Source organism: Salmo trutta, chromosome 15 (assembly GCF_901001165.1).
Source record: "Salmo trutta chromosome 15, fSalTru1.1, whole genome shotgun sequence".
NCBI classification, from domain to species: domain Eukaryota; kingdom Metazoa; phylum Chordata; class Actinopteri; order Salmoniformes; family Salmonidae; genus Salmo; species Salmo trutta.
In genome coordinates this window covers 59,234,532-59,448,789 of record NC_042971.1, presented here as the reverse complement: position 1 = coordinate 59,448,789, position 214,258 = coordinate 59,234,532, and the positions used below count along the sequence as shown (strand labels likewise).

Below are 214,258 nucleotides of genomic sequence, written 5' to 3'. Positions count from 1 at the left end.
GAGGACGAACAACTTGACTTGCGATGGTAAAGCAGTAAAAATACAGGCAGACCTCATAACAAGCATGGCACTGTCACTCTGTACGCAAAATAGCTCTGACACACATAATTACCACACCAGACATGCCAACAGGGGTCTCTTCACAGTACCCAAATCTCGAACGAATTCAAGGCAATGTACAGTTTTATACTGTATAGAGCCATGATCGCTTGCCACATGGAGCTCCCTTCCATCTCAAATTACTCAAGCAAAAAGCTAAATTCGCTACAAAAAAAACGAATAAAAAAAAAGAAAACTCACCTCACGCCTCTCCCCTATCTGACTTAATTAAATTGTAGACCTATGTACATGTACAGTACCAGTCAAAGGTTTGGACACACCTACTCATTCAAGGGTTTTTCTTTATTTTTACTATTTTCTACATTGTAGAAAAATAGTGAAGACATCATAACTATGAAATAACACATATGGAATCATGTAGTAACCAAAGAAGTGTTAAACAAATAAAAATATATTTGAGATTTGAGATTCTTCAAAGTAGCTACCCTTTGCCTTGATGACAGATTTGCACACTCTTGGTATTCTCTCTACCAGCTTCATGAGGTAGTCACCTGGAATGCATTTCAATTAACAGGTGCACCTTGTTAAAAAATAAATGGTGGAATTTCTTTCCTTCATAATGTGTTTGAGCCAATCAGTAGTGTTGTGACAAGGTAGGGGGGTATACAGAAGATAGCCCCATTTGGTAAAAGACCAAGTCCATATTATGGCAAGTACAGCTCAAATAAACAAGGAGAAACGACAGTCCATCATTACTTCAAGACATGAAGGTCAGTCAATATGGAACAGTTCAAGAACTTTGAAAGTTTCTTCAAGTGCAGTCGCAAAAACCATCAAGCGCTATGATGAAACTGGCTCTCATGAGGACCACCACAGGAAAGGAAGACTCAGTTACCTCTGCTGCAGAGGATAAGTTCATTAGAGTTACCAGCCTCAGAAATTGCAGCCCAAATAAATGCTTCACAGAGTTCAAGTAACAAACACATTTCAACATCAACTGTTCAGAGAAGACTACGTGAATCAGGTCTTCATGGTCAAAATGCTGCAAAGAAACCACTACTAAAGGACACCAATAATAATAAGAGACTTGCTTGGGCCAAGAAACACAAGCAATGGACATTAGACCAATGGAAATCTGTCCTTTGGTCTGATGAGTCCAAATTTGAGATTTTTGTCTTTGTGAGACGTAGAGTAGATGAACGGATTATCTCTGCATGTGTGGTTCCCACCATGAAGCATGGAGGAGGACAGTGCTGGTGACACTGTCAGTGATTTTATTTCGAATTCAAGGCACACTTAACCAGCATGGCTACGACAGCATGCTGCAGCAATACGTCAATACGTCATGTGCTTTTTTATTTGTATTTATTTTATTTAACTAGGCAAGTCAGTTAAGAACAAATTCTTATTTACAATAACGGCCTACCGGTTAACTGTCTTGTTCAGGGACAGAACAACAGATTTTTACTTTGTCAGCTCAGGGATTGAATCCAGCAACCTTTCGGTTACTGGCCCAATCACCTGCCACCTCATGCTTAGTGGGACTATCATTTGTTTTTCAACAGGACAATGACCCAACACACCTCCAGCCTGTGTAAGGGTTATTTGACCAAGAAGGAGAGTGATGGATTGCTGCATTAGATGACCTGGCCTCCACAATCACCTGATTGAGCTGTTCTTCTCTATTAATGTTGTCAGACTGACTCTAACATGCAGGTGGGGTAAAGTCAGGCGCAGGAGACCAAGGTACGTGAACCACACGTTTTAATGAACAAAGTTCACACAGTTCCGTAAAACAAGGCAGGGTACAAAAATCCAACAGAGGATAGAACCCTAAAAGAGTCGGGACGCAGCCCAGCAAACCCTAATGCCTAATATGGAACGGCAGAGGAAAAATCAAATCCCCCCCAACCTACGTAGAGACGACACAAAATAATCCCGCACAAACCCAAACCAGACAGACTAAATACCCCACTAATGAATAAACACAAAACAGGTGCTAACCTAAACAGACATTACCAAATGAAACAGAAAAGGAGATCGGTGGCAGCTAGTAGGCCGGCGACGACGAGCGCCGAGCGCCGCCCGAACGGGGAGAGGCGCCACCTTCTGTGGACGTTGTGACAAATGTTCTGTATTATGTCATGTTTCATGTTTTCTGTGGACCCCAGGAAGAGTAGCTGCTGCTTTACCAACAGCTAATGGGAATCCTAATAAATACTAAATACTATACCTGGATAAAATGGCTTATTACTAATACACAGCGGACATATACAGTTGAAGTTGAAAGTTTACATACAACTTAGCCAAATACATTTAAACTCAGTTTTTCACAATTCCTGACATTTAATCATAGTAAAAATTCCCTGTCTTAGGTCAGTTAGGATCACCAATTTATTTTTAGAATGTGAAATGTCAGAATAAGAGTAGAGAAAATGATTTATTTCAGTTTTTATTTCTTTCATCACATTCCCAGTGGGTCAGAAGTTTACATACACTCAATTAGTATTTGGTAGCATTTCCTTTAAATTGTTTAACTTGGGTCAAACGTTTCGGGTAGCCTTCCACAAGCTTCCCACAATAAGTTGGGTGAATTTTGGCCCATTCCTCCTGACAGAACTGAGTCAGGTTTGTAGGCCTCCTTGCTCGCACACGCTTTTTCAGTTCTGCCCACAAGTTTTCTATAGGATTGAGGTCAGGGCTTTGTGATGGCAACTCCAATACCTTGACTTTGTTGTCCTTAAGCCATTTTGCCACAACTTTGGAAATATGCTTGGGCTCATTGTCCATATGGAAGACCCATTTGAGACCAAGCTTTAACTTCCTGACTGATGTCTTGAGATGTTGCTTCAATATATCCACATAATTTTCCTTCCTCATGATGCCATCTATTTTGTGATGTGCACCAGTCCCTCCTGCAAGAAAGTACCCCCACAACATGATGCTGCCACCCCCGTGCTTCACGGTTGGGATGGTGTTCTTCGACTTGCAAGCCTCCTCCTTTTTCCTCCAAACATAACGATGGACATTATGGCCAAACAGTTCTATTTTTGTTTCATCAGACCAGAGGACATTTCTCCAAAAAGTACAATCTTTGTCCCCATGTGCAGTTGCAAACCGTAGTCTGGATTTTTGATGGCGGTTTTGGAGCAGTGGCTTCTTCCTTGCTGAGTGGCCTTTCAGGTTATGTCGATATAGGACTCGTTTGACTGTGGATATAGATACTTTTGTACCTGTCTCCTCTAGCATCTTCACACGGTCCTTTGCTTGGAAGGAGACAGAACGCGTCTCCTTCCTCAGTGATATGACGGCTGCGTGGTCCCATGGTGTTTATACTTGCGTACTATTGTTTGTACAGATGAACGTGGTACTTTCAGGCATTTAGAAATTGCTCCCAAGGATGAACCAGACTTGCGGATGTCTACAATTTTTTTTCTGAGGTCTTGGCTGATTTCTTTCGATTTTCCCATGATGTCAAGCAAAGAGGCACTGAGTTTGAAGGTAGGCCTTGAAATACATCCACAGGTACACCTCCATTTGACTCAAATTATGTCAATTAGCCTATCAGAAGCTTCTAAAGCCATGACATAATTTTCGGGAATTTTCCAAGCTGTTTAAAGGCGCAGTCAACTTAGTGTATGTACATTTCTGACCCACTGGAATTGTGATGCAGTGAATTATAAGTGAAATAATCTGTCTGAAAACAATTGTTGGAAGAATTACTTGTGTCATGCACAAAGTAGATGTCCTAACCAATTTGCCAAAACTATAGTTTGTTAACAAGAAATTTGTGAAGTGGTTGAAAAACGAGTTTTAATGACTCCAACCTAAGTGTATGTAAACTTCCGACTTCAACTATAGGTCTTACTGGATGTTGATGAAGGTAATGTAGGCTAACCGTGTAAATCTGATCTGATGGTTTTCATGCATGTTTTCTATATATCCTTTATAATGTCCAGGGCCAGTGAGGAGGTAGCAGCAATCAAAAGAAAATGTTGCGACTGACCTCAAATCAGATAATCAACTATAATGTGGTGTGGCTAACATGCTCAGACCATCCTTAGCTATGTCCAGTTCAGACTTCATCTGTAGGCTCGGCCGGGCTATAGAATTATGATAAGGCTGAAGAAAGACTTTGACAACAACACCATATCTCCCATCTCAACAATGTCTGCTAAGCACAGTTCTTCAGGGTTAAAATCCATTTGCTAAAAAAAATCCAACTGTGCAGTGGCTGCAAAACCCTTCCCTCGCTATGTTAATTTTTGTAATGCATGGCGTTATGGTAAATATATTTTCATAAAATCAAAAATATAGCCTGAAAAAAATGTAGACTAGTAGTCTCATGGCTGTCACTACAGATGAGGACGATCTAATAAAAAAGACTAACTCAGTCGGTGTATCAACTTACTGTTGAGAGTTAGAATAGTAGAATACACAAGGTGTCATTTCTAAACTTGGTTGTGTATAAGATGTTTTCCTCTTGTTATATGTCACTCACTGACAGTCACTCCAATTAGCCCATGTCCAGTTAAAATGTTTTATTTGTAGAAACCTGTCCGAATGAACGACCGGGCACGCAGGGCACCCATTGATTTTGTTAGTCACTCTCACTCAGATATCATATTAACATGGCATAAGTAAATGCAACAAATGTGTAGAATTGCAGGAAATTAGCTTTTAAAACTGTAAAAATGTCTCCCCACTGCATGGCTAAATGTGTAAACCAAACGTATTTGTTTACCTTTAGTTAATTAAAATACTTTTTCTGCTAATGTAGGGTAGGCCAGCCCCCGAAGTGACTCTTCTTATAAACTGTACTCAAGAATTTCCTGTGTTGTCTTAGGAATTCAGCCTTCTCTGTGTTGACCTCACCAACCTCTCTCTCATGAGCTATGGGCCATGGTACAAGCCATGGTTTCTTTGTCTCTCTCTCTCTGACCATGCTTAGAATAATTCCTTGTAAAGCTTACAATATGTTTCATTGTGCACATGTTACACATCAAGAAATATATTGAGGCAAAAATTACAGACAGTGTAGCCTACAAATAGAACTCAACTGGCCATCACAGAGAGACAGATAAACAGCTTGATTATATGTTTAGAGGAGCTATTCTGTGTATAAAGTGATGAGGAAAGGCAAAAAAAAGTACTTAGCTGTTCTACAAGTGGTCTGAGGCAGTCGGTAAATAACGAGCGTTTTCAAGTGCAACTTTACTTACAATGGTTATGTTTAACAGTTCAGAGATTTAACGATGCTCCTACGAAGGTTCTAACGATGAATTTAGCCTTAAGATGCTTTTGGGAAACTGAGCTCAGGACTCAGGGTTAGACATAACGTAGTAAACTAAAATCCGGGACATTCAAACGTTTGGTATGGTATGCATTATTAAGTTGTGGATGTCCATCGTCCATTTCGTATGATATGTTCCGAATTATAATTCATACAATGTTACGAATTTGCAATATGTATGATATGTTACGAATTCCAATTTGTTGATGCTAAAGTTAGCTAGGTTGCTAGGTGGCTAACGTTAGCTAGGCTAGGGGTTAGAGTTAGGAGTTAGGTTAGGGGAATGGTTAGCTAACATGCTAAGTAGTTGCAAAGTAGATAAAAAAGTAGAAAGTAGTTGCAAAGTAGCTAATTAGCAAAAGTTGTCTGTGATGAAATTGGAACACGGCCACCCCAACCAACCATCCTCCTTCTTAAGTAATATAATATATACCATTTAGCAGACGCTTTAATGCAAAGCGATCTATAGTCATGCATGCATATATTTTAAGTACCCTGGAAATCTAACACACAACCCTGGCAGTGCAAGTGCCATACTCAACCAACTGAGCCATACAGGACCACATTAACCTTCTGTTTTATGGCAAACATAACTTAACATACTAGTTTGAGTGTCCCGGATTTTTGTTGACCATGTTATGTCTAGTCTATGAGACCAACCTGACATAACTGCTGCGCTAAATGCAATTTAACTGTTGGATCTCCTATAGATGGATAGATGGTGGGCCATCAAAACCGATAGTCTGAAGGGAGTGACATCACATTATAAACACATAGATCAACTGGGGAGATGAAATGAATGAAAATTGAAATATGTTGCTTGTATTGAACTCAAAGTGGATACATTTATTTCATTTAGCAGAGCGACTTCCAGGAGTATAGAGTGTACTGTATCTAAATGCGTTGGAGAGTATTATTTCGGAGCTGGGCGGAGTTTCTAGATCTTGTGGGAGGGAGCGGTCAACACCGTCAACTCCTCTCTCGCCCTCAGGACCGGAGATGCTGAAAGCTCTTTAGTGTGGGGTTTAGTCTTGAGGTACATGGCTGTGTGTGTCCTCGTTCTGTGTTATAGCCAAGTATCCCATTACAAAACAACAGATATCAACAAAGTTTCCGTTGGAGCGCCGTCGCATGGGAGTCAAGCTCCTCTGGAAAGCATAAGGAATTTAAGGAATTGGCTGGACTTCGCCGAATGTAAGTGAGGTGAGTAGGCTACATTACATAGCCTGATTTGATTTACTTAGCCAGGATAGTCCACTCGGTAACACTGACACTGGTTTCCAGGGATGGAAACTAGGTGGGTGGGCGATCTAGTTAGTTTCATCAGCTAACTTCCAAAGCATAAATAGACTACATTAAGAAATACGTTTTAATACTTTAAAAATACAAACTTTAGCACAACACTTCATAATTTACAGTAGGTTAAGAAATATCATAGAAAAGAATGATCATTTAAATGAATCACTATATTCTCTGCACCATATTCTAATATGTAACTCTATTGTATGTAGGACACAGCAGGGCCGGTGCCAGAACGGATCAGTTGGACGGGCATTTGATTTCCATAGGGGGTCAAGTTTTTTCATATTAAAGACATCATTTAACTGTAAAAATGTATTGCCTTTTAATGTGGCATGAACACAACCAGTCATCTGATTGTCAAATAAATCACATCGTAGGCTGTGCATGAGTTTGGAGAAGCTTACAATTTTCCTACCATTTCCACGGAGCTGCGTGCCAGTTTGGATTATCATATGCGCATTTTCATGGAACAGTAGTATAATTTCAATAATAACGTTTTCGTTTCTCAAAATCATTGTGACTTGGTTAATCATAAAATTCTTAATTAAAATGAGAACAAAAAATCTCAAAGTAAAAATTAAACTAAGGCAAGAGCACCAGCCGCAATGTAAACTAAACAAAATACATAAATCCGACAAAATTAAACAGTAGAAAATATCAGGATGAAAATCCAGCTACTTTCAATCGCATTAATCTCTCTACTTCCACCTGTCTGCCTCAATTTCTATCTGTCTTGACTTGAACTATCGCTAGTGAAGTGCAACATTGTATAATGTCAATCAACTGGTTTAGGCAAAGGATGTAAAACGTGCAAAGGATGTAAAAGGTGTTTTTTTTTTACTTCGTTGCTTTACTGTGTGAGGTGAAGACAAAATTACTGAGAAACTCAGTTTATTAGTGGTGGAAATGGTGAGTTAAGACAATCAGAACATCCCCAAATGGGCACTTTCCTACATTTGCGCGCAGCAGGCCAGGTAGACCGACTTCTATGCATGCTCAGGTGCGTGTGCTCCCTTAACATTAACAGACCAAACCAGACACATGCTCATTGCTCACATGGAACACTCCAAACAAAATATAATACACAATATTGACAAAACTCATAGATGGTTATGAAATAAATCAAAACTTGTTTCTTACAAGTGTAGCAGGTTGTGAACTCTGCAAATATATTTTATTTATTTATTTAACCAGGTAGGCTAGTTGAGAACAAGTTCTCATTTACAACTGCGACACAGAGTTACACATGGAATAAACAAACATACAGTAGAAAAAGTCTATATACACAGTGAGTGCAAATGAGGTAAGATAAGGGAGGTAAAGGCAATAAATAGGCCATGGTGGCGAAGTAATTACAATATAGCAATTAAGCACTGGAATGGTAGATGTGCAGAAGATGAATGTGCAAGTAGAGATACTGGGGTGCAAAGGAGCAAGATAAATAAATACAGTATGGGGATGAGGTAGTTGGATGGACTATTTACAGATGAGCTATGTACAGATGCAGTGATCTGTGAGCTGCTCTGACAGCTGGTGCTTAAAGCTAGTGAGGGAGATATGAGTCTCCAGCTTCAGTGATTTTTTTGCAGTTTGTTCCAGTTATTGGCAGCAGAAAACTGGAAGGAAAGGCGGCCAAAGGAAGAATTGGCTTTGGGGGTGACCAGTGAGATATACCTGCTGGAGCGCATGCTACAGGTGGTGACCAGTGAGCTGAGATAAGGTGGGGCTTTACCTAGCAGAGACTTGTAGATGACCTGGAGCCAGTGGGTTTGGCGACGAGTATGAAGCGAGGGCCAGCCAACGAGAGTGTACAGGTCGCAGTGGTGGGTAGTATATGGGGCTTTGGTGACAAAACTGATGGCACTGTGATAGGCTGCATCCAGTTTGTTGAGTAGAGTGTTGGAGGCTATTTTGTAAATGACATCGCCGAAGTCGAGGATCGGTCAGTTTTACGAGGGTATGTTTGGCAGCATGAGTGAAGGATAACGGTTCTAATCTGAGAATGAGAACTGTAGATTATTGTAATTAATACATGCATTAACATAAATGAATGTAACCAAATTATGGGGATTAGCAGTACATGTACTACTGGTGATATATATATATATATATATATATATAATGGGGAATTTATCAAAATTAACAATCAAAGGGGCAAATAATTCACACAATGAATGTGCAGGAGAAGGCTGAGAGATTGGTGGGAGAAGGCTGAGAGATTGGTGGGAGAAGGCTGAGAGATTGGTGGGAGAAGGCTGAGAGATTGGTGGGAGAAGGCTGAGAGATTGGTGGGAGAAGGCTGAGAGATTGGTGGGAGAAGGCTGAGAGATTTGTGGGAGAAGGCTGAGAGATTGGTGGGAGAAGGCTGAGAGATTGCTTTGTGGAGAGATTCGCCTATATCTCCGACACACACCCCTCCCCTTCTTCTTGTCTCAACATTTGAAATTATTCTCTTCACACATATTTTAGATGCTTTTCACTGGCAGCTGCAACTCAATAATCAGCTAGGCTAATTCATGACCCCACCATGTAAAAAAACAAGTTATGTAATCATTGGCCAATGTTGACTTTTTTACATTTATTTGGTCTATTACAAATCAGTCGGACAGTATTTTTGACAATATTTCAATCTGAAGACAGTGTGGTTTTTAGTGACTGAAATGCATCAGAAAGGTGTTGGGAAATTCAGAAGATCCATCAGGCAATAATTCTGTCATCAGTACCACTGTTGTTGTATGATCTTCCAGTCTGATTTAGTACCTAGTCTTGTCCAGTCTGATTTAGTACCTAGTCTTGTCCAGTCTGATTTAATTTAATTTTTGACAATATATTGTATCATTTTGGCAATATTATTTTTTCACTAGTTGGCTGTACCTAGACTGAAATCCAAATCCATAATAGCTTGTTCTCCAGCTTCTTTTTAAATAGGGAGACGATTTGTTTTCAGCACTTTTATTGACTGTTTTATTTTAAGTTTTATTTTCAAGGATGGTGGTGGCTGCATCATGGTATGGGTATGCTTGACATCGGCAAATACTGGGGAGTTTTCAGGATAAAAACCAACGGGATCCTAGAGGAAAGCCTGATTTCAGTCTGCTTTACATCAGACACTGGGAGAGGAATTCACCTTTTCAGCAGGACAATAACCAAAAACACAAGACCAAATCTACACTGGAGTGACTTACCAAGAAGACAGTGAATGTTCCTACGTGGCTTTGGCTTACTGTCTAGCCATGATCCCCAACACCTTGATAGAGCTTGAAGAATTATGAAAAGAATAACGGGCAAATATTGCACACTCCAGGTGTACCGAGCTCTTAGAGACTTACCCAAGAAGACTCACAGCTGTAATCACTGCCAAAGGTGATTCTAACATGTATTGACTCAGGGGGGTGAATACTTACCTAATCAAGATGTATTCATGTTTTATTTTTTATTAATCTTTTTAAAAAAGTATACATTTTTTCTTCCACTTTTCACACTGAGTATTTAGTTTAGATCGTTGGCGACAAATTACAATTAAATCCATTTTAATCCCACTTTGTAAAACAATAAAATGTGAATGAAATCCAGGGATGAATACTTATGAAACCCACTGTAGTCGAGGCTAGCTAGTAGTAAATGAATCGGTGGAAAGTGCTGATTTGTGAATTGTATAATGAGATTTCCCCTGTGAGTCAATGAGAAATCCTGCTGTGTGCTTGTTTTGAATTGAGGAGACTAGCTGTCAGCTGAGAGAGAGAAGCTGCACCCTGCTCTCTCTTTTAGCACTGAGATGTGCATTTGTATCATGTTTGTATCCTGCCCTTGATTATATCTAATTAGCTCTGTAGGTGTCAAGTCAACTGCCATTTTTAGTTTAGCCAAACTAATCTAATGATAACATTGGTAATAAAAAAACATGGTTATTAACAATGATTGACACTCCCAGGATTTATCACATCAACCACAGTCCTAAAATCAAATCTAGGCTACATTAATCTTGGAAAAGGTACAACTTTGTTTGTGTGAGTGTGGTTGGCACGTGTTGTGCCAAGCAGCAAGGTTTGATGTGCAGAACCTTCAACAAGGTTGTCATTAGAGGTGGTGGTGGTAGAAGTGGGTATTGCTGTGCTTGTGTCTGTGTCAGCATCCATAGAATTAGGAATGAACACTTAAGGGCAAGCCCCTGTGGAGGTTGTGTGCAGATAAAGGTTGTGTGAGATTGATTTATCTCTATGCTGTCTCACAGTAGCTGTGGTGAGGTAATGGCAATTAACTCAAATCAAAGTTTATTTGTCACGTGCGCCGAATACAACAGGTGTAGACCTTACAGTGAAATGCTGAATACAACAGGTGTAGACCTTACAGTGAAATGCTGAATACAGGCTCTAACCAATAGTGCAAAAAAGGTATTAGGTGAACAATAGGTAGGTAAAGAAATTAAACAACAGTAAAAAGACAGGCTATATACAGTAGCGAGGCTGTAAAAGTAGCGAGGCTACATACAGACACCGGTTAGTCAGGCTGATTGAGGTAGTATGTATGTGTAGATATGTTCCGATTCAAACTAAATCTATTTGTATAGTTGTGAACAAGGCTAAGCTGCTCATCTACACGCTTTCACTTTGCTCTCTCTCTCTCTCTCTCTCTCTCTCTCTCGACCAATGATTCAGTATTCCATAGTTTCCATGGCATGTCCCTTCAATGTAAAAGTGCAGTAGTTACTCACAGTTATTTCTATAGCAATGAACCTTTTTTCACCTACCATATTTAACCTGGCAAGGTCCTTGATCTGCTTGGAAACGGGGGCAGCCCAGGGGTTACTCTGGAAACGGGGGCAGCCCAGGGGTTACTCTGGAAACGGGGGCAGCCCAGGGGTTACTCTGGAAATGGGGGCAGCCCAGGGGTTACTCTGGAAACGGGGGCGGCCCAGGGGTTACTCTGGAAACGTGGGCAGCCCAGGGTTTACTCTGGAAACGGGGGCAGCCCAGGGGTTACTCTGGAAACGGGGGCAGCCCAGGGGTTACTCTGGAAACGGGGGCGGCCCAGGGGTTACTCTGGAAACGGGGGCGGCCCAGGGGTTACTCTGGAAACGGGGGCAGCCCAGGGGTTACTCTGGAAACGGGGGCAGCCCAGGGGTTACTCTGGAAACGGGGGCAGCCCAGGGGTTACTCTGGAAACGGGGGCAGCCCAGGGGTTACTCTGGAAACGGGGGCAGCCCAGGGGTTACTCTGGAAACGGGGGCAGCCCAGGGGTTACTCTGGAAACGGGGGCAGCCCAGGGGTTACTCTGGCTACTAAATAACCTCGTCTCAGGGCTGCATTGCTACTGAGCTACCTAGGCTAGGCTACTAGGCTACTAGGCTACTCAGAAGTAGAGGGTGTAGCAGCTCTTGGAGGTGGAAGAAGAGAATGTTTTCATGACTCTGTGAACAGTGAAAACACTGAGTCATAAGACATGGTGAGGGTGAAGGAAGTATGTGAGACAGGACAGAGGGGTAAACACTTGCGATATTTACTGTAAGCAACATATGGCACAATATGTTGTGCCATGTGTTTGTCCGTGCATATGTCTGTATGAGATGTCTCTCTGCGTTAAATGTTGGTGAACCATTGGTGAGAACACCATGCCAGGGGCCCTGCTCAACATGTCCATTCACTACAGTTATATATCTTTCCAGTACAACAGTGACAACTTTCTGGATGTTTAGAATACAATGAATCTCATCCTACAAATGGTCCATGATGCTCTGGTTCAGTTTTTACACTTTGTAAATAATTTGACCTAAACTCTTAGGAAAAAAAAGGGTTTTAATGGTATTCAGAGTCCCTCCATGTGTGTTCTGTGTGCTCTGTGTACCTACAGTAGGTGTACCTTGGTGTGTTCTGTGTGCTCTGTGTACCTACAGTAGGTGTACCTTGGTGTGCTCTGTGTACCTACAGTAGGTGTACCTTGGTGTGTTCTGTGCACCTACAGTAGGTGTACCTTGGTGTGTTCTGTGTGCTCTGTGTACCTACAGTAGGTGTACCTTGGTGTGCTCTGTGTACCTACAGTAGGTGTACCTTGGTGTGTTCTGTGCACCTACAGTAGGTGTACCTTGGTGTGCTCTGTGTGCTCTGTGTACCTACAGTAGGTGTACCTTGGTGTGTTGCAGCCCTGGAGGAAAATATTAGCACAATCAAAGAATTTAGAATAACTAGAAATGGCAGCCATTTGGAAACACAGTAACCAGTCCAATCACAAACCAGGATGTTTATTAACCCAAATACATTTTTCAAGAGCCATCCTCTTGAATTGGTTGTGTGTGTGTGTGTGTGTGTGTGTGTGTGTGTGTGTGTGTGTGTGTGTGTGTGTGTGTGTGTGTGTGTGTGTGTGTGTGTGTGTGTGTGTGTGTGTGTGTGTGTGTATTATCCCACGCCCCAGGATACTTCTCAGTGCACAACAGCCCCGTCCCCATCCTGTATCAACAGAATCATGAGCAGGCTGGTCAGGCCGGTTTACACTTTACTGTTTAGGTCACATGACGGTCAAGGTTCTTCTGACAAGGCCTCAGTGTGTCTCAAGGTTAGTGTGTGTATGTTTCACTTTTCTTTTCTTTTTTCCTTTATTTAACTAGGCAAGTCAGTTAAGAACAAATTCTTATTTACAGTGACGGCCAATATAGAAGGATATCTAAACAACTACACACTTACACACTAATTACCTGCTATTCCAGTCTGAAGGCAGCACCCACCCGAGCCAGTCCAGTTGGTGTACTGATGTTTGACGACCAGGCCTGTGCACAAGGCAAGGCCCAGGTCAGGTTCTAATTACCTGCTATTCCAGTCTGAAGGCAGCACCCACCCGAGCCATTCAAAACCCTACTAGCCTTGAGGAGTCATACCTGAGCCCCTTAATAATGAAATATCCCTAATCGTTATTCACCCAGGGAGCATCAGGATACAGGCCTATCAGAAGAAGCCCTAGGATCTCCTTACCGTACAGGGTGTTAACTCGGGGATTTGATACCTCACACCTTCTGAAATGAGTCTGTAACCTATTCTGTTCTCTGAACAAGCATTGGGTGTTGGGAATCAACAACACACTGGGCTACAATAACGTGCTCTGCTGTTCCCCTTTGGTCCAGGCTGAAAGATCAAACATAACCCTATTGTTTGAGGAGGAGCATTGTTTGATCTTGTAATTGTAATACACCCCTATCCCACTGTCAGGAGGAATCAGAGAGAGAAAAAGGAAGATGCTGTAGAATTCAGCGTAGTCTACCTCATTGGCCTTGACAGTGCTCTGACTGTTCTAAACTCCTTGTGAGTAACAAATGGTTGTTTGATCATAATCAGTCATTGTATCGGTTGAAAGGGAGGTAAAGAGAAAAATAGAGTCCCCCTCCACCATTATCTAGGAATAATTGTAATCATTCCCTCACATAAAGTATCACCCCATGGGGTTGCCATGGACACCACCTCTCTTCTAGAATGCCATCTCATCTTTAGACTCAAGGTTCTAGAATTGCTTTTAGTCCAAAGAACGTTGATTCATTTCATAGTTGTATTCCAAAGAAAGTGTATTTATTTTATGATTTTATTCCAAAGAAAGTGTATTTATTTTATGGTTTTAATCCAAAGGAAATACAGGTCCAAGTACAGTGTAGTAAATGCAGTGAAGGCAGATTGTAAAAATAATTCATTACTACTTATTTTGGCATATTTACTGGTATCAGGGTGTAGATTTCCCATAAAGGCATTTATTTTTTTATTTTTAAATCTAGTTGAACTACTAATGACCAAGAAATAAAGTAGAAGATATTAACCTAACCCATTGTTATCTAGCCTACTGACTTAGATATGGCCTATAGTTGAGATTTAATTTAACCTTTCAATCACGATAAAGTTTCTAGAGGGATAAACCAGCAAGGGATAGAAAAAGGGGAACCTGAGTGAGCAAAAGATGAGAACCGTGAGAACGAAGACATTTAGGGTCACTATACAGACGTTGAATCAATTTATGTTTATGAGCGTCCCTGTTTGTTTGCCTTCACTCACTTTGCCAGCTTAGCGGGCTGCAGCTTAGTGATGCTATGGTTATGTAAGACAGAGCTATATACAGCCGGAGGACAATCCTCCCCTCCTTTCAACCACTTCAACTCTAATCTGACAATTATCAGATTAGGGTGACGTACAAATCAATTTATATCCATCTATCTCCATGATTATGTCTGTTGGGAAATGTAAATATTGGTGATCAATATCAAAGAACGTTTTGTAATGTAGGTCTAATTGCGGCAACTTCAAAATATTGCCATCTACAGAGTTAGCCATCCCTGAGACCAGTCTGGTAGCTCGTATTCATCTGTAGGTTAATAATGAAGAGATCTACAGAGTTAGCCATCCCTGAGACCGGTCTGGTAGCTCGTATTCATCTGTAGGTTAATAATGTAGAGATCTACAGAGTTAGCCATCCCTGAGACCAGTCTGGTAGCTCGTATTCGTCTGTAGGTTAATAATGAAGAGATCTACAGAGTTAGCCATCCCTGAGACCAGTCTGGTAGCTCGTATTCGTCTGTAGGTTAATAATGTAGAGATCTACAGAGTTAGCCATCCCTGAGACCAGTCTGGTAGCTCGTATTCGTCTGTAGGTTAATAATGTAGAGATCTACAGAGTTAGCCATCCCTGAGACCGGTCTGGTAGCTCGTATTCGTCTGTAGGTTAATAATGAAGAGATCTACAGAGTTAGCCATCCCTGAGACCAGTCTGGTAGCTCGTATTCGTCTGTAGGTTAATAATGTAGAGATCTACAGAGTTAGCCATCCCTGAGACCAGTCTGGTAGCTCGTATTCGTCTGTAGGTTAATAATGTAGAGATCTACAGAGTTAGCCATCCCTGAGACCAGTCTGGTAGCTCGTATTCGTCTGTAGGTTAATAATGTAGAGATCTACAGAGTTAGCCATCCCTGAGACCAGTCTGGTAGCTCGTATTCGTCTGTAGGTTAATAATGTAGAGATCTACAGAGTTAGCCATCCCTGAGACCAGTCTGGTAGCTCGTATTCGTCTGTAGGTTAATAATGTAGAGATCTACAGAGTTAGCCATCCCTGAGACCAGTCTGGTAGCTCGTATTCGTCTGTAGGTTAATAATGTAGAGATCTACAGAGTTAGCCATCCCTGAGACCGGTCTGGTAGCTCGTATTCGTCTGTAGGTTAATAATGTAGTAAGGTACGGTGGAAGCTTATGCAAGAGGGCTTAATAAACAAAAAGAGTTCAATGCATCGATCGACGAGACTTCGAGGAGGGTCAGCCTACTTTCTGATACAGAGTGTGTTATGATAAACTGTGTTCACTGTCTTCAATACAGTGGCAGCTGCATTCATATAATCGATTTTCCCCATAGTCTATAACCGGTATGAATGTCAACTGAATGATTTGTTATCTGCTATTTAATGAAACGCATGCCCTATTCTTATAAAGGAAGTTCATTTTAATTCTTAACTTCTTAAGTAACTAATCAATATGGTTTCTGAAAAATAGTTTTTCGTCTATCCAGATACCCAGATATTAATAAGCGGGGACACGATCAATGTGTAAATCATCAGATACATTTTTACGTGATTTGGAAAATAACATATAATTAGTTTTGCCTGCATTAAGTTCCAATTTCAGTTCAACAAAGGCTTTCTGCAAAGCATCATTTATTATGATTTGTTATTTATTTCACCTTTATTTAACTAGGCAAGTCACTTAAGAACAAATTCTTATTTACAATGACGGCCTACCGGGGAACAGTGGGTTAACTGCCTTGTTCAGGGGCAGAACGACAGATTTTTACCTTGTCAGCTCGGGGATTCAATCCAGCAACCTTTCGGTTACTGGCCCACTAGGCTACCTGCCGCCCCAAAAAGCCGATTGTAGTTCTGTTAGAGCGCTGTCAACAGAATGCACAGCGGTATCATCCTCATACACGTGTTAGCTCCTCAACCTGAGGTTTGGCTAAACTGGACCAATGATTCAGCATACCATAGTTTCAATGGCAAAAGTACAGTAGTAAAACACAGAGTTTATTTTCCCACTAAGTAACCTCGTCTCAGGGATGCTTTGCTACTGAGCTACCTAGGCTAGGCTACTAGGCTACTCAGAAGTGGAGGGTGTAGCAGCTCTTGGAGGTGGAAGAAGAGAATGTTTTCATGACTCTGTGCACAGTGAAAACACTGAGGCATAAGACATGGTGAGGGTGAAGGAAACACTAGTGGTATTTACTGTGAGACAGACCGTCACAATATGTCGTACCATGTGTTTGTCTGTGCATATGCGTCTGTGTGGTGAGAAAACCATGCCAGTAGGCCTGCTCACCATGTCCATCCACTAGATTATATTATGTACAGTATCTTTCCAGTACGACAGTGACAAGCTTCTGGATGTTTCCATTACAATGAACGTCATCCTACAAAAGGTTCCATGATGCTCTGGTTCAGTTTTTATACATCATTTGACCTAGGTTGCCTCCTAAATGACACCCTATTCCCTACATCGGGGATGGGCAGCTCCAGTCCTCCGGGGCTGGAGTGGTGTCACACGTTGTCCACATCCCACAGCTGATTAAAACTAACTGAATTCTGAACTGAAGATCATAATCAGTTGATTGTTGGAGTCAGGTGTGTTAGCTGGGGCTGGGTTAGAAGTATGACACCTGTCAGGCCCCCTGAGGACTGGAGTTTCCCATCCCTGCCCTAGTGCACTACTTCTGACCAGAGCCACAGGGCTTAAAAGTAGTGTACTATGTAGGGAATAGGTTGCCATTTGGGACGTAGTCCTGGTCATGAGAGATACCATTCATCAGACACAAGGGACAGTTTGAAGACGCTCAGCAACCTCTGTGCCATTCAGAAGATGAACAGTAAGAAGGAAATGTAATGAGACTAATGTATATTTCACCAGGGAGCTCTGCAATAACGATGTCCATCGTGTAGATACAGCGCCTTCATAAAGTATTCATACCCCTTGACTTATTCCACATCTCAATTAAAAATTGATTAAATCCATTTTTTTTTCATCTCTCACCCATCTACACACAATATCCCATAATGACAAAAGTTTAAAAAAAAATTTAATGCAAATATATTGAAAATGAAATTTACGTAAGTATTCACACCCCTGAGTCAATACATGTTAGAATCACCTTTGGCAGTGATTTTTACAACAGTCTGTCTGAGTAAGTCTCTAAGAGCTTTGCACACCTGGACTGTACAATATTTTCATATTATTATAAAAAAAAATCTTCAAGTCTTGCTGTAGATTTTCAAGACGATTTTAAGTCAAAACTGTAACTAGTCCACTCAGGAACATTCAATGTCGTCTTGGTAAGCAACTCCAGTGTATATTTGGCCTTGTGTTTCAGGTTATTGTCCTGCTGTGTGTGTGTGTGTGTGTGTGTGTGTGTGTGTGTGTGTGTGTGTGTGTGTGTGTGTGTGTGTGTGTGTGTGTGTGTGTGTGTGTGTGTGTGTGTATTATTCCACGCCCCAGGATACTTCTCAGTGCACAACAGCCCCGTCCCCATCCTGTATCAACAGAATCATGAGCAGGCTGGTCAGGCCGGTTTACACTTTACTGTTTAGGTCACATGACGGTCAAGGTTCTTCTGACAAGGCCTCAGTGTGTGTCAAGGTTAGTGTGTGTGTGCGTACTGTGATTCATATAGAAAGATATCTAAACAACTACACACTTAGAGTGTCTAAAGACTACTTTGTTGAGCCATCGTACCTACTGTACACTCTTAGAAATAAAAGGTACAATCTAGAACCTTAAAGGGTTCTTTGACTGTCCCCATAGGAGAACCCTTTGAAGAACCCTTTTTGGTTCCAGGCAGAACCCTTTTGAGTTCCGTGTATAACCCTTTACACAGAGGGTTCTACATGGAACGCAAAAGAGTTCTACCTGGAACAAAAAAGGGTTCTCCTATGGGGACAGCTAAAGATACGTTTTGGATCCCTTTTTTCTAAGATTGTGGCTTTTGTAGCAGTCTCCAGTTGGTGTACTGATGTTTGACGACCAGGCCTGTGCACAAGGCAAGGCCCAGGTCAGGTTCTAATTACCTGCTATTCCAGTCTGAAGGCAGCGCCCACCCGAGCCATTCAAAACCCTACTAGCCTTGAGGAGTCATACCTGAGCCCCTTAATAATGAAATATCCCTAATCGTTATTCACCCAGGGAGCATCAGGATACAGGCCTATCAGAAGAAGCCCTAGGATCTCCTTACCGCACAGGGCGCAATCTGATACCTCACACCTGAAATTGCAGTCTGTAGCCTCTTAACACCTGGGATGATATCCTAGACCTAGGGTTATCCTAGACCCAGGGTTATCCTAGACCCAGGGTTATCCTAGACCTAGGGTTATCCTAGACCCAGGGTTACCCTAGACCCAGGGTTATCCTAGACCCAGGGTTAACCTAGACCTAGGGTTATCCTAGACCCAGGGTTACCCTAGACCCAGGGTTACCCTAGACCCAGGGTTATCCTAGACCCAGGGTTATCCTAGACCCAGGGTTACCCTAGACCCAGGGTTATCCTAGACCTAGGGTTATCCTAGACCCAGGGTTACCCTAGACCCAGGGTTACCCTAGCCCTAGGGTTATCCTAGACCCAGGGTTACCCTAGACCCAGGGTTATCCTAGACCCAGCGTTACCCTAGACCCAGGGTTATCCTAGACCCAGGGTTATCCTAGACCTAGGGTTACCCTAGACCCAGGGTTATCTTAGACCCAGGGTTATCCTAGACCCAGGGTTATCCTAGACCCAGGGTTATCCTAGACCCAGGGTTATCCTAGACCCAGGGTTACCCTAGACCCAGGGTTACCCTAGACCCAGGGTTATCCTAGACCCAGGGTTATCTTAGACCCAGGGTTATCCTAGACCTAGGGTTATCCTAGACCCAGGGTTATCTTAGACCCAGGGTTCTATAGTTATTCCAAAGAAAGTTGATTTATTTCAAGCTTTTATTCCAAAAAAATCTAGTTTAACTACTAATGACCAAGAAATAAAGTACAAGATATTAACCTAACCCATTGTTATCTAGCCTACTGACTTAGATATGGCCTATAGTTGAGATTTAATTTAACCTTTCAATCACGATAAAGTTTCTAGAGGGATAAACCAGCAAGGGATAGAAAAAGGGGAACCTGAGTGAGCAAAAGATGAGAACCGTGAGAACGAAGACATTTAGGGTCACTATACAGACGTTGAATCAATTTATGTTTATGAGCGTCCCTGTTTGTTTGCCTTCACTCACTTTGCCAGCTTAGCGGGCTGCAGCTTAGTGATGCTATGGTTATGTAAGACAGAGCTATATACAGCTGGAGGACAATCCTCCCCTCCTTTCAACCACTTCAACTCTAATCTGATAATTATCAGATTAGGGTGACGTACAAATCAAGGCACCATGGAGTAAATACCACCGTCACTCTGGGGGTCAGAAGTCGTGGAGGTAACAAGGTAGCTAGATGGAGTAATATAGTTAAATCAGTGTTACTTCATCGGCTTAGTGGAAGTAGCAGTTAGGCACGCAGAACAGACGATCTCTGACTGGCTGCTATTAGTTAGTGATCCCTTCAGTTCATTTTTTTATTTTGGCGATCCACAGTCCTGCAAATGGGGGTTGCACTGCAGTCTGATCAACACTGCTACTGCTGCTGCTTTAAGGTAGTTGTTGCGAAATTGTTAGGTTAGATTACTTGTTAGATATTACTGCATGGTCGGAACTAGAAGCGCAAGCATTTCGCTACACTCGCATTAACCCCTGCTAACCATGTGTATGTGACAAATAAAATTAGATTTGATTTGGATTTGTTTCTCCTTGGTTATGATGACACATAAGCCCTCAGTGTTACACAATCAGATGTGCTGTACATGCCAGCTGGAAAGAGGAGGAGCTTTGTTCATCTTTGTACACATGGGGGAAAACAATATCCTTTTTCTCCAGCTTTTCTGTCATGTTTACTCTTCTCTCCAGGCCTTAAATATATTTTTATATCATTCTATATACGATACTTCAAAAATTCAATTGACTCATGACTACTTCAAAGTAGCAAGGCTATGTGGTTCCAGCTCTTTCTCAGGGTGTTAAGATAAAATGCTGACCTGGGATGAAGCCATGAATTGCTCAGTAACAAGACCTTATGCACAGCACACTCCAGCTGTCAGAGAGATTCACACAGAGATTCACACGTCTTTCTGGCTCGCCTTGCACACAGATTACATCACAGTGTAGAGAACCCTGTTGGTCCCCATGAACAGAGCCTAATTGACCTCGTTAGTTACCCAGTTACCCAATTAGACAGGATGTCAGCATGCAGAGGATCCACTCTACAGAGAATACTGGGAGGAAACTCTGTTGCTGAGGGAATATTTTTCCCTCAGCAGTTTCAGGTGTATGATCAAATAAAACATGTTTAATACTCTGCCTGAAAAGCTGAATTTTCCAGCTATTTGTTTCTGTTATTATTTTCTATCAAAATATCACAGCTATTTTCCTCAGCTTAGTATTATATTCTGATCTTCTATTGATTTTCACCTGAATGGTGGTAAACATCAAGACAACATGAATTAATATTTTACAAGCATCAAATCAAATCATTTTTTTTATTGATCACATATACATGGTTAGCATGGTTAATGCGAGTGTAGCGAAATGCTTGTGCTTCTAGTTCCAACAGTGCAGTAATATCTAACAAGTAATCTAACAAATTCACAATGACTACCTTATATACACACAATGTAAGGGGATGGAATCAGAATATGTACATATAAATATATGGATGCGCGATGGCCGTGCGGCATAGGCAAGGTGCAATAGATGGTATAAAATACAGTATATACATATGAGATGAGTAATGTAGGATATGTAAACATTATTAAAGTGCCATTATTTAAAGTGACTGGTGATACCTTTATTAAATCCATTTATTAAAGTGGCAAGAGATTTGAGTCTGTATGTTGGCAGCAGCCTCTCTATGTTAGTGATGGCTGTTTTAACAGTCTGATGACCTTGAGATAGAAGCTGTTTTTCAGTCTCTCTGTCCCAGCTTTGATGCACCTGTACTGACCTCGCCTGTGGATGACAGCGGGGTGAACAGGCAGTGGCTCGGGTGGTTGTTGTCTTTGATGAACTTTTTGGCCTTCCTGTGACATCGGGTGCTGTAGATGTCCTGAAGGGCAGGTAGTTTATCCCCGGTTATGCGTTGTGCTGACCGCACTACCCTCTGGGGAGTCTTGCGATTGAGGGCGGTGCAGTTGCCGTACCAGGCGGTGATACAGCCCGACAGGATGCTCTCGATTGTGCATTTGTAAAAGTTTCTGAGGCTTTTAGGTGACAAGCCAAATTTCTTCAGTCTCCTGAGGTTGAAGAGGCGCTGTTGTGCCTTGTTCACCACGCTGTCTGTGTGGGTGGACCATTTCAGTTTGTCCGTGATGTGTACACCGAGGAACTGAAAACTTTCCACCTTCTCCACTACTGTCCCGTCGATGTGGATAGGGGGGGTGCTCCCTCTGCTGTTTCCTGAAGTCCACGATCATCTCCTTTGTTTTGTTGACGTTGAGTGAGAGGTTATTTTCCTGACACCACACTCTGAGGGAATTTCCATGACTGTGGAAATTCAATGGGGCCATGGATGGATTAGAAAATGTAATTTTAAAACTACACAAGTTGCTGTTAGAAGGTGAACTCAACCACCTGGACAAGGCTAGGATGGCCCAATTGAACCAGGTTGACACTGACCTTCACTAACACGCCAGACTAGAATGGCTGTCTTTCCAAATCTGGTCTAGTTGAGGCTACTAATACGCGTACTTACAGTTTGCATTATTTCCTGAGGATGGAGGTACAGCCCATTTTATGTAACAATAAAGATATAATAAGTAAATGAGTTAGAAACCATTGAGACATATTGACCTTTTTCATTATGTAACTGGTTAGATGGCAAGAATTTGTTCGGTTAATAAAAATTTAAAAAATCCACTAATAACACAAGTTGATACACTGCATTTAAAATCATCAAGTAGGATTACACAAAAAAACGTATTTCCATCGTGGTCTTCAGTCTGACTTTGGCCAGCATATACTGGTAGTAACCATGTTGTTTCCCCTAGCATCAAGTCTTGTTTCTACTGATCACACAAGACAACCAGGGGTTCAATTACATGATGTCGCCTGTCTTGTGTTCTAGTGTTCAGAGACACCTGATAGGTTGATCAAATGTATTTATATAACCCTTCTTACATCAGCTGATATGTCAAAGTGCTGTACAGAAACCCAGCCTAAACCCTCAAACAGCAAGCAATGCAGGTGTAGAAGCACGGTGGCTAGGAAAAACTCTCATGAAAGGCCAAAACCTAGGAAGAAACCTAGAGAGGAACCAGGCTATGAGGGGTGGCCAGTCCTTTTCTGGCTGTGCTGGGTGGAGATTATAACAGAACATGGCCAAGATGTTCAAATGTTCATAAATGACCAGCATGGTCAAATAATAATAATCACAGTAGTTGTCGAGGGTGCAACAAGTCAGCACTTCAGGAGTAAATGTCAGTTGGCTTTTCATAGCCGATCATTGAGAGTATCTCTACCGCTCCTGCTGCCTCTAGAGAGTTGAAAACAGCAGGTCTGGGACAGGTAGCACGTCCGGTGAACAGGTCAGGGTTCCATAGCCGCAGGCAGAACAGTTGAAACTGGAGCAGCAGCACGGCCAGGTGGACTGGGGACAGCAAGGAGTCATCATGCCAGGTAGTCCTGAGGCATGGTCCTAGGGCTCAGGTCCTCCGAGAGAGAGAAAGAAATAGAGAATTAGAGAGAGCATACTTAAAGTTCACACAGGACACCGGATAAGACAGGAGAAATACTCCAGATATAACAGACTGACCCTAGCCCCCCGACACATAAACTACTGCAGCATAAATACTGGTGGCTGAGACAGGAGGGGTCAGGAGACACTGTGGCCCTGTCCGACGATACCCCCGGACAGGGCCAAACAGGCAGGATATAACCCCACCCACTTTGCCAAAGCACAGCCCCCACACCACTAGAGGGATATCTTCAACCACCAACTTACCATCCTGAGACAAGGCCGAGTATAGCCCACAAAGATCTCCGCCACGGCACAACCCAAGGGGGGGTGCCAACCCAGACAGGAAGACCACGTCAGCGACTCAACCCACTCAAGTGACGCACCCCTCCTAGGGACGGCATGGAAGAGCACCAGTAAGCCAGTGACTCAGCCCCTGTAATAGGGTTAGAGGCAGAGAATCCCAGTGGAGAGAGGGGAACCGGCCAGGCAGAGACAGCAAGGGCGGTTCGTTGCTCCAGAGCCTTTCTGTTCACCTTCACACTCCTGGGCCAGACTACACTCAATCATAGGACCTACTGAAAAGATGAGTCTTCAATAAAGACTTAAAGTTTGAGACCGAGTCTGCATCTCTCACATGGGTAGGCAGACCATTCCATAAAAATGGAGCTCTATAGGAGAAAGCCCTGCCTCCAGCTGTTTGCTTAGAAATTCTAGGGACAGTAAGGAGGCCTGCGTCTTGTGACCGTAGCGTACGTGTAGGTATGTACGGAAGGACCAAATCGGAAAGATGGGTAGGAGCAAGCCCATGTAATGCTTTGTAGGTTAGCAGTAAAACCTTGAAATCAGCCCTTGCCTTAACAGGAAGCCAGTGTAGGGAGGCTAGCACTGGAGTAATATGATCACATTTTTGGGTTCTAGTCAGGATTCTAGCTGCTGTATTTAGCACTAACTGAAGTTTATTTAGTGCTTTATCTGGGTAGCCGGAAAGTAGAGCATTGCAGTAGTCTAACTTAGAAGTAACAAAAGCATGGATTAATTCGGTCATGCTTCATGCTTGGTCTGTTTCTATCTCTGTTTTCCCAGAATTCAACCTGACTTGCGAGGCAGTGAGGAGGCATGATGTGGAGAGACGTGGGAGTAACACTGATACTGTCACTAATCCTGCCTGTGGTTGCTCAGGGAGCACGTAAGTCACAGACCACAAAGTGTGTGTGCGTGTGTGTGTGTGTGTGTGTGTGTGTGTGTGTGTGTGTGTGTGTGTGTGTGTGTGTGTGTGTGTGTGTGTGTGTGTGTGTGTGTGTGTGTGTGTGTGTGTGTGTGTGTGTGTGTGTGTGTGTGTGTGTGTGTGTGTGTGTGTGTGTGTGCGCGTGTGTGTGTATGATACTGCCACTAATCTGCATGTGGTCAATCGGAACATATAAACCAAAGACCAGGCCATGTAACCTCTGATTGGATTTGGATTACAATGTCCATATATAACTGTCTGAATTAAAGGGAGACAGTGTGTCCAGAATGATTAAGACTATGCATGGAGCATATCAACAGTGTCGGCTGAAGGCTGCATCACATCCGGCTGTGATTGGGGAGTCCCATAGGGCGGCGCACAATTGGCCCAGTGTCGTCCGGGTTTGGCCGGGGTAGGACGTCATTGTAAATAAGAGTTTGTTCTTAACTGACTTGCCCAGTTAAATAAAGGTTAAATAAAAAAATGTTAAAAAAATGACTGTAGTTTCAGTACTATGCCCCTCCCAGTAGACACTGGAAATACACTACTACCATATCTAGATAACTTGTGCATTTTTGATGGACCCTAAACAGCCACAAGTAAAATGGACACTTTAGATATTGATATATTCTAGATAGATATATTTTGACCTCAATGGGAAAACTAATAAAGGTCAAATAAAATGAATAAGGAAATAGCTGGTCTAACTGTGAAAGGTATTGTGTGTTGTCTCACAGGTGTTGCGTGTTGTCTCACAGGTGTTGCGTGTTGTCTCACAGGTGTTGCGTGTTGTCTCACAGGTGTTGTCTCACAGGTGTTGCGTGTTGTCTCACAGGTGTTGCGTGAGGTGTTGCGTGTTGTCTCACGGTGTTGCCGGGTTGCGTGTTCTCACAGGTGTTGCGTGTTGTCTCACAGGTATTGCGTGTTGTCTCACAGGTATTGCGTGTTGTCTCACAGGTATTGCGTGTTGTCTCACAGGTGTTGTGCTGCCTTCTGTGCCTGTTGTCTGACCTGGTTTATCGGTTGTCTGACCTGGTCTATCGGTTGTCTGACCTGGTTTATCGGTTGTCTGACCTGGTCTACCGTTGTCTGACCTGGTTTACCGGTTGTCTGACCTGGTCTACCGGTTGTCTGACCTGGTCTACCGGTTGTCTGACCTGGTCTACCGGTTGTCTGACCTGGTCTACCGGTTGTCTGACCTGGTTTATCGGTTGTCTGACCTGGTTTATCGGTTGTCTGACCTGGTTTATCGGTTGTCTGACCTGGTCTATCGGTTGTCTGACCTGGTTTATCGGTTGTCTGACCTGGTCTACCGGTTGTCTGACCTGGTTTACCGGTTGTCTGACCTGGTTTACCGGTTGTCTGACCTGGTCTACCGGTTGTCTGACCTGGTCTACCGTTTGTCTGACCTGGTTATCGGTTGTGTATGACCTGGTCTACGGTTGTCTGACCTGGTTTATCGGTTGTCTGACCTGGTCTACCGGTTGTCTGACCTGGGTCTATCGGTTGTCTGACCTGGTTTTATCGGTTGTCTGACATGGTTTATCGGTTGTCTGACCTGGTTTATCGGTTGTCTGACCTGGTCTACCGGTTGTCTGACCTGGTTTATCGGTTGTCTGACCTGGTCTACCGGTTGTCTGACCTGGTTTATCGGTTGTCTGACCTGGTCTACCGGTTGTCTGACCTGGTTTATCGGTTGTCTGACCTGGTCTACCGGTTGTCTGACCTGGTTTATCGGTTGTCTGACCTGGTTTATCGGTTGTCTGACCTGGTCTATCGGTTGTCTGACCTGGTCTACCGGTTGTCTGACCTGGTTTATCGGTTGTCTGACCTGGTTTACGGTTGTCTGACCTGGTTTATCGTTGTCTGACCTGGTTTATCGGTTGTCTGACCTGGTCTACCGGTTGTGACCTGGTTTACGGTTGTCTGACCTGGTTTATCGGTTGTCTGACCTGGTTTATCGGTTGTCTGACCTGGTTATCGGTTGTCTGACCTGGTCTACGGTTGTCTGACCTGGTTTATCGGTTGTCTGACCTGGTTTAGGTTGTCTGACCTGGTTTATCGGTTGTCTGACCTGGTCTATCGGTTGTCTGACCTGGTTTATCGGTTGTCTGACCTGGTTTATCGGTTGTCTGACCTGGTCTACCGGTTGTCTGACCTGGTTTACCGGTTGTCTGACCTGGTCTACCGGTTGTCTGACCTGGTCTACCGGTTGTCTGACCTGGTCTACCGGTTGTCTGACCTGGTTTATCGGTTGTCTGACCTGGTTTACCGGTTGTGATGACCTGGTTATCGGTTGTTGACCTGGTCTACCGGTTGTCTGACCTGGTCTATCGGTTGTCTGACCTGGTTATCGGTTGTCTGACATGGTTTATCGGTTGTTCTGACCTGGTTTAGCGGTTGTCTGAACCGGGTCTACCGGTTGTCTGACCGGGTTTAGCGGTTGTCTGACCTGGTCTACCGGTTGTCGACCTGGTTTATCGGTGTCTGACCGGGTCTACCGGTTGTCTGACCTGGTTTATCGGTTTGTCTGACCTGGTCTACGGTTGTCTGACCTGGTTTATCGGTTGTCTGACCTGGTTTATCGGTTGTCTGACCTGGGCTATCGGTTGTCTGACCTGTTCTATCGGTTGTCTGACCTGGTTTATCGGTTGTCTGACTGGTTTATCGGTTTGTCTGACCTGGTTTTATCGGTTGTCTGACCTGGTTATAGGTTGTCTGAACTGGGTTTATCGGTTGTCTGACCTGGTTTATCGGTTGTCTGACCTGGTCTACCGGTTGTCTGACCTGGTTTACCGGTTGTCTGACCTGGTTTATCGGTTGTCTGACCTGGTTTATCGGTTGTCTGACCTGGTTTATCGGTTGTCTGACCTGGTTTATCGGTTGTCTGACCTGGTCTACCGGTTGTCTGACCTGGTTTATCGGTTGTCTGACCTGGTTTATCGGTTGTCTGACCTGGTTTATCGGTTGTCTGACCTGGTCTATCGGTTGTCTGACCTGGTTTATCGGTTGTCTGACCTGGTTTATCGGTTGTCTGACCTGGTCTACCGGTTGTCTGACCTGGTCTACCGGTTGTCTGACCTGGTTTATCGGTTGTCTGACCTGGTTTATCGGTTGTCTGACCTGGTCTACCGGTTGTCTGACCTGGTTTATCGGTTGTCTGACCTGGTCTACCGGTTGTCTGACCTGGTTTATCGGTTGTCTGACCTGGTCTATCGGTTGTCTGACCTGGTCTACCGGTTGTCTGACCTGGTTTATCGGTTGTCTGACCTGGTTTATCGGTTGTCTATCCTTCAGGCCACACTCCCCCAGGAAAGCCCAAGCTGACCAGCTGTAGGTCCCCAGATAAGGAGACCTTCACCTGCTGGTGGGAACCAGGCTCTGACGGGGGGCGACCCACCACCTACTCCCTCTTCTACCACAAAGAGAAGTGAGTGGTTATGCAGACATACCACATGCCCACTGGCAAGGAGGTGAACACCCACGAAGCAACACCCCCCCCCCCATGCCTGCATTACCCCCTATCACATGCTCCCTCCAAAAAAACATTGGTCACTTGTCTTGGACACACCTTCACACACAGGCTTAGGTACAAACACACTGGTGTTTTTTCAGGAATTGTTTATGTACACACAAAGGCAAAGGATGTTGACTTGTTTTTTTCCCCGTCATGTAAATAGCAAGACTGAAAAATCATAACAATGCCTCCACACGAACACTTGTTATTCCGACTCCTGTCCAGACATGTTGTTCCTCACTAATATCACATTGTCATCTCTGTGTCAACGCTCCTTGTCCAGCTCTGACACGTCTATGAGTGTCCAGACTACTTTACTATCTGTCTGTCTCTGTCTCTCTCTCTGTGTCCCTGTCTCTCTTTCTCTCTGTCCCTGTCTCTTGTCTCTCTCTCTGTCCCTGTCTCTCCAGCTCTGACACGGTCTATGAGTGTCCAGACTACTTTCCTATCTGTCTGTCTCTGTCTCTCTCTCTGTGTCCCTGTCTCTCTTTCTCTCTGTCCCTGTCTCTTGTCTCTCTCTCTGTCCCTGTCTCTCCAGCTCTGACACGGTCTATGAGTGTCCAGACTACTTTCCTATCTGTCTGTCTCTGTCTCTCTCTCTGTGTCCCTGTCTCTCTTTCCCTGTCTCTCCAGCTCTGACACGTCTATGAGTGTCCAGACTACTTTCCTATCTGTCTGTCTCTGTCTCTCTCTCTGTGTCCCTGTCTCTCTTTCTCTCTGTCCCTGTCTCTTGTCTCTCTCTCTGTCCCTCCAGCTCTGACACGGTCTATGAGTGTCCAGACTACTTTCCTATCTGTCTGTCTCTGTCTCTCTCTCTGTGTCCCTGTCTCTCTTTCTCTCTGTCCCTGTCTCTTGTCTCTCTCTCTGTCCCTGTCTCTCCAGCTCTGACACGGTCTATGAGTGTCCAGACTACTTTCCTATCTGTCTGTCTCTGTCTCTCTCTCTGTGTCCCTGTCTCTCTTTCTCTCTGTCCCTGTCTCTTGTCTCTCTCTCTGTCCCTGTCTCTCCAGCTCTGACACGGTCTATGAGTGTCCAGACTACCTCACTAACTGTCTCTCTCTCTCTAACTGGAACTAACTGTCTCTCTCTGTCCCTGTCTCTCCAGCTCTGAAACAGTCTATGAGTGTCCAGACTACCTCACTAACTGTCTCTCTGTCTCTAACTGGAACTGTCTCTCTCTGTCCCTGTCTCTCCAGCTCTGAAACAGTCTATGAGTGTCCAGACTACCTCACTAACTGTCTCTCTGTCTCTAACTGGAACTGTCTCTCTCTGTCCCTGTCTCTCCAGCTCTGAAACGGTCTATGAGTGTCCAGACTACCTCACTAACTGTCTCTCTGTCTCTAACTGGAACTAACTGTCTCTCTCTGTCCCTGTCTCTCCAGCTCTGAAACAGTCTATGAGTGTCCAGACTACCTCACTAACTGTCTCTCTGTCTCTAACTGGAACTGTCTCTCTCTGTCCCTGTCTCTCCAGCTCTGAAACAGTCTATGAGTGTCCAGACTACCTCACTAACTGTCTCTCTGTCTCTAACTGGAACTGTCTCTCTCTGTCCCTGTCTCTCCAGCTCTGAAACAGTCTATGAGTGTCCAGACTACCGTACAGCGGGGGCCAACTCCTGTTTCTTCAACAAGAATGAAACATCCATCTGGGTCAACTACAACATCACTGTAGTGGCCACCAACGCACTCGGCAACAACTTCTCTGACCCTGTGGATGTAGATGTGGTCTATATAGGTAAGAAACTTGACCCCATGGGCGTGGTCTATATAGGTAAGAAACTTGACCCCATGGACGTGGTCTATATAGGTAAGAAACTTGACCCCATGGACGTGGTCTATATAGGTAAGAAACTTGACCCCATGGACGTGGTCTATATAGGTAAGAAACTTGACCCCATGGATGTGGTCTAGAGGATATACAGAGAGAGTATAGAGTATATACAGAGAGAGTGTAGAGTATATACAGAGAGAGAGTATATACAGAGAGAGTATAGAGGATATACAGAGAGAGTATAGAGGATATACAAAGAGAGTATAGAGGATATGCAGAGGGAGTATAGAGGATATGCAGAGAGAGTATAGAGGATATACAGAGAGAGTATAGAGGATATACAGAGAGAGTATATAGGATATACAGAGAGAGTATAGAGGATATACAGAGAGAATATAGAGGATATACAGAGAGAGTATAGAGTATATACAGAGAGAGTGTATAGAGGATATACAGAGAGAGTATAGAGGATATACAGAGAGAGGATATAGTATATACAGAGAGAGTATAGAGGATATACAGAGAGAGTATAGAAAATGTGCTACACATCTCCATTGGAAGAGTTCCAAAATAACTTGAGAATAGAAAAAAAATGGTCATTGGACTGTAGTAAAAAAGGTCATAAAAAGTATGGCATGCCTTAATATGAATGTTTATTCTTCAGGTTATCACTAAGCAGACAAATACTCCCAAAATATGGCCCTTGTGTCTGCCCTTCTATGGTCATTGACATTAGCATCTGTCTGTCCCTCCTCTTCAGTCCAGCCACACACACCAGAGAACGTGACGGTAGGGGTGTTGGAGGACGAAGATGGTCCCTTCCTCAGGGTGTCATGGGAACCGCCCCGTAAGGCCGACACACGTTCCGGCTGGATCACCCTCATCTATGAGCTCAGGGTCAAACTGGAGGAGGCAGAGGAGTGGGAGGTACTTAAACACAACTACAATTTTTGCCACAGAAACCACAAGCTAGAACGTTCAAAACGTTCACAATGGCAACCACAATCATGAAGTGATGCCTTTGCAGCTACACTGAAGAAGAGGAAGTGATGTGATTAGAAATGATTTATTGGGAGCGGACAGTTTGTAACCTCTAGGCCAGTGATCCTCAATCCTGCTCTTAAAGAACTGCTGTACCAGCATGTGCTGGTACAGCACCAGTCATCTGGTACAACAACCCAGTCATCTGCCCTACAGCTACAATGCTAGACTGGCCAATGTCTTTATCACAGGACCTGTTAAATAATGATTAAATATACTTCCCTAGTTAAAGATTGGTCATTATTGCTGAACTATATGAATAATCAACCAGTTAGACCAAAACACAAAACCATCAAGGATCGTTCAGAGAAAGCTCCTGGAAACTTTTCAAAGCCAGACGATCAAAGTTATCATTTAACTATGTAACCCATATATCATTACTCAGAAAAGGGTCCGGTCTGTTTCTTAGAAAGTTAATGCAGGAAGTAAAATCAATCCCCTGTCCTGTGTGGCTAAGGTCGAGGGTTTAATTCCCACAGGGGTAACATACACACACTAGAAATGTATGCATTGCACTGCTTTGGATGAAAGTGTAGGTTTATAAAAGTACTCATGAAAGCATCACATCAATACCCTTGTGGTTATTCACAATCTCTAATATTATCTTGTGTGTATTTTCCCTAACAGGAGCACCGCGCAGGTCAGCAGAAAATGTTCAACATCTTCAGCCTGCACTCTGGTGGCGTCTACATGGTGCAGGTCCGCTGCAAGCCAGACCACGGCTTCTGGAGCGAGTGGAGCACCGCCAGCTATGTCAAAGTTCCAGACTGTAAGTCTGCCAACCACGCCTCTATACTTGTCATAGTTTTAAATAATGTCTAGACAGCACCGCAGTCACTAATGTGCTGTGCTGCTTCCAGCCTCTTGGAGGAGTGTATGTGATGTCTGTCAGGCAGTAAAAAAAGAAACATTTCTCTTTCAAAAGAAGTTGTGTTGTAATGTTATTTTGTTGTTGTGTTGACAGACATCCCCCGGGAACAATCCATGTGGATCCTGATCGCCGTCTTCACTGCCTTCATCTTCTTGATTCTCATATGGATTATCACCATGAACAGAAGCGGGTACAAAGAAACCTTCTGAAGTCACGGTCATGAGATTAGATGAATCAATGAAGAAGCTGATTGCATAGCAACAGTATTCTCCATTCATGAACAGCTCACTCACTCAGTCACTCTCTCTCTCCCTCTAGTGTGAAGCACTGTCTACTACCTCCCGTTCCTGGACCTAAAATAAAAGGATTTGATCAACAGCTTCTCAAGGTAAAGTGACTTCATTAGTTCACTCAATGTCTCAATGTTTCTCAAGGTTAAGTGATTCCATTGATTCCACCGTCTAATTGTCCTTTCCACTAAACCTCTTTGCTCTGTCTACAGAAGGGCAAGCCAGAAGAGGTATTCAACGCCTTGGTAGTCCAAAGTTTCCCTCCGAGGTCTACTGACTATGAGGATCTGCTGGTGGAATACCTGGAAGTGTACGTCAACGAGAAACAGGAACTGATGCTGGAGGGAAAAGACCTCCAAGATGTTGGCTGCCTCAAGTCCAAGAGCCAGTCGGACAACGACTCGGGCCGGGGCAGCTGTGATAGCCACACCTTGCTGATGGAGAAGTGTGGAGGTGTGGAGTCCAAGGAGGAGTCGAGCTATGAGGAACCCGAGCTACTGCAAGGCCAGGCGGGGTCTTGGGAGAGGCTGGAGAGGGGAGACAGCCAGGAGGTGGACACCCCAGATTCATCAGATGGGAGGGTTAAGACCTGGCCATCAGTCTTCTCCCCGTCGATCCATGGATCCTCCTTTCCCCACCAGCCAGAGTACAGAGACAGCCTGGGAGAGTACAGCGAGTACCGTCTCAGCAGATCCCCATCCGCTGGAGTTGCTTACCACTGGGAGGCCCAGCACCACCCCCAGGCCCACAGCAACTTCAACATCCGCAATCTGGAGCGCCAGAAAGAAGCCACGGGGCTTGGGCTGCCCCCCTCCCGGTCCATGGAGTACGTGGAGGTCCAGAAAGTGAACCCGGAGAACCAGCTGGTCCTGAAGCCCCTCTCCAGCCACGGCCGGGGCCCCTTCCAGGTGCAGTTCGGCGGGGCCGGTGTGGACTACAGTAAAGTCAACGGGGTGAACAATGACAATGTGCTCTTGCTGCAGAGGCAGAGGCAGATGGCTGAGGCTGGGCGGTACTGTGACTACCAGGAGAAAGAGGGGGGTTCGGCTGAGAGATATCCCACACAGCAGCAGGGCAAGATGGCCAAAGACGGACCTGTAGCTACCCAGCTCCAGGACAGCACGTGCCTGACCACCAGCGGCTATGTGGACACTGCCCCCACGATGCCCACCTTCTAGACTAATCTACCCTGCATGAGGGTCTGAAAGACGGTCTGTGTGCTAAACTCCATGCTCCTCCTGTAGTCACGAGCTGGGTTGACAGTTTGCTATTGTGACTCTCCCTTCTGTCAATCTCCAGCTCAGCATAGGAGTTTTGTACATTAAGGATGCCTGGATGGATAGTTCTCTGGAGGATAAAAACTGTTCTCTCTAAGGCTAAGCTAACATCCCAAAAACTTACAAACACTTTGAGATAGTGAGGAGAGTTTCTGTCAGAGGCGGAACCAAAACCCTTTAGCTCACTCACAAACTGTTAAAGAACCAACTATATATATATATATATATATATATATATATGTGTGTACTTCATGCAAGAACCGATGGAAAACAGTTTTATGCTTCAGAATCCACAGAATGAATATCTATATATTTATTTTTTTAATGTACATGATTATTCATGATAATGAATGTATTTGATCATAATGGTGTAAATTCAATTGTATGCTAATTATTACTTATTTCAGCTCTGTTGTCTCTCTATGTAATGCAAATTGAAACTGATTTCCAAAAGGTACTACTGCAGACTATTTCCTCAACCGACTTGCAAAGTATACTTTTCTGTAGACAGATATTATGCGGGTGTATGTGAAATGATTCTTCTAGAACCACAACTGGGGAAACCTCTAAATGAATCCAAATGTATTATTCAGACTTTTATAAATGTGTCTAGTCTCAGAGAGATACTGTACCAGCTGATGATTCAGTTTCTGGTTTAGAAAACTATAGTTATAGAAAACGTTTTCTATAGCTGTAAGTACAATTTTGTATTAAAGAAAATAATAAAGTACAAAGGTAAAAAGCACTACAGAAAGAAATACAGGGATATTTTTCCATACAGAGTTTATTTTGGTGAAAGTACATACAGATTTATTACTATATTGATTATTTGTTCAATCAAGTATATTGATGATTTGTTCTATCTGTGAATTAAAATGCTGCTCATTAAAGATGTAATATAGACAAAGTACTATTTATTACTTCTTCTAGATTATTCCCATGAATTTACTTCTAAATTAGCCTCGGAAGTAATACACTATTACAAACAAGCTACAATGTGAAATCGCATTTAGACCTCAAAGAGCTCACATCTCCCATAATGCCGCGCTGACATTCGTCGCAGTCCACCTAGCTATCAACATCAATACTTTTTAGCACTCTGTAACAACGATACAACTATTGATGGGACGATTGACACCGGAGTGCCGATGCAGTTTTCAAAGAACTGATCCGATACCATGTACCGATGCTCGTTTCAAAGTACGATATCACATGATCAATGAAGTCTGAAGCTTCTTCGATTCCAAATTGTTTTCAGACACCGACCTCTCCTTGACACCGTATTTACAATTTAGCTAGGATTTTTTAATGGAACATCACCTGAACGGTAGCTCAGCAGGTAGAGTAGACAGGGAGGGGACAGGAAATTGGGTCGAATTCCTGACCATTGCTCCAGCTAGCTAGCTTTTGCCAGTTAGTTATAAATAATTATTATCAAGTAACGTTAGTTAGCTAGCTGCCTTCCTTCAATGCTTGGTGGCTTTATAGACAGGGAGGTTATATTAACCCCTAGAGTTGATGTACGCGGCCCGAGGAAATCTTATTATCAAAATAATAAAATCCCCATCATAATCCGTCAATTTAAAATAGAGATATCAGTTATTTTGCATGGGCTGCGTCTCAATCCACTGCATCCTTCCTCATCTGCAGTGAAAGGAGATAGCTAGAGTGGTGTTTGTCAGACCATGAGACATCCTGAAAATCGGTCTTCTCACAAAAACGCCTGTAGCGTCCAAACGGTTTGTCCTACAAAACCCCTGTATGGAAAGATGAGACTCTCACGAACATAGTGGTGTTTTCCATTTTGCTCTACGACCCCCACATGTGTCACGGGACTTGTATGATGTTGGTACATCCAATCTTCTGTCTGTAGCGTCTGAATAATTTGGGCCACACACTAATATGGTAAAATGGCGCCGAAGAGGATAGGTGACGTTTTACATGCTCCTAACCAACTGTGCTATTTTGTTCATTTTTTTGCGTTGTTTGTAACTTATTTTTTTTAACTTATTTTGTACATAATGTTGCTGCTACCATCTCTTATGACCGAAAATAAATATCTTCTGGACATCAGAACAGCGATTACTCACCTCAAACTGGAAGAAGCTTTTTCCTTGAACGACTCTGGAGAGAAGGATATACTGCCTTCCCGGGAACAAGCCCAAATTCCCTTCATTTGCGTGAATGAAAAGACGAAAGAAAAGGGTAGGTCGGGCTGCCTTCTGAGGATCCGTAGGCGCGTGAGTGAACTCCCACTGCCAACCGTTCTATTAGCTACCGTGCAATCATTGGAAAATAAAATTGATGATCTACAATTAAGATTATCCTACCAACGGGACATTAAAAACTGTAATATCTTATGTTTCACGAGTCGTGGCTGAACGACGACACGGATAATATAGAGCTGGCGGGATTTTCCATGCACAGGCAGAATAGAGAAGATGCTACGTCTGGTAAGACGAGGGGCGGGGGTGTGTGTCTGTCAATAACAGCTGGTGCGCGATGTCTAATATTAAAGAAGTCTCGAGGTATTGCTCGCCTGAGGTAGAGTACCTTATGATAAGCTGTAGACCACACCATCTATCAAGAGAGTTCTCATCTATATTATTCATAGCCGTCTATTTACCACCACAGAACGGTACTGGGACTAAGACCGCACTCAACGAGCTGTATAAGGCCATAAACAAACAACAAAATGCTAATCCAGAAGTGGCGTTCCTAGTGGCCGGGGACATTAATGCAGGCAAACTTAAATCAGTTTTGCCTCATTTTTACCAGCATGTCACGTGTGCAACTAGAGGAAAAAGAACTCTAGACCACCTTTACTCCACACACAGAGATGCATACAAAGCTCTCCATTTGGCAAATCGGACCACAATTCTATCCTCCTGATTCCTGCTTACAAGCAAAAACTAAAGCAGGAAATACCAGTAACTCACCCAATACAGAAGTGGTCAGATGACGCGGATGCTACGCTACAGGACTGTTTTGCTAGCACAGACTGGAATATGTTCCGGGATTCATCCAATGGCATTGAGGAGAACACCACCTCAGTCATCTGCTTCATCAATAAGTGTATCGACAACGTCATCCCTACAGTGACCGTATGTACATATCCCAACTAGAAGCCATGGATTACAGGCAACATCCGCATCAAGCTAAAGGCTAGAGCTGACACTTTCAAGGAGCGGGACACTAACGCTTCTAAGAAATCCCGCTATGCCCTCAGATGAACCATCAAACAAGCAAAGCGTCAATACAGGATTAAGATTGAACCCTACTACACCGACTCTGACGCTCGTCAGATGTGGCAGGGCTTGAAAACTAGTACGGACTACAAAGGGAAACCCAGACGCGAGCTGCCCAGTGACGCAAGCCTTCCAGACGAGCTAAATGCCTTTTATGCTCATTTCGAGGCAATCAACACTGAAGCATGCACTAGAGCACCAGCTGTTCTGGATGACTGTGTGATAATGCTCTCGGTAGCCGATGTGAGCAATGCCTTTAAACAGGTCAACATTCACAAAGCCGCGGGGCCAGACGGATTACCAGGATGTGTACTAAATAGCAGGCACGGACCAACTGGCAAGTGTCTTCACTGACATTTTCAACTTCTCCCTGTCCGAGTCTGTAATACCTATATGCTTCAAGCAGACCACGATAGTCCCTGTGCCCAAGGAAGCGAAGGTAACCTGCTTACAAGATTAGCACTCACGTTGGTAGCCAGGAAATGCTTTGAAAGGCTGGTCATCACTCACATCAACAGCATCCTCCCAGATACCCTAGACCCACTCTAATTCGCATACCGCCCCAACAGATCCACAGATGACGCAATCTCAATCGCACTCCACACTGCCCTTTCCCACCTGGACAAAAGCAACACCTATGTGAGAATGCTGTTCATTGACTACAGCTCAGCTTTCAACACCATAGTGCCCACGAAGCTCATCACAAAGCAAAGGACCCTGGGACTAAACACCTCCCTCTGCAACTGGATCCTGGACTTCCTGACGGGCCGACCCCAGGTAGTAAAGGTAGGCAACAACACGTCTGCCAGGCTGATCCTCAACACTGGGGCCCCTCAGGGGTGTGTATTTAGTCCCCTCCTGAACTCCCTGTTCACCCACGACTGCGTGGCCAAACACGACTCCAACACCATCATTAAGTTTGCTGATGACACAACAGTGCTTGGCCTGATCACCGACAATGATGAGAGGAGGTCAGAGAACTGGCAGTGTGGTGCCAGGACAACAACCTCTCCCTCAATGTGAGCAAGACAAAGGAGATGATCGTGAACTACAGGAAAAGGCAGGCCAAACAGGCCCCCATTAACATCGACGGTGATGTAGTGGAGCGGGTCGAGAGTTTTAAGTTCCTTGGTGTCCACATCACCAACAAACTATCATGTTCCAAACACACCAAGACAGTCGTGAAGAGGGTACAACAAAACCTTTTCCCCCTCAGGAGACTGAAAAGATTTGGCATGGGTCCCCAGATCCTCAAAAGGTTCTACAACTGCACCATCGAGAGTATCCTGACCGGTTGCATCACCGCCTGGTATGGTAACTGTTCGGCATCTGACCATAAGGCACTACAGAGGGTAATGCGTACGGCCCAGTATTACAAAAATATATATATATATATTTCACCTTTATTTAACCAGGTAGGCTAGTTGAGAACAAGTTCTCATTTACAACTGCGACCTGGCCAAGATAAAGCAAAGCAGTGTGACACAGACAACAACACAGAGTTACACATGGAGTAAACAATAAACAAGCCAATAACACAATAAACAAGTCAATGACACAGTAGAAAAAGAAAGTCTATATATAGTGTATGCAAAAGGCATGAGGAGGTAGGCAATAAATCGGCCATAGGAGTGAATAATTACAATTTAGCAGATTAACACTAGAGTGATAAATGAGCATATGATGATGTGCAAGTAGAAATACTGGTGTGCAAAAGAGCAGAAAAGTAAATAAAATAAAAACAGTATGGGGATGAAGTAGGTAGATTGGGTGGGCAATTTACAGATGGACTATGTACAGCTGCAGCGATCGGTTAGCAGCTCAGGTAGCTGATGTTTAAAGTTGGTGAGGGAAATAAAAGTCTCCAACTTCAGCGATTTTTGCAATTCGTTCCAGTACATCAGTGGGGCCAAGCTTCCTGCCATCCAGGACCTATATAATAGGCGGTGTCAGAGGAAAGCCCATAAAATTGTCAGTAACTCCAGTCACCCAAGTCATAGACTTTCTCTGCTACCGCACGGCAAGCAGTACCCGGAGCGCCAAGTCTAGGACCAAAAGGCTCCTTAACAGCTTCTACCCCCAAACCATAAGACTACATTCCAGGTGACTACCTCATGAAGCTGGTTGAGAGAATACTAACAGTGTGCAAAGCTGTCATCAAGGCAAAGGGTGGCTACTTTGAAGAATCTCAAAAATAAGATATATTTGGATTTGTTTAACACTTTTCTGGTTACTACATGATTCCATGTCTTCACTATTATTCTACAATGTAGAAAATTGTACAAATAAAGAAAATCCCTGCAATTAGTAGGTGTGTCCAAACTTTTGACTGGGACTGTATATTATTGATGCAAGGGTTAACTCAAAACCCACAGTTGAGGACAGGTTTAGTTAGGGTCATTATGGTCCTCTATGGCCTCTATGGGGGTGCCACAAGGTTCAATCCTTGGGCCGACTCTTTTCTCTGTATACATCAATGATGTCGCTCTTGCTGCTGGTGATTCTCTGATCCACCTCTACGCAGACGACACCATTCTGTATACTTCTGGCCCTTCTTTGGACGCTGTGTTAACTAACCTCCAGACGAGCTTCAATGCCATACAACTCTCCTTCCGTGGCCTCCAACTGCTCTTAAATGCAAGTAAAACTAAATGCATGCTCTTCCACCGATCGCTGCCCACACCTGCCCGCCCATCCAGCATCAGTACTCTGGACGGTTCTGACTTAGAATATGTGGACAACTACAAATACCAAGGTGTCTGGTTAGACTGTAAACTCTCCTTCCAGACTCACATTAAGCATCTCCAATCCAAAATTAAATCTAGAATTGGCTTCCTATATCGCAACAAAGCATCCTTCACACATGCTGCCAAACATACCCTCCTAAAACTGACCATCCTACCGATCCTCGACTTTGGCGATGTCATCTATAAATAGCCTCCAACACTCTACTCAGCAAATTGGATGCAGTCTATCACAGTGCCATCCGTTTTGTCACCAAAGACCCATATACTACCCACCACTGCGACCTGTATGCTCTCGTTGGCTGGCCCTCGCTTCATATTCGTCGCCAAACCCACTGGCTCAAGGTCATCTATAAGTCTTTGCTAGGTAAAGCCCCGCCTTATCTCAGATCACTGGTCACCATAGCAGCACCCACTTGTAGCATGCAAGCACCATAGCAGGTATATCTCTCTGGTCACCCCCAAAGCCAATTCCTCCTTTGGCCGCCTTTCCTTCCAGATCTCTGCTGCCAATGACTGGAACGAACTGCAAAAATCACTGAAGCTGGAGACTCATATCTCCCTCACTAGCTTTAAGCACCAGCTGTCAGAGCAGCTCACAGATCACTGCACCTGTACATAGCTCATCTGTAAACAGCCCATCCAACTACCTCATCCCCCATACTGTTATTTATTTATTTATCTTGCTCCTTTGTACCCCAGTATCTCTACTTGCACATTCATCTTCTGCACATCTATCACTCCAGTGTTTAATTGCTATATTGTAATTATTTCGCCACTATGGCCTATTTATTGCCTTACCTCCCTTATCCTACCTCATTTGCACACACTGTATATAGACCTTTTCTACTGTGTTATTGACTGTATGTTTGTTTATTCCATGTGTAACTCTGTGTTGTTGTATGTGTCAAACTGCTTTGCTTCATCTTGGCCAGGTCGCAATTGTAAATGCTAACTTGTTCTCAACTAGCCTCCCTGGTTAAATAGAGGTGAAATAAAATATAAAATGTAATATTGTGTGGATGAAGGACAGGTGGCATGTGTAATAAAGATAAAACAATACCTTGTATAATTTTTGTGCAATTAATATCTATATGCTACATTGAGGTTTTTCTTTCATTATTTTAGGCTATCTGGCATTAGTGGATCAGCCTAAATTTTAGAGCCTATCTGTAGGCCGCGAAACGCGAAATGCTTTTCGGGAACAGGCAGAAAAAGTTCATGTCAATCCATGGAGGCAAAAAGGTAAATGTCGGAGTTTAATTGAATAAGAGAATACTGCGAAATGGAGTTGAAAATAAAGAGAAGGTAGGGACAGAAAATGTATGTTTGGAAAAGATTTGGTGAAGGAGTATAAGAGTATTGATGATAGCAGTGTGATGATTGTGAGGCACTATACAAATTCGACTATAACAAGAAGGGGACTTCAAATGGGGAAATTCAAGGGAACTGTAGGCTACTGTTCAGATGGGTTAAATATAAATTGAAATCTGGACACTGACTGTGGGTCTATGGGTCTATAACCTCTCACATAGCCTTAATATTAACTCCTGCAGAATTAAGGATTTCTTGCAGAAAAATTATACACCAAACCAAATGTAGGCAAAATGTTGAATCGAGAACAGGCGTGGAGAAATCGGATTTCTTTCAGCGTCTTGAGAGAACGTGAACACTCATACCTTCTCTAGAGGTGCTTTCTTTATCAGCATCATAAAATATGCATCCAAGACGAACTGAAATCTTATCAGAAACATGTTGTGTTGTTTTCACAGCATTCTATTTCCTTACAACCAGTCCAATTGATGTTATTTGGAAATCTTGCACAGAAAATCTTTCCCGTTTTTTTTCTAGTTGTTGTATTTTCTCCCCCTAAACATCTTTGTTCCGGGAAAGAAGACAGAAAAAACTTACTGATGTCAACTACAGTGAACCAAAATATAAATGCAACATGTAAAGCATTGGTCCCATGTTTAATGAGCTGAAATAAAAGATCCCAGAAATGTTCCATATGCACAAAAAGCTTATTTCTCTCAAATCTTGTGCTCAAATTTGTTTACATCCCTGTTAGTGAGAATTTCTCCTTTGCCAAGATAATCAATCTACCTGACAGGTGAAGCTAATTAAACAGCATGATCATTACACAGGTGCACCTTGTGCTAGAGACAATAAAAGCCCCCTCTAAACTGTGCAGTTTTGTCACACAACACAATGCCACAGATGTGAAGTTTTGAGGGAGCATGCAATTGGCATGCTGACAGCAGGAATGTCCAGTAGAGCAGTTGCCCGAGAATTTTTATGTTATTTTCTCTACCATAAGCCGTCACCAACGTCGTTTTAGAGAATTTGGCAGTATGTCTAATCGGCCATTTTTTTTAAGGTACTGTATCTTTGACCAACAGATGCATATCTGTATTCCCAGTCATGTGAAATCTATAGATTAGAGCCTAATGGATTTATTTCAGTTGACTAATTTCCTTATATGAACTGTAACTCTAATGCAATATATTGACTTACAAATCAAAAGGTGTTTATTGGTGGATTGGTGATTTACATTTGTGTATTGGTACTTATTTGTACAGATCATAATACACGAATACAAAATGCATGCTGTGTGTTCACAATACATTTGGCATGATATTGATCCCATAATAGTACCAGATTGCACCACCAAGACATGATTACTACTTAAGAGTCGGGGCTCGGACGCTCATTGGCTGAATTTGCTCTCCACCCTTTTCAGCAACTTTTCAGGGAAAAACCTGTAATTTCTGCATTTGTCGATTTCATTACTGTAACAGTTCCCGAGAACGACCTACAGGACGGCATCTTACCTGCTGTAGACATCATGCATAAGGTTTTCTCCCGATTCAATGGCCCATGTTTGGATCGGGTAAAAGACTCCTACAATGCCTTTACTGGCTTGGCAAAATTCCATCGGCCTAGTGGTAAGTTACCTTGGTGATGTCGACTTCTAAACAGAGACCGACCACACAAGACTTCAATTCTTTTTTGGATGATATGTATCGGAATGTCTGTCTGCGTTTTTTGGTTTTGCGGTCTAGTTTTGATTGCTTTTGTGGACCTTTTAGTTGGCTAAATATAGTTGTGGTCATTAGAACTTTGCACTTCGTCTTGCAGTAGAGTAGCGCTTGTTGAGCGCAACGATTCAACCTGCAGTAGATTAGCGCTTGTTGAGCGCAACGATTCAACCTGCAGTAGAGTAACGCTTGTTGAGCGCAACGATTCAACCTGCAGTAGAGTAACGCTTGTTGAGCGCAACGATTCAACCTGCAGTAGAGTAACGCTTGTTGAGCGCAACGATTCAACCTGCAGTAGAGTAGCGCTTGTTGAGCGCAACGATTCAACCTGCAGTAGAGTAACGCTTGTTGAGCGCAACGATTCAACCTGCAGTAGAGTAGCGCTTGTTGAGCGCAACGATTCAACCTGCAGTAGAGTAACGCTTGTTGAGCGCAACGATTCAACCTGCAGTAGAGTAGCGCTTGTTGAGCGCAACGATTCAACCTGCAGTAGAGTAACGCTTGTTGAGCGCAACGATTCAACCTGCAGTAGAGTAGCGCTTGTTGAGCGCAACGATTCAACCTGCAGTAGAGTAGCGCTTGTTGAGCGCAACGATTCCATTAATAACCTTGTGTAATCTTTATATTAGGCCTAGGTAAAACTTGTGCTTTGACAGTGTAATATTATATTACTTGGATTGTTTTTCACGCACAAACAGTGCATACAGAAACAAAGACTTCCCTGTAGCTCAGTTGGTAAAGCATGGTGTTTGCAACGCCAGGGTTGTGGGTTCGATTCCCACGGGGGGCCAGCACAGAAAAAAAATGTATGAAATGTATGCATTCTCTACTGTAAGTCGCTCTGGATAAGAGCGTCTGCTAAATGATTAAAATGTAAAGACATGTGGCTTTATTCTTTATTTTCAGGATGTGCAAATTGTTTGTAAAGATAATTTTGTGGTTGAAGTTCAGTTCACTGATCTATTTATTCACCTAAAAGCCTTATTGATAATCAACAACCTATACATTTGTTAAGTCTATTATAGAGGACTGAGCAATGAGCATGCTGTTTGGATACACGCCAATTCATTATAAATGTTTGAGCACATTAATTAGGTGTCCCATTTGTTTATTGCTTATTTGATATGATCATATTATTGTTTTATTATAACCAATTTGTATCATTTTGTGCATGACAACCATGCATACCCCACAAGCACCCTGACCTGTTCACCGGATGCGCTACCTGTCCCAGACCTGCTGTCCCAGACCTGCTGGAACCCTGACCTGTTCACCGGATGTGCTACCTGTCCCAGACCTGCTGTTTTCAACTCTCTAGAGACAGCAGGAGCGGTAGAGATTTTCTCAATGATTGGCTATGAAAAGCCAACTGACATTTACTCCTGAGGTGCTGACCTGTTGCACCCTCGACAACTACTGTCATTATTATTATTTAACCCTGCTGGTCATCTATAAACATCTTGACCATGTTCTGTTATAATCTCCACCTGGCACAACCAGAAGAGGACTGGCCACCCCTCATAGCCTGGTTCCTCTCTAGGTTTCTTCCTAGGTTCTGGTCTTCCTAGGGAGTTTTTCCTAGCCACTGTGCTTCTACATCTGCATTGCTTGTTGTTTGGGGTTTTAGGCTGGGTTTCTGTACAGCACTTTGTGACATCAGCTGATGTAAGAAGGGCTTTATAAATACATTTGATTGATTGATGCCACCAGGGGTCTCTTCGTAGTCCCCAAGTCCAGAACGTACTCTGGAAAACGCACAGCCATGACTACATGTACAGTAACTCTATTCCACATCATGCAATCAGTAAAGTCAGATTTAAAACACAGATTAAACTACACCTTATGGAACAATGCGGACGGTGAAGAGACACATACACAAGCGCACACGCATGCATACGCACACACGCCAGCAGAGCACTCTACACACACGTATGTATTGTGCTGTTATACATGTTGTATTTTAGATATGTAGTGGTGAAATAATGTTATATGTACCATTTTATTCTTGTTTTTGCCATAACTTGTTTGGACCCCAAGAAGAGTAGCTGCAGCCTTGGCAGGAACTAATTGGGATCTATAATAAACCCCAGGAAGAGTAGCTGCTGCCTTGGCAGGAACTAATTGGGATCTATAATAAACTCCAGGAAGAGTAGCTGCTGCCTTGGCAGGAACTAATGGGATCCTTAATAAATACAAACAAACAAAAAACAACAACAAAGGTCTCTGGTCTCCCATCCATAGTTGTAAATCATTGTATCCTGAGATGACCTGTACATTACATTATACAGTGCACATATACATATCAAAGTGTCACCCCTTCCCCCCTCTAAATTAAGAATAATTGATTGTACCATTTTAAATAGGACAACTAGACTGCTCAAGTTGGACACACTAGCACACCTTTTTGACCTAGGGCCAGGGGGTTCAGAAAGCCTGTCTCGGCTAACTTAATTACAGTGCAGGAAAGCTTAAGTACATGTAAGAAGGCCTAAGTAAATTTTAACTGTACCTGTCACAGTACAGTACCTTGACCAAGGGTCAAAGGGTCATGGACTAATTATGCCTCTGCTTACAGTCTCTAAATACTAAGGCTAAGCCTGAAATGGCAACCTGTTCACTATATTGTGCACTACTTTTGATATGAGCCCTGTTCAAATGTAGTGCACTGAATAGGATGCCATTTCGGATGCAATATAAGTATTTTCCCTGTGGCTACCTGGCTGGTGTACAGTACAGTAACAGGTCTAGAGGTAACTACCTGGCTGGTGTACAGTACAGTAACAGGTCTAGAGGTAACTATCTGGCTGGTGTACAGTAACAGGTCTGGAGGTAACTATCTGGCTGGTGTACAGTACAGTAACAGGTCTGGAGGTAACTACCTGGCTGGTGTACAGTACAGTAACAGGTCTAGAGGTAACTATCTGGCTGGTGTACAGTACAGTAACAGGTCTAGAGGTAACTACCTGGCTGGTTTACAGTAACAGGTCTGGAGGTAACTATCTGGCTGGTTTACAGTACAGTAACGGGTCTAGAGGTAACTATCTGGCTGGTGTACAGTACAGTAACAGGTATGGAGGTAACTATCTGGCTGGTTTACAGTAACAGGTCTGGAGGTAACTACCTGGCTGGTGTACAGTAACAGGTCTGGAGGTAACTATCTGGCTGGTGTACAGTACAGTAACAGGTCTGGAGGTAACTATCTGGCTGGTGTACAGTACAGTAACAGGTCTGGAGGTAACCATCTGGCTGGTGTACAGTAACAGGTCTGGAGGTAACTACCTGGCTGGTTTACAGTAGCAGGTCTGGAGGTAACTATCTGGCTGGTGTACAGTACAGTAACAGGTCTGGAGGTAACTATCTGGCTGGTGTACAGTACAGTAACAGGTCTGGAGGTAACTATCTGTCTGGTTTACAGTTAACTATCTGGCTGGTTTACAGTACAGTAACAGGTCTGGAGGTAACTATCTGGCTGGTGTACAGTAACAGGTCTGGAGGTAACTATCTGGCTGGTTTACAGTAACAGGTCTGGAGGTAACTACCTGGCTGGTGTACAGTAACAGGTCTGGAGGTAACTATCTGGCTGGTGTACAGTAACAGGTCTGGAGGTAACTATCTGGCTGGTGTACAGTTAACTATCTGGCTGGTTTACAGTACAGTAACAGGTCTGGAGGTAACTATCTGTCTGGTTTACAGTAACAGGTCTGGAGGTAACTATCTGGCTGGTTTACAGTACAGTAACAGGTCTGGAGGTAACTATCTGGCTGGTGTACAGTACAGTAACAGGTCTGGAGGTAACTCGGTATCACCACAGGGCTTTGGTGTTAATAATAGTAACATGCTCATGAAATCTCTCTCGCACGTCTCACTGCATTGCAGCAGGCAACCGTCAACACATCTATTTCTGACCAAGGCTATGTCTGAAATCGCACCCTGTTCCCTTTGTGGAGAAATACTTTTGACCAGAGTTCACAAGGCTCTGGTTGAAACTAGTGCACTGTATAGGGAATAGGGTGGAATTTTGGATGCAGACATAGAGCTGGATTCAATCCGTATCGCCGAAATTCAGTGCTATAGCGTGATTGAAATGTAAAGGTAATTTCCGATTGAGCTGACATATGCAGCGTTTACCATGAATGTACTTTCCACTAACGTGGGAACATTGCTTTTAAATTTCTATTGCGCTGCGTCGCAGCTCTTCAGCGCTACGGATGGAATGGGGACCTTTAATCTTCTTTCCTATCCTCTCCTCTTCCAGGTGCATTATTTAAACAGTCTGCAGTTAAACACACAGCCCCTGACCTCCCTGAGATGCCCCCATGTAGCTTTACTCCAGAGGAATACAAGGTACAGTAAGAAGGCAGCGTTTACATTAACAAAGTTGGAGTGTCAAACTTAGAACAGTGCCGGGTTTGAGTCAATTCCATTTTAATACAGTCAATTCAGGAAGTAAACTAAAATTCAAAAATTCCTGAGCAGAAAATTATAATGCGGAAATTTTGAATTTCACTTTACTTCCTGAATTGACTAAATTGACTCCCAACCCTGTTGCGAAGTTTCAGTAACAGGGTATTCATCTTAGTATAGTGTGTATAATTTCTTGCCTTTTATAATATAATCTACCCAGGACATTCATATTGAACATGGGATCTTTATTCTAGGACATGTCCAAAGAGCGTATGATGGAGATTCGGAGACAGTACTGCAACCCAATGACCATGAAAGTGACCTACTACAAGAAGCCAGTGTACATCCACCAGGGACACATGCAGTGGCTGTGGGACGTGGACGGGAGGCGCTACCTAGACCTGTTCGCTGGCGTTGCCACTGTCAGTGTGGGGCACTGCCACCCGTAAAAACCTTTCATATACCCATCACCATCCACCTAGCCTGAGTACCCCTCTACAGTATTTGGCTTGACAATGAACAATGGGGTTGGAATGAGCACAAACACATCTGGGACCAGGCTACTGTATTTAAATGAAGTTCCAAAGATCCTCTGAACATTTCTAAGTTGTTTTTGATGTTGTGTCTCTGTAGAAAGGTGACAGAGGCGGCAGAGAAGCAACTGCGAAAGCTGTGGCACACAACTAATATCTACGTGTATTCCCCTCTGCATGAGTACACTGAGAAGCTCGCTGCCACCCTGCCAGACCCGCTGAAGGTACAGTACCATATCTTCGCTTTGTTTGTTCTGTTTATTTCTATGTATGATTACTGTGACGTTTCACCAGCACACAGAACTTTATCTGCGATGTTGGTCCGGTTCCGCATGTTCCGGATTACCAAATGACCAAACCCATGGGCATCCATTGTATGGATTTCTATTGAGACAAAGCGCCATAATTGCAAACATGAATATCCTGTCTGTACCTGTGTTTCCTGCTAGGTTATCTACCTGACAAACAGTGGCTCTGAGGCCAACGACCTAGCTATGCTCATGGCTAGGCTACACACAGGAAACTTTGACGTCATCACACTGAGGTAACCCTGGCTACGGTTTGGTTTTTATTGGTTTACTGAATGAATGTTCAACTGTGATAATAAGTGGTTGTTTAGTGTCTTTTCTACGCAGTGTGTTAACAGACTGATGGAAAACAGTGTAATGGTGGTAGTACCTTTTACTCGCGTTTTACCTCACAGGAGAAGTTTGACCTGCTTCCTCACTCAAAACAGGGAGAACAGTCTGATCATAAAATAAACTGTGAATTAACTCTGGTCGCCTGTCTGTTGCAGGGGGTCCTACCATGGTGGCAGTCCTCTTACTATGGGTCTCACCTCCAATGCAGCCTATAAGTATCCTGTTGCCTCTGGGTTAGGCTGCCACAATGTAAGTATGAGATGGCGATCACTACTGTCTGTCACCAGGGCCGACCCGCTTATTAGGCTGCCGCCTATGAGGGCAGCTTTTTCTGAGCTAAACTGACCAAGACGCACCTCCAACAACACATAAAACCTCACATAATTCTGCTCCAAAACAATGACAGTTTCTCTCAACCAGTGGCATGTGGGCTTTTTAGGTGAGCGCTGACGCCGCCCTGTGATAAGCAGTGCCCACTTTGTCAAAGGCAAGGATGCAAAATATTTATCTTGTCCATTCCCAGCATGCCTCTCTAAGGTGCTGTTGGAGAGATGCATCTCTGCAGCGCTCCACCAACGTTCTGTCCAAAAACATTATCTGGCATAAATCATGTAGCAGATACAGGATATGGTAGAAAGAGTATGTGGCCTTTTCTGTAGCCTACAGGCTGGAGATAAAATGGATGACAATGTAATGAGACGGACACTTCGATGCTTCAATGTCTGGAAAGATACATATATAAAATACATATATTAGACGTCTTTTCAACATAATTTTGCTTACTGGGACTATTCTAGTAGGGGTGGCAATTGTGTGGTCTTGCCTAGGGCAGCAGAACGGCCAGGACCAGCCCTGTCTGTTACTATGTATTAATGAAGTTGACACCCATGACACTTTATATCTTACATTCTTACATTCTAAACTACAATGGCCGATCTATTACAGCAATCTCGGTTTTAAAACCTCTGAGATTTATTTGAAGCTATGCCGCAGTGAGTATGAGACAGGTTTAACCTCAATTTGGCTCTTCTCCTCCCAGACCATGTGTCCTGATGTATTTGCTGGCCCATGGGGAGGAAGCAACTGTAGAGACTCCCCAGTCCAGACCATTAGGGACTGTAGTTGTCCTCAAGGTACAGTAAAACACACACACACACACACACACCGAGTGTAGTCATCTATGAACCACCAGGGAGGTCTTATGAGTCTCCAAATTACATACACGTGCGCAAACACAGACACAACCCCACCCACCCACCCAAACACAGACACAACCCCCCCCACCACCCAAACACAGACACAACCTCACCCACCCAAACACAGACACAATCCCACCCACCACCCAAACACAGACACAACCCTCCCCCACCACCCAAACACAGACACAACCCCACCCACCCACCCAAACACTGAAACTCAGCATTAGGCTTAGACTGTATCCTGCCTTCTGGTTGGTTCAACCTTCAACCCACTGCAGCTTAGTTAGAGACGGATATATCCTTGAACACACTGAGCACAGGGTGAGATGGGATTTATATCATTAGGAGTGTTTACATAGGTCATACTGATCTAGGATGATCATTTGAGCCAGTTTGCTACAGCAGGAAAATAATCCTGCAGCAACAGGAAATATGAATTACTATTTGGATTAAACATTTTTGTTGAGGTTGATACATTTTTTGTGAAGGCAAATCAAGTGTGACATTACATTTTTTTTTTTAAGTGGAAATGATAAACTTTTTAGAAGCCTTTTTAAACCTTAAGTACACAAGTTAGCATTTTGTGCTGTGCAGGAAAATTTCTCAGCAACAAAACAGTGATCAAATTAGGCTAACATTCTACATCTGTAGCCAGGGCTTTATTATATCATGTGACCAGGCCTATTATTACACTGCCTATTTTGTGCATTATAATACGGTGATATTTTATCTACGGAAAGTCTATGTATTTTCCAACATCGACTGTTAATGCTGTTTTGTGCTAAATCCTGTTTTGTCTGTGCTAAAGTATGTCACAGACTATAGACAGAGAGGGAATTTCAGTCATATTCAATCAAAACCTGAATCTGGTTGTAAAACTCCAGTAGTATGTTATTCCGCTCAGTTGAATAAGGGTGAGGATTATGAAGCCAACCTGAAAGTCAGTCTAAAGCCAAGAATACTTGTTTTACAAGTCCAGTTCAATTTTTATCAAACATTTACCGTTTCCATGAACATTCTTCGACCCATTCACTTCATCTTAGTTTAGTTTACTTTCTGTCAGCTAGTACCACTACTGCACCTGGAAATCTGTCAAACAAGATGCAGATCCAGTGTTTACACCACCTTGATAGAGGAAGTTTAATTAAGGGTAATAATGTGTAACAGCATTAATGCAGTTTGGTTGTTGGTAGTGAAACACATCATTACCCTTGATTGCTGACACGCAAAACATTTTTTTTTGGGGGGGGGGACTATAATCGACAATGGACTAATGAAACAAATACCAAAAAGAGAATTTTTATGTTGGAATATTCCTTTAATTTACTTTCGTTCTTCAATTACAGGATCATGTACGGCGAATGACAAATACATTGGGCAGCTGAACGAGGTCTTTGCCACCAGTGTTGCCAGTCGTATTGCAGCTTTCTTCGCTGAACCTATTATGGTACAGTTCTCATCGCAACATCTCCATCGCTACAAAAAGTAGGGATAAGGAAAATTATATGGCTTTAAACAAGAAGCTGTGACTAAAAACACATAAAGTAAGAACAATGTAGCAGATTGCTACGGGGAACAATCACAAGCTGAAGAAGCCAACTCTTATTTGGCTATCATTCCAGCTCAGCTAACAAAGGCTAATTATCTTCATAGGAGAGACGGGCTGAAATATATTTATCTCTACATAAGCTATAGACTACTGGTTCTAGTGGTCATGCTTTAGCATTGTTGCTCCTGAGTGGTGCAGCGGTCTAAGGCACTGCATCTCAGTGCTAGAGGCGTCACTACAGACCCTGGTTCAATTCCAGGCTGTTTCACAACCGGCCATGATTGGGAGTCCCATAGGGCGGCGCACAATTGGCCCAGCATCATCCGGGTTAGGGTTTGGCCGGGGTAGGCCGTCATTGTAAATAGTTAAAAGACTTGCTTAGTTAAATAAATGGTTATTTCTAGCTCCATATAATCTGACAAGTACAGCCAATAAAATGTACATTTAATTATTTATCTTCTAGGTCCAATATAAACGTGACTCGTTGTGGAGATGTTGCATTACCGATTTGTCATGTATTTCAGTGTTTACTGCTGAAAATAAACAATTGTCACAGGATAGTTGTGGTTTCATATATTATTTAATTGTTATTTTATATTGCTTTGTGTATTTCTACAGGGAGTTGGAGGAGCTGTCCAATACCCCAAGAACTTCCTGAAGGATACCTACAAACTTGTGAGGGAGAGAGGTGGGGTCTGCATTGCAGATGAGGTTAGCTACGTTTTCTATATTCCATCCTTGTATGTTTATTTTCAATATTCCTATTTGTTTATATATCATTCATTACATATAACAAACAACAACTATATAGATGCTTCAGAAATCATTAATAAGCAAGTCATCATGCTACATGGATGTCAAAATGGTTACGCCCATATAGATCTGTATGTCAACCATGTTTCCTGTTTGTACCTGGTCTTCTCTGCATCAGGTCCAGACAGGGTTTGGCCGCACAGGAAGTCACTTCTGGGGGTTCCAAGGTCATGATGTCATACCAGACATGGTCACCATGGCAAAGGGCATCGCTAATGGCTTTCCTATGGGAGCGGTTGTCACGACACCTGGTAAGACGGGAAGCACTTTATTTATTTATCACCTCAGTGGAGGTGAAGAAGGTATAGCACTTCACACTCTGTCACACACATGTCCATAGCTACTGTTTAATAAAACAATGACTGCATGACACATGCTGAATAGAATAGAAACGTCTTCTGTCTTCCCCAACACACACACACACACACACACACACACACACACACACACACACACACACACACACACACACACACACACACACACACACACACACACACACACACACACACACACACACACACACACACACACACACACAGGGTCAGCAGCAGTGCAGCGTCTCTTGATGGAGAGCGATTGTGGGGGTTTAGGAATGGACAGGAAACTCCAGGGTGATGTTGATTCTTACATAACGTATTTGCTCACTGCCATCATCCTTCAGTCAATTCAGGATGTAAATAGAAATTCTAATTCGATTTCTCTTAATTGAAAAGTCATCACATCATGCTATACAGTGGAAACTAACTCTGGAACCCTAATACAGGTTCTGTAAGGACAGTGATACAGGTTCTGTAAGGACAGTGATACAGGTTCTGTAAGGACAGTGATACAGGTTCTGTAAGGACAGTGATGCAGGTTCTGTAAGGACAGTGATGCAGGTTCTGTAAGGACAGTGATGCAGGTTCTGTAGGACAGTGATGCAGGTTCTGTAAGGATAGTGATGCAGGTTCTGTAAGGATAGTGATGCAGGTTCTGTAAGGATAGTGATGCAGGTTCTGTAAGGACAGTGATGCAGGTTCTGTAAGGATAGTGATGCAGGTTCTGTAAGGACAGTGATACAAGTTCTGTAAATGAGAAATGTGATACTGGTTCTAAAAGCGAGAGCCGTGATATTCAGTACCAGTCAAAAGTCAACATTACTATTTTCTACATTGTAGAATAATAGTGAAGACATCAAAACTATGAAATCACACATATGGAATCATGTTGTAACCAAAAAAGTGTTAAACATATCAAAATGTATTTTATATTTCAGATTCTTCAAAGTAGCCACCCTTTGCCTTGATGACAGCTTTGCACACGCTTGGCATTCTCTCAACCAGCTTCATGAAGTATTCACCTGGAATACATTTCAATTAACAGGTGTGCCTCGTTAACCTGTTGGGGCTAGGGGGCAGTATTTACACGGCCGGATAAAAAAACGTACCCGATTTAATCTGGTTACTAATCCTACCCAGTAACTAGAATATGCATATACTTATTATATATGGATAGAAAACACCCTAAAGTTTCTAAAACTGTTTGAATGGTGTCTGTGAGTATAACAGAACTCATTTGGCAGGCAAAAACCTGAGAGATTCCTTTACAGGAAGTGGCCTGTTTGACCATTTATTTGCTTTCTTTGACATCTCTTCCAAAAACTCAGGATCTCTGCTGTTACGTGACACTTCCCACGTCTCCAATGGGGTCTCAGAGCCCGGGAAAAACCTGAATGACGTAATTCAAAGCCCTGGCTGAAACACACGAGAGCTTTTGCTCAGTGGTCTATCAGAGGACAAAGGCTTAGGCGCGTGACCTGCCCCGCCCCCGGCTTTCGGTTTTTCCCTCTGTTTACAGACAGGCAGATTCCCGGTCTGAATATTATCGCTTTTCTACGAGATAAATTGCATAAAAATTGAATTTAAACAGCGGTTGACATGCTTCGAAGTACGGTAATGGAATATTTAGAATTTTTTTGTCACGTTATGCGCTATGCACACGACCGTGATTTACCATTCTGATAGTGTCTAGAACGCACGAACAAAACGTCGCTGATGGAACATAACGATGGATTATTTGGGACGAAACCTACATTTGTTATTGAAGTAGAAGTCCTGGGAGTGCATTCTGACGAAGAACAGGAAAGGTAAGACCATTTTTCTTATAGGAAATGTGATTTTGGTGAAGGCTAAACTTGCTGGGTGTCTAAATAGCTAGCCCGTGATGGCTGGGCTATGTACTTAGAATATTGCAAAGTGTGCTTCATCCGAAAAGCTATTTTAAAATCGGACATATCGAGTGCATAGAGGAGGTCTGTATCTATAATTCTTAAAATAATTGTTATGCTTTTTGTGAACGTTTATCGTGAGTAATTTAGTAAATTGTTAGTAAATTCCCCGGAAGTTTGCGGGGGGTATGCTTTTTCTGAACGTCACATGCTAATGTAAAAAGCTGTTTTTTTTATATAAATATGAACTTGATTGAACAGACATGCATGTATTGTATAACATAATGTCCTAGGTGTGTCATCTGATGAAGATCATCAAAGGTTAGTGCTGCATTTAGCTGTGGTTTGGGTTTTTGTGACATTATATGCTAGCTTGAAAAATGGGTGTCTGATTATTTCTGGCTGGGTACTCTGCTGACATAATCTAATGTTTTGCTTTCGTTGTAAAGCCTTTTTGAAATCGGACAGTGTGGTTAGATTAACGAGAGTCTTGTCTTTAAATAGCTGTAAAATAGTCATATGTTTGAGAAATTGAAGTAATAGCATTTCAAACGTTTTGAAAATCGCGCCACAGGATTAGACTGGCTGTTACGTAGGTGGGACGATTTGGTGCCACCTAGCCCATAGAGGTTAAAAGTTAATTTGTGGAATTTCTTTCCTTCTTATTGCGTTTGAGCCAATCAGTTATGTTGTGACAAGGTATGGTTGGTATACAGAAGATAGCCCTATTTGGTAAAAGAACAAGTCCATATTATGGCAAGAACAGCTGAAATAAGCAAAGAGAAATGACAGTTCATTACTTCAAGATATGAAGGTCAGTCAATGCGGAACATTTCAAGAACTTTGAAAGTTTCTACAAGTGCAGTCGCAAAAACCATCAAGCGATATGATGAAACTGGCTCTCATGAGGACCGCCACAGGAAAGGAAGACCCAGAGTTACCTCTGCTGCAGAGGATAAGTTCATTAGAGTTAACAGCCTCAGAAATCGGCAATTAACTGCACCTCAGATTGCAGGACAAATAAATGCTTCACACAGTTCAAGTAACAGACACATCTCACAACAACTGTTCAGAGAAGACTACGTGAATCAGGTCTTCATGGTCAAATTGCTGCAAAGAAACCACTACTAAAGGACACCAATAAGAAGAGACTTGCTTGGGCCAAGAAACACGAGCAATGGACATTAGACCGGTGGAAATCTGTCCTTTGGTCTGATGAGTCCAAACTTGAGATTTTTGGTTCTAACCGCTGTCTTTGTGAGATGCAGAGTAGGTGAACGGATGATCTCCGCATGTGTGGTTCCCACCATGAAGCATGGAGGAGGTGTGATGGTGCTTTGCTGGTGACACTGTCAGTGATTTTATTTAGAATTCAAGGCACACTTAACCAGCATGCCTACCACAGCATTCTGCAGCGATACACCATCCTATCTGGTTTGCGCTTAGTGGGACTATCATTTGTTTTTCAACAGGACAATGACCCAACACACCTCCAGGCTGTGTAAGGGCTATTTGACCAAGGAGAGTGATGGAGAGCTGCATCCGATGACCTGGCCTCTACAATCACCTGACCTCAACCCATTTGAGATGGTTTGGGATGAGTTGGATCGCAGAGTGAAGGAAAAACAGCCAACAAGTGCTCAGCATATGTAGGAACTCCTTCAAGACTGTTGGGAAAGCATTCCAGGTGAAGCTGGTTGAGAGAATGCCAAGAGTGTGCAAAGCTGTCAAGGCAAAGGGTGGCTACTTTGAAGAATCTCAAATATTGAGATTGACATCAGACAACACACCACTGTCTCTGTGTGCCAGTGCATGTTTTGAGGTGTGAGGCAACATAACCAGCTAACCCTTCGAGGATCAGTCTCAGCTTTCAACAGGTAATAATCACTATTGTAATGTGGTATTGATTTCCCTTGTTCTGGATTCCTCCACTTTTCAGTCCGTGGCCTGTGGTCTGTATCAAGGGTTGGAACCCGTTCAAGGAACAGAACCCAAACTGAAAGTGATCTATACTGTTCCGGAACAGAACCGTTATTTTAAAAACATGGGAACTGGTTAATAACAGAATTTTTTTTCCAGTCCCACAAAAATCGCAACAAAGCACCTATGCAAGCCCTCACTCATAAAGTTATTCCATCGTCTGCCAGCTGGAAATCTTTGACAGTGGGGGTGTGTGTGTAGGTTACTTGCCTCTCCCCTCTGAAGCATAGGTTACCTACTGATGACGTTACAAGCGCAATTCAGAAATTAGAGAGCGATGTTTAATTAGAGAAGAATGGATTTACTTTTTCAATGCTAGTTAAGGACTGAGTGTACAAAACATTAAGGACACCTGCTCTTTCCATGACATAGACTGACCAGGTGAATCCAGGTGAAAGCTGATCCCTTATTGATGTCACTTGTTAAATCCACTTAAAAAACAGTGTAGAAGAAGGGGAGGAGACAGGTTAAAGAATAATTTTTAAGCCTTGAGACATGGATTGTGTGTGTGTGTGTCAGAGGGTGAATGGGCAAGACAAAATATTTACGTGCCTTTGAACGGGGTATGGTAGGAGGTGCCAGGACGGTTTGTGTCAAGAACTGCAACACTGCTGGGTTTTCCACGCTCAACAGTGTATCGAGAATGGTCCACCACCTAAAGGACATCCAGCCAACTTCACACAACTGTGGAAAACAGCATCCCTGTGGAACACTTCTGACACCTTGTAGAATCCATGCCCCAATGAATTGAGGCTGTTCTGGGGGCGAAGGGGGTTGCAACTCAATATTAGGAAGGTTTCCTTAATGTTTTATGCACTCAGTGTATATTTTCACATTGGACTTAACTACAAAAAGATGAGGTGTTTTGAATTTGAGTGTTGTTCTGCACAGCTTGTTAGCTAGCTGGCTAACGTTTGCTCTGGTCCAATGTTAAACCAACTCGAAAGTTGACATTCAAAGTTCCTCCATAGAAGCCACTCCTCCTAGGTATAATTCTGTGGTACTAATTCAGATAATGTATGTCATAACAAGATGGCTAGTGCTTAAAGGCAAGCCTGCTCACCCTCAAAATGTTAGTTGCATCTCTAGCCCTATTGTCACAGCTGTCGTGGAAGAGAGAATGGGACCAAGGCACAGCGGGTTGCATGCTCAACATATTTATTATTAAAAAAATGCGAACACCACAGAAAAAACAATAAACAAACTAACGCCAGGAACAGAGCCGCAGGCTCAACAAAAGCAGTGCTCTCAAACAACTACCCACAAGTGACAAACAAAACACACACCTATTTATAGGACTCCCAATCAGAGGCAACTAGAAACACCTGCCTCCAATTGAGAGTCCAGCAACCAACCTACACATAGAAAACTACCCTAGAATATACACATAGAAATACAAACATAGACCAGTGACCAAAAACCCCGTAATACATAAATAAACTACCCTCTGCCACGTCCTGACCAAACTACAATAACAAAATATCCTCTATACTGGTCAGGACGTGACACCTATCATGTGACTGGTAGCATAGTGTGTGTCTGTGTTTGTCTTTTCAGTATGACTAAACCGTGCTGTTACGGTAAAATACAATTTGCTCTTCATGACTTTCCTTTACAGATGAAATCACTTCCCCACTCCACAGCAAGCTGCTCTATCTGCACTGATTGGTAAAGTAATTTAATGTTGAGCGAAATGTTTTAAAACATAATATCTCAGAGGTTTAAAAAGGAACAGAAGGGAACAATATAAACATGTACTTGTTTAACCAGTTGAGAACTTTGTTGCTGGTTGGAACAGAGGAACAGAACTAAAAAAAAAGAATGGTTCTGTTCAGAACGATTGGAAAATAATTTTGGTTTCAACCCCTGGTCTGTATACACGGATAAGCTCTGTTCAGTTCACACGTGTTCATCAGACCAGGGTGTAATCAGTTCAACATCCCCCTGATGACCCTCGAGTTGGGCCACACATACAAACACACACCAGAGGAGGCTGGTGGGAGGAGCTATAGGAGGACATGCTATTGGTAATGGCTGGAAAGAATAGGTATCAAATACATAGGTATCAATATGTATCAAATACATAGGTATCAATATGTATCAAATACATAGGTATCAAACATATGGAAACCACGATTCCATTTCAGCCATTACAATGAGCCCACCCCCCTCTGACTGACACACACTCTCTATCTCTCCTATGAATCCTTCTATGGAAGGAGTTTTTCCCTAGAATGATGAGGTGTTAAGAGAGCTGTCCCACTCAGCTCTGGTTGTGACTTGTTTTCCAGAGATCGCCGCTTCATTTGCCAAGGGAGTTCACTTCAACACGTTCGGCGGTAATCCTGTGGCTTGTGCCATCGCCTCATCTGTTCTGGATGTAAGCAGAAACACATCCAACTAAACCAGTGTTTCTCAACATCCAGTCCTCCAGTAGCCCCAACAGCACACATTTGGATTGTAGGCCCGGACAAAAACACAACTGATTCAACTCAAGAGGGATTGATGATTAGTTGAATCAGGGGTGCTATTCCAGGGCTACAATAACAATGTGTACTGTTGGTGGTACTGGAGGACCAGGGTTGGTGGTACTGGAGGACTGCATGTTGAGAAACACTGAACTAAACTACCATCTATGATCTGAGCTACTGTTTATGAATCATTTTCTTCTGTGTTTCAATTTACTTTATGCCACATGCTTATTATTAGAATTTGCCCTAAATTGTTTTCTATATTTTAAGAGTATATTAGAGTTCCATAAAAGAAGATTTCAGCTTTAGAGTTTGCATGTCACAGAAGTACACATCATTTTAAAACATTTCATCGCATTGCTAATGCACCATGTTCCTTCATGTAGCACACCATAGAAATATGACTATAATTGCACTTCCATGTTGCAAGCCACCATTATTCTTGCTATTACTCCATGTGTTAATGATGATAAATGTTCCACCATTATTCTTGCTATTACTCCATGTGTTAATGTTGATAAATGTTCCACCATTATTCTTGCTATTACTCCATGTGTTAATGTTGATAAATGTTCCACCATTATTCTTGCTATTACTCCATGTGTTAATGTTGATAAATGTTCCACCATTATTCTTGCTATTACTCCATGTGTTAATGATGATAAATGTTCCACCATTATTCTTGCACCATTAACTCCATGTGTTAATGTTCCACCATACAATTATAGTAAGGAACTCTATTTCTATTTCACCACCAGACCATGGAGGAGGACGGCACGCAGCAGATCAGCCACGATGTGGGGACTTATCTGCTGACAGAGCTGGCCAAGATGAGGGACAAGTATGAGATCATCGGGGATGTCCGAGGGAAGGGACTGCAGATTGGAGTGGAGATGGTGAAAGATAAGGTGAGAGGTCCTAGTCCACACTGGTGAAAGATAAGGTGAGAGGTCCTAGTCCACACTATGGTGAAAGATAAGGTGAGAGGTCCTAGTCCACACTATGGTGAAAGATAAGGTGAGAGGTCCTAGTCCACACTATGGTGAAAGATAAGGTGAGAGGTCCTAGTCCACACCATGGTGAAAGATAAGGTGAGAGGTCCTAGTCCACACCATGGTGAAAGATAAGGTGAGAGGTCCTAGTCCACACTGGTGAAAGATAAGGTGAGAGGTCCTAGTCCACACTATGGTGAAAGATAAGGTGAGAGGTCCTAGTCCACACTATGGTGAAAGATAAGGTGAGAGGTCCTAGTCCACACTATGGTGAAAGATAAGGTGCATTGTACAGTAAGAGCAATGCAAATTAAGATTTTAATGAACCTGCAAATGAATATTTTAATTCATGAGTTAATGGCTAATTGGGGAGACCTAATCATTTTTTGTCTACATAATATTATGCGCTTTATTCTCAGATGGATTAATAATTTGTCTTAGATTAGTCAAATGATTAGCATAATTGGTTAAATGATTATTCTCTTGTTTTATACTATATCTATACTGGAGTCTATATCTATACAATGTCTATACAACATCCTGTTTAACCAAGAACTATCACTCACATAGCGTGCGACTTGAACGAGTTTCTGTGCCCTCTCACTTGGTCATGGTTCAGTTCATAGAAGTTCAAGTTACTTATTAATCACGAGAGTTCTGCATAACGGCAGAGCAGGCCTGAACATAACCACTGTTTTAACCCACCCAGTCTCTCTCTCTCTGTCTCTCTCTCTGTCCTCTATCTCTCCCTCCCTCTCAGGCGAGCCGTAAACCTCTCCCACCAGCAGCCATGAGCGAGATCTTCGAAGATACCAAAGACATGGGTGTTCTGATTGGGAAGGGAGGAGTGTATGGACAGGTACTCAAATTCCCCGTGTGTCCTGTCAGTCAGGATCCTCCTGCTAGTAAGCCTTAGCTATGTGGTCTGTCGTGAACCTTCATGGCTCCAAAGCAATGTAACAAACCAAGTATCAGATCAGTCCATTCAGGTTAAAGTTAATGATAAGTCCTGGGAATGTAGAGCGGGAGGACAAAAGGGCGCCTTGCTGTTTTCGGCTTTTGTCATAGTATGCTATTTTCTGATCATTTGCATATTCGGTTTGGGTAAAGAATGCACAGATCACTTTGACAGCTTGAGGATTTGAGGTGCCACTTGTTTTAGGAAATACTTCCTAAAACCACAGAGGTTATCTATGAACATACTGTTAATAGCTCTTTCCCACTCACACCCGCTCTCTCTCTGAGCCACAGACGTTCCGGATCAAGCCCCCTATGTGTATCACCAGGGACGATGCAGACTTCTTCTTGGCTGTGTTTAACCAGGCCCTACACAACTACATGGAAGATCATCATTAGGCCTGGCTTTCACCTGGTCACTTCTTTCAGATAGATCAAAGGAGGAGTATAGATTTTAGGCAACTGAGAAAAAGACAAGCACTTCAATCACCATTCATCCATGTGAATAAGAAAGACACTAGAGGACCCTCATCTCTCCCACACGATGCGGGACATCATCAACGCTCAAAAGCCCTACATACAAAATGCATGACGATGGCGTTTGAGGTAGCCTGGACCCAGGTCTGTTTTGTCTTACATGACCACGATCATAGGAGTTGGGTTTTACAGCACAAACAGATCTGGGACCAGGCTAGCGTTGGGGTGTCAGTCCACTGGATATGAGCCTTAACCAGATTTAGATATGGCACCATGCTTTCTGTTGTTCAAATTGACTCCATGTAGACACTGGCTGGAATGTGGTTTTAACCAATAAGCATTCAGGATTAGACTCACCCGCTGTATAATGTTCACTACATGTAGCTTTTGAGGCACATAAATAAGTTGATTGTAATCATATGTAGAAAACCTGGAGGGAAAACTGTGTTTGTGAAGATTTACTGACATCTGTTTGTCTCTGTACTGAAACTAATTTTGTTGTAGGTTTAAAATGTGTATATTTTTTAAAAAAATGTTATTGATTAGTCTTAACTGTGAATATATTCACTTTTAACCTCAGGAAAGGAAACTAGTCAAATAAACCCATGGTACACCTGCCCACATACTGCCAGTGAGAGAGCCATGGACAAACTTTGGGTCAAAATCTGAAATAAAGCCCGACCAGTATTTTTACTTGTCAGTCTATTCCATTGCCTTCTGAGTGCATGTAAAGTCCAATAGATCGAGAGACTTTGGGTAGACAAGTACCTGCTTAGGTACATGGTGAGTAGGGAGGTACACGTTGAGTAGGGAGGTACACGTTGAGTAGGGAGGTACACGTTGAGTAGGGAGGTACAATTCATATGCTCTGGTTCTTTTCTCATCTACTGCCCGCTCACATTCACCTTTATTTACATATAAAGTCTCTTTGAATTGTAATAAGTAGATTGAGAAACCCCTTCATAAATAGATTTGAAGTGAGCCATAAACACGAAACATTTATTCATCAGACATGGCGGCAAATTCAATGAAAAGTTAGTTATATGCACATCTTTAAACTTAGGCTCTGGGCTAATTAAGAAGAAGGCCCACACACTGTTAAAGCTCCCAATTCACCGCTTTGACTGTTTATCCAAAACAGATCTTTGTCAAGGAAGGTAAATAAAAACCTGACAAAGATCTGTTTGGGATGGAAACGTTATCAATAAAGCAGTGTGAGGGCCTTGTTGTTTACAGGCAAATTCAATGACCCGTGTCCGTGTTTATGCAGTATCTTGTTTTATAAGAAAGTGGAAGCTTTAACACGGAGTCAGACTGTTATTTGAATAAATATAACATTATGTTGAGTGAGCAGCAGCGTCACAATACCCGTTCAAAACAGGAAAAACGTCCAGTTGCTTAATGTCCCTGACCAGAACGGCTGCAAAACTTCCAAAGGATCAGTCGACACAAAATGGACGTTGTTGACACAATGCTGAATTCTGCAGCAGGTACAGTGGCAGCACCTCTAACATGGTCATATTGGAAGGGTAGAGTAGATATCAGTTGGACTTGGCTCACTTCCTTACATTATCTCTAGGGGGCAACCCTGAGACAGACCTCCAGACACAGAGGCTGGCCAGACAAAAACATCCTGGAACTCCTTTATCCAGTCTAGCCCGGAGGTCTCAGATCTGTTTGTGCTGCAAAGCCAACTCCTATGGTCATTTGGCATGACAACGACCATAAGAGTTGGCTATGCAGGATCACCTGGCAACGTCCAGTCCTCCATGACTGGACGTATTGATTGTTTTCTAACATGCAAAAACCTAAAAACAGCAATCAGACAGTCTTCAACTCCTTTTCAGACAATCTTTAACGTTTTTTTTTTTAAATTCCAGGCCTTCAATACCATGAGTGGCCTCCTATAATATATAGTAAGACAGTCATCCATCTCTACAGGCCAGTGGCTGGTGTTAGTGTTTGGCCCCTCCTGTATCCCCCATCATCTATTCTTCCTCTTCTCCTTCTTGCTCTTGCCCGTGGCGGGTGCACTGCCACCGTGTGACACGGCTGTAGCGTGTCCCGTTGTCTTCAGGTGGTCAAACAGTTTGTTCCTGGTAGAGAACTCATAGTGACAGGTCACACAGCGCAGATTCAGCTCCTTCGGGGAGTTAAAAGACAGCAGAATGGTTCATTAATGAACTCATAACCGTGTAACAACAAAACACCTGTGGATACTTCTAGAAACAGGCAATTTTGACTCAAATCGATGAGAAATGCATTTCAGTAGCCTTAGACAAGGTAATGAAATCATTGTATTACATTTCAATTAAGGGCACCAAGTTCTGGTTGGTACAAACCCCTCCTGGGTTGATTAATCAATTAAGGACCGGTAGCTGTGGCTGGTACAAACCTCTGCACCTCCTTTCTCCACTCCTCCCTGTGGTTGGACATTCTTTCTGCTGTCCTTTCCTCCATTCTTCTTCCCCTTAGTCTTTCCAGAGCTGAGAAAGATGTGTTTTAAGTTACAAGTCAGAATGCATGAATATACCTGTATAGTAGCTAATGATTATGTCAACACTGCTCTAGCATGGTCCCAAGTCGGTTTTGCCGTCTTGCCAACTCAGGACAGCACAAACTGATCTAGGACCAGGCTAGTGATGCATTGCTTAATCCTAAATACTGTCCATTCCATCCTGTCAGTAGTTTTGATAGAAGATGGTGGCAGGTCAGGTCACCTCTTTGGTTCTGTGGCTGTGAGGTCTTCCTCCTGCTGTCCATCTTCTGTTGGGTCCTCACAGGGTTTGTCCGCAGCTGCCTGCTGGGGCTCCGAGGCAGGCTGGGGGTCCTCTGCCTCACCGCTGGTCTGTGTTGATAGAGGGCTCTCTGGGATATTGTCTGTGGGGGTGGAGGTGGGCTCTGGGGCCACATCCTTCCCTACTACCTCTGTGGGGCTCCGCCCATTTTGCTGTTGTCTCTTTTTCTTCTTCTGCTTTTTAGACAGCCTAGACGTTAAAATGACGTTATTCATCTACCACCGTTTACACAGTGTACAAAACATTAAGAACACCTGCTCTTTCCATGACAGACAGCCCAGGTGAAAGCCATGATCCCTTATTGATGTCACTAGTTAAATCCACTTCAAAATCAGTGTAGATGAAGGGGAGGAGACAGGTTAAGCTAACATATGGAATTGTTTTAAGATGGTCACACGGATCTTTTAGCCATTTTAGGACCCTTAAAAAAAAAAAAAAAAGGTTTTAAAAAAATGATTGCAGGAAACATTGAATTTGGCCTTACTGACATTAGCTCATAGAAACTCATTGAATTAGAGCTTCATACATAGATAAACAGATGGTCCCCAAAAACAATCTAAAAAGGAAGGACTTTCTGAAGTATACGTTCTTTATCCGAGAGTTAAGAAAGATAAGGAAACTTATTTTAGACACTAAACTATCTCCATATATACTTCCATTCATTTTTAACTGGTGCCCAGCTAGTTTCAGACTAATCTCGAGAGGCTTGTGGGGATCCTAGAGCTCAACATGTGCATTTTGCTCTGGGATGCCCACATGAACGTGTTTGAGAGACACTCCCCTTTCCATAGAGGGGTCATATTAGCATGTAGGCCAAACTGTTGGGACGATACAGACAGAAGTGGAGGTCGTAGAGCAAAACTGAGAACACCGTGTTTGTGAGAGTCATCTTTCCACAGTTTGTACGACAAATCGTTCGGACACTACAGACATTTTCTTGAGAAGACAGATTTTCAGGGGGTCTCATGGTCTGACAAACACTGCTCCACCCTAGATGCCGAAGGACAACATCGGCATTTGAGACGCAGCCCAAATATCCATCTTAAAAATCCCCATCAATGCGTGTCAGTTTTTGACTTTGTTCCTAATGTTTTGTACACAATTTTAAAATGGCAAATTGTCCAATGACAAGACTAACATCCAGGTAGTTTCTCATATTTTGGATGGAGAAAATATATCTTTGAACTTACTTTTGTCTTGGTGCTTCTTCTAGTTCTTCATCCTCCTCCTCTTCCCCGTCCTCATCCTTCAGACCGAGGGTCTCATCCTCTTCTTCCAGCTGTTGCCGTAGTAATACCACCATCTCTCTATGTTTCTTTGATTTCTCATGATTCTTCATTCTGTGCAAAACAATAACATGTTTTAATGATGAACTAAACTCAGTCTTCCCTCAGGTAAACCGGGTTGTGTTCATTCGGCACCAAAAGGAAGAAAACTGACCGGGACGACCTGGATTTGACCAGTAAGAAATGTTCATTTCGTTTTTCCAACGCAGACTGTTTTGCAACATTTTCCATTGTGTGCCCTAATGAACACGACCTCACTACTTACGCCTTGTCTGATTTGAAGGATTTGTCACATGCAGGGCAGTACAGGTCATCATAATAGTCATCCAGGAGTTCCTCGGTCTCATCTTTCTGTTCATCTGTGGAGAACAGTTGTGTTACATGGAGACGGTTGTCGTGTATGAGAAGAACAACCACACATAAACCAATGTAAAACGCTTTGAGATCTGGTGGTAAAAGAACACACCCCACAGTTAAATGTGACATGACACACTGCTATAAATGCAATCCATTCTTGTCATTACTACTCACGCAGAAGCTACAGTAGATTAAGATATACCTGCTACTGTAGAAATATCTAGCCCTCCTCAGAGTGAGTTGGTGTTTTCACAGTCTGAGAACGGAGTTACTGACCCCCTCTTCCCTGGTCCTCCTCCTCGCTCTCTGACGCGTCTCCAAACTCCTTTCCGTACTGAGCCTCCATCTGCTGCAGCTCCTTCTCCATCTCAGACATGGCTACCCAGCTCTGCTCCTTGTAATCCTCCGCCAGTCTAGGAGAGGAGACAGCAGTCTGACCAGCTAGACAGCGCGATCTGGCCATCTAGACAGCGCGATCTGGCCATCTAGACAGCGCGATCTGGCCATCTAGACAGCGCGATCTGGCCATCTAGACAGCGCGATCTGGCCATCTAGACAGCAGTCTGACCATCTAGACAGCAGTCTGACCATCTAGACAGCAGTCTGACCATCTAGACAGCAGTCTGACCATCTAGACAGCAGTCTGACCATCTAGACAGCAGTCTGACCATCTAGACAGCAGTCTGACCATCTAGACAGCAGTCTGACCATCTAGACAGCAGTCTGACCATCTAGACAGCCGTCTGACCATCTAGACAGCCGTCTGACCATCTAGACAGCCGTCTGACCATCTAGACAGCCGTCTGACCATCTAGACAGCCGTCTGACCATCTAGACAGCCGTCTGACCATCTAGACAGCCGTCTGACCATCTAGACAGCCGTCTGACCATCTAGACAGCCGTCTGACCATCTAGACAGCCGTCTGACCATCTAGACAGCCGTCTGACCATCTAGACAGCCGTCTGACCATCTAGACAGCCGTCTGACCATCTAGACAGCCGTCTGACATCTAGACAGCCGTCTGACATCTAGACAGCCGTCTGACATCTAGACAGCAGTCTGACATCTAGACAGCAGTCTGACATCTAGACAGCAGTCTGACATCTAGACAGCGGTCTGAGTGGATCAATTTAAGATGAGGTTATTTTAACAAGTATATAGATCAGTGATTCTGTGCAGTCCAACTGCAACGTAGTCAGCAACACTCGCTTGGCCTGTAAAAGCTTCTGTTTGTTGGAGAGGCATATGTTCTACATATTATATTTCTATGTGAACTCACTTGGCCTGGGACAGCTTTTGCTTGCGTCGTAGCTCCTCCACTTTCTTGGCCTTCTCAGTGTTCTGCTCCTCCACCAGCTTCTTGTGGGCCTGCACCCTCTTGTCACGCTTACGCACAAACGCCACCAGTTGGCGCACTAGCTCGCTGCGCTCCTTCCTGGCCTTGTCTCGGACCTTAGAAGAAGAATACTTTATGGTCCATTCAGATCTGTTGTGTTGAAAGAACGGTGCTGGTTCTATATCAAACAGCTCACATTTAATCGAAGTCTCACTTCCTAACATTTGTGAGTATAACAAAACATTCAGTTAGTTTCACCAATCTTCAGTGGCTCATACCACATGTATGAACTACATATGCACTGGCTGAATAGGAACACAGGCACTTAGAATACAATAGCCTTGCTCAAGGACACAACGGCAGGACCTGAGTGTTCAATTCCATTCCCATTTTTGCTTCGTCCGAGCCCAGGGATTGAGTCAGCAACCTTCTGGCTGCTGGTCCACCTCTCTAAGGCTACTGCCTCACTGTTTGGGGTTTAAAGGCCAAAAAGAAAACAGCAGTACCTTCTTGTTCTCCTTCTCCATGGCCCTCTTCTCCCAGCGGTTGGAGGCCTGCCTCGTGTCATAGTCCTCCTTCCAAGCAAACTTCTTCCGGGTGCAGAAGCTCTGCCAGTAGGCGTAGAAGAGGTGAACCTGGGAGAGGAGGAAGCAGAGAGCTATACACAATGACTACAGCTCAGGGAGCAGAGAGGTAGGTACAGTACAGGCGATGGTTATAGGCTTTAGTGTGGAGCTGCTAAACCATTGGGCAAACTACAGCCCTTGAAGGATTTCTATTTAATCTGTGCGGCCGTCGGTTGAATTTTGATATCTCAATGTGGACCTCGAGCCAAAAAGTTTGCCTATAGACACAGACAGTGTTTTATGAACTGGAGTCTATGATACAAAGTGAATTAATGTATCTATCATCATCATCATCATGACACAATGACTTATGTTGTGATATAACCCAATGTGCAAAATGACCAAATGGTAGAGACCGACCAGACAAATGTTATTTCACAGAAATCAACTCTGTCTATAGAAGCATTCTGAGATGAAGCGAGAGCCCAGGATGGAATACAGTAACCATGCTGAAGCAAAGCCCGAACTAACGTTACAGACACTGTTACGGCCCATGACTCTATTCACGCCACAACACTATCAGCATTGGTCAGAGACTGAACAAAGCTAGATAAATTTTGTACACCTTTCTGTCTGTCTGTCTGTCTGTCTGTCTGTCTGTCTGTCTGTCTGTCTGTCTGTCTGTCTGTCTGTCTGTATGCATGCATGCATGCATGTATGTATATATATATATATGTGTGTGTGTGTTTAACAAGGGCAAACGTTACCGTGTCATAGTCACTCTGAGAGTCTCCAAACGAAGGGAACTCATCTTCCTCCTCCTCCTCTTTACTGTGATCCATCTCTTCTGTAGTTATGGACTCAAACAGGTTCCTGTACACTGTGTAGAAACTCTGAGAAAAGGAGAGGGGAAACCGCTTTTTACCTGCTTGTCCCATTGAAAAACAGGGAGACCTAAAAGGATTGGATCCTCTATTCAGCGAACAAATCCACATTTTCTCCACAGCAAACACTACACTGTAACAATAATTATTATACTGTTATACACGTGTGTTGTTACATTTCTACATCCACACAGTGAGACATGCTAGTACACGCTGTGACCTGGGAGGCCGAGTGTGGATTATTATGTCAGAGCACTACTCTGCAGCCCTCTGCTGGTACAAAGTAACACTACTCTGCAGCCCTCTGCTGGTACAAAGTAACACTACTCTGCAGCCCTCTGCTGGTACAAAGTAACACTACTCTGCAGCCCTCTGCTGGTACAAAGTAACACTACTCTGCAGCCCTCTGCTGGTACAAAGTAACACTACTCTGCAGCCCTCTGCTGGTACAAAGTAACACTACTCTGCAGCCCTCTGCTGGTACAAAGTAACACTACTCTGCAGCCCTCTGCTGGTACAAAGTAACACTACTCTGCAGCTCTCTGCTGGTACAAAGTAACAGGGATGGGCAACTAATGGGGTTGGGGTCCACAAAGAATCTGAACTTACTAGGGGATGCTTACTCCCTGACTGTCACACTCACCTCCTCATCATCCCCGTAACCAGAATAACAGGTGACAGTGAAGAACTGGACAAGGTCAACACTTTCATCAGCATACTCCCCGCTGACCCCACCTTTAAGAAGAGCCTCTCTGTGGTTATCATACCTGGAGACAGGAGTCGAGAGGCGGGAAGCACAGTATTAGCATTACTATAGATCAACTCTTCCTAAATGAGTGTTTCCCCAATTCCTTTTATTCTCTCCTCCTTAAAATGCATTGGAGGAGAATGTCCAAGGGCTAGAACCTTGGACCATCTTTGTCAAGGAGACGAGGAGGGACAATGCAAGGAATCAAGGAAAGACAAAGATCTGTTCTGGTCACTAATATTAACTTATTTCCATACAAAGTCCTGGCCTTAAAATGTTAGATCTCATAAAGGAAGAAATTCCAGCACACTCATCATCTTGGACACTCTAAACAATTGAATGGATCTCACACCAACATCTCAGTCAAAAGACCTTTACTACTTTGGATAATGAGGATGACGTTGTTTCTCACCATGCTCTCTCCTGTGGGTCGCTCAGGACTTCATAGGCTGCCTGGATCAGTTTGAACTGCTCAGCTGCCTCATCTGCATTGTCCAAGTTCTTATCTGGAAATGGAATTAAGATGTTCAACAAATAATACATTTAGAAGATACAAACATCATATTTTTAGTGAAGAGAGAACGTCCATGACACCAGTGCAAAAGCAGTGCGAACTAACTGGTGGTAGTTAGCTAGCAGTAACGTTAGTTATCTTGTTCTACCTGTCAGTCTCCCACACTGATTACAGTTTAGCTAGTAATGGGGTCACTGGACGTGGCCTCTCTGATCAGTGAGCTAACAGCTAACGTCAGCTGGCTAATGTAGCTAGCAAGTTAAATACACGGTAACAAAGTTGACTGTACCTGGATGCCATCTCAGGGCTAATTTCCGATATACCTTCTTCATATCATCATCAGTCGCGTCCCTTTTGACACCCAACACCTCGTAATGACACTTCATTTTGAGTAGAGCTGGTTCAGCTAGCTGAAATCCACACGATTTGGCCTGTTGCTAATGTTAGCTAGCTAAAAGGCTAAGCTAACAGCCTTCTCTGTCCTCAAAATAGGACAACTCAGTACAACAGTAACCGAAAGTTATGAATAACAGTGGACAGATCTACAGATAAAGGTAATATTTATTCTAGTTAAAAATGCATAGTCTGTCCTTGTATCTCAGCTTGTAAAATACCGGACATCGTGGACTCGCGTCAATACTGCCAGGGACTACGCGCTTAAATATGACGTAATTTATCATGAACAGTCCTAAAGGTCCTAAAGAAAATTGTTGTAAGCTTGATTTCTGTTGATTGTGAATATGACCAAAAAATTGGTGTGGAACTGACAGCAACAATTCTTAACATTTTAAATCCAGCTTGTGCTTGGTGAGCTTATTTGGATACCCATTAGCTTTGGCAGGGGAAGCAGCTTTTCTTCCTGGGGTCCACAAAAAACATGACCAGTAACAAAACACTGATAGACAAGGACAGTCACGCAAATGATGTGTGTGTGGTGTGTCTCCTCACAGACAGTGCAGCCTTTCCATGAGATGTTTTAAAAAACATTAAGTTAATTTTTCTGTTTGCTTGAGTAACTGGAGATGGGAGTTCCATGTAATCATGTCTCTGTATAATACTGTGTTTTTTTAAACCCTTTTTTTTAACTAGTCAGCTCAGGGATTCAATCTAGCAACCTTTTGCTTCCTAGTCCAATGCTCTAACTAGTAGACTACCTGCCACCCCCTCTAGACAGACTGAAATGGTGTTGCAGTGAATTCGTTTTGGACTTGGGGAATGTGAAGAGACCCCTGGTGGCATGTCTTGTTGGGTATGTCTGGGTGTCTGAGCTGAATGTTTATGCAGACAATCTGGATTTTTCATTACACTAATACTTCTCAAAAACTAGAAGAGAAGCAATTAATCTCTCGTCAACCCTCAACCAGGAAAGACAGGCATGCATGTGTAACCGATGTGAAATGGCTAGTTAGTTAGCGGCGCGCTAATAGCGTTTCAATCAGTGATGTCACTCGCTCTGAGACTTGAAGTAGGGTTTCCCCTTGCGTTGCAAGGGCCGCGGCTTTTGTGGCGCGATGGGTAACGGTGCTTTGTGGGGTGTCAGTTGTTGATGTGTGCAAGGGTCCCTGGTTCGAGCCCGGGTTGGGGCGAAGAGAGGGACGGAACCTACACTGTTACACATGTTGTTCATGTTAGTTCGTTATGTGCAATCAAGGCCAAGGTGTGCTGCTCTGTTCTGAGCCAGCTGCAGCTTTGCTAGGTCTTTCTTTGCTGCACTTGACCATATTACCTAGACAGTAATCAAGATGGAACAAGACCAGAGGCTGAACAACTAATACAGTTCATTTTTTTAAAATTATTTACTTAAAAGTTCAGATCCTTTGCTATGAAAACCAAGCCATGAGGTCAAAGAAATTGTCCATAGACCGCCGAGACATGATTGTGTCGAGGCACATATCTGGGGAAGGGTACCAAAAAATGTGTGCAGCATTGAAGGTCCCCAAGAACACAGTGGCCTCAATCATTCTGAAATGGAAGAAGTTTGGTACCACCAAGACTCTTCCTAGAGCTGGCCGCCCGGCCAAACTGGGCAATCAGGGGAGAAGGGCATTGGTCACGGAGGTGACCAAGAACCTGATGGTCACTCTGACAGAGCTCCAGAGTTCCTCTGTGGAGATGGGAGAACTTCCAGAAGGACAACTCTGCAGCACTCCACAAATCAGGCCTTTATGGTAGTTGCCAGACGAGATCCCCTCCTCAGTAAAAAGCACATGACAGCCCGCTTGGAGTTTGCCAAAATGCACCTAAATGACTCTCAGACCATGAGAAACAAGATTCTCTGGTCTGATAAAAGCAACATTGAACTCTTTGGCCTGAATGCCAAGTGTCACGTCTGGAGGAAACCTGTATTCTAATGGACTCTCATACCATGAGAAACAAGATTCTCTGGTCTGATAAAAGCAACATTGAACTCTGGCCTGAATGCCAAACGTCACATCTGGAGGAAACCTGGCACCATCACTACGGTGTATCATGCTGGTGGCAGCATCATACTGTGGAGATGTTTTTAAGCTGCAGGGACTGGGAGACTGGTCAGGATCGAGGGAAAGATGAATGTAGAAAGTACAGAGATCCTTGAAGTAAACCTGCTCCAGAGCACTCAGGTACTCAGACTGGGGTGAAGGTTCACCTTTCAACAGGACAACGACCCTAAGCATACATAGTATATATAGTACTGAGCCAAGATAATGCAGGAGTGGCTTTCAGGACAAGTCTCAATGTCCTTGAGTGGCCCAACCAGAGGCCAGACTTGAACTCGATTGAACATCTCTGGAGACCTGAAAATAGCTGTCCAGCGACGCTCCCCATCCAACCTGACAGAGCTTGGGAGGATCTGCAGAGAAGAATGGGAGAAACCCCCCAAATACAGGTGTGCCAAGCCTGAAGACTCAAGGCTGTAATCGTTACCAAAGGTGCTTCAACAAAGTACTGAGTAAAGGGTCTGAATACTTATCTAAACGTGATATTTCAGTTTTTGCTTTGTCATTATGGGGTATTGTGTGTAGATAGATGGGGGGACAATTTAATCAATTTTAGAATAAGGCTGTAACGTAACAAAATGTGGAAAAAGTCAAGGGGTCTGAACACTTTCCGCATGCACTTTACATTAATTCTAGCTTCGTGTAAGTAATTTGTAAAAATGTCAAATCGAGAAAAGTAACAGCCGAGGGACACCGCACTGTACGTATCTGATGTTGGAGAAGCTTTCACTGAAAAACACTAGGTTCTATTGGCTAAATAACTCTCCATGTGATTGCAGGCGATGTAAAGCTATAGCAAGTGAGTTTCTTCAATAAAGAAATGTATGCTCAAAGGCTGCATTCAAATCTAACAATACAGCTCCAACTATCTTAATATGCATTTCTTTTAACCAATCATCTAAAGTCTGAGTCAGTGCAGTACAAGTTCAGTGCCCTTCTCTATATGAATGCTGAAAGTTAGTTAACTTCGCTGAAAAACAGCCTTGTATTTGGTCAATTTTTTTCAGTTTACTAAGAACAGGCAGCAAACTGAATGGGTGGCTGTTCGAGCCAGCAAAGGGTGATTAACTATTTTTAGGCAGTGGAATGACCAGCTTCCTTCTATGCCTGTGGACACACTCCTTTAGGCTTTGGTGAAAGATAGCAGAGGTGGCAACATCTCTGTTAAGTGTTTTGACATGGATATAACTATTTTAGATTTGCAATCAATATTGACAAGGCTGGTGAAGTTACTAACGCAGGTATCAAGTGAAAAGAGGCCCAGTCATCGGTAAATCAAACTGACAACTTCAGAAATGAACAGGAGAAATAAACACTAAATGGAGACTTAAAAAAAAAATGTCAAAAGATGTTTATTTCATAACTATAAGAAAATTTGGAGCATAATAGAAGTTACAAAACTGCTTTAGTACTTTCTATGCAGCTGAAACAAAAAGTTCAACACAAATGACATATTCTGAGATGGTCCTTCACAGGCTGCAGACTTGATGGTCGACTCAATCCTCCCAGTTTACGGCCAAACAAATTTCCTAATGTGTCTTTTCCCGATTCCTTTTACATGCATTGGAGAAGATTCTAGGTCACTCCCGTCAAACTTCTCGTTTGAGTTTTGAAAATTAAAGACATGGAATTGAGGAAAGACAAATTGACAAAGAAACAATGTAATCACTTTCCAGATGACTTCTTCTACAAGACCCAACAAACCAACTAGTCTCTAGCCTAACGCTTCTGCATCCTCTGTCGTTTGAAAGCCTTGTGTTTGTTCTTCTTCACTACTTTAGCTGCAGGAGCCTCCAGCTCAATGTGGACTGGCCTCTCCTCAGCCGGCGTGGCAAACACGTCATCTGTCACGTCCCTGGTCACCACCTCCTTGTTCTCCGTCCTCTTCAGCTTCTGGAGCTCCTTGACCATCTGTTTCTCCCTCAGTTTGGAGGCGGTGGCCAAGCGGATCACACGCCGGCGCTAAGGGGAGATAGAGACAATGAATTACTCTGGGACAGTGATTAGTTATGGTCTTCCTAGTCTCAATATTAGTGATCAGATGCCCGGTGCTGTGGGGAGGGGAGACAGAACAACAATGAACCAATCTGATCTAGAAAAACGTAACCATAATAATTCAAGACTGCCCCATCACCAACAGTTTGCAGTCTCACTAAGTGATCACAGTCACCAGTACTGTGGGGGAGGGGAGACCGCTTTAGTTCATTGTTGTTCTATACCTACTGAAGATAAAAGTTTGATCGACCAGTGATGTAGGGAGGGGAGTCCACTAGGAATCAAATGAAATATTACCGTGTTCGGAGACTCGAAGTGTGGGTTCTCGAAGAGTGTGGGGCCGCCGAAGCTCCCCTGGAATATTTTGATGAGGTTCAGGACGAAGCGAGGTCCAATTTCTACCATCGATGCATCTTCCTCAATGATCTGTGGGACACAGAAATAAGTCAAAACATCTGTTGCGCTAATAACTTTCACCATTCAAGAACATTACTTCTCAATCAATCAGGGAGTGTTACAACGCGCTGTTCGAAATGACCAGAGAATATTAGACTCCACATACATTCACCACATACGGTATAACGGAAAGGGGAGCAAGTTAGTTAAACTCACCTGATAGTTTCTGAACCATATCCTGTTGTCTGTTATGGTGAACGTGAAGACATGGTCCACAAAGGGCTGGCTCCTGGGGTGGTACTGGGGAGTTGAAAATGTCTACAAAAACAACGCAAAAACTCACTTCTGAACTGATCACAACGTCACAAGAAAAGCAAAACAACTAATAATGGTAATTGCATTGTAATTTTTGGGACCAAATATTTCTGCTGTAATGATAACGAAACTAACCTGGATAAAGAGCTCCTTCAGCAGTGCATAATGAGGCTCCTTGTCAAATTGCTGTTGGGTTGAAAATAAATAGAAACATGAATTAATTAACTTCTTATGGCTGGGTGGCAGTATTGAGTAGCTTGGATGAATAAGGTGCCCAGAGTAAACTGCCTGCTACTCAGGCCCAGAAGCTAAGATATGCATATTATTAGTAGATTTGGATAGAAAACACTCTGAAAGAGTTTCTAAAACTGTTTGAATGATGTCTGTGAGTATAACAGAACTCATATGGCAGGCAAAAACCTGAGAAAAAACCCAACCAGGAAGTGGGAAATCTGAGTTTGTAGTTTTTCCAAGTCTTGGCCTATCCAATATAGTGTCTGTGGGGTCATATTGCACTTCCTAAGGCTTCCACTAGATGTCAACAGTCTTTAGAACCTTGTTTGAGGCTTCTACTGTGAAGTGGGGGAGAATAAGAGCTGATTGAGTGAGAGATCTGCCAAATGGGCATGAGCTTCAGTCATGCGCACGCCCGTGAGAGGTAGCTGAGTTCCATTGCATTTCTAAAGACAAAGGAATTCTCCGGTTGAAATCTTATTGAAGATTTATGATAAAAACATCCTAAAGATTGATTCTATACATCGTTTGACATGTTTCTACGAACGGTAATGGAATTTGAGTTTGTCTGACCTGCACGTCGTGAATTTGGATTTGTGAACTGAAGGCTCGAACAAAAAGGAGGTATTTGGACATAAAGGATGGACTTTATCGAACAAAACAAACATTTATTGTGGAACTGGGATGCCTGGGAGTGCATTCTGATGAAGATCATCAAAGGTAAGTGAATATTTATAATGCTATTTCTGACTTCTGTTGACTCCAACATGGCGGATGGCTTGTTTTTGTGTCTGAGCGCCATACTCAGATTATTGCATGGTGTGCTTTTTCGGTAAAGCTTTTTTGAAATCTGACACAGCGGTTGCATTAAGGAGAAGTTTATCTAAAGTTCCATGCATAACACTTGTATTTTCATGAACATTTATGATGAGTATTTCTGTAAATTGATGTGGCTCTCTGCAAAATCACCGGATGTTTTGGAAGCAAAACATTACTGAACATAACGCGCCAATATAAACTGAGGTTTCTGGATATAAATATGAACTTTATCGAACAAAACATACATGTATTGTGCAACATGAAGTCCTATGAGTGTCATCTGATGAAGATCAAAGTTTAGTGATTCATTTTCTCTCCCTTTCTGCTTTTTGTGACTCCTCTCTTTGGCTGGAAAAATGGCTGTGTTTTTCTGACTAGTTGCTGACCTAACATAATCGTTTGGTGTGCTTTCATAGTAAAGCCTTTTTGAAATTGTCACTGTGGTGAGATTAACAACAAGTTTATCTTTAAAATGGTGTAAAATACTTGTATGTTTGAGGAATTTTAATTATGAGATTTCTGTTTGAATTTGGCACCCTGCACTTTCACTGGCTGTTGTCATATCGATCCCGTTACCGGGATTCCAGCCATAAGAAGTTAAACAGTATCCCCGTACATCTTGATGGTGAGGCCCATATGAATTAGTTTCAAGAGTATTCTGTAACACTATGGGGTGGTGTCCCAGACTCCGATTAGGATATTCTCAAAGTATTTTGCATTTTAATCTAGGACTAGGCATAAAATCTGTGTCCGGGAATCATGTTGCCGTTGACCGAAACTGCAATACTCACAGGATCAAACGACAGCAGTGGTCTGGATCCCTTCAGACAGTTCCCCGTCATTTTGAGTTCGGCGAGTGTGTGGACTATCGGAAGAGTAAAAGAGTAAAAAATGATGAAGCTGTAGCCCATGGTCATTATTCTATTCCATCATAGTCATTCAGCAGATGCTCTTATCCAGAGCAATTAGGGTTTAAGTGCCTCAACTCAGGGATTATGCTCTTAACCACTATGCTACCTACCGCTATTTGATACCAACAGCTGTTTAACCACTGTTACTTGATTGTGACAAATGCAAAATGTAGTCAATTCATGTCCACTAACATCAAGGCGGTGACCCGATCCTGTAGGTTCATGCTCTACAACATTCGCAGAGTACGACCCTGCCTCACACAGGAAGCGGCGCAGGTCCTAGTCATCTCCCGTCTGGATTACTGCAACTCGCTGTTGGCTGGGCTCCCTGCCTGTGCCATTAAACCCCTACAACTCATCCAGAACGCCGCAGCCCGTCTGGTGTTCAACCTTCCTAAGTTCTCTCACGTCACCCCGCTCCTCCGCTCTCTCCACTGGCTTCCAGTTGAAGCTTGCATCCGCTACAAGTCCATAGTGCTTGCCTACGGAGCTGTGAGGGGAACGGCACCTCCGTACCTTCAGGCTCTGATCAGGCCCTACACCCAAACAAGGGCACTGCGTTCATCCACCTCTGGCCTGCTCGCCTCCCTACCTCTGAGGAAGCACAGTTCCCGCTCAGCCCAGTCAAAACTGTTCGCTGCTCTGGCACCCCAATGGTGGAACAAGCTCCCTCACGACGCCAGGACAGCGGAGTCAATCACCACCTTCCGGAGACACCTGAAACCCCACCTCTTTAAGGAATACCTGGGATAGGATAAAGTAATCCTTCTAACCCCCCCCCCCCCCCCAAAAGATTTAGATGCACTATTGTAAAGTGGTTGTTCCACTGGATATCATAAGGTGAATGCACCAATCTGTAAGTCGCTCTGGATAAGAGCGTCTGCTAAATGACTTAAATGGTAAATGTAAATGTCATTTCACAGAAACTCGGGCGATGACACTCACCATTCTGAACCAAGAACTTTGCAGATGGTCCGTGGGGAACATTTGCAACCCTATACAAAAAGTGACAAATCATTTAAAGGTGACGTTTCCATAGACATGTCAAGTGACAGGAAGCCATGTCAGGGGACAGGAATATAATGCTTTTGTGTGTTTTGTTGAGAGGATTTGTTGTTAACTTTGACACTCACCACATATAGAGATCCTGCTTCTTCTTTGCTTCAAAGAATAAGCATTTGTTGCAGTTCTTGATTTCACACACCTCGTTTATGACGAAGAGTTTGTCCTTTCTGTCCATTTTTGTGTCTGTAAGAGTAAGGTCAAGTCTCCTGGGTTATAGCCAACTACATATATTGATCAATATCACCAAACCACTGAAATAAGAAAATACAAACATGTAAAACGGAACAAACTGAAGCAGTATTTGGGCAGGGGAGATTAATATATGAAGTATTATTTAGGCCAGTTAGCTTCATTTCCCCCATTAGACAGCTTTGCAAGCATCATGTCAAAATATGTTCGTTTCTCACCAAATATGGAGTTTAGCAGAGCAACTGTCGTCATTTACTAACGTCACACCCCGGTATGCAAAATCCCAAATAGGTCTTAATAAAAAAAAAAATGTTTAAAGTACAAGCAAACCGAAAACATTTGTCTGGAAAGAATCTAGCGTTTTTGACCAAGTACGTATGAACCAAATCCACCTCGCTGGCACCTCACTCATTACTGTCACGCACAGGTTGGCTTAGCCTTTGATCATGACCTCAGTTCCATTGCACATAAGTCATTGAACAAAAGAGTCTTGTTAAGAGCCCTGACGTTCAGCCCAAACATTACATTAAAACTAAAACACACCTTTATAGGGTTAGTGTTCCCACACATCCATATGGCCATGTTACAGAACATGTTTACGTGAGACAGAGGGACCACCTGTGTTAATTTAGCATGCTAGCTATCTATCTACAGCATGCTAGCTATCTATCTACAGCATGCTAGCTATCTATCTACAGCATGCTAGCTATCTATCTACAGCATGCTAGCTATCTATCTACAGCATGCTAGCTATCTAGCATGCTCTGAACAACTGTAATTAACGGAAGACGACCACCAAAAATAGTTGGCTGCAACTGTGATCAAACCGGTTAAAACAGTGTACAGTAAGTGTATATTTGGCATTTGTGAAATTATTTTGATGTTATTTGAAAGTAAAGGGCTTTGTGTTTCTACAACCGTAACGCAATTTGGAATCGATTCACGTTTAGATAGCGTATTTGGCTGCCAGAGCAAGTCTACCTCTGAAGATATTATATAAAGAAGGTTCTTAGACCACAAGGTGTAAAGGTAGGCTCCTTAAGAGTACATCAGGCAACGGTCAGCTGATCTAGCAATACAGTGTCCCGAAAGATCATGGATTTTATAATCTACAACAGTGTATGAACGTCATACCAAACACATTGTTTCAGACGTACTACACACAAGGCAATACTATTTCATGTAAGTAGATTAAGTAGACAATATAGTCTACGTTTTCGCAGTGATCTTCCCGAAGAGGGTCAAAAACACAAATTATTTCCAAACAATAACTGTTTTCGGATACATGCAAATGTTTTATTTTGATATTTTTTTGTGAAGTATACTGAACAAAAATATAAACTCAATATGTTAAGTGTTGGTCCCATGTTTCATGAGCTGAAATAAAAGATCCCAGAAATATTCCATATGCACAAAAAACTAATTTCTCTCAAAGGTTGAACACAAACTTTTTACATCCCTGTTAGTAAGCATTTCTGCCAAAAATAATGAATCCATCTGACAGGTGTGGCATATCAAGAAGCTGATTAAACAGCGTGATCATTACACAGGTGCACCTTGTGCGGGGGACAATAAAAGGCCAATAAAATGTGCAGTTTTGTCACACAACGCCACAGATGTCTCAAGTTGAGGAAGTATGTAATTGGCATGCTGACTGCAGGAATGCCCCCCCAGAGGTGTTGCCAGATAATTGAATGTTCATTTCTGTACCATAAGCAGCCTCCATTGTTGTTTTAGAGAATTTGGCAGTACCAGCCTCAACCTCAGACCGCGTGTAACCACACTAGCCCTGGACCTCCACTTCCGACTTCTTCACCTGTGGGATCGTCTCAGACCAGCCATCTGGACAGCTGATGAAACTGAGGATTATTTCTGTCTGTAATAAAGGTATTTTGTTGGGGGGAAAAACTCATTCTGATTGGCTGAGCATGGCTCCCCAGTGTGTGGTCTTTGCACCTAAGTAGATGGGCCTATGCCCTCCCAGGCCCACCAATGGTTGCGCCCCTTCCCAGTCATGTGAAATCCATAGATTAAGGCCTAATGAATTTATTTCAATTGACTGATTTCCTTATATTAACTGTAACTCTGTAAAATAATTGGAATTGTTGCGTTTATATTTTTGTTCAGTATACATACCATGTGTGACCGGAGTCCATTTTGTTTGTTGCTCAGCGAAACGCCATATTTGATGAGTAATGAACGTATTTTGACATTATAATGCTTGCTGAGATGTCTACTGGGAAAAATGTATTACATACTGGTACTGCAACAGACCTGCTTTCGTGTGTGGCATCATTGTCCTGAGGTCCTGCATCAGATGTCGTGTTCTGAAGTTGATGCCCCTTGAAGAGAATACAAGAACTCGCTCTTTGTTTTTCCACTTACCCTGGAAATCAAAATCCAATTCATCAACACATTGTTTCATAGACGATCTCTACAGTCATGTAACATTACAGTCCATGTTGTTATGTCGTTTTTATACAAGACAAATATGTAACGTTTGCTAGCTAACTTTACAAGTCAACGAAGTGGCTAGCAATTTCATGTTTGACACACACTTACCATTGACACGGGTGCTGGGACGCTGATTTCCTTGTTCTGTTCCGTCTCTGTAGTTTTGGGTTCATTTCCATTTTCTACCAATTTAACTTTCTTTGATTTTCCACCTGGACCCTTTCCTCCACGTTTTCTCTTGAGCGCCGACATTTTGATTTCTGACACGCAGGCTCAGAACCGTAGAACAGAGCGAGGAACCACCCGGGCGAGCAGGACATTTACAACAGACGCCACCTGGCGACGCGGAGTTGTACTGCGAGAACAGACAACATGCTGCTCGTCGAAAGTGGTAGCGCCAGTTTTACAGTGGTTGAATGTGGTAGCTACCACTGTAAAACTGGCTCAGTTGGTAGAGCATGGTGTTTGCAATGCCAGCATGGTGTGTGCAACGCCAGGGTTGTGGGTTCTATTCCCACGGGGGGCCAGTACAAAAAAAAAAAAAAAATTATGAAATGTATGTATTCAATACTGTAAGTCGCTCTGGATAAGAGCGTCTGCTAAATGACTAAAATGTAAGTGGTAGCGCCAGTTTTACATTTATTGTCAATACTAATATGTTGAAATATTTATCAAAAGTGAAGGAATAGTTTCATCATATAAATATTGTTTAAAGTTCCTTGGAAACTTCTAAACAATGGGAGAGCAGCATTGATTCACTGAAAACAAACCAAAAAACAAATTGAGAAAAACTATTAGCAATTCATTATTTTAATTTTAAAATGAACATGTACCAGAGCCAACACTATTTACAAATAACACAGTCACGGAATACAATCCAAATAACGCAGTCAAGGAATACAATCCAAATTACAGGGCCAAGTGAAAAATAGAAAGTATTGCTTTAGAATAACATCTAAAACATTTGAGCCTCATATTCTTGTCCAAAAATATTCCTATTCTCCCTACTCCTCTTCCACTTCCTCATCTGGACAGCAGTAGTATTCCACGAAGCAGATCTGTCCATCATCATTCCTAACCAGGTACTGTAAAGACAGGAACCCTCGGTCATCTGTCCTCACCGAGACCTTACAGGATAGAGCCAAGGCCTTGGTGGACGGCTTCAGTAGAGACATCTTGTACCTGACAAAGAGGACATCAGCAAAGTGACAATCCAGTTAGCATGTACTTCAAAACCATAATTATCCCAGTGAAAGCCACACCTTCAAAGAGTGGCCAACCAGCAAAAACATAAATAACTGAGTAAATTAATTCCATGTTCATGTGCACATTTCTTGGAAATGCATGAATCTGTAGTGCCACAATTCCCGAATATCCAAATACATGATGATAATACAGTATTTAGAAGATTAATGTACCTGTTAGTCTGAGTCTTTGTGCACTGAAACAGCTCCATCATGTCAGAATCCTTTGGGTAATCATAATGGGCATTCCCAGAATTCCCAAAGGTAGACAACCTAAACATGAAAACAGATAAAGAGAAGAAAGGTTAACAATGGCAAGATGATACTCTGCAACCATCATCCTGTAGCTGTAATGACCTCTGTACAACAACCAGCGAACTTGTCAAGAGTATCCAGCCTTTTGTTGGAATGGCCAAAAGGTCTTGGACAGACTGCTGCAGACAGAGACTACAGTTAAGAGTCCTTAATTCGCTACAATACAATGCCATTTTGAGATTTCCTAATAAAAAATAAAAATCAAAAAAAACAATTTGTTTAGTAGAAAACAAAACAAGTATTGCACCTAAAGTAGGGCTGACTGGGAGACATGGTGATCTGCAGGACCTCACTGGTCATGTCCAGCTCAGAGAAGGCCTCCTTCAGACTCTCTGACTGCAGGATGACTTTATTAGTCACATTGGTGCTGCAGAACTCAAAGTCTATGGGCTCCTCTGGCTCCTGGGTGTTGATCTTACACACCGTCACCACACCACCCTCCTCTAAGAACAGGGTCAGGGGGTAGCCGTAACCGTTGTAGCACATCCGCAAGGCAGTGGCCACTCCTTCAACAAAAAGTAGACACAAGACGTTAGTTACTCCCAGTAGCTTTAATCGTGTTTTTAGTTTCACATTTTAGAATGAAAGGTGAGGCTGTGACTCTCCTAGAATAAAAAGCGGATGATTTTATTAAGGTTAAAATAATGTAGTTTTGACCTGCAAAGTCTTCACCAGATTGTTTTGTAAATCACCCAGGAGAAATCTGAAAGCATATCAAGAAGACAGCCTTCTTCATTACCTGGTACTGTGCTTCCCCCAAAGATGGTGAGACAGTCCAGAAGAACAGTCAGGTTGACCTGAAACCCCACTGAGTCCTCTCTGATGGTAAACTCCTGGAAGATCTCAGCCTGGAAAAGAATGACAACATTAACAAGACATGACAACACAGCCCATCTAAAGGTTAATGACTCAGAATTTGTGTATGTTGATATTCCTGCACTAACCTGAATGAAGGCATTGGCTTGCAGACATTTAGAGTCCTCCACAGTGACTTTCAACCCGTTTGGTGTGGCATTGAAAATTGCATGATCTTTGAAGGTGATGGCTTTTAAGATGTTGGACAGATTCCGGACATTGTCCAGACTAGCTACAAGGACGTAGTTGTCACCTCCAGTCTGAGACTGAGTAGACAAGGGCATTTTCTATCTGAAATAAACAAAATCAACAACAATCAAAGGAGAAAAGCAAACTACAGTAGCTAGCTAGATGATTGAAATCGAGATTAGCTAAAGTTAACATAGCTAGCTAGCCATTCTAGCTGTCAGTCCACTTCTGCCGGCTAAAGTTACGATAAATCTGATCTGCCAGCGTTAACTTTATATAACCAGTAACGCTGTGTCACACTCACACAATTGTCACTCGTTTTAGAAGATTAATATTGATATATCAAAGTCTGTTGACGTTTTAAAGAATCGCGCCATCAGAGATTTCTTAACAATACTTTACTTCCGGGTGTTCTTCTTCGGTGGTACATGACCTGTCTCAAAGCCAATTGCAATATAATTTAACGATTTCGCCCCTTCTGTTTGGAGGTGTTTTAAACAACTTAGTTTTCCAGACAGTACCTTGTCCATTATTGAGGTGTGTATGTGTAATATTCATATGTGAATACATACTGAATTATAATTGGATGCATTTTACCGCCGTATCCTACTGTTCAGTGATTGGTTAAGACCACCCAGACGGTTAGGGCATAGTCAGTTGATCGTGGTTGGAGATAGGCGAACATGCAGTTGTAGCTAGTTAATAAAGAGTTATGTTAAGAAACATCCTGTAGTTCTGCGTTTTATTATTTGTACAAAGCGTACAAAACAAGACATGGTGTCAGAGTAAATGGTCTTAAAAGATGGATTTTTCTGGAGTTCCTTCACCTCGAATGGACTGGGAGTCTACAAACTTACCCGATGCATGGCGTAAGTACAAACAGCATGTGGAGCTAATGTTCACGGGTCCTCTGAAGGAAAGAGGAGAAGAGGAAAAATGTAGCTACCTGCTCCTCTGGATCGGTGAAAAAGGGAGAGATATTTACAACACATGGACACTTACCGAAGCTGAATCAAAGGTACTGAAAACATACTACGATCGTTTTGAAGCATATGTTGTGCCGAAGACTAATACAATTTTCGCTAGGTACAAATTCCATGAGAAAGTACAGGGAGCTAGCGAGTCTTTTGAACCGTTTGTGACTGGGCTGCGTCTGCTTGTGAAAGACTGTGATTATGCAAACAAGGATGAGATGGTCAGGGACCGTATTGTATTTGGAATACACTCACCGCGAGTGAGAGAGAAACTTTTGAATGTTGGGTCTGAGCTAACGCTGGACAAAGCTATCGACATAGCCAGATCTCACGAGCTAGCACAGGCTCAGATGAAAACCATTTCGCGCCGCAGCACGAGCGCATCACGTGAACAAGCAGTGCACGCAGTCAGGCAGACATCAAAGCACACCTCCGGTGCCCAGAGAGCGCGTTTCAGAACGGAGAGAGACATAACTCCAAAACAGAGCGACACAGACTCAAAACGCCCCAAAACATGTGGATATTGTGGATACAAAGTGCATGGCGAACAAGGAAATTGCCCAGCTAAAGGCAAACAGTGTACTAAATGTGGTAAATGGAATCACTTTGCAAAAGTGTGCAGAGCTTACCGTGGAAAAACAGTACACACAGTGAGTGAAGATGAAATGTCAATCAAAGAGTCAAATGATGATGAACTGTTTATTGATTCAGTGACAGGAAAAAGTCACATATCAGAGACAGAGCAAGCCTTTGCTGACATTGAGATAGGAACACAAGGCACAAAGCTAAAGTTCAAACTAGACACTGGTGCACAAGTAAACATTATTCCTCTGAATAAGTACCGCAGCTTGACATCTGAGTGTGAGCTACAGCCCACCATGCGCAGACTGACTGGTTATGGTGGTGAACAGCTCCCAGTAAAAGGCACATGCACTTTCAAATGCAAATACAAGGAAAGTGACATGATGTTGGACTTTTACGTTGTTGACACTAGAGCACCTGCAGTGCTAGGTCTTAAAGCATGTTTAGACATGGACCTCATCAAGCTAGTTTTATCAGTAACAGCACCAGTAGAGACAGGAAATGTACTGGAGGAGTTTGCTGATGTCTTTACAGGAATAGGATTATTCCCAGGAGAATGTACCATTCACCTTGACCCAGACGCAACCCCTGTGGTCTACCCCCCGAGAAAGATTCCCCTTGCACTCCGTGCCCGTCTGAAGAAAGAGTTGGAGAGCATGGAACAATCTGACATAGTCACCAAGGTTACAGAACCAACCGACTGGGTAAACGCGTTAGTGGTGGTGGAGAAACCACGCACAGGCAAGCTCCGAGTATGCCTCGACCCAAGAGACTTGAACAAGGCTATCAAACGGCCCCATTACCCTTTACCGACGCTAGATGGCATCACACACAAGCTAGCGGGAGCACACTACTTCAGCGTCATGGACGCTAGATCAGGCTACTGGGCTATCAAGCTCACAGAAGAGTCATCTAAGCTTACAACATTCAACACACCGTTTGGACGCTACAGGTTCCGTCGCCTGCCTTTTGGGATTATCTCAGCCCAAGACGAGTTTCAGCGAAAGATCGACGAAGTGTACGAAGGCCTCGACGGAGTTGTGGCAATTGTGGATGACATCCTTGTCTATGGTCGAACCAAAGAGGAGCACGACCGAAACCTCCGCGCGATGCTGCAAAGATCCCGCGAGAGAGGAGTCCGGCTCAACCCAGAGAAGAGCACAGTCGGCGCTACAGAGGTCAGCTACTTCGGACATCTTCTCACAGCGAATGGAATCAAGCCAGATCCACAGAAGATCTCAGCCATAAAAGAAATGGAGCCACCAAAAAACCGTGCAGAGCTGGAAACAGTGCTTGGCATGGTCAACTACTTATCCAAGTTCGCACCCAGCCTCTCCAATGCTAATGCACCCCTGCGTCAACTGCTAAAGCAGTCCAGTGAGTTTCTTTGGGACAAGCAACACGACATTGCTTTCCAGAATGTGAAAGACTTGATCACGAGAGAACCAGGACCAATCCTTGCCTACTACGACCCCAACAAAGAGCTCAGACTCCAAGTGGACGCGTCGAAGTATGGACTAGGTGCAGTGCTACTGCAAGAAGGAAAGCCCATCGGCTACGCTTCCAAATCTCTCACAGACTGTGAAATCAACTACGCTCAAATTGAAAAGGAGCTCTATGCCATTCTATTCGGATGTAAACGTTTCCATCAGTACGTATATGGACGACAAGTCATTGTGGAATCCGACCACAAGCCCCTTGAGTCAATCATGAGGAAACCACTAGCTGCAGCCCCGCCAAGGCTACAGAGAATGATCCTTCAACTACAAAAATACGACTTCACAATCACTCACCGTCCAGGCAAAGACATTCCTGTCGCAGACACACTCTCCAGGAAGTTTCTTACCTACAAGGACAGCAGCCTCAGTGAAGGCATGGACATGCAAGTACACACTGTGTACAGCAACTTACCAGTTAGTGACACAAAACTGAAGGAGATCCAAGCAGAAACAGGAAAGGACTCTCAACTCACACAGCTGAGGGAAGTCATACAGGATGGATGGCCTGAGGAGAGGAGAAAATGCCCTCAGAGCGTCTCAGAATTCTGGAACCATCGTGATGAACTATCACAGATCAACGGAATCATTTTCAAAGGAGAGAAAATCATTATTCCTACCAGTCTCAGAGAAGAGATTTTGACAAAGATCCATGCTGGACACATGGGCATGGAAAAGTGCAAACAGAGAGCACGGGACATTATGTTTTGGCCTGGAATGTGCAAACAAATAGAGGACATTGTTGGTAGATGCACCATCTGTCTTGAAAGACGCCCCTCAAACACCAAAGAGCCAATGTTACCTCACTGTATCCCAGACCGACCCTGGCAGGTCGTGGCAACCGATCTGTTCATCTGGAACAACGAGGACTACATCGTAACAGTGGACTACTACAGCAGATACTTCGAACTCGACAAGCTTCACAGTACCACATCTGCAGCTGTGATACACAAGCTAAAAGCAGCCTTTGCCAGGCATGGCATTGTAGAGACTTTAATATCTGACAATGGGCCCTGTTACAAATCAAATGAGTTTGAATCCTTCACAAAAGCATGGGAGTTCACACATGTCACCACAAGCCCACATTACCCTCAAAGTAATGGCCTTGCTGAAAAATCTGTGCAGATTGCTAAATCACTCATGGACAAAGCAAAAGCAGACAAGAGAGACCCCTACCTCAGTCTCCTTGAATACCGCAACACTCCAGTTGACAACTTCAAATCACCAGCCCAGCTGTTGATGAGCCGCAGACTTCGCTCAACCCTTCCCAGCACCAACCAGCAGCTGCAACCTGAGGTCGTCAGCTACAATGAAATGCATGGAAAACGTGCACAGAGACAACAACAACAAAAGCGATACTACGACAGGTCAGCTAGACCACTGCCACCACTGATCGACGGAGAGTCAGTTAGAATCCAAGAGCATGGCCTCTGGAAACCAGCAGTCGTCATCCAGCCAGCTGACACTGAACGTTCATATTACGTCCGCACAGCAGAAGGAGCAGTGTACCGCCGCAATCGTCGTCACTTACTGAACACAAAAGAACAACACACTGATGAGATGAACTGTTCCCCTGAAAGAGAACGTGATGGACTAAACACACACACAGCACAACATACACCATACTTACCTGCAACACCACAAGAGCTGTTGACTGACACAGAAGCATGCTCAACATCATATCGCACAAGGTCAGGAAGAGAGGTCAAGCCCAGAGCTGTCCTCGACCTGTGAAATGTCAAAGGGTGTAGGCGGATCGCTGCCCTAAAAGAGTTCCAGACTGTAAACTTGTTATTGAAAGTTCACTTGAAATGCTTTAGTATTGTATTTGTTTGAAATGTTAAGATGTCATTTCTACAGTGAAAGCTGAGTTGCTGAGAATCCCTTGTTCTAAAAGTAACAGTATGTTGGATCATTGTTTCAGAGTCTATGTTGATTCAGTTGGTGTATTATGCAATATAAATGGTTACTTACCTTGAGTTCAAACTACAGAGCATGTATTCAAAAGAAAAGCTTAGAATATGTAAACATTTGTATTTTGTTTTAAAAGAAGGGGGATGTAATATTCATATGTGAATACATACTGAATTATAATTGGATGCATTTTACCGCCGTATCCTACTGTTCAGTGATTGGTTAAGACCACCCAGACGGTTAGGGCATAGTCAGTTGATCGTGGTTGGAGATAGGCGAACATGCAGTTGTAGCTAGTTAATAAAGAGTTATGTTAAGAAACATCCTGTAGTTCTGCGTTTTATTATTTGTACAAAGCGTACAAAACAAGACAGTATGCATACACAAAAAGGAACACACCGCAACCGGGAGACCCAGCGGGTTTGGCCGGCTGGGATGTCCATGTCCCATCGCGCTCTAGCGACTCCTTGTGGCGGGCAGGGAAGCTGACCTTAGATGGCTGTACAGCGGTGCGCCTGGCTTCCGGGTTATTTAAAAAAAAATACAACTTTATTTAACTAGGCAAGTCAGTTAAGAACAAATTCTTATTTACAACGACCTCTTAGCAATGACGGTTAAGCAATTAGTGTGTCAAGCGATGGGACAAGACTTGTAACTACCAATTGGATATAAGAAATTGGCGAGAAAAAGGGGTGAAAAGTACAAAAATAATGATAATACTTTAAAGTACTACTTAAGTAGTTTTCTTGGGTACCTATACTTTACTATTTATTTTTGACAGCTTTTACTTTTACTCCACCACAGTCCTAAATAAAATAATGTACTTTTTACTCCATACATTTTCTCTGACACCCAAAATTACAAGTTTAGCAGGCCAGGAAAATGGTCAAATTCACGCACTTTAAGAGAATATCCCTGGTCATGCCTACTGCCTCTAATCTGACGGACTCACTAAACACAAATGCTTCGTTTTATATATTGTGTAAATGTCGGAGTGCCCCTGGCTACCCGTAATTCAAAAATTAACAAATACAATCGTTCGGTCTGGTTTTCTTAATATAAGGAATGTGAAATGATTTATACTTTTTCTTTTGATACTTAAGTATATTTACAACCAAATACTTTTACTGAAGTAGTATTTTACTGGGTGACTTTCACTTGAGTAATTTTCTATTAAGGTATCTTTACTGTTTATTCTAGTATGACAATTGGGTACTTTTTCCACCACGGAGTATAATTTAGCATTACACAAAATACGACACTGACAATCAGAGTAGTTGTAGGGCTGGTTAGATATTCCCGTAATCCGCCACTAGATGGCCAAGTGTTACTGCTGATCGATATTTTGAGTGTAGCAGGTGTTCACGACTAGGGTGAAAGTCCGTTTCTGCTCTCTTGCCAATTCCTAATGGCATGACGATACTGAGTTGGCTAGAGGGCAGAAACAGACCAGCACCTGGCTATCAATAATCTCACCTAAAGGGTAGCTAGCCTTCTAATTATTATTACACTAGGTTACTATGCATCTGTTACATTGTCTTTGCCATATCAGTGCAGATGCCAGGCTGTAAACCGGGGTGTGGAGACAGACCTCTAACTCAGACCAGTATATGGGGGCCTAGCCTATCAGTAGGTGCTACTTAATAATTCAACCAAAGAATCTGTTCCTGTGGAGTATTGCTGCTTTGATGTCATCATGATAGAAAGTATTTGGATGCGAAATGGATGTCTGAGCGCAGCTGTTGTGAAGTTTCACTGTGACTCTCCTTTATAGCCTAAATGTCACAAAGACCTGACACTGATATGAACCACAGACATATCTGAACTGCATTCAAACCACTGAAATATCAAATGTCTGAACTGTACTTCACTGCCCTCAAATGTGGCCAATGCATGAAGAACACAGTATGATAGACAAGGCAACATCAAGTTCCGTTTAATACCATTTTCTTCTCCCACATTGTCATATGATTAACACATGGAATTAAACATTTCAGTGACGAGTTTAACTGACCACATAATGACAGAGAATACATATGTGTCGGCAAAAATACAGGAATCTGAATCATTAATAGGCTACAAAACGGCATTTATTCAGCAATCTGAACCTATTGAAAGGCACTATGGAGTGGAGAGAGGAGTTTAGATGTTACATTTGCGTCTGTACATCTTTGTACTGACACAATTTACTCATCTCTAGTTACTCTGGCACTGGTAGTGATATTATGTACTGTAATGGCAAAACAAAGAGATCAACTCTAATTTTGATTAAGAAATCAATGTGGATATATTCTAGAGTCTAGACATACCGGTAATATAGTCATCTAAATAAAACAAAACAAACCTTATATTCCCATACTTTAAAACATATTAATCTAAAAAAAATCAAAAAACATCTCATTCTCATCTGTAACAGCTGCCCACTGTGAAAGACAGATGGACACTGCTACCACAGTAGAGAAAGAAAGTGTGAACTTCAAAGGTAGACTGTCGATCACTGAGGGAAGATCTGACACTGTGGAGATATCTGACACTGTGGATATCGGACACTGTGGAGATATCTGACACTGGAGATATCTGACACTGTGGAGATATGACACTGCATGCCGCCACTCAGTCACAGAGATTCTTCTGCTTTCACTGGGAATGCAGAGTAGACCCTCCCAAGAGCAAAGTCAACTGATCTGCCCAGACCCCATTCAGTCAGTCAGTAAGGGGGAGACTAAGGCCTATGCTAAAGCCTGTATGAAGGGCCTGTAACATTATAGAATATCTTTGATGCACCACAACAGGTGAACACTGCAGAACCGAAGCCGGAGGTTGAAGCCTTGCTTCAGGCGTCGAACGGCGAGAATAGTGCCATGTCACGTCATGATGTGGCATTTTTGGACCAAGGTCAGGTAGGGTCACCTGGGCTGAAGCCTGTCTTAGGAGCCAATAACAGTGGAGCTCAGGTGACCTCAGAGAGCACCTTGACCCTCACAGCTTTCCTATAGGTGGAGAGATACATACTGTAGAGAATGCAGATTGGTAATACCTTACACTCATTACCTTCTGCCCCTAGGAAGCTACAACAGGTGGAGGAATCGGACACTGTAAAACAAAGTGTTTTAAAATGTCATCAATCCCACGTTTAGGTAAGTTATTATGAAAGACAAACAGCACTTCAAAATGTTTTAGACTTAGGTGTTACTCCCGGTCAGTAAACCCTAGCCAGGTAGTAATGTAATCATTGTTTTGAGCACAACCCTTAGACCAAGGTTCCCCAACTCCTTCTTTGTCTACTGTAGTAGAAGTGTCTACTGTAGTAGAAGTGTTTACTGTAGTAGAAATCTTACAAAAAAATACCCCCAAAAATTACCATAATTTCAAACCTAGTTTGTATACGATCACGTATGAGTGGGAATACCTTACAACAGATTTCCAAAATTAAAATTACTTGGAGCTGGTGCAATCAATTTGCTGGTGTTTTCAAAGTGATTGTATACAAATGTAGGTTTGAAATTGTATTTTTTGTAAAATTTTATTTTATTTTTTTGCAAACAATTCAAAACATACACATACAAACGACATCACACAAACATGAACGACATCACACCTGCCCAGACCCACATGCCCCCCCCCCATCGTCGTCGCCCGCAATCACTCTCCGCCACATGGCCTCAAACTGCCTTCGCCCACGCACTTTCAACATCTAGATGATAAAGCATTTCCATTGTGCCAACAACGGAGGATTGGTTCATTTCCAGTTAAGTATACACTTTTGGAAGATGATTGACGCGAAAGTTATCATCCAACCAGTCGAGTATCTCATTGCACCCTCATATGCCATGTCTTGAAATATGCAGCCAGCCAATAATAAAAGTACATTTACATTGTAATGATTGTTTTAGACAAATATATCCGTTTGGGCTTCTTGAGATCAATTTTGCAGTCTACAAATGATCTGTAATTATGTTCTAATCCCCTGACCATCTACTCAACAAAAAAATTGTCCCGCAGCTGAATCTAGTTGATGATCCTCGCCCCGAGACACGTACAATGTTGAACCAGGAAACAACCACATTTTTGTGCCGTTTTAAATAGTTAACTATTTTTGAACCGTGTAGAAGTATGGGGCATTCACTTCTTGACTCACTGGAATTCATCACCTCTGCAGTGCTCTAAGATATTAGATAAGGAGAGCACATCAAACCACTCCCCCTTGGCCCCGGCCCTAAACAGACATGCAGAGCCATCAAAATTTGGCACGCAAAGTTAAAAAGCATGGGTGAGTTCAGGGTGGCTTCTACATCATGTGCGTCATGTAATATTTCATGCACACGCTCAGGCAGCGTTATGAAACTTTTATTAAATGTATTTTCAACATTATTGAAAAAAAGTTACTCATATTTTTAATTGCACTGCAGTTTCTGACACACAAAACACCCCAATCTAAGTTCACTACTTTCCCAATGATTTGGTGCTTAGTGAATATAAACCTACCCATGCTCTTTTCCACCTCTTTAGCAGTTTTTCATGTTCTGAGAGGGCACTCCTCCATTGGCTCATATCTCTGGATGGAATACTGTCTTCATCTGTTCATCAGAAACAAAAGTTACTGTATTTGACACTGTTACTGTTTCAGTACGTTTTCTTCCATTTGGTGCCTAATGAGCATGATGACCCAGTTCTCTTGATTCAACTGATATTACAGTAGGCAATAATGTAATATCAGTTGAAAACTTACTCTATTTGACAATTGACTACTGTAATATCAGTCGAATCAAGAGAACTGGGTCATCATGCTCAATAGGCACCAAATGGAAGAAAACATACTGAAACAGTAAAATAATTAACACCTGGACTTGCAAACCATTTACCATTGTGTGCCCTAATGAACACAACCCTGGTAATGTAAGTGTTCGCCTGTGGGCGTATTCATTACGCAGATTCTGTTGCAAAACATTTCTTAAACGGAAGCAAATGGAACGAAAACGGGAGGGACCTACCTGTATTTTCCCAATAGAAACTCAATGTATTTGTTGCAAAACGCAATGTTTAGCTAATGATTACACCTCTATCCTTTTTAATAAGATTTGCGTTGGCATTGATTTTCTAGGACCTACTGCATCATTTGACAAGGACTTATTCATAGGATTCATTCAACATGCAGGCAGGAGCTTATGGAGAGAGAGGGGAGCGATATAAAGATGTAGCTATCCCAGCCATCTATAATCACTACCTCTACTGAGGATGTTGAGGTCCACTTTAGACGTGTCATTTCCTGCGCTGGACGCAGCGACACATTGGTAGCTGGAGTCCTTGACCAGGGCCCTCTCTCTCACCCAGCTGCTCACCAGCACCTCTCCATGGGGGTCCCCCCGGACCAAGGGGTGGCGGTACTCTGTGATGGGCGTCTCCAGGTGGGCCCCGTTCACCTGCCAGTGAATTTGGAGATCACTGGGACCTGAGGGACATAATGGGACTTCATATGGACTTTGGATGGAGAGTCTCTATTGTGAACATGCTTTTTAGTCCAGGGCTTCATCTCTGTCCAGGAAACCGGCCCTGTTTCTCCAGCTAAGCTCCTTAGCCACTTAATAAAGAGCAATGCTATAGTACTGACATACTATTCTGATTCAGTGTTTCAGCCCAAACTGAGAGGAAGCAGATCAATTAAAGTCTGCTTTACTGAAGGTTTTATTTCCGTAAACCAGGTGTGTGCTTTGGCACATTAAAATTGATGTTGAGGCACGTCAAGTCTAAGCTCTCACCCCAAAACAAACTCCTGGGTTCGCGATCATAGAAATACCTGACAGATCTGATTCCAACAGATCCTCAGCACTGAAAGGACTTATCATTCCGCACATCATTTGCACTGTTCAGATTCTAATACGGTAGCATATATTAGTGTGAACCACTTCATTCTAAATACTGCATAGGATCACGTGTGCAGATCTGAGTCCAAATAGATGTACTCCTTTTGTGCGTCAGCATATTTTAAACATTCAATCGTGATTGAGGGAAAATTTTATTTGTGGCGAGGTGAATGACTGTTGTGCAGTGTTCTCCGATGGCCTTTTCATTCGTTTCAAAAGATCACATTCAGTCAATTCATTTTTCAATGTATGCAATTTTAATCTTTCAAAAAGGTCATAAAGACTAAAACTTTAATAAAATCAGAAGCTCGTCTTCTTACATTTCCTGTTCGTGTGTATAAAAGTAACCTAGTTAGCTTGGTTTGCACATGTTAGCATTATGACAGTTAAACCAGTAGGCTAAACGTTCAAAACATTTGAAATCAGGATGTATTAAACCTCCCTACGAACAGTAGCCCCAGAATGTCTATGGATATATGAACATCTTCAAAAAGTATATTCCATATATACACAAATATATACACTGTACAGGCACAAGTTCTAGTATTAGATAGTATTGAAACTCAATAATTGACACAGAGCTTAAAAAGTACCAAAAACAGTCCTTTTTTCTTATAAAGACCTCTCTCGCCGCGTTTCAAATTAAATATCAGTCTCAGATTTCCCAATAACACAATATACAAAATGGTGCAAGTTTATATTTAAAAGAAATTATGGAACTAAAACCTTTGAGACAACTTGATCAATCAAATACATATTTCAGTGAGCTGATCTACTGTACCTTATCAATACAAAAACATCTAACTTTTCATCACATTATTGTACCGCCATCTATCGTATTTTAAAGGGGTCAGAATAGCACATGGCTCAAGAAACACACTTGTTTTGAGGATGTGAACACATCCCAGGTTAGAGTAGAAAGGTAGGTAGGTGTGTAGGGGGTTGGTTGATGTGTGTCTGAGGGGAGAAGGCCACATGCAAGGTGTGGAGTGTGAGAGAGAGAGAGCGAGAGAGAGACACACACATAGGTCACAACAGGCACCACTCACCCAAGGCCAGACAGAAGAGTAGGAAGGCCTCCTGAGCCTGAACCCCCCAAGCCTGGTCTTGGAGGGATGGGGGCAGCAGGCACACCCCTAACCCCTCAGAGGAGGTGGAGGAAGGAGGGAGAGAGGGACTACTTCCCGAGGTGGACAGGGATGAGGAAGTGTCAACAGGAGAGAGAGGAGGAACAGCAGAGGAGGCGACTGTGAGGGAGAGAGGGAGGAGGTGGGGAGAGCCGAAGGAGAGAAAGGAGAGTTCTCTAAGGACAACAGCCAGGCAGTAAGAGAAATGTGCGAAACAGACAGACACAGGAAGGGAGGCTATAGGTCTAACTATTAAAGAGGCTTTGTGAAACCAATAAATCCATAGAAATGAAAAAAAAATAACATTACTACACTAAAATAAAACGAGAACATACTAATACAGGTCTGACATTTATCACTAAATAATCAGAATCTTTAAAGAGTAAAACGTAAAGCTTCATTCAATAAAAAAAAACATCTGATTACTTCCAGTGCCAATGTTCTAAGGACAAAGAAAACAGAAATGCTTTATAATATTTCACCTTTTCATTTTACAAAGCATCTAACATTAGAGAAGCTTAATCTGGACTCAAACTGTACATACTGACATGACCAGTGGGGAAAACTAACCAACACAGGTTAATATGGAGGAAGATCATGTCTAGTAAATATGATCCCAGAGTTCACGTGTCTTCGTACCATTGGAATTGTGGATTCACAGGAGATGAAGAGAGAGTTAGAATAGAGCTGTGTATCTCTGGAGAGGTCTGTGCTCTTCAGACAGCAGTGGTTTGAGTGTCCAGCATTTCCCATCGTCGTCATCTAGTGAGTCACGTTCACTCACTTCAGCATTTTGCTTTCTTCTGTCGCCGTATAAAAACAGGATTACCAAAACCACGTCCTCCTTTCATAAAACATCTGATGATTACCAAAACCACGTCCTCTTTTCATAAAACGGATGATGATGCCTCACAGGCTTAATCTGACCCAGGGCCCTCCTCGGTCTTTAAATTTGTCCTTGTCAAACATGTAAGGAATGGGACTAGATTGAAGTGATAATGCCCTCAAGCCGGTGTTCGGAGGATATATTGGCATGGGTATTGTTAGGCCCGAGACAAAGTCGAAAACCTTGCCAATATAACCTCCAAACACCGGCTTGAGGGCATTATCACTTTTATACTACGAGTTACCAACACATTCAAATAATGATTTACATATTATAATTAAAAACATTATTTTGATGAATTTATTCATACCATTTCATCCTTCCACAAAATATAGTCCCGACACAAATCTAGGGTTGCTATCCAAGCCGGCTGGTCGTTTGTTCAATTGGCATACTGGCTGGCAACGGTTTTATCCCTTGCTAGCTGGCTGGCTGGCTGGCTGGCTGGCTGGCTGGCTGGCTGGCTGGCTGGCTGGCTGGCTGGCTGGCTGGCTGGCTGGCTGGCTGGCTGGCTGGCTGGCTGGCTGGCTGGCTAACTTACAGTCACGTCAAAAAGAGCAGCCAGAATAACAACAAACTAGCTGCATTTGCTTAAGCCGTTTTCTAGTGACATTTATTTGGATACATCCGGACACATCCATAACAATGAGCTAGTGAGGCACGATTTCGCCAGGCATAGAAAATGTGCTCTCTCGTCAGGACACTGTTGTTCAGAGGAGCGAGTCAACAACACAGCTAACACGATCACTTCAAACTGAAGCTGGAAAGACTGCAAACTAGCTGCACTTGGTTTAGTTCTACCTGTTTTCTATTTACATTTCTTTGTATACATCCATAAAAATGACGCTGATTCATGATTTTGACTGGCTGAGAAAAGCTGCCTGCCTGTCTGTCTCATCCCGACACATTCATTACCATGGGACAGCTGAAGATCCCATTTCAATACTGAAACAGTGTTGCAAATGTCAGAGAGAGACGGACTACTGAAAACCAATTGCTAGCCTTAAAGAAATGGTTGATAATGTCGAGATGCTTTTTATAGTGGCTGGGCTGATGAAACAGTGGATTGTGCAGTCAGATGGAACAGAGTAAATAGGCATTTCAACGTTATAGCTTTAGCCGGTGGTAACTTGTGGAATCGACACCGGTTGGAATGCGGTTTTAATCAATCAGCGTCCAGGATTAGACCCACCCACTGTATAAATATCTATAGATCTCATATCAGTCGTACCACACCTTTTCCGTCAGTCAGTCACTGGCAACCAGTGGTTGTCTGTTTATCGACATACCTTTTTCTAACCACCACCAGAGAACAAGGCATAGAGCGAACTAACAAACCGTCCCTGAGAATTTACAGATCGTCCTAGGAGGTTCTACAGGAGATCGTCCTAGAGGTTCTAGAGGAGATCGTCCTAGAGGAGATCGTCCTAGAGTTTCTAGAGGAGTTCGTCCTAAAGGTTATGGTACTATAGGTTCTAGAGGAGATGGTCTAGAGGAGATTGTCCTAGAGGTTCTAGAGAAGATGGTCTATAGGTTCTAGAGGAGATCATCCTATAGGTTCTAGAGGAGATCATCCTATAGGTTCTAGAGGAGATCGTCCTATAGGTTCTAGAGGAGATCATCCTAGAGGTTCTAGAGAAGATGGTCTATAGGTTCTAGAGGAGATCATCCTATAGGTTCTAGAGAATATGGTACTATAGGTTCTACAGGAGATGGTCCTATAGGTTCTAGAGGAGATCATCCTAGAGGTTCTCGAGAAGATCATCCTAGAGGTTCTCGAGAAGATGGTCCTAGAGGTTCTAGAGAAGATGGTCCTAGAGGAGATGGTCCTATACGTTCTAGAGGAGATGGTCCTAGAGGAGATGGTCCTATACGTTCTAGAGGAGATGGTCCTATAGGTTCTAGAGGAGATGGTCCTATAGGTTCTAGAGGAGATGGTCTAGAGGAGATCGTCCTAGAGGTTCTAGAGGAGATGGTACTATAAGTTAAGATGGAAAGCAGCTGACCTACTACATCAAATAGCCTTATTCACTGAATATTCAGAAAAATACAACAAACAAGTTATGTTTTAACAGCCTTAGAAGAAGAAGTTCCCATGTTATGTTTTAACAACGTTAAAAGAAGAAGCTCCCCGCATTGTACAAAAAAATAACTAAAAAGGCTCCAATTTGGAAAACAAGTTAACTTACCAATTTGGTAAACAATGTTTCCAATTTGGAATAAAAATCAGCGTTTCTTGCTGGAAAAATGTAGAGCGAGATGGTTACAGGTTTGCACAGAGATTAGGCTAGGATTTTAATATTTAGTTAGTAGGTCCTACATTTGATTGATTTTGGGGTAGCCAGAGTGAGTAAGAGAATCTCTGACGGCAAGCGGGATGTTTGTGACTTGACCTCCTAATAACTGAAGTAATCTGCCTCCGCCTGTCCTTCTGAAAGAGAGATGGCCACTGAGCTTATGTATAACACACAGGTTTTTATGTATAGGCCCACTATGTGGAGAGAGCCAGCAAGGGAGAAGACCCCTATAAATAAGAAGCCTTAATATTCTTGCACTAGTAAAAAAAGAAGCTGAGATGTGCATCTTTTAGTACGGTGATGCTTCTTGATCTGCGTCTGCATATTCAATAGGCTGTGAGTCACAGTCCACGTCAAAGGGCTTCTCTTTTGAAGGACTGTCTTCTCCCCCATAGCTGCGAGAGGGGATCTTGCCGTTGCTACACTCTGGCTCGGTCTCGTAGCCGGTGTCTCTCAGGGCTCGGAGCTGTACCCCGTTCTGAGTCAGACGGATCTGATCCTTTACGTCCAGCTTGTCTACTGGGACAGGCTCCATGAGGCCGGCCTCGCAGGCTAAATACTCAGGCTGGGGCTTCTTCTGGCTTCCCAGCAGAGCCGCACGAAGACGAAGACACGGCCCTGGTAGGTATTGCATGTAACAGTTGTAGACCAGGGCAGCCAGGAAGAGGAGGAAGAACAGGAGGAAGAGGAAGAGGAAAGTACTGCTGTTGTCGTGTTGGAGGTACTCTGTCGCAGGGTCCCGGGTCTCTGGGAGCGGGACGGCGCTGGAGCTGGGGGGAAGGAGCTTGGGCTGGAGCCTGGCGGTGCTGCTGCTGGGGGGCTTGGTTAGTGATGACGAAGCGCTGTGAGTGGGTGGTGGTGAGGTGAGGGCAGTGGAGTTGGGAGGGGCTGAAGTTAGTGGGAGGGGTCTCACGGTGTTACCGTTATTACCTTCAGTGGCAGCGGTGGACTGGTGGTGGGGGTGAGTGGAGCCGAGGGTGCTGGTGGTCTGAGGGGGGTGGCCTCGCGGTGAAGGCCTCCTGGGGCCATCCAGGTCTAGGACATACCCAGCCAGGAGGCGGCTGAAGTTCTTCCCTGCAACAGGGGCCCACTCCAGTGACCAGCACTCGTAAAGGCCGTGGTCCTCTGGGGCCACGCTGTAAATGAGCAGACCCGTCTCACCCATCAGGTGGAACTTGGAGGCCTCGGTCATTGTGCTGCTGTTCTGCTTCCAGATCACCACGGCCAGGTTGGACTGAACCAGGCATGGCAGCTCAGCTGAGCTCCCTGGTTTAACTGTCACACGCTGGTAGTTTTCCACGGAGAGTCCTGGCGCTGCGAGGAGAGGAGAGGAGTTTACTTTCTGAAGAGGGATGGGGTTACTAGATCTGTCCTGAACTTCCTTGCTGTTTTTTAATGCTGTGCTTAATGTGAAATCTCTGGTAAGTAAGATGTTTATATAGCAATTAAACTTGAACTAAAGCGATATAAAGGCATTCCTAAATGAGCGTATTTGTTTACTGTTAGCATTGCAGCCAGGCTCTATGCCAAGAGCTAGTCAGTATGCAGAGACTTTGTTCACGTTAAAACACAGCGGTACAGACCTGAGGGACACTTGTCTGCATCACCGTTAAGGCTCTGGATCAAGTTCCTGAAAAACAAAACAGAACAGACATTAGGTAGACATACATCAGGGTCGACACTTTCAGGCTTGTAGTCGGAGAAACAGGATGGACTGGGTCACACTGAGGCATTGTGCTGATAATCCTACTAATAAAAAGGAGTGTTACCTGTGTGCGAGGCCCTGGGTGTGGAAGATGTTGACACAGGTGGAAGAGTCTGGGTCCCAGGCACAGTAAGGGTCCCGGGTCAAGATACAGTCTGAACAGGATGGGTACTTGTCACAGAACGCAGTAGGAGACTGGACCACGCCCGAGTCAGAGCCAGCGTACAGGGACCTCGTCTGTGAACACAACCACACACATAGGTCTGTGATGGTAGCTGAATACCGTGTAACTGACAGTTATGGCTGAAAACCATCATGAAAATAAAATAACTGTCAAATACATTTAAAATAGGCCTACATTCATTTTGGGGTACTTATTTAATAATTAACTCTATTTTAATGTAGATAAACTTCATCTAATAGCAGGAGTGTTTACTAATGATTATAAGGGATTGTTTTGCTAACTTAGTCTGTCTACATCTTCTCTTTCCAATTGTCGTTTCACGCTCCAGCAGCTAATCCGCTAGTTGTGTGGGGCTGTCAAAGCGCTAGCCTATAGGCTATGGCACTTCAGTACATTTTTTAAAATATATATGTGTACTTTCTTTTATACAAGGCACGTTTTCATTGCTTGCTAGTAAATAAATAAAAATCGGTCTGTTTTTTTAATAGTGTGACTATTCAACAGCAGTTAACATGGTTGTTCTGGCTCTGAGGCCTATAATGCGCCAATGTGTCAAATGGACGAATGTGTCAATCCTCTCCAACCTGGCATGGAATAATTTGACAAGGAATCTTTTTTTCATTTATAGACTAATCAACGCTGATAAATAGGCTATGGACATGTTGTGTTTATTTGTTTCCATTTTAATATTGTCAATTTCAACTTCATACTATTGCATAGCTGTCTCTCTCACCTTCATACATTCCTTGTCAATTCATTATCTTATATCCTACTTTCAGAAAGCCTAAAGTAGGCCTAGATTTTTAAAAACGTTTTAATGAAAACATTTATATTTGCTAGAGTCTGACATACGATGGTGGCTTTGATTGATGGGTGCTTTTACGTGTGTGTGTGTGTGTGTGTGTGTGTGTGTGTGTGTGTGAGATCGCTGATTCTCTCTATAGGCCTTTGTCCATTCAGAAAGTTTCCTAAAGTAGCCTGGTCTGGACTCCATCTCTTTAATACAAATCAAAAGCTCACGTCATAATTTTTAAATGACACATTTTCAGTAAAGGCCCTTTCTCACCAAGTCCGTTATTTTCAAATCGAATAATTAGGAAGAAGAAATCTATACGAGCACGTCTGTTCACACCAGCTGCAAAATATCGTCCTGCCACAATCTCTTATTTTTTCCTAACATATTTTCTTTATTCGATAATAAGTTGTTGACCAATTTAAATTGTTATCTGGGACACTGCCACCTACAGGCCGCGCAATTCACCTTGTGTGAATTAATTTCCTGTCTGTTTTTTTATGTTTGCAATGCATCAGTGCAGCAAGGTATCAATTTAGCCAATGTAAACACGTCACACCAGAGCTAGACTACACGTCACTCTCGCAATTCAACCCCCACGCCAGGTCATTGCCAATGCTGTACTGTAGCCTATTTTATAGCCATTCAGCAAGCAAGAGGATCGATGCTTCTCTCCTTGAATAGGCCTAGGCCTATTAGTTTTAAACTATGTACACTGAACAAAAATAGAAACACAACATGTAAAGTGTTGGTCCCATGTATCATGAGCTGAAATAAAAAGATCCCAGAAATGTTCCATACGCACAAAAATCATATTTCTCTCAAATTTTGTGCACAAATTTGTTAACATCCCTGTTAGCAAGCATTTCTCCTTCGCCAAGATAATCCATCCACCTGAAAGGTGTGGCATATCAAGAAGCTGATTCAACAGCATGATCATTACACAGGTGCACCTTGTGCTGGGGACAATAAAAGGCCAATCTAAAATGTGCAGTTTTGTCACAACACAACGCCACAGTTGTCTCAAGTTGAGGGAGCATGCAATTGGCATGCTGACTGCAGGAATGTCCAACAGAGCTATTGCCAGATAACTGAATGTTTATTTCTCTACCATAAGCCACCTCCAACGTCATTTTAGAGAATTTGGCAGTACGGCCAACCGGCCTCAACTTCAGACCACGTGTATGGTGTCGTGTGGGCGAGCGGTTTGCTGATGTCAACGTTGTGAACAGAGTGCCCCATGGTGGCGGTAGGGTTATGGTATGGGCAGGCATAAGCTTCGGACAATGAACACGATGGCAATTTGAACCGTGACGAGATCCCCAGGCCCGTTGTCGTGCCATTCATCCGCCGCCATCACCTCATGCTTCAGCATGATAATGAACAGCCCCATGTTGCAATGATCTCTACACAATTCCTGGAAGCTGAAAATGTCCCAGTTCTTCCATGGCCTGCATACACCCCAGACATGTCCCCCATTGAGCACGTTTGGGATGCTCTGGATCAACTTGTACGACAGCGTGTTCCAGTTCCCAATAATATCCAGCGACTTCGCACAGCCATTGAAGAGGAGTGGGACAACATTCCACAATCAACAGCCTGAACATCTTGGCCATGTGCTGTTATAATCTCCACCCGACACAGCCAGAAGAGGACTGGCCACCCCTCATAGCCTGGTTCCTCTCTAGGTTTCTTCCTAGGTTTTGGCCTTTCTAGGGAGTTTTTCCTAGCCACCGTGCTTCTACACCTGCATTGCTTGCTGTTTGGGGTTTTAGGCTGGGTTTCTGTACAGCACTTTGAGATATCAGCTGATGTAAGAAGGGCTTTATAAATACATTTGATTTGATTTGATCAACTATGTGAAGGAGATGTGTCACGCTGCATGAGGCAAATGGTGGTCACACCAGATACTGACTGGTTTTCTGATCCACCACCCCACCCCCCCTTTTTTTAAAGGTACCTGTGACTAAGAGATGCATATCTGTATTCCCAGTCACGTGAAATCCATAGATTAGTACCTCATTTATTTATTTCAATTGACTGATTTCCTTACATGAACTGTAACTCAGTAAAATCTTTGAAATCGTTTTGTTTATATTTTTCAGAATACTCGTTCAAAAGCTAGAGAGAAAGGGAAGCGATATGCCAGTGGAGAAGGCTGTATATATTATAGGACAGCTAAAGTCAATCTACAGTTGCTATTGGCAACCCTAAAAGACAGAGACAACAAAATCCGCCAGAGTTGACCCTCATCAATGAGTGGTGGCACAGATTTAGTTAAAGCTCAAATAAAAAATGTGTCAACATAACCAAATCAAATTTGTATGTCACATACAACAGGTGTTCACCTTACAGTGAAATGCTTACTTCCAAGCCCTTACTTCCAAGCCCTTAACCAACAAGAGATAAGTAAAAATAAAAATCTAATCAAAACACATAACCATCCTTCGCTTTAAATGTGTCTCAGCGGCTGATCATCGGACGGTTTTCTATTTTCTAATGGCTTTCTATTTTACCTTCATATAGCCTATCACAGGTGTCTCTATATAGCCCCATTAAAACGCTCATCGTCAATTTATAGGACAGGCTACATTGATTTAGCATCATCCTATAATGTAGATTTTCTTTGATGTCCTACAGAAAGGATTTGAAGCTATGGCAAGATTTTTAACATGGTCAGCATGTGTGTGAGGAATGATGACAGGTGCCAGTTTTTGCGTTTCAACAACAAAAACGCTCCTATTATGATTCATCCTATAGAATGCATAGCCTATATCCTAATATTGTCAGTAGCATAATATTTCTCCAGTAGTATCGGATTTCTCTCATCACTGCGTCCTCTCTAGACACTTTCAACAACACATTGTCACAGAGAATGACCGCAGCAGCATTCGAAGACTCAATCATGGACACTCTTACTGACAGTTGTGGCTGCTTTGTGTGATGTTGTCTCTACCTTCTTGACCTTTGTGCTGTTGTCTGGGCCCGATAATGTTTGTACCATGTTTTGTGCTGCTACCATGTTGTGTTGCTACCATGTTGTGTTTTTGTCTTAGGTCTCTATGTAGTGTTGTTTCTGTTGTTGTGATGTGTTTTGTCCTATATTTATATTGTATTTATAAAACATTTTAAATCCCAGGCCCCCGTCTCCGCAGGACGCCTGTTGCCTTTTTGTAGGCCATCGTTGTAAATAAGAATTTGTTCTTAACTGACTTGCCTAGTTAAATAAAGGTTAAATAATATTTGTATTTTTTATTTAAAGCAGCGTTGGGGAAGTTATGTGGATTTTTCGGAAAAATGGGGGCAAAAACAAACATACTTGGTGTGAATGGTTTAAATCTGTATTCTTTCAGAATTCCAATCTTACATTTCTTAATTTGTATACTAGACTATTTATAGGTAATAATATGAATGAAATTCTACTGATAATAGCAAAGTGTAATGGTAGTGAAGTTGCAGAGAAAAGCCACGTGTTTCTTTTGAGTCTGATACGCGCCAATTACAGAAACCTCAAATTCCAAGACCGTCACAGACCACACACTAAAGATTAACATACACCTTCAAAGTCAACACATTCTACCATGACAGTTTTTACAGTGTCTGTAAAAATGCTTAAATGCCGTGTAAGTCTGGCCCATAGAGAGCAAACAATGCTCATTTTTCATTCACTGAGAGAAGTTGTGGTTTTAACGACGGAGCAGAATTGTCGTCTCTGGTCGGAAACTTCCCTTTTTCTACTCTCGAGTCGAACAGTTTTACATGAAATCCAAAATGAAAGCCAAAGTTAGTGGGTAGGTAGATTTCTCAAATTGAGAAGCTTGTCTTGGGTATTCAATAGCTTAGTTTTATTGGAAATGGCTTAACAAGAAAAACTTTGAAAAGGAACTTGAAAGAGATGTATTTATTTTTGTTCCCTTTAATCCATTGTACATGATGCGAACTGGTGACTGACGTTTCAGTTTTAGTGTCATCACAGGAGAGGAGAACTCACTTTCCGTGAGACACAGATGTGAGAGTCTCCTTCCATATTTCTCTTTGACTTACCCCTTGTGATGACAGAAGCAAGGTCTTGATAGGCTCAGATTTGTGGAGAAGCTGAATCTCTTCCACTGTATGGACCAGCCCATCATACACCACCGATTTGTGCAGGATTCCTTTATCTAAAGGGTTAGAGGGGGAAACGTCAACGACTGAAAGACGTCCCTTTTGTCTTAATCAGGAGCTGAGTTGATCATAATCACACCAAATAAACACCTTTCACAACAACAACGACGAGGAACATTTTAATTAACTGAATTAAAAATGGAATTGCCCTAACTCCAGCACAACACTGTCCTCTGAACCTCAGCCAGCCCCCCTGAGAAGCGTTCGTGCCTACCGGTCCCAGTGAATATGACGTCATATACGTTGTTGTCCAGCGCCTGTACCCTCTCCACGACGATCTGGGTGTAGCTGACGTCCTTGGTGATGAGTTTGGGCCCGTTGCCGATGGGAAGGACGGGGTCTTCCAGTAAGGGATGGTCCTTAACAAACTGCAGGGTCTTGTCAGGCAGGTGGAGAGAGCTGCTGATGTTCTGGAGACGGTGGTGGTTGTTGATGCACTACAGACGGATAGGAGTGAGAGTGATGAAGGATACAACACTCTAACCCAGTCCAAATATGACAATTCAATCCAACAAAAAAATCGGAGTCAATGGAAAACAGTGGGGAAACATGTGACTAAACATAACTACAAAAAAAAAAATGTAAAAAAAGTGTGTAGACATGTTTAGAAGGTGATTTCAGCAACACTTACAGCTCCTGGGCGAGGGCTGGGGGTGATCCCGTTGTACCTCACCCACTTGGTGTGAGACTGTTCCACTGTGGCTTTCTGCATGTACTTCCCCTTGGAGAACACATTTTCTACTGACAACATGTCGTAGGCACACACTGCAGACAGGCCTACGTTTCCCCTGGACAAGAAAGAGACAACGTCACAAAACACCCTTCCACAAGTGGGTGTTACCACTGCCATGGTGGTGAGATGTGGTCGCTCCTAGACCTGTGCAGCTCCTGTCATTACACTGGTAACACCATAATAAAACCACAGAGCCTTCAGAAAGTATTCACACCCCTTGACTTTTCCCCACATTTTGTTGTGTTACTGCCTGAATTTAAAATGGATTTTAAAATAATAATAAGTTGTCATTGTCCTACATACAATACCCCATAATGTTAGTGGAATGTAAAAAAAAAATGCATCTATTTTTACAAACAAATTAAAATGAACATCTGAAATGTCTTTAGTCAATAAGTATAAGGTGTTATGATGAGCACAAATAAGTTCAGGAGTAAACATTTTCTTAACAAGTCACCTAAGAGTGAGTCCATGCAACTTGTGTGTGCAGCAATAGTGTTTAACATGATTTTTAAATGACTACCTCATCTCTGTACCCAACATATACAATTATCTGTAAGGTTCCTCAGTAGAGCAGTGAATTTCAATCACAGTTTCTACCACAAAGACCAGGGAGGTTTTCCAGTGCCTCGCAAAGAAGGACACCTATTGGTAGATGGGTAAAAAAAAAAAAAAAAAAAAAAAACAGACATTGAATATCCCTTTGAGCATGGTGAAGTTACTAATTACATTTTGGACGGTGTATCAATACACCCAATCACTACAAAGATACAGGCGTCCTTCCAAGGGCTGACTGAATTTAGTCGACTGGTCGATCGAGATTTCTTTAGTCGAGCAGTAGTCCAAAAAATGATTCATGGTGTACAAAACAACTGTCTGATTTACACCTGTGAGTGGACTGATCCATTGTGGGGGCTGTGGGGATGGTACAGTCCATCACTCTAAGACATGTGCTACTGAAATTGTACATGGTAAAGAACAATGGTGCAACAATAACAAATATTACTTTTTAACGAATGCGCTCTCTCCTGCATTTGTTCGCGGTTGCTGTCGGCGGTTCTGAATTGGCACCTTTTTCCTAGACCATGTTGCTATCAAGCATTTTAATTTGAAAATAAAACAACAAAGCGACTCTTCAATAATTAGTGTGAACAATAAATAAATCGTTTCATTTCGACAATTGCATTCACGAATGAATGCAACTGTTTTTAGTCTTTGCTGTAATAAAGGCTTTACAATTTTGTTTTAAACATTACGACACTCTCTGGTATGCTTTTAAATTTATTTAGTGTTTACATTGTTCCAAACAGCCAGAAAAAGTAGATTGTAATCTAACAGCATCTGTTTGGAAACATAATATGCAGGCAGAGCTGGTTCCTTACCTTCTTTTTCTTCATCTCCAGTATTTAACAACTAGTCACATTTATTCCACACATCTGACTTCCCCTTTACTTCCTGAGAAACCAGTACACATTCCCCCATTTCCAGTTTGTCACGTCTTCTGCATCCATTTTGCTGTCATGGTGTTCACAGTTTGTTATAACCAATTTATTGATGCGATTATGATATGCTATAGGTCAGGCCCTATTGGTCACGTGCATGTGATGCATACATGTGTCACGTAAAGAGAACAAAGGGATTGAGGAAATAGAGAATGTTTTTCAAAAAAAAAAAAGAGATTAAGGTAACAAAACCCTTCAGTCAGAAATGGCTGAAATGATGTTACAGCTTCAGCAACATGGACTGCACCATAAACACTGTTCTGTGGTGGTCACTGCAGCAGAGACCGCACGATAAACACTGTTGATGTTCTCTGGTGGTCGCTGCAGCAGAGACCGCACGATAAACACTGTTGATGTTCTCTGGTGGTCGCTGCAGCAGAGACCGCACAATAAACACTGTTGATGTTCTCTGGTGGTCGCTGCAGCAGAGACCGCACGATAAACACTGTTGATGTTCTCTGGTGGTCGCTGCAGCAGAGACCGCACGATAAACACTGTTGATGTTCTCTGGTGGTCGCTGCAGCAGAGACCGCATGATAAACACTGTTGCTGTTCTCTGGTGGTCGCTGCAACAGAGACCGCACGATAAACACTGTTGATGTTCTGTGGTGGTCGCTGCAGCAGGGAGGAGAGGGAGACAACGGTTGCTAGTCACAGTCACTCGTAGTATTTTTTCTTTTAACACGGCGCAGCAAGTCTGATCCAGGCCCAGCACAAATCAAATCAATTGCGGTAGGACTCCCTCTAGTCATTTGTGCGTCTTAATTATTTAATCAAACAGCTCTTAGAGCATCAGACAAGCTCAGTGCATATAGTTGATTTGATTAAAACACATAGGATGTGTGTCTATATATGGAAAAATATAGGTTAATAAATTTAGATCAATTGATTGGTCGAAAGAACTGACTACTCCTCTCGGTCTACCAAGATTATTATATATTTTTTGGGTCGGTCGGGGACAGCCGTTCCTAACTCTGTTGCCGGAGAGGAATGAAACCACTCAGGAAATGTCACCATGATGCCAACGATGACTTTAAAACAGGTTTGTTTTGTTGAGGAACTACACTGTTGTTGATCCATCCTGTTCTCTCCTATCACAGCCATTAAACACTCTAACTAATTGACAGAGTGAAAAGAATGCCTGTACAGAATAAAAATATTCCAAAACGTGCATCCTGTTTGCAACAAGGCACTAAAGTAATACTGCAAAAAAATGTGGCAAAGCAATTAACTTTTTGTCCTGAATACTAAGTGTTATATTTGGGGCAAATCCGATACAATGTATTACTGAGTGCCACTCTCCATAGTTTCAAGTGGCTGTATCATGTTAGGGGTATGCTTGTAATCATTAAAGACTGGGGAGTTTTTCAGGATAAAAAGAAACTGAATAGGTAAAATCCTAGAGGAAAACCTGGTTCAGTCTGCTTTCTAACAGACACTGGGAGAGGAATTCACAGTCCAGCAGGACAATAACCTAAAACACAAGGCCAAACCTTCAGTGGAGTTACTTACCAAAAAGACAGTGAATGCTCCTGAGTGACCGAGTTACAGTTTTGACTTAAATCTGGAAAATCTATGGCAAGACCTGAACATGGTTGTCTAGCAATGAGCAACAACCAATTTGACAGAGCTTGAATCATTTTTTAAGAATAATGAGCAAATGTTGCACAATCCAGGTGTGGAAAGCTCTTAGCTTCTACAAAGTATTAACTCAGGGGTTAGAATACTTATGCAAATTAGATGTTTCGGCATTTCATTTTCAATAAATTATCAAAAAAGTTTTCATTTCGTCATTATGGGGTGTCGTGTGTAGTTGATTGAGATTGTTTTTGAATCCATTTTGAATTCAAGGCTGTAATACCAAAATGTGGAATAAGTCTAGGGGTGAATACTTTCTGAAGGAAATGTAACATGTTAATAAAATGGAGTTCGAGTTATGACAGTGTCCTGACTGAGAATCCTAACTCACCACTGGGATGTGAACACGCCGTAGATGACAGTCTCTCTCCAGTCAGCAGTCTTCAGTATGAACACGTCATTAACCACGTTGAACACAAAGTTAAGCTCTGGCATGGAACACACCAGCTTCGCCTTCAGGAAACTGGTCCATTTCTTCTGTAGCGTCCGCTGGCCCCCCAGATCCCCCTGCAGAGAGATGAGGCACATTTATATATAATAATAACATAAACAAATTATATTTGGATGAAAGTGTCTATGTATAATTGATCCCTGCAGGAATTGAACCCACAACCTTCAACCAGTTGAAACAGGACACAGTGAACAAACTGTACTGTGGTAGGAAGAAGCAAAATAGTTGGAAAGAGAGAGAAAGGAGAAAAAGGGGGAGAAAGGCGAGGGAGAGAAAGAGCGAGAAAGCGAGAGAAAGATCGAGTGACTAGAAAGAGAGGCCGGGAGAGCGAGGGAGGGGGGAGAGAGAGAAGGAGGGGGAGCGAGAGGGGGAGAGCGAGCGAGAGGGAAGGGGGAGGGCGAGCGTGGGAGAGCGTGCGAGAGCGGGGGGGGAGAGCAAGCGAAAGCGAGCGAGTGGGAAGAGCAGGGGGGAGCGAGAGCGGGGGAGGGGAGAGAGCGAGCGAGCGAGCGAGGGAGGGGAGAGAACGAGCGAGGGAGGGGAGCGAACGAGGGAGGGGAGAGAACGAGCGCGAGAGAGGGGAGAGAGAGAGGGGAGAGAGCGAGAGAGAGTGAGAGAGAGGGGAGAGAGTGAGAGAGAGGGGAGAGAGTGAGAGAGAGGGGAGAGAGTGAGAGAGAGGGGAGAGAGTGAGAGAGGGGAGAGAGTGAGAGAGGGGAGAGAGAGCGCGAGAGAGGGGAGAGAGCGAGAGAGAGGGGAGAGAGCGAGAGAGAGGGGAGAGAGTGAGAGAGGGGAGAGAGTGAGAGAGGGGAGAGAGTGAGAGAGGGGAGAGAGTGAGAGAGGGGAGAGAGTGAGAGAGGGGAGAGAGTGAGAGAGGGGAGAGAGTGAGAGAGAGCGCGAGAGAGTGAGAGAGAGCGCGAGAGAGAGAGAGGAGAGAGAGCACGGAGAGAGAGCACGGAGAGAGAGAGAAAGGAGAGAGAGCACGGAGAGAGAGAGAAAGGAGAGAGAGCGAGAGAGAGGGGAGAGAGAGAGAGAGGGGAGAGAGGGGAGAGAGAGCGCGAGAGAGAGGGGAGAGAGAGCGCGGGGAGAGGGGAGAGAGTGAGAGAGGGGAGACAGGGGGGGGAGAGGGAGAGCGAGCGCGAGGGAGGGGAGAGCGAGGGAGGGAGGGGGGCGAGGAGCAAGAGGGAGGGAGGGGGGCGAGGAGCAAGAGGGAGGGAGGGGGGCGAGGAGCAAGAGGGAGGGAGGGGGGCGAGGAGCAAGAGGGAGGGAGGGGGGCGAGGAGCAAGAGGGAGGGAGGGGGGCGAGGAGCAAGAGGGAGAGAGGGGGGCGAGGAGCAAGAGGGAGAGAGGGGGGAGAGGAGCAAGAGGGAGAGAGGGGGCAGAGGAGCAAGAGGGAGGGAGGGGGGGAGAGGAGCAAGAGGGAGGGAGGGGGGAGAGGAGCAAGAGGGAGGGAGGGGGGAGAGGAGCAAGAGGGAGGGAGGGGGGAGAGGAGAAAGAGGGAGGGAGGGGGGAGAGGAGCGAGAGGGAGGGAGGGGGGAGAGGAGCGAGAGGGAGGGAGGGGGGAGAGCGAGCGAGAGGGAGGGAGGGGGGGAGAGTGAGAGGGAGGGAGGGAAAGAGCAAGAGGAGAGCGCGAGAGAGGGGAGAGAGTGAGAGAGAGAGAGGGGAGAGAGTGAGAGAGGGGAGAGAGTGAGAGAGAGGGGAGAGAGTGAGAGAGCGGGGAGAGAGTGAGAGAGCGGGGAGAGAGTGAGGAGAGAGTGAGAGAGCGGGGAGAGAGTGAGAGAGCGCGGAGAGAGTGAGAGAAAGGGGAGAGAGTGAGAGAGGGGAGAGAGTGAGAGAGGGGAGAGAGTGAGAGAGCGCGAGAGAGAGAGGAGAGAGAGCGAGAGAGAGGGGAGAGAGAGAAAGTGGAGAGAGTGAGAGGGGAGAGAGTGAGAGAGAGGGGAGAGAGTGAGAGAGAGGGGAGAGAGAGTGAGAGAGAGGGGAGAGAGCGCGGGGAGAGAGAGAGAGAGAGGAGAGTGTGAGAGAGAGGGGAGAGAGTGAGAGAGAGGGGAGAGAGTGAGAGAGAGGGGAGAGAGTGAGAGAGAGGGGAGAGAGCGCGGGGAGAGAGAGAGAGAGAGGAGAGTGTGAGAGAGAGGGGAGAGAGTGAGAGAGAGAGAGAGAGGGGAGAGAGAGAGAGAGGGGAGAGAGAGAGAGGGGAGAGAGTGAGAGAGAGGGGAGAGAGTGAGAGAGAGGGGAGACGGGGGGGAGAGGGAGAGCGAGAGCGAGGGAGAGGGAGGGGAGAGCGAGGGGGGGCGAGGAGAGGGAGGGGAGAGCGAGGGGGGGCGAGGAGCAAGAGGGAGGGAGGGGGGCGAGGAGCAAGAGGGAGGGAGGGGGGCGAGGAGCGAGAGGGAGGGGGGAGAGGAGCGAGAGGGAGGGAGGGGGGAGAGTGAGAGGGAAAGAGCGAGAGGGAAAGAGCGCGAGGGAGAGGGAGAGCGAGCGCGAGGGAGAGGGAGAGCGAGCGCGAGGGAGGGGAGAGCGAGGGAGGGGGAGGGGGTGAGGAGCAAGAGGGAGGGAGGGGGGCGAGGAGCAAGAGGGAGGGAGGGGGGCGAGGAGCAAGAGGAAGGGAGGGAGGGGGGAGAGGAGCAAGAGGGAGGGAGGGAGGGGGGAGAGGAGCAAGAGGGAGGGAGGGAGGGGGGAGAGGAGCAAGAGGGAGGGAGGGAGGGGGGAGAGGAGCAAGAGGGAGGGAGGGAGGGGGGAGAGGAGCAAGAGGGAGGGAGGGAGGGGGGAGAGGAGCGAGAGGGAGGGAGGGGGGAGAGGAGCGAGAGGGAGGGAGGGGGGAGAGGAGCGAGAGGGAGGGAGGGGGGAGAGGAGCGAGAGGGAGGGAGGGGGCAGAGGAGCGAGAGGGAGGGAGGGGGCAGAGGAGCAAGAGGGAGGGAGGGGGCAGAGGAGCAAGAGGGAGGGAGGGGGCAGAGGAGCAAGAGGGAGGGAGGGGGCAGAGGAGCAAGAGGGAGGGAGGGGGGAGAGGAGCGAGAGGGAGGGGGGAGAGGAGCGAGGGGGAGGGGGGAGAGGAGCGAGGGGGAGGGAGGGGGGAGAGGAGCGAGAGGGAGGGAGGGGGGAGAGGAGCGAGAGGGAGGGAGGGGGGAGAGGAGCGAGAGGGAGGGAGGGGGGAGAGGAGCGAGAGGGAGGGAGGGGGGAGAGGAGCGAGGGGGAAGGGGGGGAAGAGCGAGGGGGAAGGAGGGAGGGGAAGAGCGAGGGGGAAGGAGGGAGGGGAAGAGGAGCGAGAGGGAGGGAGAGGGGAGAGGAGCGAGAGGGGAGAGCGAGCGAGAGGGAGGGAGGGGGGAGAGTGAGAGGGAAGGAGGGAGGGGAAGAGCGAGGGGGAAGGAGGGGGGAGAGGAGCGAGAGGGAGGGAGGGGGGAGAGGAGCGAGGGGGAGGGAGGGGAAGAGCGAGGGGGAAGGAGGGAGGGGAAGAGCGAGGGGGAGCACAGTGAGGTAGAGAACGGCGTGGTAGTGCCAGTGACAGATGGTTAGCCGTTGCGCTGACGTGTCCTGACCTTACAGACGCGTGCTATCCTGGGGATGAGCAGCTTGCCAAAGAACTCGTACTCCACAGACACCTCAGTGAAGAAGTAGTAGATCTTATCGTCCTCGCCATCTGCACTGTTCTTCCCCTCTCTGATGACATCAGCAAAAACAAAACTGGGTTCTATGGGGCGAGAGATATTCATGTCAGTGGTAAATAAATGGTTTCTCTGCATATTGAAAAAGAGAACCACACACGTGTTCTACTCTGCTAGCCAGCACCTCTCCTAAACAGGTGTTCTACTCTGCTAGCCAGCACCTCTCCTAAACAGGTGTTCTACTCCTCTAGCCAGCACCTCTCCTAAACAGGTGTTCTACTCCTCTAGCCAGCACCTCACCTAAACAGGTGTTCTACTCTGCTAGCCAGCACCTCTCCTAAACAGGTGTTCTACTCCGCTAGCCAGCACCTCTCCTAAACAGGTGTTCTACTCTGCTAGCCAGCACCTCTCCTAAACAGGTGTTCTACTCTGCTAGCCAGCACCTCTCCTAAACAGGTGTTCTACTCCTCTAGCCAGCACCTCTCCTAAACAGGTGTTCTACTCTGCTAGCCAGCACCTCTCCTAAACACGTGTTCTACTCTGCTAGCCAGCACCTCTCCTAAACAGGTGTTCTACTCTGCTAGCCAGCACCTCTCCTAAACACGTATTCTACTCTGCTAGCCAGCACCTCTCCTAAACAGGTGTTCTACTCCGCTAGCCAGCACCTCTTCTAAACACGTGTTCTACTCTGCTAGCCAGCACCTCTCCTAAACAGGTGTTCTACTCCGCTAGCCAGCACCTCTCCTAAACAGGTGTTCTACTCTGCTAGCCAGCACCTCTCCTAAACAGGTGTTCTACTCCTCTAGCCAGCACCTCTCCTAAACACGTGTTCTACTCTGCTAGCCAGCACCTCTCCTAAACAGGTGTTCTACTCTGCTAGCCAGCACCTCTCCTAAACAGGTGTTCTACTCCTCTAGCCAGCACCTCTCCTAAACAGGTGTTCTACTCCTCTAGCCAGCACCTCACCTAAACAGGTGTTCTACTCTGCTAGCCAGCACCTCTCCTAAACAGGTGTTCTACTCCGCTAGCCAGCACCTCTCCTAAACAGGTGTTCTACTCTGCTAGCCAGCACCTCTCCTAAACAGGTGTTCTACTCCTCTAGCCAGCACCTCTCCTAAACACGTGTTCTACTCTGCTAGCCAGCACCTCTCCTAAACACGTGTTCTACTCTGCTAGCCAGCACCTCTCCTAAACACGTGTTCTACTCTGCTAGCCAGCACCTCTCCTAAACAGGTGTTCTACTCTGCTAGCCAGCACCTCTCCTAAACACGTGTTCTACTCCGCTAGCCAGCACCTCTTCTAAACACGTGTTCTACTCCGCTAGCCAGCACCTCTCCTAAACAGGTGTTCTACTCCTCTAGCCAGCACCTCTCCTAAACAGGTGTTCTACTCTGCTAGCCAGCACCTCTCCTAAACACGTGTTCTACTCTGCTAGCCAGCACCTCTCCTAAACACGTGTTCTACTCTGCTAGCCAGCACCTCTCCTAAACAGGTGTTCTACTCCTCTAGCCAGCACCTCTCCTAAACAGGTGTTCTACTCCGCTAGCCAGCACCTCTCCTAAACACGTGTTCTACTCTGCTAGCCAGCACCTCTCCTAAACAGGTGTTCTACTCCGCTAGCCAGCACCTCTCCTAAACAGGTGTTCTACTCTGCTAGCCAGCACCTCTCCTAAACAGGTGTTCTACTCCGCTAGCCAGCACCTCTCCTAAACAGGTGTTCTACTCTGCTAGCCAGCACCTCTCCTAAACAGGTGTTCTACTCTGCTAGCCAGCACCTCTCCTAAACAGGTGTTCTACTCTGCTAGCCAGCACCTCTCCTAAACAGGTGTTCTACTCTGCTAGCCAGCACCTCTCCTAAACAGGTGTTCTACTCTGCTAGCCAGCACCTCTCCTAAACAGGTGTTCTACTCCGCTAGCCAGCACCTCTCCTAAACAGGTGTTCTACTCCGCTAGCCAGCACCTCTCCTAAACACGTGTTCTACTCCGCTAGCCAGCACCTCTCCTAAACAGGTGTTCTACTCCGCTAGCCAGCACCTCTCCTAAACAGGTGTTCTACTCCTCTAGCCAGCACCTCTCCTAAACAGGTGTTCTACTCTGCTAGCCAGCACCTCTCCTAAACAGGTGTTCTACTCTGCTAGCCAGCACCTCTCCTAAACACGTGTTCTACTCCGCTAGCCAGCACCTCTCCTAAACACGTGTGCGTTTCTTTCGCCACCAGATTTGTCTGTATATTGAACAGAGTGAGGAAAACATGAAGGTTGATCAGCTGGTACTTTTTAGAGGATCTTTGATATCAGCTCTTTAAAATCCTTTACACTTGTGGGAATTGGCCTATATGGGCAGGGCTAAACAGACACGTCTCTCACAGAAGAAATATGAAAAGCATATGCATAACCATGGTAGCAATAGAAAGGGAACAGTTTGGAGATTATGGGACAATGATTAGACTAAAGTTGAGGACAACAGTTCACCTGACAAGACTGAATCCAAACATTACGATGTTGATTTTATGTGCATTTTACATTTCCTGTACTTTTAGCTGCATTTGTGGATAACAGACTCTGAAAATACTCTGGATACATTCAGTAACATAAGAATATTCCTGGAAAATGTTGGGTAGGTGCAACACAAGACCCCCCCCCCCCCCAAAAAAATGACAAGGGTTTGAGTGAGAGGACACACACACACACACACACCTCTCCAAAATGTGCTTTCAATGCACTTTTATGACTCAAAGAAGAGTCTTCAGCTGTACGTTTTTTCTCTCCTAGCTGTGCCGTCCAGGAACCGACTCTAGCACACATGCAGTTGTTTGGAACAACTCCGCGCCCCCACCATCACACAATTACTGTTTTACGCAGTCCAAAAATGCCCCATTATAAATCCCCATCTGGGTCAGGTGGACCATTTGAAAGCTTGTTCTATTGCCAACTTGACTAGCTAAGTTATAAAATACAATCCTTTAGGCTTTCACGAGGCAATTCAGAAAAACAGATTGTAATTTTGGCGCGGATAGAAAGGAGTCATGAGTGCATTCAGGTGTGTGTTCAGCTGAAAATGTTCTTCACAACAGACAAACAAATAGGCTCATTCTGTTCAGAACAACCCAGAGTATGACGCCATGTCGTCTTGTAACTGTTCCATCATATGACATCAGTGTTATGATATGGAAATGTAAAGTGCATATTTGGACTCACAGGTGTTTGAGTTGCTTGTATGACGTCAAAGCTGTATTTATTATAATCCTCAACGTCTCATCTTTCAAAATACATAAGAGTCCTTTTCATTTACAGCTTTTCCCTCACTCGAGACAACCAAAAATGTGCAAAAGTTACCCAATTAGCAGGATGGATGAGGGCAACTTCTTGTTGCGTGCGGTGCTGAACGGATTTCAGTCAAAACCCATACAGTACTGTGAAGTGCAGAGCCTGAACTCTGACCTCATTTATTGCATGTTACTGTACAGCCACTACGTTCCAATTTAAGTGCTTATCAGTGTCCAAATCTGCCATTTTCAACCCGTATACAGGTACGAGTGTAAAGGGTTAAAGCGTAGTAACAATGATTCAGTCAATTCCTTATTTGGAGAGGAGCAGGTATCACACCCTTACCGTTCAGCCAAGATGTTGAATACTCTGTCCGCAACAGACTCTGGGAAAGAGAATATCTGGAGATGATCGGCTCACTTCCTAAGAAGTTATACGATGTTCCAGAGTAAAGTTCTCCATCTAAAAAGAAAGACAGGAAAGAAAACACATGAGATGTAGCTATAATAAAGATTTTTTTTCTTTCTCTCTAAACCAGGTTCGGTTGTTTTTCAGGCCTAAATACCTCTAAATAGTATCATCAGGATAATGATGTATTTAGGGCTGTGTACCAAAAAAGCAGTTGATGAAATCTGGGTCTACTACTGATGAAATCTGGGTCTACTACTGATGAATTCTGGGTCTACTACTGATGAATTCTGGGTCTACTACTGATGAATTCTGGGTCTACTACTGATGAATTCTGGGTCTGCTACTGATGAATTCTGGGTCTGCTACTGATGAATTCTGGGTCTGCTACTGATGAATTCTGGGTCTGCTACTGATGAATTCTGGGTCTGCTACTGATGAATTCTGGGTCTGCTACTGATGAATTCTGGGTCTGCTACTGATGAATTCTGGGTCTACTACTGATGAATTCTGGGTCTACTACTGATGAATTCTGGGTCTACTTACCAACCATGACCGTTGTGAAGCTCTGAGATGGGTCAAAGGAACACTTCCCTCTCCCGTCCTCTGCTGGACCCTCCAGACTAAAATCCTTTAGGGACTGAGGAGAGCACAATTATGATTATTACACAGTAATGATTACTACTTCCTGTGAAGTAAAAGTTGAATTTTAACACGGCGTGGACATTAAAAGACACTAAAATCAATTCAATTCTTTCATTTTTACCTCAAAATAAAATAAAAGGCATAATAAAATAAAGAGGTGGCTGTCACCAGTGATCCAGAGGTGGCAGGTAGCCTAGTGGTTAAGAGCTTTGGGACGAAAGGTCGCTAGTTCAAATCCCTGGATTGACCAGGTGCCAAAATAAATAAATAAATAAATATATGCGCTGTTTGGGGTTTTAGGCTGGGTTTCTGTACAGCACTTCGTGACATCAGCTGATGTAAGAAGGGCTTTATAAATACATTTGATTGACTTACCAGGTAGTGACAGACAGGCTGAAAGGCATGTGTCCCACAGACATACAGTCGCTTGTCATCCAACACTTGTAACACCCGGATGTAGTTTAGACAGTCTGTCTGTAAAACGCATCACAAAGACACATTTACACCTGGCTGACAGAGATAACCCAAAGAAAAACAAAATGGAGGTACTGGAGAGCAGAGGCATGGCTTCCTTTCGCACAGATCAGAAGTCAGGCGTTTGATGGAATAGCAGACATACCTCTTTAGATTTTCCTTTTACGATGCACATCGTCATGTGGTTTTCAGGGACCTTCCATTGAACCTGCAGGGAACCATTCAAATAGAACAATTATCAAAAGGCAAACTTTAAAGTTTAAACCTTTTGAAATGCTAAAACCTTTCTGTACCTTGTTGTTCTTGATTGACACATTGGTCATGCGGAGTTCAAAGATGGCCTCCCTCGCTCCCACGTACAGCACATCCTTATCCTCACTCAACAACAGAGTGGAATAGTTGAAGATGCCGGGTTCAGAAAACTCCACCAACTTGAGCTCTGTTGATAAACAAGACACACAGATTTGAAACATTGTCCAATGCCAACACACATGACTGAGTCTAGGTTAAAAGTCAAGTCAAGCAATTTCCCAAAGTTACTGAAAAAAAAAGCAACTCATGATTTCCTTATTGCTTATCTACAATTTCCACAGTGCAGGATACATAGTCCCAGTGTTCCTCTCAGACATAATAACGGGCCAGTCCAGTCTAGATCTGTTTAGGGGATATAAACCAGTCTCCTTTGTGCATCTCTGCGAGTGCCTATCATTATGGCTCCTCAGAATTCTTTGTGTGAGTGTAGTGATTGATGGGGAAGCTGGCAGTAGTTTGCATTAGGTTGAGTGTCTGGCAGCGCCAACAACAGGTGTGAGAGGGCACAGGTTTCCAGCCACCTGCCCGGGCAGAAACTCTCTCTCAGACGCTGAAAGACAACACTGACTGGCTGGAGGGAAGGGATCCATTTTGTTTGGAGTGAGTATCAATTTATTGCATTGAGCCATGACATAATTAGTTACTCAAGAGCTTCAAGTTCATCGGTGTCCACATCACTATAGATCTATGATGATCCAAACACACCAACACATTAGTGAAGAGGGCACCACAGCCCCTCTTCCCCTTGAGGAGGCTGAAAAGATTTGCCATGGGACCTCAGATCCTCAAAAAAAAGTTATACAGCTGCACCAACGAGAGCATCTTGACTGGCTGCGTCAACGCTTGGTACGGCAACTGCAAGGGGCTACAGAGGGTGGGAAGTATGGCCCACTGCCATCCAGGACCTCTTTATAGCAGGCGGTGTCAGACGAAGGCCCAGAAAATTGTCAAAGACTTCATCCACCCATAGCCTGTACCAGTGCACCAAGTTTGGAACCAACAAGCCATCAGACTGATAACAAGATCGCTGATAACAAGAGCGCTAAACAGCTAATCAAATGGCTAGTCGTACGAGGACTGACCCTTTCTAAACAGCTAATCAAATGGCTAGTCGTACGAGGACTGACCCTTTCTAAACAGCTAATCAAATGGCTAGTCGTACGAGGACTGACCCTTTCTAAACAGCTAATCAAATGGCTAGTCGTACGAGGACTGACCCTTTCTAACAGCTAATCAAATGGCTAGTCGTACGAGGACTGACCCTTTCTAAACAGCTAATCAAATGGCTAGTCGTACGAGGACTGACCCTTTCTAAACAGCTAATCAAATGGCTAGTCGTACGAGGACTGACCCTTTCTAACAGCTAATCAAATGGCTAGTCGTACGAGGACTGACCCTTTCTAAACAGCTAATCAAATGGCTAGCCGTACGAGGACTGACCCTTTCTAAACAGCTAATCAAATGGCTAGTCGTACGAGGACTGACCCTTTCTAAACAGCTAATCAAATGGCTAGTCGTACGAGGACTGACCCTTTCTAAACAGCTAATCAAATGGCTACTCGGACGAGGACTGACCCTTTCTTGCGCACACACACAGCTGCTACTGTCTATTATCTATAATGTTGCCTAGTCATGTTATCCCTACCTGTATGTACATAGCTACCTCAATTACGTTACCCCTGCACATCGACTCGGTACTGGTACTCCCTGTGTGTGTGTGTGTGTGTGTGTGTGTGTGTGTGTGTGTGTGTGTGTGTGTGTGTGTGTATGTATGTATGTATGTATGTATGTATATATATATATAGCCCCGTCATTACCTGGCCCTCCATGTATGTATGTATGTATGTATGTATGTATGTATGTATGTATGTATGTATGTATGTATGTATGTATGTATGTATGTATGTATGTATGTATGTATGTATATAGTCGTATGAAAAAGTTTGGGCACCCCTCTGAGGCTGCATAATAATTTTCTCTGTCGTCACAGAAAATGATCACAGTGGCATGCCATTCATTTTCTAATAAAAGCTGAGTACTGGGGTATTGTCCAGACGAAGATTTTTAGTGTAGCAATATTACGTTGTATGAAATTAAATCAGATGTGAAAAGTAGGCTATGCAAAAATTTGGGCACCCTTGTCATTCTGTTGATTTGAATACCTGTAACTACTTAGCACTGATTAATTGGAACACACAATTGGTTTGGTGAGCTCATTAAGACTTGAACTTCATAGACAAGTGCATCCAATCATGAGGAAAGGTATTTAAGGTGGCCAATTGCAAGTTGTTGTTCTCTTTGACTCTCCTCTGAAGAGTGGCAACATGGGGGCCTCAAAACAACTCTCAAATGACCTGAAAACAAAGATTGTTCAACATTATGGTTTAGAGGAAGGCTACAAAAAGCTATCGCAGAGATGTAAGCTGTCAGTGTCCACTGTGAGGAACATAGTGAGGAAATGGAAGACCACAGGCACAGTTCTTGTTAAGGCCAGAAGTGGCAGGCCAACTAAAATATCGGAGAGGCAAAGGCGAAGGACGGTGAGAACGGTCAAAAACAGCCCACAGACCACCTCCAAAGAGAAGCTGTACAAGGAGAAGCTGTATGGGAGAGTGATGCGGAAGAAGCCTTTTCTGCACACGCCACAAGTCGCTTGAGGTATGCAAACGTACATTTGGACAAGCCAGCTTCATTTTGGAATAAGGTGCTGCGGACTGATGAAACAAAGATTGAGTTATTTGGTCATAACAAGGGACGTTATGCATGGTGGCAAAAGAACACAGCGTTCCAAGAAAAACACTTGCTACCCACAGTAAAATTTGGTGGGGGTTCCATCATGCTGTGGGGCTGTGTGGCTAGTGCCGGTACTGGGAATCTTGTTAGAGTTGAGGGTCGTATGGATTCAATATCAGCAGATTCTTGTGAATAATGTTGAAGAATCAGTCACAAAGTTGAAGTTACGCCGGGGCTGGATATTTCAACAAGACAACGACCCAAAACACTGCTCAAAATCTACCGGGCATTTATGCAGAGGAACAAGTACAATGTTCTGGAATGGCCATCCCAGTCCCCAGACCTGAATATCATTGAGAATCTGTGGGATGATTTGAAGCGGGCTGTCCATGCTTGGCAACCTTCAAACCTAACTGGAGATGTTTTGTAAGGAGGAATGGTCCAAAATACCTTCATCCAGAATCCAGACACTCATTAGAGGCTATAGGAAGCATCTAGAGGCTGTTATTTTAGCAAAAGGAGGCTCTACTAAATATTGATGTGATTTTTCTATTGGGGTGCCCAAATTTATGCACCTGTCTAATTTTGTTTTGATGCATATTGCACATTTTCTGTTAATCCAATAAACCTCATTTGACTACTGAAATATTACTGTGTCCATCAGTTACTTGATAGATCAAAATGAAATTGCTGATCCAAACACCAAATAATTTATAAATGGAAATCATGGAAATTGTCAAGGGTGCCCAAACTTTTTCATACGACTGTATATGCATGCATGCATACATACACACACTGCTCAAAAAAATAAAGGGAACACAAACAACACAATGTAACTCCAAGTCAATCACACTTCTGTGAAATCAAACTGTCCACTTAGGAAGCAACACTGATTGACAAATTTCACATGCTGTTGTGCAAATGGAATAGACAACAGGTGGAAATTATAGGCAATTAGCAAGACACCCCCAATAAAGGAGTGGTTCTACAGGTGGTGACCACAGACCACTTCTCAGTTCCTATGCTTCCTGGCTGATGTTTTGGTCACTTTTGAATGCTGGCGGTGCTTTCACTCTAGTGGTAGCATGAGACGGAGTCTACAACCCACACAAGTGGCTCAGGTAGTGCAGCTCATCCAGGATGGCACATCAATGCGAGCTGTGGCAAGAAGGTTTGCTGTGTCTGTCAGCGTAGTGTCAAGAGCATGGAGGCGCTACCAGGAGACAGGCCAGTACATCAGGAGACGTGGAGGAGGCCGTAGGAGGGCAACAACCCAGCAGCAGGACCGCTACCTCCGCTTTTGTGCAAGGAGGAGCAGGAGGAGCACTGCCAGAGCCCTGCAAAATGACCTCCAGCAGGCCACAAATGTGCATGTGTCTGCTCAAACGGTCAGAAACAGACTCCGTGAGGGCGGTATGAGGGCCCGACGTCCACAGGTGGGGGTTGTGCTTACAGCCCAACACCGTGCAGGACGTTTGGCATTTGCCAGAGAACACCAAGATTGGCAAATTCGCCACTGGCGCCCTGTGCTCTTCACAGATGAAAGCAGGTTCACACTGAGCACGTGACAGACGTAACAGAGTCTGGAGATGCCGTGGAGAACGTTCTGCTGCCTGCAACATCCTCCAGCATGACCGGTTTGGCGGTGGGTCAGTCATGGTGTGGGGTGGCATTTCTTTGGGGGGGCCGCACAGCCCTCCATGTGCTCGCCAGAGGTAGCCTGACTGCCATTAGGTACCGAGATGAGATCCTCAGACCCCTTGTGAGACCATATGCTGGTGCGGTTGGCCCTGGGTTCCTTCTAATGCAAGACAATGCTAGACCTCATGTGGCTGGAGTGTGTCAGCAGTTCCTGGGAGGAGATCCCTCAGGAGCCCATCCGCCACCTCATCAGGAGCATGCCCAGGCGTTGTAGGGAGGTCATACAGGCACGTGGAGGCCACACACACTACTGAGCCTCATTTTGACTTGTTTTAAGGACATTACATCAAAGTTGGATCAGCCTGTAGTGTGGTTTTCCACTTTAATTTTGAGTGTGACTCCAAATCCAGACCTCCATGGGTTGATAAATTGGATTTCCATTGATTATTTTTGTGTGATTTTGTTGTCAGCACATTCAACTATGTAAAGAAAAAAGTATTTAAAAAGATTATTTCTTTCATTCAGATCTAGGATGTGTTACGTTAGTGTTACCTTTATTTTTTTGAGCAGTATATATAGCCATGTCATTACCTGGTGTTACCTGTATATATAGCCCTGTCATTCCCTGTATATATAGCCATGTCATTACCTGTATATATAGCCATGGCATTACCTGTTATTCTCTGTATATATAGCCATGTCATTACCTGTATATATAGCCATGTCATTATCTGGTATTACCTGTATATATAGCCATGTCATTATCTGGTAATCCCTGTATATATAGCCATGTCATTACCTGGTATTCTCTGTATATATAGCCATGTTTTAACCTGTATATATAGCCATGTCAATACCTGTATATATAGCCATGTCATTACCTGTATGTATAGCCATGTCATTATCTGGTATTCCCTGTATATATAGCCATGTCATTTCCTGTATATATAGCCATGTCATTACCTGGTATTCCCTGTATATATAGCCATGTCATTACCTGTATATATAGCCATGTCATTACCTGGTATTACCTGTATATATAGCCATGCCAATACCTGTATATATAGCCATGTCATTACCTGTATATATAGCCATGTCATTACCTGTATATATAGCCATGTCAATACCTGTATATATAGCCATGTCATTACCTGGTATTCCCTGTATATATAGCCATGTCATTACCTGTATATATAGCCATGTCATTATCTGGTATTCCCTGTATATATAGCCATGTCATTATCTGGTATTTCCTGTATATATAGCCATGTCATTACCTGGTATTACCTGTATATATAGCCATGTCATTATCTGGTATTACCTGTATATATAGCCATGTCATTACCTGTATATATAGCCATGTCAATACCTGTATATATAGCCATGTCATTACCTGTATATATAGCCATGTCATTATCTGGTATTCCCTGTATATATAGCCATGTCAATACCTATATATATATAGCCATGTCATTACCTGTATATATAGCCATGCCATTACCTGTATATATAGCCATGTCAATACCTGTATATATAGCCATGTCATTACCTGTATATATAGCCATGTCATTACCTGGTATTACCTGTATATATAGCCATGTCATTACCTGGTATTACCTGTATATATAGCCATGTCATTACCTGTATATATAGCCATGTCATTATCTGGTATTACCTGTATATATAGCCATGTCATTATCTGGTATTCCCTGTATATATAGCCATGTCATTACCTGTATATATAGCCATGTCATTACCTGGTATTCTCTGTGTATATAGCAACGCCATTACCTGTATATATAGCAACTTCATTACCTGTATATATAGCCACGTCATTACCTGTATATATAGCCACGTCATTACCTGTATATATAGCCACGTCATTACCTGTATATATAGCCACGTCATTACCTGGTATTATCTGTATATATAGCCATGTCATTACCTGGTATTTCATGTATATATAGCCATGTCAAGACCTGTATATATAGCCATGTCATTACCTGGTACTCCCTGTATATATAGCCATGTCATTACCTGTATATATAGCCATGTCATTACCTGGTATTTCCTGTATATATAGCCATGTCATTACCTGGTATTCCCTGTATATAGCCATGTCATTACCTGTATATATAGCCACGTAATTACCTGGTATTCTCTGTATATATAGCCATGTCATTACCTGTATATATAGCCATGTCATTACCTGGTATTCTCTGTATATATAGCCATGTCATTACCTGTATATATAGCCATGTCATTACCTGTATATATAGCCATGTCAGTACCTGGTATTCCCTGTATATATAGCCATGTCATTACCTGGTATTCCCTGTATATATAGCCATGTCATTACCTGTATATATAGCCATGTCATTACCTGGTATTCCCTGTATATATAGCCATGTCAATACCTGTATATATAACCATGTCATTACCTGGTATTTCCTGTATATATAGCCATGTCATTACCTGGTATTCCCTGTATATAGCCATGTCATTACCTGTATATATAGCCACGTCATTACCTGGTATTCTCTGTATATATAGCCATGTCATTACCTGTATATATAGCCATGTCATTACCTGGTATTCTCTGTATATATAGCCATGTCATTACCTGTATATATAGCCATGTCATTACCTGTATATATAGCCATGTCATTACCTGGTATTCCCTGTATATATAGCCATGTCATTACCTGGTATTCCCTGTATATATAGCCATGTCATTACCTGTATATATAGCCATGTCATTACCTGGTATTCCCTGTATATATAGCCATGTCAATACCTGTATATATAACCATGTCATTACCTGGTATTCCCTGTATATATAGCCATGTCATTACCTGTATGTATAGCCATGTCATTACCTGGTATTCCCTGTATATATAGCCATGTCATTACCTGTATTTATAGCCATGTCATTACCTGGTATTCCCTGTATATATAGCCATGTCATTACCTGTATATATAGCCATGTCAATACCTGTATATATAGCCATGTCATTACCTGGTATTACCTGTATATATAGCCATGTCATTACCTGGTATTCCCTGTATATATAGCCATGTCATTACCTGGTATTCCCTGTATATATAGCCATGTCATTACCTGGTATTCCCTGTATATATAGCCATGTTATTACCTGTATATATAGCCATGTCATTACCTGTATATATAGCCATGTCATTACCTGGTATTCCCTGTATATATAGCCATGTTATTACCTGTATATATAGCCATGTCAATACCTGTATATATAGCCATGTCATTACCTGTATATATAGCCATGTCATTACCTGTATATATAGCCATGTCATTACCTGTATATATAGCCACGTCATTACCTGGTATTCCCTGTATATATAGCCATGTCATTAACTGAATATATAGCCATGTCATTACCTGATATTCCCTGTATATATAGCCATGTCATTACCTGTATATATAGCCATGTCATTACCTGGTATTCCCTGTACATATAGCCATGTCAATACCTGTATATATAGCCATGTCATTACCTGTATATATAGCCATGTCATTACCTGGTATTCCCTGTATATATAGCCATGTCATTACCTGTATATATAGCCATGTCATTATCTGGTATTACCTGTATATATAGCCATGTCATTATCTGGTATTCCCTGTATATAAAGCCATGTCATTACCTGTATATATAGCCATGTCATTATCTGGTATTTCCTGTATATATAGCCATGTCATTACCTGTATATATAGCCATGTCATTACCTGTATATATAGCCATGTTATTACCTGTATATATAGCCATGTCATTACCTGTATATATAGCCATGTCATTACCTGGTATTCTCTGTGTATATAGCAACGCCATTACCTGTATATAGAGCCACGTCATTACCTGGTATTATCTGTATATATAGCCATGTCATTACCTGGTATTTCCTGTATATATAGCCATGTCAATACCTGTATATATAGCCATGTCATTACCTGGTATTCCCTGTATATATAGCCATGTCATTACCTGTATTTATAGCCATGTCATTACCTGGTATTCCCTGTATATATAGCCATGTCAATACCTGGTATTTCCTGTATATATAGCCATGTCATTACCTGGTATTCCCTGTATATATAGCCATGTCATTACCTGTGTATATATAGCCATGTCATTACCTGTATATATAGCCATGTCAATACCTGGTATTACCTGTATATATAGCCATGTCATTACCTGGTATTTCCTGTATATATAGCCATGCCATTACCTGTATGTATAGCCATGTCATTACCTGGTATTCCCTGTATATAGCCATGTCATTACCTGTATGTATAGCCATGTCATTACCTGTATATATAGCCATGTCATTCCCTGTATATATAGCCATGTCATTACCTGTATATATAGCCATGTCATTACCTGGTATTCCCTGTATATATAGCCATGTCATTACCTGTATATATAGCCATGTCATTACCTGTATATATAGCCATGTCATTACCTGGTATTCCCTGTATATATAGCCATGTCATTACCTGTATGTATAGCCATGTCATTACCTGGTATTCTCTGTATATATAGCCATGTCATTACCTGTATTTATAGCCATGTCATTACCTGGTATTCCCTGTATATATAGCCATGTCATTACCTGGTATAACCTGTATATATAGCCATGTCATTACCTGGTATTCCCTGTATATATAGCCATGTCATTACCTGTATATATAGCCATGTCATTACCTGGTATTCCCTGTATATATAGCCATGTCAATACCTGTATATATAGCCATGTCATTACCTGGTATTCCCTGTATATATAGCCATGTCATTATCTGGTATTCCCTGTATATATAGCCATGCCATTACCTGTATGTATAGCCATGTCATTACCTGTATTTATAGCCATGTCATTACCTGGTATTCCCTGTATATATAGCCATGTCAATACCTGTATATATAGCCATGTCATTACCTGGTATTCCCTGTATATATAGCCATGTCATTACCTGGTATTACCTGTATATATAGCCATGTCATTACCTGTATATATAGCCATGTCATTACCTGGTATTACCTGTATATATAGCCATGTCATTACCTGGTATTCCCTGTATATATAGCCATGTCATTACCTGGTATTACCTGTATATATAGCCATGTCATTACCTGTATATATAGCCATGTCATTACCTGGTATTCCCTGTATATATAGCCATGTCATTATCTGGTATTCCCTGTATATATAGCCATGCCATTACCTGTATGTATAGCCATGTCATTACCTGTATATATAGCCATGTCATTACCTGTATATATATAGCCATGTCATTACCTGTATATATATAGCCATGTCATTACCTGTATATATATAGCCATGTCATTACCTGTATATATATAGCCATGTCATTACCTGTATATATATAGCCATGTCATTACCTGTATATATAGCCATGTCATTACCTGGTATTTCCTGTATATATAGCCATGTCATTACCTGTATATATAGCCATGTCATTACCTGGTATTCCCTGTATATATAGCCATGTCAATACCTGTATATGTAGCCATGTCATTACCTGTATATATAGCCATGTCATTATCTGGTATTCCCTGTATATATAGCCATGTCATTACCTGTATATATAGCCATGTCATTACCTGGTATTCCCTGTATATATAGCCATGTCATTACCTGGTATTCCCTGTATATATAGCCATGTCATTACCTGTATATATAGCCATGTCATTATCTGGTATTCCCTGTATATATAGCCATGTCATTACCTGTATATATAGCCATGTCATTACCTGGTATTTCCTGTATATATAGCCATGTCATTACCTGGTATTCCCTGTATATATAGCCATGTCATTACCTGGTATTCTCTGTATATATAGCCATGTCATTACCTGTATTTATAGCCATGTCATTACCTGGTATTCCCTGTATATATAGCCATGTCATTACCTGTATATATAGCCATGTCATTACCTGGTATTCCCTGTATATATAGCCATGTCATTACCTGTATATATAGCCATGTCATTACCTGTATATATAGCCATGTCATTACCTGTATATATAGCCATGTCATTACCTGTATATATAGCCATGTCATTACCTGTATATATATAGCCATGTCATTACCTGTATATATAGCCATGTCATTATCTGATATTCCCTTTATATATAGCCATGTCAATACCTGTATATATAGCCATGTCATTATCTGGTATTCCCTGTATATATAGCCATGTCATTACCTGTATATATAGCCATGTCATTACCTGGTATTCCCTGTATATATAGCCATGTCATTACCCGTATATATAGCCATGTCATTACCTGTATATATAGCCATGTCATTACCTGGTATTCCCTCTATATATAGCCATGTCATTACCTGTGTATATAGCCATGTCATGTCACCTGGTATTTCCTGTATATATAGCCATGCCATTACCTGGTATTTCCTGTATATATAGCAATGTCATTTCCTGTATATATAGCAATGTCATTTCCTGTATATATAGCCATGCCATTACCTGTATATATAGCCATGTCATTACCTGGTATTCTCTATACATATAGCCATGTCATTACCTGGTATTCTCTGTACATATAGCCATGTCATTACCTGGTATTCTCTGTACATATAGCCATGTCATTACCTGGTATTCTCTGTACATATAGCCATGTCATTACCTGGTATTCTCTGTACATATAGCCATGTTATTACCTGGTATTCTCTGTACATATAGCCATGTTATTACCTGGTATTCTCTGTACATATAGCCATGTTATTTTTACTCGTTATTGTTATTCCTCATATCACCATTTTTATTTTGTATTTTTAACTCTGCGTTGTTGGAAAAGGACCCGTCAGTAAGCATTTCACGGTTAGTCTACTCCGGTTGTTTACGAAGCATGTGATAAATAAAATGCCATTTGATTACTGGAGCTATTTATGTCAATAGCAGCATACAAACTGTTACTGAACTTCCTCCCCCTTTCAAGAAACACAGCATGAAAGGCTGAGAAGAGACTCAATGGAGACTGATGTCTTTAAAATAGTGAACCCTGGGTGAATGTTTGAGACTTTTAGAAGATAATTACCTACCACCATCTTTCCAGTAAATCATTTCTCTAGAGTCCATTGGTTCCATTGTACCGGGAAAACTTCATCTAGCGTACCGTCCTCAAGTGTCTGAGAATACTTGACCCAGGTCTGCTGCAGTGTATGCGTGTATGTGAGGGAAAGTGCTGATCATGCTACCATACCTTCGTGTTTCCAAGAGGTCCGGGGAATGCTGTGGGGTCCGTGTGTAGAAACCTCAAGGAGTAGACCCAAGAACACACCTAGAACTCCAAACACCATGTTGGATTCTGGGAGCAGCTTCGGAACTGTGAAGTTTCCTCTAATGACAACAAAATACAAGAACGCTGATTTAATACACAGTCTCTTCTAAAAGAGGTAGGTAAAGAGACTAAAGTAATGTTCTCCTCAGACACACGGATATTCATCACCAGAAGAGAGACAGCTGTTAACACAGTAAACCCACTTCCTTTCAGAGATGGCTTCTATGACCACATCCTCCTCTTTTCAGCTCATTTGTTAACTACAGACACATGCACAAAGAAACTGAAACACACAAAACAAATGATAGAGCACGTTAAAAAAACATAACCTTGTCGTTTGGCCTTGTGACTGAAACAGTCAACACTGGATAGATACATAACCAGTGGATAGATACATAACACATTCTGAGACCCGTATTCTGTATTCTAATGACTCAAAATCACAACCCAGTTTAGTAATGGAACCAAGGGTGTCACTTTGTCATCAGTAAATAGATATATTGTACTACTCTGAGGCCTGAGGAGGTGCTGTTGGCCCGAGGGGGTGTGTGACTGTCACAAGAGCAAACTAGAACAGCTACTATACATGTGCTTTTTCTTATGGCTCAAGTAACTGTTACTCCTCTCAAACAGAACACCACATTCACACTATTTCACGTTGCCAACCAAAGACATTTCACAGCATCTCTCCCAACTCACATCAACTATGTAAATGACAGACCTGCTATCAAAGGACCAGCTGCTAATGACAACAGCTGTGTAGCCTGTGTTTGGGTAATACAAAGTACAAGACCGCGGGCGTTGAGTTCAGGTAGGGTAAGGAGGGAGGGAGAGCATGTGATGAAAGGGCCCTGAACTAACTTGATGGGAGTCTCTCAGTCTGACAGAGAGAGAGGGACCATGTGCTCTTCATTTAACATGACAGCCATGCTCTGCTCCTCTTAGGCTGGGTCATGTTCATTAGGGTAGCCTTTTATTTATCCTTTTTTTTTTTTTTAAAGGCAGATCTCTTCTCTTCCGCAAAGGGCTTTACATGACAACCTTCCCAGCAGCATTACAGATTATATAAAACATGTAATCCGATTTTACTGTCCTTTTCTATGTACTAATTCACAGCATTATTATGTTACTCTGCCATTAAACGTCAGTTTCCTGACACATCCACTGACGGATCTGATAAGAACCCAATTACAAAGCTTTTTGTCCGTTGACAAAAAGACGATAAGATCATACAACAACCCATATACCTATGACTTTGGAAGACTTACCTATTTCCCCAACTATCCCTCAGGCAGAGAGAGGAAGGAACACCCTGGATGGTCAACTGGCAAACACCTCTCTGACAGAGTCAGGGGTCTCTGTCTATCATCCAACTGGATTGGTTCAGAACACCCATAAATACCCCAAAAGGATAATTAGGTCAAACCAGGAACTGCAAAACTAAACACATTGGATAAACCACAAAAAAAAAAAAAATCTGAAAATGTTCATGCTTGTCAACCTAGCTTGAGTTGCCCGTTACATTATATAAAATATTTGTCAGATACATCGACAATGTTTGACTGGTCATTGATGCTTTTGAATTAAACATGTTTTCTCACAAAACAGTAGGCCTATGTATTTCTAGGTCAAACTAGGTCAGCTCTAACCGGAGAAAAGCTCATAAACCTGTGAAATATTTGAGCCCTTAAAGCCTAACTGAAATATGAAAATACATCTCTAATCTAAATGTGCTTATTCTATCCTAGTTGTAAGATTATAATACTCTATCTTAGCCAAATATTTTGCACCTAAACTATGGAGGCAGGAACATACTGTAATAGGACATTTTATCAAATCAAAACAAATTCTTCCTAATGTGGCTGCATGGAAGATTAAAATCAGTTGCTTGTACCTTTGTAAATGTTATTCAGATTTAAAGGGTAGGATGCATGAGTTTTTATTCACCAAAGTATCAGCAGTGTAGTAATAGACAGTGGTAGTCACGATCGGGTTACCTATAACTACAAACGGTTTAAAAAAGTTTAAACATATTTATTAACTTATTTCCGGATATCTTCTACACACATTTCTCATTGTCATATGGAGAATCTCCTCTTTGTTAGCTAGCTCGAGCTGGCTAACGTTAGCCACTAGCCATGCAGCCCGAGTGCTGGCAGTGGTGAGCAGCAATCCACCAATCACGACGGGGTGTGATGTAAACAGATGAGATTCTCCACAAGTGGGGGCATGATCCTGCTCGGCTGCTCCAGTTCAGGTAGCTCTGCCTTCTCCTGCACCACCGGGGGGCTTGCTTCTGCATTTCCTGCACCACCGGGGGGCTTGCTTCTGCATTTCCTGCACCACCGGGGGGCTTGCTTCTGCTTCTCCTGCACCACCGGGGGGCTTGCTTCTGCTTCTCCTGCACCACCGGGGGGCTTGCTTCTGCTTCTCCTGCACCACCGGGGGGCTTGCTTCTGCTTCTCCTGCACCACCGGGGGGCTTGCTTCTGCTTCTCCTGCACCACCGGGGGGCTTGCTTCTGCTTCTCCTGCACCACCGGGGGGCTTGCTTCTGCTGCACCACCGGGGGGTTTGCTTTTGCAATTCCTGCACCACAGGGGGGCTTGCTTCTGCTTCTCCTGCACCTCCGGGGGGCTTGCTTCTGCTTCTCCTGCACCACCGGGGGGGCTTGCTTCTGCTTCTCCTGCACCACCGGGGGGGCTTGCTTCTGCTTCTCCTGCACCACCGGGGGGGCTTGCTTCTGCATTTCCTGCACCACCGGGGAGGCTTGTTTCTGGCTCAAAAAGAAGTGTAAAATCATTCCTGCCTGCTCTAATTGTTTAATCAGCTGTCTCTTTTTGTCAACTCTTTCACCTGTTCTCCATGAAGTAGGCTACTTTTTTCCCCAACCGTGGCTTTTTTTAGCGCAACACAGTAGCTGATTGATCACCACAACACAGTCAATTCCATCTGCTGGAGCCTTCTTACGATCGCCTTCTTATTGTCGATTATTCCCCTCGTCTTCTGTGCCCAATGCCGCCCCTGGATTACTGCCTCTGGAATCTATCTACTTTGGATATACCGCACTATATATCGCTATTGGATAAGCTGATTACCTCAGCCAATGAAACAGCCTGTCCCTCTGAGGTGCATTTTATTTGCTTTTCTTTGGTAGCTAACTCGGCCATTAAATCGATAAGTCTCCGCTCTCTCAACTTTATAGTAGCAGTAAAAAGTTGACACCTACAAGGGTTTTTCTTTATTTTCACAATTGTCTGCATTGTAGAATAATAGTGAAGACATTAAAACTATGAAAATGCATATGGAATCATGTAGTAACCAAAAAAAGTGTTAAATCAAAATATATTTTATATTTGAGATTCTTTGAAGTAGCTACCCTTTGCCTTGATTACAGCTTTGCACACTCTTGGCATTCTCTCAACCATCTGCATGAGGAACGCTTTTCCAACAGTCTTGAAGGTGTTCCCACATGTGCTGGGCACTTGTTGGAAGCTTTTCCTTCACTGCGGTCCAACTCATCCCAAACCATCTCAATTGCAGCACTCCATCACTCTCCTTCTTGGTCAAATAGCCCTTGGAGGTGTGTTTTGTCCAGTTGAAAAACTAAATGATAGTGGCACTAAGTTCAAACCAGATGGGATGGCATATCGCTGCAGAATGCTATGGTAGCCATGCTGGTTAAGTGTGCCTTGATTTCTAAATAAATCAGTGTCACCAGAAAAGCACCCCCACACCATCCCACCTCCTCCTCCATGCTTCACGATGGGTACCACACATGCAGAGATCATCCAATCACCTACTCTGCGTCTCACAAAGACACAGCGATTGGAACCAAAAATCTCAAACTTGGCTTAATCAGACCAAAGGACAGATTTCCACCGGTTTAATGTCCATTGCTCCTGTTTCTTGGCCCAAGCAAGTCTCTTCTTCTTATTGGTGTCCTTTAGTAGTGGTTTCTTTGCAGCAGTTCGACCACGAAGGCCTGCTTCACACAGTCTCCTCTGAACAGTTGATGTTGAGTTGTGTCTGTTACTTGAACTCTGAAGCATTTATTTGGACTACACTTTGAGGTGCAGTTAACTCTAATGAACTTATCTTCTGCAGCAGAGGTGACCCTGGGTCTTCCTTTCCTGGGGCGGTACTCATGAGAGCCAGTTTCATCATAGTGCGTGATGGTTTATGCGACTGCACCTTTCCTGATTGACTAATCTTCATGTCTTAAAGTAATGATGCACTGTCGTTTCACTTTGCTTATTTGAGCTGTTCTTGCCATAATATCGACTTCGTTTTTTTACCAAATACAGCTATCTTCTGTATACCACCCCTACCTTGTCACAACACTACTGATTGGCTCAAACGCGTCAAGGAAAGAAATTCCACAAATTAACTTTTAACAAAGCAAACCTGTTAATTGATATGCATTCCAGGTGACTACCTCATGAAGCTGGTGGAGAGAATGTCAATAACCTTGTGTTCAAAGCTGTCAAGGCAAAGGGAGGCCACTTTGAAGAATCTCAAATATATTTTGATTTGTTTAACACTTCTTTGGTTACTACATGATTCCATGTGTTATTTCATAGTTTTGATGTCTTCACTATTATTCTACAATGTAGAAAATAGTAAAAATCAAGAAAAACCCTTGAATGAGTAGGTGTGTTCAAACTTTTGACTGGTACTGTACTTTCGTCAAGGTGTCCGCATGTCGGCCCGTTTTGCGGTCTTATGCGAGACTCTGGGATTAGGGACTGGTCTAGCATGAGCAGTATGTCCTGCGCCTACGACTATCTGAAGTATAAACTTTCATCCAAATTGAGGTTAGTGATCGCTGTCCCGTGTGGCTCAGTTGGTAGAGCATGGTGTTTGCAACGCCAGGGTTGTTGGCTCGATTCCCACGGGGGGGCCAGTACGGGAAGAAAATGTATGAAATGTATGCATTCACTACTGTAAGTCGCTCTGGATAAGAGCGTCTGCTAAATTACTAAAATGTAATGTAAAAAAAATGCTGTTCTGATGTCCAGAAGCTCTTTTCGGTCATAGGAAACAATGTCGGAAGCATTATGCCCAAAAAGTTAAGATCAGGGCCAAGAAAACACAATAGAATTTGTCAGGACCCTGTAAAAACTGCAGCTATCCATTGCAGCACCATTCTCTAAGCAGGGGCTCACAAGGGAGATGGAGAAAAGCCATTCAATCCTTTTACAAAGGAAAAGTGACACCAGCACAAGAGCAGGTAATTCTGGTTTCCCAGCCTGAGCAGGCCCAGGTGAAGAGAAGGTGTCCTAATAGCAGTAGGCTGAATGCCTGAGACAGGTTCATGTGATGTGGGTGTATAGATGATAATCACATTTCCTAGCAAGCTAAAGGTTGTAATTATTCTTAAAACCTGCTTCCTTCTCACAGACGGAAATAGTTCTGCTTTCTGATAAACAAAAAGAACAAGTGCCAAGATGAAAAACACAATGGAGAAGAAGCCTGGGCAGGAATTCAATACAACTTAGTAGAACCATATGGATACCAGTTGCTGCCAAAATAACTTCAGAGTTTCAGCATGTGATCATCATAAGCAATGTTTTTATATAATTGTAGGCCATAGTCTGAAGCAAGGAGGGGGAGGAGACATCCGAAGGCATCATGAAGTAGAATAGCTTTTGCCATCTCTAGGTGTAGAGTGAAAGACTCGGACAACACATGTCATTAGAAAATAATACTTTCCACACAGTTTTACAAAATCTATAGCTTACATTTTGAGTTTTACTATCGCAGTAAGTCTTTATTTGACATGCCACCAAGTGTGACAAAACAAACAATGAAAAGGGAACTAATTAACTAAACTAACCAACCCCTGTCCTAACCTACTGACACAGTTCTGCTACTATTACAGAGATGACGTAGTAATTAACGGTTCGCCCGAGGGGGGGAGCATAAAACACCACACATATTGGAAATCAGTTTCAGGCGACAACAGTTAGGAAAACGCATTGATCCGATGTAATTGAAAATACATGTCCTGGGGAGAATTCCATTTCCACATCATAACATCTAGGAATGCTAAATCTTGTAATCCATAGAATCAGAATGAGTCCCAAATTCCACCCTAGCCAGTCACTCACAGCCTAGGACATTAAAAGGGGTCAAAGACACAAAAGACATTGTTTTCGAAAGACAGGGAGGGCACTGAATCTCCCTTCTCCCCATGTGCGTCATCATCATACAGTAACTGAACAATGAATGGACACAAAACACCACAGAAGGTGGAGGATGTCCACTTTCACCACTCCGCACTAACCTAGTTCTCTTCCCAGCATTGCCTATCTAAATGCCAGACTAGATTATTAGGACAGAGCCAAAAGGCAACTAAAGATGATCAACTGAGAGAAGGAGATTTAACACGTCAACCATTAGTAGTTCAGTACTAATCTATTATAATACAAGAAGAGGGGAACAAGTTGGCACTGCACCAGCCACACAGACAGAGAGATATTTAAAACTGCAGCCATAGGTCTACTGGCATGCCTCTTTAAAACTGTAGCCATGCTGGCATGTCTCTTTGAGCCCTTTGTCTATCCTGAACTCAGCTTCTTTGGACACATAGTGAGTTTGACACCTGCTCTGGTGCTCTCTGCAGTGCTACAGTGCTGGCGGGTCACAGAAAACTGGCAGGTCGATGGGTCTGCCTGCCTCAGCCTGGACATTCAGCGCCTGCCAATGCCTCCCAGCCTTTCAGGCCCTGTCCCTGCCAGCCTTCCTCTCCCCCGGGCCTCAGCACCCCGGCCTGTTGGCACTTGCTGTGATAACTCATTGATCTGACAACATCAATGTGGATGCACTCTCCTGGTCCTCCCAGCGCCATCCTGCCAAAATCTGCTGCTCTTCCTGCCGTTCAGTTCCCATTGACAGCCCCTAACAATCCCTTTCTCTCTCCTTCTCCTCCGGAGAGGCTCAGTATCTTCTTTCAGGATGGTTCATCCACTTCATGTCCCTCAGATACTCTGGTTTGCAGTGAGGGTGTCCTGAGAGTTATAGACGAGAACAGTTTGTCCAAGCTGAAACAGGACATGTCAGTTCTGCTGTTTTCTACAACGCACATCACGATCAAATCAATACATTCAGTCGTTTTCTATTCGTTAACAAAATGGCCCAACGTGCCCTCCAGATCCATGACCTTTATCAGACTGCTCAGGAGGGTGAATGAGACATTCCCTACAGAAACTAAAACAAACCTCAAGCCAAGGGAAAACACCATGTTTCCAGATAGATCTACATTTCCAAGGTCGCAGCAGCATCTGCATTTCGAAGCTGTAAAAGCAGTGACGACGTTCTCTGCAACATGCTGCATTTTGCATCATGTAGGCATGTAACCAAAACACTGAGGCCACCGCATCTCTGTGACGCTGCCTGACAGATGTCTACTCTACTATAAATATAAGGCTGAGCATCGGTTTGGCTACAGAAGAGACCAATCGTACTGTGACAGGACATTATACTTAAGATTGGATGTGGATGCCCTTAATGAGACGTCATTAACAATCATGATTTAACCAGACAATGTAGGCCTATGTTATGAGAAAGCCTTTTGGACATTTAATATAGCATTGATTGTTTGAATTCAAATGTTATAATATAAAACGGACTCATATATCAACTTAAGTGAACACTGTCTACCCTCCAGAAAATCTACAGCACTCGGTGTCACAGGAAGGCCAAGAAGGTCATCAAGAACCTCTGCTACCCGAGCCTCCACACGGCCTGTTCACCCTGCTACCATCTAGGACTGTACCGGTGCATCAAAGCTAGGACACGAGAGACTGAAAAAAACAATCAGCTATCTCCAGGTCACCAGACTGTTAAACTGTCACCCCTAGTCGACCTCCTATATGAATAGGTGTGTACAGCAGTAGTTATATAGCATGAGTCTTGACTAGAGTATATACACATGTAAAGTGGGTAAATATATGAGAGAGAGTATATTTATATTCTGGCCTGACATTGCTCGTTCTGATATTGCTTATTGTGATAGCCAAGGGCAGTTGCCCAGAGAGAGGGGGCCAGGACCAGGAAGAGAGGACAGAGAGAGAGTGGACCAGGAAGAGAGGGAAGGAGAGAGGACAGAGAGAGAGTGGACCAGGAAGAGAGGGAAGGAGAGAGGACAGAGAGAGAGAGTGGGCCAGGACCAGGAAGAGAGGGAAGGAGAGAGGACAGAGAGAGAGTGGGCCAGGACCAGGAAGAGAGGGAAGGAGAGAGGACAGAGAGAGAGTGGGCCAGGACCAGGAAGAGAGGGAAGGAGAGAGGACAGAGAGAGAGTGGGCCAGGACCAGGAAGAGAGGGAAGGAGAGGACAGAGAGAGAGTGGGCCAGGACCAGGAAGAGAGGGAAGGAGAGGACAGAGAGAGAGTGGGCCAGGACCAGGAAGAGAGGGAAGGAGAGAGGACAGAGAGAGAGTGGGCCAGGACCAGGAAGAGAGGGAAGGAGAGAGGACAGAGAGAGAGTGGGCCAGGACCAGGAAGAGAAGGAGAGGACAGAGAGAGAGTGGGCAAGGAGAGAGAGGACAGAGGGAGAGCAAAGGAGAGTTTTTTTTTTTAAATGTTTGTGTATATTATTTAGTATGTATTGCTAGATATTACTGCATTGTTGGAGCTAGAAAACCATTTCACTGCACCTGTGATAACATCGTCAAATCTGTGTACACGATCAATAAACTTTGATTTGATTTAATGAGTAGAACTTTAAGTTAAATCACAGATGACTGAAGGGGAGTCACTCGCTGAGCACAGAAAGAACACTATGCTACACTATGGACATAAAAAGTATCCCTCATAATAACTGGGTTCAGGATCCATGCTGAGCCTGTTAGTCAACCTACAGTGACCACACTAAAGGGAAATTAAGGGTCAGTCCTTGTAAAAGGGTATATTTAGATGGTGATGGAGTGCTTTTTCAAGACAACACACCCTTTACCAGGTCACATGGGCTGTCAGAAGATTAAACAAAGACCATAAACAAACAGTTGAAGTAGCTGTGTGTGTGTGTGTGTGTGTGTGTGTGTGTGTATAAAGAAAAAAAAGCAGCTCCTGCTAGTTTGGTTAACCGTGGCTCCCGGTCAAGAGAGAAACTCTAAATTGCAAAATGTAATTACCATGTACCACGATCTTAAAAGATGACAAGAACAAACTTTATATCACCATCTGCTACTGCTAAATTACAACGACAAGGTTTGTATGAACACTGTTGGTCACCTAGAAAAAGGAACAACTAGAGGGGGTAACTATTCCACATCCCTTCCTTGTATTTATGGCTCTAGGGACCTTCACCAGCGAGACAGATGTGTGTTGTCTATGACCGTCACAGCAACATGGTACAGTCCACATACAGTGTGACCTCGTTGCCATTCAGAGCATTCTCCCCACCACTTGTAGCGCCATCCTGATCCCTGTTGACGCCAACGACTGGTCTGTCCTTCACAGGGTGCTTTCACAGGGTTCTTCACAACCTCCAGAGGTACCAATAAGAAAAGAGCGGTAGTTAGTGCACGATCTGAAACTTAGTTCCCCCTGCTGCTATTGGTCACTTGGAAAAAAGATTCTCTCAATGAGAAAAAAACCTGTATAATAAAGGTTTAAATACAATTTTTTTTAAATAGTGCAGTGGTCAATGGCGATCGACTGGTCGATCTCCAAGGCATTCCTAGTTTATCACCAACATTTCTGTAAAGCAAAAAAAAAAGCCTTGGGTTCTTATTTTTATTTATATCATCTTTTAAATTGTGCTAGTCAAACTGTTCCCATTTTGAACCACTTCATGTGTATGAAGGTGGAACTCCTCCTACCCGGCAGGTCCAGACAGAAAATCAAGTGCACTTACAGGCTTACCGCTGGCCAATCAGACAGCTCACCGTGTCTGCAGTTTCCTCATGCCATAGGCTGTAAAAAGAAGCCTCCAACGCACATCAAAGTTGATACTAAGATTTCAAAACCATGACTCGAGAGAGAGACAACGAATACAGCAAAAAGCTGCTATTTTTATGACTAAGTTCACATTTAAGTTGTTATTCAGCATTGTTCAACAATTTTATAAGCCATAATATGTGTGTTCTCCCTACTTCCACTCATTCTACAACCAGCACTGCAGCTGCAGTGAATGAGTAGCAAAGTGTTTCAATAAGCACAATATTATTCGCATCTTGTCTTTAAAAAAATATATATTTATAGTCAAGGAATATTTCACTTTCGTTGGTCATGGGAGTAGCAACGAATTGGTCCATGCTCACTCAACTGTCCCTCAAGTAACACAACAAATTATCTATTACCAGTGTGATCCTAGATCCATTTTTTTTTATAATTTCAAAATGGTCCATCAAGAACACTGGCAGGGTAATTCAAGCATAGCCAATATGCAGTGAATATAGCTTACTGCACAAACCTCATTGCTACAGAACTGTTCATTGGTTAATGTCGCATAGGCTTATGTTTTTTGTTTTTTTAAGTCAAGTAAAAAAAAGATCTGAGCGGTAGATCTCGGCCTGCAGTTTGACTCAGTGTTCCCCTCAGCTAAAGTTATAATCTTACTTCCTGTGCAGTACCGCCTGGCACTCCACCACAGCGAAAATCTAAAATGGGCTTTAAAATGCTACCTCAGAAAAGCCCCTTAACAGTACCACTAATGCATAGTCTCTTACTGAACTGAGACCAGAGTGTGATTCAGAGAGAGGAGAAATACTAAAAAAAAAAGGCACAAACAGTATTAGCTGCTATTTGAGTAATTATCGGTAGGTCACTAGCTAGCATTCATAGAATACCCCATTGGCTAGTCCTAGGTGTATTTTCTTAGAGACTAATGTAATCTGTAACACAGAGCTCAGGGCGTACTCTGTCCGGGACCAGGGACTATTTTAGGAGCTGTGAAAGAGCAGAGGCAGCCCTGAGACCTTGTGCTGCTCCTGGTTGTGATAGCTAAGGGCAGGTGTCCAGAGAGTGTGGGCCGGGGCCAGGGAAGGAGGGAGAGAGGAAGGAGGGCCAGGGAAGGAGGGAGAGAGGAAGAGGGCCAGGGAGAGAGGGTGGGGAGAGGAAAAGAGGGTAAAGGAAGAGAGCAGGGGAGAGGAAGGGAGAGTTATCTGCGTCACTCGGGAGAGAGGGGATCTGTTGTAACCTTGGTGGACAACGTTGCTTTCCGATCCCAGGCAGAACCAGGCACCGTCCTCCCTCCCACTGCTCGCCTTGTGTACTGTGTGTCTTGGAGACTGTCTTCAGCAGATCTCCTCCGTCTGGTTCATAGATAAAATCACACACTGCAGGATGTGTAGCTATCCCTGTAGCTCAGTTGGTAGAGCATGGTGTTTGCAACACCAGGGTTGTGGGTTCGATTCCCACGGGGGGCCAGCACAGAAAAAAATGTATGAAATTGTATGAAATGTATGCATTCACTACTGTAAGTTGCTCTGGATAAGAGTGTCTGCTAAATGACTAAAATGTAAAATGTAAAAATGTCTATCAGGAGGTTGAGACATGTTAATAGCCAGTCATTGAACAGTTCCACATCAGACTTTGACACCAGAATGCAGAAATGCCCAAGTACTGTTGGCTAATATACAACAATAGATCACATCAGAATTAGAACAATATTGGCTGATAAATACTTGATGCCTATTGTGAAATTGATATTGCCTGCAGGTTTCAGCTAACTACAGATTATTCTACCTTTTAAATGACTCACTGTTTACCTGTGGATGCCCAAGAAGTGCCAGGTAGCCTAGTGGTTAGATCGTTGGACTAGTAACTGAAAGGTTGCAAGATCAAATCCCTGAGATGACAAGGTTAAAATCTGTCGTTCTGCCCCTGAACAAGGCAGTTAACCCACTAGGCCGTCATTGAAAATAAGAATTTGGTCTTAACTGATTTGCCTAGTTAAATAAAAAAAAGAAGAAGGCTTTCTAAAGCATCTTCATCTGTCACCTTCTTCACCAAATGTAACATGTAATGTCTCTAGAAACGGCTCTGGTGAAAACCCTTAAGGCCTATAGTCCCCCTCACTGAGCTGCACCACAGGGTCCAGGCTCTTTTAAAGACCCTCTTTCTTTTCCTTTTTTACTGTCTTTTCTATTTTCCTCATCTTTAGCAACTGATTTCATGGTCCGATTTAGTTTCCCCAGAGACAAAACCTCTTGAGGAGTCCTCTGCTGTGAAATTACCAGCACCCACTGCTCTCAGAACACTTCCAGCCTGTCCTCCTGAACTTGGCTCACATGGGGGGAAAATACTAATTTCCCCACTTTCAAGGAAGACAAATAAAAGAAAAACATTCCTCCGACTCACACTGCCAATCTAACTTGGCAATCTATGGTGTGCTGAGGAACGTTCAAAGAATACTGTAACTGTAGTGTGCTGGCTACGCTGTTAGCTATACTGCAACTGTAGCGTGCTAGCTATAGTGTAACTGTAGCATGCTGGCTAGGCTGTTAGCTATACTGCAAATGTAGCGTGCTAGCTATACTGCAACTGTAGCGTGCTAGCTATACTGCAACTGTAGCGTGCTAGCTATACTGCAACTGTAGCATGCTGGCTAGGCTGCTAGCTATACTAAAACTGTAGCATGCTGGCTAGGCTGCTAGCTATACTACAACTGTAGCATGCTGGCTAGGCTGCTAGCTATACTACAACTGTAGCATGCTGGCTAGGCTGCTAGCTATATTGTAACTGTAGCGTGCTGGCTAGGCTGCCCTTGAGGAAAGCAGCTAAACCCCACATTCAGAGGAGTGGGTGAAATGCGGAAGACACATTTCGGTTGAACACATTCAGATGTGCAACTGACTAAGTATCCTCTTTCCCTTAACTATACAGTGCCTTCAGAAAGTATTCATACCCATAGATTTACTCCACATGTTGCATTACAGCCTGAACATAAAATGTATTAAATTGATTTTTTCCCCCTCACCAATCTACACACAGTACCCCATGATGACCAAGTGAAAACATGTTTTTCAAAGTGTTTGCAAATTTATTGAAAAAGTAAAGCTGAAATGTCATGAGTCAATAGGTATACAACCCCTTTGTTATGACAAGTTTAAATAAGTTCAGGAGTATATAAACTCAGCAAAAAAAAAGAAATGTTCTCACTGTCAACTGCGTTTATTTTCAGCAAACTTAACATGTGTAAATATTTGTATGAAAACAAGAGTCAACAACAGACAAACTGAACAAGTTCCACAGACATGTGACTAACAGAAAATTGAATAATATGTCCCTGAACAAAGGGGGGGGGGGTTCAAAATCAGAAAAGTAACAGTATCTGGTGTGGCCACCAGCTGCATTAAGTACTGCAGTGCATCTCCTCCTCATAGACTGCACCAGATTTGCCAGTTCTTGCGGTGAGATGTTACCCCACTCTTCCACCAAGGCACCTGCAAGTTCCTGGACATTTCTGGGGGGGGAATGGCCCTAGCCCTCACCCTCCGATCCAACAGGTCCCAGATGTGCTCAATGGGATTGAAATCCGGGCTCTTCGCTGACCATGGCAGAACACTGACCTTCCTGTCTTGCAGGAAATCACGCACAGCACGAGCAGTATGGCTGGTGACATTGTCATGCTGGAGGGTCATGTCAGGATGAGCCTGCAGGAAGGGTACCACATGAGGGAGGAGGATGTCTTCCCTGTAATGCACAGCGTTGAGATTGCCTGCAATGACAACAAGCTCAGTCCGATGTTGCTGTGACACACCGCCCCAGACCATGACAGACCCTCCACATCGATCCCGCTCCAGAGTACAGGCCTCGGTGTAACACTCATTCCTTCGACGATAAACGTGAATCCGACCATCACCCCGACTCGTCAGTGAAGAGCACGACGGTGGGTTTGTGCCCATAGGCGACGTTGTTGCCGGTGAGGACCTTCCTTACAACAGGCCTACAAGCCCTCAGTCCAGCCTATCTCAGCCTATTGTGGACAGTCTGAGCACTGATGGAGGGATTCTGCATTCCTGGTGTAACTCGGGCAGTTGTTGTTGCCATCCTGTACCTGTCCCGCAGGTGTGATGTTCGGATGTACCGATCCTGTGCAGGTGTTGTTACACGTGGTCTGCCACTGCGAGGACGATCAGCTGTTCGTCCTGTCTCCCTGTATCGCTGTCTTAAGCATCTCACAGTACAGACATTGTAATTTATTGCCCTGGCCACATCTGCAGTCCTCATGCCTCCTTGCAGCATGCCTAAGGCATGTTCAGGCAGATGAGCAGGGACCCTGGGCATTTTATTTTTTGGTGATTTTCAGAGTCAGTAGAAAGCCCTCTTTAGTGTCCTAAGTTTTCATAACTGTGACCTTAATTGCCTACCGTCTGTAAGCTGTTAGTGTCTTAACGACCGTTCCACAGGTGCATGTTCATTAATTGTTTATGAACAAGCATGGGAAACAGTGCTTAACCCCTTTACAATGAAGAGCTGTTAAGTTTTGGATTTTTACAAATTATCTTTGAAAGACAGGTTCTTGAAAAAGGGCCGATTGTTTTTTTCTGAGATAGATATATCTATCTGCTTTTTGGAGTTATCCTACCTTTGCCATTGAGGAAGTGAAGCAAGCACACTTGTTGTTTGGAACACAACCCTGCGTCCCCACCATCACACAATTACTATTGTTTACACAATCCAAAAACATTATACAATCGCAATCTGGGTCAGTTGGGCATATTTTTAAAGCGTATTATATTGCTAACATGACTAGCAAAGTTATCAAATATGATCTTAGTGTTTAGGTTTCAACGGGCACTTCAGACAGATTGTAATTTTGGTGCGCATAGAATGGTGTGTGTTCCGCTGCAAATTTCCTTCACAATATGACAAACATAGGCTCGTTCGGTTTAGGACAGACAACCCAGGGTGTAACGCCATGTCATCTTGTAACTGGAGCTAACATAGCGATCATAAACACTGATTATTATTGATCAAAACCTATTCAGCACCGAATTTGTATTTTTTGTGGATCCCCATTAGCTGCTTCCAAGGCAGCAGCTACTCTTCCTGGGGTCCAGCAAAATTAAGGCAGTTTATACAATTTTCTAAACATTACATTCACAGATTTCACAACACACTGTGCCCTCAAGCCCTTACTCCACTACCACATATCTACAGTACAAAATCCATGTGTACGTGTGTGTATAGTGCATATGTATGCACGAGTCTGTGCCAATGTTTGTGTTGCTTCACAGTTCCCGCTGTTCCATAAGGTCTATTTTTATATTTTTGTTATATCAAATTTTACTGCTTGCATCAGTTAATTGATGTGGAATAGAGTTCCATGTAGTCATGACTATTTAGTACTGTGCGCCTCCCATAGTCTGTTCTAGACTTAGACTGAAGAGACCTCTGGTCTTGTGGGGTATGCATGGATGTCTGAGCTGTGCGCCAGTAGTTCAAACAGAGAGCTCGGTGCATTCAACATGTCAATACCTATCATATTATACAAGTAGTGAGGAAGTCAATCTCTCCTCCACTTTAAGCCAGGAGAGATTGACATGGATATTACTAACTAATATGGATATTACTAACTAATGTTAGTTCTCTGCGTACATCCAAGGGCCAGCCATTCTGCCCTGTTCTGAGCCTATTGCCATTTTCCTAAATCCCTTTCTGTGGCACCTGACTACACAACTGAACAGTAATCCAGGTGCGACAAAACCAGGGCCTGTAGGACCTGCCTTGTTGATAGTGCTGTTAAGGTAAAGCATCACTTTATGGACAGACTTCTCCCAATCTTAGCTACTGTTGTATCAATGTTTTGACCCTGACAGTTTACAATCCAGGGTTATTCCAAACTGTTTAGTCACCTCAACTTGCTCAATTTCCACATTATTTATTACAAGATTTAGTTGAGGTTAAGGGTTTAGTAAATTACTTGTCCCAAATACAATGCTCTAGTTTTAGAAATATTTATGATTAACTTATTCCTTGCCACCCACTCTGAAACTTTACTCAAAGCCGTTAGTATAGATTGCTTTTTTCAAAGGGCCTAAACAGCTACCCTGGGGAATTCCTGATTCTACCTGGATTATGTTGGAGAGGATTCCATTAAAGAACACATTGTGTTCTATTAGACAGGCAATTCTTTATCCACAATATAGCAGGGGGTGTAAGGCCATAACACAAGTTTCCAGCAGCAGACTATGATCAATAATGTCAAAAGCCGCACTGAAGTGTAACAAAACAGCCCCCCCAATCTTTTTATGATCAATTTCTCTCAGCCAAATCAGTCATTTGTGTAAGTGCTGTGCTTGTTGAATGTCCTTCCCTTTAATCAAGCTGAAAGTTTGTTTACTGTGAAATAGCATTGTATCTGGTCAAACACCATTTTTTCCAAAAGTTTACTAAGGATTGGTAACCGGCCGATTCGTCAGCTATTTGACCCAGTAATGGGGGCTTTACTATTCTTAGGTAGCAGAATGACTTTTGCGTCTCTCCAATCCTGGGGCACACACTTTCTAGAAGGCTTAAATTGAAAATATAGCAAATAGGAGTGGCAATGTCATCCCCTACTATCCTCAGTAATTTTCCATCCCAGTTGTCAGACCCCGGTGGCTTGTCATTGTTGATAGACAATTTTTTTCACCTCTTCCATGCTCACTTTACGGAACTCAAAATTACAATGCTCGTCTTTCATAATTTGGTCACATATACTTGAATGTGTTGTGTCAGCGTTTGTTGCTGGCATGTCATGCTTAAGTTCGCCAATGAAGTAGTTGGTAATATCAGTTGGTTTCGTGATGAATGAGCCATCTGATTCAGTGGAGTTTGCCTTTTTTTCCCCCAACAAATTTTATTTAAGGTGCTCCAAAGCTTATTACTATCATTCATCTTTGTTTCATATTGTGGTTTCTTATTTTTAATTCAGTTTAGTCACATTATTTCTCAATTTGCAATATGTTTGCCAATCGGTTGTGCTGACTTAGCAGTTGGTGGTCTATAGGAGCTTTCCACCAGAACGGGCTTTAGGTGAGGCAGATGAACTTGTAACCATTTTACTTCAACAGTATTTAACATGAGATCTGTGGTTCTGAATATAAAAACAGCAACCACTCCACCATTAGAATTTCAATATTTTCTGTAAATGTTAAACTTACATTGCTGCCACTGTATCAAAAGGTATTATCTAAGTGAGTATCAGAGATAGTCAGAATATGAATGTCATTTGTTACTAGATTTCATGAACCTTGTTTCTTCAGTAACATATGTTAACGTGGGCTATTTTGAGCACTTTTCTTCTGGGAGGCTTACTTGTTTTCATTGCTTTACTGGGAAGCTTAGCAGAAATAAATAACATGAGCATATTTACGTTAGTGAAGGATGAGCTGCACACAGTGGACTTCCTACAAGGGCACACCACATCAGTGCTAACAGTATACATTTGGTTCATTGGCACATGACTACTGCATACAATAGCTGTAGGATCAGCAGAGGCATTCAGGGCAGTTTGAAGGACATAAATTGGGTTACTTACATTGTGTCGACCAACGCCCCTGGTGTAATATACATTTTCTGAAGCATTATGACAACTCAGCGTCACAATGGTAGGGATTAACTGAGCTGGGGTCATTGATAATTCATTTTCTCAACGCAGCCTTATAATGCTGTGAAAGGATCCAGGAACCCAAATGATTTGGGTGGATCCCATCCTCCTTATAAAACGGGTTTTGTTTAAAAAATTTATCGAAATTGTCAACAAAAGTTAAACACATTGAGCTGCAATAATCACGTAGCCAGTTGTGAAGAGAAAGAATCCTGCTAAAGCGTTCAATGCCACGATTCAGAGAGGGATCAGAGAGGGCACAGGGCCAGATATGATGGGTCTTTCATTAGCGTCTAGCAGAGAGTCAATCAGCTCTTTAACCTAACTAGGGTAGGGGGCAGCATTCGGAATTTTGGATGAAAAGCGTGCCCAAAGTAAACAGCCTGCTACTCAGGCCCAGAAGCTAGGATATGCATATAATTGGTAGATTTGGATAGTTTCCAAAACTGTTAAAATAATGTCTGAGTATAACAGAACTGATATGGCAGGTGAAAACCTGAGGAAAATCCATCCAGGAAGTGCTATTATTTTGAAACGGCTGTTTTTCCATTGAAAGCCTATCCACCATACAAAGACTTATGACCCAGTTCACGATCCATGGCTTCCACTACATGTGGCCAGTCTTTAGGCATTGTTTCAGGCTTTTACTCTGAAAAATGAGGGAGAAACACCACTTTCAATGAGAGGACAGTCAAAATTTCCAGACATGAGTCCTGCGCGTGACCGGGAACGTGCCTTTGATTTTCCTTTTCTATTGACGAAGCTATTGTCCGGTTGCAATATGATCGATTATTTATGACAAAAACAACCTGAGGATTAATTATAAATATCGTTTGACATGTTTCTATGAACTTTTATGCTACTTTTTTGATTTTCCGTCTGCCTGCTGTGACCGTGCTTTGTTCCAATGGATTACTGAACAAAACGCGCTAACAAAACTGAGGTTTTTGGACATAAAGAGTGACTTTATTGAACAAAACGAACATTTGTGTAACATGGAGTCTTGGGAGTGCAACCATATGAAGATCAAAGGTAAGTGAGAAATAGCGATAAAATGTATGACTTGGCTGGTTACTGTTTGTAATGATTTCTCTGCTGGGCGCTGTTCTCAGATAATCGCATGGTTTGCTTTCGCTGTAAAGTCTTTTTGAAATCTGACACCGTGGTTGGATTAACAAGAAGTTAATCTTTAAACCAATGTATAACACTTGTATGTTTTCTGAATTTTTATAATGAGTATTTCTGTTTTTGAATTTGGTGCTCTGCAAGTTCACTGGATGTTGGCCAGGTGGGATGGTAGCATCCCACACCCTCTAGAGAGGTTAAAAATCGAGTTTCAACTGTTCAGTGCTGCCCTTTATGTCATTAAAACCCACATGGACTACGATAGCATTGATGTCCATGTCCTGAAGTAGTGTATTCGGGAGCAGCTTAGTAATGTAATTTACTCGAGCTCCAAGGACAGGACGTTTTGCACCAAGAACGGTCACATTTCTTACCATGGAGCCTCCCAAAATCACAGCTGGCGAGAAGGATGAGGAAATCCGCCTACTCCCACACATTGGAGAACCCTTTATTGACGGGCAAGAGGCAGGATAACTTGAGCACGTTGCTCCCGACAGATGGAGAAGCCCCGATTGACCCAGAACAGGGACGAAAGGTTGCTGACGTCGAAATCGTAGTAGTAGGCACCGCGGCCACAGACACGCCCAGTGACGAAGGTGCAGGAAGATCAGGCTCCAGGATGGCGAAACTATTCATTGTTTGTATCCGCTCCTGGCCGCTCGTTGGGAGTGTAGACTGCGTTGTTGGAGGCCGCTGTATTTTGGCTTCCCGGCTATCAATTAGGGGAGCTCCGGGCAACACCAGCCAGTCGGATAACGACAAGGCAGAGATGCATCCAACAAGCACGAACGCCGTCCAGCCACCGACATAGAAAATGTAAACATTCCACTCCACAGTTCATAAATGTCTCCAGACAAAGAGGGCTCCATCTCAAAACTCATCTGGTACCAGATTAGCTTGATGGCTAGCAGCTTAGTGCGTCTGTCAAGCAGGCTTCAACCTGTCTGTTAAGCAGGATTCCCGGGACAAAAAAATAACGGTTCTAGATGTTAAAACCTAACTGTGTCGCGGAATCCACCCCCCAAAAAATTCGGTATTCGTATATAATAAATTGCGGTTTTGTTTTAATAAAAAAAATAACTTAATGTTTCCATCATCCTGTGAAGCGTAGAACCTGAGCTCTGACGTTGCGTAAAGCATGTAACTATACAGCCTCTGTGTTCCAATTTTGGTGCTTATCAATGACACAATCTGCCATTTTCAAGTGGAAAGGGCTACTGCTAAGCTAAGTAAACATCTTGGGTCTCTGACTCACCTGTTACATCAGCTACTTTCTAGGTAGGCGGCGTAGGCCTGGTTATGAGGTCAGGTTCCAATTGAGCCAAATACATTAAAAAACACGAAAAACTGAAGAAAACACACCATTGCAGAAACGTCACATGCTAAAATTATCGAAATCAAGAGAAAACAAGTCAGAAATCAACAGGTGATAAACACAAGTTACACCACAGCAGAGCGGACAGACACATCAAGCCCATTTCAAGCAACATAAGGGGGGGGGGGGGGCCCATGGAAGATCCCAAAGCTTTAGAGGCGGTTTGGGAGGAAATAACATCTTAATTAACTCATTGGGACAAAAGATAATGGAACAATAACTTGATTATGAGGATAGATAAATAGGATAACAAAAATAAACAATTCCAAAGTAAAAAGGGAGGTTCTATAAAATCACCCAGGTGTTTTTCAGATCATGCGGACCATAAGAGAGAAGCTGTGCAGCATTTGAAGGCTATAGAAGCTGTTCAGCATTTGGAGGCTTTAGAAGCATGCAGCATTTGTGTCGCAACATGCAAGCCCACACGAGGTTTGTCCTGACCTGTGGCTCCTCAACGAGTCGGCTCTACTAGATGAGAGGCTCCTTCTTTGAGAGAATTACACAATTCTCAAGCTATAGGAGAGAGAGAAGATGAGAGATGACAGTTATGATGATGCGGTACTGTAGATATCTCTGTGTGATGTAAAGAAGCCTGTCAGGATAGAAGGGATGGGAAGACTGTACAATACATCCGCTGTCACCCCAGAACATGTAGAGTAATAAATATACCATATATACACACACACAATAACAGACAGCCAGCATATGAAAAAAAAAAAATCATCATCCATAACACAATACACTGCCCAGGACTACAGAGTAGTTTGATCATTAACTCAAAACACAGTGGCAGACTGTACAACATTGAGAGGATTCAGGAGAACATTTAATAATTCTGTGAAATTACATGTTGGTTGCCTGCTGTGTTTGTCGTTTTAGTGACTTTCATTACTTAAGGATATAATCATATAGCCTGGTCCCAGATCAGTTTGTTTTTGGCATGACAAACTATAGGCGTTGGAAAGACCACAAAAAAACAGATCTGGAACCAAGCTAACAACCATACAAAATAAAGAATCTTTGTATAGGACAGGACGAACAGAACACCACAGACTAGAAAGGACAGCCTTGGCCTGTCCGTTCTCAATCTATACATTAGAGTAATAACATTATCCACCCTTACAAGAGTCCGAGGGGAAAATGTCAATCAGTGTGCATCTCTGCCTACAACTCCCACCAGCTGTAGGCTTTGTGTGATTAGCAGCCAGAGAAAGCTCTATTCAGAGCCTGAGAATATACTGAGATCCCTCTAACCCCATGACAGCATCTTTAACGCTATAGTCTCTTATGGCTACCTAATTGGTTATGTTGGAGAACATGTTATTATAATGGTCGAAGCACAAAAACAGTACTGAAATAATAAAAATAAAAAATTTAAATCCTGGGAAATATGATGCTTTAACATTACAGCCATTTGTTTTTCAGCTGTCAAATCTCAGGCGTGACATAAATATTTTCCCATGGCACATCAATGGCATTACCATTTTGAAAACAAAGAATATTCTGAATGTGCTTCACAGAAAGTTCTACAAGTGTTTGTTGAATAAAAATTTATTCTCTGAAATAGTGGCAAACAAATAAATCATTCACACAAAATCTTAAAATGTTTCTTTCTGGCTGCAATACAAGCAGAATTAATAAAGAGATGAAAGAACGTAGAACTCTTTTCTGCAGACAGATGGTCAAACCTTAATTCACAACACTTTCCCTGTGTATGCTTCCCAATCCCCCATACGCAAAATTAAAGCACTTCAAAAGAGTAAATGCATTTCCCCCCTTCAAGAGAACAGAAACTAAGCCCTGCTTTGCTGCACTCAAGTCAAAATATATCATTAAAACCTGTCACAAAAAAAAACGTATGGGCTTGCCTATTGATTTAACCTTTGATGGTTTAGATTCAAAACCACAAAATACTCAGGTGTAAACATTAAGATGGATACAGCAACATTAGCTTGCCATCTTTGTAACTCAAACTCTGAACACATTCATATATTTTGGCAAGTGGATATTAATCTCATGAATAAAAAAATATAAAAAATGACAAGGAAACTAACTGGCATTACCATTTAAAAAAGGTCTCTTGAAATAGACATGTCTTAACCTCAAAATATTATATACTGGTTAAATAAAAGGCTAAATGAAAAGAAGAAATATGAGATGAAACTCAAAGAAGAAGGGTTTCCATTGTATTGCACGGCCCTCAGCCCCTGGCAATGCAACCGAGATCATTATCCCATGATAAGATACAATCTTCCAGACAATTGAAATCAGGTCACAGAATTGCTACCCAAACATTGAATTAATTACCATTTTTTGGGATGCGTTACTGTACAAAACAACAGACAATTTATCAAGTCATGCAGAGAATTGGGCACATAACAACAATAGATTAAAATGTATATAAAACAAATTATATGGCTTTTAAAATTATATGTTCTTTGTCCTGTCCATTTCAAATAGCCTATATGGCACACAAAACATTGCAGAGATAGGCCACTGGGGAATTACTTTGTAATTCAAAAGCCTGTCAGTGTATATTCAAACTGCGTATAGTATGCATGCACTACTGAACTTGACAATGTTTTTTAATCTAAACTCATGTCTCAGTTAACATAGTCATCACTTACACATCATTTTGGTTTCAAAAGCGTTGTGACTTATTTGGGCTATTACACCAATACCTTGAATGTCCTTCCTTCCTTCCTTCCTTCCTTCCTTCCTTCCTTCCTTCCTTCCTTCCTTCCTTCCTTCCTTCCTTCCTTCCTTCCTTCCTTCCTTCCTTCCTTCCTTCCTTCCTTCCGAGCCTGTGGCCTTAGCAAACCGTCACAACAAAGACAGCAACACCCCAAATAAGGTATCGCCCTGTGCGGTGTCCCACTGGTCACATCTCAACAGTGGCTTCTCCTGCCTCTCAATGCTCACATCATCAATAGTTTGTGAGGAGATGACAGGGCACCAAATTGATGAGCTATAGGTTAGGGGTCACATCCCCCTCTACATACTGAAGAAACAGGCTTCACTTGACTCCCACAAAACGGGGCACCGGCTCCAGACACATCTCAATTGAGCGTTGACTGACCAGTGCCACGCACCCATAGACCCCTGCCCGGCCCTGGTGACAGGGCAGACAGAGCGGAGGAAGTCAGGGTGTCACGGGCTCCACATCTCTAATTGATGAGCGATGCTGAATAAGAGGCGCCATTTCACTTTTAACAAACGGCCTACTTCACAACAAACGTATGGCAAACAGACTGCTAGAACTCACTGGGCCGTGACACCTGATTTCAAGTTGAATGCTCCTTATAGGACACATCACTGCACTCTATACTCCTCTGTAAACTGGTCATCTCTTTGTAACCCCGTCGCAAGACCCACTGGTTGATGCGTATTTATAAAACCCTCTTAGGCCTCACTCCCCCCTACCTGAGATATCTACTGCAGCCCTCACCCTCCACATACAACACCCGTTTTGCAAGCCACATTCTGTTAAAGGTCCCCAAAGCACACACACACACACACACACACACACACACACACACACACACACCTCTGGGTCGCTCGTCCTTTCAGTTCGCTGCAACTAGTGACTGGAACGAGCTGCAACAAACACTCAAACTGGACAATTTTTTTCTCCATCTCTTCATTCAAAGACACAAATCATGGACACTCTCACTGACAGTTGTGGCTGCTTCGCGTGAAGTATTGTCTCTACCTTCTTGCCCTTTGTGCTGTTGTCTGTGCCCAATAATGTTTGTACCATGTTTTGTGCTTCTACCATGTTGTGTTGCTACCATGTTGTCATATGTTGTTGCCATGCTATGTTGTCTTAGGTCTCTTTATGTAGTGTTGGTGTCTCTTGTCGTGATGTGTGTTGTGTCCTATATTTTTATATTCTTTTTTTAATCCCAGCCCTCGTCCCTACAGGAGGCCTTTTGGTAGGCAGTCATTGTAAATAAAAATGTGTTAACTGACTTGCCTAGTTAAATAAATAGGGAAGTAAAGTTCAGATCTCCTGTAGGTAGCCTGATGGATATAGTCTGTAGATATAGTCAGTCTATGCCTTGATGAATCTCTGAGCCTGCCCTATAAGAGAGAGAGAGGAAGCAGGTGGAACACAATGTCATATTAACTACTAGTCACACTCAGATGAACCTCGAAGCATCTCAGACAGCAACAGGCTGGTGCCCAACTCCTGAGCCTTGGCCTCTTTCTCTATATGTAGCTGTGGCTTCCCCCTGACACTGATATGAATACACTTCACACGCATGGTGGACTAGCTGAGACCGACTGGGGAACGCCACTCATACCCTGGCCATGTGGCCTTTCCAGTAAAGATATCACCAATACCCTCCGCCCCGGCCTGCTCCACATTCTCATCTGTGCTGTCATGCTGTCAGGTTCAGCCCCAAATGGCACCCTATTCCCTATATAGTGCACTACTTTTGACCAGGGCCATTTGGGACACAACCTGCCAACATCCACACTCCCCTGGACAGCCCTGTCAACATGCTGAAGTGGGGGAGGGGAGAAAGAGAAAAGAGGGGCGGGTACAAGCCACGGAGAGAGAATGGGGGTTGACAGAGAAGAGGAGGGAAATGGGGAGAAAGAGAGAGACTGTGGGTGAGTTGGCATCCTCATAGGTTTGGTTTGCTCCTAGCAGAACTCTGCTAGGTGAAGCAAACGTCATTCTCCCTAAAGGACTTTGGCTGAAAAACGAGTAAAAAAAAAACAACATTACTGGTTTGAGCCACTATAGCAACATAGCCAGTAACACTTCTTCAAAATAGTCTGAATTAATCTAAGATAAATCAAGAAGTCTGTTATTCATTGTCATTTTTGCAGAGGTCTTAGTTGCGCAATCTAGCTAAGATGTTTGGTGAAGTATTTCAAGTGAAAACAAATGTGCATGAAAACTACTAATGCACTGCAGACAGTAGGACCTAGCTGCACTCTCTTCTTCTGTTGAATGACAGCAAACACTTGAAGAAACCTGTCCATATTCCCAACTCTACTGTTGACCAATCACCAACAAAAAGGGGCATAGACCTCAGCTACAGCTGAAAAAAACCCTTCCAAACACCAAAACAAACAAAAAAAGTCATAATATATGTACAGTTGAAATCGGAGGTTTACATACACTTAGGTTGAAGTCATTAAAACTCATTTTTCAAACACTCCACAAATTTCTTGTTAAACTATAGTTTTGGCAAGTCGGTTTGGACATCTACTTTGTGCATGACACAAGTAATTCTTCCAACAATTGTTCACAGACAGATTATTTTTCTTATAATTCACTATCATAATTACAGTGGGTCAGAAGTTTACATACACTAAGTTGACTGTGCCTTTAAACAGCTTGGGAAAATGACAGAAAATGATGTCATGGCTTTAGAAGCTTCGGATAGGCTAATTGACATCATTTGAATCAATTGGAGGTGTACCTGTGGATGTATTTCAAGGCCTACCTTCAAACTCAGTGCCTCTTCGCTTGACATCATGGGAAAATCAAAAGAAATCAGCCAAGACCTCAGAAAAACATTGTAGACCTCCACAAGTCTGGTTTCATCCTTACATCCTTTATACTTACAAACAATAGTATGCAAGTATGAACACCATGAGACCACACAGTTGTCATACCGTTCCTAGAGATGAACGTACTTTGGTACGAAAAGTGAAAATCAATCCCAGAACAACAGCAAAGGACCTTGTAAAGATGCTGGAGGAAACAGGTACAAAAGTATCTATATCCACAGTAAAATGAGTCCTATATCGACATAACCTGAAAAGCCGCTCAGCAAGGAAGCAGCCACTGCTCCAAAACCGCCATAGAAAAGCCAAACTGCGGTTTGCAAATGCACATGAGGACCAAGATCGTACTTTTTGGAGAAATGTCCTCTGGTCTGATGAAACAAAAATAGAACTGTTGGCCATAATGACCATCGTTATGTTGGGAGGATAAAGGGGGAGGCTTGCAAGCCGAAGAACACCATCCCAACTGTGAAGCACGGGGGTGGCAACATCATGTTGTGGGGGTGCTTTGCTGCAGGAAGGAATGGTGCACTTCAAAATAGATGGCATCATGAGGCAGGAAAATTATGTGGATATGTTGAAGCAACATCTCAAGACATCAGTCAGGAAGTTCAAGCTTGGTCGCAAATTGGTCTTCCAAATGGACAATGACCCCAAGCATACTTCCTAAGTTGTGGCAAAATGGCTTAAGGACAACAAAGTCAATGTATTGGAGTGGCCATCACAAAGCCCTGACCTCATCCTATAGAACATTTGTGGGCAGAACTGAAAAAGCATGTGCGAGCAAGGAGGCCTTCAAACCTGACTCAGTTACACCAGCTCTGTCAGGAGGAATGGGACAAAATTCACCCAACTTATTGTGGGAAGCTTGTGGAAGGCTACCCAACAAGTTTGACCCAAGTTAAACAATTTAAAAGGCAGTGCTACCAAATACTAATTGAGTGTATGTAAACTTCTGACCCACTAAGAATGTGATGAAAGAAATAAAAGCTTAAATAAATCATTCTCTCTACTATTATTCTGACATTTCACATTCTTAAAATTAAGTGGTGATCCTAACTGACCTAAGACTGGGAATTATTACTAGGAACAAATGTCAGGAATTGTGAAAACTGAGTTTAAATGTATTTGGCTAAGGTGTATGTAAACTTCCGACTTCAACTGTACGAACTGTTGTTTCGACTGGGAAGCCTGCGACAGGGTTTAGAGGTCAGACACACCAAGAAAACAGACCACCAAAACGTACTTAGCACAGTAGGCTGCCGTTCCTTCTCTTGCTCGAAAAAATAAATAACAAATAAACACTGTCTGCTGAGTACTGACCTGGTACCGACAAACCGTACGGTTGTACTTGTAGAGTCGCCTACCTGTCAGTGGCCGACAACTTGACTGAGCCAATCCGAGAGCACGGACCTCTAAGTGGGGGAGCCGAAAGGAGTGTCAAGAAAATGTAAAAAAAGTTCATTACACTGGGAAAGTAGCCAATTATTATTTTCAAGCAATCCTGATGAAACAATCAAAAACGCAGCATAATACTTTTTTTTCTAGAGCATGTCTTTACATATTCTACATCTAGCTAAGGAATTTAGTACTTTAATAAGCATATTTTGTTAATGTGCGCTTGCTCATTATTAACTTGCATTAAAGAGAATAATGTTTCTTTTGGGGGGGGGGGGCGGGGGGAATATGGTTATTTTAAGGAAGCTTTCATGTTTCACTGTATCAATTAAGTTCTAGTCTTTCTGGCTAGCTGGCATTAGCTTGCTCTGGGCCAAGCAGTCACACACTTCATATTAAACAAATGGGGTGGTAAGTACAGCGCAATGCACACAACACTAAATGATTTACCTAGCTAGCCATCTAGCAAGATTAAGAAATAATTTCAGCCCCTCTCCTTTATCCCACAGGCCCTACTGCCATTGCAAGTTGCTAGCTAACTTTAGCGTCACCATTCTCCAGTTAGCACAGAAAAGCTACTCCAGTGACTCTTGGAAGCTTACAGGCAGCTGTTTGACAAAAAAAAAACGAATACATTGTAATATAATATAGCTAGTGACGCTAGTTATCAACAAACACTTACTACTACAAATTCTCTCCAGTTAGCTTGCAACAACATTAGCGAAGCTACAAGCCAAACATAGCGTAAGAAAGCCATGCTACTGCCACCCTGTGGTCTGGAGTATTTTAACGAGGCTCAAGGCAGTTGATCTGTTCCATCTAAACAACAAACATTGACTGCTGACACTCTGGGTCGAGGTTCTAAGTATCTATCGGCAGTCAAAATCCTTGGTGTGTCTGAGGCTTTAAAAAGAGTATACCGACTGAGTTCCCACTCTCCTCCCATCAGATGCCTCTGCTCTTGGTGGCTTAGAAGAGCCGGATAACCTTGCTCACAGAGATTGAAAAGGCTTTGTCCCAATCCAATACAGACTAGTTTAGGAGTTCAACTTTGGCTCAGCAGATGTTTGTTATCTGACTGTTTGGTGATTAGGCCTTGCCGGGTGGAAGACTGGCCCATCAGGTTTTAAATCTGTGTACTCGCATGCAACTAGCTAGTCCTAGCTGTGTAAACTACATTTGGAGTAATCTACGTAAGCGTTTCTGTCCTAGATTCTGTCCCCATCGGTGCAATGCAGCCAACCAACACTTGAGTAAAACGATTTCTTTATACAGAACAAAACAAATGACTGGGTGAAATCCCAGTGTTCACAATCAGCAAAGAGGTGTACCCAGAGGACTATTGGTTTCTGATCTGCACTGTGCACTGGGGTGGATTACAAAGGTTCGGGTTTCAACAGAAATAATCCCTGTCTACAAGTATTAAAACCCAAATCTGCCTTTAGAAACAACACAACAGAGGGAATGGTGCACAACAGCAAGGCTGTATTTACAATCTGGGAATACTTGAAGCAGATCATTTTAAAAAACAGCTTCCACAACCAGTTTAAGAAATGACTAATCTCTCGACTAACTGAAACAATGTGCAGCACATGGAATTTTTCCAAATGGGGTAGGTTGTTTACTTGGAATTCAAGGTTATTCTAATACTGTGGTAGATTCAGAGATTTATACAGGATTCACATTTTATATAAAAAAAAATTAAAAAAATGACATTTCATGCTGGAAGTAATAGAATTTAGTTTTCCTCAAGACAAACTAATCAAGATGTTCCATCTTCCTACAAAGGCCTCTAGCTACTAGGCTGTTAATATTTGGGGAGTTACCTTCCATCAGATTGCACATATTTACTGGGATGTCTGCTGATGTAATTGTTTGCTGCTGGAAAGCATGCCAGATAAAAATTAGATGGGATGTGTTGGTATGGGGGGGGGGTTAGTGGGGTTGTTCAGCAGCAACAGCGCCGATCAGAGCTGCATGAATCTTAAGTAGTCCCATGTTGAGGGGGTCTTTGTTCCCGGACCACTGACGGGGGACACTCTCCCACTTTTCTTTTCCCTTCCTTTTGGCAGGAACATTTATCATTCTTCCAAACAAACAATTGTGCTACAACACTGACCAGCACAGGCAGAACAATGAACTACTAAATCTGGGGCCTCCGTCACTCCCAACGCTGGTTGCTAAGAAACCTTTGATCTGCCGGACAGCTTGTCAACAAGCTCATCACTTACTTACTGAACTCAAAACCATCAAAGTTTTCATTCTGCACACATGTAGAAATACAGGCAGACGTACATTGTTATACAAAAACAGGCTGGTGAAGGCTTAGCTAGTTAAAAAAGGATCTGCCTCAGTATTAGAATGATCTGTCGGTTTTCAGCAATATTTTCTATGATTCTATATGCATTTAAAAACACATTCAAACTTTCAAAATTAAACTGTGTGCTGTAGGCTACCACTGATGCAGAGGAATGTTATCAGTCTAGGGCCTGTGGATGAAACCAGTCCAACTCCACATACCCTGGCCTTGAAGGGGTTAACTTCTTTCTGTCAGGGTGCTGTGTGTGTGTGTGTGTGTGTGTGTGTGTGTGTGTGGATCACAGCTGTAACCATTGAGAACGGCATCGCTGACTCTGTGCACACTGCATGGCTCCAGTAAAGTTCAACTTATCGCACTATTTACCTGTATCGCATCAATGCAGGCAATTTATCTCAATCTGGAATTTTGACAGTGGTGCCGACAGACCCGGTCGTGCCTTTTCTAGCTCCAAGCCAACTTTGCAGTATTTGGCTTTTTTTTTTTGGTGCAATTTCTTAAATTATTTAAAATCAGAACGCATCTAGTATTATTACCTACAGCCAAAAATAACTTTGACACTAAATTGGAGGTCACCCACCAGAAATTTGTCTTCTCTGGCCTGGATCCCGCTTGACCATTGTTACTCTTCCTTCTTGGTAGGCTACAAGGCCCTCCCCCACCCACCCTTCAGCAAATCATGCCTCCATCCTGCGCATCCCCGCCTATATGTAACCGATGTGAAATGGCTAGCTAGTTAGCGGGGTGAACGCTAATGGCGTTTCAAATTGGTAACGTCACACGCTTCGAGACCTTGAAGTAGTTGTTCCCCTTGCTCTGCAAGGGCTGCGGCTTTTGTGGAACGATGGGTAACGATGCTTCGTGGGAGGCAGTTGTAGATGTGTGCAGAGGGTCCCTGGTTCGAGCCCAGGTAGGGGCGAGGAGAGGGATGGAAGCTATACTGTTACATATAGGCAGAAACTAAGCAGGAAGCACTCATGGTAAAAACAGTTCAATGTTGGTCTGACCAATCGGAATCGATTACAACTTATCCAAACCAAAAACCCGTGGGTAGATGGCTGCATTCACGTAAAACTGAAAGCGTAAACTACCGCATTTAACCACGGCTAAATGACTGGGAACATGGAAGTGTACAAACAGAACAGCTATGACCTCCGTAAGGCAATCAAAGAGGAAAAAAACGATAGTACAGGGACAAAGTGGAGTCACAATTAATTGCCTCAGACACGATGTGGCAGGGACTCCAGACAATCACGGATTATAAAAGGGAAAGCCAGCCATGTCAGACACTGACGCCTTGCTCCCACAAGCTAAACACGTCTTTCGCCCGTGTAGAGGAAAATAGAGTCGCTGAAGTGGGCCCCCGCCGCGCACGAGGAATGCGTGCTCCCAATCTCTGTGGCCGACGTGAGTAAACCCTTGCAAGGCTGCCAGCCCAGACGGCGTCCTAAGAGCATGTGCAGGCTAGCTGGCTGTTCACGGACATACAGTTGAAGTCGGAAGTTTACATACACTTAGGTTGGAGTCATTAAAACTCGTTTTTCAACCACTCCACAAATTTCTTGTTAACAAACTATAGTTTTGGCAAGTCGGTTAGGACATCTACTTTGTGCATGACAAGTAATTCTTCCAACAATTGTTTACAGACAGATTATTTTACTGTATCACAATTCCAAACACCTGAATGTACCACGTTCATCTGTACAAACAATAGTACGCAAGTGGGACTAACACCGTGGGACCACACAGCCTTCATACCGCTCAGGAAGGAGAAGCGCTCTGTCTCCGAGAGATGAACGTAATTTGGTGCAGAAAGTGAAAATCAATCCCAGAACAACAGCAAAGGACCTTGTGAAGGTGTGGAGGAAACAGGTACAAAAGTATCTATATCCACAGTAAAACAAGTACAATAATCGACATAACCTGAAAGGCCGCTCAGCAAGGAAGAAGCCACTGCACAAAAACCGCCATAAAAAAAGCCAGACTACGGTTTGCAACTGCACATGGGGACAAAGATCGTACTTTTTGGAGAAATATCCTCTGGTCTGATGAAACAAACATAGAACTGTTTGGCAATAATGACCATCGATATGTTTGGAGGAAAAAGGGGGGAGGCTTGCAAGCCAAAGAACACCAACCGTGAAGCACGGGGGTGGCAGCATCATGTTGTGGGGGTGCATTGCTGCAGGAGGGACTGGTGCCATTCACAAAATAGATGGCATCATGAGGAAAGAAAATTATGTGGATATGTTGAAGCAACATCTCAAGACATCAGTCAGGAAGTTAAAGCTTGGTTGCAAATGGGTCTTCCAAATGTACAATGACCCCAAGCATACTTCCTAAGTTGTGGAAAATGGCTTAAGGACAACAAAGTCAAGGTATTGGAGTGGCCATCACAAAGCCCTGACCTCATCCTATAGAACATCTGTTGGCAGAACTGAAAAAGCATGTGCGAGCAAGGAGACCTACAAACCTGACTCAGTTACACCAGCTCTGTCAGGAGGAATGGGCCAAAATTCCCCCAATTTATTGTGGGAAGCTTGTGGAAGGCTACCCGAAACGTTTGACCCAAGTTAAACAATTTAAAGGCAATGCTACCAAATACTAATTGCTTGTATGTAAACTTCTGACCCACTGGGAATGTGATGAAAGAAATAAAAGCTGAAATAAATCATTCTCTCTACTATTATTCTGACATTTCACATTCTTAAAATAAAGTGGTGATCCTGACTGACCTAAGACAGGGAATTTTTAATAGGATTAAATGTCAGGAATTGTGAAAAACTGAGTTTAAATGTATTTTGCTAAGGTGAATGTACACCTCAGACTTCAACTGTATATGTGACCGATCGCCTCGATCATATGTAGCAAAATTTGAAATGGTGTTTTATTTTTTACATTGGATAAAAATAAGAGACTCAGAGCTACAAAATGGGTGAGTGGCGCTGCGTCACTACAGATCCTGGTTCAAGCCCAGGCTGTGCCACAGCCGGCCACGACCGGGAGACCCATGAGGCAGCGCACAATTGTCCCAACGTCGTCCGGGTTAGGGGAGGGTTTGGCCGACCGGGTTGTCCTTGTCCCATCGCGCTCTAGCGACTCCTGTGGCGAACTGGGCACAATACACGCTGACTTCGGTAGGCAGCTGTACGGCGTTTCCTCCGACACATTGGTGCGGCTGGCTTCCGGGTTAAATCAAGCAATGGTGTCAAGAAGCAGTGCTGCTTGGTGGGGTCGTGTTCCCCACCCATCTCTTTAAGGATTCACGTGAAGCCATGTGCTAAACAGACTGAGGAAGGTAGTGTAATAAAACAACCAAAGATTTCAAGACTAAAAGTGGTAAAAATAGTAGCCTACAATAAAGAAAACTCCAGGTAAAAAATACACTTTATCTAGTCCTTGGCCTTTATCCTAATCTGACTTTGAAAGTGTCCAGATAAAAATATTGTATAATTATTAGATGCTTACTGAGACACACTTGTTAAATTGATGGGTCATGTGACAAAAAAGTGCTAGAACCCCCTCCCAGGCTAAGTGGTCACTATTGTCTAGACATGTACATTAAACCTAGTTGGTTAGCTTTAGGGACCTATAGTCGTACGCCAGCAATTCATGCATGTTGGCTAGCTATGTTTGTACTGTAGCTATGGGTTGGGCTTATGGTGCATTCTTTAGCTAGCCAGCTACATGTCTAAACAAAAGACCACGTCGCCAGATGATTACATGGCCCTTCAAGTTACCCAGGTGGCCGTAAACACACCACAGACACACCTGATTTACACGACCCATCAAGTTATCAGCAAAACATGAACCATAATCCCAACCCATACCAACAGTAAAAACTGATTGTCATAGCTAGTCACCATGAATGAAAAGCTACAGTATGTATCTACAGGTTGCTAAAGTCAAATCAACTAAGTTATAACTAGCAATGAAAATGGCTTTGTGAGATACTAATAATATTACTACACATTTCATACACGTAACGTTAGCTAGCGAGCCAGCAAGCAAATGTTCGCTAGCTAGTTAACAGTAACTTGCAATGAAAAAACAAATGAATATCTGAAAAGGTAGATAGATTCTTACACATGGATGAACGCTTCACAGCAGCGTCTTTTCCATTTGATTTGTAGCTACACAAAAGTATGTGGACATCTCTTCAAATTAGTGGATTCGGAATCACACCTCACCATATGACATTCCGACGGACAACTCTGGGTTTGGCAGATGCCAGGAGACCGCAACCTGCCCCAATGCATAGTGCCAACTGTAAAGTTTGGTGGAGGAAGAATAATGGTCTGGGGCTGTTTTTCCATGTTCGGGCTATGCCCCTTAGTTCCAGTGAAAGGAAATCTTAACACTACAGCATACAATAACATTGACAATTCTGTGCTTCCAATTTTGTGGCAACAGTTTGTGGAAGGCCCTTTCCTGTTTCAGCATGACAATTCCCCCGAAGCACATAGCAAGGTCCAAACAGAAATGGTTTGTCAAGATCGGTGTGGAAGAACTTGACTGGCCTGCACAGACCCCTGACCTCAACCCCATCGAACACCTTTGGGATGAATTGGAACGCTGACTGTGAGCCAGGCCTAGTCGCTCGACATCAGTGCTTGATCTCACTAATGCGCTTGTGGCTGAACGGAAGCACGTTCCCGCAGCAATGTTCCAACGTCGAGTGGAAAAGCCCTCCTAGAAGAGTGGATGCTATTATAGCAGCAAAGGGGGGGGGGAGACCAACGCCATTTTAACGCCCATGATTTTGGAATAAGATGGTCGACGAGCAGGTGTCCATATTCTTTTGGTCATGTAGTGCAGCTTGTTTGGCCAGTTGTGTCAAGTCACTCCGGTTCACACTGACAGTGCGGAGAAAGTAGTCCATTACAACTTTTTCCCACTGATCTTCGTCGATAACGCCTAATAAATTCAGGGCAGAATTGAGAGAAGTATCAACAATTCTGCAATTCTCCATGGCCTCAAATCAAATTTTATTTCTCACATGCGCCGAATACAACAGGTGTAGACCTTACCGTGAAATGCTTACTTACAAGCCCTTAACTCTATTTCTTGAACTGTGTTGTTGGTTAAGAAAATATTTACTAAATAAACTAAAGTAAAAAATAATAAAAAGGCACAAGAAAATTACATAATAATTAGGCTATATACAGGGGTTACCGAATCAATGTGCGGGGTACAGGTTAGTCTAGATAATAAACAGCGAGTTGCAGCAATGTAAAAACAAAAAGGGGGAGGTGTCAATGTAAATAGTCCAGTGGCCATTTGATTAATTGTTTAGCAGTCTTATGGCTTGGGGGTAGAAGCTGTTCAGAAGCATTTTGGACCTACACTTGGCGCTTCGGTACCACTTGCAGTGCGGTAGCAGAGAGAACAGTCTGACTAGGGTGACTGGAGTCTTTGACCATGTTTTGGACTTTCCTCTGACACCGCCTTGTATATAGGTCCTGGATGTCAGGAAGCTTGGCCCCAGTGATGTACTTACGTTGTATCTTTCAAAAAGCAGCGATAGCAAGAATTATCTACACATACTGAGCAGCTCATGTTATAGACAGAAGCATGCTACATGGCAGACCAATCCAAACGCATCTCTCGGCATATCCAGCCCATCCATTATCTCAGCTAATCATGCCTAGCAGGAAGGTTCCTGCCATTTTCTGTACCTAAACCAACTAGGAACTTTACATTTTATTGGCATTTACAGACAGCATACACATTTGTTATTAAGGCACAGCAAAGTTCCAGAAGGTATTTCTGCCCCAAAACACAAAAAAATAAAAACGTTAAAATGCCTCTCCTGCGAAGTAGTGACGTGTGACAGATGCCTAGCTTCTTGAAACGGGTCGCGTATTCATTCTCTCCCTATCACAGTCTGTTGTTCCCACTTGCTTCAAGATGTCCACCATTGTTCCTGTACCTAAGAAAGAATAGGTAACTGAACTAAATTACTATCGCCCCGTAGCACTCACTTCTGTCATTTTGAAGTGGTCATGGGTGAAGTCCTTGTTCACCCATGACTGCGTGGCCACGTACATCTCCAACTCAATGATCAAGTTTGCTGACGACAACAGTGGTAGGCCTGATTACCAGCAATGCAGAGACAGCCTACAGGGAGGAGGTGAGAGCCCTGGTGGAGTGGTGCCAGGTAAATCACCTCTCCTTCGACATCAACAAAATGAAGGGGCTGATCGTGGACTACAGGAGACCGCAGAGAAAGCACACCCCCATCCACATCAACGGGGCCGCAGTGGAGGGGGTTAAAAAGCTTCAAGTTCCTCAGTGTGCACATCACTGAGGACCTGAAAAATGGTCCTTCACACCGAGACTGTATCACCGCCTGGTACGGCAACTGCAGGGCCCTCCAGAGGGTTGTGAGGTCAGCTAAACGCATCATCGGGGGAACACTGCCAGCCCTCCAGTACATCTACAGCACCCGATGTCACAGGAAGGCCAAGTAGATCATCAAGGACCTCAGCCACCCTAGAAACAGGCCTGTTCCCACGACCTTAAAAAAACAGCCACTAGCCGGCTACCACCCGGTATCTTACCCTGCACCTTAGAGACTGCTGCCCTAATGTACATAGTCATTGAAAACTGGACACTAATGTTTTCCTAACATTTTACCCACTTTATATGTATATACTGTATTCTAGTCATGGCTCATCCTATGTAACTACTGCTGTACACACCTTTTCTATTCACATACTGTCCATACACACACACACACACACACACACACACAGTACCAGTCAAAAGTTGACACCTACTCATCCCAGGGTTTCTTTATTTTTACTATTTTCTACATTGTAGAATAATAGTGAAGACAAAACTATGACATAACACATATGGTCATGTAATAACCAAAAGTGTTAAACAAATCAAAATGTATTTTATATTTGAGATTCTTCAAAGTAGCCACCCTTTGCCTTGATGACAGCTTTGCACACGCTTGGCATTCTCTCAACCAGCTTCATGAGGTAGTCACCTGGAATGCATATCAATCAACAGGTGTGCCTTGTTAATTTGTGGAATTTCTTTCCTTAATGCGTTTGAGCCAATCAGTTGTGTTGTGACAAGGTAGGGGTGGTATACAGAAGATAGCCCTACTTGGTCAAAGACCAAGTCCATATTATGGGTAGAACAGCTCAAATAAGCAAAGAGAAATTACAGTTCATCATTACTTTAAGACATGAATGTCAGTCAATGCGGAAAATTTAAAGAACTTTGAAAGTTTCTTCAAGTGCCGTCTCAAAAACCATCAAGTGCTATGATGAAAGTGGCTCTCATGAGAACCGCCACAGGAAAGGGAGACCCAGAGTTACCTCTGCTGCACAGGATAAGTTCATTAGGAGTTACCAGCCTCAGAAATTGCAGCCCAAATAAATGCTTCAGTGTTCAAGTAACAGACACATCTCAACATCAACTGTTCAGAGGAGACCGCATGAAGCAGGCCTTCATGGGCAAACTGCTGCAAAGAAACCACTACTTAAGGACACCAATAAGAAGAGACTTGCTTGGGCCAAGAAACACGAGCAATGGACATTAGACCAGTGGAAATCGGTCTTTTGGTCTGATGAGTCCAAATTTGAGATTTTTGGTTCCAACCGTCGTGTCTTTGTGAGACGCACAGTAGGTGAACGGATGATCTCTGCATGTGTTGTTCCCACCGTGAAGTATGGAGGAGGTGGTGTGATGGTTTGGGGGTTCTTTGCTGGTGACACTGTCAGTGATTTATTTAGAATTCAAGGCACACTTAACCAGCATGGCTACCACCGCATTCTGCAGCAATACGCCATCCCATCTGGTTTGCGCTTAGTGGGACTATCATTTGTTTTTCAACAGGACAATGACCCAACACACCTCCAGGCTGTGTAAGGTCTATTTGACCGTGATGGAGTGCTGCATCAGATGGCCTCCACAATCACCTGACCTCAACCTAATTGATGGTTTGGGATGAGTTGGACCGCTGAGTGAAGGAAAAGCAGCCAACAAGTGCTCAGCACATGTGGGAACTCCCTCAAGACTGTTGGAAAAGCATTCCAGGTGAAGCTTGTTGAGAGAATGCCAAGACTGTGCAAAGCTGTCATCAAGGCAAATGGTAGCTACTTTAAAGAATCTCAAATATATTTTACATTTGTTTAACACTTTTTTTGGTTACTACATGATTCCATATGTGTTATTTCATAGTTTTGATGTCCTCACAATGTAGAAAATAGTAAAAATACTTGAATGAGTAGGTGTCCAAACTTTTGACTGGTACTGTATATATTTATATTCCAGACTATGACACTGCTCGTTCTGATAAGTTAATCAAATAATTAAGACCATCGGATGATGTGTGTGTTGTTGTTATTGTGTTGCTAGATATTGCTGCCCTTTTGGAGCTTCACCTGCGATGACATCCACAAAACTGGGCCTCCCGAGTGGCGCAGCGGTCTAAGGCACTGCATCGCAGTGCTAGAGGCGTCACTACAGATGCGGTTCGATCCCGGGCTGTGTCGCAGCCGGCCGCGACCAGGAGACCCATGAGGCGGCGCACAATTGGCCCAGCGTCGTCCGGGTTAGTGGAGGGTTTGGCCGGCTGGGATGTCCTTGTCCCATCGCACTCTAGCGACTCCGTGTGGCGGCCGGGCGCATGCATGCTGACTTCAGTCACCAGGTGCACAGTGTTTCCTCTGACACATTGGTGTGGCTGGCTTCCGGGTTAAGCGAGCAGTGTGTCAAGAAACAGAACGGCTTGGCGGGGTCGTGTTTCAGAGGACGCATGGCTCTCAGCCGTCGCCTCTGAATCCGTACGGGAGTTGCAGCGATGGGACAAGACTAACTCCCAATTGGATATCACGTTTTTTAACAAAACATCTGCAAAACTGTGTACGCGGCCAATGAACTTTGATTCATCCATATAGCCCAGCTCTCCTGTCAACACCCACATACAGTATATCCCTAACAAGAGAGATGTCTCAAATGTTAGACTAAGATGACATGGTATCAAAATTGTGCAATATAACTACAGTATGATTAGGTATGAGGCAGATGTTTGCAACAGGGTAGTTGGTTAAAACTCTAGAGGGAACAATTAGTGTTAGACGCCCAAGTGACAATTACAAGCCAGAAACGTGACAAGCTAGCATTTTATTGCCTCCGTTTCAACATAAGAGTATTATATAGGCTACAGAGAAACTCCAGCATTCCAATGGAAAATAACAGGCGAGCCAGCAGCAACAAGCGAGCCAGCAGCAACAAGCGAGCCAGCAGCAACAGTGAACATAACAAATGAAGAGGATGCAAATGAGGCCCCATGAGAATCACATACGTCTTCTGGGAGAAAACAGAAAGGTTTTACCAGGCTGGGTTAGTGCTACATCACATGTGGTGGAGGTTATACCAGGCTGGGTTAATGCTACGTCACATGGGGTGGAGGTTATACCAGGCTGGGTTAATGCTACATCACATGTGGTGGAGGTTTTACCAGGCTGAGTTAGTGCTACATCACATGTGGTGGAGGTTTTACCAGGCTGGGTTAGTGCTACATCACATGTGGTGGAGGTTTTACCAGGCTGGGTTAGTGCTACATCACATGGGGTGGAGGTTATACCAGGCTGGGTTAATGCTACGTCACATGGGGTGGAGGTTTTACCAGGCTGGGTTAATGCTACATCACATGGGGTGGAGGTTATACCAGGCTGAGTTAGTGCCAATTTCCTCCATCCCACATGATCTAGCATTAACCCAGCCTGGTATAACCTCCACCCCATGTGACGTAGCATTAACCCAGCCTGGTATAACCTCCACCCCATGTGACGTAGCATTAACCCAGCCTGGTATAACCTCCACCCCATGTGACGTAGCATTAACCCAGCCTGGTATAACCTCCACCCCATGTGACGAAGCACTAACCCAGCCTGGTATAACCTCCACCCCATGTGACGTAGCATTAACCCAGCCTGGTATAACCTCCACCCCATGTGACGAAGCACTAACCCAGCCTGGTATAACCTCCACCCCATGTGACGTAGCACTAACCCAGCCTGGTATAACCTCCACCCCATGTGACGTAGCACTAACCCAGCCTGGTATAACCTCCACCCCATGTGACGTAGCACTAACCTTACACTAGCCCACTCTTCCTGCCTCTTGGCATGCAAAGCATTGCATGTGCGGGGAAAGCGTAATAAAAAAGGCACACTAACATGATGGTGACAACCTCTTACTTCATCCAACTAAACAGGCACGAGAGAAGACAGTGGACGCTTTCTAGTAACCTTCATGCAGACAATGGGAACAAGAACTTACTTGTCTGTCATGGCTTCAACTAGCGAATATTGATTCATGAAAACGGCCTTTTCTGTCCTGCACAGTAGCTTGAAACAGGGGAGTGAAGGATGAGATGGTTTACATCACAGATCTGTGAAGGGAGAGAAGAGGTAAAGAGAAGGAGGATAGGAAGAGGAACAATTTGAGTTCATATGAAACATCAATAGCTTTACATATGTCATTGTAGCATTTATAAAATACTACTTGCTGACATGGAACTCACAACACCCTATCTTTTCATGAAGAAAAAAAAAAAAAACATGCATATACTTGACTAGAAAACCTAAAAATGCCCTTTAAAAATGGCCCGGTAGGTATTTCCCTTGCTTGTAATATGGACACTAAGCTTCTCTGGAACACTTATTACAACACTCTGTGTTTCAGCACAAAAGACATTTGAACAGGCTGGGGATAACTTGCAGACAAGCCCGACTTGCTCACAATTAGCAAAGGCAAGGATTGGTCTTCAACTTGTGGGGGGATACAGTTGCCATGGCTACCAGCGCAGCTGAAGCCGCCAAGCATAAATTGTGATTCTAGCACTGAGAAATCCACCAGGCAACCAGACGGCTGGAAAGAGTGGTCTAGGATATACTTCGGGGCATAAATTGCCGAAACGTTTCGTTAAATCAAATTTCACCACAACAAAATGTCATTACCTGATGAAAATGCATTACACCATCCAGTGTACATGTGTTTGCTATGGTTGCATCAATGTTAACAGTCATCACGTGGCGCAATATGTACACAAGGGTTCCGAAAGGCACTTGACTACAGTACACAAAGCATTTCTTTATGCATGCCAATGACGCCATTGTTGAAGTGTTTTTCTAAATAAAAAAAAGACACCTATAGTATAGTGATGTGAAATGTGTTAACATTATTTACTACTGCAGTTGTATCATAAATTGGTGCCAAAAAAAAAAGCATAAATCATTATGCAGAGCACATTCTCTAATCCTGTAGAGTTTATCCTGCAATAGAGCTCTGATATTAAAAAGAAATGAAAACCTGCTCAATTTTGGATTTTCATTAGGATGTTGGTGACAACATTTTAATTTGGAATGTTTTATTTGCCACGCGCTTATCCTTAGAGCTCTAAGCTGTGTCCTCAGTGTACAGTAATGCATCAGCAGAATCAGCCATAAGTCTATCAGCTTATCTTTCCATAAAAATATTAAAATAGTAACACATTAGCTAAATAGATTAGGCCCATCCGCATGTCAACACATACGCTAAAAAATATCCAACACCTATCCTGAAGAGGGATAGGTAGATAATCAGCTAGATGGGTTTTCGCTCTTTTAGCCTAAAAAAAACAGGGCCTGGCTACTGCCATTTTCAGCAAGTAGACAGACTTACAATAGGCCTTTTGACAATTACACTGGTCTTCTGACATTACTCAGTGATCACCCACAACATGTAGGTCAAGATATACTTCACCACCTAATCAAAAGCAATGTTAAAAAGCCATAATGGTTTAGGACTGCTGGTGTGGATACCATAACAGAGATGCTCCAAGGAATAAAGTGTACTGTTGGAGCTGCTAGACCAGAGCTGATCTAGGATCAGGTCCTACCTGGTCCATAACAAATCTGATTCATTTTGGATCAGGTCCTACCTGGTCCATAACAAATCTGATTCATTTTGGATCAGGTCCTACCTGGTCCATAACAAATCTGATTCATTATGGATCAGGTCCTACCTGGTCCATAACAAATCTGATTCATTATGACTTAATGCCGGGCAGCACACGATTTTTCACCACAAAAATGCGTCGTCGTTTTTGCCGTCACGAGACTAAATTTTCACAATCGGGGTTTAATCCTATGAACTTAGGCTAGGATCAGTATGTCGGGACTGGGGTATTGTTAGTGGGTTAAAGACACCCCGATGATGGCTGTTTCCTACAGACCCCTGTCAGATGTCCTGAGCATTTTCTAACATGTCAGACGTTTTTGGTTTTGCATCTTGTAGTAGGAGCAGTGCTACAACTTAAATTGGACACGGCCTACTGCCAGTAGCCAATGAGCGCTCAGCATGTGAGATCAAAACAATGACCAAGAGGAAATCAACAACACATAGTGGCTGTGGTAACTAGTGACAACCTATGTCAACATTGACTATATATCGTAAACATTCATTTTTTGTTGTCTTCATTTAAGATTAGGTATAAGGTTAGCAGTGTGGTTAAGATACGTTTTAAAAACTGATTTTAATAAGATAAAATGTAGAAATAGGCGGGTTTAGTCATAATTAATGAGATTGATTGTCCTGTGGGGAGAACGCTGCTTCCTTTTCAATATTAAAAGTTCTCAACTCCAAGTCCTACTGTAGAACAATACAGTGCATTCGGAAAGTTCAGACCTTGACTTTTTCCACTTTGTTACGTTGAAGCCTGATTCTAAAATAAATATATATATATATTTTTAAATACAAACATTTACACACAATACTGATTAAGTGAAAACAGGTTTCAAAAAACAGAAATAACTCATTTACTTAAGTATTCAGACCCTTTGCTATGAGACTTGAAATTTAGTTTTTCATTGCTCCTCCTTGAGATGTTTCTACAACTTGATTGGAGTCCACCTGTGGTAAATTCAATTGATTGGACATTATTTGGAAAGGCACACACGTCTATATAAGGTCCCACAGTTGTCAGAGCAAAAACCAAGCCATGAGGTCAAAGAAATTGTCCGTAGAGCCCCGAAAGGATTGATTCGAGGCACAGATCTGGGGAAGGGTACCAAACAATTTCTGCAGCATGGAAGGTCCCCAAAAACAGTGGTCTCCATCATTCTTAAATGGAAGAAGTTTGGAACTACCAAGATTCTTCCTAGATCCGGGCAAACTGAGCAATGGGGGGAGAAAGTCTCTGAAAGTCCTTGAGGCCCAGCCAGAGCCCGAACCCGATGGACATATCTGGAGAGACCTGAAAAATAGCTGTGCAGCGACGCTCCCCATCCAACCCGACAGAGCTCGAGAGGATCTGCAGAGAAGAATGGGAGAAACTCCCCAAATACAGGTGTGCCAAGTTTGTAGCGTCGCATCCAAGAAAACTCGAGGCTGTAGTCGCTGCCAAAAGATGCAAAAATTTCGAAAAACCTGTTTTTGCTTTGTCATTATGGGGTAGTGTGTGTAGATTGAGGAGGACTATTTAATCCATTTTACAATAAGGCTGTAACGTAACAAAAATGTGGAAAAAGTCAAAGCACTGTAAATCCATATTGTCCACGCCATATTTTGTGCCTCTGAGAAACACAGGGCAGGATCAACTAGGAAATCATCATGTAATATAAGCACCCACATCCTGGGGTTGAGGATGAACAGAAGATCTGGGACAAGAAAACATTTATTAGGGAAATATGTGGGCACGTCCAAGTTGTTACGATTTTAGAGGTTGTGTATGCCCAGTATAAAAAGCAAAACAGATCCTACTCAGAGGCTTGATAAATACAGACCCAGACGGCCTCTAGCTGTGGAACCTGGAGCCAATGACTGGTTCTCTGGGGGGAAACCATCCTGGCTGGGTTGCCTGGCTGTCGTCTAGTGTTCCTGTCTGCCTCCGTCCACCTCGTTAGTGAGTTTAGGATGTCTGATGCAGTCTGCCTGCCCTGGGACATGGCTTGAGATTAGATTCCCATGGCGTTCCAAATTAACAGCCATGTCTTAGGGCAAGTAGTCTGCCCCCAGTCCCCTCGGTGCTCCTCCCCGTCAAGACAGGCCCTCTCTTTACAATAACATAAGGCAGCAGAATGGCTGACATTCTTCAATTAGGTCTATGCTCCTGGTCCTACCTCTATGTCTATAACTCAGTAAAGCTCAAATCTTCTCTGCAATATACAGGTCTCCTTTTTGTCTTTAGGTCCACCCCAGCCCCTCCCCATAAGCAATTGAGCATTCAATTATTCTGTAAAAAAAAAATGTAAGAAAAGAAACATTGACCTGTGCCTGCCAACATTTGTATGGGTCTCTTGGGCCGGCAGATTAGACTACCCCAGAACGTGTGGGGCGATAACCACTCTTTTCTCTAGTCAATTTCCTACAGCCAATAACGGAAAAGTTTGAAATATGCAGAGATAGCAGAGGGTTTTCCACAATGCAGTTGTTCATGAACCAATTGTCAAAGTGCTCAGTGCTGCAGACGCTAATGGAAAAATGGCAAGCGTTGCAGTTTGCCTTGCAGTTTGCCTTGCGGAGAGGAAATTCCATTAAAAGTATGTCCAAGGGGAAAAAGCAACTGTTAAAAAGAGTAGGACTGTGGAATTTTAAGAATATATCTTGAAATCTGCATAGATGAATGCGTAAATTAGTTTCAGGTATCAAAGAGCTTCCAAGGAAAGTGCAGACTTCGAAGTCAATTCTGTTGTTTTCCTTTACCTTAGTTCAACCATCATCTAGGTGATTGAAAATGGTCTATTTTATAAAGATCTGTCCAATAGAATTCATGGAGGCTCATCAACAAATGTGAATTTCACTACCACAGCAGGAATTCAAAAAGATCATATATATATATATATATATATATATATATATATATATATATATATATATATATATATATATATATATATATATATATATATATATATATATATATATATATATATATATATTTTTTTTTTATGAACAAAAGGGGGGACCCAACCTACATCTCTGACAAACAGACATCCACACAAAAAAAGATGTCAACAATTTCTATTTGCATTTTTTTGTAGGATTAAATGGAAAATAATGAGGTGGTGTCACATCACTTGATCCTTGTGATGTTTAAAGATGGCACACGAATGACAAAAGGCTGCATGGCTATCTGTTCTGTGCTACCACTGCTATTTCGGGGAATTGAGAGCTCCGAGGCACGAGCCCAGAGTCTTTGAAGTGCAGCGATAGCACTTGAAAAGACGTTAACTGGCTTTGATCTTGTGAAGCAAGGCAACACTGACTGGGCTGGCTGCTGCAAACGAAAACAGTATCCCCCATACCCAACAATGAGGTGGAAAACAAGCATCTCTACAGGGAGAGACCAAAAATACCAGCTTCCTTGTCAGGGTAAAATAATGACACACAGCGAGTAGCTTCACAACTTTTTCCATGTCCTGCTGTAACAAAACCTCAAAAAGGAATAGGTCACTTTAGCAAATAAATCCCATCTGTATAGCCTGGTAGAGGAAGGACATTACAAAGGCCATTTATTTTTAGAGCCTGTACAAAATGTACCCCTTGCAAATCTAACTACCGGTAAATCAACAGTCAATAAGCTCATTTAAAAAGGCATAAATATTATTGTAACTAAAGAGTATAAGAATCAAGTGGAATACCTCCGATAGTACAGTGGTGCTAAACAGTTTTAAAATCACATGCAGGCACCAGGAGATTTCACTAGAAAGAAAAAACACTGAATAATTCAACATCCAGACAGAGAAAATATGTAAAAACACTAAAACCATATGCATAAGCTTACTTCGAATGTGGAGCGTAGTAGTCGACTTCCAAAGACAAACTGATCATGACATGTTCTCAACAATAAAGAGTTATTGGTCACATTTATGCTGCTTCCGTCCAGTGTCTGTTGTCCCATGCAAGTCCTGGTAGTATTTATGATAACGGACTCTTACCAAGCTCTGTAGCCCAGTCAGAAGCTCCTCCAGCTGGGGAGAGTAGCAGTTGGTGGCTCCACTCCTCACAACCCCCTACCAAGATGTTAGCATGACCAGTGACAACACTGCTGACCATGACAAAGAGAAGAAAAAAATACAAGCATCCACCAGAGGCAGCAGTCACCTCCTCCTCCTCCTCTTTCCAGAGGCAGCAGTCACCTCCTCTTTCCAGAGGCAGCAGTCACCTCCTCTTTCCAGAGGCAGCAGTCACCTCCTCTTTCCAGAGGCAGCAGTCACCTCCTCTTTCCAGAGGCAGCAGTCACCTCCTCTTTCCAGAGGCAGCAGTCACCTCCTCTTTCCAGAGGCAGCAGTCACCTCCTCTTTCCAGCCATACCGCTCCTTCCTTCTCTCCAGCAACAATAAATGATTCAACCGTCTGTCCAAAATTGCGACAGAAATAAGAAAAGGAGGGAAAACCCCACTCATCCAACACACGGAGAGCAGAGCAGCCTTGCCTCTTTGGCAGCCCTACTCAAACAATAGGAGTATCTAGTGGACTTGCCTGCCTGCCTTCTCTCTGTCAAGGCATTCAAGCGGTGCACGTTGTGGAGCGATAGCGCTGAAATCTCTCTCGCCTCTGGAATGCACACAATTCCAGGAGGAGGAGGGGGAAGAGGGGTTTCTCTGAGTGTCTATTGTTTAAAAGGGTCGTTCTGCGATCCTTTTAAACAATCAGTATTCAGTATTCCAGCTGCCCTCTTTCAGCAGTAAATCCTATTCTTACCCAAGGTGCTCTGGTGCTGCCACAGTGAGAGAAACAGGAGGGGGTTATACCGCACCATCCTTTCAGTGGTTAGTGTCCACCCACATGAGTAGAACACGTGTTATAGGTTAAAGATTGACAAGTTGTACGACAACGGTGTGGACGTCAGCTGCAAAAGAGCGGTGGACATCCCAGTGACGGAATGTACTGTACGTAGAAAACTCCCCTTCTTTCAGCCAGACTGGAAACTTTTCAAAACACTGTCAATAGCACTGTGCTTCACTGAGCTTTCTGTTTCTCCCCTCAGTGACATCCTCTTGGCTTCACCTGTTGCATCTTGGAGACTTTTCAATTTCGGAGTTCTGTTTTCCTTCGGGAAGGGGGCCAGGAGTTGCCAGGACAACCATAAATACTCTTGGAAATGGAAACCATTGTTACACTGACTGAAGGCATTTGTAAGACTGAATGTTGCGATAACAGCCATAAAGTATAACACGACAGTTGGGTTTCTTTTGCATCAAGCGGTTTTACACTGGATATAGGCTACCTCACGTTAACTCAACGGTATTCACAGCGTTTCAGTTTGATCCTCCTTGGCTTATACCTATAGGCTCAATGTAGACTAATAATCTCTTGCTGTCCCCTCCGCTTCAATCACTCTGACATGAGCACAACGCCTAAACCACCATAATGTTGTTTTGATGCTTCATTGATCCTGGACAATTCATGTCACATGCATGGAAGTCACTGAGGTGATTTCATAGCGACTTTTAGAAAATCAAAAATATTGCTAAGACATATCAATTGACAACTGAATTTGAGCCTAGAGGAGATTTGTTTTTTAAATAATAATAAAAAAGAAAAAGAAAAATTGGGAGTCTTGGTGCTGAAATGAGATCTGCCGCAACTCCTCCATGTAAGTTGGCAGTTCTTATAGTAGCAACTGAATAGAGCAACTTCTCAAATAAAAGTAGTCGTACATACATAGTGTCAATATGAGCTCCATGCCAATAGAAATAAAGAAATGTGCAGTATCTTGTTGTTTTTGGTAAAGAAAGCAGCTGTGCAGGAAACGTGAGATCAATCTTCAATATGTAGCTTCTTATCATTTGATATGAAATCATATGTCTGCTAAATAGCAAGACAAACATTAAAATGGAATATTGAAGGATTCTGGAATGCAATGCAACACACTATTCCCCGAGGCTCCGACAACAATTTAATTGTGTCTGTTGCAAGGAGCAGATGCTCCTCATGTTTGTGCCAATAGGAAATTATTCAAGCCTGGGGATGTTGGTGTGTGGGTGTGGCGGGGGTAGTTCTGCGTCTTCCATCACAATCCTGTTGGAATGCAACATATTACCTAAAAACAACTATAGTAAGTCCTCATGTTGCTCAGGTCCTTGAGTGCCGGGGGAACAGAGGTAATGCGTATGTAAATAGGTACAACAGAACAATGGGATGTGTATGATGACTTCATAGCACCGTTTACAGTGGCCTCCACAGCTGGGGGTAGAAGGCAGCTCACAACTGCTCTGGCAATTGCCAGTCTAGCCTGGAATTCAAACTGATATGAAACTGTGCATATTGTGGTCCCCAAACCCAGCAGACCCAGTCCATTAAATGACCTGATGCAGGTCGACTTACTGCAGCAGGAAAGCTTGCGAAACACAAACCTGTGATCCAACTTGGCCGTGTTAGGTACCAAGCGGAAGAAAATACTTAAAAACCTGAACTTGTCCAATAAGACCCTTGTTTCTGTTTTCCATTGCAAAATGTTTAAAAGTGATTTCAGTTGTGAGCCCTAATAAACATGACCCTGTCCTCTACAATAATTGGGGTTTGCCTCACTGGTAGCAGTGACATAGAAAACCCTCGGTGTGCTAACGGCATATCCATGCAACCCTGCACAAGCCCTCTGTCAGAGGCAATTTGAGCACTCATAAGTTCTGACGACATAGTCTGGTCTCACAGACAAGAAGTACATAACTCATGACAAGCAAAACAAACGTCTAGTTGGAACAAAGATGCTTTTGAGTGATATAGAGCATTCCATTTCAGTCTTATTCCAACTAGCCGTAAATCAATTACCGGTGAAAAGTCTCTGAAGTCTGGGTTGCCTGCTTCATTAGGTTCTGTCACAAGCAAGAATATTCTATGTAATTCGATCTCAATTCATTTGTGAGTCCTGTGCTTCCAATGACGTTGTTAACAACATGAACCTCAACGTCAAGACAACACAGTAGTCACACAGATGTTGAGTCAATGAAAGGATTGCAAATGTTCAAAACATCATTAGCATGTTTGAATTAAGGAGTCACTGAATAAACCAAAACAATCTACTGCAATGAAATCCCATAATAACCTTTCCTGACCTTTACTCTGAAATAACAAGACCGTAGGAAAGCAACTTGATATTGGAATTCAAGAAGTGAAACAAAATACCAAAGAAACATATTTCTGCATCAATGTTCTTGCATGACTTCTTCACTACAGTGAATTACCAATGACATAGCCTAAATCCGTTTATTGATCCATCATTTAAGAGTCATGATGACTACGCGCGTGTTGCTTTGAAGTAGCCTCGAGTCTAGATAATTTACCAGCATGCATTTCAATGTTAAAGCGACATCGGCCTCTTCTCCTGCTGAGAGGATTAAAGCTGAAGTTCACACACATATAATGTTGCGGATAAAGTTCGGAATTACACAATATCGTATGTACAACATCTAAAAGACCTGAACGACTATACGGAGAGATTAGATGTTTCTAAAATGACATGTCTGTTTTGGAGCCTTTGTTCATCTGTGGCCGCCATACTGCAGAACAAGCAATGAGGAAGTCTCCTGGTGGTGGGATAAATTGCTCAAAACCAAGTGAAAAAAAAAGAGATTTCATTCACATCAGGTGAACTTCTTTAAAATGGCAGCACTGTATTCTGATGGAGGCACAGAGTCCGACAAGAGGCTCTTCTCTTCCCTGGAGTACCTGACGCGCTATTGATGAGCTCTGAAAGCACTTGGCACACACAAGTCGGCAGGAGTTAACACAGCCCTTCTGTCACTAGTCTATCTGTTGACAGACAGGGTCCTTCCAACATTGTCTAATTGGGTTCACCGGGTGTGCTGAGAATCATAAGTCATCATCGATATTCAAGATGTTTGACTAGACAGTTCCCCATTCAAACCAAAGTTACCAAAAGTTGTCATCATATACTGTCCATAACCAGCTGATTAGTCTGTTTTCCAATGCCTTAGACTTGGCTCATAAGATGTTGGTTTCATGTACAGTACCAGTCAAAAGTTGACACCTACTCATTCAAGAGTGTTATTTTTACTATATTGTAGAATAGTGAAGACATCACAACTATGAAATAAAAAAATACATGATTCCACGTGTTAAGTGTTAAAATCAATATATATTTTATATTTGAGATTCTTCAAAGTAGCTACCCTTTGCCTTGATGACAGCTTAGCACACTCCTGGCACTCTCAACCAGCTTCATGAGGAATGCTTTTCCAACAGTCTTTCCAGTTCCCACAAATGCTGAGCACTTGTTGGCTGCTTTTCCTTCACTCTGCGGTCAATTTGGTTGAGCTCGGGTGATTGTGGAGGCCAGGTCATCTGATGCAGCACTTCATCACTCTTCTTCTTGATCAAATAGCCCTTACACAGCCTGGAGGTGAGTTGGGTTATTGTACTGTTGAAAAGCAAATGATCATCCCATCTGGTTTGCGCTCACTGGGACTGCATATCGCTGCAGAATGCTGTGGTAGCCATGCTGGTTAAGTGTGCCTTGAGTTCTAAATCACTGGCAGTGTCAACAGCAATGCATCAACACACCTCCTCCTCCATGCTTCACTGTGGGAACCACACTAGCGGAGACCTACTCTGCATCTCACAGACAGAGGTTAGAACTAAAAATCTCCAATTTGGACTCATCAGACCAATGGACAGATTTCCACCAGTCTAATGTCCGTTGCTCATGTTTCTTGGCCAAAGCCAATCTCTTCTTCTTATTGGTGTCCTTTAGTAGTGGATTCTTTGCAGCAATTCGACCATGAAGGCCTGATTCACACAGTCTCCTCTGAACAGTTGATGTGGAGATGTGTCCGTTACTTGAACACTGAAGCATTTATTTGGGCTGCAATTTCTGAGCTGGTAACTCTAATGAACTTATCCTCTGCAGCAGAGGTAACTCTGGGTCTTCCTTTCCTGTGGTGGTCCTCGTGAGAGCCAGTTTCATCATAGCGTTTGATGGTTTTTGCGACTGCACTTAAACTTTTTTTTTAAGTTCTTGAAATTTTCCGCATTGACCGACCTTCACGTCTTAAAGTAAATGGACTGTAATTTGTCTTTGCTTATTTGAGCTGTTCTTGCCATAATATGGACTTGGTCTTTTACCAAATTTGGCCATCTTCTGTATACCACCCCTACCTTAACACAACACAACTGATTGGCTCAAACGCATTAAGGAAAGAAATTCCACAAAACAACAAGACACAACTGTTAATTGAAATGCATTCCAGGTGGCTACCTCAATCTGGTTGAGAGAATACCAAGAGTGTACAAAACTATCATCAAGGCAAAGGGTGGCTACTTTGAAGAACCTCAAATATATTTTGATTTGTTTAACACCGTTTTGGTTACTACATGATTCCATGTGTTATTTCATAGTTTTGATGTCTTCGCTATTATTCTACAATGTAGAAAATAGTAAAAAAGAAAAGAAAAACCCTTGAATGAGTAGGTGTGTCCAAACTTTTAACTGGTACTGTACCGCCACTGTTTATGAACAGCTACACACACACACACACACACACACACACACCTTTAATGAACATGAATACTACCACCTCACACTGTTTTATGATTGTCTGCTGGCTGGTAAATGTTCACAGCAATTTCCGGTCCTGCTCTAACAAAGAGCCAGAGGTACAACCAGAGTGAAGTGCGAGTCCACCATTATATTGACAAGGTCCGGGTGGCTGCCATGCCTCACATGACCCAACACAGGACTGGAATCTAATTTGATGAGGCAGAATAATTACTATATTGAGGCCTCGGGGGGGGGGGGGGGGGGGACGTCCAATCAGACAGACAGGCAGAGCATAGTATTCCGTCAGTGGGTCTTCAAGCATTATAAATCAATGTTCAGAGTAATGAACCTTTGATGTCTAAAATAATAACTTAGTGAAACATGAAATGAATTAGGTACGTAAACAGATGTGTTCATACAACGAAAGCATTTAGCTGCCCATCTGTCCTCAATGCAAGGATGCATTTCTCACACTTGATAGCTCATCCACAAGGTAGGTTACCTTCTGGATGTCATACAGGCCTGTCCAATGTTATCTACTATCAATATCTCCACAGGCTTCACATTTGACTAGAAGCGAAGAGCAACACAGTCAACTGGGTGGCAGGTAGCCTAGTGGTTAGAGCAGGTAGCCTAGTGGTTAGAGCAGGTAGCCTAGTGGTTAAGAGCAGGTAGCCTAGTGGTTAAGAGCAGGTAGCCTAGTGGTTAAGAGCAGGTAGCCTAGTGGTTAAGAGCAGATAGCCTAGTGGTTAAGAGCAGGTAGCCTAGTGGTTAAGAGCAGGTAGCCTAGAGGTTAAGAGCAGGTAGCCTAGTGGTTAGAGCAGGTAGCCTAGTGGTTAGAGCAGGTAGCCTAGTGGTTAGAGCAGGTAGCCTAGTGGTTAAGAGCAGGTAGCCTAGTGGTTAAGAGCAGGTAGCCTAGTGGTTAAGAGCAGGTAGCCTAGTGGTTAAGAGCAGGTAGCCTAGTGGTTAAGAGCAGGTAGCCTAGTGGTTAAGAGCAGGTAGCCTAGTGGTTAAGAGCAGGTAGCCTAGTGGTTAAGAGCAGGTAGCCTAGTGGTTAAGAGCAGGTAGCCTAGTGGTTAAGAGCAGGTAGCCTAGTGGTTAAGAGCAGGTAGCCTAGTGGTTAAGAGCAGGTAGCCTAGTGGTTAAGAGCATTGTGCCAGTAAACAAAGGGTTGCTGGTTTCAATCCCCGAGCAGACTAGGTGAGAAAAAAAGAAGAAAAAAAAACCTGTCGATGCGCCCTTGAGCAAGACACTTAACCCTAATTGCTCTTGTAAGTCACTCTGGATAAGAGTGTCTGCTAAATTACAAACATTTAACTTCCACATTTTCCTATATTTGCTGGCAGGCTCCTGGACAAGCAACCAGGGGTACTAGCACCTCTGGGGGTACTTGATCTATCTACAGGGGGTACTACAGGCAGAGCAAAATTCAGTTGGTGGTACAGTCAGCAACAAAAGGTTGGGAACTACTGCTATAGAGGACATTCATTTTAATGGCTTTGCATTGATATGCCTGAACTGGATAAGTTTCTCTCTTTGTACTACTTCACTCCATATCACCCAGGAGATCTGCTGAAAGAGGTAAAAGATCAAGCCTTCCCAGTAATAAAAATGACTATCATTATGAGAACTATGATTGATGTGTGTGTCTCAGCAGTATGATATACAGGTAACGCAGTGTTCTCTGTTGAGAGTGTTCCAACGCGTATGCTCTTTGATTTGACCCTAGCCTAGAAACCTGACAATGAAATTCATTGAATTCTACGCCGGGCATTAATAAGTGTTTGGATCACAACCTCTACAAACCAGAATGTTCAATAAAATTACATTTTAACTTTACTGGTTGTCAATGTGGTTGGTCCTTTTGCAGGTAAGGATGTAAGACAACAGGAAAGTAGAATTACGTCTAGGTTTCTAGGGGCAGGACACCTGACAGTCCTTCTGCCTGCTCAGGTCAGAGCCTCCTCAGGTCAGAGCCTCCTCGGTCTCTCTCCAAGTGGACAAGAGTGATAGTAGCTGATGCTATGTGTTATACATTCCTTGTATTATGTCACTATCTTCTTATACAGTCAACATTATTCTTTCTCTTGTGCTAGTACTCATTCATTCGCATGCTGTTTATTATGGACAGTATATTAATTCACACATTCTCTGTAAAGATACACATCCATCTCATATATCCTCTGGAAGTTGCCTTATTCCTGCCAGTGAGTCCCTGGAGCACGGCTCGCTTTTACTGGTAGTGCGTTCAGATCGCTGTCGCCTGAAGCACGACCAACATGAAAACACCTACATGAGACGCAGGCATACTTGCCGAGTTCGTGCACGCGTTTACATGGTTCTGCGCATGCTTCAAGTGATAGAAATCTGAACTCACTACCTGCTGTAAAGTAAGTTAAAATATTATTGTATTCAACATTCTGTCTTGTAGAGGTCGTGAGAGGAAACGTTCCTGATCCAACAGCTAATTTATGCCAGGCATTGAATCCAATGCAATTCGACGTCGGGTCTCCAGGCTAGTTCAACCAATTATGTACATAAACCCTGGATTGCTGATGCTATGTATTGGCCATTGTGAGGCTTTGAAGCCACCGGTTGGCCCTCCACAGGAGCAGCCCTCCATTGGAATTAATGGAATTTTACAGTATTTCAATTAAATGTCTCAAGGACAAAAAAATGTTATTTTTTTTTGTGTACTTTAAAATGAACATTTTAATTTGTGTGTTTATTTCACATATAATTCAAACGTATGCATTAATGAGTCTTTAATAGAATAAACATGGCAAAAACGAATGTAGACATTAATAAATGCACTTCTATAGCTTCCAAAATGCTTTACAATGGTGATAGGTGCCAAGATGGAGGCACGGTAGCTTCAACACAGCCCCCCCAGTCATCTAGTACATGTATTTATATAAAATCATTACATTCAACTACTAATCTCAAACTGTTACGTGGATAGTCGTTCCTTCTCTCCCATTTCAATACAAATATTGTGTTGTTCAAATGAATGAGCGCCCTTCATTTATGCGTGCATCTCTAGCAACCCCGGAATGACCCTGAGAACTCATTAAACATGGAGATTTTAATCTTTAAAAAAAGTCTCTTGACTAAATAATAATAATAAAATTCTCTAACTGAAACAATTTTACGCCACATGTGTAATTTATATATATATATATATATATATATATATATATATATATATATATATATATATATATATATATATATATATATATATAAGGTGAGACGCTGTTGTGGCTACATTGTAACAAACGTGTATTTGCAAAAGTTATATTAAAAAGCACGAAATACATTTTACAAGCTTTCCTTTGAAATTATTTAGGTGGTGATGACAACCTACCCACGATTTTAGTCTGATAAAGGCAAGTCAACAAAAGTGCACTTTTTTTTGTTACAGGAAAATCGATCTTTCAGAAGCATTTATTAATGTAACTAGATCGCAAACTTCAAAATAAACATAGTAAAGCTGTAGTAAATTCGTTACAAAATAAACAACCTGTTGTAACAAGTGTAAGGCGAACTAAAAGCTCCAACCCCTCAAATATCGACATTGCTCCAACCCTACTCACTGAGTTAGCAGCATGCATGACCGCAAGGCAAACTCAGATACCAGATAGACAGCCATGCAACAACCCGCAGCAGATAAAGTTTCAACAAATACTCAGTAAAACATATCCGTATCACGAATTAAACGGTGCATTGATCTAAACATAAAATCAATACTTGACTTACTTGATAAAAAAAGATCCTCTTTGTCTGGGTCGTTAAAATAGTTGACCGTGGTTGCCGGAGCTTGTCAAGTTTGTCGCTGTGGCTCACAGCATGGCGGGTGTGACCTGTGTGTGCTGCTGTGAATTCAAAAATCCTTTCTCAGCAGTGATATCAGTCGAGATAGAGTGGGGGGTGGGACAGGGAAAAGCATTATGCAAACAAGCAAGGTAGGTCTCCAGAGGGCACTGATGCGCTTGTGAGAGAGAGCGGTCACAAAGCCTGCAGTTGTTACCCATTTTATACAGTATATATGCTTGTTACAAATAATATTATATTTGAAAGTTATTATGATACATAGGCCTAGCAGATAATGCAATTTATTTAACACCTTTAAAAAAAAGACAATTGAGGACAGACAGAGGAGTTTAAATGTTTTAGCACATTCAATTTATAATAGAATAGAACAGACTCAAACCTCCAAATGTGCGTCTGCATGGACTCACTAATGTCTAGACTTTACTTTTGACCAAAACTTTGGGGGGGGGAAATCCTTGGACAGCTACTCACAGACATTCTACTGAAGGGGTTGGAAAGGTCATTGTTATGGGTCAAAGGTTATGCAACATTTCCTCAAATGGAGCAGTGAATCAAAAACACAGTAAAGCCAGACAAACCATCCCTTGTCTTATGGTCGAAAGAAGGGGGTGGAGAGGGTAGAGTGCGGGGTTCCAACCCCAGACTCCTTCAAGTGGTGGCTTGGGCTAAACACAATCACATCTTTCAGCCGTGGAGCTTCTCTACTCTTGATGAAATGTGGTTGTGAAGTGTGAACAAAGTACTGTTGAAATATATCCAGTATTCCAATAGCCTATCTAAATGAATGATGATTTTTCCCTCATCCCTTAGTCTAACTTAAATTCCATGCCCTCCATCTGTATAATGGCATAGTATTCCTACATATCTTTAAGTTTAATGGTCAGAGTATACAGTACATGTTTTCCTTGTACATTGATTTTTCAGCTATATCTTCACAACATACATCTAAACGTAAATGTCACATTATCTTTCTTCACCTTTATCTTTCAGACTTAGGTCCTTGTTTTGAGAAGATAATTGTAGTATGTTGTTGGTAAGATGTAACCTCTCTGTTACACACTATTATTGAGATATACAGTAAGTCATATAACTTAGTCCAATCACAGTCCTTTCAGTCCCGGTAGTATCCAGAGCAGAGGAGGCTGGTGGGAGGAGCTATAGGAGGATGGGCTCATTGTAATGGCTCGAATGGAATAAATGGAACGGTATCAAACACATGTGAACCAAGTTTGACTCCGTTCCATGTATTCCATTTCAGCCATTGCAATGAGCCCATCCTCCTATAGCTCCTCCCACCAGCCTCCTCTGATCTTGCGCTTACTTTAAATGACTCCCTGTGTTAGTGGTACCGTAAGTGCTGCCCAAAATGAATATAAAAAGCAGCTGTGGTAATCTTCATTCACCATGTGACGTGTTGGTTAAGAGAAAACAGGTGACTATGGAATGTTTGTTGGAACCAGTCTCCAAACGCAATTCGGAGTCTGCTGATTTCTACAGATGTGCATTCTAGAATCTAGATCCCTCCCATTGCCTTCTAGATCCCTCCCTGTGCATTCTAGATCCCTCCCTGTATATTCCAGATCCCTCCCTATAGATTCTAGATCTATCCTCCACATATAATAATAATAATAATTTATTCAACTTTCATAGCGCTATTCATTACATAAAGAACCTCAAAGAGCTTTAAAACAACACAAAAAAAGGGTTGGAAAGTCCATGGGTTGAGTAATCATTGGAGGGAGGGGGTCAAAGGGGAGAGCAAGCAAAGATGGTCTCTGGAGCAAGTCCAGGGGAAGGCAGGCAGCACGGTGTCATCAAGGTGTCTCGCTGTCCTTGCCGTCTGTGTGGCTTCTCCATAGTAGGACTCTGATTAAGTTTGAGCTCAGCCACTGCAGTTCATGGACTCCGTAGTAGGTGTAGCCAGCTAGCTGGTCCTTCACTACTACCAAAATGAAGCACCCACGGGTGAAGATATGGCAGCCACGTGGCCAGAAAGCACACCACATTTCAATAATTAAAGGAGATGTATCATCTGCTTGGATAGGATGCATTTTTGGGAATATTTTTATTCTGTACAGGCTTTCTTTTCTCTCTCTGTCAATTAGGTTAGTATTGTGGATTAACTACAATGTTGTTGATCCATCCTCAGTTTTCTCCTATCACAGCCATTCATTTAAACTCTGTAACTCTTTTAAGTCACCATTGGCCTCATGGTGAAATCCCTGAGCGGTTTCCTTCCTCATCGGCAACTAAGTTAGGAAGGACGCCTCTATCTTTGTAGTGACTGGGTGCATTGATACATACAGTGCCTTCGGAAAGTATTCAGACCCCTTAAATTTTTCCACATTTTGTTACGTTATAGCCTTATTCTTAAATGAATTTCATGGTTTTCCTCAGCTATCTACACACAATACCCATAATGACAAAGTGAAAACAGGTTTTTAGATTTTTTTTTGCAAATGTATAAAAAATCTAAAAGTATTCAGACCCTTTGCTATGAGACTCGAAATTGACCAATAATGCAATGGCCACTTTAACAGATCTCTAGAGTTCCTCTGTGGAGATGGGAGAAGCTTCCAGAAGGACAGCCATCTCTGTAGCACTCCACCAATCAGACCTTTATGGTAGAGTGGCCAGACGGAAGCCACTCCTCAGTCAAAGGCACATGATAGCCCGCTTGGAGTTTGCCAAAAAGGCAACGAAAGACTCTCAGACCATGAGAAATAAGATTCTCTGGCATGATGAAACCAAGATTGAACTCTTTGGCCTGAATGCCAAGCATCACGTCTGGAGGAAACCTGGCACCATTCCTACGGTGAAGCATGGTGGTGGCAGCATCATGCTGTGGGGAAGTTTTTCAGCGCCAGGGACTGGGAGACTAGTCAGGATCGAGGCAAAGATGAACAGAGCAGAATACAGAGGGATCCTTGATGAAAACCTGCTCCAGAGCGCTCAAGACCTCAGACTGGGGCGAAGGTTCACCTTCCAACAGGACAACAACCCTAAGCACACAGCCAAGACAATGCAGGAGTGTCTTTGGGACGAGTCTCTGAATGTTCTGGAGTGGCCCAGCCAGAGCCTGGACTTGAACCCGATCGAACATCTCTGGAGAGACTTGAAAATAGCTGTGCAGCAACGACACTCCCCATCCAACCCGACAGAGCTTGAGAGGATCTACAGAGAAGAATGGGAGAAACTCCCCAAATACAGGTGTACCGAGCTTGTAGAGTCATACCCAATAAGACTCAAGGCTGTCATCGTTGCCAAAGATGCTTCAACAAAGTACTGAGTAAAGGGTCTGAATACTTATGTAAATGTGCTATTTCATTTATTTTTTTATATTTTTTTATTGGCTAACATTTCTAAAAACCAGTTTTTTCTTTGTCATTATGGGGTATTGTGTGTAGGTTGATGAGGAAAAAAAACAATTTAATACATTTTAGAATAAGGTTGTAACAAAACAAAATGTGGAAAAAGTCAATGTTGTGAATACTTTCTGAATGTACTGTATATGAGTGATAAAGTAATGTCACCCTTCATTTGCTCTGTTAACCTTTGGAAGTGCTTCGATAGCAAGTTTTGGGGGGGGGGGGGGTGATCTCTACACCAGAGCCACACTCTTCAGATATGCCAGTGAACTAGGCAATATATAGTCTTGTTGGCATGTCCAGACAGATACATCACTGGAATAAATCATACTGGAAGAAGTTGATATGCATTAAACAAAATGTGTCTGCATCATTATGTACTGACTACAGACACACGTTACTGTCCTTCAGTGTTTTTATTGTGCTTCAACTTTTTAGAGAGACAACGTTTAAGTCAAGTGGTTTCAAAGTAAAGTGGTGTCGAAGACAAAATGTCAGAAACGTGTTGCATCAGGGCATGTAGATGTTTGTGGAAGTGTGACTATGTTAGGGGACCTTAGGGCAGACCAAGAGTTCACTGTGGGTGACGTGCTCTATTAATGGAATTGAACCTCAAAATTGTCTGGTGCAGAAAATGAGGTTAAAACGTAGTGTGTGTGTGTGTGCGCAGTGCTTGTGTGCGAGAACGATATGATGGTAGGTTATGATGATTCATACTGTAATGACAGGGTCCCTCTGAAAAACTTGATTAAAATGCTTTTAAAATATTTTCCACTGTTTAAAAGCCAGATCATATTATATATTTAATATAAATAGTTATTGTGCCACAGCCATCTGGGGCATTCCAGATATGAACTAGACACCATGCTAAATGTTGCCTGCAGCCACGGCATGCCTTCACTCTCAACAACATGAGCACTGCACCCACAGCGTTCATAAAAAGCAAGACAATCAAAATGGCCTTGGTAGAGAGTAAATGATCAATCCAGTCCAGAATTGACCTACTCAGGCACATAAGGGTATTGCACAACCAGCAGTTGACCTCTAGCCACATAAAGCATTGCCCATTTACACTATTTTGGTAAGGCATTTATTGTAAAGTGAAAGCTGTTAACTTCATAGATTCAATTTCTTTTTAAATCTGTATTTCAATCATCCTCCTTCGCCTCCCCACTGCACCAACCACCAACACTCAGCAGTTATCCTCCAGAAATGTTATAGCCAAACACGGCCATCTAAATTATGGTACACCAACTATGAGCACGTAAAAGTGGCATCCTGCGTAATGCAAAATTATAGTTTGTGTCTTTTTATGTAGGCCTACACCTCAATATTGGACAGGTAAGTGCCAATAAGTTCCCATCTTCACCGATGCCGTTTTAACATGTCCTATAGCACCATCTCATGGCCAAAAGCTTACAACAGAACATTTCTGCAGGACCAAGTAACCAATTTCAAAAATATATTTATTCTCATCAAAAGTAATGACATTCAAAAAAGACAACAGCCAAACACCATAGAATGATTTAGGCTCAAGAGTGACAAACTTCTTTCATACCATTCTGTTAAGTGATACCAAGAAATGGGCCTGGTTGTCAATCACAAATGATAAGTTTGCATTACAGACTGATGATATCCTCAGTGGTTCAGTTTAGAGGCTGTACGGCTCTATCAACAGTTATGATCACAAATACATGAGCTGAAAAATAATCATGTATGACTGGCCACCAAAAGTGGCCTGGCTGGCTACTTGTCATGCCACACATGCTGCCTGCATGTCAGTGGACAGTAGATAGAAAAACAGGTACTTTGGAGAACCTGGAACAAGTAAAGTATACAAGCAAACACCATCTTTACTGGGCTTTCAATAAGAGTTGACTTTATGTACAAAAAGCTAGTCAACACCGTCTGGTGCACCTACTTATAAATCCATTCAGTTAGAAAATAGAAAACACAGTACATATCATTAGTCATAGAAAAGTGAGCACATGCAGCCAATTGGGAAGGTCATACAACAATTATATTAAAGTGATAGAAAAACAACATGTTATGTCAATAACATGTTACTCAATACTTTATTTCAACACTTGATCAAAAGGTCGATATTCATCGTAGGCACTTTGGTATTAGTGTATTACTAGTAGCAACATATTGGTGACGTACGATATCCATTAAATGCCACGGTGACAGAACATTCACCTCCTCCATGCAATCAGAATGAGCTTGGTTGCTGAGACAAAGACAGCTTCATGCACAGCAGACAATATAACTTGTAGGGGAGCAAGTATTCAATGAATACCACGGAATGTTGACAGGAAGGAACGTTCCAGATCAGTTCTTCGGTAGTGGTCGTCTAAACAGGAGAATGTGAGGCTCTGAAAGAAAAAAAATAATATATATATATATATATATATATATAAAAAAAAGAAGAAGAATTAACTTACAAATTACAAACCTTTTACATATAGTCTACGCTTAGCCTGGTCCCAGATCTGTTTGTGCTGTCTTGCCAACTCCTTTGGGTCACTCACTGTCATGCCAAGCATGACAACAGAAAATTGTCAAGAAAAAAAAACAAGCCCTGGGACCAGGCTATTTGCCTTGAGACATGATTGATGTGGTGTAGACAAAGAATTTAGGGTACAAACCAGGTTCATGGATCATATAGTGCACCCATCCAAGAGACTGCTGCACTCCCATTCGCCTCCACTCATCCTCAGACATCAGGTGGGATTTGGGGACTTGTTTCACCATCTCCCGTGGCAACACAACATGTCTGTTGGAAGAGCAATTAGAGCAACAAACACATTTTTACTGTAGTAAATAATATATTCAAAGTCCATATAGTTTGAATATTTTCTAAAAGTACTGGTTAGTGGTTATGTACTTTATAACCTAAAACCAGTGCGAGTTCATTGTTAGACTGTAGCTAGCTAGGCCTATCCAACTGAACGGAACAATAAAAGAGGCTAAGATTCGACGTTAGATATTGGTAGGTAACAGTTAAAGTAGCTAGCTAGACCACCAATTCCAATCAGGAACTGGTTATTAATGGAATTATCAATTGAAAGCTGAAACTTCAACTTTCATCAAAGACTGCATGAATTGACAAAGCCATCGATCACATGACACCATTCATTATGTGAAGACTCAATAGCTCATTTGAAGTATCTCAGGTGGGAGATTTATGTAGACATAAAATTATTAGTTTGAGCTACTCGAGTGGCGCAGCGGTCTAAGTGCTGGAGGCGTCACTAGACACCCTGGTTCGAATCCAGGCTGTGTCACAACGGGCCGTGATTGGGAGTCCCATGCCAAGTCCCATAGGGCGGCGCACAATTGGCCCAGCTTCGTCCGGCATAGGCCGTCATTGTAAATAAGAATGTGTTCTTAACCGACTTGCCTAGTTAAATAAAAGGTTAAATATTCCAGGAAATGCTATTGCAGGCTAGCTCAGTGCTGCCCCCTCTCATTGAGTGTCTCAAGTTGAAGGCTGACTGGGGTACTGCAAGCTGCCATTAGCTATTAAATTATCCTTATAACTTTTTTCTGTGATTTTAAAATAATCAGGGCATACATCTGGTGTAACAGAAGCAATTTTTGGTTTCATGATTATCTTCTAAATTGTTATTTACGCAAAGATTTTCCCTTCACCAGAATGGAGGATCCCGTTTTCTGCAATGCCCGCAGAACCGCAGTCGACCTTGAACTTTGTGATTTCAACGAGAGGGGGGCAGTCATTTACCCCTAACTTACAGCAAGGGTGGTAAGCAGTAGCTCTATCACTGGGGTCCCAATATCTATGTCCATAGATGATATTAAAGAAAATGTGAAGGGAGGAAGAGTGATTGAGGCCAAAAGGTTGATCAGTAGGAAAGAGGGTCAAAGAAGAAAGCCAATCAGTGCTGCTGAGGGTTGAGAAGGTTTTGCCTGGAAAAGTACAGATTGGATTCCTTAGTTTCAATGTAAAATAATTTCTCCCATCCCCATTGTGGTGTTTAAAATGCCAAAGAATGGGACATGTAGCTGTTCAATGCAAAGAAAGGAAAAGATGTGCCAAGTGTGGAAGGGAACATGATTATGGTGAATGTGGGAGCAACGTGAAGGTTATTTGTTGTAATTGTGGTGGGGGAACATAGTGCAGCATTTGGTAGATGCCAGGTACAGAGAGAGGCTCAGAGATATAGAATCAGTCATGATATATCATATGCAGGGGCTTTAAGACAGATTAGTGGAACTAGTGTGGAACGATGGCCCTTCCTGTACTAAGTGGACCTAATGTAGGGGCTGGTGTTTCTGCTGATCCTGGCACGGTTTACGAGGCATGTTCAGAAAATCTAGCGCTCATGAATGTACGGTGTCAAAGGACACTTTGATAATGAATAAAGTTGACTTCGCAGCTTTTATTTGTAAGGTTATCAAAATGACTCGGGTTGTGGAAAGCAGAAATGGCAGGTTGAAGGTTAATGGTGGAGATGGCAAAAGAGATATTGGGGTAACAAACAGATGTAACTGTTGAAATGGTTGTTGACAAGGGTGGAGTGTTTCAGCATGATATAGATTAAGTTTAATAGGGTAGGGGGGTGTGGTAGAAGTTAGCGGGGATTTATTTGTTTTTTATTTTCATGGTAGTACAGAATTGGGCAAATCATGAGTGATCGTACATTCCAGCACAGTAAGTGGCTGCATGCACTGAAACGATTGTTCCATGATAGCATAGAAGCTGTAGTTCTGGTGCAGAGTGTCGTTCTGCAGCGCGCCAATCCACCCGCATGCTTGTAGTGGAGATCCGACACATGCGCATGGATCTGGCGGTAAGCAATGTGCTCATACGTCTTATTTTGTATTTTGAAGAATTGACAACAGGCATATCGATAAATGTTTGTCGCTACGCTACTGACATCATCTTAACTTTGGTTACTTACGAAAGTATATTGAAGCTAGTCATTAAACAAATTTCCCTCAATGGGAGAATAGTGAGCACGCATCCGAACAACGTCCCGGACCAGAGCTAACTAAGCAAAGTAGTAGCACAGAACAATGAGACAGATATTTCACCGGATGTATAAGTGTGAAGCATCCGGTTGGGGTTTCCACTCACCAAATATGGTGGTGAGAGGAAGCCCTTTGGCCTGCAGTGGGAGAAAATTGATTTTGGCCGATATTCTGCTTATTCTCTCATCGATTAAAAACATTTGATCTCAACAGTTTTCTGTTTCTAAAACTAGAATATGTCACTACAGAGTGGTCAGATATTTCTACACTTTACCAAAGTAAAAAAAAAAAGAAAAAAAAAAAGAAGCGTTGTTAGGAAGAAGTGCAAGAGGAAATCGAGTTGTTGCACACGCGCACTTCAGAGTAGGCGTTCCCTAACGGAAATATGCTAATTAATATTATAACGCGCCAATAGGCTCGCGCTAGCTCGCACTTGCCTCTGCCCACTATGATTAATACTATATATGGTAGTATTACTAGTAGCAGCAAAGATGGAAGTCATCTACCTAACTAGATATTAACAGTTCACTGGAGTAATTTTAAATATAAAAAAAAGGACGAACGACAGTCGTTGGTAACTACGCCATTTTCGCCTCAGAGAATATAAAGCTGGCTAACTAGTTATTCGTGTGGTTTGCGTATTGCTGCCTTTCACAGTTCGGAAAGTGAATTAGCTACACTTTGTCCACAATTTGTTTTTGTTTTTTAATGGGGGAGAGAAATTGCATCACCATCTAACTGTAGATATATAACCCGTCCCACTACTTCGGTCCTTACAGATCCTGGCTAACGTTAGTTAGTTAAACCACACACGCTAATAGTAGCTACCAGCTAACGTTAGCTAGCGAGCCAAGTTAACACAGGTTCAGGAAGCGAACATACCTGTATTCATAGTGTTCGTCGTTATATTTGTCTGAGTAGTAGATTTGTTTGTGTGACATATTGCCAATAAACAACTTTGACAGTATACACATACAATTCCACTGCACTTTGTTTGAAAGTATTCCACGAACGTCCCCACTGCTAGCTTCGTTGCAACACGTTTGGCTAACCGATTCAAACCTATGGGAGGAAACAAAAAGCCTTACCAAGCCACTGATTGGATAGAAAGGGATCACATGACAATAACTAAGCATGTGCAGGTCCAATGAGGGAAAATGTCCACACTAGGCAAATGAAGTGCCTAATTTACACCATTCACAACAATATATTTACGTTTCATCAAATAATTGTTATAGTTTTTTTTTTATAGCTATTTTTTCATTCACTTTGCAACTGAGTCCTGCAACATTGTAACGAACGATGGAATGTACGACTTGAAGCAGACGTAGATCTCTGATAGCAGTGATAGCTATATTCTATGATCAGAGAGGAAGAGACTAAGCTAGAGTCTTTACTCCGCCAAATATATGGATATACTGACAAGATACATGTACTTCCGCCCTAACGATGGGAGTCGTTGTCCACAAAGCGGCACGGTGGGCTGTCAATCTCCCGTCTATCCTTTTTTTTCGATTGGTGGAAACATCTCATTTTTGTAATAATTTTTTTGAATATGTCTGACAAAGTGAAAATGTAGAGCTTCTGTCAACCTCACTCGCGCTGCGCATAATGTAGATATCAAAGAACACCGCGGTTTTCGGGCGGTGTAGTTGGGGAAACCATTCACTTCAGAAAAAGGTGTGATATTAATAAAGTTTCCTTTCATTATGTGTTATCGCTGTTAAGACACTGATGCCCTTTGCAACCACGTTGTGACAAAAACTCACACTCATTCTTATGTTTAATAAATGTATTGTATAGTGTGTGTGTGTGGCAGGGTTACAATGATGGCAAAAAACAACATTTGAGAGTGCGCTGACCCTGGTGCTAGGAGTATGTAGCTGGAGGTTGAATATTTGATGGGGTACAGGACTATAAAAACGTTTGGGAACCACTGATGTAAGTGTAACAGTTTTGCTTCTGTCCCTCTCCTCCCCCTACATTGGCTCAAACCAGGGACCCTCTGCACACATCAACTACTGACACCCTCGAAGCATCGTTACCCATCGCTTCACAAAAACCGCGGCCCTTGGAGAACAAGGAAAACGACGACTTCAAGGCCTCAGAGCGAGTGACGTCACTGATTGAAAAGCTATTAGCTCGCACCCCGCTAACTAGCTAGCCATTTCACACCGGTTACATAGGCTATACGTGCGTTAGCCAACAGAGCACAGATAGTGCTGTTGGCTAGAGCGCACTTGCAAATACCAGAGTGGGCACACTCGTTAAATAACACAATATTGAGTTGTGAGAACCATCAGTAGAGTGTGAAATGCGATGGAAACCCATTTAACTTTTTAAAAATATTTTATTCGGTACATACTAATTTTACCTCAATGTATTTTTATGTGCACTACATCATCACACACCTCCTTTTATCTGCAACAAGTCAATTTGATGCAAACACATCTCTGGTGGGAAAATGCGCATATTATTTTAATGCAGATTTTATAGAATATTCGCATGAAAATCTGTCTCCAATTGGATAGAAATCTAGCTACTGTAGGTGGATCAGGGCAGTGTGGAGTGCAATTGAGATTGCATCGTCTATGGATCTGTTGGGGGCGCTAGTCATTGTGGCATGAAGCCTTAGAGTTCCCGTGAACAGGAATGATGGTGATCAGTTTTAGATGTGGGACAAGGAGTGGTTGAAAATGACAGTGAATATGCTTGCCAGCTGTTCTGTCTATAGTTGCGGTTGGGTTGTTGGAAATGCACCGATATAAGTGGACACGTGGCATTTCAGCAACTTTGAAACCCACTTTTTATCGGAGTGGCGCCTGTTGCTCACCCGCGTAGCTGCCCTTTCATTAGCTAGAATGGTCCCGCCTGACACTTTCCATTGTTAGTGCGGTCACTCTACTATTTTGTCCATAATATAGAAAATCTTTGATCATACTCATCAACAACAATATCAGTGGTTGTTTGCCTGCCTATCACCATTACATTTTAGTCATTTAGCAGACACTCTTATCCAGAGTGACTTACAGTAGTGAATGCATACATTTCATCCATTTTTTATTTTATTGTAATTTTTTATATACTGGTCCCCCGTGGGAATCAAACCCACAACCCTGGCATTGCAAACACCATGCACTACCAACTGAGCCACACGGGCCATGTACCAGAACACTTCCAGATGCGTACATCAATGATGTCGCTCTTGCTGCTGGTGATTCTCTGATCCACCTCTAAGCAGACGACACCATTCTGTATGCTTCTGGCCCTTCTTTGGACACTGTGTTAACTAACCTCCAGACGAGCTTCAATGACATACAACTCTCCTTCCGTGGCCTCCAACTACTCTTAAATGCAAGTAAAACTAAATGCATGCTATTCAATCGATCACTGCCCGCACCTGCCCGCCCGTCCACCATCACTACTCTGGACGGTTCTGACTTAGAATATGTGGACAACTACAAATAAACTCTCCTTCCAGACTCACGTTAAGCATCTCCAATCCAAAGTTAAATCTAGAATCGGCTTCCTATTTCGCAACAAAGCATCCTTCACTCATGCTGCCAAACATACCCTCGTAAAACTGACCATCCTACCGATCCTCGAATTCGGCGATGTCATCTATAAAATAGCCTCCAACACTCTACTTAACAAACTGGATGCAGTCTATCACAGTGCCATCCGTTTTGTCACCAAAGCCCCATATACTACCCACCACTGCGACCTGTACGCTCTCGTTGGCTGGCCCTCGCTTCATACTCGTCGCCAAACCCACTGGCTCCAGGTCATCTACAAGACCCTGCTAGGTAAAGCCCCGCCTTATCTCAGCTCACTGGTCACCATAGCAGCACCCACCCGCAGCACGCGCTCCAGCAGGTATATCTCACTGGTCACCCCCAAAGCCAATTCCTCATTTGGCCGCCTTTCCTTCCAGTTCTCTGCTACCAATGACTGGAACGAACTGCAAAAATCACTGAAGCTGGAGACTCATATCTCCCTCACTAGCTTTAAGCACCAGCTGTCAGAGCAGCTGACAGATCACTGCACCTGTACATAGCCCATCTGTAAATAGCCCATCTAACTACCTCATCCCCATACTGTATTTATTTATTTATCTTGCTCCTTTGCACCCCAGTATCTCTACTTGCACATTCATCTTCTGCACATCTATCAATCCAGTGTTTAATTGGTATATTGTAATTATTTCGCCACCGTGGCCTATTTATTGCCTTACCTCCCTTATCTTACCTCATTTGCACACACTGTATATACACTTTTTTCTACTGTATTATTGACTGTATGTTTGTTTATTCCATGTGTAACTCTGTGTTGTTGTGTCGAACTGCTTTACTTTATCTTGGCCAGGTCGCAGTTGTAATTCAGAACTTGTTCTCAACTAGCCTACCTGGTTAAATAAAGATGAAATAAATGTCAGTGGTACTGCAAGGCCAAAACAAAAAGGAAATCCAGGTAGGCCCATGGTCCGTATATCTTTTGATATTTTGAATTCCCGAGTCAAAACGGAGAGTGGAGAAACAGAAAACGGTTCTTTTTTCATTTCTGAAATCTGCAATCTTGTTTTCCCATTAATTGTGTCAAAATTGGACATGGTTTATGGAAAAATAAATAACAACAACCTTTATAATTTGTTCGATTTTTTCATTTTGTTCATACCCGGATGTACTATTCCCCTTATATAATATTCACAGGATTGGGGGGAGGGGTGTTTACAGCTTAGGTTGGCAGCACAAAGAAAGGATTAGACTGTGAGTATGACTGGAAGATAAAAGTACTCATGTTAGCTAAGATGCATAACTTATTATGTAGTTAACATGCCAATAGAATAAACTCAACAACTGAACAAAGTTGGCTTGCACTAGCTGGTTAAATATAACTAACTGGCTGGCTACTGACTAGCTAGCTGGCTGGCTAGCTAGCTCTACCTTGTTACTGGCTATAGTCATGCTAGCTAGTATTAGCTAGTGGAAGTAAGTTAGTCCCACAATCTGCTTTTATGTGCCCCCAACCGGCTTTTATGTGCCCCCAACCGATTGTCTTTTTTGTTCATTTATTTGCGTTGTTTGTAACTTATTTTTTTACTTATTTTGTGCATAATGTTGCCGCTACCATCTCTTATGACCGAAAATAACTTCTGGACATCAGGACTGCAGTTACTCACCACGGACTGACAGAATCCTTTTGTCCTTTAACGAGTCTGACGAGGCCGACGCGAATGACATACTGCTTTCTCGGGAACAGGCCCAGATCCCTGTGATTTGCATGAAGAGGAGGAGGAGAAAAAGGGATGCCTTCTGAGAATTCGTAGGCGATTGAATAAACCCCCACTTCCTTCCATTCTGCTAGCAAACGTGCAATCTTTGGAGAATAAAATCGATGACCTACGCGGAAGATTAAGCTACCAACGGGACATTCAAAACTGTAATATCTTATGCTTCATGGAGACGTGGTTGAACGACGACACTATCAACATACAGTTGGCTGGTTATACGCTGCACCGATAGCATAGAACAGCGGCGTCTGGTAAGACAAGGGGCGGCGGGCTTTGTATTTTTTAAAATAACAGCAGATGCACGATATCTAAGGAAGTCTCGAGCTATTGCTCGGCTGAGGTAGAGAATCGCATGATAAAATGTAGTCCACACTACCTAGCTAGAGAGTTTTCATCTGTATTTTTCATAGCTGTTTACATACCACCACAGTCAGAGGCTGGCACTAAGATAGCATTGAATGAGCTGTATTCCGCCGTAAGCAAACAAGACAACGCTCACCCAGAGGCGGCGCTCCTAGTAGTCGGGGACTTTAATGCAGGGAAACTTAAATCTGTTTTACCAAATTTCTATCAGCATGTTAAATGTGCAACCAGAGGGAAAAAAACTCTGGACCACCTTTACTCCACACACAGAAAGACATACAAAGCTCTCCCTCGCCCTCCATTTGGCAAATCTGACCATAATTCTATCCTTCTGATTCCTGCTTACAAGCAAAAATGAAAGCAGGAAGCACCAGTGACTAGATCAATAAAAAAGTGGTCAGATGAAGCAGATGCTAAGCTACATGACTGTTTTGCTAGTTCTGGGATTCCTCCGATGGCATTGAGGAGTACACCACATCAGTCCTTGGCTTCATCGATAAGTGCATCGATGACGTCGTCCCCACTCTCCGCAGCTGATGTAAGTAAGACCTTTAAACAGGTCAACATTCACAAGGCCGCAGGGCCAGACGGATTACCAGGACGTGTATTGCGAGCATGCGCTGACCACTGGCAAGTGTCTTCACTGACATTTTCAACCTCTCCCTGTCCGAGTCTATAATACCAACATGTTTTAAGCAGACCACCATAGTGACTGTGTCCAAGAACACTAAGTTAACTTGCCTAAATGACTACCGACCAGTAGCACTCACGTCTACAGCCATGAAGTGCTTCGAAAGGCTGGTCATGGCTCACATCAACACCATTATTCCAGAAACCCTAGACCCACTCCAATTTGCATACCGCCCCAACAGATCCACAGATGATGTAATCTCTATTGCACTCCACACTGCCCTTTCCCACCTGGACAAAAGGAACACCTATGTGAGAATACTATTCATTGACTACAGCTCAGTGTTCAACACCATAGTGCCCTCCAAGCTCATCAATAAGCTAAGGACCCTGGGACTAAACACCTTCCTCTGAAACTAGATCCTGGACTTTCTGACGGGCCACCCCCAGGTGGTAAGGGTAGGTAACAACACATCCGCCACGCTGACCCTAAACACGGGGGGCCCTCAGGGGTGCGTGCTCAGTCCCCTCCTGTACTCCCTGTCCACTCATGACCGGGCACGACTCCAACACCATCATTAATTTTGCCGATGACACAACAGTGGTAGGTCTGATCACCGACAACGACGAGACAGCCTATAGGGAGGAGGTCAGAGACCTGGCCATGTGGTGCCAGTACAACAACCTCTCCCTCAACGTGATTAAGAGAAAGGAGATGATTGTGGACTACAGGAAAAAGAGGACCGAGCACGCCCCCATTCTCATTGACGGGGCTGCAGTGGAGTAGGTTGAGAGCTTCAAGTTCCTTGGTGTCCACATCACCAACAAACTAACATGGTCCAAGCACACCAAGACAGTCGTGAAGAGGGCACGACAAAACCTATTCCCCCTCAGGAGACTGAAAAGATTTGGCATCAAAAGTTTCTACAGCTGCACCATCGAGAGCATCCTGACTGGTTGCATCACCGCCTGGTATGGCAACTGCTCGGCCTCTGACCGCAAGGCACTACAGATGGTAGTGCGAATGGCCCAGTACATCACTGGGGCCAAGCTTCCTGCCACCCAGGACCTCTATACCAGGCGGTGTCAGAGGAAGGAAGGCCCTAAAAATTGTCAAAGCCTTCAGCTACCCAGTCATAGACTGTTCTCTCTGCTACCGCACGGCAAGCGGTACCGGAGCGTCAAGTCTAGGTCCAAGAGGCTTCTAAACAGCTTCTACCCCCAAGCCATAAGACTCTTGGACACCTAATCAAATGGCTACCCAGACTATTTGCATTGCCCCCCCCCCTTACACCGCTGCTACTCTCTGTTGTTATCATCTATGCATAGTCACTTGAATAACTCTACCTACATGTACATATTACCTCAACTAACCGGTGCCCCCCGCACATGGACTCTGTACTGGTACCCCCTTGTATATAGTCTCGCTATTGTTATTTTACTGCTGCTCTTTAATTACTGGTTACTTTATTTCTTATTCTTAAATGTATTTTTTTAAACTGCATTGTTGGTTAGGGGCTCGTAAGTAAGCATTTCACTGTAAGGTCTACTACACCTGTTGTATTCGGCGCATGTGACTAATAAAATGTGATTTGATTTGATGATAAAGTTGCCTGGCCAGAGCTACCTGCTGCAGAAAGGTCCGATTTCTCCATTACTTTCTGTAGCTAACTTAGCTCGATTTTCTGTTGGCTGATGGTGTTTACTGACTCTCTAATGAATAGCAATTACTGTAAATGTTTACCTATCTGGCACTTTGCATAGCTAACTTAGCTATTGCTTACACGTACAACAATATCCAATTAATCTATAGTCAATGGTAATGTGTGTGTGCGTCTGTGTGAGTTCTGAATGTCCCCGCAGGAGAAAACCCACAGTATGACATCTCAGCTGATCATCATGAACTTCATGTAGTTACATCAGCCAATACAGTCAGTTAAAATAAGCCTTTTTATTGGTGTGGGTATAGTTCATCAACATCCTCTCCTGCTCACTGAAAGGCAAGACGGAGGCTATACTCTTCAGTTGTGAATTGGCCAACTTCTCTGAATGTGTACCAGTGTAGGATTTTAATTTGATCAACCTGTTGTTGCAGGAAATGTCCTACACATCAGGAAATGCTAACTTGTAGTGTATTCAAAGTTTTTAAAAAGGCTTTGTAATTTCCACTTTAAAATGTCAGACTAAAAATGTATCAACGCTTACAAAAATTACAATGAATTATAATCCACACAATAATTCACATTTCCTGATCAATGATACAGAACCAGTCTAATATTTCATGGTTACTGATTCACTAATCCTGTCCCCATGACTATAAGTCTGCATATTCTACTGTGCTGAGACAATATCAAATAGGCTTTATTGGCATGGAAACATATGTTAACATTGCTATGGCAAGTGGAATGAATAGACAATCACAAATTAACAGTTAACCCTCTCTCTCTCTCTGTGTGTGTCTTGACAATCCTCACAGTTCACTCACAGGTGGTAGGCTGGTTGATGGTGCCTGCAGGGCTGTTTGAGGGTCAACTGGACAGAACATATCACAATTGTTGGACTTCAGCTGAGACCCTCCTCTCCTTCCCCGTCCTTCAATGAAAGACCCTTCATGATGCTCTCAAGGTGTGTCGCTCCATTTCTCTCATGTCGTGTGGTATTACCTATAGATGACCCCTTGATACTTTCAAATTGTTTGCCTCTGAATGGTTGTCCACATATTCAGACTGTTTAGTTGTTACCTGTGTGTTTTAAATTCTGCGTCCCTCTCACCGAATTTTAATGATTCCTTAACTACCACATGCTCTCTCTCTCTCTCTCTCTCTCTTTCTCTCTCTCTCTGTCTCTCTCATTAAACATTAACACGGTTTAATTCAATGCTGTTGCCTAACGTTAGCTAGCTTGCTAGCGATGTTAAGAGTTGAACAGGCTAACTCCCTGTAGAATCAAGAGGGGCTGGGGAAGAAGATTAAATGTGCATTTACAATCTAAGTAAATACCTAATATTTTTTTAACCAAGGTCATCTCAGCTTCTAAGCAAGGAGGGAAAGGAAAAGGGAAAGGGGGATACCTATTCAGTTGTATAACTGAATGCCTTCTGAAATGTGTCTTCCGCATTTAGCCCAACCCCTCTGAATCAGAGAGGTGCGGGGGGGGGGGGGGGGGCTGCCATAATTTACATCTATCTAATATAACTCAAAGGGTTTTCTTTAATGGAAGCTTATCTAATGTCAAGCATGTAAAGTGTGGTGTACCACAGGGCAGCTCTCTAGGCCCTCTACTCTTTCCTATTTTTACCAATGTCCTGCCACTGGCATTAAACAAAGCATGTGTGTCCATGTATGCTGGTGATTCAACCATATATTCATCAGCAACCACAGCTAATGAAGTCATTAAAACTCTTAACAAATAGTTGCAGTCTGTTTTGGAATGGGTGGCCAGTAATAAACTGGTCCTGAACATCTCTAAAACTAAGAGCATTGTATTTGGTACAAAGCATTCCTTAAGTTCTAGACCTCAGCTGAATCTGGGAATGAATGGTGTGGCTGTTGAACAAGTTGAGGAGACTAAATTACTTGGCGTTACCTTAGATTGTAAACTGTTATGGTCAAAACATATCAGTCTTTGCTAGGTAAAGCCCCACCTTATCTCAGCTCATTGGTCACCATAGCAGCACCCACCCGTAGCACCCGCTCCAGCAGGTATATTTCACTGGTCACCCCCAAAGCCAATTCCTCCTTTGGCCGCCTTTTCTTCCAGTTCTCTGCTGCCAATGACTGGAACGAACTGCAAAAATCACTGAAGCTGGAGACTTATATCTCTCTCAGTAGCTTTAAGCATCAGCTGTCAGAGCAGCTCACAGATCATTGCACCTGCTCAAATCTGTAAATAGCCCATCCAACTACCTCATCCCCATATTGTCATTTCTTTTTTTGCTCCTTTGCACCCCAGTATCTCTACTTGCACATTCATCTTCTGCACATCTATCACTACAGTGTTTAATTACTAAATTGTAATTACTTCGCCACCATGGCCTATTTATTGCCTTACTGTAACGGCTGTCTGTGGAAGTAGACCAAGGTGCCGCGGAGTTAGTGTTCATCTTGAAATTTAATTCAAACAAAGAGAACACTACAAAAATGAACAAAACACGACAGTAAAACAGTCCTGTTAGGAAACACTCTAAACAGAAACAATCCCCCCACAAAACCCAAAGGAAAAACAGGCTACTTATGTGTGACTCCCAATCAGCAACAACGAACTACAGCTGTGCCTGATTGGGAGCCACACACACACACACACACACACACACACACACACATACACACACACACACACACACACACACACACACACACACACGGCCCAAAACAAAGAAATACAAAAACATAGAAAAATGAACATAGAACGCCCACCCAATGTAACACCCTGGCCTAACCAAAATAAAGAACAAAAATCCCTCTCTATGGCCAGGGCGTTACACTTACCTCATTTGCACACACTGTGTATAGATGTTTTCTATTGCGTTATTGACTGTACGTTTGTTTATTCCATGTGTAACTCTGTGTTTGTTTGTGTCGCACTGCTTTGCTTTATCTTGGCCAGGTCGCAGTTGTAAATGAGAACCTGCCTACCTGGTTAAATAAAGGTGAAATAAAATAAAAATATAGATTCAATGGTTGTAAAGATGGGGAGAGGTCTGTCTTGATTATTGTCCAGTCTTGTGGTCCAGTATGTCACGTCCTGACCAGTATAAGGGGTTATTGTTTATTGTAGTTTGGTCAGGACGCGGCAGGGGGTATTTGTTTTATGTGGTTCGGGCTTTAATGGTATATGTATTTATGTAAGAGGGGTGTTTGATTTATGTGTTCGGGGTTTTTGGGTAATGTTCTTGTTTTGTATTTCTATGGTTTTCTATGTTGTGTATTTCTTTGTGTTGGCCTGGTATGGCTCTCAATCAGGAACAGCTGTACATCGTTGTTGCTGATTGAGAGTCATACTTAGGTAGCCCTGTTTCACCTGTCCCTTTGTGGGAAGTTGTTGTGTGTGTGTGTGTGTGTGTGTGTGTGTGTGTGTGTGTGTGTGTGTGTGTGTGTGTGTGTGTGTGTGTGTGTGTGTGTGTGTGTGTGTGTGTGTGTGTGTGTGTGTGTGTGTGTGTGTGTGTGTGTGTGTGTGTGTGTGTGTGTGTGTGTGTGTGTGTGTGTGTGTGTGTGTGTTAACGTTAACATGCAATCCCGTTCGTTCGTTTGTTTTCTTGTTTTGTTTAATTTTGTGTTCAATAAAAGTCACTATGAGCACTCGACCCGCTGCGCCTTGGTCCACTACGTACGACGACCGTTACAGAACTTCCCACCACCAACGGACCAAGCAGCGGGCCCAGGAAGAGGAAGGACCCTAGGCCAGGGAGAGAAGGGAGTGGAGGACATTTTGGACATGGGAGGAGGTAATGGCAGGGGACAAGACCCTGCCATGGAAACAGGTGGAGACAGCGAGGGAGGAACGGCGAAAGTGGAGCGAAGAGCAGGCCCAATGTAGGATGCATGAGAGGCAGCCCCAATAATTTGTTTTGGGGGGGCACACGGATAGTTTGGCTGGGCCAGGGTTAAGCCCCAAGCCAACTCCCCGTGCTTATCGGAGGCAGCTTGTTACTGGTCAGGCCTCGTGTTATGGGGTGATGGGCATGGCGTCGAGGCCGAGCATTCACAGGCCGGTGTGCGTGGTGCCAGCGCCCCGCATTCACCAGGGGGAAGCAGGCATCCAGCCAGTAAGGGTGGTGCCAGTACTGCGCTCGAGACTGCCTGTGCGCCTTCACGGCCTAGTGTATCCTGTTCCCACTCCTCGCACTAGCCCTGAGGTGCGTGTATCCAGTCTGGCACATCCAAAGCCAGCACCACGCACCAGGCCTCCAGTGCGTCAACCCAGTCCAACTCATCCTGTTCCCACTCCTCGCACTAGCCCTGAGGTGCGTGTATCCAGTCTGGCACATCCAAAGCAAGCACCACGCACCAGGCCTCCAGTGCATCAGCCCAGTCCAACTCGTCCTGTTCCTGCTCCTCACACTAGCCTTGGGGTGCGTGTATCCAGTCTGGCATCTCCAGTACCAGCCCCACGCACCAGGCCTCCAGTGCGTCAGCCCAGTCCAACTCGTCCTGTTCCTACTCCCCGCACTAGCCTTGGGGTGCGTGTATCCAGTCTGGCATCTCCAGTACCAGCCCCACGCACCAGGCCTTCAGTGCGTCAGCCCAGTCCAACTCGTCCTGTTCCTACTCCCCGCACTAGCCCTGAGGTGCGTGTATTCAGTCTGGCATCTCCAGTACCAGCCCCACGCACCAGGCCTCCAGTGCGTCAGCCCAGTCCAACTCGTCCTGTTCCTACTCCCCGCACTAGCCCTGAGGTGCGTGTATCCAGTCTGGCACATCCAAAGCCAGCACCACGCACCAGGCCTCCAGTGCGTCAACCCAGTCCAACTCATCCTGTTCCCACTCCTCGCACTAGCCCTGAGGTGCGTGTATCCAGTCTGGCACATCCAAAGCCAGCACCACGCACCAGGCCTCCAGTGCGTCAGCCCAGTCCAACTCGTCCTGTTCCTGCTCCTCGCACTAGCCTTGGGGTGCGTATATCCAGTCTGGCATCTCCAGTACCAGCCCCACGCACCAAGCCTCCAGTGCGTCAGCCCAGTCCAACTCGTCCTGTTCCTACTCCCCGCACTAGCCTTGGGGTGCGTGTATCCAGTCTGGCATCTCCAGTACCAGCCCCACGCACCAGGCCTTCAGTGCGTCAGCCCAGTCCAACTCGTCCTGTTCCTGCTCCCCGCACTAGCCTTGGGGTGCGTGTATCCAGTCTGGCATCTCCAGTACCAGGCCCACGCACCAGGCCTTCAGTGCGTCAGCCCAGTCCAACTCGTCCTGTTCCTGCTCCCCGCACTAGCCTTGGGGTGCGTGTATCCAGTCTGGCATCTCCAGTACCAGCCCCACGCACCAGGCCTTCAGTGCGTCAGCCCAGTCCAACTCGTCCTGTTCCTACTCCCCGCACTAGCCCTGAGGTGCGTGTATTCAGTCTGGCATCTCCAGTACCAGCCCCACGCACCAGGCCTCCAGTGCGTCAGCCCAGTCCAACTCGTCCTGTTCCTACTCCCCGCACTAGCCTTGGGGTGCGTGTATCCAGTCTGGCATCTCCAGTACCAGCCCCACGCACCAGGCCTCCAGTGCGTCAGCCCAGTCCAACTCGTCCTGTTCCTACTCCCCGCACTAGCCTTGGGGTGCGTGTATCCAGTCTGGCATCTCCAGTACCAGCCCCACGCACCAGGCCTCCAGTGCGTCAGCCCAGTCCAACTTGTCCTGTTCCTGCTCCCCGCACTAACCTTGGGGTGCGTGTATCCAGTCTGGTACCTCCACTACCAGCCCCACACATCAGGCTTTCAGTGCGTAGTCCCCGTCCAGAGCTTCCGGCGACAGTACCCCGTCCAGAGCTTCCGGCGACAGTACCCCGTCCAGAGCTTCCGGCAACAGTACCCCGTCCAGAGTGTCCGGAAACAGTGCCCAGTCCAGAGTGTCAGACGACAGTGCCCCGTCTAGAGATGGCCCACAGTCCGGAACCAAGAGAGACGGCCCACAGTCCGGAACCAGTGGTATTGGAGGGCCAGTAGGAGGCACTCTTTCCTCTGGTCTAAAAAATATCCCAATGCCCCAGGGCAGTGATTGGGGACACTGCCCTGTGTAGGGTGCCGTCTTTCGGATGGGACGTTAAACGGGTGTCCTGACTCTCTGAGGTCATTAAAGATCCCATTGCACTTATCGTAAGAGTAGGGGTGTTAACCCCGGTGTCCTGGCTAAATTCCCAATCTGGCACTCATACCATCACGGCTGTCTAATCATCCCCAGCTTACAATTGGCTCATTCATCCCCCTCCTCTCCCCTGAAACTATTCCCCAGGTCGTTGCTGTAAATGAGAATGTGTTCTCAGTCAACTTACCTGGTAAAATAACGGTAAAATATTTTTTTTTTTTTAAAACCAAGTGAGACGCCCTACAGTCCGGAGCTCCCAGAGTCGCCCTACAGTCCGGAGCTCCCAGAATCATCCTTCTGCCTGAGGTCTACAGCGAAGTGCTTCAGCCCGAGGTCTACAGCGACGTGCCTCAGCCAGAGGTATTTAGCGGGGGTGGACAGGTTAGGTGGTGGACTTAGGCCAGAGCCTGAGCCACCTCCACAGTAGGAGGATTGGGGAGGGGGGGGGGGTGTAGCATGGGAACCGTCGGTGACGGCAGCCTCCCTCGCTTCCCTCCCTTTAGTTTGGGGGGTTTATTTTGTGTTTATTTGTGTGAGGTGCATCCGGGGTCTGCACCTTTGGGGGGGGGGTACTGTCACGTCCTGACCAGTATAAGGGGTTATTGTTTATTGTAGTTTGGTCAGGACATGGCAGGGGGTATTGTTTTCTTGTTTTGTTTAATTTTGTGTTCAATAAAAGTCACTATGAGCACTCGACCCGCTGCGCCTTGGTCCACTACGTACGACGAATGTTACACAGTACTGCAAGGAAAGACCTAGTTAAGCTGCAGCTGGCCCAGAACAGAGCAGCACGTTTTCCTCTTCATTGTAATCAGAGGGCTGATATAAATACTATCCACGCCAGTCTCTCTTGGCTAAGAGTTGAGGAGAGACCGACTGCATCACTTCTTCTTCTTATAAGAAACAATCATGTGTTGGAAATCCAAAATTTTTTGCATAGTCAACTTACACACAGCTCTGACACACACACTTACCCCACCAGACATGCCACCAGGGGTCTTTTCACAGTCCCCAAATCCAGAACAAATTCAAGAAAGCGTACAGTATTATATAGAGCCCTTATTGCATGGAACTTCCTTCCATCTCATATTGCTCAAATAAACAGCAAACCTAGTTTCAAAAAACAGATAAAGCAACACCTCACGGAACAACACCTCTCCTCTATTTGACCTAGATAGTTTGTGTGTATCCATTGATATGTAGGCGTGTGCCTTTAAAAAAAAATGTATGTAGTTCTGTCCTTGAGCTGTTCTTGTCTATTGATGTTCTGTATTATGTCATTCTGTATTATTGTTTCATGTTCTGTGTGGACCCCAGGAAGAGTAGCTGCTGCTTTAGTAACAGCTAATGGGGATCCTAATAAAATACCAAATACCTTCATGACCTGTCTACCTTCCTGACCAGTCTACCTTCCTTAGTCTACCTTCCTGATTATTATTATTATCCCAGTGTAGAGATGAAACGTGCTGCAAAGCCACATGCTCTAAGTCCTCTCTGGTCTACCAAGGTGTTTTAATGGGCTGATGTGGGTAATGCTAATACGGAGAGAACCATTGTACATGTATTTATCCTCTTTAAAGCTTTTAAAGCCTTTTTATGCCATTGTGTTTACCACTTCAATGCCCTTGAAGCATATAAAACAAATTGTATCATTATATTACATATTCAACAAAAAAAATATTCATATTGCCTTATTAGAAGGAACTATGAATTCTGCTCTGTATCAGACTTCTACAGGAGAATGTCAGACCATCTGTCTGTGAGCAGAAGCTGAAGTGCAGCTGGGTCATGCAGCAAGACAATGATCCAAAACACACAATCAAGTCTACATGAAAATGGCTAAAAAGCAACATATCTGAGGATTTGGAATGGCCTAGTCAAAGTCCAGACCTAATCCCAATTGAGATGTTGTGGCAGGACTTAAAATGAGTAGTTCATGCTTGAAAACCCACAAATGTCACTGAGTTACAGCAGTTCTGCAGGGAAGAGTGGGACAAAATTCCTCCACAGCGATGTGAGACTGATCAACAACTATAGGAAGCGTTTGGTTGGAGTCGTTGCAGCTAAAGGTGGCACAACCAGTTATTGACTGTAAAGTGGCAATTACTTTTTCACACAGGGGAATTGATTGTTGCTTAACTTTTATGAAATAAATTAAATAAGTATGCAATTGTGTTATTTGTCTCTTCCATTGAGCCAGTGCCTGAGTAGTTAACATATGTCTGTGGCAAATCTTTATTGTATGAGTAAAAATTCATCTTTATTTTATACCAGAGAGAACAAATGGGAATATTTGTGCAATCAAAAGGGAATATTCACAAGGTACAGACCACACCTTCAACTGTATATGTTTACAGTATTTAATGAAATGAGTGACAGACAGGAGGTGGGTGCTCAACATTACCCAACAGGTTATTCTGTAAATACACTAGTATTCAGCCATATTTAAGACTTTTTTATTTAACTAGGCAAGTCAGTTAAGAACAATTTCTTATTTACAATGACGGTCTAACACGGCCAAGCCCTAACCCAGACGACACTGGGCCAATTGTGCGCTGCGCTATGGGACTCCCAATCACAGCTGGTTGTGATACAGCTGGGAATCAAACCAGAGTCTGTAGTGATGCCTCTAGCACTGAGATGCAGTGCCTTAGACCGCTGCACCACTAAGGAGCCCAAAGACTTGACGCAGGATTAATAATAGTAACTTCAACCCATATCAGATTTAAGAATATTGGACATCTTATTGTACCTACAGTACAAACACATAAATAACCACAACAATGCATCCTGTGTCACATTTATGACACTTCATCCAACATGCTTTACCTTAAAATCTTAAAACAGGCCTAAAAACAGGGAATGCTGGCTTAAGTGGATGATGACTACATTTGGGCAGTAGTGAAAAGATGTGTAAAGACAAATTAATATCATGCAATCTTATTTTGTCTTAGCTTCTCACTTATAAAATATTCAATTTTATTTGATTTTGGATGACAGGGAAAATGAGGCAATTACATTACCTTTTAGGGGGAGGGGGTAGTGGAAGAGGGAATTTCTTCAACCAAACCCATCTACACCCATCTATCCACTCTCTCCACCCACATTCTTCCAAACAAGTGCCATCTGTCAACTCTCAGTAAAAAACACACTTGATGCTTATTTATAAAACCCTCTTAGGCCTCACTCCCCTCTATCTGAGACACCTACTGCAGCCCTCATCCTCCACATACAACACCTGTTCTGCCAGTCACATTCTGTTAAAGGTCCCCAAAGCACACACACACACACACACACACACACACACACACACACACATCCCTGGGTCGCTCCTCTTTTCAGTTCGCTGCAGCTAGCGACTGGAACGAGCTGCAAAAAATACTCAAACTGGACCGTTTTATTTCCATCTCTTCATTCAAAGACTCAATCATGGACACTCTCACTGACAGTTGTAGCTGCTTCGCGTGAAGTATTGTCTCTACCTTCTTGCCCTTTGTGCTGTTGTCTGTGCCCAATAATGTTTGTACCATGTTTTGTGCTGCTACCATGTTGTGCTGCTGCCATGTTGTGTTGCTACCATGTTGTTTTTATGTTGTGTTGCTACAATGTTGTTTTCATGTTGTGTTGCTACCATGTTGTTGTCATGTTGTGTTGCTACCATGCTGTGTTTTCATGTGTTGCTGCCATGCTATGTTGTTGTCTTAGGTCTCTCTTTATGTAATGTTGTGGTGTCTCTCTTGTCGTGATGTGTGTTTTGTCCTTCATTTGTATTTTATTTTGTATTTTTAATCCCAGCCTCGTCCACGCAGGAGGCCTTTTGGTAGGCCATCATTGTAAATAAGAATTTGTTCTTAACTGGCATGCCTAGTTAAAAATTAAAAACAATTTAAACATTGAATTAAACCGATTTAATCAAAGGGCAGTTGAACAAGAGTGAACAAAGTTTAGTATGAGGGGGATAAAGTAGTTAATTTGGCATACTGGTAGCATGGGATTGGTGCCAATAGCAAACAAGTTCCCCCAATGTATCCTGGAGCGAGAAAGCGAGCATGGGGCAGTTGAGGAATCATTCAAATTCCGTGAGAGGGACACAGTATTTAAACACACAGGTAACAAGTAAATAGCCTGATTACGTGGACAACAACTCACAGGCAAACATAAGCGCCTCATCAGACTCACCTGGACTCAATCACCTTCCTGATTACCTTCCCTATATATGTCACTCCCTTTGGTTCTTTCCCAAGGCGTTATGGTTTCTGTTCCGTTGTTTCATGTCTGTACGCTACTCTTGTTTTGTCCCATGTGTTATTTGTTATTAAAAGTCACTCCCTGAACTTGCTTCCCGACTCCCAGGGTACACGTTACAATGCCTAACAGCAGGCTGAGGAGTGGGAGGAGTGGGAGGCCCTGGTGCACAACTGAGCAATAGGACAAGTACATCAGTGTCTAGTTTGAGAAACAGACGCCTCACAAGTCCTCAACTGCCAGCTTTATTAAATAGTACCTGCAAAACACCAGTCTCAACGTCAAAAGTGAAGAGGTGACTCTGGGATGCTGGCCTTCTAGGCAGAGTTCCTCTGTCCAGTGTCTGTGTTCTTTTGCCCATCTTAATCTTTTCTTCTTATTGGCCAGTCTGAGATATGGCTTTTTCTGTGCAACTCTGCCTAGAAGGCCAGCATCCCGGAGTCGCCTCTTCACTGTTGACGTTGAGACTGTTGTTTTGCGGGTACTATTTAATGAAGCTGCCAGTTGAGGACTTGTGAGGAATCTGTTTCTCAAACTAGACACTCTAATGTACTTGTCCTCTTGCTCAGTTGTGCACCAGGGCTTCCCACTCCTCTTTCTATTCTGGTTAGAGACAGTTTGCGCTGTTCTGTGATGGGAGTAGTACTCAGCGTTGTACGAGATCTTCAGTTTCTTGGTAAATTTCTCTCATGGAATAGCCTTCATTTCTCAGAACAAGAATAGACTGACGAGTTTCAGAAGAAAGTCTTTGTTTCTGCCCATTTTGAAGCTGTAATCGAACCCACAAATGCTGATGCTCCAAATACTCAACTAGTCTAAAGAAGGCCAGTTGTATTGCTTCTATAATCAGCACAACCATCTTCAGCTGTGCTAACATAATTGCAAAAGGGTTTTCTAATGATCAATTAGCCTTTTAAATTGATAAACTTGGATTAGCTAACACAACGTGCCATTGGAACACAGGAGTGATGGTTGCTGATAAAGGGCCTCTGTACGCCTCTGTAGATATTCCATTACAAATCTGCCGCTTCCAGCTACAATAGTCATTTACAACATTAACAATGTCTACACTGCATTTCTGATCAATTTGATGTTATTTTAATATACATAAAATGTGTTTTTCTTCCCAAAACAAGGACATTTCTACGTGACCCCAAACTTCTGAACAGTAGTATAGCTAACTAAGAAGATGATCTATTAGTTTTCAGTGTTCATGGGAGATCTTGACAGCTTAGGAGTTAGGCTACTTGTAAATTAGGCTATTCTAATAATATGTTTTACCTGTGTCAGAATTACATGGCCAGTATTGAATAGAGGAGAATCATAGCCCATTTTGAGCGTTTGAGAGATGGTTTTACAACAGGAGTATGCAGCATTGGTTTCACCCGTATGAACTGTGTATTGGCTATTTGAGCATATACACGAGTGCCAGTGGAAAGTTATTTTAGGACATCGGACATAACAATGACATTAATACATGCTAATAGCTAAATAGTTAACTTAGCGAGACAATCAACCAAACTACACAATATGCTTTGAATTGGCTATCTAGTTAGTCTGTTGTATATCATTATTTTACCTTTTACACACACCATTACTTTTCCAGGATTTTCCTTGCTGCCCAAATACTGGGCAAATAACGATCTAAACTAGCAATGAATATCAACAAATGTGCACAAGCGGCTAGACTCGCTTTGATCTCAAAAACACATCTCGTGACTGCATGATTGAAAGGCTGCTTGTGGCTGTCAATGCAGGCCTACAATAATGTTACTTCGATTGGGAGGACAGTGTGCAACACATCGCATCCGGAGGACACTTTGATCCAATTCTGATCGTAATAGCCTAAAAGGATTTGATATTGTGATTTTTTTTACTTGTCCATTCGGACAACTTAAATCTAGAATTTGCTTGTCTGGCTTTTTAAAAACTTGCCCAGCGCAAGTGGAAAACAGTTCATGTCGAGCCCTGCTAACAGGAAGTGTAAAGAAGGGTCTTTCCTTGAAGGACGGGGAAGGAGAGGAGGGTCTCAGCTGAAGTCCAACAATTGTGATATGTTGTGTCCAGGTGTCCCTCTAACAGCCCTGCAGGCACCATCAACCAGCCTACATTCGCTCTGTATGTGAACTTTGATTGTCAAGAGATATAGATAGATATAGAAAGCGAGAGAGAGAGAGAAAGAGAGGGTTAACTGTTCATTTGTGATGGTTTGTTCCACTTGTTTTGGCAATGTTAACATACACTGAGTGCACAAAACATTAGGAACACCTTCCAGAACCTTCCAGAACTTAATGTAAGGAAGAAAAGGGTTATTGTCTTTATTTTTGACATAAACTGCCTCTCCAACGGTTTGCGTAATTCGGGCCTACTGCTGTGCTCATTCCAGTGCCTTTTGTTTGTAGGTAGAATTTGTCATCATTTTTCAAATAGTTATTTGTAAGTACCAAGTTCAACAGCTCCGACAGAAAGTCATTAGGTGGAGTCACTGAGTCGTCACATGACTTTAGGAATTTGGCAATCGATTGTAGACCTTCAGCATGGGGAATGCAGGTGTACAGACTGGCCACATCTAGTGTAATGAGCAGTACATCTGATTCAAGTTGACAGTCATTTAAGCAGTTGAGTAGATCTTTGTGTCTTTTAAAATGGATAGCAACTTAAAAAGGAAATCTTTCTCAAAAAATCTATTCATTTCTAAAGAGGCTCTATGACTGATCATATGCCACTGATAATAGGTCTGGGTGGAGGGTGAGTAGGGTTCTTATGCACTTTCTGAAGGGAATAAATGACTGAGGTGAAGCATGTTGTAACAAGCTATCAATTTCTGATTTTATATAGGCAAAATAGTCACTTTGCAAAAGTCGATAGGGACAGTACAGGTTCAGATGTTTTTCAATATCAGAATTGTAATAGTTCATGTCCATAACAACTATTGCCCTGCCTTTATCCACAGGTTTTATGACGATGTCCTTATTCTCCTTAGGGTTGGTGCTCATCTTTCGGCTGGAGGAAGATTGTTAAAATGGGGGCCATGGTAATTTTTTTTAATATAGTTTCCAATTCCTTTTCAACCAGTCTGCCAAACGTGGTGACAACTGGGCTTGTAAGGTATGGGGGGGGGGGGGTGAGCTCTGGTTGAACGACAAGAACCTAACAAAATTAGCATCGAATTTCAACGTGAAGATGACGGTTAACACGCCGAAAGGATGAATTTCGACTATACCAGACAGAATATAGCATGAGCTTAAAAGTATGGCAACTTGGTATGAACTTTGAACTCTTATTCACTAAAGAAGTGATACCCTCTCCGCCCGCTAAACGTGGGCTAGGAGAGAACGGACAGAGTATCCCTTCTACCACGCTCCAGTTCACCACTAGACATTCTTCAGAGGACCAGAGATCCATGCTGGACCACCCAGCCTACGATCTACAACCAATCTACCGAAGCGCAGCTCAGAGTAAATATTTATTGCATTTTCCTTTTTCAAATGGGCGGTCATTTAGAATGCATAAGATACTGTATTTACGATAGTATCGCTGCCTACTGCCCGATAGAGACACAAAATCCTTTTTG

The 214,258-nt window shown here is 43.3% G+C and overlaps 7 protein-coding genes and 1 long non-coding RNA gene across 20 annotated transcripts; 3 read left to right on the top strand and 5 right to left on the bottom strand.

Moving 5' to 3' along the window:
• Window positions 1–6,337: 6,337 nt before the first annotated feature.
• prlra (prolactin receptor a) lies at window positions 6,338–34,355 on the top strand. 3 transcript variants are annotated; one of them, XM_029692363.1, is made up of 9 exons: window positions 6,338–6,547; window positions 24,538–24,640; window positions 27,977–28,109; window positions 29,761–29,930; window positions 30,727–30,893; window positions 31,635–31,776; window positions 31,972–32,068; window positions 32,197–32,266; window positions 32,381–34,355. In XM_029692363.1, exons 2-9 carry the CDS (start codon window positions 24,571–24,573, stop codon window positions 33,344–33,346), a joined length of 1,815 nt encoding a protein of 604 aa, XP_029548223.1. In that variant the 5' UTR covers window positions 6,338–6,547; window positions 24,538–24,570; the 3' UTR covers window positions 33,347–34,355. The 3 variants fall into 3 exon arrangements, with proteins under 3 accessions (XP_029548223.1, XP_029548222.1, XP_029548224.1); XM_029692362.1 differs by having other exon boundaries at window positions 6,339–6,556; XM_029692364.1 differs by lacking the exon at window positions 6,338–6,547 and adding an exon at window positions 18,157–18,288.
• Window positions 34,356–42,160: 7,805 nt separating this feature from the next.
• agxt2 (alanine--glyoxylate aminotransferase 2) lies at window positions 42,161–61,393 on the top strand. The gene is made up of 14 exons (XM_029692361.1): window positions 42,161–42,382; window positions 46,731–46,819; window positions 47,134–47,324; window positions 47,513–47,636; window positions 47,862–47,956; window positions 48,209–48,302; window positions 49,093–49,186; window positions 50,599–50,699; window positions 51,420–51,512; window positions 51,733–51,865; window positions 58,095–58,183; window positions 59,033–59,182; window positions 60,027–60,125; window positions 60,518–61,393. Exons 1-14 carry the CDS (start codon window positions 42,283–42,285, stop codon window positions 60,620–60,622), a joined length of 1,557 nt encoding a protein of 518 aa, XP_029548221.1. The 5' UTR covers window positions 42,161–42,282; the 3' UTR covers window positions 60,623–61,393.
• Window positions 45,238–46,724, top strand: LOC115149466 (uncharacterized). Its single transcript, XR_003866875.1, has 3 exons — window positions 45,238–45,259; window positions 45,618–45,667; window positions 45,868–46,724. It is a non-coding gene; the product is annotated as an uncharacterized LOC115149466 (long non-coding RNA).
• Window positions 61,394–61,669: 276 nt separating the features above from the next.
• On the bottom strand, window positions 61,670–69,834 carry dnajc21 (DnaJ heat shock protein family (Hsp40) member C21). Its single transcript, XM_029692360.1, has 12 exons — window positions 69,480–69,834; window positions 69,089–69,182; window positions 68,572–68,695; window positions 67,812–67,937; window positions 66,985–67,113; window positions 66,422–66,594; window positions 65,418–65,554; window positions 65,050–65,143; window positions 64,689–64,838; window positions 63,421–63,687; window positions 63,096–63,186; window positions 61,670–62,843 (listed from the first exon to the last, which is right to left on the bottom strand). The coding sequence occupies exons 1-12, from the start codon at window positions 69,574–69,576 to the stop codon at window positions 62,685–62,687; spliced, it is 1,641 nt and encodes a 546-aa protein (XP_029548220.1). The 5' UTR covers window positions 69,577–69,834; the 3' UTR covers window positions 61,670–62,684.
• Window positions 69,835–73,000: 3,166 nt separating this feature from the next.
• Window positions 73,001–80,357, bottom strand: bxdc2 (brix domain containing 2). Its single transcript, XM_029692359.1, has 9 exons — window positions 80,154–80,357; window positions 79,866–79,977; window positions 77,471–77,585; window positions 77,283–77,332; window positions 76,218–76,291; window positions 74,509–74,559; window positions 74,275–74,376; window positions 73,960–74,088; window positions 73,001–73,629 (listed from the first exon to the last, which is right to left on the bottom strand). Exons 1-9 carry the CDS (start codon window positions 80,295–80,297, stop codon window positions 73,387–73,389), a joined length of 1,020 nt encoding a protein of 339 aa, XP_029548219.1. The 5' UTR covers window positions 80,298–80,357; the 3' UTR covers window positions 73,001–73,386.
• A 480-nt stretch (window positions 80,358–80,837) lies between these two features.
• Window positions 80,838–88,044, bottom strand: rad1 (RAD1 homolog (S. pombe)). Of its 4 annotated transcripts, XM_029692356.1 has the most exons (7): window positions 87,992–88,044; window positions 83,170–83,193; window positions 82,549–82,750; window positions 82,344–82,452; window positions 81,852–82,110; window positions 81,464–81,562; window positions 80,838–81,227 (listed from the first exon to the last, which is right to left on the bottom strand). In XM_029692356.1, the coding sequence occupies exons 3-7, from the start codon at window positions 82,741–82,743 to the stop codon at window positions 81,050–81,052; spliced, it is 840 nt and encodes a 279-aa protein (XP_029548216.1). In that variant the 5' UTR covers window positions 82,744–82,750; window positions 83,170–83,193; window positions 87,992–88,044; the 3' UTR covers window positions 80,838–81,049. The 4 variants fall into 4 exon arrangements, with proteins under 4 accessions (XP_029548216.1, XP_029548217.1, XP_029548214.1 ...); XM_029692357.1 differs by lacking the exon at window positions 83,170–83,193 and having other exon boundaries at window positions 88,014–88,030; XM_029692354.1 differs by lacking the exons at window positions 83,170–83,193; window positions 87,992–88,044 and adding an exon at window positions 82,953–83,088.
• Window positions 88,045–89,525: 1,481 nt separating this feature from the next.
• Window positions 89,526–184,114, bottom strand: sema4d (sema domain, immunoglobulin domain (Ig), transmembrane domain (TM) and short cytoplasmic domain, (semaphorin) 4D). Of its 8 annotated transcripts, XM_029692351.1 has the most exons (20): window positions 183,935–184,114; window positions 168,973–169,084; window positions 129,302–129,438; window positions 117,628–117,773; window positions 117,480–117,542; window positions 117,236–117,334; window positions 116,762–116,855; window positions 116,153–116,269; window positions 112,476–112,627; window positions 108,836–109,011; window positions 105,263–105,419; window positions 104,846–105,068; window positions 104,512–104,627; window positions 99,555–99,727; window positions 99,369–99,415; window positions 98,716–99,099; window positions 94,525–94,722; window positions 92,839–93,063; window positions 92,100–92,191; window positions 89,526–90,604 (listed from the first exon to the last, which is right to left on the bottom strand). In XM_029692351.1, the coding sequence occupies exons 2-20, from the start codon at window positions 169,008–169,010 to the stop codon at window positions 90,575–90,577; spliced, it is 2,667 nt and encodes an 888-aa protein (XP_029548211.1). In that variant the 5' UTR covers window positions 169,011–169,084; window positions 183,935–184,114; the 3' UTR covers window positions 89,526–90,574. The 8 variants fall into 8 exon arrangements, with proteins under 8 accessions (XP_029548211.1, XP_029548212.1, XP_029548213.1 ...); XM_029692352.1 differs by lacking the exon at window positions 94,525–94,722 and having other exon boundaries at window positions 183,935–184,113; XM_029692353.1 differs by lacking the exon at window positions 92,839–93,063 and having other exon boundaries at window positions 183,935–184,108.
• A 4,711-nt stretch (window positions 184,115–188,825) lies between these two features.
• zgc:86839 (CKS domain-containing protein) lies at window positions 188,826–193,432 on the bottom strand. Its single transcript, XM_029692344.1, has 3 exons — window positions 193,255–193,432; window positions 190,026–190,153; window positions 188,826–189,752 (listed from the first exon to the last, which is right to left on the bottom strand). The coding sequence occupies exons 1-3, from the start codon at window positions 193,344–193,346 to the stop codon at window positions 189,709–189,711; spliced, it is 264 nt and encodes an 87-aa protein (XP_029548204.1). The 5' UTR covers window positions 193,347–193,432; the 3' UTR covers window positions 188,826–189,708.
• Window positions 193,433–214,258: the final 20,826 nt, after the last annotated feature.

Coding starts and splice junctions, on each gene's coding strand:
- prlra (XM_029692363.1), top strand. CDS start 24,571: ATGATGTGGAGAGACGTGGGAGTAACACTGATACTGTCACTAATCCTG. Junction 30,894..31,634: donor AGGAGGCAGAGGAGTGGGAG/GTACTTAAACAC, acceptor TTTCCCTAACAG/GAGCACCGCGCAGGTCAGCA. Junction 32,069..32,196: donor ATCACCATGAACAGAAGCGG/GTACAAAGAAAC, acceptor CTCTCCCTCTAG/TGTGAAGCACTGTCTACTAC.
- sema4d (XM_029692345.1), bottom strand. CDS start 169,010: ATGAATCAATATTCGCTAGTTGAAGCCATGACAGACAA. Junction 117,335..117,479: donor TAAAAGGAAAATCTAAAGAG/GTATGTCTGCTA, acceptor TGCGTTTTACAG/ACAGACTGTCTAAACTACAT. Junction 99,100..99,368: donor TGCAGACAAGTGTCCCTCAG/GTCTGTACCGCT, acceptor CTCTCCTCGCAG/CGCCAGGACTCTCCGTGGAA.
- rad1 (XM_029692356.1), bottom strand. CDS start 82,743: ATGCCCTTGTCTACTCAGTCTCAGACTGGAGGTGACAACTACGTCCTT. Junction 82,453..82,548: donor AAGCCAATGCCTTCATTCAG/GTTAGTGCAGGA, acceptor ATTCTTTTCCAG/GCTGAGATCTTCCAGGAGTT. Junction 81,563..81,851: donor CCCAGTCAGCCCTACTTTAG/GTGCAATACTTG, acceptor TTTCATGTTTAG/GTTGTCTACCTTTGGGAATT.
- dnajc21 (XM_029692360.1), bottom strand. CDS start 69,576: ATGAAGTGTCATTACGAGGTGTTGGGTGTCAAAAGGGACGCGACTGAT. Junction 67,114..67,811: donor CTCAGAGTGACTATGACACG/GTAACGTTTGCC, acceptor CTCCTCTCCCAG/GTTCACCTCTTCTACGCCTA. Junction 63,688..64,688: donor GAAGAAGCACCAAGACAAAA/GTAAGTTCAAAG, acceptor TTTAACGTCTAG/GCTGTCTAAAAAGCAGAAGA.
- bxdc2 (XM_029692359.1), bottom strand. CDS start 80,297: ATGTCGGCGCTCAAGAGAAAACGTGGAGGAAAGGGTCCAGGTGGAAAA. Junction 79,978..80,153: donor TCCCAGCACCCGTGTCAATG/GTAAGTGTGTGT, acceptor TTTGATTTCCAG/GGTAAGTGGAAAAACAAAGA. Junction 77,586..79,865: donor GATGCCACACACGAAAGCAG/GTCTGTTGCAGT, acceptor TTACTCTTACAG/ACACAAAAATGGACAGAAAG.
- agxt2 (XM_029692361.1), top strand. CDS start 42,283: ATGCATAAGGTTTTCTCCCGATTCAATGGCCCATGTTTGGATCGGGTA. Junction 47,957..48,208: donor TTTGACGTCATCACACTGAG/GTAACCCTGGCT, acceptor TGTCTGTTGCAG/GGGGTCCTACCATGGTGGCA. Junction 51,866..58,094: donor AGCGGTTGTCACGACACCTG/GTAAGACGGGAA, acceptor CTTGTTTTCCAG/AGATCGCCGCTTCATTTGCC.
- zgc:86839 (XM_029692344.1), bottom strand. CDS start 193,346: ATGTGTATACTGTCAAAGTTGTTTATTGGCAATATGTCACACAAACAA. Junction 190,154..193,254: donor GACGAACACTATGAATACAG/GTATGTTCGCTT, acceptor CTCTTCCAACAG/ACATGTTGTGTTGCCACGGG. Junction 189,753..190,025: donor CTATATGATCCATGAACCTG/GTTTGTACCCTA, acceptor TTTTTCTTTCAG/AGCCTCACATTCTCCTGTTT.